Genomic DNA, 286626 nt, shown 5'->3' on the forward strand with positions numbered 1-286626 from the left:
GGGGAGAATATTGAGGAAGGAGGGAGTCTGAAGGGCACAACTGGGTAGCATACTCTCACTAGGAGGCAGGAAGAGCCGTAAAATAGAGGAGTTTTCAGAGAAGTGGGAGGAAAACTAAGGCAAGGAGGATGAGGACTGAGAAGAGGCAAATGATATTCAGAATATGGAAGTCAATGATGACCTCTGAGTGAACAGTTTCAGTAAGTGGTGGGAGCAGAAAAAGGGGTCCAGGAGTGATTGGTAAGAATCTGGAAGCAAAAGGAATACATGCCACTGCTCTCAGTTACAGTTCCAGTAAAACCAGCCTAGATATACTCCCTAGTTCCCAAGGAAATTCCCTTGGAGAATGTTTGGGATCTCTAGATGCCATGACCTCTGTCCCTGTATGATCTGCTACTGTCCACTGGAAGACAGTTCATCACCACATTACATTGATCCAGAAAAAGGCTTTGGTCTACATAAGCTTTATATTCAAGCTTGAGTGTCATCCATCTGAGCCACAGATCTCAGCTGTGGTTGTTGCATTTTATACTAAATATATCCATATTATTTTCTTCCATAAGTAGAATCCACATTCCCACCTGACTGCAAAAGCTAAGTTGCTAATAGCTTCCCTGGAGTTTGCTTCTTGCAGTTACCTCATCAGAATTTGGACAAGGCAACATATAACAATTTATTCCAGGATGCAGGGAGCTCTGGGTGTTTTTTAAAATTTAATTTAATTTTATTTTTGGCTGCATTGGGTCTTCATTGCTGTGCTCAGGCTTTCTCTCGTTGTGCTGAGCGGGGCTACTCTTTGTTGCAGTGCGCGGGCTTCTCATTGCTGTGGCCTCTCGTTGTGGAGCACAGGCTCTAGGCGCGTGGGCTCAGTAGTTGTGGCATGCGGGCTCTAGAGTGCAGACTCAGTAGTTGTGGTGCATGGGCCCAGTTGCTCCGTGGCATATGGGATCTTCCTGGACCAGGGCTTGAACCCTTGTCCCCTGCATTGGCAGGTGGATTCTTAACCACTGTGCTACCAGGGAAGCCCTCTGGGTGTTTTTTTTAGTTAATCATTTATTATCCTAGTTATAGTGTTCTTTTATTTTTTTTAATTTAAAAATTTTTTTTTATTTTTTGCAGCATAAGAACAGTAACAGTTTTGATTCACTTTATTTACTTTTTAAAACATCTTTGTTGGAGTATAATTGCTTTACAATGGTGTGTTAGTTTCTGCTGTATAACAAATTGAATCAGCTATACATATACCCGCATATCTCCTCCCTCCCACCCTCCCTATCCCACCGCTCTAGGTGGACACAAAGCACCGAGCTGATCTCCCTGTGCTATGTGGCTGCTTCCCACTAGCTATCTGTTCTACATTTGGTAGTGTATATATGTCAATGCCACTCTCTCACTTCGTCCCAGCTTACCCTTCCGCCTCCCCGTGTCCCCAAGTCCATTCTCTACGTCTGTGTCTTTATTCCTGTCCTGCCCCAGGTTCTTCAGAACCATTTTTTTTTTTTTTTAGATTCCATATATATGTGTTAGCATACGGTATTTGTTTTTCTCTTTCTGACTTACTTCACTCTGTATGACAGTCTCTAGGTCCATCTATAGTGTTCTTTTAAAGAGATTTAAATAATAGGAAAAAACCCTCTTTTATATGTGCCCATATAGTTACCATTTCTGGTGTTCTCTTCATTCTTTTTGTAGATCAAGCTTTCCATATGATATTGTTTTCCTCCTGCTTGAAAGACTTTAGCACCTCTTGTAGTGCAGGTTTGTCGATGATGAATTCGATTAGCTTTTGTAAGTCTGAGAAAATCTTTATTTTCGCCTTCATTCTTAAAAGATGTTTTTGCTGGGTATAGAATTCTAGGTTGACAGTTTTTTTCTTTAAAGTCGTTGCTTTACTGTCTTCAGGTGCATATTTCAGGTAAGTCCAATGTCATTCTTTTCTTTGTTCCTCTGTATGTAATGTGGTTTTTCTTGCTGCTTTCAAGATTTTTCTCTTTGTCACTGGTTACTTAGAAAGCTTTTGATCTTTTTGGGTCTTGCTTTTAGGGTTTTTTAGATGAGAACAGAGCATCATTTAGTCTAGGGCTAATTATTCCCCACAACTGGGGTAAAACCCTTCTGAGTACCTACCCAATGCCCCATGAATTAGAATTAGTCTTTCCACTCTGGTTGATGAGAATAAGAGCTAATCCTGGTCCTGTGAGAGCCTGGGAAAGATTCTTCCCACTAGTTCTTTTTGGTGCTTCCTTCCCCAGCCTCAAGGTACTTTCCTAACACCTATGAGCTCATTAGCACTTAGTTGAAGATTTGAAGGGAGACCCTCTGCAGATCTTTGAAGCTCTCTGTGCAGCTCTTTCCTCTCTGATGCTCTATCCTGTGAACTCTAGCTGCCTTGAGGATTTGGAGTTGGTCTCTCCAGGCAAGGAGCTGCAGCAATCGTAGGGCTCACCTTGCTGGTTTTGTTTCCCAGGGATCACCACCCTTTGTTGCTTGATGTCCAGTATCTTGAAAACTGTTGATTCATGTCCAGTCTGTTAGTTGTTTCAGGTGAGAGGGAAAATCCAATCCCTGGATTGGTCCAGTCCCAAGATGTTACTCCATCTTGGCAGGAGGCAGAAGTTTATATTGTTCTTTTTTTTTTTTTTTTTGCGGTACGCGGGCCTCTCACTGTTGTGGCCTCTCCCATTGTGGAGCACAGGCTCCGGACGTGCAGGCTCAGCGGCCATGGCTAACGGGCCTAGCCGTTCCGCGGCATGTGGGATCTTCCCGGACCAGGGCAGGAACCCGTGTCCCCTGCATCGGCAGGCGGACTCTCAACCACTGTGCCACCAGGGAAGCCCCTATATTGTTTTTTAAGTTTGGAAAACTTTTTGAGGGCCTCTGGAGCCCTTGACTATGCCAAGCCAAGCTGCTTGTTATCAGGTCAGGAAAACGGGTGTTTATTAAAGAGGCTAAAAGGGCTTCCAACACAACTACAAGGAAACTGAGCCATTCTAGAAGAGACAGGTGACTCTGCTTTTCTGTCAAGTCTTTGGCCCTTATCATTGGACTCAACTAACTGTTTCACGTTCCTCTGGCAGTGAAGGTTTTCTTCTCTTCTATTTTGAAACAATATCTCTCAGCTTACTTGAAATCTTGAGGGTTTTTTTTTGCTTGGTTCCCACTTAGACGCTATTTGTGTATTTAGGTCACCAAAGGCTTCTATAGCTGAGGCAAATTGAAGTTTCTCAGTGGTATTTACAGCAACCAGCACCTGCTCCTGTAGAGAACCACTAACCCAAGATACTGTGTTTTACCTTGAAGATGAATTGCAGACATACTTTTAAAAGGCAAATCCTTCATTTCAAGGGTGAAAAAAATACCACTTAACAAAACATTCCAGCTGGTTAAATTTAGGACAAGAAAAAAACCTGACCCAAGAATATTCTCTGGCTTTGAGCCCAGGGTATTTTTCCTTTTGGAGTGAATTTGGTACAGTTTCATTCATGTGGAGCTGTTGCCTCCCAGCGTTTTATTCTGGGATGGAAGGTCAATAATGATTGTCTTGTTGCTAAATCCAATGGACACTTCTCAGTTATTAACCTCCTTGACCTCTCGACAGTGTTTGAGATTGTTGACTATTGTTTCTTTCTTAATACATTGCCTGGCTTTCCTTCTCCCTTTCTAGCCTTTCTTCCTCTACCTGTCTTTTCTGTTGGTATTCTTCTTGGTTCTTTCCTGAGCCTTCTTCTCACATTAAACATTCTATTTGGTATCTTTTATCCATGCCATGGCTTCACTGGGAATTCCTAAATCTATATTTTAGCCTAAGTATTTTTTCCTGTACTTATGTCCAGTGTATCCAACAGTTCACTTGACATATTCAGTTGGACAGCAAGTAAGTAACTCAACCTTAGCAGGCTCAGAGGTGAGCTCATCAAGTCTCCCCTCAGTCCAGCCCTTCCTCTCATGTTCTCCATCTCTGTAAAGGTCACTTCTGAATAGCTAATTTCTCAAGCCAGGATTTCTTGCCTTTTACCTTCCAATCAACCACCAAGTCCTGTTGATTCTACCTTTTTCCATCCCTACTGCTACTACACTAGTTTTTTTTTTTAACCTGGGCCACTGGTAAAAACTTCACCTAACAGCACTTTTGGATTCCAACCCTCATGCCACCCCTCCACCCTCCCAATCCATTTTTTAAAAAAATTTATTTATTTATTATTTATTTTTGGCTGTGTTCGGTCTTCGTTGCTGCACGTGGGCTTTCTCTAGTTGTGGCGAGCGGGGGCTACTCTTCGTTGTGGTGTGCGGGCTTCTTATTGCGGTGACTTCTCTTGTTTTGGAGCACGGGTTCTAGGTGCTCAGGCTTCAGTAGTTGTGGCATGCGGGCTCTGTAGTTGTGGCACTCATGCTCAGTAGTTGTGGCTCGCGAGCTCTAGAGCGCAGGCTCAGTAGTTGAGGCGCATGGGCTTAGTTGCTCCGCGGCATGTGGGATCTTCCCAGACCAGGGCTCGAACCCGTGTCCCTTGCATTGGCAGCCAGATTCCTTTGTTGTTTTTTTTTTAAAGATACAAAAGATGTCTTTTATTTCTTCAATAAAGCCCTCCAGGGTTCCTTGGTGGCGCAATGGTTAAGAATCCGCCTGCTGGGGCTTCCCTGGTGGCACAGTGGTTGAGAGTCCACCTGCCGATGCAGGGGACACGGGTTCATGCCCCAGTCCGGGAAGATCCCACATGCCGTGGAGCGGCTGGGCCCGTGAGCTGTGTCCGGGAAGATCCCACGTGCTGCGGAGCAACTAAGCCTGTATGCCACAACTACTGAGCCTGTGCTCTAGAGCCTGCAAGCCACTACTACTGAAGCCCATGGGCCTAGAGCCCGTGCTCCACAATAAAAGAAGCCACTGCAGGGAGAAGCCCGCACATCGGTATGAAGAGCAGCCCCTGCTCAACGCAACTAGAGAAAGCCTGCACGCAGCAATGAAGACCCAACACAGCCATAAATAAATAAATAAATAAATAAATAAATAAATAAATAAATAAATGAATCAATCAATCAATCCCTCCAAAATTTACTCTCCCGTCTTGTAAGGCCCACGTTTTCTCCAAGGACCAAACCCACAGCCTTTGGCATTGCCTAATTTACTTTACCAAGGAATTAAAACCATGAACCAAAGCTTGCTGCTTAACCCTTTCACTGCTGACCTTCCCCATATCCGGGGCGGGGAGGGGGCGTCGGGGGTGTGTGTGTGTGTGTGACAATGAAATGCAGAGAGGAGAGGCCAGACACACAGGGTGTACTCATGAGATGCGGGAGCACCAGCGTTAACGGAAATAAAGCCAGCTTTGGATAGGGGGCTCAGAAAGCTAGTCCCGGATGTACTGGGACACGATGGGTCCCCTCCTCACACTACACCTCTGGGCTTTCCTCACCTCTGCTGCAGGTATCAAACCAAGCACTGTTCTTCCAAGATGCCCTGCCGGCCCAGGGGTCCAGGAGGCCATAGGTCTGGCCTCTGTGACATTCTGAATGCCTCCTAAGAACAGCAGTTTGACAACATAAATTATCCAGTGGCGTGGAGTCAGGCTCAGGCTGTATACCTCCACACTGCTCTTTATGTATCCCGTCCCGTGAGCTTCCCGATTCCCCCCTGACCCCCCCCACCCCCCTTCCTGCCACATTTGGAGCTAAAGACACCAGCATTTGTTATGACTTCTGCATAAAGCAGTCATGGAAGCCGCCCCTTCAGGGTCTCTGGCTGCCCACTTCCTCTTGATCCTCCCCCACCCCTACAAAGTCCAGTCAACGCAGAAGAGATCATGCCTAGAGTTAAAAAGTGCAGTGTTTCCAAAGGGAAGAGAAACGTTACATAGAAAGTATTACAAAAAAGGATTAACTTTGTCAGCTGTCAACACACTATTAAGACCACATGCTTTATACAGCGGCAATGCAGTCAAGCCCACTTCTTCACTCAGTAGGCAGAGCTGGGAACAGGCCTCTTCAGCTCGGGAGGAGGCAGCTGAGGAAGACGGGGAGGCGCTAGGAGCTCTGCTGCTTCTGAAGTCTCCACTCCGAGGCAGCAGGGCGGGAGGATTCTTAACCACTGCGCCACAAAGGAAGTCCCCCCAATCCATTTTTTAATACTGTAGCCAGAGTGATCTTTCTAAAACACAAAACCTTTTGGGATAGCTCAAAATCTTTCAACGACTGCCCTACATTTAGGATAAAGCCCAAGCTCCTTTTAATAATATGTGAAGCCCTGTATGATGTTTACCTTCTTGCATATTCCTCCCTCCCTGCCATGTGTCCCATTGTTCCATTCCTCAAATGTATAAGCTTCTCTCATTATCTGGCCTTTGCATGTTTTGTTCTTTTTGCCTATAACCCCCTGCCTTCACCTCATTGGCTTGGCTAAATCATCCTTCAGGTCACTTTCTTTGAGAAGTCTTCTCTGACTTCCATTCTCATCTTGGTTGGCCCAGATCCCCAAGCTAAGTGAGATACTAATCTGTGTTTCTGCAGGTTGCCATGTTTCCTCCATTGTAACACTCATCCAGTCTTCCACCAGACTGTAAGCTCCATCTTGTTCACTTCTGTATGCTCAGCGTTCAGTGTACGGCTCAGCACAGCATGGGTGCTTAGCTTAGTAAACATCTGTTGAATTGAATTTTAATGTGTTAGAAGCCATGGAGGTCTTAGTACTACTAGTTGAAGATGAGTGTGAAAGATGACATTCTATAGTGGTTCTTTGGCTGGATTCTTATTTCTCCACTGTTTATTTACTACCTTAGCAACCTGATTCATTTAACAACTCTGAAATTTAGTTGTCTCATCTGTAAATACAAATGCTTGAACTTCCTGAAGGCAAATGGTGGGATGATTTTTTTCTTTTTCTGGTTGCTAGTATTTTATGTATTAGTCAATTACATTTCCTCTCTTGTGCAATGATTATTCATGTTCTTTGGTACATTTATTTTTTCTTACTGATTTGTAAGACTTCTTTGTACATGTATACATATTTGCCATATATTGTAAATATTTTACATTCATATTTTAATTTAAAAATTAAAAAATTTTTATGGCCATAGAAATACCTTTTATTTAAAATTAAAAAAATTTTTTTTTCAACCATTAAAAGCTGTAAAATCCACTCTTAGCTTACTTGCTGTACAAAAGTAGGTGGCTGGCCAGATTGGCCTGTAGGCAGAGTTTGCCAGCCCCTGCGCTAGTATGTTCATTAAATCTGAGCCGTCTTTGCATTCCTGGAATATATACCATTTGAATGTATCATGAATATACTGCTGGATTTGATTTGCTAATATTTAGGAGGTTTGTGTCTATATTCATAAATCAGATTGGTTTAGCAGAGATTTCAAACTAGTTATAGGGCAGAGATATATTTTATTTGGCCTACATAATGTTTTTCAAAAATTTGAATGAATAGTCAATATTTAAAAATTGGGAGATGTCATATTAAAACTTAAACATTTCTAGCTTTTCTTTTAAAAAAGGAATGTGGCAAAACTGGGGGAATGTGGGCCTAGTTTTTGTCACATTTTTAATAGGTCTTTATCTATGTTTTCTATTTCATTAACTTCTACTCTTATTTTTATCTTTGACCTTTGGTCTATAGTTTTCTGTTGCTAACCTTATCTGGTTTTTGTCTTTGCCTAGGCTTGTATCTAGTACTGACAAATCTTCCAGTTTGTTTTTTTTTTCTAGTTCTGAAACAGTTTTAAATTACATAGGCATTATCTGTTTCTTGAAGGTCTAATAGAATTGGCCTCTGAAACTATCTGAGTCTTCTGTAATTTTGTCAGGTAGATTTTTTATTTCCTTTTGTATTTTGTCTATGGTTAGTGATCTATTAAAAATTTCAAACTCTTGTATCAATTTTAATAATTAATACTTTCTAGAAAAGCACCAATTTCCTACCAGATTTTCAAATTTACAAATAAAGTTGCAATGGTTTTCTCTCATAATTTAAAGAACTACCTTTGTATCTTGGCTATCTTTCTTTCCTAAACTTGTTTATTTATAGTTTTCTTTGTTTTGCCAGAGTTCTGTTTTATTGGTCTTTTCAAAGAACCAGGCTATGGTTTTGTTGTTGAAGTCTGTTTTTTAAAAATAAATTTCAACTTTAACCTTATTATTTCCTTTTAAAATTTTCATCTGAATTAGCTGTTCCATTTCTCTTTGAAATGAGCCTTTAGTTTAAAGAATTTTGAACATTGTCTTGTTTTCTAAGTAAAATCATATTTCCCCTGAACTTTCTATTCTGTTCCATTGATCTATTTGTCTTCTTTCTACATTATTATAAGACTGTTTAACATCTGGTAGTCCTAGTCGCCTTTATTATTATTTTTCAAAATTGTTTTGGATATTGGGCCAGATGATATCTTAAAGGCACTAAGGTTCTTTGATAGCTAATGTGAAAATGTACCCAAATAAACCTCTTTAGTCCCTTGCCTCCAAACACAAGTAGTCCTTATTCTTCTTGAAACAGAGTCAGTCTTAAAAAATATAATCAATCAATCTTTGTATGTGGATGTGCTGTATGTATATAGTGCATTTAAGTGGGTTTTTTTTGGTGTGTGTGTATGTCTGTGTGTGTGTGTCTGTGTGCTTGTGTATGTGCATAGGATGCATGAAAATCTGTGGGGTGTGATTGTATATATGTGTGAGGTGTGTATGTGGTGTGTTTATTTGTGTGTGGGGTGTGATTGTATATATGTGTGAGGTGTGTATGTGGTGTGTTTATTTGTGTGTGGGGTGTATGTATATGGTATGTTTGTGTATCTGGTGTATTTGTGAATGTACGTGGGAAGTGTTATGGTGTGTGTGTGTGTGTGTGTGCAGAGTGTGTGCGGTGTTAATATTGTATGTGTAGTTTGTTTATGTATGTGTGAAGTGTGTGTGAGTGTTAGAGGGATACTGAGGCCCGTGACCAGGGGAGCTAGAGTGTTCAGGGCATGTCAGAAAGCCAGGTGTGGTCCTCAAACTCCCTTGTCTTTTTGGAGAAAGCAGGGCCATAAACCTCAGCCCTTTCTGGATGTCTGCTATAGACAGTAGTGTGGGTTAATGGGGCCAGTGTCTCCTGCAGTGCCACTGCCCAGGCTCCCACTCACTTCTGTCCTCCCCCTCCTGAGAAACGAGTGACCTGCCCCTTTAAGAGCAGGAAGCTTCTAGTGCTCTACTAAGTAAAGGGGCCTTAATGGTGGTGGTGAGGGCGGTGAAGGTGGTGCCACCACTAGAGTCAGATCACTATCAGAGTGGCACTGGGGTCCCCAACTTATGGGGCAGGAGGAGTCAGGAGGGAACCTGCAAGGCAGCAGGACCTTTGTCCCGAGTAGGGGTGAAGTGCCAAGTGTGGGCCTCAGTCTTTTCTCCCCCAGGCCACATACAGATAATGCAAGTCTACCCAGCTCTCCTGCTGGCTTCTACCCTCCTGAATGTGTATCTGCCGGTTGCTCACAGCTTCCTGAGTCCAAGGCGGTCTCCCTTAGTGCAGGTGCTACAGTGGTCCCTGAGCTGTGAAGGGGCCACTGTCACCTTGGGCACATCAATTTTCCCTTTGTGGGCCTCCCTTTGCTCAGACTCCTGAACATCATCCTTTCTAATTCCTACTGGGGTGGACCCCCCTTTCAGGGGGCATCCTCAGGCCATGCCTAACTCATGCTCCCATCTTGGTCCCGCAGGTCTACAGCACTTTCAGCCTCCGTGTCCTGTCTGAATCCTGTGGCTTGAGCCTGAGGTTGCCTGTTTTCCTTGGCTGGATGGAGTGGCAGAGCCGGGATACTTCCCCGCCCAGAAAGGATGCCTGGACTCAGATTTCCCCAGCCAGGAGAAGGATCAGGCCCGCTCAAGTCCAGGGTGCAGGTAAGTCTGTCTGTCACTGGGCTGGGGCCAAGGGAGCAGGCTTGCCCCTGCTAAGGGCAGTGCTCAAGGAGTTGGGGTGGGGGAAGTGCAGAGCAGGGCTTCACAATGCGCCAGGATTTGAACAACCCACTGGCCTTTATGTGACTCATTTGCACTTGACCACTACTTTGTTGATTTCTGGGCTCCTTTTCCGGGTTCTGTTCCCCTCTGGTGGCCAGCTGGCCCTGTGGCATCTAGTTTCCTTACCTGCCTCAAGAAGGCAGGTCTGCTCCCTCCACCTGCCATTGGCCATGGGGCAGGAGTGGAGGCCAAGGAAGAACAGGAGGAGGATGGCCTCTGGGGCAGACCAGGCCTGGGTCCAAATTCCAGCCCTGCCCACCTTGGAAAAGTCACCTGCCCTCTCTGTGTGAGATTTACCAGGTTTATCCCTGGTAAATTGGGGCTAATACTTCTTAGGGTTACTGTGAAGATTAAATGAGAAGATGTGTGTAAATTGCCCAGCTCAGCCACTGGCACCTGGTACTCCATACATATAACTTTTCTCCCCACTTTCTTTCTTGCATCCCCCAACCTTGTCTTGAGTGGATCACTGAGCCACAGATATCCATTTGGCAACTGCCGACACTTCCCATTCTTAGATTTACATAAGACCAGCAGCTTTCCCCGGCAGCAACAGAGAGTTGCAGAGCAGATGTCTTTGAAACTGCTCCCAGGAGGCATCCCATGAATGTTTGCCGACAAAGCAGCGCAGGGGCTGACCTTCCTTCCAGCTCTGCTTCCTCGCAACGAGCTCTGGAGATTGAAAGTGCCTGCCCCCTCCACATACTATACTGTGCATTTCTGTCCCTCAGGTGCTGGGGGCCTGTGCTCCTGTCTCATGGCACCAGGCTGCCCATGGGGGGCCATGAGGCTGGCTGGAGGAAGCTGCTCTGGTCTGGACCTGTGCCAGGCTGCTGTCATCCAAGAGAAGGCTCAAGAGAGAGATGGAGGGGCCAGGGTCAGGGAAGGGCCCTGCAGCTGGTGGGGGGTGGAGGTCCAAGGGTGGAGAACGTTTTCCCAAACCCCACCGCTTTGGGCCAGGAGGGTGCTCCCCTGCCCTTGCTTGGGTCTGGTGAGTACAGGTCTGAGCTTCAAAGCATGTTGCAAACCTAGCTAACTGCTGGCCTGGGGCAGCTGGGCGAGCAGGCCAAGCCCGCCGAGTGGGCGCGCCAGGGGCCGCGGGCCTGGTATGGGGCTGGCACCTGCATCCCAGAGCGGCCCCCGGGCCCCGAGCCTCGGTGGGGGCCGCCCATCCTGCCGGCTCCACGGGGAGGACCGCCGTCCCGGCAGCAGATGGGCCGCGGGCGCCTCCTCCCCTCGGCCGGTGGCGGCTCGGTCAGGTGGAAATCTCCGCATTCAAACCGGCGCGGGCCAATCAGGGCCTGGCGCGCCCGCAGGTTCAAACGCGCGCTGAAGCCGGCCTCCCGCGCCCGCCGCCGAGACACTGGCGCGGGGGCGGTGAACCTGCTGCCTCGGTTACTGGGAGCAACACAGACGCCTCGAGTTACAGGCACCCCGGCCCGGCGGGAGCGGGGCCATTGCCATGGAGCGCTCCCTGCACCGCGTCTCCCTCGGGAGCCGGCGCGCCCACCCGGGCTTGTCCTTCTACCTCACCACTTTTGGTAAGTGCCCGCGGCGGCTGCCGCCAGGGACTGCTTCACCCTGCCCGCAGCGCCCAGAGAGGGCAACCCCCTCGTGGTGGCAGGTGAGGCAGGGAGCAGCCATCCTTCTGTTTGGGGACATCTGCCTCCCGTGGTCGCGCAGGAGGGGCTCAGGGCACAGGCTCAGGCCGCTCAAGCCGCCGGGCCCCACCTGCTGCCTGGCCACTGGTGCCGAGTGCAGTTGGTTGTGCCTCACTTGGCTGGAACAGTCGTGCCCCAGTTAATCTTTCAGGGATGGAGCTTGCCACCACTGAGCTTCCCATTAACAAGCAGCTCAGGGTTAAGTCAAGGTCTTGTTACTACATCTCCAGACCTCCTCAGTCTCTCTTCCCTTTGGCTCAGGGACAGGACAGGTGCTGGGTCAGCCCCAATGGCCTTGGCTTCCTGTGGGCTCACCTTGGAGCGGCTGCGGCGCCACGGCTCCGGTGGATGCCTGACCTGCAGCAGAGATGGGAGAATTCTCCCCTCCAGGAGCTACTGCGCTCTCAGCAGGGTCCCAGGACTGCCCTGGGGGCTTGAGGCGGAAAGAATTGGGCAGTAGGCTCCTGCTTCCAAGCCCCTAGATAGCAGGAGTGGGTTCCCCCAAATAACAGCTGGGCAGCAGCTGCCCCAATGGTCTGGGCAAACCTGGGCTTCCAAGTCCCCACAGTAAGATAAATAGCCGTGTCCTAGGATACAGCTCTTCCTAGCCCTTGTTTCCTCACTGGTTCTGCAACTCTCTGTGGGCAGGGAGTTATGTCTCCTCTCTGAAGACTTGAGATCCCGAGAGGAAGGTCTCCCAGTGAGCCAGCTGCAGAGTTGGCACCTGAGCTCAAGCCTTCTGAGATGACGTGTACAGCACATTAAAAAAAACCTTTTATACAATTTTCCTTATGAAAGTTGGGGCAGTTACTGCAACATAAGTGGACTTTGCCCACATGTCAAAGACAGAGCACCTAAGGACTTGTGCCCTCCTTGGGGTCCGGCTCTCCTACTCTCGGGCTTACCTCTATCAGCACGCTTGGCTCTTCACAACCTGCCTTCTTCTCTAGGGGCAGAGGGAGTAACGGAAAAGCAGTGGCTTGGCCCCTAGAAATGGCCTGTGGTCTGGCATCCTGGAATTCACAGGTCCAGTTGGTAGAAGGTAACAAGAGTAATTAACTCAACACCGTTTGTTGCATGTTTATCACGTGCCATGCCGTGTGCCAAGTGCTTTCCCTGCATCATCTCATTTAATTCTCCCAACCGGTGGAGGCAATTCCTGTTATCCCCACGAGGATGTGGGATTCTACCAGATAGGGGAGGTTCCCGGGATGCTCTGAGCTGGTGGTACTGGAGTGGTCAGGAAAGAGTGGCGGAGAGCTGTGAGGCCTTGTTACCTTAGCCGTGTCCTGATTAAAAAGTAAAAAACGTTTCACTGTTTTTTCTCCTTATTATCACGGTAGGATGTATTCATTGTTGAAAACTTAGTGAAAAGAAGAAAGCGAAAATCACCTGTAATCTGACTCCCCAGAGGAGGCCATTGTTAACATGGTTTATATCCTTCCAGACTTATTTCTCTGTGTGTGTGTGTGTTTGTGTGTGTGTGTGTGTATTTGTGTGTGCCTAATTTTAACAAAATTGAGATTCTGCTGTATGTACAGCTTTGTAACCCATTTCTTTTTCTTACTGGTATGATGTGACTATTTCCTTGTATCAGCCCCTATTCTTGTACTGAGTTAATCTCCCTGCCAGATCTGGGAAGTTGGGGAGGGTCCAACCCAGCAGGGAGTGGATGACCTGCCCAGCCACGGCCTCAGGGCTGCGTTGGGTGGGTATCAGGGTGTGATGTGACCTGAGTGTGCACCGGGGCGGGCAGGAACCTGGTGGGGTGGGGAGCCTCCCGCTCCACGTATGCAGCCTCCTCTCAAATCTCTCCGTGGACTGACACTGGAAGAGTTCTCTCCTGCTTCCTTCATTAGCTCTGTTTCCTTGACAAATGCCGTCCCTCTTCCAGGCTGCTGATTTCTTTGTACACTGAGTGATCTTTGCTTGTCTGCTTGGGAATGAAGAGTTTTACCAGTGGTTTTCAAACGTGGCCAGTTATCAGAAGCACCTGGAGATCCCAGAGATCCTGGTTTAATAGGTCTGGGGTACAGTCAAAGAATCTGTAATTTTAAGAAGCCACAGAAGTATTTTGTGGATGAGCCAGGTTTGGAAGCTATGGATTCAGAGTCAGTTGGCTATCAAGTATTCAGTTTTTGGCTATCAACTATTCAGTTTGATAGCCAACTTGGACTCCCTTAAAATGAAGGTCTTTGCTAAGTTTTCCTCAGTTCACTGGCTTTTCCCCAGCATGGCAGGTAGCCCCTGGCCTTCAGCAGTGGGCTTTGCCCTGTGGAACCAGAGGAAGCTGCTGCTTAACTGGTAGTTCCCTGAGCACAAATAGGTAAAGGGAGCTAAATTTCCAGCATCTCTGGAACTAAAAAGAAACAAAATTGTTTTGACCAGAATTTTTTTCAGGGAGAATACTGTATGGAATATGTCGTGATTTATGTATTTGTGTGTGTGTGTGTGTGTGTATGTGTGTATGTTTGTGTGCATGAGTATAGTTCCTTGTCCCCCAATAAGGGGCACCTTCAAGTAACGTTAGTTGGCCATACATTATGTTGCCTTCTGAGGAGGTGGCCTGGCTTCAAGGGAGGGGGTTAAGTAAACTAGAGCTCGAACCCAGCTACTCCAGAGGGATTTTATATTTATGAGAAATGGTATAATTTGAAGAAGCCATTACAGGTGCACATAAGTTTTTTTTTCCTTCAGGATTATATATTTTAATTTTATTAGTGTGTTTGTTAACTTAAAAAATAGCTTTTTTGGGGCTTCCCTGGTGGCGCAGTGGTTGGGAGTCCACCTGCCGATGCAGGGGACGCAGGTTCGTGCCCCCGTCCGGGAAGACCCCACATGCCGCGGAGCGGCTGGGCCCGTGAGTCATGGCCGCTGAGCCTGCGCGTCCGGAGCCTGTGCTCCGCAACGGGAGAGGCCACAGCAGTGAGAGGCCTGCGTACCGCAAAAAAAAAAAAAAAAAAAAAAAAAAAAGCTTTTTTGAGATATAATTCGCATACATACAATTCACTCATTTAAATTATACAATTAAATGGTTTTTAGTACATTCACAGAGTTGTGTAACCATTACCACAGTCAATTTTAGACCATTTTTATCACTTCAAAAAGAAACACTATACCCTTTAGTTTATTACCCCCAATTCCCAATCCCCTCTGTCCCCTAACTCTAAGCAATCACTAATTTACTTTCTGTCCTTATATACTTGCTTATTCTGGACATTCCATATAAATGGAATCCTGTAATAGGTGGCCTTTTGTGACTGGCTTCTTTCAGTTAGCATAATGTTTACAAAGTTCATCCATAGTGTAGCATATATCAGTATTTCATTCAGTTTTACAGCTGAGTAATATGCTATTGTATGGATATACCACATTTTGTTTATTAATTCATTGATGGACATCTGCATTGTTTCTGTCTTTTGGCTATTATGAATATTGCTCTGCTATGAACACTGATACGCAAGTTTTTGTGTGGACAAATGTTTTCAGTTCTCTTGGGTATACACCTAGGAATGGAATTGCTAGGTCAAATGGTAACTCTATGTTTAACTATTTCAGAAACTACGAAACTCTTTTCCAGACTGGTTGCACCATTTTGCATTTCTGTCAGCAAGGCATGAGGGTCTTGCTTTCTCCACAACCTCACCAACACTTGCTATTATCTGACTTTTTTTTTTTTTTTTTTTTTTTTGGTACGTGGGCCTCTCACTGTTGTGGCCTCTCCCGTTGTGGAGCACAGGCTCCGGACGCGCAGGCTCAGCGGCCATGGCTCACGGGCCCAGCCACTCTGCGGCATGTGGGATCTTCCCAGACAAGGGCACGAATCCGTGTGCCCTGCATCGGCAGGCGGACTCTCAACCACTGCGCCACCGGGGAAGCCCCAGAAGCCTCATGTTTGATATGTAAATTGTTTTTTTCTTTATCATTCAGTTCAAAATGTTTTCTAATTTTCGAGTAATTTCTGCTTGAATCCATGGGTTATTTGGAATTATATTTTTAAATTTCCAAATACTGGGGTTTTTAGTAGTTTTTTTGTTCCTTATTTTATGTTTATGCAGAGAACGTACTCTGCATTCATTCAGTCCTTTGATGGCTCAGCTTTTATAAATGTTCTGTGTGTACTTGAAAAGATCTGAAGTAGGTGGGTGTAGTGTTCTTTGCATATGTCAGGTTTAGGTGAAGTTTACTACTTATGCTGTTCTTATATTCTATATCCTTGCTGATTTCCTCCGCCCCCCCCATCAGTTACTGAGAGAAGTGTGTTAAAATTCCTACTATGATTATAAATTTATCTATTTCTCATTATAGTTCTGTCACTTTTTTCCTTTATATATTTTGAAGCAATATTAAGAACATACAAATTTAGAATCATTATCTTTCTGATGAGTTGAAACTCTTATTATTCTGGTCTTTTTTTATTGTTATGAAGTCTTCTCTTCATTTCTAGTGGAGACAGAGTCCACTTTTCCTGAGATTGACATAGATACCCAGCCTTCTTTTGGTTAATAATTGCTTGGCATATCTTTTTCCACCCTATTTCTTTCAATCTTTCTGTTTCTTTACATTTTAGGTGTGCTGTGTCTGTTACAAACGGCAGACACAGACTTGTTACTTTTTTTCTTCTTAATGCAGACCTGGGATGATATCTTCTTTAAAAAGGTCTTTATTTGTTTCTGTCAGGTGCTGGAGGTCACTAGCATCTGGGATAATCTTAATTCAATGTTAGGGACTCAGATTGAGGTGAGCTGCAGTCCCTTGAGGAACTGTGTCTGACCATGGTTTACTCTGTTCCTAAGGAGCAACCTTTTGGGGCTCCAACCCAAAATGTAGGGGTGCAGAAGGACCCCACTTCTTGGCAGGCCCTGGTCTCCAACTCCTGTTCCTCCAGCCCCAAGAGGCAGACAGAAACTCTGCTCAGGCTATCAGACTTTGTTACCTCTGGAATTTGTAAATACCCGCAGGAGAAAATTAGCCCAGAAAAACAGTAAACTTAATTGCATGGACCTCCATCCCCCCAGATCCTGCTTCGTAGTTCCTCTCTATCTTGTTACATCTCCAAGAAGCTGCTTTTAAATATTTTGTCTAGCTTTTCTAGATTTCCTCAGTGAGTCTGTCATCCCAGGAATAGAAGTCCCCTATATATGTTTTCTAATTTTTCTGACTTGTTTTTTTTCTTTTTCTCCTTTCCTCCCTTCCTATTGTCATTTCAGTGGGAATGCCTTCTATTTGCCAGGTACTTCACATATATTAGTTCCCACTTTTACAAGAGCTCCATTAGGGCTGTACTATTATTATTCTTTCCATTGTACAGATGAGAAAACTGAGGATGTAGTGATTAAGGATCATCAGTGGTGGAACCAAGACCCAAACTAGGTCTTAATGATTCCAAAATGCTTTGCTTAGAGATACATGCTTCCTCTCTTGTGTTTTTCGTATTAGATTTGTTTTGCTGGAAAACTTCATTTGATAGAGAAAAAAATAATGAAAATGTAAAACATAACGAAAACAGGGGACTTCCCTGGTGGTCAGTGAGTAAGACTCCATGCACCCAATGCAAGAGACCTGGGTTTGATCCCTGGTTGGGGAACTAGATCCCACATGCGTGCCGCAACTAAGAGTTCACATGCCGCAACTAAGAAGCCCGCATGCCGCAACTAAGAAGTCCGCATGCTGCAACAGATCCCACATGCTGCAACGAAGATTCTGTGTGCCGTAACTAAGACCCGGTGCAGCCAAAATAAATAAATAAATAAATAAATAAATATTTAAAAAGCATAATGAAAATAAATGATTGACTCCATTGTATGGCTCAAAGCTATTAGCAAGCACATAACAGGTGCTAATCATTATATGATAACATACTTAACTTTGGAGAAGCCTGTAATATGAAATGGATAAGGATGCTGAGTAATTTATAAAATGTGATAAAACTGACAATTCTGGAATTAAACTTATATGACTTTATAGATGTAATTAAATTACTATAATAAAACTTAAAGGAGAATTAGAAAAGGCAGGATAATGTGAATTTTCTATATATTATAGTATTGTACACAAATATGTATAAAAGAAAACCATTTGCTCTGTAGGAAAAGCATTTTCTTGAATGTGCTGGGCTGTCCTTGGGTTAATGTGGGACATTTCCAGATTTTGCAGTTTGGTGATAATGAATATGGTTTAAATCTATCAAAATTCTTTATTAAGAAAAGGACGGACCTGGACCTCAAAAACTGGGAGTCTTCTGTATTCTTAGTCATACTATGCTGATTTATCTTAGAACTGTATTTTCTTAACAATTTTTAAAATTGAAAAATTGCTTCAGAATTGAGATCAGATTTATGTCACCCAATTGTGGAGGCAACATGGGTATGTATTAGTTATCTACTGCTTCATAACAGGTGATCCCACTACGTATTGGCTTAAAAAACCAAACATTTTTTATCTCACTGTTTCTGTGAGTCAGGAGTTTGGGGATGGCTTAGCTGGGTGTTTTTGCTGAGGGTCTCTCACGTAGGTTGCAGTCAAGATGTTAGCAGACTTATGCTGGCAGTGCAATCTACTTCTGGCAGGAAAAACAGCTTGGGAAGCCCCATGAATATGAGGTTTCACAGGAAGCAGAGAGTCAAATGAACAGGGTTGAATTGACCCATCATGATTTTTATTCCACCACGGCTGCCCCCCCCTCACTTTTGTTCTGCCAGCACTTACCATCAAAAGCCAGGGCCACTTCTCCAAATGGAACTCAAGGTTCTCCCTCCTCCAAACAAAACACTTGAAATTCTACAGGGCTACATCCTAAGAGCTGTGTGGCTCCAGTTCCCCAGCACCGCTGCCATTTCTCCCTTAGAGGCAGAGAGTGAAATGCATGAACAGGGCATAACCCTCTCTGAGTGGTAGCGGCTGGCCAGGCTCCATGTAGACCCAACCTCCTTTGTATGTTTGTCCTGTTATCATCCTCCTTCCTGTGGCTTTTAACACATGACAGCTCTTAAATGGGGAATTGTTTTTGGGGCGAATTGAGTTTGGGGATGACTGCTGCTCCGTGCTAGCCAGCCAAGTCCCTCATAAATGTAGTCTCCGCACACCTCTGGGTGGTGTGAGCTCCTTCTAGGACACATTCCTGCTGACCCCTGTGTTCAGCAGTGGTGTGCAGCCCTCATTTTCTTGCTTCATTTTCTGAGTAGGTCTCTTCCTGACTGTGTCCTGAGAGTTGGAGCTCATCTTCCTGTGGCCCTCTATTTAGGAAGGTCTGGCGGATTAAATTTCTTTAGCTGGCTTCTATAACGTTTTTCCCATGGTGTCCAGTGAGTCCGAAACCCCCAAGTCCTGTACCCAGGAGAACATGGGTTCGTTGCTTTCTCTGCACTTTCTGAAGCTCACTGTCATCTGGTGTTTTTCCTGCCGTATGGGGCTCGTCTGTTCTCCCTTTACCTCTGGGCCCCCGCTCCCTGGTGACCTCCTGCAGCCTCTCTGGGCACCTGTCACCACCACCCTTTGCAGACAGAGTCGGTGCCCAACTGTAGCCCCATGGGAACTGGGGATGTGCCCTCTCCAGGGCTCCCGAACACCTGGTGAGGATGACTTCAGGCCCTCTAGCCTGAACTTCCTGCATATTCTCAGGCCACACCCTGAGCCTAGGGAGAAAGTAGGGATATTGACAAGACCACAGATTTGGGGGGCTTGATTAGCTGGTACCTAGACCAGCTGAAGCCCCCAGAGATTCAACCTGACTTCCCCACCTCCTGGTGGTTCATTTCTCTAGACCTGAAGACATTTCTTGGAGCCCGCCCTCTCTTGGGCTTCCTCTTGGCTTCTCAAGCAAAGGGCAAACCTTCTCCTGTGTCTGATGGCTCTCTCTGCTCCTGGACCCCAGGGTTGCATTGGCAGATGCCATGGTGCATAGTTAGAGGGCTGTGAGTGTTCTGGAAAACCAGTTCAGTGCACAGGAAAGGTTTGGGCAGAGTTCTGGTCTCTAGTTCTGGCTCAGTCTATCCTGGTCTCTCTGGGCCCAGGGCAAGTCACCTTTCATCTCTGGGCAGGACTGTTCTGGCTACCACGTGAGGAGGTTGGGCAAGGTGACTTCAGGAGTCTTAGACATTCGATGGAATGGACTAAGGGGGAGGACAGAGGGGACAGTCATGGCCAAGGGAAGGGTTCTCATTCTTCATCTTGCTGTCCCTCATCGGTGAGCCTGAGAATGGGCTGGGGTAGGGTGTGTACTGCCCTGGGGACTTGGAGCTTGGTCCGCTGGGTTTGGTTTCTCTGCTGTTACAGGGTGTAGGCGGGGCCTGGAAGAGGAGCTGCATGGAGCTGTGCAGACTCATCTGATTTCGGAGTCAGTCTTCACCCCAGGCCCATCCTCTGCTCCAGCTCCACCCTTGACCTTGCTCACGCCCCTGTCCTAGCCACTGGGCTCTGAGTTCCCTGAGGGTAGGCGCTGTTCAGATCTGCCCTTCCTCCCTCAGGCGCTCGTGCAGGTGCTTGGCAGATGTTTGTGCAATGGAATTAGTGACCATTTGTGTCGGGAGATTTCTCGGTTCTGATTTCTGGGAAAGGGCCGTTGGAAGGGGATAGGTGTTGGACAACACAGTGGTTCCCACGGCTGTGGAAAGCCAGATGTGTTTGGGCCCGAGTCGGCTTTGCACTGGTAACAGTTTCAGAAAAAATGTGTTAAGTGTAGATGGCTTTGGGCCGATGAGATCCAGTCCATGGCTGCTGGCCCTGTTCATCTGTTTCCAGCCTCCTTCTCCCACCCCACTCTGGATCCGGGCCCAGGTTTTGTAGGAGGTTTCTCAGCTCTAGGGATCCCCAAAGTGGTAATTGCTCAGACCTTGAACTAATAATACCATGGATTCTCCTGGCGCCTTTCATTCAAGGACCTTCTCGCCCTCCAGCATTATCTGATCCCCACAGCTCAGAAAGTGTGATAACCCCTATTATTAGCTCCACCTCACGGCCATTGTGGCTCTGAGAGAGGAGCTGGCTCTGAGAGAGGAGCGTAGTTGGGTCTGGGGCTGGAGCAGACCTCCTGGGCTTCTGAGATCAGTGTCCTGGGCAGGAGAGCGGCAGGGATTTCTGATGGGTGAAGAGCTGGACCAGGGTTTGCTGCAGCCTGAATTGCTTGGGACTGTAGATTAAACACCCCAAAGTATGAGGGGCAAGATCATAGTGGTTGGTGGACTGCTGTAGGGCTATGAGGCGTGGAGTTTCCCTCCTTTCCGTGCTATGCCTGCCCTTCTGCCAGCCAGCAACTAAGCGTGAGCCCCAACCGCCAGTCCAGTTTCATGGGGCATGTCCAGAGATGAACAGTTGGGATGACGAGGGGTGTCTAACTGTGCCATGAGGAATGCTGGAGGGACTTCAGACTTTGGTGTAAAGGAGAGAGCCCAGAGACTGCAGAGTGAGGTCCAGTCAATGAAAGGTACTGAGAGATCACTTTTGGCTCAATAAAGATGAAGCACGGAACAATCAGATCTATCTCAAAAGGGACAGGGCTCTCATTGTGGGAAGCGAGCTCCCCATCACTGGAGGTGACCAAGCAGAGGCAGATAACTTCTAGACAGCGTTGTCATGGATGGAGCAGATGCAGGGCTTTCTGGATGATGTGCTGGTTTGCTGCAGGCTGGGAAGCCCTGCCCTTCCCCTGTGTCCACTGGGTAGATCCAGTTCAGTGGTTTCTTGAAGTTCTAGGAGTCTATTGGATGGAGAGCAGATTTTTCCACGTGTCATTGAGGAGGAGGAGTGTGGTCCTAGCTGTCCTCTATCCATGCTGGAGAGCCACTGGGTGTCTGTGAGGATGACCTGATGTTCTGCTTTTTGCGTTTTTTTTTATACATTTATTTATTTATTTTTGGCCGTGTTGGGTCTTCGTTGCTGCACGTGAGCTTTCTCTGGTTGCGGTGAGCGGGGACTACTCTTCATTGCAGTACGTGGGCTTCTCATTGCAGTGGCTTCTCTTGTTGTGGAGCACCGGCTCTAGGTGCGCGGGCTTCAGTAGTTGTGGCACGTGGGCTCAGTAGTTGTGGCTCGTGGGCTCTAGAGCGCAGGCTCAATAGTTGTGGTGCATGGGCTTGCTCCGCAGCATGTGGAATCTTCCCAGACCAGGGCTCCCACCCCTGTCCCCTGCATCGGCAGGTGGATTCTTAACCACTGTGCCACCAGGGAAGTCCCCCTCTTTCCTTCTTTATTTGTTTCCTCTTTATTTATTTTTTTTAAGTTTTGTTGAAATATAGTTGATTTACAGTGTTGTGTTAATTTCTCCTGTATATATTTTTTCATATTTTTGCATTATGGTTTATCACAGCATACTGAATATAGCTCCCTGTGCTCTACAGTAGGACCTTGTTGTTTATCCATCCTATATATAATCGTTTGCCTCTGCTAATCCCAAACTCCCATTCCTTCCCTCCCCTACCCCTGCTCCCCCTTGGCAACCAGAAGTCTGTTCTCTATGTCTGTGTGTTTCCTCTTTAGTTTATTTTTAATTATAAAAGTACTATAGGTCGTGGATATATTTGTACTGTTAAAACTGCAGTAGTGATAGATTGAGATTCCTCTTGACTTCCCTCCCTCCAATTCAGTCTCTTCCCTAGAGGTGATCACTGGTTTTAATTTGACATCCTTTCAGAACACACACACACACACACAGAAATATATACCATGTGTATTGTTCTGCAATTTGCTTGTTCCACTTAAAAACATGTCTCAATAATGTTCCTATTCCAGGACTTATACTGCTCCCCCATTGTTTATATCAGCCCATAGTATCCCACAACACAGCTATAGTTCGTTCATTTAACCATTTTCATACGGATGGATTTTTCAGGTGTTTCCAATTTTTTCCCATGCTGTGGTGCCAGCCTTTGTGCACACTTGAGTTTTTGTCTATCATAGTTACCTGGAAGTATAATTGCTAGGTTGAATGATAAGGACATTTATATTTAATAGATATTGTCAGAAATTACCCTCCATTTACACTTCCTCCAACGGGGTATGAGGGTATCTGTTTTCCTGCATCTTTACCAACATTTGACATTATCGTCTTTTAGATTATCTGCCAATCAGATTGGGGGAAGGTGGTATTTTATTGTTAATTTGCATGTCTCAGATCTCCATGAAGTTGAGCATCTTTTTGCATGTTTATGGGCCATTTTCTCATCGCTGAATTTCCAATTCAATATCCTTTGCTTGTTTTTCTATTGTGTTGTCTCATAGCTTTGTTTATGATATATTTAATTGTAACAGACATTTAAAAAGTCTTATGGAGTCAGATTTATCTATCTTTTCCCTGTGGCCTCTGCTTTTTTGTGTTTTGCTTAAGAGGGCCACCTCCAAGCTTAGAAACATGTTCAGAGACTCTTCAGTGTGCTCTGATCTAGGGCTCCTCAACCTTTAATGTGCATGCAACTTCCTGGGGATATTGTTAAACTGTAACCCTGAATTTAGGAGGCCTGGGCCAGGGCTGAGATGCTGAATTTTTAACTATCTTCCACATGCTTCTTGTGCTGCTGGTTCTTGGACCTCACTTTGAGTAGCAAGGCTCTAAGCCAAGGTCAGAGGAAGCCTCCTTAGCTTTTCTTTAGGGAGGTCAGGGTTCTGTGGAATGACTGGGGGCAGTAGCATTGACTTCGAAGGATCTCTCTGCCCACAGCTGATCTCTTTCCTTTTGCTTTTCCCCAAACTCATTCATCGTATGTCCTTGTATTGTTATTGCCTTCCCAGAACATAGCTAGCTGTCTGTCACAGCTGGAAAGCTTTGGCCAACCCCCCAGCATGGACTTCTGACTGAGACCCAGGATCCTTAACTCTCCAATCTAGCCTCACTGAGATGTGGATGCAACAACTTTTCTGGCTGTCCAACAGTGAGAGCTCCCCAGCATTGACCTGGGCTGCCTTGTAAAGTAGTCAGCTCCCCATCACCTGGGGGAGTAAGGATGGAAATCAATACCGCTGGAGGTATTGACGTGGTGAGGAGGCTTAACTAGGTGGCTTCTGAGCTCCCTTCCAACCCAGAGACTGTATGAATCTTTGAATCGCTTCACAGGAACAGAAGCACATTCCCGTCAACGTCACTCCATTTTTCACCTGGCAAGGAAATGAGGTGAAGCTGTCTCTCTTGTTGTTTCCTCAGGTCAGCTGAAGCTGTCCATCGATGCCCAGGACGGGGTTCTCCTGCTCCACAGTGAGTATGGCTGTGTGCCGGGCTCACCGGGGAAGATTGGGCTACTTGGCCTCCCGCGTGGAGCCAGGGCCGGGTGGAGGTATTACCATGGCCAAGGCTACTTTTTCACCTTTCTATAGTGTCCTGCTATGTGTCTGTTGAAAACAAGTGTGTATTCACTTGGGACTCCTAGAGACATTTCCCTGGTCCTGCTCCGATGCAGGTGGAGTCCACAGCAGGCTGGAGCTGTCCCTGGGCACCTCAGCATCCTCCTTGGCCCTAGTGGAGGGGGGCCACAGAAGAGCTTCCCTGTCCTTCCTCTCATCTTCCTTCCTTCCTTTCTTCTCTCTTTCTCTTTTTCTCATCCATTCATTCGTTCATTGATGGCAGTGTCACGGCTAAGGTCGCCACCTTTGGAACCAGACTGCTCATGTCTGAATCCCGGCTCTGATACTTTCTTGCCACGTGACCTTAAGCAAGCTTAGTTTCTCATCTGCTGGATGGCAATAAAAGTACCTATCTTATGGGATGTGACAAGGATTAAAGGAGTCAATATTAGTAAAGTGCTTAGGACAGCGCCCAGCATGTGGTAAACCCTATATTAGTATTTGTTAAATAAGATAGAAAACCATAAATTCCAAAAATAGTGATTGAGCATTGGCCCTGTGCCAGGGGCTGGGGACACCAAGGAGAAGCACCTACCTCTGTCTGCGCTGATAGGATGGTAGGAAGCCTTGGCAGAGGGGGCGATGCCCACATTCCATCCTGAAGGAGGACCGAGCCTGAGCCAGGCAGAAGGGAGCAGGAGGGCCAGGCACTTCACGCCGGGGGAGCTGCAGGTGTGAAGGCCTGGGGTCAGAGAGAGCACGATGCCCTTGAGGACTGTCTAACGTGCCCGCGGAGCAGCACAGGAGTGGGTGCAGCGGTGAGCTGGGACCGGGCCATGAAGGTCTGATGTGCCACCCAGAGGATTTTATACTTTACCTGCCATTTATCCATTTGTTTATCCTTCTATCCAGCACACAAATAGTTACTGGGCTTCTTTCGTGGCCGGCTCTTCTGTTTGGCCCAGCAGGCCCTGCCTGTCTCTCCAGCCTCCCTGGCTCTTGCTGTTCAAGGCACCCTCTGCCCCCGTTCTGTCTGGTTTTGTGCCCTCCTCGCCCCCCAATGCATCACGCTTGCTTATGCCCCTGCCTTCGCACCCTCTGTTCCTTGCGTCTGAGCCTGCCTTCTGTTTGAACTCCTTTTGAAGAATAGGTTTCCCTTCCTCTGATTTCGTAAGAAATATGCCTGCCTTAATCTCATTAAGACTCAGGAAGGAAGGCTCATTTTGGCTCATTTTTTCCCCTCCAGGAATCACCCCCTGACCCACCTGCAGGGCTGAGTTTGTTGCTTCCTCCTCTGTGTCCTCATCACAGTCCTGACTACACTGTGTCACCCTGGTGTGTCCAGGATCTGTCTCCTTCAGTAGACGGCGAGTGTAGCGAGGGTGGGGACCATGTCTGCCTCAACTCCATGGCGGGGACAGGCAGACCAAGGGCTTCATCAGGCCTGGATCCCGCCCTCAAGAACCACGCCCACAGGAAGGCCTCACGCAGGAGCAGTTGCTAGGACACCAGGCAGAGGAGACCAGCAGGCGCCTGGGTCCTCCAGCCTTGGCCTTGGGGGGCCCAAGGTGAACTTCCCAAGGACCAGCAGAGGGGGGTTCTTTGCCTGCCAGAGCCTGACTCCAGCTGTGCAAACAGTTTTTGCCAAGTGCATCTTAACCTCCCCCGGTCCATTCGTCCTGCACAGTTTGCTTTGGCTTCACCCGAGTCTTGGGCCCTTCATCACTTTCAGCCTGTTCCCCTCTCTCCTTTGGCTTCCCAGGCCTCACGCCTCAGACTACAGGGGCTCCGTCTGAGCCAAGCCCTAGGGCTCAATGAAAACCGAACCGAAAAGAAAATAGGAAAGAGGCTCAGCTCCTGTTAGGTCCACTGTCTGCTTCCTACAGACCTCAGGCAAACAAGCCACACTTGCTTTCGTGGCCAGACCTGCACCCCGCACCCCAGCCCCCCAATCCCTTGCCTTTATTTTTTCTTGTTTTCTTTAGCAAACCTTTCATGAGCAGTTACCTTGCCAGGCACTCTACTACGCACCTTAGACACATGATCTCTTTTAATCTGCACAACTGCCACGCGAAGTGGGTGCTGCTATCAGCAGCCCATTATTATCACGGGCCCATTGCAAAGTGGCAGATTCAGTCTCCTGGTGAAGCAGCTTGCTCTGGCTCACGTGACTATGTCCTCCAACTTGGCCCTTCCATCCCAGGAGGCAGTCTTGTGCGGTGGAAGGAGCACTGGACTGGGAGTCCAGAGACAGGGATCTAAACCAAGCTCTGTCACTCCCATTGCTCTGTGACTTTGGGCATGTTTCTTACTGTCTTTGGATGCCCCTCATAGCCTCATCTTCGCCATTAAATGAGGGGTTGGACTCCATAAACTTTACATTCCCTTTCAGGGAGTCAGGGAATTGAAAGCATCCTATAATGCCTCGGTGAAGGTGCTGCCTGAGTGTGGGAGATGGTGGGAGTGGGCTAGACCAGAGAGGGGTTAATATCAGTGGTTGGTATGTAGATTAAGAGCCTGGTAACGATCCTTCTCACCCACCCACCCCAACATTTTAATTCTCTGTTTAGTCATAGAAGGCAAAGGCCTGATGAGCAAGGAGCCTGGTGGCTGTGATTCCTACGTGAAGGTACATGATGAGCTGGAGGTGGGGTGGGGCGTGGTGAGGGACCACATCACCGGACTGAGTTCCAAGGTCCCAGCACACCTGTGGGCCTCGGGTCATTCGAGGTGGCAGCTGCGGTTACATCATTTGGTCAGTAGGCGTTTATTAAGCCTAGTGACGAGGCCCTGAGCTGAGATGGACCCCCTTCCCTTAGCCCGGCTTGGTCTCTAGGGCTTCCTGCAAGCTCTGGAATCTTATGGGTGATCTTGTGCATCACCCCATAGGTGAGCACTGTGAGCGTGTGGTTGACGGAAATCCACAGGCAATCCCAAGCCCTCTGGTGAAAAGCAACATCTTCACCCCTCCCTTCCCCAAAACTAGAGGCAGCGTGGCAGTTTGGGTGGTGGGGTAGAGGGAGTGTCTCTGAGGGCTGGAGGATCCGTCTGAAAGGAGCCCTTGCAGTGAAGACAGAGGCCCCATAGGGGCAGGGGGCCTACTTCCAGCCGGAGCCAAAGGCCAGGCGCCTCCCAGAGTGTGGCAGCCGGATGTCAGGTGCAGGCTTTGGTGCGCCGCTCTGCCTTCTTCCCGAAGCCGCCAGGCTGCTCAGAGGCCCCTGTGGGCTGGGACAAGGTCAGCAGCGGGGTGGGAACCTGCGGCGGGGGATGCATGGCACTAGGACGAGAGTGTGGGTGGGGGGCCTTGGCAGAGGCTGGCCTGGAGCCTCCTGGGAAGGGAGCACTCAGCAGCAGCTGGGAACTTAGAAGTGAAGAGGCCTTGTGCTTTGGGGGAACCTCTCTGCTTGGAGGAAGAGCAGAGATGGTCAAGTTGCACCCCATCTCTGCCTGGGCCTGGTGCTGCCTCCTGGGTACCACCCCTGTGAGGCCCTGTCCTGGCATCTGACTGCAGTGCCTCCAGCCCAGGGCTCCTCTTTCTTTCCTGGCGTTTGATTGAGGACTCCACTCTGTCCGCTGCAGAAGCTGATTTGAAGAACACTTGGGATGTGCAGAGTCAGCCACTGGGGTTAGGTGATTACATGGCTCTGAGATCGGCTAACCCTTACTTTTCTCCAATTCAAGATTTCTTTGGTCCCCGAAGATAACCGACGACGCTGTCAGAAGACACAGACCATTCCAGACTGCAGAGACCCAGTCTTCCACGAGCACTTCTTCCTGTAAGAGTCTGGAGCAGCTGGGCCCTCGAGAGCAGAGGGAAGGAGTGTTTATCTGGAAACAGCTCTGTTTGCCAAATCTAGAATCAGATCTAAGCAGAAAAACAGTGACTTCTAAAGGATATCTTTGCTTTCTCATTTACTTGTGTCCTTGCCTCCCTGGCACCTGGCCCAGCAGCAAGGTCCACAGTGATACGGTATCATGTGGCTGGTTCTCATAACTAAAATGTCCAGCCTGAGGCTGGCAGCCCCTGAAAAAAGTAGGCAATTTCCCACTGTGCCTCGGGACAAACTTTCTCCTTTAGCAGAAGGAATTTTCCAAGCTGAGGGATGTTTTGCCTCCCCTCCCGACCGTCCCCAACTTGCTAACCTCTCTGAGTCTTGGCTTCCTTATTTGTAAAATGGGGCTAATGACGTACCAACCTCAGAGAGCGGAGGTGTAAATGAGACAGTATAACACAGAGTGTCAGGTGTTATTGTTATTATTTCTTCCCCTCATCCCTGAACTCTGGGACCAATGGGAAGGTAATGGACATTTTGTATTTTCCTATTAGTGAAAACTAATCATGTTTTGTTATTTTCCTTACTACATAAGCTAATTTTGCTTATTGTAGAAAAATAGAAAATATAGGCAAACAAGAAGAAGAGAGAAAACACTCCAAGTCCTGCCACTCACTGATATGTTCTGTGGTATTTCTTTTCAGATCTTCAAATTTGTGTGGCTGTGTGTTTCCAAAGATGGCATTGTTCTATAGTATTGTGTTGTAACCTCCTTTTCATCCCTAACAATGTAATGTAAACTCTTCCATGAATGTAAATACTCATCTCCCACACTATTTGTGCTGTAGTTTATTTAACCAGCTCCTATGGTTGGTGTTCTGGTTATTTCCATAATTTGCCATGATGCTGGACTCCGTGGGTCTGGACTGGAGCTCGGCCCTGCTAACACACTGACTGTCTGGTTTGCTTTGCAGTCCTGTCCAAGAGGAAGACGAACAGAAGCGCCTTCTGGTCACAGTGTGGAACAGGGCAGGTGTCTCCAGGTGAGGGGAACTGCTGAGCTGGAGGGGAGATCCTGCTCTGGGCTCATGGGTGGCAGCCAGGTAGCCAGCATACAGAAGGGGCTCAGTTAGTGCTTGTTGGATAAATGAATGGGGGTGGCTAAGTTTGAGAGGCTGCCGCTGCCCTGAGTCCCCGTCACTCCAGGCGATGCCAAGGATCATGTTACCAATGTGCATTTGCTGAGCCCTTGGTATCAACAAGATGCTGTGTTGGCCACTGGGATGCCAACCAGCCTACATGTGGCTTCTGCTCTCAAGGCACCTACTTTCAGAAGAGGACACCAGGCTCTGCATGGAGGCAAATTACAGTCACAATACGCACAGGCTCAGTTCCACAGGAGCAGAAGCTGCATGAAAAAATGGGTCCATTTCTCTCTTAGTCACCACTGTACCCAGTGCCTAGCACGTAGATGTTTGGTGATTATTGGCTGAAGGAATAAAGGAACAAAATGAGTAATAGGACAGTAAGTGTGGGAAGAAGGAGAGTTCATCATGGGCTGAGGCGATCGAGGAAGGCTTCATTGCAAAAAGTGGGACTTTGAACTTGGGGCAGAGCTCAAGAATAAGACAAGGAGAGTAGTCTGGAAAGGGCATTGCAGGCAGGAGCGCAGCACGAGCAAAGGCAAAGAGGCAGGAACACGTGCGGGGGGCTCAGGCTGCCATGAGGAGGCCAGTTTAGGAGGTGCAGAGTTTTGTGTAGGAGAAACCTAACAGGTTTCAGGCAGCCCAGGACGCAGGAGGCGGATGTGGTCGTTAGTAATGGCGGCCAGTACAGAGCAAGGGAAGAGTGCTGGGTGGTGAGGGTGAGAATCAGCTGCTAAGGGAAGGGAATGGAAGTGGGTGAGAGCACTTGACTGCATGGCCTGCTGTGAGCAGCAGGGCCTCATTCAGCTGGTGCAGCCCGAGGAATCTGGGAGACTCTGTGGCCAGTAACATTTGTCCAATAATCGTAGAACAGAATGGTGACCGGAAAAGGGCCTAGGTGAATGAAAATCAGCTCAACTCACCAGCTTAGACCCAGAAAATATTTCTGGGCTCAGTGCTTTTTGGTACCCTAAATTTGATAGTTAGTGTGCTTTTAAAATTGAGCCTTCCTCAGCTTTCATAATGAAAGATTTGTCTTTCAACAGAGTATCATTTACTGATACTTTATCGTTTACTGATATCGTAAACAAGAGCAATCGTTTACTGGGTGTTGACCACAAGCCAGGGTTTAACAGTGCATTATCTCATTTAGTTCTTAAGGCAACTCTAAGGGAAGTGTGTTTTTGTCTTAAGTTTTCAGAAAAGGAAACTGAAGCTAAGGAAGGGAGTTACTCGCCTAAGTTCGCATGGCCAGGGAACAGTAGGGGCAAGATGGGAACCCAGGTATTTAGACCCTAGAGTCTTCAGTCTCAACCAGTAGCGTACAGAGGGCAGGGCAGGAGTGGAGAGGGATCTGCAAACTCATTGGTGTTGCTGGAGGGTCAATTACAAAGTAGGGACTGACTGGAGGTAAGATGAAGAGGCTGTCATGAACCACATCGGATCATTCTGTAGGGTTTCTTTGGAGTGTGAATTTTCTCAGAAGGGCCAGTAGTTCTCAGTCCTGGCTATGCATCAGAATCACCTGGGATGCTGGTGAGGAACATAGGTTCCCAGGTAACACATCAGATTGATTAAGTCCAGATTTTCACGGGCAGGGCCTAGGAATCTGCACTTACCCAAGCTCTCAGGGTGAATCTCATGCAGCCAGCTTGGTGTTTGGGAATCTGGTGATGGGGAGATACTGAAGGGTGTTGAGCAGGGGAGTGACAGGTGTGTATTCTAGATCTATCACTCTGGTAGGTCTTTTGGAGGTTGGGGAGGAGCTGGGAGATTCTTGTGGTGACTCTGTGAGAGAGATGATGTAGGGATAGAGAGGAGGGAAACAGACCCAGGATATATTTAGGAGCTTAAACCAATAGTACTTAGCGGTGATCTGGCTGTGAGAGCAGTGGGAGAAGTCAAGGATAACTCCTGGGTAGCTGGTGACGTCTTCAGCTAAGCCAGAGTGTACCGGAGGGGAAGGGGGAGCAACTGTGGATATGGTGAGATGGAGGTGCCTGGAGGGCAGCCAGCTGAGAGCTGTGTAGGAAGGTTGCCTTTGCTGACCTGGAGCTCAGGGGAGAGAGAGGTCTGTGGAGGTGTGGGAGCCGTGCCCGCCAAGGTGGTGGGTGAAATTTTGAGCAGGTGAGACCACCCAGGAAGACAGTAGGTGCCAAGGACGAAGGGTCAGAATCCAGCCTTGAAGGGATGGGCACAGGAAGGGAAAGCCCTGAAGGAGACAGAGGAGGAATGGCGGAGAGACAGAAGGACGCCTGGCGAGCCTTCTGGACGGAGGCAGACACCAAACTGGGAGTCACCGCTCCCTCTGCTGTGACCACTCTCCTGCGAGAGCACAGTGAGCCAGGCGGAGCCTGCTGGAGAAGGGGCAGCAGTGCACTTGGCGGTTTTTGGAAAAGAAAGTGAGGCCAGGGAAAGTGAGTCAGCGCCCAGTGAGGCAGCGTGACAGAGGCAGTGTCTCTGCTTGTTGCCTATTTTGGGAAAGTGAGATTCCTTATTAAACAAAACACAGGCAAACTCGTGGTCACAGTCCCAACCCGAAGCTCAAGAGGGACAGAGCAGGCTCAGGCAGACCTGCTTTCCCAACAGATGGCCCTGCCCAAGGTGCCAGCACCGCAGTGACCGGCTCAGCAGGTGGGAAGCATAGTATTGATCCATCCCTGAATGAGAAGGCCTCTGAGCTGGAGGAGACAGACAGGGCGCTTGCTGTGTGTTGCACACTGTCCTGGGTACTCTGTGCCGAACACTCTCAGATCAAATTGTGCTTCTCCGAAGGACGGACATGCAACCTCACAACATGAAGGACAATTACAGAAGGAAGGAAACAAACATTTATGAACTCTTCTCTGTGCCAAGCACTTTACATACATTATCTCATTTAATCCTCACAGCGACCCTGAGAGGTAGGAATTATTACTGTCTGTCTCTTCAGAGAAGAGAAAACAGATTTACGAAGGCTAAGGAACTTGCCCAAGGTTATATAATACCTCATATTTATTAATCACTTAATGTCCACTAAGTGTGTGGACATTAAGCATATTCCATGCATTTTCTAATTTAATCCTCACAACACTATATAAAGTAGGCATTATTGATGTCTCTCTTTTACAGGCACAGAGAGGTTAAGTAACTTGCCCAAGGTAACACAGCCAGCACGTGGTGAAAACAAGATGCAAATCCAGGTAGCCTGGTGCCAAACCACATTATAGTACACTTGACCAGCTCACCCAGGTGATAAAGGGCTCCAAAGCCACACCCTTTCTGTCAGTACACTTGTGCCTCAGGCCTCAGGCTACCTCTCATAGCATTTATAATGTAGTTTTATATAAATCATCCAGCTGAATATGTGGCAGTTACATTGTTTTTAAAAAATTATTTATTTATTTATTTAGGCTGCGCTGGGTCTTAGCTGTGGCACACGGAATCTTTGTTGCCACGTGTGGGCTCTTCGTTGCAGGATGAGGGATCTTTAGTTGCGGCACGCAGGCTCTTTTAGTTGTGGCATGTGGGCTCTTTTAGTTGCAGCATGCGGGCTTTAGTTGCGCCGTGTGGGATCTAGTTCTCTGACCGGGGATCGAACCCCTGCCCCCTGCATTGGGAGCACAGTCTTAACTACTGGACTGCAGGGAAGTGTCCCGTCAGTTAGGAAATGAAAAGGGAGCATCTGTTTCATGAATTGTCTTGATCCTTCCAGTTATGGCTGTAAATTTGTATTAGAGAAGCAAGATGATCTACAAGGAAGTTCTGGGGGTGCTGGCGGATTTCAGCTCACACGGTGGTTTCAGCTCTTGGTGGGAGCTGAGGAGAACCAGGCCTCAGAGCAGTAGACTTTGGCTTAGCTCCAACTTGCTATGAGACTGTGGATAGGTCCCTTCCCTGCTCTGGGCTTCATTTTCTTCACCTGTAAAATGCAGTGGTCTCAAAGATTTCTTTTGGCTTGCAGGTTCTGTGAGTTTTTAAGAAATTATAGATATTTTCAAACATATGCAAAGTTAGAAAATAGTATGTAATAAACCCTCACATACTCATAGCCCAGCTTCATCAATTATCTATATGGCCAATTTTATTTCATTTATGCCCTCACCCACTTTCCCCTCCTCCAGTGGATTATTTTAAAGCAAATCCCAGACATCATCTCATCTCAGCTATATAAATCTCTAAAAGATGGCTTAAGAAAACAACCACGATGCCATTATCACATTTAAAAATTAGCACTAACTCCTTAATATCACTGATTATGGAACTGAACTACTTAAAAGTTTTGTTTGATGATATGGTAGAAGCCAAACTGAAGCTTCTAGTGTCAATCATAGTGTTTTCAGAACTTGTGGTCAGAGAACAATCTTAGAGAGAATTGTAATGTTATGCACCAAGTTAAAAAACCCCCAAAACACACACAGCATGTGTTTGAAAAACGTAATCTTTTATGCTAATAGTAATTACGTATATGGAGAGGCTGCTTGCTGTGTGTCGCACGCTATCCTGGGTACTCTGTGCTCTTTCCTTTAAACTATTTTATAAAAAACCTCAGTGCCAAGTGCAGTGCCATAAAGTTAGAAAGCTTGTGACCAGAGATGGGGACTGAGCTTAAGGAAAGAAAAAATGATTGGAAAAATATTGTGTGATTTAAGCCATCAAATTAAAAATAAATTGAGATTAAATGGGATAAGTCTGTAACAGAAATAGTTTAAGCCCCTGAGAGAGAGAATTAAAGTGCATTCCCTTAAAATAATGCATTTTCATTTTGTAGCGGGTCTCCTACCCTGTGCTCAAAAGTAAACTGAGCCAAGTACAGCCATCCCTCTGTGTCCATGGGGGATTTGTTCCAGGACCCCCGTGGATACCAAAATCCATGGATGCTCAAGTCCCTTTATATAAAGTGGTATAGTATAGTCGGCCCTCCGTATCCATGGGTTCCGCATCCTTTCATACGGAGGGCTGGCTGTACTATTGCCCTTGAATGTTGCATGAAGCCTTACCTCTGAGCCTTTGTACCAGCTGTTGCCTTTGCCTGAAATGCTCTTCCTTTCCTTCTCTTTGGCTTAACTCTTTAGGCCTTCTTTGAGCATCTCAGTCCTAAACTACCTCTTGCCTCTCTAAGCTTTCAGCATTTGTTGCCTGTACTGTTCATCTCTCAGTCTCACTCTGTCTAGTGACATCCCTTGTATTGCTGTCTTGAACTGGTATTTAAATTCCTGAATGTTTGTCTTGTTTCCTTAATGCTGCAGCTCCTTGCCCAGTGCCTGCCAGCGTGGGCATGATGGGTTCATCCGTTTGTCAAGGCTTCACTGAGCTTAGGGTTTGGCATTCAGAAGTACCCAAGGCTTGGCCCCTGAGACTTTGTGCCTAGAGAAATTTCAGGCGGTGTCCCAAGTTTATTACCTGACCAGTGTATTACCGTGTACTTAGGCTGCATGTAGAAAAAGTCTTTCTTCTTCCAAAGGTTTTCAAAAACAGCCTTCAGAAGTAGCTAATTGAAGAACACTTAGAGGTTCCTGCTTATGGACATTAACTGTGACCATTTGCTTGGCCTAAATTATCATGAAATCATTGGAGGCCCCTTAGCAGGAAGCAAAGCTCACGGGAGGCTATTAACCATTTAGTATTCTTTAAGCACCAGGGGGTGAAATTTCCACTTACTGAAGAGCAGGGAGAGGCAGCCTTTATTACAGCTAAAGCATCCTGCCTGAAGATTTAGAAAGTTACAGCCATACTCAGTGTGAAAGAAAAGTGTACAGCAAGGCAGTGTGGGCACCTAGATACCAGCTGGGTTGCTTTTGAATGTGTTGACACACAAAATTAAATCAGTGATGAGGACTTTGGCAAAGTCTTGACAAGGCTTTTCTGGGATGTCAGCTCAGGTCAGTGTCTGCCACTCATGTTGGTCACTGCAGCTGCCCCTCCATTAGTGCTGACTTGGCCACTTTCCAGGAGGGAGGAGTATTTGTTTTGTTGCTGGGTGGGCAGGTGGATGTGGAAGGGTCACTTTCATGGAGTGACTACACTGTTCTCTATCGGTAGATGGTTAATATGGCCTGGTATGATGGGAGGGGGCAAGGAAGGAGAAGAGAGCAGGTGCAGCCCGGGCTGCAGGAGGGCGAGGGCAGGAAGAGAGAGCCGGGGTGGGGGGTGGTAGCAGAGTGAGAGTAGCTGGGGAGACATGGCCTGGTGTAGAGTGTGCATCTGTGGGGGAGGGGCACCAGCTTTGAGAATCCATCCCCAGCATTCTGCATCCCTGGCCCTCAATCGGCTTGGCTCCCGGCAAGAAGCCAGTTTTGTTTTGCTTAGGACTGTCAGGTGGTAGGCTGCCACCCTTCCTGGAGAATCCAAACAAAATGTATTTATAAAGTTGTTGTACACTACCGGTCCTCGACTGGGGCAGGCACGGGTGGGTGCCCTGTAGGATCCCCTGGATAGCTTACTCCAGACTCCCATGCGCAGACCCCACCTTGGACATACTGGGTCTGGATCTCAGGAGCAGGCTCTGGGGCACAGGACTTGGACAGGCTCTTCAGGGTGTTCTGTGGACTTGTTCAGGCCCCCTTAGACCAGGCTCCGAGGAGGCACATCTCCAGGGAGTTAGTTCACTACCCATCTAGGCAGCTCATTACATCCTTGGCTTTGATATGGTGCCTTCCCCAGAACATGCTGAATCCCTCGTCTGTGTGGGTCCCTCACATATTGAAGTCAACCATCAGGGTTCTGCTCCAGTCTTAATACCCATGTTGTTTCTTGATTAATAGCTATTAAACCAATCTCTGAAGAGGCCTGAGTTGGCGATATGCTAAGAGAGAAGAGGTAGGGAAAAAAAAAAAAAAAAAAAAGCAACTCTAGTGTTAGGGTAGAGAAAGATGTGGTAGAATAGAAGTACTTTCAAATACATTTATACTACTTTTTTTTTTTCTGATTTCAAAAGTAGCGCTTGTTCCCAGTGAAAATTTAAAAACACTAAAAACCCAAAGGAGAAAAGAAAAACCTTTCTATTCCTACCTGCCAGATACACCCATTGTTAATATTTTGGTGGACATCTTTCTCATTAAACTTTGTAAACTTGCTTTTATCTCATAATAGCAATATTATTTTTGGCATTTCATTAATATTAATCTATGCTATCACTGTTGAAAGCTGCCAAGTATCAATCAGTCCCTCAGTGTTGCACATTGGAACTCAATGATGGACATGCTTCAGGAGCTTTGAATTACCCTTAGTGAAGTAGGACCCAAATGAACTCAGCCTGTCTGCACAACGTGACATTTCCATGAGTCCTGACCCTGGCTCATGTGTACTGGCCCACTGGCAGCCAGGTCAGGGTGGTCTTGGCAACTTTTGTGTGTCAGGTTGGTTTGGACCTTGACCTGGAACTGTCCAAGCACTGCCCAGGTCTTGCCTGGACCTAAGACAAAGCTTCTTGAGCTTGAGGTCCCATAACTTTTCTCCTGGATTGAGCATCACTAGCAGACGTGGGAGCTGAAATTCCCTTTGGGGACTGGCTCTTCAGACCTACCAGCACCAGCACAGTTCAAACCTCCGAGGTAACTCTGAGCTTCTGTGGTTGGCTTCCCATGGGACTCTACTACTAATGAGTCCTGTGACCTTGGCAAGGGGATCAACTCAGCCTCAGTTTTTTCCTCTGTGAAGTGGAGAGAATAACTCCAGCCTCACTCACAAAGTTGGAAAGATCAAATGAGACAATGCAGGTAAAAGTGCTTCGTAAACCACAGTGCATCAGGCAAACCTGTGTTACACTTGACAGTCGACCTCCCGATGTAGTGCAATGAAAAGGTGCTCACTCGAGCTTCTCTTGTTCTCCCAGACAGAGTGGACTCATGGGCTGCATGAGCTTCGGGGTGAAGTCCCTCCTGACTCCGGACAAGGTGGGTCCTAGGGAAGCTTCTGGCAGGGTCAGGCCACCTAGGCCAGGGCTGGTACAGGCAGAGGCCTTTGTCTGGAAGCCCTGCGGCGGGGCTTCAGTCTGTGAGATGGTGCCCCACTGAGACAGGTGCCCCCTGGCCTGATAACAACACTGTTACCGGTGTGACCAAGGGTCTGGGTTCCTGCCTTGGCTCATTCTTGTCAGAGACGAGTTGTTAGGCGGCTCCAAGTCTTCCCAGAAGGCTCTAGGTCTGGTGTCTTCCCTTAAGGACACAGGCAGGTCCCTCAGAGCTCAGAGCACTCCCTGCCCTGGAGGATGAGGGACGGGTGCTTCTCGTGGTCTGTTCCAGGGGTTGCCTTGACGTTGTTTGCCAGGTCGCAGGTTTCTGGGCCTAGCAGGTGCTCAGGGATGGAGTGAGCATCCTCTGTGGAGCTTTTCTTCAGGCTGGGTGAGGACTCTGGGACCTAGAGGCCCCTCCGTCTGGGTGGCCAGACCCTTACGCAGCTCTACTTGGATGGCACTCCCCGCATTGGAGGCTTTTGAGCAGGGGAGGGATGTGCGCCTCTTGCATATCCCTGGAGATGTTCTGGTGGCCTGCTGCAAGGAGTTGCCAGGTGGCCCTGCCACCCAGCTCTGTGTCCTGGAAGTGAAGTCTGGGGTAGGTGGCTGAGGACCCTTTATCCTACATGCGGGTCCCAACTATCTTGTCTTGACTGCAGTCCTGGCCTTATTCCCTCTTGGGAGAAGATGTCTGTCCCTGGGGACTGCTCAGGGGCCTCAGGATGCCTGCTTTCTGGCCTCTCCCTCCTTCCCTCCCTCCCTCCCTTCTGTTCTGTCAACATTTATTGGGCTCCTGCTGTGTACCAGGCACAGTGCTAGGCACATCAAGGAGCCTGTGCACAGCCTAGTGGGGGAGGCAAGCCTGTGAGTAGACTTGTTCTCCAGGGACAAGAGGCGTGGGAAGTCGGCAGAGGGGAGGATCAGCTCTGCCTGGAGCATCAAGGAGGGCTTCCTGGAGGTGGGAAGGGAGGGTTCGGGGAAGGGAGGCTGGAGTGTGTGTGTCTGCAGAGACGCTGCTCCTGAGGAGGCTGTCCAGCTGCTGCTTTTTGACGGGGATTGGTGGCTGCCTGACCTGTGCCCTCTGCCTCCTCTGAGCATGTCACGCCTTCTCTTGTGACAGGAGACCAGCGGCTGGTACTACCTGCTGGGCGAGGACCTGGGCCGGACCAAGCACCTGAAGGTGGCCAGGCGGAGACTGCGGCCCCTGAGAGGTGCATGCCCACCACCTTCAGTTCTGCCCAGACATGCCGACCCCCAGGGCTCCCCCCACTCCACTGTGTAGTAGCCTCAGTCCCTGTGTTTTGTGGCATGTGTCACCCTAGGCTGCCATCAGACCCTGGGCCCAGGGCCTTCTCACGAGTGCTTGCTAGAATGCAGCCTGCAGGCAGCCTCATGCCCATGACTCCTTTATTTATCTAGCTCATGGAGGGCTGGGCTTTTGGACCTTCCCGTGTGGCCATTCCTCAGGGTCTGTGGTCTCAGGATCCCCTCTGGGCTGCCTGGCTGACCTTGGGGCGCCCACCTCTGCAGACAGGCCATGTGGGCCCTGCTGTGGGTCCTGAGGATTTTCCCCTTCTGCTCTGTCCTTCGCACGCACCCATCTGTCTCCTGAGCCCCTGCCTGGCCTGAGCCTGGGCATTCCCACATCCTGGGGGCCAGCAGTGACCTTGTCCTCCACATGGGTCTGGCACCCTGGCCTCATCCTCTGGGTGGTCTGTGGAACGGGCACTTAGATGCCAGCAGAAACTTTCTGACTCTGCTCTGTCACCTTCCAGACCCTTTGTTGAGACTGTTGGGAGGTGAGGACACCGAGAACAGGGAGAAACTCAAGGTAGGTGGGGATAACCTGGGCAGGACTGACGGGCCCTGAGCACTGCTCTGGGCTCTAACCTGCTTCTGGTCAGTCCCTTGGCCCAGGAGACCCCTAAACAGGGAGCATTCGGTGACTGAGACTCATTCACTTGGTGGTTGGAAACTCAGCAAGTTGTGCATTTTTTAAGAGGTTATTTCTGGTGCTTTTCTCGGGTTACTCAAGCTTGGGGCAGGAGTGGGGAGAGAGCCGGGCCCCGGCCCCTGGAAATAGAGGAGTCTGGGTTGTACTGACTTTCGGTCTCTTGAGGCCGAGTCCTCCCTTTCCTGCAGGCCCCCTCAGGCCCCTTGCCTCCCCTGCCACTGTGGCCCAATTCCCCTTCAGGTTCGGCCCCCTTGATATCAGGGAGCAGCTGTGAGTCTGAGCCCGAGACCGATGGGTCCTCACTTCATTAGGGCTTTGAAGCTAGAGAGGAACCTTCCTATAGGGATTTTGGGGAATTCATCCAAATTTGTCCCTTTGCAGGCCATGGCAGGTGATCTCTGCTTTTCTCTAACCACTAAGAGAGGGAGAAACAAGCCCCCGGTGCTGAATAGCCCCTCGGTTGTTATCTAACATGACCCTCACTCCCACCTCTGAGGTGGTTGTTACTACCCATTTCACAGATGAGTGAGACTTGTAAGGTTCAGAGATGTTAGGTCACTCTCTGTGGCCACACAGGCAGCAAATATGGCTTCAGGTATGGCTGTCTCCTGCAAGTGGCCTAGTTGGGAAAATACGACAGTGATATTTTCCATGATAATATGTGACACTTAGGTGTATTATTAGCTACAAGACATTTCCCCTTTCATTCACTCAAGTCATTCACTCATTCATTCATTAAGTATTTATTGAACATCTACATGGGCTAGGCCCTGTGCCGGGTGCCAGGATATAGCTGTCAAAGATCCCTGCCCTCACAGAGCGTACGGGCTGGGGCTGCACTGCCCATGATGGCAGCCACTAGCCACCGGTGGCTACTGAGCATTCGAAATTGTGGGTAGTATGAACGAGGACCTGAATTTCAAATTTTATTTTAAAATTTAAATTGCACCTGTGTCTAATCATTACCATATTGGATAGTACAGTATTAGAGTAACTTGCTGGATCTCTGTTTTCCGTGGCTTCATTACAAGTTTAAAAGCTTTCTTCCAGCTTCAGTGGGGGAGCTGCAAAGGCCTTTCTCCCTCTCTGTGTACATGCCGAGCACAGAGAGGACAGTGACCAGGGAGTCTCCCTGGGGATTTGTGAGAATTGCCCGGACATCAACACTGCAGGTTTCTAGGTGGCCTGGGAGAGTCCTACTTCGTGCTGGGCTCTGCACACAGGCCCTGACCTCTGGGGGCATTGTTCTGAGGCGCGTTTGATTTTCCTCGGCTTGCACACGCAGAGATGTCCGTAGGACTCAGCAAGGTGTGGGTGATCGTTAGAGGCTTGGTTAGGGCAGGGGGAGAACCTCGAGAGGTGACCTGTTCAACTCCCTCTTCGTGTGCATGGAGGGAAGGAGGCTTAGAAACCTGGCTGGCCTGACCACTGTCACAGTAACGAAAGCTGGGCTGGACCAAGGGACACTCTCTGGCATGAAGGATGTGAGCGGCTGGGTAGTTTTCCTCAGGGGCTCTGAGGTTGGTGGAAGGGGCTCTAGGCTCACCAGGCACTGCTCTACAAGGCAGGAATCAAGACTGGGGCTCTGGTCCCAGCTCCACCCCACCCTGCTGTGTGATCTCAACTGCTCAAGGCCCCCACTTCTTCACCAGTAAAAAGAGGATGCTGGATTATCTAGTGATTGGAAATCCCTTCCCAACTTGACTTTATGGTCTGTCATCAGATCCTTCAAGCAGCCCACGTACATGGATGAGGAAACTGACTTTTAAGTAGCTTCTGGGTGGCAGGCAAACTCCAGATGTTTTGTCTTCCCTGTCTTGACGTGGGATGTCTGTGGGTGCAAAGCATCCTTGGGTTCTTAGGCTGAGTTAGTTCCCTGCATTTGTCCCTGGGATTTGCAGGGGGGGGCGGCGTTGTCACAGAGTGGGCTGTGTTTTCTGCCTGGGTTCTCCTCCAGCCAGGGGTGTTTGTGAGAGCACTGGAATCACAAAGTGGCCCATGGCGGGGAATGCAGCCAGAACAAAGGCGCCCTCTCCCCGCCGGGGCCGGGGAATACTAACTAGTTGACAGGAATTTTAATATAAAACTCTCCCTCTTCCTTGTCATTCGGAGGTTTCAGGAAGCCTTCGGGCTTATCGTGCAGAGGCACACAGCACAGACAGGGCTTGGGGAGGTGAGAGGTGATTTCCTGCCATTCTTCTGCGGGGCGGGCTTCCCAGGGCGGTCATGCCAGGCTGACGGGGCGCAGTGCGGGCTCCCACTGCTGGGGGGGAGAGCCGGGTTTTCATGGGGCGGCAGTCGAGGCAGGACCCGCAGCCATGAACCGCTTCAATGGGCTCTGCAAGGTGTGTTCGGAGCGCCGCTACCGCCAGGTGGGTGCTTGGCCCCTTGGGGGGCTCATGGGGTGTCATTGGGGGTCAGGGGTGAGGGCTCACCGAGCAGGACTTGTCTTCCCACAAGGCCTTTCTTGCCTCCTCCTGGCCCCTTGCAGGTTCATTGTGATCTGGGGGGGAGGATAGAGGCAGGAACTGGCCCCAAGGTGGCCTTTACCTGCCGCCCCTCTTTAGGGGCAGACGAGGCCAGCTCTTCGCCATCCTAACCACTGACTGGGTGGTGTCCATGGTGAGATTATCTAGTTGATTTTCTGTCATTTTTATTTGGGAGGAGTGTGGGTTAAAAAGAGCATCCCAAGGCTGAGATTGTAAGTGGCTAGTTTGCTGAGCAGCTGGATTTGTGTTTTTTTGCTAACTTTCCCTACTTCTGATGGGACGGCAGTGCCTGTCCTGTGTTGTGTAGGTGTGATTGTGTTCTAGCGTGTGTTGGTGTGTGCTTGTGAGCGAGGTGGGATGTGTCTGCGTATATGTGTGCACACATGATTTTCCTCCCAGGTGGCTGTGATGCCTTGAAGTGGGTCCGGAGTCCTCTGGCTCCAGAGCCCAACTTCACGGAGAGGGCTTGGCCCTCAGCCTCCAGTCTCAGGATGTGGGGCAGAGTGGGAGTGATGATCCCTTAGCCCCCAAGACTCTTCTGGAACTGTGAGGGACATTTTTTTTTTCTTATAAAAAGGGCATGGTGTCAGACAGGGTGAAGGCAAGGGATGTCCAGATTTTGGGAATGTCCAAGCTGATGGGACTCTGGAATGGTTCTGATTTTAAAAGTATAGAAAAGTCCCCCTGTGTTTTAATGACCAGCCTGGAATCTGGGTCCTGAACTCCTTCAAACTGGCAGACTTAGGTCTCAGGGAGATGCTCAGAGGGGCCTCCTGCACCGTGAGTGAGACACGTGTGTTCTCTCTCCAGTCCCCAGCTCTCAGGGCCCTCCCGCACTCCTGGAGCCTGCAGAGCAGCCCCTGTGACACTGGCAACTGGATGGCGGGGTGGTGAGGCACAGAGGGCACTGGATGGGAGGTCGAGAAGTCCTCGGTCACTTGGAACTACAGGCCTGAGGACCGGGACACTCTGGCAGTCACAGTAGGACCAGGCATGAGTGCGGTCCGGGCCTGGGGCTCTGGGACTCAAGTTCAAGACGGATCCCCTGCTAGAAAGTAGTGCGGGGTTGAGAGCACCAGCTTTGTGCCGGACCCGGGCTCACATCCAGCTCTGCCCTTCTTGAGGTCTGACTCTTGTGCATGGCAGTTTACCTCCCTGAGCCTCAGTCTTCCTGTCAGTGGAATAGGGTGATAATGTGACGATGCTGTGAAAGTAAATGGAATATGTATGAAGTGCCTGGTGCAGGGGGTTCAATAACTGTGGCACTTAGGGATTGGGATTGAAGTCTAGGCATGACAGAGGGTCAGAAATCAGGCAGGAGGGCAGAAGTGAGATGCTGGCATGGGTGAGATCTGAGAGCAGTAGCAGTTCCTGCACTGGACAGGAAAGAGCAAGAAGCACCCCAGGAAGGATGGCCTCTGCCAGGAGTCGCTGAGATCCCAGAGATAGGGCAGGGCTGCTTCCCTTGCCTCTTGACCCTGAGGCCTGAGGTCAGAGAGGAGGGCTGAGAGCTTACTTGCTTCAGGCCTCAGTTTCCTTCTCTGTAAAATGGGCATACTGAAACTAGCCCTGCATTCCCTCAGGGCTGCAGTGATGATCAGGTTCTTTGGACATTGTCCTCTCAACGTGGTCGTGGCCACGATGGACAGAGCATAATTCTGCTTCCTTTATGCAGTCCCACCCCCTCACACTGAGCAGGAGAGGGGCTTGCTTCCCAACACCGTCTCCTTTTCCTCTCTTCCCAGCCCCCAGCTGGCCTGGACTGTTGTCTGGACTGGCTCTGCTTAGCCTGGTGCCCAGGAAGGCAGAGGGGTCTCCTGTCCACAGTCCCACCTGGATGCGGGGAACAGGCAGTTTTCTGGAGCACCCTCCTTCTCTCCAGATTCAGCTTTGGGGCCAGTCCCCAAACTGTTAGCCCTGGGTGCTGGAACTGGTTTTCCAGAGTTGCACCCCAGGCAGGAGGGGCCGTGGCTCTTGGTGGTGTAGGACTGGGGAAGTGCTAGCAAAATGCTGGCATCCCAGCTTCTGCCTGGTTTGAGGGTGGGCTGTGAGGTCCCTAAAATCCCTGCTGGTTGCATGGAGTGGACTGGGCTCCTGTCATCGTCCCTTGGCCTCAGTCTGGGCTTTCCGCGCTCACTCCAGAGTTTGTTTTTCTTTCTTTCTTTCCATTTTTTTTCTCTTCCTGTCTTAGCTGTGTGTTTTCCCAGAATTCTTATGGGAACAGGGTATTTTCCTGCTCCCCCCGCCCCTTCCCCTTGTCTGTCAGATTTCCTGTTTTACAAACTCGCTTTGAATCCAGGCCCAGGGCTGGTGGGAAGCAGAGCCTCAGGGGCCTCCCCAGCAGCATCCAAGGGCCTGGGTCACCCTGGGCTCCCCGGCCCTCCCCTTTCCCATGCCTGGCCTTTGGGACAGCTGGCAGGTGAATGCCGGGCACCCAGCCTGGAAGAGGTAACCCCTAAAGGAAGGAGACAGCAGTCTCCTAACGAGACGGTGGCCCTTGACCTCTTTCAGCGCTGCTGAGCTGGCTTCTTCCTCAGCCTGCCTGGGGTGCCCTACCCCATGCTGCACCGGGGCCCACGCCACATCCAGGGTGCCAGACCCCTTTTCTGACTTCAGCTGCCTTAGTCTGTTGCTCTCATACACCTGCTCTGAGCAGCCTGGAATTGCTCTTTGAGTGGGCAGGGGCTGGGCTTTCTGCACCCCTCCCAAAGCCTAACTGGGGGTGCACAGAGAGGGCATGCAGCAAGGTAGAACTGAACTGAGCTAGCAGACCACGCCGCCCCCTGCCAGCTTTCCGCTGCTGGTGGGAGGCTGCAGCACTGTCCTCACTAGTGGAGCATTTGCTGGTTCCTGCCGTGCTCCAGGCCTGTCATCTAAAGTCAAAGCACAAAGGACTCTTCCCAGCACCATCCTCACGTTTTGCTGTAATGCTTAACATGACCTGCTTTGCTTTCTAGAGATCAGTGTACCCTTATGCTCCTCTGGGAGCCAGAGACCAAGGCCTCATGACCTGGTACCTCACCAGAGCCTGGCATGCAGTAGGAGCTCAATAATTGCATGTTGCTTTGAAAAGAGCATCCAGATGGCAGGGCCCTTTCAGGGGACTTCTGAAAGTAGGGGTTGTGCACCTGCCACGCACACAGGCTGCAGCAGGCACAGTGAGGTCATTGGCTAGTTCAGGTTCAGCCAGGAAGCCTATCTGTGCCCTCACTTGCCCCCTCACCCGGGAGCCCTCACTGATACCTTGAGGCCCTGGCAGTGGACGGCCCTGAGACCCCTAGCACGTGTCCCCTGCCCCTTGGCCTGAGGTGGTGAGTGTGTGCATCCCTGTCTTCCCTCCCCTGTGCTCTGGGAGGGCAGCCAACAGGCCAGCTTTGTCTCTGGGCCCTCAGCATGGGGCCAGCCTTGGGCCGATGCTCCATGAACCCCTGGGGAAAGGAGGAAGGGACCGAGCAGGCAGTGGGTCACAGGTGAGGCGGAGACGTGCAGTGCAGTGGGCCCTTGGGTAAAGGGCTAGGCCACGTGTCTGCCAGGGCTGAGGAAGGCGAGATTCAGCCTTCCAAGGCTCGGTCTGGGCCCTTCCACATGGGCCTGGCTTACCTCCTGAGCTCTCAGCCTTCCTGCTTGGCCCACAACCCAGTGCTCAAGATGCCTGGGCCAAGATAGGGACAGCGAGGGGCCGGCCAGCCTCCTTCTTGGCTCCAGCAACCTTGGAGAGGAAGGTGGCTCTGGGGTGGGGACTGTGTTCTTCACGACCTTGGAGCAGAGGCAGCAGCCTCATGGCTTCTGGGAGTAACTGGGCAGGGCTGTGTCCTAGATTACCATCCCGAGGGGGAAGGACGGCTTCGGCTTCACCATCTGCTGCGACTCTCCGGTCCGAGTCCAGGCCGTGGATTCCGGTGAGTGAGTGTCTCGGGTGATGCCAGCCCGAGGCTTTGCAAACAAGATGTTGGAACTGAAAGGGGAGCCCTAAACTGGAGCAAAGTGTCCTGGTTTTTCAAAACGAGAAGAATAATATTTTTAAATGACCACAGATGAAAGTGAGGTCTATGAAAATACACCTACTCTTTTTTTTTTGTTTTTAATCAAAATGAAAATAGATTTTTATATTTTGTTTCCCAATCATTTCAAACAGGAACTAAACCTATATTTTCAGTAATGGCTGCATGGGAAAATGAGAGTCATTTATGAACTCGATTTGGAAGCAGTATTTTATCCTATTCCAGCCTGATTAGCACTTAAAAATAGTCATTCCCTCCCTATTTTTCACAAAGAAAAGACTTCTAGTCACAGAGTGAGCATCCAAAGTGGAGAAGCTGGGACATGGTGATCTGGGTGCCCCCATTGCCTGTGAGCCTGGCAGCAAGGAAGGGTTCTTAAGGGGTGGGAGGCCCTGGGCAGGGAGGGGGGCCTGGTGGGGAGGTGGACAGCAGAGAGAGGTCAGCCAGTACTGGGTATGCGGGCAGGGAGGAAGTGAGGGCAAAGGGGAGCCTCCCTTCAAGGTCCCCGAGAGCCCCCGAGGTTGGCCCCTCATTGACAGGTGAAGAAACAGAGGGGAGCGGTCCTTGTCCAAGGTCACTGGAAGCAAAGGACCCCGGGGCTTTTGAGGGGGTTGTGGGCTTCAGGAGCCCTTGAGTGGCTTTTCTTTGTCCCTGCAGGGGGCCCGGCAGAGCGGGCAGGGCTGCAGCAGCTGGACACGGTGCTGCAGCTGAACGAGAGGCCTGTGGAGCACTGGAAATGCGTGGAGCTGGCACACGAGATCCGGTGACAGGGGCGGCGGGCGGCCCGGGGCCTCGGGCTGGGGCACACCTCCCCTCCCCTCCCCAGACCTGGGCACACGCCTCGCCCGTCCCTCCTTCCCAGCCGTGAGCAATTCACTTTGCTCCTTGGGGAATCAGTTTCTTCGCCTGAAATTGGAAGGTTCAGGTTCTGAGCAATTTTGGATCCCAGAGCAGACAGCGGGGAAGAAGCTCTCAAACAGACCCTGTGGTTCGTGGTGCAGCTCCAGGGGGTCGCTCTCTACTTTAGCTCATTAGTTCTGCTACCTCAGAGCTAAGCCCTTGGTTTCCTCAGGATGCGTAGATGTTGCGAACATTTTCAATTGCACAGTTAAACAGTTATTCTTTAAATTTTGGGGTCTCCTAAATTTCGACCCTCTGGGTTAAAGCCCTCGTGGCCCATTTTAGGTTTGCTTCTAGAATGACCGGATGAGGGGTTGTACACAGGCCGTGGCTTGCCTGCTCCTCCTTGATAATACTTTGTGTCCAGGAGGCACATCACTAGTTGAGTTTGGTCTTCTTTCTTGTTTACTTGGCCTTGGCCTCAGTGTCCTTCCCAGCCTCTGCCAGTCAACTGGAGTCGACCTAAGGGACCCCTTTGCTGTCTCTACTTTAGATGGCCTCTGCATCCCTTCCTGTTCTGGCACTGGGGCTTCCCTGCCCTCTTCCCCTCTCTTCCTCTGTGCCCCCACAGGCCCCTACCATGGCTGACTTTGGTCTCCCCCAGACTCAACTTCCCTTTGTGACTCCCCGCCTCCCCCAACTTCCAGGAGCTGCCCCAGCGAGATCATCCTGCTTGTGTGGCGTATGGTCCCCCAGGTCAAGCCGGGGCCAGATGGCGGGGTCCTGCGGCGGGCGTCCTGCAAGTCGACCCATGACCTCCAGTCGCCCCCCAACAAGCGGGAGAAGAACTGCACCCACGGGGCCCAGGCACGGCCAGAGCAGCGCCACAGCTGTCACCTGGTGTGTGACAGCTCGGATGGGCTGCTGCTCGGTGGCTGGGAGCGCTACACTGAGGTGACCAAGCGTGGGGGCCAGCACACCCTGCCTGCACTGTCCCGTGCCACTGCCCCCGCCGACCCCAACTACATCATCCTGGCCCCGCTGAACCCTGGGAGCCAGGTATGGACAGCTGGTTCAGGGGGGGTGAAGGGCATGGGTCCCTGAGTGAGGCCAGGAAGATGCGAAGACTCAAAATTGTGTTGTGAGGAGCCTGCCAGGGGCTTGGAGTGGGGAGCAGGGAAGTGGGCTATGTGTTAGCTCCAGCCGCTATAGGGCTGTCCTGTAGGGCTGTCCCCGGCAGAGACAGCAGGTGGGTCTTTGTGGCCTCAGGGCACAGATCCAGGGCCATGGGAGGTCACACGGTAGAAGATTTCGCCTCAAAAGAAGGAAGAGCTTTCTGCCAGTCTGTACTTAACCTCAGCGGAATGGGCTGCGTGGTAGGCAGCGAGCCTGTCATAGGAGCTGTAAGATGGAGTAATGGAATGTCAGCGTGTGTGCCCCAAAATATCGGTCCCAGGAGATACTCTGGGAAGAAAGTTTCTTGATGTCAAATGAGTTTGAGAAACACCTTATACTCTCTTCCTCTTCTGGGAGATTCCCAATGCATATTAGCCTATTTGAGGCTCTGAGGGCATCTGCAGTGAAGAAGGTGGTTTGCCCTTGTTTAACCGAGCATTTCTCAAACTCCCCTGACGGTGTACCCTTTGTGGCGGAGTTGTTAGCGTCCCAAGTGCCAGTGTTTCACAGAACACACTTCAAGGGGTTAGACTTGATGACAGCTAAAGCCTCGTTCAACTCGAACATTCTAGAGGATTCTAGATTCTGTGATCCCTCCAGGCCCCCCTCTCAGCTCGTTAGCGGGACTGCTGTTTTGCCCTCGTGCCCTGAGGTGCTCCCCTCCTATCCCCAGGCCAGGGCTGAGCAGCCTGCCTGGTGGTCTGCCCCGTTCCTGGGGCTGAGGTAGTTCTCTGTCTTTCCCTCGCAGCTGCTGCGGCCTGTGTACCAGGAGGATGCCATCCCCGAAGGTGAGTCTCTCCTCTGCTGCTGTGCTCTCTGAGCCCCAGAGAGATGGCGAGGTTAGCTGCGAGGCTGGGCCCCACCTCCTCCTCTGAGTTGGGAGACCTTCCCAACAGAGTCAAGATCCCCCCCTCCCCATTTTGACACAGACTCTGTCTCCTCTTGGGACCTTTTTCTTCCTCACTGAACCAGTGTCTTTCTTCCTTGGACCCTGAACTGAGGAGGAAGAGAGGGCATCTTCCCAGAGCAGTCTAACAGATGGTGTTCAGGACTCAGGCATTCAGCTGAGATTCAACCAACGTTACTGAGCAACCAATATATGTAAGGTGCTGTAGGCACTGTGGTCAGGCCAGCTTGGGAGGGAGGCACGGAATTTGGAGCTGGGAGGTTCCAAATTGGAGTTGTATGAGTTTGAGCAACTCATGTCCCCTCACTGAGCCTCAGTTTCTTTATTTATAAAACAGGGCTGATAATTCCCACTTCAGAGGGTGTTGGGAGGATTGAAGGAGATAATGGTTTTGAGTGGCAGCCTATTTGCTGAGTGATGTTACACAGAAGTTAGCTGTCTTTGAAGTGCACAGATGGCTCTGCTGTTTGAAGGGATTTTTCTCCTTTGTCCTTCAAATCCTGACCTTATTTTTTAAGGGCCAGGGAGAGAATCTGGGCTCAAAACCAGTTCCTTCTCCCAGGAAACCTGAGGTATCAGTGTTGCTGCTGGAGTTGGCTGGGCATTCCTTTAGGCCCTCTCTGCGCTGGCCTGAGTCTAGCTGGCTGGAGTCCAGGTGGTATCTGGAAGGTTGAGACCAACCTTGCCTGGTGGTCCATGGTGCTGACCTTGGATATGCTTGAGCCCTTCCTTCTTTGACCTCCTTCTTTGTGAATGGCCTTTTCCCAACCACTTGCAGACTTGCTTCCTTGCTGTCCCCCTCTGTCAGTAGCATGAAGACGACGCTTGCTTAGAGCAGGTGCCCTTTGGAGGGAAAAGGGCTCCCATCAGGCTCAGAGTTGCAGATGGAAGCCATCTTTATTCTCTCCAGGCTGGGGCATTTGGGTGTTAGGGCTTGGTCTGTTGGAAATGAAATCTGTGTTCCTTCCGGAGAAAAGTCTGATGGTGATTCAACACTGAGTTTTAAAAAAGCTTTTAGTTGCCGCATCAGGTTAGAGTGGAGATGTCACTGCTAAATGGTGACCCCATTAAGGGCAGGGCCTAGGCCTGCTCACCTCCGTGTGTCTGATGCTGGTCCCAGGGTCTGACAGACAGCAGGTACTCAACAGAATTTTATTGGAGTGACTGACTGAAGGGGAGTGACTCTGGTTGCCTCCAAGGTTTGCAGACTGCTCATGGGGGAAGGGAGCTGGAGAGATGTGTGGGTTGAGGCAGGCTGGTGTGGTTCCTTCTCGGCCGAGAGATGCCTCTTGGTGTCCTCCCAACTCGTGTCCACATTTTGGTTCCCCTCTGAGAATACAGTACTTAGTAAACCAAGAAGGGCAGAGTCACGCAGGCTGTGGGAGAGGGACAAGCGAGGAAATGATGCTGCTATTAATAACAGTGGTAACTTTTGAATGCATTATATTAAGAACTCGACCTGACTTCATTCATTCTTTTTTTTAAATTAATTTATTTATTTTATATTTATTTTTGGCTGTGTTGGGTCTTCGTTTCTTTGCGAGGGCTTTCTCCAGTTGCGGCGAGCAGGGGCCACTCTTCATCGCGGTGCGCGGGCCTCTCACTGATGTGGCCTCTCCCGTTGCGGAGCACTGGCTCCAGACGTGCAGGCTCAGCGGCCATGGCTCACGGGCCCAGCCACTCCGCGGCATGTGGGATCTTCCCGGACCGGGGCACGAACCCGTGTCCCCTGCACTGGCAGGTGGATTCCTAACCACTGTGCCACCAGAGAAGCCCTGACTTCATTTATTCTTCACGATGATAATTATTTTGGTATCCAAGGACATCTTTGCTCTTTACCAGGGATCAAATATTCCTAGCTCCTGGTCCGTGGGTTCAGAGGAAGGGGTGGAATTCAGGGTACAGATCTTCCCTTAAACGCACTCAGGGTTCTCCAGAGGCTAAAGCTGTCGCCAGGGTGACGACTTCTGTCTCCTCCTCTGGCTGGGCTGCTCGGCCTCCTTGCAGGAGGGTGGGTGGGTTGAGCCAACCTGAATAGAATGGGGTCTGGTGCCCTTCTGGGGCCTGTGGTGCCTGCCCGCCTGTCGTCGGCGTGTTCTCCAGGGCTGCGGGTGCCCTTGGCATTGTCCCTTGCCCTGTGAAAGCAGCCCAGCCTCAGATTCGCCACGGCCGGGGGACGGATGGCTGCCAAGTCTCACCTCGGAAGCCGGAGCAAAGCCGAGTAATTACTGTTTGGTCAGTGAAGCAGGTGTTTAAGGGGTGATATCGGGGTTTAGACCAGAGGGTGTAAGCGGCAGCAGGTGGGAAGTTAAGGAGTTTGCCTTCGCAGAGCGCAGTAGCTGGGTTATAACTTGGACTATTTTTTAAAAAAAATACTTCAAAAAATCAGTTTTGGAAAATCAAGCCCACTTGCTACACACTATCCAGGGTATGTGGAGATGGGGCACAAGGGCATGCCACATAGGTTGGGTTGATTCCGCTTTGTACCAGTTACTGGCCAGATGACCTTGGGCAAGTCCCTCAGTCACTCCAGGCCTCAGTTGCCTTGTCTATAAAATGGGGCTGCTTCCCACCTGAAGGCAAATGTGTATGTCAAGTGGCTTATTCATGACTCTCTAGGCCCAAGGCAAAGATTCTGTGACAGCCCTATGCAGCTGGGCTAGGGCAGGGAAGAAGTGGGTTCCTTTAAAGGTCAGACTGGGGGCGGGCAAAAGCCCAGATTTGGGCATTAGCAAACAGCCCCCTTTGTTAAGTTTGGTCTACTTTGCCTTGCTTGTCAGTCCTGTGTGGTTTTGCCTTCTCTGGTCTAGGCTCGGTTGTGTTAAATTAGACTGTCTAGTTCCAGACTGACCCTTTGATCCCTGTTCATGGTAAAGTTTGTGGCACAGCAGCCCTGTCCTAATGCCAGCCCTGACGGGTGGATTATTTGTTGGCTTGGGTTTATAATCCTCGTGCCCTCACACCCTGGTACCATTCACCAAACCCTTTCCCATCGGGTCTCTCGTGTGCGCTCTCACCTGCCCTGGGCCAGGCAAGGCAGCAGTCTGTATTATCTCTGCTTTGCAGTGGAGAAAACTCTGGCTCAGAGGGGGAAGGAACCTGGTCAGGGTTATTACACAGCCAGTCTCTGAGGAGGCCAGTGCTCAAGTTCAGGTGTCTTGTCCAACTCAAATCCAGTGCAGAGCTTGAGAGCCAGGATGGGTTCTTTCAGCAAAGGGGCCAGTGCCTGGCAGCACAGAGCCCTCTGGGGCGGACGTCTGGGGCCAGAGCAGACGAGGAGCTGGGTAGGTACTTCCATGCATCTGCCCCCCGCCCCTGTCCTGGGCGCACGCTCTTTTTACTCTTCTCTAAGTGACTCCCTGAAGAAGCAGGAAGTGGTTTAGGTTATTATGGTTCGAGTGCTGCCCCAAGATACTGCTGTGATCAGTGGTCACTTGTGTGTGTGGGTTGACTTGTTTTTCTTACCCTGCTCGGTGAGAAGGGGCATGGGGTGGGTAGAGGAGGCAAGTGTGAAACCTTCCGAGCTGAGTTTTTCCCCTGAGGCTGTGGACCGCGCGTTGGTGGGGAGCTTCCCCGAGATGTAGTTGGGGTCAGGCCACCTGTTCACCCCCAGGCTGCCAGGACTGGGGGTGGCGGAAGGAGACCTGGGCCCCCGTGGGCTGCGCATTCAGGTCAGGGAGGGCTGATCAGTTGCCCACCTGACAGCAGGGACCCTCGGAGGGGACCCAGGTGTGTGCAGAGTCTGAATGCCCTGGAGTTTGTCTCCTACCTGCTTGTGTTCAAGAATTCCTGACTTTTTAGCTACTCTGTGTTTTGCTCTTCTGCCCATTGGATGAGACATGATAAAGATCTGTATGCCACCCCTTGTTCAGTATGAGGGTGTGTGTCCTGCTGTGTCACCTTATAGAGGGACTCCCTGCAGCTCTCTGCTCTCTTCCCTGGGGGTGATTCATTCTCTCTCTCTCTCTCTCTCTCTCTCTCTCTCTCTCTCTCTCCTCTCTCTCTCTCTCTCTCCCCCTTTTCTGATGAGAATAATTTGTGAGTTGATAGCCAAGCCGGGGAATACCTCCTGGCTGCGATGAAGCCTAGGATTCCCAGAGTCCCTGGAGTATCTGATTAACTCGCTTTCCCAAGTAGAGAAATCACAACAACAAAACCACAATAAGTTAGCAGCTCACTTTTATCGCGCACTTACCAGGTCCCAGGCATTATTCTAGGGGCTTTACTCGGAGTGTCTCGTTTAATCCTCACAGCAACCCCATGAGCTTGGTACTATAATTGCAGTGAGGAAACCAAGACTCTGAGGGGTGAAGTGAGTTTCTGGTGGTCACCAAGCTGGGGAGCAGAGGAATGGGATTTGGGTGCAGCCCTCTGGCTCAGAACGGGTGCTCTTCCCCAGGAACTGGAGCGGCAGGTGCCACTCCCTATTCCAGACTGACTCAGTGAGCCAGGCCACTCCAACTCCCTTGGCTAGTAGAAGGCAGACACCCATACATCCTGAGAAAGCCCACTGTCTCTGCTATCACTGCAGAAACATGACCTCCAGTCCCTTTGTTCAAGGGACCTGGGAGGCAATGAAACGGGCCAGCAGTGTTGGGTGTGCACAGGGAGCAGTGGGGATGGGGACAAGGGGGACCACACATGCTCTGCCACCCAGGACGCTCCATCTGATTGCTTGTTTGACGTGGGACTGTGGGCCCGGTGAGGTCAGATCTTCTGATTTTTTGAATCTGAGAGATTTTCTGATTTTTAAATGTACGAGGCCAAACCGATAGGTCTGATTCAGGTCCTGGGTCACCAGATGAGGAATGCTGCCTTTATCATTGTTGGCGGTTCCCAGCTCTGTCCTTGCCCTGGAGTTGCTGGTTTACACGTTAGTATCTCTCACAGAGTGTGAGGGGATTCCTTCTGAGGTCTCCCTGTCTTCTCAGCACCTTGCTCAGGGCCCGGCGCATGGTAGCTGCTGTTGTTAATGGCTGTTAATGGACTGAGACTGTGTTGCCTGTTTCTGCAGAGGCATGCCTCTGCGGGGGGGTGGAAGTGCCTCACGGTCCCCCATCTCTGTTCCACAGAATCAGGGAGCCCCAGTAAAGGGAAGTCTTACACGGGCCTGGGGAAGAAGTGTCGGCTGATGAAGACGGTGCAGACCGTGAAGGGCCATGGGAGCTACCAGAATTGCCCGGTCATGAGGCCACATGCCCCACACTCAAGCTATGGCACCTACGTCACCCTGGCCCCCAAGGTCCTGGTGTTCCCCATCTTTGTTCAGGTGAGCTGATGACCGACCCCAAGGGCTCCCTCTGGAGGAGGTGAGAAAGAATAGGGTCCTTCACCCCGGGACTCAGAGATGGTACCTCGTTCCAGGTCTGAGGACCCCCTTTTGGGAAAGACAAATAGCTTTAGGGGCTCAGGATTCCGGGGGTTATACTGAGGGAGCAGAGGTTTCCAGAAGGAGGAACAGGAGAGTGGGGGCAGGGAAGCTCGGCGACAAGCGGGTCCCCCTCCCCCTCCCCTCCCCCCTCCCCTCCCCCTCCCCTCCCCCTCCCCTCCCCCCTCCCCTCCCCCTCCCCTCCCCCCTCCCCTCCCCCTCCCCTCCCCCTCCCCTCCCCTTTCTCTGGGGCCATTGCAGACACGCTACAGCTGCTGGTTGTATTGTCACAGGGCCTGTGTGCTGAGGGTTCTGCTTCCTGGCTCCTCCAGTGCTTTGTTGTTTGGAGATGACCAAGGGAGAGAGCCTCGAGGTCTGGCATCTTGTCTGGCCATCAGACATCTTAGCAAACATGTCTGGCCAGTACTAGCTGGTGGCCTGAGATTATTTAGATCTCCCTTCCCCTGCTTTTCTCTCTTTTTCCTTCTCTTCCTCCCCATTTCCAAACCTTTATTTATTCTATCACCCAGATATAACCAATGTGAGCATTTAGATATCTTTCCTGTGCATATACATATTAAAAAAAAACCCAGACAGATCTTATTGTACGTTTTATATCCTGTTGCCTTTTTTAAACAAGAATTGCAGCATGAACATTTCCTACATCATTAAATATTCTTTGAGACTGTGTCTTGTAGCGATTGGACACTACTATATGGATGTACCATATTTATTTAACCAGTTCTCTATTCTGTTCAGACACTTGTGTTATGTCTACTCTTTTGCTACTGTAAATAACTCTGTGATGAAGATCCTCATGCGTGAATTGCCTCTCGGATTATTTTCCTTGGGGGAGATTCCAAGAAGCGAAATGACTGGGCTATGGGTCATAAACATCTTAAAGGCTCTTTATGCATATTTTGACAAATTGCTTTCCAGAGAGACTCTCAGTTTATCCTCTCATCAGCAACCTAGAGGGGACATGGCCCCAAGAGCTTCATTTCTGACCATGCCTGCCTTCTCTGGTCTCCCTGGCATCCCATTCCGGGCCTGTCACTGGCCAGTGGATCTTAGAACTCATACTTTTATAGGACGCTCACAACGCAACTCTGGCAGGTGACGCGCCTCTCCCCAGACAACTCTGTGGGCAGGGTCTGCCCTTTGCCTTTCTCTTGGTCTCTTCTCTTTCTCGGGATGTAACCACAAAGGTCTTGGAATCCACGGGACTTACTTTTCATTTTTAAATTTTTACCAAAAAAATTAGTTTTTAAAAGTTATAAAAAACTTTTGAGTTGTAAAATATATACACCAAAAATGGCATAACACTTAAATGCAGAGTTTAACGGGTAATTATAAAGCGGATATCGACTAAGAGAAAGGACTAGACCATTGCCACCACTCCAGAGGCTGTGTATCTCTCTTCCTGATTACGATGCCCCCTCCCCCCGAGACATACCTACTAGCATGACTTTATGATAATCATTTCATAGCTTTTCTTTAGTTTTACCACCTATATGTGCTTTCCTAAATGACTTCTTTTTGAATATTGCTTAATGAAACTATATCTCATATCTTCTTTTGGGCCTTGCTTCTTTTGCCTCACGTTACTTGTAAGATCCATCTTGGTTGTTGTGAGTAGTTGACATTTGTTTTTGTTATCTTTCTTCCAGCACCTTGCTTGGTGTCAGGTGCCCAGAAGCCATGTTATAAATGTGCATTCACGAGGATAAGCCCTGCTGGGTAGTCCAGGGCTGAGGGAGGTTTCTTCAGGCTGTGCGGGGGCAGGGCTGCACCGTGGGTATGGGGCAGGGTCATGTGGTGGGGTGAGAGGTTTGGCTGAGACTTGGTCCCTGGGAACTGACAGCTGAGAAGGACTCAGTTAACTCAAGTGTGTTATGAATGTAGAGCGGGGACTGGCCTGGCCTTGAAGGGACTCAGGTGACCAAATCTGGCATGAGGCTGTCAGGATACTGCCAGAGGCGTCCTGAGAGCCTGGGCGTGACAGCATGAACAGGACAGATGGGGGAATGTGGGGGCCGGGAGCGCCCAGGAGCTCGGTGCAGTGGGGGAGCTGGGGCGGGCTCGGGTGGTAGGGTTGGGGGCGGGGAGGATGGCAAAGGCCGACCATGTGGTTGGACTTCCTGCAGCTAGTGTGGGAGGGTGGGTGGGGAAGGTAGCGGCAGCAGTTCCGCCCAGGATGAGCGTCTCTGTCTTTCTGTTTCTGTCTGTGTATGAGGGGGTGTGTGGGCTCTTGGGGTGTTGGGGCAGGGCTAGCGGTCTTCAGTCTTATGTGGCTGGCTTTGGCAGGCTGCCTCCTCCTCCCCTCCCCTCCCCCTCCCCTCCCCTCCCCTCCCCTCCCCTCCCCCTCCCCTCCCCTCCCCTCCCCTCCCCTCCCCTCCCCTCCCCTCCCCTCCCCCTCCCCTCCCCTCCCCTCCCCTCCCCTCCCCCTCCCCTCCCCTCCCCTCCCCTCCCCTCCCCTCCCCTCCCCCTCCCCCTCCCCTCCCCTCCCCTCCCTCCCCTCCCCTCCCCTCCCCCTCCCTCCCCTCCCTCCCCTCCCCCTCCCTCCCCTCCCTCCCCTCCCCCTCCCTCCCCTCCCCCTCCCTCCCCTCCCCTCCCTCCCCTCCCCCTCCCTCCCCTCCCCTCCCTCCCCTCCCCCTCCCTCCCCTCCCCTCCCTCCCCTCCCCTCCCCTCCCCCTCCCCTCCCCCTCCCCTCCTCCCTCCTCCCTCCTCCCCCTCCCCCTCCCCTCCCCCTCCCCCTCCCCTCCCCCTCCCCCTCCCCCTCCCCTCCCCTCCCCCTCCCCCTCCCCTCCCCTCCCCCTCCCCTCCCCCTCCCCTCCCCTCCCCCTCCCCTCCCCCTCCCCTCCCCCTCCCCTCCCCCTCATTGCCACCAGGCCTCTTTGAACTGTCCTCTTTGTTTTCAGCCTTTAGATCTCTGTAACCCTGCCCGGACCCTCCTGTTGTCGGAGGAGCTGCTGCTGTATGAGGGGAGAAACAAGGCTGCCGAGGTAAGACACTCACATTTCCCGGGTGGGGTTTCTGGTGGGCTTCATCGGCCATCCTCCAGGCCCCTAACTTTCCTCTCTTCCTGATGGTCTCAGAATTGTACAATTGGGGTAGAAAAGACCGGAAAAGGCCTCCATGCCCTCTTTACCAAATGGCTACCCAGCTTTTTTTGGTATATTTCCAGTGATAGGGAACTTGCCACCTCTCAAAGCGATAGAGTGCATCTTTGATGGTTAGAGAGTTTTCCCAACACCTAATGACGTTCCTCTGTTTCTCCCATCTTCCTCTAAGGAGCAGGAGAGATGGCATTTCACCCCAGCTGTGATGAATGACTTTGTGGGTGAGAAGATAAAGCTGTTAGCCAAAGAGAATTTTAGAAGAGCACCCGTTACCTGGGTTTTTGGGTGTATATTAACCCAAATCCAAAATCTTCTTCTGAGGATTAAGTCTGTGATCTCTCTTTGGGATCTAGCTCTGCCAACAGAGACCTGGGTGTGTAGGTCATGCTGCTTTTCCTGGGAGCTGGCCCCGGCTTATCTCTAACTGGGGGGATTTCACTCGCCCACACCATCCCCAGAGCTGGCCAGGTTCCGGCTCAGTCTCATGAGTTTAAATCTACTTGGGAACAGAAGTTGGAGCTCTGGGGTCTGACTGGGCTACCTGGGAGCCTTGAAGAGAGGGTAGGGGGCTTGCCTCCGATCAGGCCCTGATTCAGAGCTGGCAGTGTGGCTTGGCTGAGTTGAGTGACAGCTTGGGGTGGTGGAAAGATCAGGAAACTTGGAGGCAGAACGCATGTAGCCAGCTCTTGCTCCGCGCCTGGTTCACTTACGACTTCTTCCTTCTTCCTCAGTCTTCCCATCGGAACAGTGGGGTGTGTGTGTGTTTGAGGCAGCAAGGGCAGGGTCTGAGGTCAGCTGATCTCTAAGGGCCCTTTCAGCCTCAGCATTCTGGGACATTTTATGTAGTCGTGACGAAAGCAGGCTGCTTTTGTTTTGTTTGTGAAACAAGCAGACCAGAACTCATATTTTCCAAATGAGCGTTGTCTTTCAGGGGCGCTCCCTGGGGAGACTGCAGGATTATTTCTACCACACTGGCGTTGCTTACCACATTTCTGGACCTCCTCTTCGGGAACTTTCTTAAGAACCTTGGCATAACTTCTGAATTGCCTCTGTGGGAGTAAAACTTCATCTGTTGCGGGGGATTTGGGTTTTAGGAACGAGAAGTCCTTTGGAGCTATGCTTGGTGAATAAGTGTGTGGTGGAGCTCAGTCAGGTAGCCAAAGGTAAGAAACTGAGGTGTGTGGCTATAAACTCACAAGACTCAGAAGGAGGCAGTTAGAAATGGCAGCCACTGTGGAATACATTCATATGTCTCAATGTGCTCTTTTCTTCCCCTACTCACTCACCATTAAGCCTGCAAACCTTGAGCACTTTTTATTTATCCTCACTGTGCAAGTTTTCCATTCTTGATCCCAGTTAACTCTCACAGCTTCCCGAGGAGAGGCACATTTGTCCCTACTCAGTAGATGAGGAAACTGAGGCTCCAGTGAGATTTACTAGGACCTGAGGTTCTCAAGACTCCTAAAAGATGGAGCCATGATTAGCACTTGGGATCTCTCTGGCTCAGCAGTTCTTTCCAGGATCCCATGCTGGCTCTGGTGTGTTTGTTTAGAAACAAACCAACAAACATAAGCTGAAGCCAGGGCCTGATGATGGTTAAAATCTGTCCAAAAGCTCTTTGCCTAGTGGGTCTTCGGAGCCCTAGAACTAAGAGACCCCTTTTGACGGTTGAAAGAAATGATTTGAACACAAGGAAAAATAATGCATTTCTTTTTCTTGAAATATGATAGGAAGCAAATATGTGGCTGTTAGTAGCCTGTCGTGTTATTCAGGCCAAAAATATAAACCAATTCAAGAGGGGTTTGGCGAAGTTCAGAGAATCGCATCGTGGCTGGGCCCTCAGGAGCCGTCCATTCTAATTGCTTCCCTGTAACTTTCCAGCTGATTGTTCTCCATCCAGCCTCTTCTTGAGTCTGCTGAGGGAGCCCTCCCGGCAGTGGTTCTATTACCAGAGAGCCCTAAATTGTAGAAAGTTGCTCGACAGAAATCTTTGTTCATGGAATGTTCCCCCTTGGCTTGGTGTCCCTTCTCTTCTCTGGGCATGCTCTGCGAGCTGATCCAGTCCCACACCGTGAACTGCCCTCATCACACGCCCTCCCGGAAGTCACCAACTTGATTAACGCGCCCTGAGATCAAATCAGCGTTTTGGTACAGACTCATTTCTACATTCAAAGAATGGTTACTGAGCATCTACGATGGAGCCAGGCCCTGTGCTGGAGGTTCCAGGAGTCCTATGGGGCACAAGACAGACATGCCCTCACTTTACACACTGACTCATTAAGTTTACGCTCGGGCACCAAGGCCTTTGCTGCAAACCCTGCCCTCAGGCAAGATTCCTCCGAGGAAGCTTGGTTAGGACCACGTGGGATTAGTGGTGCTTCAAGTCTCAAGGATTTCCTAACCAAGCGATTCCTCGACTCTTGAGCCTTTGGGAAAACAGATGTGTCCTTGGAACAAGTGTGGGGAAGACAGCTGGCGGCCCCCAGGGCCTGCTGTGGGAAGCAGAAGGTAACTGGGCTGTGGAGATGGGCGTCACTTCACTGTGGGCTGCTGTGGCTCCTGCGGGGAGAGAGGCCTGCAGGGTGCTGGTGAGACGGAAGAGGGGCCCACCTGCCCTCCTCTGGCACCCTCGCCTCTCTGCCCTGTCTCCCGCTGTGCAGCAGCTCTGTCCTTTCCCTGACCCGGCTTTTGGGGAAATTCTTCGTTCAGGCCTTAATCACTTCCTGTCTAGACCACATTCTCAGCTCTGGGAATCTGGGCCAGAGCAGCGACCTGGGTCTTTTCTCACCTTGCTGGTGCCTCTTCTCCACTTGCCATCCATCCATCCCTTTCTGGGCCTGGGTTGTTTTTTGAATTTTTAGGCTCCTGACAGACTATCTCCCCTGACCCTTCCCCTGCCAGCTTCCCTGTGGGTCCAGAGACCACTTCCTGGTTTCCACTGAGTGGGTCAGGGGACCCTGAGGGTTTGTCTTGTGCTTGCCTAGTGTAGAGCTTTCTCCTTTCCACTCACTGGACGTTGAAGACTTCTCCTCAGACAACCAACCCCTAAACTCCTTCTGAACTCTGAGATCACTTTCTTCCCTTCCCTTAACTTCTGTCTCCTTTGTTCCTCTTTTTTGGCCCCTGCTTGGATTCTTTCACATTCAGGGACAGGACAACTGTAGGCACATTGCTACCTCACCATATTGTGAGAGCTTTGCGGTCATCCAGACCTGGGCAATGGTCTCTGGCTGTGTAGCCTTGGACAGGTCACTTAACCTCTCGGTGCTGTAGGGTCCTCACCTATACATGAGGGCAATGATGTTAGTTACAAGTGAGGATCCACTGAGCATAAAGTAAGTGCTCAGTAAATGGAGGCTTCTGTGGACTATGCTGGGTCAGGGCTGTGATGGGAAGGGGTTTGGAGAGAGTCACTGCCAGGATGCCTTCCAGCCCAGGGTTCAGGAGCCCTTGTGTTTGGTCCCCGTTAGATAAGCCAGAGCCCTGAATGCCTCCTGCTCAAGAATGCCCCCTATTGTCTCTGTGGCCCAGATTCCCTCAAACCTCTGTGTGCCACGTAGTCCTTTGAAAAACACTTATGTATTTTTAAATTATAAAAGTAACATTCTCATTGCAAACTAATGCAAATTAAACAGAAATGTATAAAGTCAAGTCCCATTCCCCACAGTGAAGACTATGATGAGTATTTTAGACGTTAAAAAATGTATAAATACAGACAGGTTTACAGTTTGGTTTTATGAAGTTGGATTATACGCTAGGTATTTTTTGGACATTGCACTATTTTGATTTATGATGGACAGATTTCCATTTCTGCCCACTTGGCTCTACTTTATTCTTTCAATAGTTGCATAAAATTCTCCCACCTGAAGGTAGCATAATTTAGTTTATCCATCCTCTCTTAATGGGTGTTTATGTTCTTTTTTAAAATTACAAAAATTTGTAATGCTGAGAACATCCCTACATGTTCATATTTATATGTCCTTGTAAGTATTTCTATAGGCTAGAGTCATAGAGGTGGGGCTGTTAGGTCATCTTTAACAATCTGACAGCTAAATGTCAACATGTTGGCTTTTTAAAACTTTGTCAACAATCCAGCACACACTCATGTGGCCCTTCGTAGTGCATGCCGACCTTCCAGCGGATTCTTCTTACTCCAGGTGAGATGAAATGTCAGATTTTGACACCTCAAAGGGAATTCCACAAAATTAATAATATTCTGTTTTCTTCGGAGAATCTAAAATAGGGTTTTTATTGCTTTTGACTAAAGGCCACCGCAGGATTTACAAAACAAAGAACAGTGTAATCTTTACTGGCATTAGAGGATCAAGTGGATTTTTTCTTAGCATAAAAATATGCTGAGCATGCCTGATGGTTTACCTATAATGTCTAAAAATATCTTTCTCCTTTATTTTTGGAGCAGCTAGTGTATAAAAGAGATAAAAGTTCTGTGCATGTCTGTGTTGGAGCATAAGTAACTGGCTTTTTCTTGAACTGACTGTGCGTGAACACAGTTAAAATTATCTACAAGGAATTTGGTAAGAATACTCACATTGCATGATGCTTCAAATTCACTGTCTACACAGACCTTGTGAAAGAAGCCTGTAGGGAGCTGGGCAGGGACGTTCCCCCCTGTTTGCACAGATGAAAAAAAACTGAGGCAGAAGGGATTCAGCAGACTTAACCAAGTGTTCATGGCTACTTAGTGGGACAGGTGCCTCGACTTGACTCCAAGCCCAGTGCTCTTTCAGCTGGACATTTAGAGGAGAATGCAAGCAAATGTGGCACGTCCTGCAGCTCAAGGGTGGCTCCAAGCCAAGGGCACTGGGCTGGAGATTGCAGAGGCGTTTGGTCAGAGAGGTAGGCCTGTGGGGTGTCGGGCTGTTGAGAGGCTGGCAGAGGCCGTCAGGAAGCATGGAGAATGAGGATGAGGGCTGATTTTTGTTCTGTTATGTTTCCGACTGTGAGGAGTAGGCAAAAGGGCAGCCTTGACTGCAGGTCAGGTCTCTGCCCTTGGCTCAGGCCGCGCTAAGCATCTACTCCTGGTTATGCCCGAGATGGTGGAGACCCGCTACCTGGGCTCCCGCGGGAGGCTGTGGCTTCTGGCCTCCGGGACAGCAGAAGAGCGAGCTCTGTTTGCTCTCTCCCTGTGCAGGTGACGCTGTTTGCCTACTCTGACCTGCTGCTCTTCACCAAGGAGGATGAGCCAGGCCGCTGCAACGTCCTGAGGAACCCCCTCTACCTCCAGAGCGTGAAGCTGCAGGAAGGTGAGTGCATGCCTGAGATGCCCTGGACTCCCTCTGCGCTCTCCCCGAGTCCTGCTCTGGGCAGCATGGATGGGATGTGTGCCCCTAGGTCTGGTTCTCAGGCACTGGCGTTCCAGTCTAGGCTAGCAGGCCCCTGTACACCCTGAGCTTTGCCAGGAGGCATCTGCTCCAGTGAGGTTTCAGGGAGGCTTGGGAGTGGAGTGGGAAAAGCGCTGGCTTCAGACAGACCTGTGTTCAGATCTTGGCTCTGCCCCTCACTACCTGTGTGACCTCAGGCAAGTTCCTCAACCTCTCTGAGCCTGTTTCCTCATGCGTAAGTGAGGGCACCAATAGTATCTCAGAAGGTTTTTGTGAAGATTAAATTAGGTCGTTTATGCAAAATGGCTGGCCCACACTGTGTGCCCAGGCAACACATCCGGGACAGGAGCACGTGGGAGGGTGAAGCGAGTCTCTACCCCACACTTGCCACGGTGCCCTCCCCTCCACTCGGGAATGGGAAACCAGCGGGAATATCTGTCGAGTGGTTTGGTTTGGCGCCTGAGGTCTCTGCTGAAAGGGACTCAATTTCCTCTCCCAGATTATGAAAACAACACCAGACCTGTTTGAGCATGGGTGACAGGGGCAGGGAGGAAAATATTACCCAGTGAAAGAATTCTGTTTTGACGGGTTTTGCTCCAGGAAAACTTCCTGCCTGTTTGCAAACCCGGCCTGCGTGCTCGGTGCCCCCGCTGTTCTTCCTCCTTAGAAACCCAGGGTGTGTGAGAACCTCCATTCTCGCAGCCCCACAGGAAGTCGCTTACAACTTCTCCTTCTCTGCCTCTGGCTTTCTCCTGCCCACTGACCACTGCGGCCACTGAGGGGAAAAAGCAAGTCACCTTGCTTGGGGCCAGCCTCTCCTACAGGATGGGCTGGGCCTGACCAAGGTCATGGGGAGGAACAGCCCTCTGAGCAAGTTCAGCTGAGATCCTGGCATTCCAAGGAGCCCCCCATTACCTGCGGGAGCGGGGTGAGCGAGAGCTACAGTGACTTTGCCCTTGGCTTCCCCGCTGCCCTGCCCCTCCCTCTGTCCCTCACGCCCAGCTTCCCCTACACACCCATTCTCCCGTCCCTCCCACCCCTCTGCACACACATGTACTCACACGCCTGCCCACCCCCAGCTCCCACTATCTAGGACCCAGTCAGATTTGAGGGGTGCTGGTGGGGGGCTGTGCTTGGTAATACAGGCTGATTGATTATAAGAACCATCACACAAGTCGGGCTCATCACACAAGTCTGGGGCCTGCAAGCCCAGGACCCTGGGCAGCTCAGCCTCCTGCTGAAAGGAGGGAGGGGGAAGAGGGCTTTCAAACTGGCTGAGCATTGGGTGCAGGTTGGGAGCCACAGGGCAGAGGAAGAGCCGAGGGCAGTAGCTGGGGGCGTGAGGCCCTGGGCTGGCTTTGCTGCTGACGTGTGGTGTGGCTTCAGCTGCTCCTTTCTCCCTTTTCTGGGCTGCGGTTTTTCTGACTGTGAAACCAGGCTTGGGCAGTCCAGTGTGTTCCCTCCCAGACCTGACGTGCCCACATGGACCCCGAGGTTGCTCTGAGAAGCTGGACAGTGCTCATTTGTCTGGTCTCCACCCCTAGCCCGGGTGCGGGGAGTCCGCTGGGAATTGGTTGGATCTTCCCCTCCTGGAGGCCCCAGCCTAAGGCTTGAAGTGAGAGGCAGGGTAAGCACCATCCTCCACTGGGCGGCGGCTGGTCAGGGTGGGTGACGTGAGGCCTTGGGGCGTGGCAGAGAAACCTCCCGCGTGCCGGGTTGCGTGTGAGCGCCAGCCTGTGCGGGCATGGCCTCCTGGGGCTGGAGACTGTGGGTGGCCAAGACCAGCAGTGCTCAGGAGAGATGACCACAGCCCTTGGAGCCTATTGGGTTGGCACGTGAGGGTGTGTGTGTGTGTGTGCGCGCGCGCGCGCGTGTGTGTGCGTGCGTGTGTGTGTGTGTGTGTTTGCGCGCGCCTGTCCTGGCTGGCCGGGCCGTTGTTCTGGTACGAACTGTCTTGCCTTTCTCCAGCAGTGTCAGTCAGCAAACACAGCGAGTGTGGCTTTCCATGGAGCCAGGGAGCTGCTGGGAGCGAAGGCAATGGCTCAGAGACACTGAGCACTCAAGGTGCACATTCCAATGCTTAGATGTCTTTTCAGGCACTTGTGGGGAGCCCTTGCCCCGCTCCCTGAGACAGCCTTGGGGGTCCCAGGGTTTGCAGAAGTCCGGTGACCACCTCTCCAGCTGTCGGAGTTGGAGCCGCAGGACCCGGTGTCCTGAGTCCTGATGTCCGCACTCCTGCCCTCCTCCCCGCACCCCCAGAGACTCGCTGCAGCAGCAATGGCCTGAGCGAGGCTTTTAAGAGATGCATTTGGGGCCTCAGCTGGAGCTCCTCTTGGCAGGATGGTCTCTGATTAACATTGCTCATGACTCCTAAGGTTTCTTGTCTCTTTCAAATCAACATGTGCGGAAAGTTCAGTTTGAGGCAGAGAAGATGGTGAACGAGGAGCACACCCAGCCTTTCCTGCAGGCTAGGGCTGGCGAGGGCAGTTCCCTGGCCCAGGAGGATCTACCCCACCCAGGGACCAAGGACTCCCTTGTGTGACATGCCTGATGCGTGCTTGGCTCTGCTGGCCAAGCCTACTCCCAGGGCTGGGCACGGGCACAGAACATCGTGGGTGCCCAATGACTGTTTGTTGGGTGAATGAGTGTAGGACCCAAGGGAGATGGGAAGCGTGGCCTCAGCTTGGGGGCTGGGGTGCACTCCTCCCTCAGGGCTCCCGGCTGGTGGCCACTTAAACCTTGCCCACCCTCCTCCTGCCCAGCTTCCCCCGAGCTTCAGCAAGGCTGAATGGCAGTGTAATGGGAACAGGCGGAGAGCTGGCGCTAACAACTGGGACATCTCCGGTCAGCCGGGGCCCATTGTGGTCTCTTCCTGCCTCTGCCGCCCACTGGCTTTGCTGTTCTTTGTGTTTCTGCCTCCCGGGTGGCCAGTATCCCACCCACAGTGTGTCTTCCTGACCTGCTGTGGTCTCTCAGGATGGCCTGGAAATGTCCAGCTGATTCTTGGGTTCACCATCCACCCTGAGGAGCCCAGGCGCCCCATCTTGGAAACTCAGCTGCTTAGGTCCAGGCTGCTGGTACCCTTGGAGTTAAATTTAGTCGGTAGACATTTTCTGAGCACCTCCTCAGAGCCCACCTCAGTGCTGGCCGCCAGGGTGAGAGCAGAGGAAGAGACGCATACATTCCCACCTCCGGAGCGCATGGCCAGGTGAAATGACAGATGAGTAAACCGGGAGAGGGACAGAAGTGTGACATAGTGGTCAGAACACAGGCTTTGGAGGCAGGCAGTCCTGGGTTCAAGTCTCAGCTCTGTCACTTGCCCACTGCATGCCTTCTGCAAGTTGTTTTCCTTCCCTGGGCCTCAGTTTCTGCATCTGGAAAATGGGGACAACAGCCCTCCTGGCCTGTCTCACAGGTGGGGAGGACTTGGTAACTGGTTGATTTGGGGATCTCAGACCAGGCTTGAGAGGGCTCTGGGAAAATGACAGAGGGGCCAGACCTGGGCCGGGAAGCCACCTCTGGGCTCCCCCCAGCCCATGACTGGGGATCACCCTTGCATAGCCCATGGTCCATGGCCCACATTCCTTGATGGGAAAGAGGGTTCACCCAGGAACCAAATGGCTCCTTGTTAAATTTCAAAATGGTGAAAGTGGTTGGAGTGTTGGATGGAAAGCCCGAATGTGTGCTGCCTCACTGTCCCTTTTCCTTTACACCCGCCCCCGTTTCCACACTCTGGAAAGTCCAGAGCCCAGTCCAGTGTTTTGGAAGGATTTCTGGTGGAGCTGAGGTTTCTCTCCTGGGCCAGCCACGCTGCAGCCTCCTTTTCTGCAGCTGCAGCTCCTTACAGGCACCCTTGGCTCCTGAGCCTTGCTGTCCTTATTTATGAGGCTCTGAGCCATGCTGAGCGCTGCCCGCATTCTGTCCTTCTCCCAAAGTGCTGTCAGCACAAGGCCGTGACGGGGAGCAGATTTCAGTGAAGGTGTGCAGTAACGCAGGGGTGCCATGGTGGGGTGTCACGGCACAGAAGAGTTTCAAGGCGATCCGTCAGCGATCCCTCGCCACTGGGAATATGTCTTAGGCTGCATCCCCCAACCTTGGCCTCCTGTCTCCCTGAGGCTCCCATCTACCTGGCTTTCCCCTCCCTTCTAGAACCTTCTCTTCTCTCACTGGCAGCTTCTAAAACCCAAAATTCTGTTATTTTCTTACACAGATCTTTTTGTTTCTCCCTTGGCACTAAAGTCTGCTTCTAGAAAGTCAAGGAAACGTCCCAGTGTGTTTTCTTAAACAAAAGAAGCCACCTCCCCTTGTCTCCACCCTCAGCAATGCAAGGAACTGGCAGAAGCTTTGAAATTAGAGGTTTCTTAAACACGATGGACTTCTTAGGCAGGGCTGCCCCCTGCCCCCCAACCCATCTCTAGGTGGGGAGAAGCAGAAGGATTTATTCTAATTCCAAAGCAAACCCCCATTTACTTATGAGCTATTTTCATCTAGCTCTGGCTGACATCCCTGGCCTTAGGGATAGATTTGCCCAGGAAACTGCCCATATGCTTGCTCCGAGGGGGCCTGGCCTCCACCCACGTGAGGACCTCACTCACTACTTTTCTTAGGAATAGGCTTGACCCACCGTCTCTGTTTTTCCCTTGCCACCTCTACTTTGCAACGCATTTTGACGCTTTCTTTGATTCAGGTGTATGTTGAGGGTTCTGCGTTGAGCCCAGCACTAGTCCTGTTTCCTTGAGGGGACAGGTGCCTGGGTAGGGCCTACGTGGTGGGCATTTGAGAGGCAGGTGTGTAGTGGTTCGGAGCGTGAGCTCTGGGACCAGGCTTCCCGGGTGTAAATCTGGGTTCTTCCCCCTTCTACCTGAGGCATGTTACTCACCCTCTGTGCCTCAGTTTTCTCACATGAATCATGGATGATAATAACCCCTGCCTCATAGGGGTTGTTGTGAGTGTCGAGTTTATGCACATGAAACATTTGGCGCTGTGGTTGGCACACAGCACTGGGTACTCTAGACCCCTATGGCAGTTTAAGTGTTTGCCGTTATATGTGCAGTACGATTGCTTCCCTCAAAAAGGATGACCTGCCTGGTGAGGTCGAATGCTTGAAATACAGGAAGTTCCTAACCAGCCCTGGCCTGTGCTCAGATGAGTGGCCCACGGGGAGTGCTGCCAGGTTCTGAGGAGCAGCCTGCAGCAGTCAGGGAAGGCCACCTGGAGGAGGAGGCGGGGCTACCTCACAGTTGCCATCCCTTGAGCACAACTTGTGCTTCTGCATCTCCATGCCTTTGCCCGTGCTGTTCCCACCTCCCAGAGTGCCCTCTCTTCCCACCTTGAGTTCAAGCTCAGAAGGGTCCCCCTTTTGTCAGGAAGCCTTCCCTGACAGCTGTGGGTCATCTCTTGGCTCTTGTGTTTCTGCAGCAGGCTGACCAAATCATCTTCCGCCTTAGGGTAGGTATCCCGCCTCAGCTTCTCTGCTGGAGGAGCGGGGAGTGGGCGACAGGCCCTCCCAGCTGCCTCCCGGGTGGAGAGGGTTTGGTGAGTGTTTGAGTTTGGGATTCTAGACCAGGGGTGAGAAGGCTCTAGGAAAACACACTGAGGGGTTGGGCCTGGGCTGGGAAGCCATCTCTGGGCTCCACCCAGCCCGTGATTGGGGATCCCCCTGCATAGCCCATGCATTCCTGGGTGGCTCCTTGTTGAATTTCAAAATGGCAAAGGCAGTTGGAGTGTTTAAAAGAAAACCCAAGTGTGTGCTGCCTCCATGTCCCTCATTGCAGGGGACATGGAAAGGAAGAGGCCTCCTGGGATGGATGACAGCTCCCTGTACCCCACTGCTTGATGCCCAGAGGGTGCTCCTGGCTACCTCTCATAGGGTGAGAGCTCAGTATTCCTTGGGTCAGGCTGACCTGCAGGCAAAGGCCTTACATCTGTATCTCAACCTAATTAGATATTAAGTGGGCTTTCGTCCAGAGATTTCCCTGCCCCTTTCTTCTTTATACAGGAAGTACCACACACAGCCCTCTGGGTGAGACAGCTGGCTGTGCTTAAGTAAACAGCTGAGACTCTGTAACCAGTTCTAAAGCAAGTCTTACTTTTTGTTCCCTCAAAGGTTCTTCAGAAGACCTGAAATTCTGTGTGCTGTATCTAGCAGAGGTGAGTCCTTCCCCCTGAATCTGAAGAGAGAGATCTGTGTCCTGGTGCTTGAAGGAAGATGTTGGGCCGGGTTCTAGTGCAGGTTCTGATGCTGCCTCCACACCAACTCCTGCAGGGGTTCCAGGCAGGTCCAGAGTGGCAGTGTCCTGCTCTGTGGAATGGGAACAGCAACCCCTGCCCCTGTGTCTCTTACCTCCGTGTAGAAGAGCAGTGGACATGAAGGCGCTTAGAGGGGACAGAAGGACACTGTGGTCTCCTGCTTAGGACTTCCTGGTCTCCAGCCCCTGCAGGGGGCCACAGTGAGGGTGTGGCCTGAGAGCCAGGCATCACCCTATTCACTTGGTAGTCCTTCCTCTATAGAGCGCCCTGATTCTTGTGCCCACCTCTTTCCTCCTCTCTTTCTAGAAGGTACCACCTATGTCCCCTCCTGCAGGGTCTTGTCAGTGTTTCAGAAGGCCTGAAGGTAACTGTACCTTTACCTGGGCCAGATAATACAGGTGGAAGAAACCACCTAGCGTCTGTGTTTTGGGCTGGAGTGACGCCCACTCCGTGTGATTGATGTTCCTTAATTCCTTAAGACTGGTTACCTCAGTCTGACGAGAAGCTCAGCTAGACAGTGTGCCTTTGCTGAGCAAAATGGGGGCACATAGCTTATTGCTTGATATGGTTCGGGAGATAAAATATCATTACCAGGTGTTTAATCAAAGAGGGCCTTGGTGATGAAAAAGTTGAGAGCCACTGAGCCATACAAATTTTTTCAATTTTCAGCAAATTTTCTAATCCCAGCCTTGTACCTCTGCTCATATGAGTCTGCTACCAGTTCCAAGCAGGGATTTATTAGACCCATTCCTTCCCTCTGCTTCTGCTCGTCTGTCTTACTCAGTAACAGTCCTGGGAAACTGCCTATTCTGTGGGAGAATCTACACTGGCCACACGTTATGGGTGAGGCCTGGTCTACACTGGCTGGCCAAGAGGAGTACACCATTTTGGGAAGGAATTTGCATGTTGTTTGTGATTGGAAAATCATTCCTTCAGTTCCTGGCTAAGATAGGAGGTGCAGGGCTTCAGGTGAGTCCCTTGGGTGAACACAGACCCCTGAGGACAAGACAGTTGATGAGAAGTTAGCTTCAGGGGACAGCAGGGAATCCAAAGGACAGTGGACCTTGTCGGAGCTGAGCTGGGGACCCTGGCAGCCTAGAATGGCCACTCGAGGTCCAAGAAGGCATTGACGTCCTCCCCTGTGTCAGCATATCCCCACCGGGCATAGGAAGTAGCTGGTGGAGACCCTTCAGGTCCGGCATGAGTTCATTTCCCCGGAGCCGAGCGAGCAGCTTAGGAGAAGCTGTGAGGCAGGCTGGGAAGAGTCAGAGCATTTACCTCCCCAGCCTCACCCATCTGGATTCCAGTTCTCTGCAGCGGGGCCTGAAATGAGGCTCCAGGTTCTTTAATGCCAAGACAGCTTCCTGCCAGGCTGGGGTTATTTTTCCCAGAGAAAAGCACTTCTGCTCCTTGGTTTCCAGGGAGCTGTGACCTCCTACCCCTCCAAAGATTGATGAAGGGATATTGATCTGGGACCTTTTATTTCAGTAAAGTGTCAGGTGACCTGACCCCAAGGGGCTGGGTGTTTGAAGATCACAGGCAGCTAGAAGCCTCTCTGTTCTCTTAATGGGCTGCTCTTTACGAGAGGCATGTCTGTATCACAGGGAAGACAAGATCCCTGCTTGCCCTGCGGCCTGGAATAGGCTTGACAACAGTGGTTTTGGAACTCATGGGGAACCCCAGACTCACGTCTTAGTTGGAACTCCCAGCAAGTGGTTTCTCTTCATTGCCTAACGTGCAGGTAGTGTCCAGAGAAGAACCAGGGCAGGGCAGGAGAGTCAGGATTTCGGGACAGTTTTCCACTCTGCATTGAGAAAGCCCCAACTGCCTGGGGGGCAGCAGCTCTGATTGTTCCCCAGCAGTAGGTCCTGGTTAGTTATCAAGTGGGTGGGATTGTTCTGAGCAGTCCTTGGCCCTGGGCCCTCTATTTCCCTGCACAGGTGTCCCTCAGCCCCTACAAATCCATGGGAGAGATGCAGCCCACGACTGGCTGTACCAGGGGCGTCGGGTCAAAGGCCACACAGGTCAGGGACCATCCGCTAACTTGGAATTTGATCCTGGCTCCATTAATTTAAGAGTTTGCTCTTTGGGGTTAGGAAGACCTAGATTGGAATCTTGGCCCTGCCAAGATTGAGCAAGTCACATACTCATCTCTGAACCAAGGCTGAGGAGTCCTACCTTGTAAGGTTGTTGTAATGATTAAATGAGATCCAGTAAGATACTGTGTCCAAGGCACTTAGCACAGAACCTGCCACACGGTTAGTGCTTGATAAATGGTAGCTATTATTTCTGTCAGCTTCCTAACAGGCGGAGAGCTTTTCATATTCAGTTACTCTCCATTAGAGACATCACCAATGATTTATTGATCCTTTAAAATAAAAGCTAAGAGGAAGATCTCACATTTTTTGTAATGTACATATACTGTTAAACAAATGAGGCAAGATCGAAGGCTCTGGAGGAGGCGGAAGACAGACTTTGAATCCCTCCTCTCCTCAGACCTCCTGGGGCTGCTGACTTCACCTCTCTGAGCCTTAGTTTTCTCATCTGAAAAACGGTAACAGCTGTGTTTTTCCTTCCTCCCTATGTCATTGGGTCACTGAGAGAATTGAATAAAATGAGAGAACATCTGTCACAGCAAGTGAGCAAACGTAAATTGTAGTAGAAGAGGTTTTAGGGTTTTTGTTTGTTTGTTTGTTTTTTCGGTACGCAGGCCTCTCACTGCTCTGGCCTCTCCCGTTGCGGAGCACAGGCTCCGGATGCGCAGGCTCAGCGGCCATGGCTCATGGGCCCGGCCGCTCCGCGGTATGTGGGATCCTCCCGGACCGGGGCACGAATCCGCGTCCCCTGCATCGGCAGGCGGACTCTCAACCACTGCGCCACCAGGGAAGCCCCGAGGTTTTAGTTTTTACAAGGATAATATTAATTCAGGAACAAGGAGGTTGAGGCAAGATGGGGGTTTTAAAGAAGGCAAGGGGAGCCATGTTTCTAGTTGGAATTGGGGATGCTCATGTTTGAATGCAGAGGTCTGGGCCCAGTGCTGTCACGTCTGGTGGGCTCTGTGCTTAGCTAACCACGCTGCAGTCAAGGAAGCCCTGCCTCTGAGTGAGTTTCGTGAGGATGCTTTCAGGGCAGCTGACAACCTTGGCCTTGGAGCCTGATATTTGGGGGCACAGTGTCTGTCGGTGTTGAAACTGATCAGTCGGATCGCAGAGTGGACCAAGAGAGACGGTTCACGTGCAGGGGCAGCCAGGCAGGCAGCGGGGGCCCCTGATTCAGACAGACTTAGGCAGATGGGAATTCAGCCTCCCTGGAGGGAGCTGTCTCCATGCTCCCTCTCTTGGCCAGGCCAGCCTCCAAAACTTTAGGCAACACTTAGAGAGGAGCCTTGGGAGCAAGGCCCTCCCCAAAATGTGTGCCCATCTAAAACAGCCAGCCCTACCCCCCAGCCAGGCCTAGGGTTAGGTCCTTGGTGCCTCAGATGCCTTCTTGAGATCATGGATGGGAAGGTGCTTTTTAAAATTGATACTTAGATCAAGGGAATTATTATTAAGGCAGAATCCTGCTTCAGAACAGAAAGAGAGGAGGAAGTTGGGGCTCAGGGAGATAAAGGTAGAGGCAGGCCTGGGAGGCTCGGACCAGGACCAGATTTGTGGAGTGATGGCCTTTCCAAGCAGGAAGGGACCACAGTCCCTGCCCCAACTCTCCCCTAGCAGGGGCAACACAATGAGACGGGGAGCAGAGGGCCCTCTAGTCAGCTCCTGCCCCACCTGGTTTCTCCCTGGAGCATCTTGGGGTCTTTGCTGGGTGTGTCCTTCCCCTGCAGTGGGCTGGGGGTTCTGGGAAGTGGAGGGAATCAGTTATTAAGTGGGAGGATTGCCTCACCACATCCACTCAGTTCCCTGAAGCCAAGAGGTGGGGCTTTCTTCCCTCTCTCCTCTGATGCTTTTAGGAAGAACAGCTTCTGAGCACTTTGGGGCTGGAAAGGAATGGCTGGCACCCTGGGAACACTTAGCATGGGGGGTGGCCCTTCCCTGAAGGGGAGCATCCCTGAGGGTTGGGTTTGATGGCAGGTAGACTATGTCCCCAAATGCTGTTAGATGATGCTGATAACCACCCCAGCTCAGAGCCTTTGCATTTGCTGTTCCTTCTGCCTGGAACAGTTTCTCCCTAGCACTTTCCTGGCTGGCTCTTTCTCTTCAGCCTTTGCTGGAGTGCTGCCCCTTCAGAAAGTCCTTCTCTGTCTGTCAGGCTCAGATAGGACCTCTCCCTTTTGGCCTTTCCACAATTTGTAATTACACTGTTTAATTGTTTATTGGTTTATTGTCTCTGCCCCCATCCTGAGGGCAAGAACTCAGTCTCTCTTATCTCCCTCTTCACCCCCAGGGCCTACTACAGCCCCTGACACAAAATAGGTGCTCAATAAATATTTCTTAAACAAATGAAGTACTAATAACAACAATAGCTGCTGTTTATTGAGGCCTGGGCTATTGCTTGCCCTCCCAATAGCTCCGGGAGGTAGGTGATATCACTGTCATTCCCATTTTACAGGCTTTCCTGAGGTGACAGCTAGGAAGTGGCAAAGCTGGGATTCAAACCAGGCCTGTCCAACTGCAAAACAAGGAAGGACTGCGTAGAAACACTGTCTTTTTCTCTGTTCCAATCCATCCGGCTCACGCTCTTAGCGCCTTGGATGAGTTAATCTAATCGCAGTCCTGTGGGGTTATAATCAGATTCCAGCGGAGACAGAAAGAGCTAGCCATTCCCTCCTCAGAGCGTCCTGGAGAGGATAACACTGGGCATGCTGTCCCGCCCCTCTCCGCCCCCAGCACATTCTGACTCCTTCGGGGCGGGGCCGACTCCCTGGGTCCCAGCCGCTCCCTGGTGCCTGTAAGCTGGCCTGGATTTGACCTCATCCCGGAAGTCCCTCCAGGGAGCCAGAGCTTACTGAGGCCTTCACTTGCCAAGCACTGCACTAGGCCCGGCTGAAAAAGGCCTTCCTAGAGGGAGTTTCTAGTCTAGTTGGGGAGACAAGACTGCAGCATTTAACAAGGTTAAATAGCAAAGTGAGATTTAAATGACAGCAGTGGTAGAGACTTGCACTCAGTTGAGCTGAACAGCCGTTGATCAGACCCAGCTCACGTGTCAGGCAGTAGTGGGGCTGTACAAGGCCACACAATTGCTCCCCAAGGACTTTCCAAAGGGGCCGGGTCGCTGTCTGGGCGCCCGTCTGACCTTGGCCTTGTGATCACATGAGTGTGCTGAGGTGGGGCAGAGGGGTTCTGTGAGCCCGGGGAGGGGTCCTGGCTCCATAGAGCATCAGAGGGGCGGAGACCTTGGCCCTCTGGGTTCCCCACGTGCTCCCCCAGCTGCTGCCTTGTGCTGCCTGTCCCCGGGGGTGACCTCACCATCGCAGTCGGTGGCTCTCCACAGAACTCCACTGTGTTGGGAACCGCTGCCTCCCTCCTTTCCCCCAACCCATGGGCACACGGCTTGCCAGCTGGCCCCTGAGCCAGCTTCCCTGCTCGTCTGGCTGCCTCGATGTCACCGGGGATTAGTGTGCATTTGTGGCTTTTAGCGGTCACTCCCCTCCCTGCTGCAGCCTCACCCTCTGGAGCCCAGGGATGGGCTTGGGCTTGGTCCTGGGAGCCCCTGAACCAGGGAGCAGCGCTGACTGCCCCTCTCTCTGTTTCCCCTGACATCAGAAGGCAGAGTGCTTATTCACCTTGGAAGCTCACTCGCACGAGCAGAAGAAGAGAGTGTGCTGGTGCCTGTCGGAGAACATTGTGAAGCAGCAACAGCTGGCGGCTCCGTCCCCTGAGAGCAAGGTAAGGGCCTTGCTGGTGGCCACAGCCCTGGCTGCCTGGCTCCCCCTCGGCCCGCCTGCACCCTTGAGCCTCCGAATTGAGCTTGGGACCAGCCCTGGCTTAGGACTTGGATCTGGGCAGCAAGCTCTTGGCAAGGAGGCCTGTGCTCGAACGACTCTCCCCCTTGGCGTGTCACTGGATCTACTGAGCGAGTTTGACGGTGCTCAGGGACAGCGACAGAGCCAAACGGAGCACGACCCATCAATTGTCGGTTCTGTTCTCTAGTTGGCCGACGGCAAGGTCTAGTTCGGGCCGGCCTCCCGGCTGCTGCCTGGCATGCGGCCCCCCTCTGCTATTGGGTGTAGGTCGTGCCCAGGGACGGTGAGCTCACTGGTGTTTAACACTGGCCCGAAGCAGACATAGTTGGGAGGAGACGTTTGCGGCAGAAGCCGTGCTGGTTCGATGCAGGCCACGGCCGGGTGGAGCCAAGTGGAGTTTTCTGGGGACTGGGAGCCGGCCGGCTGGAGCGTCAGGGAAGATTAGAGACTCCCAGCTGAAGCTGATCTGGGGCAGGCACCCCCTCGGCTGGTCCCGTGCCTGTGGAGGGCGTTGGGATCGGAGCTGGACTACAGCCTTCCCCTTGGTCCCCCGGATGCCAGGCCGAGGCACAGTTGTATTCCCCCATTTGTGAGCCACTCAGGTCCCTTCTCTTGCTGAACGTGTTGGCCGTGTTGGGATTTGGTCTGATTTGCTGCAGAGGGAGCCGTGGTGGTTGGTTGGCCGGAACCAGGGAGAAGAGGGTAAAGGAAAGCGAGCACCAGCTGGTCAACTCGCAGGCCTTGTGCTTCTTCCTGCTGCGTTGAGGGCCGCCCTGCGCGCCATGCATACGTAGCCCAATGGGGCAGTGGGGCAGGCTGCTGAGGACGGGAGGTGGGGAAGAGGCTGCTGCACAGCCCCTGCTGGTGGGGTGGTGGCGGACGGCAGCTCCTCAAATAGCGCCTGTCTGAGCATTATGTGATCTCAGACTCGACAGTTATCTTGTTTTACACTTGCCAGGGGCAAGAATAACTGTGATGAGGGAGGACAGCGGGCACAGCATGGACTTCCGAGTCACAGTCTGCTGCTGGCTGGCGGGTGACCTTGGGCAAGTCACTGTACTACCCTGTGCCTTGGTGTCCCCATCTGGGGCTAGTAGTTTCTCCTCCAAAGGTTGTTGTGCAAATTAAATGAGACAGTGCATACACAGTTCATAGCACAGTGCCCGGTATTCAGTAGGTGCTCTTGCTATGCTGGCTGGTTCCCAGTCTCAGCTTCTACTCCTCAACAGAGACTTGCCAAGGCTGTAGGCTGCCTGGCCCCCTTGATCCTGGGTCGGTCACAATCAGAGACCAGGCCACTTCCTCCTCACTGGGGTGGCCGCTGGGATGTGGCACGCTTGCACTTGTGTTCCTCAGTTTTCTTGTGTTTTAGGCTTAGCTCCTCCTGATCTGAGGAAGAAGTTCTTTCTGCCTCAGCTTCAGAGTTTGCTGGCTCTGGAGAGTGTTGGCAACAGCCTTCTCAACGCCCTGGGGAGTCTCTCCACTTTCAGTTGGGGGGTGAGGGGGACAGTGTGAGTGACTGAAGGTAGGCTGGGTTTCTGGCGCTGGTCGCCACAGGGCTGCGGGCTTCGCTGACTGACCCTTGAAGGGCCCGAGGGTTTGGGGCCTGGCTTCCGGGCCATGCCAAGATATATGGGCAGCCTGGGCAGGCAACAGCTGGACGTGTCTTCAAATCAAAACTCTTTAAACGTGTGCTTAATGGAGAAGCTCTGTGTTGGGCGTGAGGAGGGAAAAGACGGAGGGCCCAACCGCTGGGACGGCCTCAGGATTGCCCCCTCACCTGGGAGTGGGCCCTGCCCAGCTGGCACACCCCACTTGGCCCACGCTCCTTGAAAGGCACTCAGTAACCACTTTTTGTTAGGCAGGCCCCTTGGGGAGGATGCCCAACCTTCCCTACCCCCATCACACCCACTGGAAGAGTCATAGCAGCTCATTCCTTCTAGTCGCTTGCAGCATGCTTCCTGAGAGAAGTTCCCGTAAATAGGATTTTCTCCAGTCCCGTATGGTTCCAGGAGTGCTTCAGCAAAAAAAAAAACCTTAACCACCGGGCCCAGGTGGCTGTCCAACCGGCACAGGCCATCCACCTGCACTCAGCTCCATCAGGTCCTGGCTGCCTCCGAGGTGACCGTGAACCTCCTTGCTAAGGGCTGGGCCACAGCCCTTTTCCTAGGCTTGCTGTCCTCCAGGGGAGAGAGAAGAGGGAAGGCCAAGCAGACCTTGGACACTGGCTTCTTGCTTTGGTCAAGCAGAACACTTCTGCCTGAAATCTGTTTTGAGCCCTCACTGAGGAGCGTGACTTTTTTTTTTTTTTTAATGCCTTTTCTTTGTTCTGAGACTGTTCCGCCTTCTGCTGCAGAATGGAAACCGATGCCTAAGCCACTCCTTGTCTGCCCAACTCCAGTGCCTCTCTGGGGAAAGAGGGCTTTGCAAGGCAGCTTCCCAAACTCCTGTGCTGCTGCTTCTCAACCCTGTTCCTTTCAGCGGTGTTTGCTCACACTTGGAATGTGGGATTCTTCAAACATCTCAAAAAATGCAAAAGTTCTTCCCCAGTTTGCAAAACATGATAAATGTGATATGCCCTGAACATGAAATGCTTCTGGGGAAAGACAGAGGGAATTGGAGGAAGATGGATTCAAAGGACAGTAGAGAGGCAGGTGTGCCACTCCCTGCTGTGTGACCTTTGGCAACCGCTTCCCGCCATGGCGGTCCCATCTATGCATTGGTCAGGTGGCTCTTCGCAGCTCTTCAAGCTTTGTGATTCTCATGAAAGTTGAGGACCTAGAGTCGTCCAGTTATCCAAGATTTCTGTATAACTTGATTGCCTGTGAAGTGCGCTGCCCTTAGGGGCCAGGTCTACTCCCCTCCTGTCGGGGGAGAGGGGCAGACATAGGCTTTCTGTGCTGTGTCTGAGGTGCCTGTGACCTTGGGTTGCAGTGTTGGGGTCCCGGCTGGGGCAAGGACACAGCGAGGCGGGCAGCAGTCGACTGCATCCCGTCTCTGGGGCTCCACTGCCTTTCTCCGGCTCACTCCTGGCTGACCGCGGCAGGTGGAAGGCTGCTCCAGATGGGCCTGCGTGCTCCCTCTTTCTGTAGAAATAAATGGCCGGCTTCCTCTCCTCTCCCAGCTTCCTTTTTCTCACCACCCCGTTCTCCCTCATCAGCATTCTGCCCCGTTTCTTGCTTCATCGTCTATCCCTGGAGGGAAACTACCTGTCTTCTTTCACCTGGGACAACTTCTACTAAACTCCCTGCCATGGGGAACTCTGCCATGCTGCTAATCTAGAATAACTCACAGGTGGTCCTACCTGTGGCTGTTAAGGCTAAGCTAATAGGGAGAGACAAATGCATATTGTGTTGGTTATTCAATCAAATATAGAAATAAGTGCCTGCTCTGGGCCAGACACTAGTTTAGGTCCTTTATGGGGGCGGGAGGAGGGCTCTTGGCTGTACATTCATTGTCAGTGAACCTCCACGAGCTCCCACCACATGCACAGCGCTGGCCTGGGCAATGGACCTTTCTCGGGGTGCACCCTGAGCTCAGTGCTGGGAATGCACGGGTGAATCTGTCATATTCTTTCCTTGGGGAATTGCGGTCCAGCGGTGGAGACCGATATGCCAACAGACGGTTCAAAAATAGACATAGCGAGTGATATGGGAGGCGTGAGCTCTTACTGCTCTGTGACCTCAGGTGAGGCACCGAGGCTCTCTGAGACTCAGGATTTTCATTAGTAAAGTAGATGGATGAACAGGGTTCTCGTGAGGATTAAACTCATGTAATGCGCTTAGCAAAGTGGCACACAAGAAGAACTCTGTGAATTATTATTATTATTAAAGTTATGTCTATATAGGAAGATTCATCTAGTGACCTTGTTTATTGAAGCTGAATGCTGCTGCTTTGAGCACATGTAACGACTGCTCCATGTCACTTCCTGGTAGCCACCTGCTGTATTCCTGGGACCAGGCAGGGAAACTGAGGCCTCCTGGGTGTGCTCTGGCTGTAAGACTTCTCCCAGGTGTGACACCACGGTGCGTGCCACCTCGTCATCTCCACTAGGGCGGCTAGAGATGGGGCCCTGGAGATGCCAGGGTCTATCTGAGCACCGTAGAAAGCAGCAGGGGCAGGTCCTGGAGTCAGGCAGCCCTGGCCCGAGTCGACAGCGAGCTAATTCCAGTTCTGTCTGGTTCCACAGAAACTGCACCCTTATGGCTCTCTCCAGCAGGAGATGGGGCCGGCCAACTCAACCAATGCTACCCAGGATAGAAGCTTTACCTCATCAGGACAGACTCTGATTGGCTGAGCAAACCCAAGGGCAGGACTCTGCTTCTGGCAACTTAACTCTTTCTTGGGCATCCCTTACCACACAGTAACCTCACCTCAACTGGACCCAAAACGGAGGACCAAGATGGTGGGCCTAGGGTCATCTGAAGGGAGTGGCCCCACGGGTGTGTGGACTGGCGTCAGAAGGACCACAGTGGTGTGAGAGGCCCTGTGGGCAGATGCAGACTGGCTCAGAAAGTCCCAAATGGAGAAGACCCAGAAGCTTATTCCCTACAAGGAAGAAGGAGGTGAAATAGCATCTGGGCTACCGGTGGTTCCAGCGCCTGCCTCAGGGGCAGCAGGAGAAGCTGGGAGAGGTCAGCCCTGATGGAGAACAATGCCGGGATCAGCTGCTGCCAGAAGACATCTCCACCCGTTCGCTCATTTTTCATCTGGACTCATGCGTTCATTCCTTCATCCATCAGATATTTTTAGGGCGTCTACTTTATGCCAGGTTCTGGGCTAGGAGCTGGAGATACTGTGGAGAATGAGAGGGACATGGTCTCTGCTCTTATCAAGGTTTCAGTCTTAGTGGGGGAGAGAGCATTACATAAACACCAACACACACACCACACACACACACACACACACACACACACACGGGATTACACACTGTGATCATCTATGAAGGAAAAGAAAGGATTCCTTTAAGAGAGAATATTATTAGACATTGCTGTGTGTGGGTGTGGGGTGGGAGAGGGGAAGAGCATAACCTTTAAGCCAAGAAAGGAGTTAGCCAGTCAAGGACTTTGGAAAGGGTTTTCCAGACAGATGGAGCAGCCTGCGAAGAGTACCCGAGATAGCAAGGAGCAGGACATGCTGGAGGAACGGAGCCTGGGCCGTTGGAGCTGGAGCTTAGTGAGGGGGAAGACCAAGTAGGTGGGGGCCAGATCGTACAGGGCTTTGGTCGTTAATGTATTGATTGCATTTGAGACACAGTGGGAAGCCATTGAAGGCTTTTGAGAAAGGGAGTCACAGAATCTCAGGGACATTTCTAGACGATGAGAGAACCCAAGGAGGGGCCCAAGTGGGTGTGAGGAGATCAGTTTTTTTTTAGCGGGGGCGTCCCTTCAGTCCTCCAGGTGATGGGTGATGGTGGCCCGTCCTGGATGATGTCTGGGGAGGCGGGTATGTGAATGCCCAGACCCTCGGGTAGGGGAGGCTCTGCGATGAGAAGAGAGAGTTTCCTGTCCCTCCACCACTCTCACCCTCATCCTCCACTGTGTCTCACTCTTTCAGTGGATGCACGTAAGGATGGGGCCTTCCTCACAGAGCCCCCTCCTGGTGAGGCCTGGGTAGGGGCCAGTGCTGAGCTCTGAGAATGTCCCTGGGAGTTGGGAGTTATGGGTGCTTCAGCTGGCCAAGGTGGTCAAGTTCACAGCCCCCCAGCCTCAGCAGGGGTGGCCTATGCTGTCCCTCCATCCTGTGAACACAGCCCTCTGGAAACTGACTGGGTTTGCTTTCTGCAGAGCTCCTGAGGGTCAGGGACTGGGGCTAAGTGAGGCTCAGCACACTTAGAGGAGGCCGTCCTGCCATGAGGCTGACAGAAGGCCTACATGGGGGCAGTGACTGGAGCGCAGCCTGCTCGCTGCCTGCTGTATCTTCCGGTGCGGCCCGGCGCTGGGCAGCTTTCACACCCTTCTCTAACTGCGCAGACATAGCTCACACACAAAGGGCATGTGTAGGATCAGGGTCATTTGCATAGAAAGGGGGTCAGAGAGGCTGGACTTCAGTTTAGAGAAGTCCCCTTGGAGCTTGGACACTCCGTGTTGTGTCTTTTAAGAGCTTCTCCGTGTCTTTAGCGAGGGGTCTTGTGCCCTGGTGAGTTTGCTCAGCTGCTTTGGCTACTTGACCCCTAAGAAGGGTGGCCCAGAAGAGAATTTGCCCCTTACCTCCCACGGATCACCCCTCCTCCCAGCCTAGGAAAGATCAGACACGTCGCATCAGTAATCTAACAGGGGATCAGCCCAATGCCCTGCCCAGCAGGGGAATAGCCTGGGCCTGAAGTGGGACAAGTGATCCGCAGTGTCTATCAGCCGAGACTCCGCCTGCAGGGTTAATTCTGAGCGGCTGAGCAGCTGAGTCTGCACAGACAGCAAGCTGCACCATGACTTCATTTGATTCCCTTACAGAATGACATTAAGGGGAGTGTGAGGCGCAGGAGAATTGCCCGTCTGGGAAGACAGCGAGCTTTTCTCTCCCGGACCTGGGGACCTACCTCTGTCCACCAGACAGGTGCAGAGGACGGGGGAGCTCTGGCAGCAGGGAAATGGAGACTCGGAACGCGGCACTTAGCCCTGGGGACAGCACTTTCCTCTGGCTTGTCCCAACAAGCTGCTGAGTGGAGCGGAAGCTCCCGTCAGGGTCCTAGACCTGGCTGGCTGCTGGGAAAGCAGACATCAGCTCCTGGAGGGCCCTGGACCCATCTTCCCAGTGACTGTTGTGAGCCACAGCGCCATTGCTGCTCTGCCTCTCAAATCGATGAGACAATTAATTTGGCTCCACGGGCTCGAGAAGATGAAATATGACCGGTGGCCACTGCTCCTCAGAGGCCCAGTCCATCCCAGACGTCCAGGATGATGAACACATCAAAATCGCATTTGAGAGTCATAATCACGGGAAACATGGCCGAGCCCCTCCCTCCACATAAATCACGCTAAGAAGCTCACACAATGGTCTCTTTCCTGATGGGCCAATTGTCTTGGTGTGTGTCTCGGGGCGAGCTGGGAGCATGGGAGCACAACCATTTATTGTTGAAAAGGCCATCTGTGCGATTTGAATACAATGTGATTCTTTAAGTTCCCCACACATCCTTTGATCCCATTTTTTTGTTTTCTTATTGTCTCAGGCTCTGGGTCTGTTGAAACTCCCAGTCTCTCCTGGAAGCAGTCATGCTCTGGTCTCTGCCGCCTGGGTCCTTTGGCCCTTTGGGAGTTGGAACCTGTCGGAAATAATGATGACATTTATTTATGTATGCCTCTTTTTTTTTTTTTATTCTTTAGTTTAAATTCTTTTTTCATAAATTCTGCCACCAAAGCCTGAATTTCTCATACACGGCACCAAGAGCGTTCTGCAGATTGAAGGTGTGGGCAATTTCACAATGTGGGAGGGCTGCCCACAGCGAGAGCATGGGCTTCAGAGGTGGCAACTGGGATCCCCAGGCATTATCTCCCTTAGACCTCCCAGCAGCCTTGTTCTACGGATGGAAGGAACTAAGACTCAGAGAAGTTAAGTGATTTATCCAAGGTCACATAACTGGTAAGAGACCGAGCTAGTCCTCAAGCCAAGGCCTTGCAACCTAATCCATTGCTCTTTCCAAATGAAAGGTTTGCCTCTTAGGAGTGGAAGTAAGAGAAATCAATCATCTCCTCCAGGAAGAGCCAGGAGGAAGATATCCTGCATGCAGAAATCGTGGCCCTTTAAGCTCTAGAGGGGATGCTTTAGGACTAATAAAAATGAGATGCCTTATGCTCTACACAGTGGAGAATAAACTTCGAGTTCATATGGCCCAGGGGTGGCCCAGGCTGACAAGATGAATAGCTTCACACAAGATTTAAGAGGTCTGATGTGAAAGACAAGGTGGAAGTCCTGAAGACAGGCTCTCAGCAGCACTGGGATGGTGGGGTTACCCCATCCCCCTTTTGAGTCTGGCATTCATGAGGACCAGCAGCACAATCTTGGGGTACCTGGCCCCAATGAACAGCGGCCGAAGGCAGAAAGGGATGGCTCAGGTTCAGGCCCAGATGCACTGTGCATGAGTACAGGAAGGAGGCCTTTGACCTCTGCCCTGTTGAGGGTGAGGAGAGAGCCTACTCCAGCTTTTGGGCCCAGATTTTGCCAGTTGACTGACTTGGAATCTCAACCCTAAGTAACTGGGTGTCAAATGGACTAGATTTCAGATATTCTCCACCCGCCGCCACCCCCCCCAACCCCCCCACCCCCGCCAAAAACCTGTTTTCCAGTCTCTACAGCTCTCTGCCCTCCCCTCCTCGCTGCCCGTCTGGCTGCGGAGAGACTGCCTTCTTCCCACCTTCCTCTTGGCCTCAGTCATCTTGCTATCTTTTTTTGTTCTTAAGGAAGATAGCACAACCTTACCCTCTATCTTGTCTTGACCTCATCTTTCTTCAAGCCTTTCTCTGTATAGGGCCACTGTCCTCCAAACTGTTCCCAGATCCTTGGTTTAAGAGTAGAATAATAACAGTAGGTAATTTATAAGTGAGCGCTTAGGCCATGAACCTGGAGCAATGCCAGGCTCTTCACCTACATTGTCTCTTTAATCCTCACTACAGCTTCGTGAGGTTCTTTGTGGTCCTTACACATTTACTCTCATTATACCCAATTGATACAGGTAAGGACGCTGAGTCTTTGAGAAGAAACTTGCCCAAGGTCACACAGCCAGTGGGTGGCTTGGATTGGAACCTGGGTGCCCAGCTCCAGAGCACTGGCTTTGGATTGCTCTGCTCTCCTACTTTTCAGCAGTCACAGACCATCCAAGCTGGGAGGGGTGGGGAAGCTGAGCAGTCACACTTCCCGCTCCAAGACCATCGTGGGAGGCCATGGTCCCAGCCTGCTTCTTAAGGCTCACCCTCTGCCCTCCTGCTTTGTGCCCACAGCTCGGCCGTATTGGATTATTTTCCTTCTCTGAATTCCCCACGCATGTTCGTGTTTAGGCTGTTTCTTCTGCCTGATGTCGCCTGCCCTCCTCTGCTGTTCCTGACACATACAGTCCTCAGCCTTCAAGCCTCCCCTGAGACACCTTTCTCAGACGTGTGTCAGAAGCCACTGCTTCCCCCTCTGTATTCCACAGTGTTTTGTTCATCTTTAGCACAGTGAGTTAGGCAGATATGTCTCACCTGCAAGACCGTGAGCTCCTTGGGAGCCAGTGGAGGTCAAAGTTTATTTATTTCTGATTCTGTTACTGCCTGGTCCTTGGTAGGTGCTCAGTAGATGTTGTAGAATTGGATTGGGCCATGCAGTTCAAGCCTCTCACGTTTTGGAATCTAGACGAGGAAACTGAGGCTCAAAAAGGGGAAGTGACCTGGCCAGGTTCATGGGACAAGGAAGTGGCAGAGCCAGGGCTAGAACGCAGGTCTCCTGCCTTTCTTGGCTCAGAGCTTTTTCCATTGCACCTCGGCTTTGTAAGACCAGAGCCTGGATCCCCACTTGGTCTTAAGCAATCTAATCTGGCCAGACTCACTTCAGGGTTATAGATGCCACCATATCCACACTGACTTCTGGGCATCCTCAGAGGGAAGGAGACCCTTCTGAGACCCAGAACTGCTCCTATGGTTCTCTTCCCTGGGTTTGTGGAGCTCCCTTCTCACTGAGCTCCTTGCCTTCAGAGAAAAGCAGAGTAGGATTCTGAAGATCTTGGTTCAAATACTGATTTTGCTTGTAATTCACTGAGGGACTTTGGGCAAATTACTTCACTTCTCTGATCATTTGTTTCTTTACCAAGAAAAATGAGGGAGTTGAATTTAGGTGATCTCCAGGAGTCATCTTCAAAGCCTCAGGACTCTAATAACAGGTTAAAAGAAAAAAGAAATCAGACATTTTGGTCTTCACATTGAAACAAGAGTGTATGTGTGTGAATATATGCAAGTGTTGTACGTGGTTAATATTCATCATGTACTTGAGACAAATAAGTATACGTATGAACCTTATACAGGAAGGGGTCCTCATCACAGGCACTCGGATTGTAAGCACAGCCCTGCTTCCTCCCAGCCAAGTGTACCTCCTTCAGGCTCCCCCGCCCAGGGAAAATGGCAAGGAGCTTTCAAACCTAGAATCTTCCCCTGGCCCTTCTTTTTTCCTGCTCACTGGACTCTTGTTTTAACTTCACATATACAGGTATACACATAGGTTCTTTAATCGGACTCCTGGTCTATGGCATAAAGCTAACTTTCAATGGAAGTAGTGAGAATCTGTGTGCAGTGCCTTTAGTTTCCAGTGTGGTCAGAAGTCTCCTTCAGACTCTTCCCCAGAAGTTGCCACAGACTTTTTCATTGCCTTTAATGTATATCTTCTTTTGCTCAAACACTACTCAGGGTAAATTTTCTAAAACAGTGTCTTTTAAACGTTAGTCGTTTTCCATTTTGGTTAAATTCTATCACAATATAGGTTTCTGCTGTTTCTCCTCGTGGGAGAAAATTAAGTGTTCAGTAGGCTAGCCTAGGAAGCTGACCACCATTTATAACACAATTTTCAATGGGAAAATGCATTCTGAGACCCATCATCAACTCTCAGATGATTTGGGAATACAGCTCAACACACACCACAAAGCAGAGAATATAATATTTGTTTCACGAGTGACTAGAATTTTGATAGAACCACAGAATCTTTGAGTGTGGAACTGAAAAGCCTCCTCCCTCCCTCACCAGGATCAATCGATTAACAAGCTGATTTGTAGAAACCAAGACCAAGAGAGGGGCAAGAACTTGGCCAGGGGCACATAATTGGTGCTAGTGCTGGAACTAGGACCCCGCGCTCAGCGCTCTCCTTCAGCGGCCTTTGAAGAGTCTGCCAGGTTGGGGACGGGGCAGGGTACAGACTGTCCTAGAGACACTTGTCATCTCACTTGGCTGTGTTGTCATTAGGAAAAGTAAGTCATCACTTTGGGCTGTCTAATGGAAATAGTGAGAAATAGCCCTGCTAATGGTGTGGGGAGAGGTTGTCTGGTCGGCTGGCTTGTCTATAAATTCCCCACGCGTTCTTGCTGGAGCAGAATGAATGGGGCTGCTGTGTTTTACCTGGAGCTCTGAGCAGGGCAGGGCTGGCGGAGACGCTCCCAGTTCTAAAAATAGTAGTGGGATTGGAGCTGAGGGGAAGAGGAAGGGGCTCCTTCGGGAGCTGGGTGGGACGCCTCACCCCCTTCCTCTTCCTGCCGGGCCCTCTGTGAGGAAGCGGCATCGATTCAGAGAATTTAGATCTGGGAGGGTCCTGGAGCCACCAGCCGTCACGGCCCCTCCTCACACAGAAGAGGAGACCCTGGAGGCCCGCAGTGGGGAAAGGACTGGCCAGCCGTCCCCAGCCCAGGGGGAAGGTCCCAGATGGCAGGCTGTTTTCCTCCTGCTTTTAGCAAGGCGGCAGCAGGCCAGGCGAGGTTTTCTCTCCCTACCACTGGGAGCCCACAGGGCCTGGGAACTCCTGGGGCCGGATGTGGTTAGGCTTCCTGAATGTCGCCCAGCAGGCGAGGAGTCCCTGGCTAGTCTGCCCTGAGCCCTGACCTCAGCCAACTGGCCTGCCAGCGCCACGCCTTCCCCTTGCCGTTGTCCCCACCCTTGCTGATTTGTCCTTCTGTCGCCCCCTAGACTGTCTGCAGGGAGGGAGGACAAGGGCCCGCACAGAACCAGCCTGCAGGACAAGAGGGCCTAGTGGCTTGGGACCTTTCTCTGCCCATCCCCAGGAACAAGCAGGGGCAGCTAAGGTAGAGGCAGGGGCCTGATTCAGAGGTAGGCAGGCCAGGGGCCAAATCCCAGCTCTGCTTCTCACTAGCTGTGGGATTACTGGCACGTTACCTAGCCTCTGTCAAATGAGACAAGGACATCTCTCTCACAGGGTTCTCCTCAGGAGTAAGGGGAATGGTCTGTGCAAAGTGCCTGGTATGTAGTAGGTACAGACAGCCCTCCGTATCTGCGGGTTCCGCTTCCACAGATTTAACCAACCGCAGATAGGAAAAAAAAAAAACATTCCAGAAAGTTCCAAAAAGCAAAACTTGAATTTGCTGAGCTGGTGACTATTTACATAGTATTTCCGTCGTACAACTATTTACATGACATTTACATTGTATTAGTATTATAGGTAATCTAGAGATGATTTAAAGTATATGGGAGGGATGTGTGTAGGTTCTATGCAAATACTATGCCATTTCATATAAGTGACTTGAGCATCCCTGGATTTTGGTATCTGCCGGAGGTCCTGGAACCACCCACATCCCAGCACACAGGATACCAAGGGACGACTGTGCTTAGTGGCAGCTGTTATTGCTAGATCAAGTGTGAACATGTGCTTGACTCTGCAGCCCCCTTCCTTGGCCCTCCACCCATGAGGGCATGGCAGGTGTGGGGTTTTTTGTTTTTTTGAATGCAGTTGACTTTTGTTGTATTGTTACAAAAGTAATTCATGTTTATTATGAAGAAAACATTTAGTACAGTTGAAACAGGAGAAGGAAATGTTCACCCTTCATCCCAACACCCAGAGATAACCACTGTTAACATTTTGGGGCGTATCCTGTCAGGTATTTGTTTATACACACATATACGTTTGTGTGTATAAACAAATTGCAAATTTGGGGTTGCCCATGCACACAGTTTTCTGAGTTGCTTTTTTCCATTTAACAATGTAGTGTATCCACGTTTCCATGTCAATAAATGTGCTTCTACAACATCATTTTTAGTGCCTATAGAGTATTTCATTGTGTAGATGAAACAGGTTTTATTTTTAAAAACCTCCAGTAGGTCAACATTTAGGTTGTTGACAATATTTCATTGTTACAAAAACCTGAGATAAAAAATCTTTATAGCTATATCCCCAGCATCCAGTGTACATCTTTGACCCACCACAAATACTTGTTGATAAATGAATGTTTTGTTAGAATCAATTCCTGCTACTAGAATTTCCAGATGAAAGGGTATATATTTGTAAAAAAGGCTCTTGATACCTATTGCCAAATTACTCTCCAGAATGATTGTACCAATTTATAATCCCAGTTAAGATTGACCAATTCATCCTGCTTTGCCCCAGACTCTCCCTTTTTAACATGACAAATCTTGCTTCCTGGGAAACCCCTCAGTCCCAAGCAAATTGATACAGTCTGGGTAAGAGAGCATTTCCCCACACACTCACCAACACTGTGCATTGTTACATTTTTTAGTAGGTTCATTTCTTTGAGTACTAGAGATGTTGGATGTTTACATGCCTTTCAGTTATTTACGTTACCTCTTTTGTGAGTAGCTTGTTCAGATCTTTTGTCCATTTTTCTGTTGGGCTGTTTATAGTTTATTAATTCACAAGAGCTCTTTATAAAATAAGGATATTTGTATATTAACCTTTTATTTTTTTAAACTATAGATGTTTCTGATTTATAGGTAGTCATATCTGTAAATTGCTTTGGTGGCAGCTTTATTGAAGTATTATTCACAAATCATACAATTTATCTGTTTAAAGTGTACAACTCAATGGTCTTTTAGTATATTTACGGACTTGTGCAGCCATCACCACAGTCAATTTTAGAACATTTTCATTATTTCCAAAAGAAACCGTACCCTTTAGCTATCACCCACCCATTCCCCCATCTCCTCCAGACCTACACAACCACTAATCCACTTTCTGTCTCTATAGATTTGTTCTAGACGTTTCCTATAAATGGAATCATGTAATATTAAGTCTTTTGTGACTGGCTTCCTTCACTTAGCATGAGGTTTTCAAGGTTTATCCATGTTGCAGCATGTATCAGGACCTTATTCCTCTTATGGTGGAAAAATATTCCATTGTATGGCTATACCACATTTTATTTATTCAGTCATCTGTTGATGAATCTTTGGGTTGTTTCCACCTTTGGACTATTATGAATAATGCTGCCATAAATGTTTGTGTACAGGTTTTTGTGTGGACGTATGTTTTCATTTCTTTTGAGTATATACATAGGAGTAGAATTCCTGGATCAAATGGTAACTCTTTTTAACTTTCTGAGGAGCTGCTAGAATCTTTTCCAAAGTAGCTTCATGATTTTACCTTCCCACCATCAGCGTACAAGTATTCCGATTTCTCCACATTCTCTCTAACACTTGTTATTTTCCTGTTTTTTTAAAATCATAGCCATCCTAGTGGTTGTGAAATAGCATCTCATGGTGGTTTTGAATTGTGTTTTTCTGATGACTAATATCATATTTATAAATTTAAAAAAATATTATTTTGCCTTTAGTGTTGTGGTATCCACCCCAGGGTTATACAATATTCACTTCCCCCCACACCTTGAACTTTATGGTTTTATTTTTCAACTTTTAACATTTAGTCTATCTGGAATTTACTTTGGTATATGGTATGAGCAAAAATGCTTTTCATTCTTTCCAAACAGTTATTTGCTCCAGTGCTTTTACATTATGTTAGGATAAGTATCCTCTCATTACTCTTTTTAAAAAAGAATCCTTTTCTCACATATTTGTTCTTTTATTTTTTTTAACATCTTTATTGGAGTATAATTGCTTTACGTTGGTGTCTTAGTTTCTGCTTTATAACAGAGTGAATCAGTTATACGTCTACGTATGTCCCCATATCTCTTCCTTCTTGTATCTCCCACAAAGCACCGAGCTCATCTCCCTGTGCTATGCAGCTGCTTCCCACTAGCTGTCTATTTTACGTTTGGTAGTGTATATATGTCCATGCCTCTCTTTCGCTTTGTCACAGCTTACCCTTCCCCCTCCCCATATTCTCAGGTCCATTCTCTAGTAGGTCTGTGTCTTTATTCCTGTCTTACCCCTAGGTTCTTCATGACATTTTTTTAAAAAAATTCCTTATATATGTGTTAGTATACGGTATTTGTCTTTCTCTTTCTGACTTACTTCACTCTGTATGACAGACTCTAGGTCTATCCACCTCATTACAAATAGCTCAATTTCGTTTCCTTTTATGGCTGAGTAATATTCCATTGTATACATGTGCCACATCTTTATCCATTCATCCGATGATGGACACTTAGGTTGTTTCCATCTCCAGGCTATTGTAAATAGAGCTGCAATGAACATTTTGGTACATGACTCTTTTTGAATTATGGTTTTCTCAGGGTATATACCCAGTAGTGGGATTGCTGGGTCATATGGTAGTTCTATTTGTAGTTTTTTAAGGAACCTCCATACTGTTCTCCGTAGTGGCTGTACCAATTCACATTCCCACCAGCATTGCAAGAGGGTTCCCTTTTCTCCACACCCTGTCCAGCATTTATTGTTTGTAGATTTTTTGATGATGGCCATTCTGACTGGTGTGAGATGATATCTCATTGTAGTTTTGATTTGCATTTCTCTAATGATTAATGAATATTTGTTCTTTTAAATGCAATTCAATATAATTTTATTAAGTCCCCACCTCCTCCCTGCCTCTCCCCACCAAATCTCATTGAGATTTGCATTGTAATTACATTTAAAAATATACATCAAAAAGGGGAGTTTTGAAGTCTATACAACACTGTCTTCCCATCCAGCAACAGAATTATGTCTCTTCATTTATGCAAATCTTCTTTTAAGATTTCCGAAGTAAAGTTTTGAAAAAAAATTTCCATACTGGTCTTGCACATTTGTTGTTAAACTTATTTGAGGAAATTGAAAAATTTTATTTATATTACAAATGGGAATATTTATTTATTTGCATTACATATATTCCTTGATATACTTGTACAAAACTTGTACAAATATATCCTAAACATTGCTGAGCTGAATAAAATAAAGAAAATCTCCCATTCTCCAAGCCCTTTCCCCATTGATAGCCACTGCTGTAAGTTTGGTGTGTTCCTCCAAATATTTTTTCCATACACATAAACTTAGTATATCATATAAACCTTTCACATCAGTCTTAAAAGTTCTCCCTCTTTCTTTTTATTTAAAAAAAATTTTTAATTAATTTTTATTGGAGTATAGTTGATTTACAGTGTTGTGTTAGTTTCTGCTGTACAGCAAAGTGAATCAGTTATACATATACATCTATCCCCTCTTTTTTAGATTTCCTTCCCATTTAGGTCACCACAGAGCACTGAGTGGAGTTCCCTGAGCTATGCAGTAGGTTCTCATTAGTTATCTATTTTATACATAGTAGTGTATATATGTCAATCCCAGTCTCCCAGTTCATCCCACCCCCAACCGCCTTGGTATCCATAAGTTCTCTACATCTGTGTCTCTATTTCTGCTTTGCAAATAAGTTCATCTGTACCATTTTTCTAGGTTCCACATATAAGCAATAGTATATATGACATTTGTCTTCCTCTTTCTGACTTACTTCACCCTGTATGACAGTCTCTAGATCTATCCATATCTCTGCAAATGGCACTATTTCGTTCCTTTTTATGGCTGAGTAATATTCCATTGTATATATGTAGCACATCTTCTTTATCCATTCCTCTGTTGATGGACATTTAGGTTGCTTCCATGTCCTGGCTATTGTAAATAGTGCTGCAATGAACATTGGGGTGTATGTATCTTTTTGAATTATGTTTTTCTCTGGGTATATGACCAGGAGTGGGATTGCTGGGTCATATGGTAGTTGTATTTTTAGTGTTTTGAGGAACGTCTATACTGTTCTCCATAGTGGCTGTATATAATTATTTGATTATTAGTGAGGTTGGGCTTCTTTTTACATTTATTAGTCATTTATATTTCTTCTTCGGCTCTTCAGTTCATATCATTTGCCCAGTTTTCTACTGGGGCATTTGTTTTATTTGTAATATTAGAATATTAGCCATTTGCTTATTATGTAGGTTACAAATATTTTTTCCAGTTTATCATTTATCTTTTAACTTTATTTATAGTATCTTTTATCATTCAGAAGTTAACATTTTTTAATAATCAAATATTTTTGTAGTCAAGTCTGTTTTTTGAGGGTAGGGGGCTATACTTTCTGAGGCCTTTTCCTCTCCAAAATTATAACGAATATTCTTCTGTATACTTTTCCAGTACTTTTAACCTTTTATGTTTTACATTCATATTTATTTATTTATTTATTTGCGGTATGCGGGCCTCTCACTGTTGTGGCCTCTCCTGTTGTGGAGCACAGGCTCCAGAAGCGCAGGCTCAGCAGCCTTGGCTCACGGGCCTAGCCGTTCCGCGGCATGTGGGATCTTCCCGGACTGGGGCACGAACCCATATCCCCTGCATCGGCAGGCGGACTCTCAACCACTGCGCCACCAGGGAAGCCCTACATTCATATTTTTAATTCATCTGCACTTAATCTAGTGCCTGGTGTCAGATGGAACTCTCACTAATTTTTTCCCCAAGTGGTTGACCAATTTTTCCAAACCTATTTTTTTTTTTAATGAAACCTTCTTTCTTTCTTTCTTTCTTTCTTTCTTTCTCTCTCTCTCTCTCTCTCTCTCTCTCTCTCTCTCTCTCTCTCTCTCCCTCTCTCTCTCTCTCTCTCTCTCTCTCCCTCCCTCCCTCCCTCCCTCCCTCCCTCCCTCCCTCCCTCCCTCCCTCCCTCCCTCCCTTCCTTTCTTTCTTTCGTTCTTTGTTGGGTCTTCGTTTCTGTGCGAGGGCTTTCTCTAGTTGCAGCGAGTGGGGGCCACTCTTCATCGCAGTGCGTGGGCCTCTCACTGTCGCGGCCTCTCGTTGCGGAGCACAAGCCCCAGATGCACAGGCTTAGTAGTTGTGGCTCACGGGCCTAGTTGCTCCGCGGCATGTGGGATCTTCCCAGACCAGGGCTCGAACCCGTGTCGCCTGCATTGGCAGGCAGATTCTTAACCACTGCACCACCAGGGAAGCCCCAAACCTATTTTTTTGAGTTATCCTTCCTTTACTCATTTATCATAGACCAAATTTCCACACATTGGTGGGTTGATTTTTGAATTCGCTTGTTTCCCTCATTTATTCGTCTATTTCTACATCATACTGACACTTTATCACTGTAGCTTCATAATATGTTTTAGTAGTATTAAATATCCCAAGGCTAACTTCTCATTATTCTTCTGTAAAATTTCCTCTGAAGTTACACACCCTAATTCTAGTCTGCTGGTGATTTTACCCATATCTTTTTCACCAACGTATTTCAATATCAAGAATGACACCCCCAAAATCTACAAACAATAAATGCTGGAGAGGATGTGGAGAAAAGGGAACCCTCTTGCACTGTTGGTGGGAATGTAAATTGATACAGCCACTACGGAGAATAGTATGGAGGTTCCTTAAAAAACTAAAAATAGAACTACCATATGACCCAGCAATCCCACTGCTGGGCATATACCCTGAGAAAACCATAATTCGGAAAGAGTCATGTACCACAATGTTCATTGCAGCACTATTTACAATAGCCAGGACATGGAAGCAACCTAAGTGTCCATCGACAGACGAATGGATAAAGAAGATGTGGCACGTATATACAATGGAATATTACTCAGCCATAAAAAGAAACGAAACCGAGTTATTTGTAGTGAGGTGGATGGACCTAGAGTCAGTCATACAGAGTGAAGTAAGTCAGAAAGAGAAAAACAAATACCGTATGCTAACACATGTATATGGAATCTAAATAAAATAAAATAAAATAAAATGGTTCTGAAGAACCTAGGGGGCAAGACAGGAATAAAGACACAGACTTAGAGAATGGACTTGAGGATATGGGGAGGGGGAAGGGTAAGCTGGGACAAAGTGAGAGAGTGGCATGGACATATATACACTACCAGATGTAAAATAGATAGCTAGTGGGAAGCAGCCGCATAGCACAGGGAGATCAGCTCGGTGCTTTGTGACTGCCTGGAGGGGTGGAATAGGGAGGGTGGGAGGGAGACGCAAGAAGGAGGAGATATGGGGATATATGTTTATGTATAGCTGATTCACTTTGTTATAAAGCAGAAATAACACACCATTGTAAAGCAGTTATACTCCAATAAAGATGTTAAAAAAAAAAAAAGAATGACACCAGATCTATAATAGCATGTCCTCATGTCCTACAACCCATAATAAGCTGGCCCATACTTCTCTTTGCTCTTCTCCATGACTCCTAGGTATTGCTGAAATCATCTGAAATTTTATTTCTGATTGTTATTATTCTTAAACATTAGTTCTATTGCATTTTGAGAATCATTTACTTAAAATTGCATTTAACTTATCAGTGATGTCATCCGTAGTTAAGTGTATAAATGTTTCTGGCTTCACTGCTTGCCAGTGTCTTGTATCCCACAGCATCTTTTTCTTGACTTCTAGATTTTGATTCATTTTGGTTTGGAGAGCTTTCTTGAGTAAATTTTTCAGAAAGGATCTGTGGGTGGCGTACTTTCTTAGTCTTTGTAAGTCTGAAAATATTTGCCCTCATGTTTGAGTCATCTTTTGCTTGAGTAGTGAATTCTAGGTTAATAGTCCTTCTCCCCCAGAAACCTGAGAGAAAGGCTCTATTGTCCCAGCATTTGGTGTTGTAAGAAGTACAGTACTCACTTGATTCGCTAAAGTTTCTTTATGGAAGCAAGCAGGATTTCTCTTTCTAGTCTTTGGAATTTAGAAATTTCCCCAGATTATTTCTAGTTGTTTGCTCTCTTTTGGTAATTTTTTCTGGTACTAACTAGGTAAGCCTTTTTGGTCTGAAGACCCAAGCCTTCCCTTAGTTCAAGGAAATTTTTTACTGATTTTTGGAATAATTTATTTTCTATGTTTTAAAATTTCCTCTTTTTGGATTTCCTACTACAAATAATAATAATAATACCACCTCATATTTATCAAATGTACTTTCCTTCTGCTGTAATATGCAATCTGCTTAACACTGTTGTTATTATTCCCATTTTATAGGTGAAGAAACAAAGGAACAGAGAGGTTAAATAGACTGTACAAGGTCTCACAGCTAGGAGGTATAGTCCATGATCCAAACCCAGGCAACTGGCTTCAGAACCTGTGTTCTTAGCTACTGAGCTATACTCCCTGCCTGTCAGAACCAACTTCCAGACTTGACCCTGACCCTGACCTCAATACCATTCAGTGCAAATTTGAGTGTTGACAGCTAGGGACTCTATAAGCAGTAGGAGAAAACATAGGAATGCTAGAATGAAGGAGCTGAAAGAGATTGAGAAACTGAGGACCAGAGAGGAGCAGAGATCATCAGAGGTTCTCCAGTGAATTCGGAATTGGGAATTTTCCCCTCCCCCCTTTTCCCTCTGTTCAGCCGTGCTCTTCAGGCCTCATCTCTGTCCGTGGTACTACTGCATGGTCTCCTGGTGGATCTCCTGGTTCCTACTTCTGTTCCGTTAGTCACCCCTCTAAACAGCAGCCAAGATGATTCTTCCTATAAAGCAGACCTGGTCACCTTCTCACTGCTGAATATTTGTTGAATGACTGCATGAATGAAAAAATAATTCCAGAGTACCTATTGTATGTCAGACACTGTGCTAAACACTGGTGATTCAGCACACATTAGGCAAGAATCTTCCAGTTGCAAGTGACAAGAATCCAACTCAAATTAGCTTCAGCCAAGAAATGGAATTTATTGGATTTAGGAGGGTAGCCTTCAGGCATAGCTGGATTCAAGACCTTGAGCAATGTCACCAAGAACTGGCTTCACCCGCTCTATCTCTTGGCTCTACCTGCTTATGTGTTGGCTCACTCCCTTAGTGATGGAAGATAGTTGCCAGAAATACCAGGATGAAGGCCTTACAGTTTGACTCCCTCAATCATATCAGCAATAATCCTGGGTCTGAGTCTTATTGGTTCAAGCTGGATCATGTGCCTATCCCAGTCACTGAAGACAATAGGATGGGATAAAGTGATTGGCTGTGGCCTGGGTCACATGGCCATCCCTGGAGTGGGAGATGGGTCAGTTCCACGTGAATCACCTGGTTTGAGAGTGGGGGAAGGACGGGTGGTTCCTCAGATGGCAAAGAAGCACAGATAGAAGCTGGCCAGGCAGATGTCCTCTACTTTGTGGTTCATCAACCAACATAGTTCTCATCTCCATAGGGCTAATTAATAGTCTAGTGTGGTAGAGGACAATTGGAGGAAAGACAGACCCCAACCAAGTATGAACAATATATAATGAAAAGATGACATTTGTGACAGAAGGCCCAATGAGGGCACCTACTGGGAGGATCTGGTCAGGGATGTGAGGCAAGGGGCAGGAGCTGGGATGTAGGAAGGATCACTCTAGGTGAGGACCTTAAGGTAGACCAGTGTGCGTGGGGGCATGAGGGAGGGGAAAAGGAAGCACGAGGCGAGCTGGAAGAGTGTTCAGGGTCCGAGAGGCTGTGTAAGGAGTCTGAACTTTATCCTGGGGCGCTGGGAGCTCTGTGTTTGATGTGTGTCATAGAAAGCTCCGGCCTTGTTGATGAGAATGGCGTGGAGGATGGCAAGGCGAGAGGTAGGGAGCAGTTAGGAGACTGTTGCCCTCGTCCTGGGAGGAGGTGCTGGTGCCTTGGACTAGGGTGCAGGGAACAGGGATCGAGAGCTGAGAGATCCGCATGATGTGGAGGATGTGGGATCTGCGAGATCTGGTGATTAGTTGGATGGGGGGAGAGTTTGGGATAGGGATGACGCCCATGAGTCTGGTTCAGGCAAACAGGTGATTGGTGGTGCCATTCTCTGAGCTGGCAGCAGTGGAGAGGGAAACATTTGGGTGACAGGATCATGAGTCCCACTGTAGGTGTGAGTGCTATGTTAGAGGCCTAGTTAGTGAGTTCTCGTGGAAACAAGGACATTTTTGACCAGAGCTTCTTAAATCACCTGCGGTGAAGAGCCTTATACTTTTGTTAAAACACACACTGTATATGATATCTCACGCTGGTTTGACAGCACCCGACCTAGCCTTATAAGTGTTCAATCAGACCAGTCCATTGTCTTGCACTTGGATGTCATGGCAATGTCAAGTTGCTACAGAAGTTTCCAAACACTCTTGATTTTGCTGCTTATCTTGTTGTAAACCAGTAACAAGCAGTTCATGGACCAGTGCATCCTGCAGACCACATGCTGGGTGACACTGATCTCGTCCAACCCTAGCACCCATTTTAGAGACAGGGAAATTAAGGCCCAAGGAGGGGACTGGCCTTGCCCCAGGTCCTGCAGAAAACAGCAGCAAAGCCAGCATTTCAGTCCAGTCTTTCATCCGCTGACCCTCTATTTTGGTGACCTGGCCTTAGGCCCAAGAGTCCAAGCAAGGGCTGAACTCGGGGGAGTCCGGGGGTGAACTGCATTTAGCGGCCAAGGTCACAGGGCTGACTTCCACATCTGTGCCGAACACTTCCCAGGAACTCCAGTAGTCAAGACGGCCTGACCCTGGAGCTGGCACTAGCACATTGGGTTGAGGATTGCTCCCCAAAGCCTGAAATCCCAGGCCACTGAGTGGCTGGTTGGACTGGGGCCAGGAAAGGAGATGGTCGTGGCTCTTGGCCATCCTGTGCCACTGCAGCACCCAAGGTCAGGATGATGCTTGGTGGCTGTGATGCGTGCCCCAGGCCAGCGACGGTTCTCAGGACCAGCTCTCCGGGGGGACTTTTGTCTACTGGCTTTTGCTGCACGTGGGCTTCCCCTGGCTGTTGTTGGGAGATGCAGTTCCCATGAGCAGATTGGGGATTGTCCTTGCTGCCTGAAGTTGCTGAGGAAGAGGCACATGTCGAGGGCGGAGACATTTGGGGAACATGAATTAGGGCAGGGAATACAGCTTAAGAGCATACACCTTGGTGCCATGCTGCCTATCTTGCCATTGCCTTTGCCATGCAACCTTCCTGTACCTTAGTTTTCCCATCTGTAGGATGGGGGTGATGATAGTAGCCTGTTGCTCAATAAATGTTAGTGATTATCAGCTATTAGTAGAACTGGGCACCATGTTAGGCTCTCATCTATTAGACCCTCAACAGATATTTTCACATTTAACATTACTCTTTTTTCTTTTTTTAAATACATTTATTTATTTATGGCTGCGTTGGGTCTTCATTGCTGCACGCGGGCTTCCTCTAGTTGCAGTGAGCAGGGGCTACTCTTTGTTGCGGTGCACAGGCTTCTCATTGCAGTGGCTTCTCTTGTTGCGGAGCACAGGCTCTAGGTGTGCGGGCTTCCATAGTTGTGTCTCGTGGGCTCTAGAGTGCAGGCTCAGTAGTTGTGGCACACGGACTTAGTTGCTCCTCAGCATGTGGATCTTCCCGGACCAGGGCTCAAACCCGTGTCCCCTGCATTGGCAGGTGGCTTCTTAACCACTGCGCCACCAGGAAAGTCCTAACATTACTCTTTTCACCAACCCACTCAAGGTCAATTCTGTCCTTTGACAGACGATAGCAGCAACAATGACAACACAGCAACAGGCCCTCCATATGCATGCACTATCTCATTTAGTCTTCCGCAGGGCCCATTGAGGCAGATGGTAATAGCCCCATTTTACAGATGTGGAAACCGAGACTCAGAGACATTAAAGCGACTTGCTGAAGATGACTCACACTCAGATTTTTTTAGGCTGCAAAGTCTGTGCTCTTCCTAAATACCACTGACAGAACCTAATCCTTTAGTGAGAGGACCTTGTGGGGCCTGGGACTGACTCTTGAAGGGGAGGAGTGAAACTGGGGCGCTACTGGACACCCATCTCTGGCCTCATTTCAGGGATGGAAGACTGAGACCAGTAAGGGGGAAGGGACCTGCCCTGGGTTCTGCAGACTACAGGCCAAAACTCTCCCTGGGTTTGAACCTGAGGATGGATGCCTGCTCTGTCCTACTCACCTGCACTCCACTTGCAGCACGTGCCCCCGAGAACAAGGCAAGTGCCCCCAGGAAGAGCCAGGAGCATGCCCTTAGCAAGCGGTGGGAGACTGTGTCCCTTGCCCTGCTGTGAGGGTCATAGAGGCCAGAACATGGCAGGACGGTTCCTGATTAAGCCTCAGCACCAGAGTCAGCTGTGCCCACCCTCCAAGTCAGATCCCAGGAGCAGGCTGCTTCCCTGCCTGTGTCCGTAGTTCCGAGTACAGGCTCCAGCACATAACAGGGATTCAGTAGTTACTGAAATAACCAATAAATGTTTCTTGGCCCACTCTTCTGTGGGGATGGCATTTCTGCATGGAGACTATAGACCCCAAAACCAAGGCTGTAAGACCCAATGAGTCTTAGGCCCAGAACTTCCTAAGTGGGTTAGCAGATTCAAAGCTTGGGCTGGAGGGGCATATGCAGATACTTCCACAGTTCCCCTGGGCCGCCCAGGGCCTTTGCCCTCTTCTGCAACAGGGTGGGGCAGGGGCAGGGCTCTGTAGAAGTCGGGGCCAGTGTGTCCCGGCCCTGGCTTTCATTACCCCCATCACCCAAGCACAGGCCTGGCCCTTTCATTGTCCAAGGCAGTGAAAGCCTGAGCAGCTGCTGGTGGGGGCTGGGGGTGGTCTTAGTCTGTCATAAGCTCTGGAATTCCTGGGACCACACCTCCCTGGCTTTGTGCCCGGTTTCTGCCATAGTGGCATAACTCTCCTCCCCACCCTGGAATAAAATCCCAGTGGACTTTGGATCAGAAGCCAGGACAGGGAAGCTCATTAAATAGCTTTTGGCAGGTACCCTCCTTTTTTTGAGGAGGGTATTGCCAAGGCTCAGTCTCCCGCAGGTGGAGTCTGCACGGGGAAGGAAGATGGGTGGGTTTCCATCTGTGCAGGGTTCATGATGGGGTCTTGCGAACGCAATTCCGAGCGGACCAGGCTTAACACAGTGGAGGCAGTGAGGGAAGACAGATGGAGCCTTGCTGCGGTGCAGCTGCAGGGAACGGCCTGTCCGGGGTGTCTGGGCTGTATCTTGCTGCTGCTGCATCTCCCTGGAGCCTTGGGCTCTGCCTGGGGGTGCTGCTTCTCTTAAAATGGGAGGTGCACATACACTGGCTCCCTGCTAACCCTCCCTGGTCCTAGCTCTGGAAGCTGCTGCCAGCTTGCCTGAACAGTGAGACGTTTGCCTGCATGGCTGGGCTGTATAGCCAACTGGCTTCTCAGTATGTAGCTGGAGGGCTCTGTTCCATGGCCGCCCTGTGCAGTGGTGCAGGGCACAGCGGATAGTGGATTGGGTTTGATCTGTAGCTGTGCACTTACTGGTGACCTTGAGCAGGTTTCATTATCTCTCCGCCTCTGTTTAACTATCTGTAAAATGGGGACAGTAGACATCATCTCTGATAAGGTTATGAAGATTTCATGAGTCAATAATTGAGAAGTGCTCTGAACAGTGCTGACATGTACTGTCAAATAAGCGTTTGTTAAATAAAATATGGAGATCAATAAATGGGGCCCAGGCTCTGAGGGCCCAGGTGCTGATCCTGTGGCCTGTGGGCCACCTGGATCTCGCTGTTCCCTAGATCCCAAGTCCTCCTGTACTGATAGCACCATCATTTACGTAGGTCTGAGAAGCATTGGGGTGCAACAGAAGGAGCGCTGGACTGGCAGTTAGCAGGCTCTGGTCCCAGCCCTGCCTCTCAGTTGCTCTGTTTCCTTGGGAAAGTCACTAACCCTCTCTGGGCCTCAGTTTCTCTGGCTGTAAATAGGGAATATTTATAGAGTAAAAGATCTCCAAGGGCCCTTTCGGCTTAGATAGCCTGGATAACAGTGACTCTCCTGTCCTGCCCCAGGCTGTACACTGGGAGGGTCCACATGCTTTGTTGATTTGTGTCTGGAGCTATGGAGAGGCAGTGGGCAGTGGCCGCCTGGGCTCCCCAGGCACTAGATGCTCTCCTAGCCTGGCCTGGCCTGCTCCTGGGCCTCGGGACACTGAACTGCTGTGCCCTTTCCTCATTGTCCTTGTGGTCCAGAGTATTGATGAATGCATTCTGGATCTGTTCTGGACTCAGTGCCCTGGGTTGGCAGGGCTGCTCTGGCACAGTGTTTAATGATGGGCTGGCTAGTCTGACTGTGAGCCTGATGTCTGTCTCCATCACTAAGCTGTCGGCTTGGCGAGTGCAGGGCCCCTTTCTGCCTGTTCTCCACCGCATCCCCAGGGCCCAGCACAGAACCTGGCACGTAGTTGGTGCTCCGAAACTGTTTGTTGATTGAGAGGTGAAGACTCAGCTGAACTCAAGGATTTCTCTCATCTCAAGGAACCTTATATTCAGGCTCTCCACCCTAAGGAATCTTATCCTAAGCACCAGAAATTCCACCCTGGGAACCATCAGCCTCCCACTGGAACTGGCCGTCTCCTGAGACTCACCTCCTTAGTTTCCCAGGACAAGAATGGGCCCTGTTTCCCAGGAACCTGCAGGATGAGAGCCTTCCAATCTGGAGGGTTCTTGGGCCCTGCAAGGACTGCCTTGGCTCTGCCCCCAGGGACAAGGCAAAGTGTTGATTGGAGTGGTAAGTCCCCAGCTCAGATGAGGGCTGTTCCGAGTTGACCCTAATAAAGGATGTTTTCTTATGTCAGCCTGCGTGAACATGCTGGTATGTGTGAGAGAGACAGGAATAGAGAGTCAGAGACAGGGTCAAGGAGGCAGGCAGAGATAGACATCCAGAGACTTTGAGACTAGTACAGGGAGACTAAGAGGCAGAGGGACAGCACTTCAGCCTAGGGTGGCCGAGGCAGGGTGAGGTGGGAAAGGAGGATAGGGGCTCCTCCTGCCCCATTTTTTTCTGGGCTGACATCCAGGTTGCCTGCCACTTGGGTGGTAAGCATGTTCAGGTTGGAACTGGCTATGGGACAGACACCCCTGACCTGAGCCCCAGGCGCAGCCCAGGGTGTGTTTGTTGAAATCGGACAACCAGCTGCAGCAGCCGTAGCCTCAGCATCAAACAGCTTTGCGCTGGCAAGACAGCTTCCTGTGGGGCTGCACAGTGGTTTCGAGTGGGCACCCCGGAGCTGGACCTACCGGTCTTCAGATCCTACTGGTCTTCAAACAGCAAGCTGTGGGCAGCTTCCACTACCATTCCCTGCGCTGGGTTCTTCATCCGCAGATAGGGTAATACTAGTGCCTGCCTCCCAAGGTGCCGATGAGGCCTAAGTGAATTAGCGAGGGCCAGACTCTCAAAATAGTGCCTGGCCCGGGATCACTGACTCCTCTGTTAGCCCCTCAGGTGGGTAGGTCAAGCGCTGTCAGCCCCATTTTACAGATGAGGAAATCCAGGCTCAGAGATGGGCAGGGACTTGCTCAGCGCACCCAGTCAACCAGGGCTGGAGCTGGGACCTGAGCTGGGGACCCTTGCCTCCCAGTCCAGTGCTCTTCCTCTGCCCCCCCGCGGTCCCTCTGTTAGGGACCTCTCCTTCACTTGTGATCCTGACTCTTGGGCTGTTGTAACATGCTCCTCGCAGCCACCGTCCCGGGGGGAGGAAGCCCCAAGCTCTGTGTCCATCTCTGCTTGCCCGGATTTGGCACACAAAAGTGCTAAACAAAAACGTGTGTTGGGCTGCGCTGATGGTGCTGCTGGGAGATGACTGAAGCAGCCGCTCCCCCGGCCCCCGGGGGCGGTGGCATTCTTGGAGTCGGTGCCGGTCGGTTGCAGGACCCTGGGTTAAATTGCAGCCGCCCACTGGGACGAGAGCAATGTGGGGGTGGGAAGGCGCTGGGAGGTTTCCATGATTGGCTCCGTCCTGGTCCTGCCGGAGAGCCAGAGCTGCGGCCAGTGGGGTCGCGCTGCCCCAGCTGGGGGAGCCCTTGGGATGTGTGTGTGGAACAGCCGGCTGGGAATCCCAGTGCCAGGGAATGCTGCTGTGAGCCATGGATGCCTCTCCCTCCAGAGCGGCACTCCGGGGGGGCCAGCCCCGGGCCTGGGGACTGATGGCAGGGGAGCCAGGGCTGGCGCGTGTGAGCCTGTAACCCAGGAGCCGTCCGGGCGCCTCGCAGGCTGAAGGACGGGGTGGCCGAGGACTCTTCCTTGAGACATCCCGGGCTCCTTTTCAGATGAAAGTGTCTTGGGAAATTACAGAGTTTTCTATTTGATGGAAGAAAGAAGTCCAACCTCTCTCCAGAGTGGCAGCAGCGGGCTGGACAGGGTGTGTGTTTGGGAAGCGCGCTGGAGGAAGAGGAAGAGGAGGCGGGACGAGTGATGCAAGGGTTTGAAAAAGCCACCTAGATGTGGGAGGGGAACCTGGTCATTTGGTTCGGCTTTTCCCGGCAGGTATTCCGCCCCTGGGGACCTTGGGTAAGTCCATGAATAGCCCTGCTGACACAAAGGAGCTCTGTCTGCGGAAGGCAGCCGCTTGACGCGCCACCAGGAGCTGCCACAGCTGCCCGCCCGTCCGCCCGCCCGCCGGCCGCCGGGCGGAGCTGGGCGGAGACCCGCGCGGGCGGGCGGGCTGGCAGCAGCGGCATCCAGGAGTCCCCGGGTCCCTGCCGGAGTGTGCTGGGTAGGTGCCTCGGTGCCAGGGTGTGTGTATGGCGGGCGGGGGGCTCTTGTCCAGGGCACCCCGTGCCCCTGTTTCTATTGTTTCTTCCCCAGGGCAGCCATTGGTAGGCATGTTGCAACCAAACCATGTGTGTTCTGCTCAGAGATAGCTCTGTGTGTGTGTGTGTGTGTGTGTGTGTGTGTGTGTGTGTCTGTGTGTGTGTGTGTGTGTGCACGCGCGCGCGCTTGTCTGTCTGTCTGTCTGTCTCGGTGGGTGGGTGGGAGCCTGCAGGGCTAGGGGTATGCTTCCGCTGTGTGCTGCTCCCACTTCAAGGCTGGTCAGCTGGCTTTTCTTTCTGAGGGAAATGAATGTTTGGTGAGCAGAAGTCCGGCCACTGCATAGGGAGGGAGCGCTCAGCCAGCGGTGCTGGCGATCTTGTCAGGGATGCTGACCACACACGAGGCACCAGGATGGCTGTTCTTGCCTAGTTCCATGAGGGGAAGGAGGTGGTCTCAGGGGCTGGACTTGGGGTGGGGTTGCATCTGACCCTTGCGGCTTCGGCTGTTATGTTCACTGGAAGTACAAGCAGAGATGCTCTGCCTCCTGAGCCTCTTGGGAAAGGTCTTGCACCTGCCCCTTTGGCTCCTGCTGAGACCCGTAAGGAAGGGGATAATTGTTAGGGACCTGCTCACTCCACAGAGCAAGCCGCTGTAAGCAGACAGAGGCCAATTCTTTTATCAACTTGGAGGCCTCACATCTCTATGCTTGTCCTGGGGTGTCCAAGAAGAACCCTCGTGCCCTGGGACCTCAGGGCTGAGGAAAGTCCAGGTCCAGAGAGGGGAGGGGCTGTGCCCAAGTTCACACAGCAGGTCTCTGGCCAGGACCAGGATGGAGGACGTCTGTCTCCTGGAACAGTGAGGACAGGATATGTGGGTGCCGTTACCCTGAGCTCAGCTCTGAATGTGGCGTTCCTGGCTTGAGATGCCTAGCTAAGTACAGGGCCACTGGGCCTCTCACCAAAAACTTGCAGCATCTTGCTGCCCTCAGGCCTCACGGCTGGGGGCTATCTGGCTCCCCTCTCGAGGTGGCTGGAGTGGGTATATCTCCTGGAAGGAAGGAGCTGCACTGTCTGACCCGCCAGGGCCCGTGGCACCCCAGCCAGGGCACTGCGGCCATAGTCAAAGTTTCCACCAGGGCCGCTTGAGTCCTCCACGCCCAGCCAAGGGGCACCTCCCCTCTTCGCCAGCCCTAGCACGTGGCAAGGCTTAGCCCAGGGCGGGCCCTTCGGGGAGCGAAGTTCCACAGCAGGGCCTGCTCCAGGCCCGGGCTGGCATCTCCTGCAGCGGGGGGATGGTGAAGATGGAGGCAGCTGAGGTGACTGACCCCCTGTTGGGGAGGCTCTTTGAACCATAGATCGTCGATGGGGCTTCTGATTATAAGTATCTGGTATCAGTGAAACCACCCCAGCCCCTAGCCTTCTTGCCTTTGCACGTGCTGTTCCCGCTGCCTGGAAAGCCCATCTCTTCTCTTCTCTCTAGGTCTTACTCCTACCCAGACTTCCATGACTAGAGCAAATACTGCAGCTGGAATCTGTCTGTCCCTTGGTGGTGGTACCCACTCTGGTTGCTTCATGTCTTATTCATGTAGGATTTGAGCCTTACTCATCCCTTGGTCCCAAGGGCCCAGCCTGGGACCTGGGGCATGATAGGAAAGGGCTCAGATGGGTTTCCTTGAGGACAAGCTCTGACGTCCAAGTCAGCTCTTTCTACCCATCTCCTAGCTCTGCCTGGCAGACAGTGGGCACTACCAGCTTGAGGCCTGGCGAGGAGTCCCTTTGGAAGGGCCCTAGTTTCTGCATGGCAGGGTTGCTTCCACAGAGCCAAGGGGTTGGGGGATGGGATTTTTGATAGGAGACAAGGCAGGGAGAACCTTGGCTTCAGCCTGGCGGAGGCCACAGGGAAAGCTGGGCTGGGATCGTGCTGGGCTGGGTGGTGTGGTGTCCACCCCGTGGCCTGGGCCACAGAGGGTGGGAGGGGCAGCCCCAGCTAGTTTGAATGCAGTGCTCCTGGTCCTTTGCACAGACTGCAGCAGCTTGGAGCTCAGATTGGGCCCTGTTGGGATGGTGCCAACCAGGGTGGTGGATTGGAGGGTTGGGGGAGCGTACGGTTCTCAGCCAGTGGTCTGCCTGGCTCCCCCAGAAGAGGCGCAGCTGAGGAGGGAATGCCCACACCCCGCTGGGTTCCTAGGAACGCTGAGAGCCTCTTCCTGTTCAGCCTCCCAAGGCCCTAGAATAGCTGAGTCTGTTTGCCTTCTGGACAGATACGGGACTGAGGCAGGAAAGGAAGGATTTGCCTGAGGTTATATGGGACTCAGCAGCACAGCAGGGACAAGAACCCAGGTCTCTGGGTCCCCCACCCAGGTTTCTCTCCGTCACACCAGCTGGATGACTCAGAGTACTTGGCTTTCACCTTGATGCTCCCTTTTTGGGGACTCCCTTAGTGACACATTCCTTTCCAGGACCGTCGCATTTACTAGCTAGAGCCCGGCTCTCCTCTGAAAAAGCAGCGTGTGCAAGTAAAGAAAGCCCTGGCCTGGCCAACAGGCTGGAGACTGAGGCACAGTCTGGTCCCTGCTCACTGGATGATCTCAGGCAAATCTGCTTGTTTCTCTGGCTCAGTTTCCCCTTTGGAGCAACCAGGGACTGGACCAGGTATTGCCTGGCCCCTTCCAGGCATCCAGAGAATCTTCCATTCTCTGCAGACCCTCTCCTCTCCCTGGGTTCCGAGAGTCATTGGTCAAGGCCAGCGTCCGGCTTCTCAGGGAAGCGGCCCCCTACCTGTTCCTCAGGCCCTTCTGGTCAGAAGCCTTCTCTTGCAAGCTGGAGCCTGGGCCAAGGCTGGGAGGTTTGTTGTTGTCTGTGGAGCCAGGCCGTTTCCAAGATGTCATTGCTCAGGGAAAACTGTCATTCCTCCGAGGGATAAAGAGGCTGCTTACGGCTCAGCCTGGAGAGGCTGGAGCCACTCACGGCAGGCCAGCCAGGCTCGGCCCCCGGGAGTCGCCACCTTTGCCTGAACAACCAGCTGGGTGGGGGCAGGATTGGGAAAGGGGTGCTGGGGCCACGAGCCGCTTGAGAGATTGGAGCTTCCAGGCACGGAGGAGAGGAGAAGGGGTCCCAGGAGACCCTCTTCCTCTGGCAGTGGGCCGAGGTCATCACTCCAGACGTGTGGAGAGTTGCCAGGTGTGCCCTCTGCTCCAGATGGCCCTGGGCTTCTCCCCTCTCCCTCTGCCACGGGCTGGCCTGCCCGCACCTGGCACTGGGGCTCAGGCTGCTGCCGGAAAACTGTCAGCGGCTCCCAACTTAGAAAGGTGGGGAGTGCAGAAAGTTATTTGGAACTGGGCGCGCTCTCCCCTACGTAGCCAGGGCTCTCTGTGGTGTCCTTGGTTATCTCTTGGTGGGGTTAACCTCGGGCTGATAGCAGAACTCAGACACTTGGGGCAGGGTGGCAGAGGGTGGGAGGCATGGGGAAAGGCAGAGGAAGAGCTGGGCAGAGCCTCTGGGAGCCAAATGGCTGGCCACAACCTTGAAAAAAGGCTGGAGGCAGCCACGGGGAGAACCCTGGAATGGAAGGTGGCGTGCCTGTCCCACTCCTCTAGTCAAGGGTTGTAACTGTGTCTGTGCAGAGCTCCGAAACCTTCACTGCTCACGCGTCGATTAATGAAGTTCCCAGTTGATTCAAACAGCGGCTCTGTAAGTGCTTTCTCTGCCTGTCTCCCTCCCTTCCCTCCACATGTGTCTAACACCCACTATGTACGGTGCACTGGCCAGGTACTGGAGGTATAGGTCTGATCTTTAATCTAGTGCCAGGGATGGGCATGTAATGGATGGTAACAAGACAGCTTTGACAGGGAGACTCGTGGAGAGGGAACCCTGGGGAAGCTTCCAACCCAGCCAAGGAGACCCTGCAGGAGGTGAGACTGAATCCGGATGCACAGATGCTTGTCCATCGAAGGGAGATCTCCATCCCAGTCTGCCCACCCCTCTAGGGTGTAGACATGATTCCTGCCTGACCATAGAGATCGCCTACGTGTGTCCATCCACATGCTGCGGCTTATCGCAGTGGTGGCCGAATAATGTTATATGCAGGTGCGTGGGCTCTGGACTTGAGGGCAGGCTCTCCCTCTCTACAGTTGGGTGCCCTTGGGTAAGACACAGAAACTCTCGGTGCCTGCATTTCCTCAAGCAAGGGCCCAACCTCACTGGGGTAATGAGATGAGGTGTGTACGCAGAGGGCTGCGTGCATGCTGACACTGAGTCATGGGGGCAGCGGGGGCACCCCTGGCACCTTCCCTTACTGGTGGCTGTTATTGAATGAGATGATGTGGGTGAAGCGAGGTGTTCGGCATGGAGTCTGACGCTGAGCGGGCATTTGCTGAATGGGAGGTGACACAGCAGTTTTGGGGCTGGGAGGGAGGAATCAGCTGGAATGTGCTATCAGGCCCTAGGATGAGGGCTTTTAATTGCTTTTGAAATAAACTTTTATATTGAAATGTAAAAGACAGCAAGGGTAGAAGTATGTAGCCGATGAATTTTCACAAAGTGAATAAACTCTCCAGGTCAAGAAACAGAACATTCTAGTACCCTGGGAACCTACCCCGCCCCTGGCCGCGCCCCGCCCCTGTCACTGCCACCTCAAAGGGTAACCCTTTTCTTGCCTTCTCTCACTGAGTAGTGTTGCCTGTTTTTGAATTTTGTATACGTGGAATCATTGAGTATGTATTCTTTTATGTTGACTTCTTTGGATCAGCATTTTGATGGTGAATCCTTCAGTATTATTGTACTCAGTTTTATTCCGTTCACCCCCACTGTGTGTGGTATTTCACTGTGTGAATATAGGTGCCCCAATTTATCCATCCTATCATTGATGGACATTTGGGTTGTTGCCAGTTGGAGGTTATCATGAATAGTACTACTATGAATATTCTCATACATGTCTTTTGATGCACTATAATATACTTTTCTGTTGGGTAAATACCTAAGGTTTACAATTGCTCAGTCATAAAGTTGTATATAATTAGCTTTAGTAGATTCCACTGTATAATTTTCTTTTTTTTAACATCTTTATTGGAGTATAATTGCTTTACAATGGTGTGTTAGTTTCTGTTTCATAACAGTGAATCAGTTATACATACCCACATGTCCCCATATCTCTTCCCTCTTGCATCTCCCTCCCTCCCACCCTCCCTATCCCACCCCTCTAGGTGGTCACAGAGCACCGAGCTGATCTCCCTGTGCTATGCGGTTGCTTCCCACTAGCTATCTATTTTACGTTTGGTAGTGTATATATGTCCATGCCACTCTCTCACTTTGTCCCAGCTTACCCTTCCCCCTCAAGTCCATTCTCTAGTAGGTCTGCATCTTTATTCCCATCTTGCCCCTAGGTTCTTCTGATCTTTTTTTTTTTTTTTAGATTCCATATATATGTGTTAGCATACGGTATTTGTTTTTCTCTTTCTGACTTACTTCACTCTGTATGACAGTCTCTAGGTCCATCCACCTCACTACAAATAACTCAGTTTTGTTCCTTTTTATGACTGAGTAATATTCCATTGTATATATGTGCCACATCTTCTTTATCCATTCATATGTTGATGGACACTTAGGTTGCTTCCATGTCCTGGCTATTGTAAATAGAGCTGCAATGAACATTTTGGTACATGACTCTTTTTGAATTATGGTTTTCTCAGGGTATATGCCCAGTAGTGGGATTCCTGGGTCGTATGGTAGTTCTATTTTTAGTTTTTTAAGCAACCTCCACACTGTTCTCCATAGTGACTGTATCAGTTTACATTCCCACCCACAGTGCAAGAGGGCTCCCTTTTCTCCACACCCTCTCCAGCATTTATTGTTTGTAGATTTTTTGATGATGGCCGTTCTGACTGGTGTGAGGTCATACCTCATTGTAGTTTTGATTTGCATTTCCTTAATGATTAGTGATGTTGAGCATCCTTTCATGTGTTTGTTGGCAGTCTGTATATCTTCTTTGGAGAAATGTCTATTTAGGTCTTCTGCCCATTTTTGGATTGGGTTGTTTGATATTGAGCTGCATGAGTTGCTTGTATGTTTTGGAGATTAATCCTTTGTCAGTTGCTTCATTTGCAAATATTTCCTCCCATGCTGAGGCCACTGTATGATTTTCTCAAGCGTGACGCCAACACACCCTTTTCAGGCAGCATAGGAGAGCACCTGCTGCTTCACGTCCTCACCAACAGAATTGGCATTAGCTATTGTGATATCTGATTGTGGGTTTAATTTGCATTTCCTTGATGACTAATGAGGTTTAGCACCTTTTCGTATGTTGATTGGCCCTTTGGATCATCTCTTTGTGAAGTGCCTGTTCAAGTCTTTTCTCCAGTTTTCTATTGGATCCTCTTATTGATTTGAGGGAGCTTAAAAAATATTCTGGATATGTGTTCATTGTTGGATACGCACATTGCAAATATGTCCTCCCACTCAGTGGCTTGCCTTTTCACTCTTTTCTGAAGGATAGAAGTTCTTCATTTTAACGCAGCCCAACTTGTCACTCTTTGTCTCTGTGGAGAATGCTAATTGAATCCTGTTTCTTTGCCTATTACAAGGTTGTAGATATTCTGTTGTGTCGTCTTCTGGATGTTTTATTGTTTTATGTTTCATATTTAGCTCTGAAATCCACCTGAAATAGATTCTTACGTAGGATGGACGTAGAGGTCAAGACTCATTTCCTCTGGGTGGATATCCAATTTATTCAAAAGATCATCCTTTCTCACTGTCGGTCCCTATCACCTTTGTCAGAAATCAAGGGGCAGTAGGGTGAGCTGAGTTTTGAAGGATGTGTAGGAGTTCACCAGGTGGACAGAGGAGGGGAGAGGGTTCTGGGAGGAAGCACAGTGAGCACAGATTTAGAGGTGCCTGAGAGGAGAGTGTGCTTGGGGAACTACCAACAGTTCAGCCTGGCTGGAGGGAAGAGGGGAGAAGTGGTGTGGTGCGGAGGCCGGTTGGCAGCGACAGGACACACAGGGGAAGGAGCTGGGACACCAGAGGGTTGCGGTGGATTTAAGCAGGAGGGGAGTATAGTCAGGTTCGTATAAGAGAGATGAGAGACGGTCCCATGACAGGGGGATGAGTTTGGAGCCTGCTGTCAACCCAGACAAACCCAGCCTTGACATCCCCCTCAGCAGAGACAGAGCATGTCTTCTTCAGGGAGGCAGTGGCAGAGGTAGCAGTGTGCCTGGGGCCTTGGAGGGTGGCCTTTGGCTGCAGGTTTGTGGCTGAGTCCAGCGGCCAGATATACATTCCAGTGTCCTTGAGTGGAAAAGCTTCCCGCCACTCCCACCCCAGCCGCCACCCAGTGCCGCCAGCACTGCAGGCCCTGAAGGAGGAATAGTTTAGGAACTGGAGCAGACGGACAAGGTTGGGGTGGGGGGGGTGTGGATCTCTGGAAAGGGGGTGCTTTCTGCTTCTCCCGCCCTTGATGCACCCACAAGGATCCCGGCCTCACCTTGGGCCCTGAGAACAGACCCTTCCAGGCTGGCTGAGATTCAGAGCTGGACAGACCTCCTCCAGGAGAGAGCGGCCTAGAGAGGGGAGTCGCTTGGCCCGGAGCCACGCAGTGAGCCATACTTACCCAGCTTGGCTACCCACCAGCCTCCAGGGCCTTTGGGATGGGCCTCAGTTTTCTCCCCGGAAATGTACAGGTAATAATAGTGCCCCCACCCTAGGGCTGTGGTCCGAATATGTCAAGTGCCTTCTCCCGGGGCGGATGCAGGGGACGGGGCTGGTGGTGGCGATGATTACAGGAACTGCAAACGTTTACTGAGTGCCCACTACGTGCCAGGCCCTCTATCTGGATGGTCTCCCAACAGTATCATGGTCTGGGTACTTGCTACTTCTGTCGCCATTTCACAGATAAGAAAATTGAGCCTTGAAGAGGTTAAGCAGCTTGCTCAAGGGCGCCGAGCTAGGCGGTGGCAGGGCCAGGATTTGAACCTGGATTTGTATGTCTCCAGACCCCTGTTCTTCACCAGCAATAGGCTTCCCTCCTCCACCCCTGGCTCTGAAAGTGCTCCGCGTTATCCGAGCTGTTGCTTGCAATTAAGCCTGAGATTTTGGGCTTGGTCTCCGGTGCCTGACATGACGGAGAGTCGAGAGGAAGGTCATGGCCATGGGCTGAGCACTGCTGTGCTCCAGGTCCTGCCTCCTGCCCCCTGTCACAGCATCCCTGCGAGGGAGGCATCGCTGACTCAGCCACACGGTTAGGAAGTGGGATTCAACGCAGGCCTGCCTGATTCCCAATCCCGGTCTCCTGATCACAGTGCTACATGTGCCCTTCCCTGAGGTCCTCCTAGCTTGGCAGAGCCTTTTTGTTTGAGCAGCCTAGTGTAGAACATCGTAGAGAAACCACGCGCTTCTGACTCTCCCGCCCATGAAGGGGTCCCCGGGCGGGAGGTGGTTTGGGAGGGTCACCAGGTGTATGTAATTCCGTAGCAGTCCTGCCCTCACCCGGCGAGTCAGACACCTGCCCCTCAATCGCCACTAATCTGGGGTAAGAGCAGGGACCCTGCATCCGCTATTGCTCACCACTGCCTAGCACAGTGCCTAGGCCCTGGTGGGAGCTTGGTAAGGTCTTTTGAAGACAGAGAGGGAGGGAGAGAGGAAGGGCAGTGAAGGGGGCAGGAAAGAAGATCATGGGGCAGGAGAAGGAGCAGGGCTTTAGGGCCAGCAGACCATGTTTACATTCTGAGTCCTCTACTTACTCAGTTTTTGAAGTTGTGTAACTTACTTAACTTTTCTGAGTCCCAGATTCCTTATTTGTAAAATGGGGCCAGTTTTGCTACTGACCTCATAATGTTGCTAGACATGAGAAAGTGTAGGTAAAGCAACTGTTGCAGTGCCTACTGTCTAGTAGATGCTCAATTAATGCTTTCTCTCTTCCCCTCTCCACCCATCTTTTTCACTGTTTTCTGTTTCCACCATCTCTAGCTCCACCTTCCTTATCTTTACAGCACTAAGTAAACTTCGCTTTCAGGGTAAAGTTCGAATTCCTTAACATAGCCATGCTTCTGCTCCATGGAACTACCTGCACTTCCTCAAATATTCCATGCTGTCTCTGGCTTTGGCCTGGATACCCTCTCCCATCCCTTTCCCAACCTCCTCCAAGAGCCATCCCAGTCTTTCCTGCTGTCTCTGTGCTTCCATAGCCCCTTGGGGTGGTGGTGGGTCGGTGGGAGATTGACATGGGCCCCTTACCTGGTTCTCTCACCCAGAGACCCAGTGCCTTCGGGGAAAGACATGTGTCTTGCCACCGTTTGTCTCTGGTGCCCCACACAGGCCCTGGCACAGGACTGGGGCTCTGTAGGTATTTGCTGAGTATCTCTGGGGGTTGGGGTGGGGGTGAGTAAACCAGGGACACAATCCTAATGAGCCAGAGCAGAACCTGACTGGGGCCATGACAGCAGTGCAGGCCAGGCATTGGCAGGAGAGCAGAGAGCCCCCTAGCCAGGGTATCCCAGGGAGCATTTAACTGGGCTGCAGGAGATGGGCAGGAAGTGGACTTCAGAAGGTTGAGATAATAAGGAAATGAGACAGTGCACGTGCACACATCTGGATCAGGGAGAGAAAGAGGGTGTCAGGTGGGAAGGGAGTGGTGGTGGGACTCACAGGAGAACTGGATCTTGAGCAGAGAGCCCCAGGGTGGGGTAGGAGAGGCCCATGGAGCCGCGCTCGCTTTCTGATGGAGGCATCAGTCACCACAGGGACAGGAAGAGACTGGGGAAACTTCTGTTCTCCACTCGTGTGGCTTTCAGATGAGCATAAGGCCGGAGGTGTAGAAGGGGTCTTTGGGGCGGCGGTGTTGGGGGCAGAGACTGCGAGTCCAGGCCCCCCACGCACACGGAAGACCCGAGAAGAGAAGGGGCTTGGCGAGGTGGTGACGGGGGGGGCACAGTACTGGAAACCCAGACCTTGGAAGCTGCTTCCCCTGCCTGGTGAGAAGCTGGTCATCCAGGAGGGTGGTGGGCATCTCAGCAGGCTCCAAAGGCCAGGCCTGAGGGCATGTTCTTCTGACTTAGCCAGGTGACATTGCCAAGAGTAGGGAAGGTTTCTAAGAGGGGTCCCTCTCTTCTCACTCCTCAGGGCTTCCTCTTCCCTGCATGTTGGTGAGCTGCTTCTCCTCTGTGCCTCAGTACTGCTTTCAGTACAATGGGTATGCTCCCTGCTCTGGTGTGTTGCCTGCCTTCCTGAGCCCCTGACAGATCAGTGAGTTGTGTGATTCTTTAGGGACAGAGAATTTTCAGTCTGCAGTCAAATTCCTCCTCCTTCCACTCTCTCCTCCTGCAGTTGGGCCTCTCTTCATAGGGAGCGTGAATGGGTAGCTGACTCTAGCAGGCTTGTCAGCTGCCCAGCCTGGACCAGGGGCTGCCGAGGTCCTGCCTCTTCCACATGGGCTCCATTACAGAGGAAGTGCCATGTATTGGAACTGGTACCAAACTAGGTTCTGGTCTGGATTCTAGTCCTGATTCTGTTGTGTGACCTTGGGCATATTGCCTCCCTTCCCTGGGCTTTAGTCACCTTGTCTGTTAATGGAGGCAGCTCCCAGAATTTTCTGGGGAGTCAAAAAAAGGTCAAGATGCCTGGGCCCTACTTTTGGGGACTCTTATCCAGTAGGTCTGGCACTGGGCCCAGATATAGATATTTTTTAAATGTTCCACAGGTGATTCTAAAGTGTATCTCTCTGTTGAGAACTGATAGTCTGGATCAGTACTTTGCAAACTTGAATATGCAAATGAATCACCTGGGATCTTGGTTAAATGTGGGTTCTGATCCAGTAAGTGTGGACTGAGGCCTGAGATTCTGTATTTCATAGGACTGCTGCTGCTGCTTCACGCATCCCACTTTGAGTAATAAGAATCTAGATGGTCTGTGAAGTTTATTGGATTGCCCATTCATTCGTCCATCCATTCATTCATTCATGCATCATCAACACGTAAAATGGGGAGTGGGGAGAGGTGAGGCTAGAGGGAGAGACAAAGCCCAGCGTCTTCCAGGGCTACAGAATTTGGGCTTTATCTGGAGGGCAGTGGGGAGCCACGTCAAGGTTTTAAGCCGAGGAGTGACAGGGTCAGATTTGCATTTAGAAGACTCCTCTGACAGGGCACAGAGAAGCAGCAGAGGGGCGTGGACCACGGCTGGGAGGTCAGCATCGATCCCAGTGCTAGATGTCATGGTCTTGAGGCAGGTGGTGGTAAGTGGAGACGGTGAGAGTGGATTCATTTCTTTCTTTTTAATCAACTTTATTTTTCAGAGTAGTTTTAGGAACTGAGAGGAAAGTACAGAGAGTTCCCAATACTTCCTGTCCCTGCGCACATATAACCTCCCCCAGTGGAAAGATTCTTTAGATTTTACGAGAGACCATCAAGGAGGATTTGGTGATTGGCCGTGGGGTGGCAGTGAAGAGAGAACGATACCCAGGTCTCTGGTTCGGGCGGGTGGTGGCATCACTGATACAGAGACTCTGAGAGGAGGAATGGACTTGGGGGAAGGTCAGGAGTTCAGTTTGGGGTCCACTGACTTGGGAGCACTGGTGGGATATCTGGAAGGAGGTATCCATGTCCGTGCCTGGGCTCCAGCCACACGGGTGTCCTCTCTGTCCCCCAGGGTGCTCGCCTTCCTGGCTCGGGACCTTTGCCTGTGCTGTTTGCTCCCTCATGAGCTCGTCCCTGCCCACTGAGCAGATTTTAGCCTCAGTGTCCTTCCACAGGGTGGCCCTTCCCACACGCCCCTTTATTCTCTCACGGGACCTTACAGTTTTCCTTCACTATGGATCAGTGTTTTTCAAACTGTTTCTGTGGGTGATGACTTGGTTCATGCCAGGCCTTCCTCTCCAGCCTGTAAGCTCCATCAGGACAGGGATCACGTCTTTCTTATTCTTGTCTCCACAGAGCCTAGAATATTCTGAGAAAGGACAGGTCTGGGCTGGCAGCGGGCACTGGGTGTTGTCCATGACCAGATGGTACAGATGGTGCTTGTTGCCTGGGGAGTTGGATGAGTGCTCGAGGGAGCATGCGGGCCTGAGGTGAGAGGGGGCTGGAGCAGTTTCCAGTGAACAGGACACATGCCGAGAGGCCGGCGATGCAGCGGAGAAGGGGGGGTCATCGGCTAGTCGGAGGAAACCCAGGGAAGGAAATGTCAAAGCGGGCCGTGCTGCGGTGGTTGCGGCTGCCGCCTGTGGAGTGCTTGTGTACCAGCACGGTGCCGAGCTCTGGGTGTACACCACTCCTCGCACAGCATCCTGTGTTACGGCTAAGGAAACTGGGGCCCAGAGAGGTTACCCCCGAGGTCACCTAGCCAGTAAGTGTGAAGTGGGCGACAGTATCCAGAGCTCTCCCCGCTGTAAGGTGCTGCCTCCGTTCTCCTGGACTTTGCCAAACTTGTTGCAGTGGGGGCGGGGAAGGAGGACAGCCTGGAGGCCCCTGTGGCAGGGCGGTGGCTTCAACCTCTGGGTGTCAAGAAGCCAGGCCTGAGGAGCTGACTGAGGCTGGGCAGGGGTTCCTGGAAGCCGGCATCGAGCCAGAGACCCAGAGGCATGCCAAACTTGAAGGAGCAACCCCGTCTCAAAAGGCAGGCCTGGAGGTCAAATGGCCATGTGGGAATTCTAGTAGCCTGTCTCCCTTTCTCCGACGACTTTCCATTTCACAGAGCACTTTCCTGTCCTTTCTCAGGCTTGGTCCCCAGAAGTGATAGTCTGGGATCACACAGCTAGCAAATGACGGGGTCAGGATTCCAGCCCAGGTCTTCCGGCATTATGTCCAGGGCTCTTTCTGAAAATCCTTTGTAAGGGCCACCCTGAGATGGAGGGAAACGCCAGTTCACCCCCCACCCCCTGACCTCCACCAGCCCGGCCCAGCCCAGCCCAGTGCAGGAAGTGGTTTCTGAGGGCAGTTGAGGAGCGCGGCATCTGTGGTAGATGTGATGAGTCATCTCAGAGTGCGAGCTGCAGGTTGACTCTGGGGTCGGTTGACTCTGGGGTCATCTGACCCGGCTCCACGCTTAGTAGTTGTGTGACATTGGGCAAGTTATTTCCAGCAGCCTGCCACCACCCTCAACCCCAATAGCAGGTGGGGGTCTAGGGCCCAGGGGACATAGCTGGTGTGAGCAGGCCTCTGGATGTCACACCTGTCACCCTTCCCCAGCCCGTTCCGAGCCCTGGATTGCGCTGGGGAGAGGATCTGATTATGTCGTAAACAGAGGCTCCATTTAGAGGGCCTGGTTCATTTCCTGAGTGCTTCTAGCAGGCGAGACATGCACAGAATTAGCCCTGGTCCAGCCAAGCCAAAGAAGTGATGGATGGGAGAGATATACACACTCCCCGCAGAAGAGGGGCAGCTGCATGGAGCGCTCGGACCCAGGGCCCTGGGCCAGCAGGCTGGTCTCTGGGGCGCCTTGGCTGGAGTGCTGGATTCTTGTCACTCCAAGCTGCTGTAACGGCTGCCTAACTGGCTGTCCCCAGCTGCCTGCACTTTCTCCATGAGAGCGCTCACCACACTCATTAAGACCAATTGTCTAACCTCTGTTTTTCTGCTCAGCTGAGGGCTGACTTGTCCTCTGCTGTCCCCATCCCCACCCCAGGGCCTAACTCAGTACTTGGAGAATGAATGACTGCGTGTATGCATGCCATGTCCCCGTCCTCGCGCCACACCTGCTCACACCACCCAGGGCAGCTTCACGTAGTACGGCTCTGCCCGTGTCATTCCCTCGCTCACAGGACGATCCCACGCCCGGCATCCATTCTGTACTATGGCTCTCATCTTTATTTCTTTTCCTGTCCTAATTCTCCTACTTGCCACCCTCTCCCCCAAGGTTTCAGAGGCCCCTTCCCCCCCCAGGTACCCGATGCCGCCCTAGCTTTCCCAGGAACACAGGCCTGACCACAGCGGCTCAGGTGCTCACACAAGCCCCGTGCAGGAGCACAGGTTGGAACCGATGAGCTCTGGTCCTTGTTTGCCAGTGTCTGCCCTGTGGCAGATGGGCCTGGGGGAGGGGCCTCCAGCAGTGCTCACAGCCTGCTCCCCTCCCTCTAGACCCCTGGGGCCCCAAACCGTTGTGTGTAAGGGTCCAAGGAAGTGGGGAGAGACCGTTGGCTGGGAGGCAGGAGTTCTAATACTGAACCAGCCTTGGATTTCTTAGGTAATTTCCTTAGCCCCTGGGACCTCAGTTTCCCTATCTCTAAGATAAGCCTAGACTAATAATAGCTCCCACTTTATCAGATGCTTCTCTGGGGCTGGGCCCTGTGAAGAACACTAACTCAGTCCTGTGAGTCTGGTGTGATATCATGGCTCTGTTCCAGGTAAGGAAACAGGGCTGGGCTCGGAGAAGTCGGGAGGCTTGGCCATTTTCTTGCACGGCTGGGAAATGACACCGCTGGAATCAAAACCCAAGTCCACCTCTGGCAGTCTGAGCAGGAACGGCCGGGCGCTCTGAGAGCCCTCGGTCCTGGGTGGTTTCTCAGCGTCCCTGGGGCGGGGCCTCTCTGGGGACAGAGGCACTTCCCCTCCTGGCTTTGTTTGACTTGGCCTCGGTTTGGGGCAGGATTGGCAGGGGCAGGCTGACTTGCATTTCTGGTTTTGGGTCTGTTGCTGCACTTTCCCTAGGGGCGAGGTGCGGGGGCAGGCTCAGCGCAGTCACTGCTGGTACAGGCCTGAGCCCCCCACCCCCACCCCCCAGGAAAGGGGAAGTGCAGCCTGCTCCCCTCTCAGGGCCCAGTGCCAGGCCCCGAGGGCACTGATTGCTGCTTCCCTAGTCCATCCTTCCAGATGGAGGGGTCTGGCGGTGGGTGTGGGGGGGGAGGTGAGAGAGTGTAGGGCACCAGGGAGCTGGCTGCCGAAGTTTGTTTTTCTCGAGGGAGAAGGCTCCCTGGTGGGTGGGAGACGAAGGGGGACTGGGCTGCTCTGGGGACTGAGATCCAAAGTGGGCTTGGGAAGAAGGAGCCAGAGGCCAGGCTTTAACCCCAGCTTAGCCCTGGGTTTTTTGTTTGTTTGTTTGTTTTTAGCCTTGGGTTTATGGGCGCCTTGGGGCAAGTCCCTAGGTCACTGTCCAGGCTGGGCCCTCTGTCTTCCTGTCAGTGCAGTGGAGGATCTCTCTGACCCCCTGGGAACAAACTAAGGTTCCCAGATGAGATTCCTGGATTGGGGCTCCTGGCATCACAATTGCCAGCTTCGACTCTGGGAGTTTGACCGTCTGCTTGCAGGGGTCCATGGGAAAGATGTGTCACTGTTTGAGGTTCGTGGCCGTTGTTTTAATCACCATGACTACCACCACCATCATCCCATTTCAGAGCTTTGGACTTTTTATAGTCTACTCTCCTGGTGTGTCACTTGGGTACATTGTTTATCCCATTTCATAGGTGGAGAGCCTGAGGCCCAGAGGGTTTAGGGACTGGCTTATCCTGGCCCCGTTGTGTGATTCTAGGTTGGCCCCTGCTCCTTTCTGGGCCTCAGCCTCCCCATCTGTGCAGTGGAGATTTGGGCTCGCTGAAGTTCCAGGGTCTGAGGCAATGAGGTCCAAGGGGTTCCTGGGTGGAGCTGTCTTCATCCTGGAGCTGCAGGCAGGATTTCCAGGGGAGGAAGTCCTCCTGGTGAGTGGGCACCTGTCTTTGGCTGTGCCTGGGAACCAGACCCTGGCCAGATGGTCCTAGAGTCCTCTGAGGCTTCCCCTCCTGGCTCAGCAACTCTCTCTGCACCCCACCGCCCAGGGTGGTGGATGGGCAGAAACTTTCACTGTCTTCCTCCCAGGCGATGCTCTTACCCACACCGGGCTTTCACATCCGCTCTGCTGCTCCCAGACAACACTGTGACCTCTGACACGTGTGTGCAGCACCCTGCAGCTGCCCCGACCTGTGGCTGGGCCACTTATTCCCAGATGTGAGGCCTGGCTGGTCCAGGGCTTAAAAGAATTCCCAGCTGCAGGCATAGCCTTTCAGTCTCTGGCAGCTGTGCAGTGGTGCATAAGTTGCTGCTCTCTGGGCTCATCTTCCTCATCGATCAAATGGGCATTTGTGGTCTTTACAGTAAGACCTCTTAACATATGTGCTGAGGTCTTTAGCCCTGAAATTTTCCACCTCTGCATGTGTGTGCGTGCGCACGTGTGCGTGTGCGTGTGCGTGCGTAACTGTATAGTTCCCAGGGATGTGCGGCATCTTTCTCTTTCATTAGTTCTAGGTGCTGTGGCCTCTTCATAGACGAAACCCGGGCTCTGAGTAGTTCTAGGTCCAGCATTCCAAGTCCTTAACTGTGATGAGGGACCCAACCTAGCCCAGGCCTGACCGACTTTCCCGTGTGGCTATGACACTGAGACACCCCTGACTTTCTCTGAGCCCCAGTCTTCCTGTGAGATAGCTGCTTTTCACACTCCATCAAGGGCACCATTTTTCCCTTTGCAAATGAAATCTGCAGGAACCCAGCAAAAACTCCAAGGGTTCTGTGTGAGGCAGGAAATGCTTCCTTTTTTGTATGTGGAACTTCTGAGGTTCCTCCAAACACAGTTTCAAAAGCACTGGGCGGATGATCCCTCAGTGAGGTTCCATGTGTCTGTGACATATGTCTAGTCCAGGTGTGAGCAAATATTTTGAAGTTCTGGTTTTATTCCAGTTTATTAGTTTCAGAAAGATCTAAACATTCAGAGCAAGTTCTAATTTGAATGACTCACTAAGGTTTTTTAAAACCTTTGGTTCAGGTAGAAGATATCCTTTGGCTGGGTCCAGGATTCTCCCACTTGGTGATTGCTCTGGCTTGGGGCTTGGTTTGATTCTGGCCCATGAAGGCAAAGGCTGTCTGGCTCCTCATTTATTCACAGAGTGACTTACTCACAGAGGGACCATGACATTTCCCTTAGAGGGCCACTGGGAAGATTACATAAGAGGGGTTTACTCTGCCATGGCCCCTGGCATATGGTAGGAGCCAGATAATGGTAACTAACCTCTCCCTCTTCTCCCGTAAATGACCAACCATGTTTTGATGGATCAGAAGTTTCCAGCAAGGAAATAAGGGTAGGAGCCCATATTCAGTTACGCCAAAGGGACTGTCAGGTTTCCATGTGGCACTTTGGCTTTCACAGTGTAGAGTGTGGGGTTTGGGTCACTGCTTGATTTTGTTTCAATCTCTGTGACATTGGCTTGTGCACAGTAGCCTCCACTTGTGAGCCTTCCTCATTTTCTCTTTATTTCACAGATGTTTGAGACAGAGGCAGATGAGAAGAGGGAGATGCCCTTGGAAAGAAAGGGGCCGGGTGCTGAGGACCCCTCACCCAGCAAGGACCCCTGTCGTGGCCAGGATCCTCCTCCAGGACAAGACCTTCCACACAAAGAAGACTCCTCTTCCAGCCGGGAACCCTCTGCTGGCCCAGAATCACCAACCAGCAAAGACTCACCTTCCTGTAAAGAATCCCCTCCGGGCCAGGAACCCTTGCCAAGCAAGGACTCCTCACCATGCCAGGAACACCCTACAGCCCCAGCCTTCTCTCCATGCCAGGACCTTCCTGCTGGGCAAGAACCCTCTCCCAGCCAAGACCCTCTAATCAGCAAAGACCTCCCTGACATCCAGGAACCCCCTGCCCAGGGCCTTCTGCCCCGTCAAGACCTGCCCGCGAGCCAGGACTCCCTGGCAGCTGAGCCCCTTGCTAAGGAGACCACGAGCTCTGGGGACCCACCAGCAGCCACAGGAGACTCGCCTGTGGCCTCCAGGCCAAACTTCGTGATCCCCGAGGTCCGGCTGGATAGCACCTATAGTCAGAAGGCAGGGGCGGAGGGGGGCAGCTCGGGCGATGAGGAAGATGCAGAGGAGGCTGAGGAGGGCGAGGAGGGAGAGGAGGACGAGGATGAGGACACAAGTGATGACAACTGTGGAGAGCGTGGTGAGGCCAAGCGCAGCAGCATGATCGAGACGGGCCAGGGTGCGGAGGGAGGCCTCTCGCTGCGCGTGCAGAACTCGCTGCGGCGACGGACGCACAGCGAGGGCAGCCTGCTGCAGGAGGCCCGCGGGCCCTGCTTCGCCTCCGACACTACCTTGCACTGCTCAGATGGAGAGGGCACTGCGTCCACCTGGGCCATGCCTTCGCCCCGCACCCTCAAGAAGGAACTGGGCCGCAATGGTGGCTCAATGCACCACCTTTCCGTCTTCTTCACAGGACACAGGAAGGTAACGGGGCCAAGGGTGGAGGGGGAGTGGGTACATGACAGGGTGGGGTGGAGGGAGCGTGCATCCAGGAGCTGCAGGGAATGAGTCTTTGCTTTGTCCCACCTCTGTTCTTCTCTCAGCCTTCCAATGAGCCTTCCACCCATTTGACAGAGGATAAAACTGAGGGCCAGAGGGACCAAGAAGGCAGAACCTGGACTTAAACCCAGGACTTTATGACTCCAGATATTCTTACAGCTCCATTGTACTGGGGGAACCCACAGAAAGTAGAGCAGGTGTATTTGGATCTAAAAGATCCAACATCATAACTGGAGAAATAGTTATAATTTACACTTGGTCCAGGCCTAGCCAGACTAGAAAGCTATCAGCCAACAAGCATGACAACACATATTTCCTCTGTGCTGGCATTATTCTAAGCAATTTACAGGAACTCATTAACTCTCACAACAGCCCTGTGAGGTAGACACTGTTGTGAGGAAACTGAGGCACTGGGAGGTTATGTGATTTGCACCGGGTCGCACGATTTATAAAAGTCTGAATCAGAACTAGAATGTGGCTCCAGGGCTGGAGCTCTTAACCACTGTGCCCTTTGCCTCTTGCAAATGTTTAGAAATAGATGAGTAAGTGTTGATTGATTTCCTGCTGTGGGCCAGGCCCTGTGCTCTGTGCCACAGCAGGGGGCCACACAAATGTGTGAGGCTGATCTCAGCCCGTGAGGAATGCTTTTTCCGTGTGGGCCCCGAAGGTGGCCTAACAGTGGAAAGATTGCATCACGGCCTTGAAGCCCGTTAGCCAGCTTGAGCCTGGGCTCTGTCCCTTACTAACTGTGTGGCCTTGGGTGAGTCACTCAGCTCTTCTGAGCCTTGGTGTCTTCTCTGAAAAGCAGAGATGAATAGCACTCACATCCCATGGTGGTTGAGGGTGAACCCAAAGAGCCCAGCGCCTGACGACATTCGTGCAGGCGCCAGGCGAATGCTGTGGAGGTGCTCACAGCCAGTGTGGTGCAAGGTGTTGTTATGACAACTGTTGTGAGGCCAGGCAGGTGCAGATTCAGGGAGGAGAGACCCCAGGGCCTAGGGGCACGAGGGAAGGCTTCTGGCAAAAGATGCTCCTCAGCCTGGCCTTGAAGGTTGGGCAGGTTTAGAATAAACAAAGAGGATGAGGTAGGCATTCTGTGAAAGACCATGACCTGGACAAAACTGTCTGTAGAAGTCAGTTTAGCTAGAACAAGGGATTTCTACAGTGCAGGGATGGTAGATGGGTGGCACTCATTCTGCCATTTCTGACTTCAAACCCATGGCAGACATGACTAATGGATTCCAGCACATTTCCCCACCAAGCTGGGACATGGCCTCAGAAACCTTCTTAGCTTCTCAGCCACTAGCAATAAGGCCTCTGGGCACGTGGGAGGACACCTTCTGCTGAAAGGTGGCTGGGCTGGAAGGGCCGGTTGGGGCCCTCTAGAAAAGGGCCTTAAACTTTGTGTCCAGGAATTGGAACTAAATCCCAAAGGAATGGGGACTGGGTCTGTTTCCTCATCTGTAAGCACTTTGATGTGCTCCAAAATCATCAGGGGAATAGGTTATTTATTTATTTATTTTTTTAACATCTTTATTGCAATATAATTGCTTTACAATGGTGTGTTAGTTTCTGCTTTATAACAAAGTGAATCAGCTATACATATACATATATCCCCATATATCCTCCCTCTTGTGTCTCCCTCCCACCCTCCCCATCCCACCCCTCTAGGTGGTCACAAAGCACTGAGCTGATCTCCCTGTGCTATGTGGCTGCTTCCCACTAGCTATCTGTTTTACATCTGGTAGTGTATATATGTCCATGCCACTGTCTCACTTCGTCCCAGCTTACCCTTCCCCCTCCCCATGTCCTCAAGTCCATTCTCTACGTCTGTGTCTTTATTACTGTCCTGCCCCTAGGTTCTTCAGGACCTTTTTTTTTTTTGTTAGATTCCATATACATGTGTTAGCATACGGTATTTGTTTTTCTCTTTCTGACTTACTTCACTCTGTATGACAGACTCTAGGTCCATCCACCTCACTACAAATAACTCAATTTCGTTTCTTTTTATGTAATATTGGAGTAATATTCCATTGTATATACGTGCCACATCTTCTTTATCCATTCGTCTGTCAGTGGTCACTTAGGTTGCTTCCATGTCCTGGCTATTGTAAATAGAGCTGCAGTGAACATTGTGGTACATGACTTTTTGAATTATGGTTTTCTCAGGGTATATGCCCAGCAGTGGGATTGCTGGGTCATATGGTAGTTCTATTTTTAGTTTTTTAAGGAACCCCCATACTGTTCTCCATAGTGGCTGTATCAGTTTACATTCGCACCAGCAGTACAAGAGGGTTCCCTTTTCTCCACACCCTTTCCAGCATTTATTGTTTGTAGATTTTTTGATGATGGCCATTCTGACTGGTGTGAGGTGATACCTCATTGTGGGTTTTCTTTTTTTTTGCGGTACGCGGGCCTCTCACTGCTGTGGCCTCTCCCGTTGCGGAGCACAGGCTCTGGACGCGCAGGCTCAGCGGCCATGGCTCACGGGCCCAGCCGCTCCGCAGCATGTGGGATCTTCCCAGACCAGGGCACGAACCCGTGTCCCCTGCATCGGCAGGTGGACTCCCAACCACTGCGACACCAGGGAAGCCCTACATTCGCTGCGAGGCTTACAGGATCTTTTTTAATAAATTTATTTATTCATTTATTTTGGCTGCGTTGGGTCTTTGTTGCTGTGTGCAGGCTTTCTCTAGTTGCAGCAAGCAGGAGCTACTCTTGTTGCGGTGCACAGGCTTCTCACTGTGGTGGCTTCTCTTGTTGTGGAGCACAGGCTCTAGGCTCCTGGACTTCAGTAGTTGCAGCATGCAGGCTCAGTAGTTGTGGCTCGCAGGCTCTAGAGCGCAGGCCCTGTAGTCATGGCGCATGGGCTTAGTTGCTCCACGGCATGTGAGATCTTCCCAGACCAGGGCTCGAACCCGTGTCCCCTGCATTGGCAGGCAGATTCTTAACCACTGCGCCACCAGGGAAGTCCCAGACCTTGCATTTTAAACAAGCCCCTCAGGGATTGGAACGTTCCCCATAGTCTGAGTATCACCATCTTAGGCCATTTCTTGAGGCAGCTTCTATAGGAAAGAGTCCAGACCTCTGTCCTACTGAGGTGAGGCTTCAGGCTGACTCAGGCCAGGCCTGGACACTCTCCTCTGGAGGACGGCTGAAGTCTAAGGGCTTGCCGCCTACCTTGGGCCTCCCAATTTCAGTGCCCCTACCAGACCCTTCCAAGTTATGTCCCCTGGCCCCCTTGCTCCAATACAAATATTTACAGACAGATAAATTCACGTACATTCTCATGTACATTTCTAGTTCCCTAAATCCGCTGATCTCAGCTCCTGTTTTGGGCAGATACTTCCACCTGGTAGTCCAGCAGGCCTGGGCCAGCTCTCTCCTGTCTCAGCTTCCTCCTTTGGGTGCCGAAGGTTCCCACTGGCATCCTCCCCTCCCCCACCCTCTTTTGGCCTGTAGCTTCCTTTCCTGGGCTTGAGTAACTGAGCTGGCAGGGACCTCAGAGGCTGCCACTAGCCCCTTGGTGGCTACCCTCCCACGTGGCTTCTGCTTGCCAGGCCTCAAGTCCCTCACCATCGTTCATATCCTGCTCCCTCCAGACAGCCAACTTCAGTAAGAAGCTAACCCTTGTCAGGGGGAAGTGAAGTCTAGGCTGGACAGGTACCCTGGTCTCCCTCCACCCCTCACTAGCAGTGGGCCTTGGGCAAGTCCCTAACCTTCTCTGTCCCTCAGTTTCCTCATCAGTAAAATAGGTATTATCAGAAAATAATACTGATACCTCCTTCATAGCGTTGCTGGGAAGACTAAAGAGCCTGCCTCGGGCAAAGTGTTCGGGGCAGTGTCTGGCGCTCAGCACCCGCTGGGTGCTCCATACATGGGAATCGTGTTGATGATGATGGTGACGATGATGGTGATGAAGGGGGGAGGGGGGAGGATAGCAGGAGTAGTGACGGTTCTCCCAGCATTCACTCGGCGCCTCCAGCTCCCCGTCCTAGCCTTCACTGCACTGCCGCGAGCTGGGACCAGCTGTACTCACCTTACAGCGGGGAGCCTGAGGCCTAGGGAGAAGGGTTTGTCCCAGGCCGCGTGATGATGGAGCTGGACAGTGGCCTCACCCTGTCCAGTTGTCTCTGGCTCTACCCCAGACTCTGCACACCTCTTGCTGGTGAGGGGCAGGGTGTGGGGGGATGGCAGCCGGGGGAGGTGACGGGTTTTCCTGTGACTTCCATCTTCCTGGCTTGGGCCTGGCTTTCCAGGGGGTGGTCCATGGATGCCAACAGATCACAGTTTCCAGGCAAGAGGTGAAGAGGAGAGGGATGAGGTCTTCAGGCTGTGGAGTCAGACGGGCTGCATTCATGTTTCAACTCTGTTTCCTCCCTCCTGGTCCTGAGACCTAGGCCAAGTTACATTTTTTTCTCTGAGCTTTAGTTTTCTCTTATAAACTGGGAATGTTAAGTCTTCACGGAGTTGTCCCAGGGCTTCAAGAAGATCGCAGCATGTTGACAGCTCTGTGCCCACAGTAGTGATCCTGTCATAGAATGAGACCCAGGAGGGCCAGACAGAGCTGGCGTGGCCTCGGGCCTGTCATTGTGCTGCTGTGTGGCTAAGCTGAGGCTGGCCAGAGCGCATGCTGCCTATCACAGGGGTGACAGTCCTTATGTTACTCCTCGCCTCTTGGGTCATTCCTCCCTCTTGTACACTGAGTGATTTCTGCTGTGTATAGGACTGTCTGAACCAGACGGACAAGAGAGATGGTCCACTCGGCCACGATCATCTTATGGATGGGCTGCCTGAGGTCTAGAGAGGAAAAGGTCCCCCAGGCTTTTCCTGCGGGTCATCCCCTGAAGCTGGCCCCTTGTGCTGGGTTGCGTTGTCTCACAGTGCCCTCTGCTGCCAGACCCCCGCCTTGCCGGCTGCTCCCTGGAGGTCTGGCAGAGCAGATCCAGGGGCCTGTGTCTGTCCTTTTCCTGGAAGCCGGGGGAGCTCCAAGAGTATCTGTGTCTCAGCCCACGCCGCCGCCATTGAATTTCACCCCAGCCTGGCCTGGCTTGGCCCAGGATCACGGGTCATGCTTTGACAGTGAGGAGAAGAGGCTGTGGCCCCTCCCTGGCTGTGCTTCCTTCTCCCCTCCTGCAGGAAACTGGCTTGGGCAGAGGCTGTCAGCCGAGGGTGCCAGCCCTGCTGCACTAAGCTTACCACCTAGGCTGCAGGTCAGACAAGAGGTGCCTTCCAGCTCCAAGACGTGATACTACCTTCTAGCCTCCTATTTTTAAAAAGCCTAAAGGACTATTTCCTCTGTCTAAACAAATAAGTGTAGAGTTTAGCTCCAGTGTTTCTACAAGGTTCCTTGGGGTCTGCCAGGATAGTCTGGGTCAGAGAGAGCAGCCAGGCGTGGCCAGGTGGTCCCAGAAGTCAGATCAGGACCAATAGGAGAAATCAGGTGAGGCCCTGCTCACGGAAAAGCCCTCAGTCATGGGTGGGCTCTGGAGCCAGACCTGAAATTCTCTGCCACTGGCCAGCTCGGAGAGCCCAGGCGAGTTACTGGACTCCTCTGGGCCTCAGTTTCCTCAGCTGTAAACTGGGGAAAATAAACAGCAAATAGCCCTTAGAATTGTTGAGAAGGTTAAATTACAGTACGATATGGTACCATAGCACACTGCCTGGCATAGAGAAAATAACAGCAATAACCACCGTAGCTTATGGTTATTGAGCACTTCCAGTACCAGGCACTTTCGCATGTGTTCGTTAATCCTCATAACGGCCCTGTGAGGTAGGTCCAATTATTGTCCTCATCTTACAAACAAAGAAACTGAGGCACAGAGAAGGGATGTAATTTGGCTAAGGTCAATTAGCTAATAAGTGACTGAGCTAGGATTCAAATCCAGGCAGTTTAGTTTTTTATTATTATTGTTTTTTAAAGTAAATTTATTTTATCTTTGGCTGTGTTGGGTCTTCGTTGCTGCACGTGGGCTTTCTCTATTTGCGGCGAGCGGGGGCTTCTCTTCTTTGCGGTGCGGGGGCTTCTCATTGCGGTGGTTTCTCTTGTTGCAGAGCACAGGCTTTAGGCACGTGGGCTTCAGTAGTTGTGGCACACGGGCTCAGTAGTTGTGGCTTGCGGGCTCAGTTGCTCCGCGGCATGTGGGATCTTCCTGGACCAGGGCTCGAACCTGTGACCCCTGCGTTGGCAGGCGGATTCTTAACCACTGCGCCACCAGGGAAGCCCCTCAAATCCAGGCAGTTTAGCATTTAACTCTTAACCATGACTATTATTATAGTTATAATTACAATATGAATTATAATTATTCTTCCAGTCCCTGGAGGTGGCCAGGGGGCTGGGCAAGCTCCAGGGATTTCTGTCTGGAGTGAAGGGAGGGCTGAGTGGTTCTGGGTTCGCCTCCATTCGCCTTTCAGCAGGGAGGGCCATGGAGCAGAGCAGGCAGTGGGGAGCAGATGGGAAGGAGAGGCCCCTTTGTGTGCTGGGCCCTGGGCAGGCCTCGCTGCAGCTCTTGGAGACAGGAGGCTTGGGAGCCACTCTGAGGCTGGAAGTCAGAACCCTGACTCTCTGTCTCAGTTTCTTCTCTTCCTGGCACACAGCACCCCTTGGTGTGTGGGTTTCGCTAGCCGCTTTGGGGGCCGACTCCCAGGGCCAGAGTTCCCTGGCCCCTCTGTCAGGCTGATTGGTGAGGGCCCGACCCTGGAGATGACCCCCTCCCAGCAGTGGAAGGAAGAGCCCATTTCCCAGCAGTGCAGAGGCTGGGGGTGCCGGGTGGGGCGGGAGTGGTCCCCAGGCCCATTGTGTGGGGCCGATAAAGTGCGGAAGCTGAGGTTAAATGGGAGGAAGCCCAGTGCTGGCGGCCCTTTCCCACGGATGGGGGCTTCAGGCACGGCCCAGCCAGCCCAGCACAACTGTGACCTGTGTGCGTGGGGTGGCAGTGACAGCGTCCACTGGGCTGTGAATGCTGGCGGTCCCCGATTACTGAGGGCGCCCTGTGTGCCAGGTTGGGCCTTGGGGGCCCAGACTTTATCCTGGTGAATCTCTCAACAGCGGGTTGGGTGGCCGTCACCATGCCTCTGCTAGAGCTAAAGAAGCTGAAGCTGAGAGGCCAGGAAATGTCTCCAAAGTCAGTGGCAGCAGGATCTATACCCAGGCCTGGCTGCAAGCTGTAGATCCGGAATCCCACACCACAGATGGGCGTGTGCCTGTGAGTGCACGCACACACGTGTTTCCAACCTTGGTAGGGCAGCGTTCTCAGGAAAGAGGCAGCATTTCCCCTGAGTCTTTCATTGAAGACATTCAAAATGTGCCCCATCCTCTGCATTTAACTAGCAGCGTCCTCTGCGGAGAAGCACAGGCCCTGAGTTCAGACAGCCTAGATTCCAGCTGTCACTTAAAGGCTGTCACTTAACTCCTTGGGCAGGTGACTTAACTTCCCTGAGGTTCTGTTTACTTTATGGACTGGCTCTGAAGAGTAATGAGATGGTGTCTGGATAATGCCCATTCTGAGGTCTGGCCTATAGCATGAGCTCCATGAATGAAGCTATAATTCATTCATCCATCCATCCATCCGCGGGTGGTAGCACCACTGAGGCTGGTAGCTCCCCCTGCTGCCTATATCTGGATTAAGGCCACTTTTCTTGCCAGAATTGAGAACGCAGTATTTTAAGGTTTAGCCCATCTCCTTTATTTTACAAGTGAGGAAACTGAGGCCCAGGGTATGGCTCATGAGGAGTCCGAGCTGCGATTCACATCTGGGGGCCTTCTGTCTTATCTTAGGACATAGTGTCCAAGCCCAGCCTCCCCTTAGCTCTACCTCCTCCAATATCTCAGAGCATTTCCTGTACTCCCGCTCTGGAGTGGCACTGTGGAGGCCCTGGTTTCCCCTGGAGGAGGCTGGGCACACACAGGCAGGGCGACAGAGGGCGGGCGGCCCCAGTAGAGCTGGTGGGAGCCTGGAGTGGTCTGGAGGAGGCGAGGAGTAGCAGACTGGGAGGAGGTAGAGACTGAGCAGAAGAGGAGAGAGTGTTCCAGGAAGGGGGCACAGCACAGGAAAAGGCAAGCAGGTGGGGGTGGGCTCAATGGAGCCCCGGGGAATAAAGTTGCAGGCCTTGGATCAAGCAGTGAGGCCTTCAAGACACATCATTCCCAGCCTGCTTTCTCTCCCCCTTGATTCATTCATTCATTTAACAAGTATTTCTTGAGCTCCTAACGTATACCAGGCCCAGTCAAGGTGACCTAGACAGAGGTGAAGGCAGACAGAGCCCCTGCTCTGGGGGACTCACAGTCCAGTAGAGGAGACAGATTTGGAAGAGGCCATGTTGGTTATAGTGGGGACCTCACAAGGGGTGAAGGGGGCACACCCTTGGTCTAGGGGCCAAGGAGGGCTTCCCAGGTGAGGAGGCATTTAAGCAGCTTACCCGAGGTCAGGTCTTTCCTGAGGCTGGGTCTTAGGAGGAAAGGGAGGTGGGAGAGTCATAAAAGCATCCCTCATGGAAGGAATAGCACATGCAAAGCCCGAGGTGAGGGGACCGGGCTGTGAAGACTTTCCTCTGACTAGAGGGCAGTTTGAAGAGGTTGCTGGAGTAGGGGTCGGGCTCTCCAGAGAGATAACCAAAGGAGTTGTAACTGAGGTTGTTATGGAGCTTTCTGACCAGATCCTAAGATGGTAGACCCTGCATGTCGTGTCAGGGAGTTTGGACATTATCTCGAGGGTACTCGGGAACCATGGAAAGCTTTAAGGCAAGAGAGGTGCTCTCCTGTGTGATAATTTACTTAACACACTGCTGACCAACCCCAGGTCTATTCAAAACCTCAGAATCCTGAGTTGGTTAGTCATTATGATCTCCATTTTGAAATTTAAAGCACTAGAGGCTCAGAGAGGGACAGCAATTGGCTAAGTCACACAGTAGAATCTTCACTGAAGCTTCCTCTCTGGCCTGCCCTACTGCCATGAATGCTATGTTTCTGGTTTCTCCCGCACAAGTTGTGTATCAGGAGGAGACTCCTTTGGGTGGAGGCTCTGCTAAGCCTGCCACACTCCATGGACAGACTGCTCCCTGTAGTGGGGTCTCCCCCCCTCCCCTCTTCTTCAAGGGGTGGGAGCATGGAGGTGGGAGTGGTTTGTAGGAGCTGCTGGATTCCTGAGCCTCTCTTTGCTCAGGCAGCAGCCCCTGGGTACCCAGACTGCAACGTGTCTGTGTTTTCTCTGCAGATGAGCGGGGCTGACACAGCTGGGGACGATGATGATGCCTCCCGGAAGAGAAAGAGCAAAAACCTGTACGTTGGAAAGATCCCTGGTCCTCACCCTAGTGATCGGGGTGGGCGGGCGGGGGGCGCTCCCTGCACCCCCCTTCGTCCTCTGCCCTCTGGCTTATTCCCCATGCCCAGTGGCCTAGGGGTAGAGGTGGAGGGAAGGGGCTGAACCCAGTCCTGCCCGAGACAGACACCCGTGAACAACGGGATCTTGGGACTTAGCAGCGGCCCCAGGGTAAGGTCACCAGGGTCCTAACCACCCAGCACTGCCCTCAGCATCCACTCAGAGTGAGGCAAGGTGCTGATTTAGTATCTGGAAGCCACAGGGAACCAAGCAGAAGCAACCAACCAAGTTGCCCTGGCCCTGTCCAGCTGCTAAGCCAAGCAGTGGCCAAGTGACCGCGACAAGTTCTTTGCTCCCTCTGAGAAAGGGCTGACCAGACTGGTCTTGGGATTCCCCTTTCTCCTCTCGAGCTCTTGCATGCTAGCAGTCTTGGGCATTGCCAGAAGGGGGTGCTGCTGGCTCAGAGAGCAGATCCGGTACCTTCCTGGCCACTCCCCTCTCCCCCCTACCCCGCTCCCGTGACCATTTATACTTTAGATTCGATTCGGAGGTTTGTTAGAGGTGCTCGTTCATTAACAGAGCGTGAGTGGTTTCTTCTCGGGTCTCTTTGTACCTCGGGCCCTGGAGACTGTGGGGGGGGCAGGGATGGGAGGAGGCAGTGAGGCACCTGGTGGCCCACAGAGGGAACCCCCTCCCTCCAGGTCCTGTAGTGCCCACCATTATGCACCAGTTGGGCTGGGGTGTGTGTGTGTGTGTGTGTGTGTGTGTGTGTGCGCGTGTGTGGAGAACAGGAGTCCTTCCCAGGGGCCTCCTGCAACCTTCTTCCCTGACCTCGACCTTGGCTGGGGTCCACTCCCTAGAAACTCTTTCCCCAGCTTCCCCTGCCCTCTCCAGTTTCCTGCAGCAACTGTAGGCTTCTCTCACTCTGCAGCCAGGAGCAGTCACACTTTCTAGGGAAGGTAAAATGCACAAACAAAAATAATTCTTTGCACCAACCATCCGGTCCAGGCAGCATCAGAGCTGCCGTGGGTGGTGCTCCCAGGGGTGGAGCAGTGGAGGGCAGCAGAGGGCGGACATCCAGGGTGCTGGAGCTGCCCTGTTCCGCCAACTCTAGCCTTCTTTCAAAGTGGGCGCTGCCTTTTGACTGCCTGAAGTTCACATTCTTAAAAGCTTAGTCAAGGACTCTTAGAATCTGGGATGATAATAAAAATAACTTATGTTCATTGCGCTAGGCACTATTCTGTGTGCATTACATATATTATCTAATTTAACCTTTACCATAATTTTTATTTTACATTTCTTTTTTCTTATTTACTCTATTTTGCAGGTGAGTAAACTGAGGCAGAAAGAGGTTAAGTTACTTGTCCAAGGTCACAAAGCAAGGAAGTGGTAGAGTTGAGATCTGAAACCTGGCATGTTGGCTCTAAAAGTATATATAAATATACATATATTTTAAAATTTATTTATTTATTCAGAGCCTGTTATAATTAATTAATTATTTTTTTGGTCTCGCCGTGCTGCTTATGGGATCTTAGTTCCCTGACCAGGGATTTAACCCAGGCCCCCTGCAGTGGAAGCATGGAGTCCTAACCACTGGACCACCAGGGAATTCCCATGGAGCCAGTTATTTTTAAGCTTGGTGCAGAACACCCTGAAGGAGGTCCACAGCACCCCAGCTAAGTAGCCTTTGAGCCTCTAGTGACAGGAGTCCATTCCCCAGAGGGCACTCATTCCATCTTTTCATGGCTCTGATTGGAGGAAAGTGTTCCTCTAGCTTCCTCTTGTGGGTCTCTGTTCTGCTCTCTGGCCCCACATGGGGACACATGAGGCACCTCTGAGCTCTGCCATCCTTTCTTGAGTTGCCCGTGTGGCAACCAGGGACTTCCGAGGACCTCTCCAGCTGTGCCCTGCAGCTGTGAGTCTGCCCAGCTGTGCATGTGGGAGGAAAGGCTTGTCTGGGCGGGGGCTTCAGCCTCCTCCAGCCACAGAGAAACACAGTGGTCTCTGAGCCAGCAAGGAGCCCAGGTGGATGGTGGCAGCCTGCAGGCTGGACCTCAGGCAAGCTTCTCCTGCTTCCTGGGAGCGGGCCAGGAGCAGGGCCTCTGAGACAGAGCACTGTGCCCCAGGAAGCCAGGCTCTCTCACTCCTAGCCACGCCAGGGTTCTCCGAGGGCCTTGATCCTCACCAGAGGGCTGCCAGTCCCTGGACTCCTTGGCCTTATCTCATTGGCTTGGAATCTGCTAGAGCAGGATCCCAATCTCTAATCAGCTGTCCCAGACCCTCAGGACAAGTATGAATTCGGCCTGAGCACTCTTGCCCCAGGCACTGTGCTAAAGCTTTCTGTGCATTTTCTCCTTGCCTCAAAACAACCCCGTCAGATGGTAGGTACTATTATCACCTGTGTTTAACAGATGAGAAAATTTGACATTCAGAGAGGTTAGGTAACTTGACAAAGGGCACACAGTTGGTAACTGCTGGAGCTGGGATTTGAACCCAAGACTCTTGCTGCAGCACTGTAGCTTTTAACCTCCACCCTGGACCACTTTCCTTCCTTAAACAGGGTGTCCCATAGGTCTTAGTGCCCTTTGAAGCTTGAATAACTTCAGAAGTATGCTCCCAACTTACAAAACACATTTGAAAGTTCAATTATTCAAATTTCTTTTACACTTATTTAGCTTTGTGATTTTGATAACACATTTTTAATTTTACGCATTTAATTTTTGGTTAAGTCAGCATTTTTCATCTGTAATCAGAAGAACAGAGATCAAAAATTAAAACAAAAAATGTATTACTCAAAAGTCATAAGGCTAAATATGCAGGAAAAAATTAATTCATTTCAAATGACGTTTTTGAGAGTTTACAGGATTTGTACTTTTGACGTTATTCAAGCTTAAAACTACTGAAACTTTGTGGGACATTCTGCACGTTCATGGATGGATGTATACAAAGCCAATGACAGGCTGAGCTGTCTTCTGGCAGGAACTATTCTCTAGGAGGTGCCCAGAGTAGGGCTCTAGGGACCAGGGGGAGGCTAACATGAGCATGAGACACTTAACCCCTTTCTAGCCAGCAGCTTGCCCAGGGCTGAAATCTGCCTGGGGGAATGTCAGGGCTAAAAACGGTTCTTGGCTAAAAATAGCCAGTCCTGCCACCCAGGTGGGCAGAGCCTCCCCCTCCCTCCTGCCTTCCCTCCCAGCAATTTGCTGACTTGTTTTCTCCTCCTTCCCAGGGAGCTGCCATGGCAACGGGGAGGCCAGTCACAAATAATGGGTCTGGCTTCCTGCCTGGGCGGGCCCCAGAGGCCGCCCCTTACAGACACATGCCCCTTTCACAGGCTCCCTCTCAGGGTTGGCCAGGAGGGATATTTTTTTCCTGCTCCGGCCCTGGTCCCTCCCATTTCCTGGCTCCTCCTGTCTGAGTCCCAGCCCAGCCTGTGCCTGGGAGTCCAGTCCTCCAACTGGAATCCCAGCGAGCGCTCGGCTACAGCCCGCACCGTTGCTGCCTGGGACTCGGTTTGGGAACAGGAGCTTAGGGTGCTTCCAGCAGACCGTCCCAGGCAACAAGGTGGGGGGCCCTACAGCGATGCTCCGAGGCATGTACCTCACGCGGAACGGGAACCTCCAGAGGCGGCACACCATGAAGGAGTAGGTGCCCCTCACCCCAGCCTTCACCCTCCCGACCCTGAATTTGCGGCGGCCGAGTGTGCCAGGCTGACCGACCCCGTTTTCTGCTTCTGTCTCCAGAGCCAAGGACATGAAGAACAAGCTGGGCATCTTCAGGCGGCGGAACGAATCCCCTGGGGCCCAGCCAGCGGGCAAGGCAGACAAAGTGACGAAGTCATTCAAGTAGGTCCTCTCTGGCCCCCCTGGGCCCCCCTCAGACACTTACTGGCCCCTGTGGGAGCAGGGCTAGCAGTGGGGTTAGGAGAGAAGGCTGTTGGCTTGATCCGGCTCTGGGGCGATGGAGGCTCTAGTAGTGGGAGCCTGGTACCTGGCATAAGCAGCCCTCATGGGGAGATGCTGTCCTGGGAAGGATGACCAGGGTGGGGCAGAGGTGGGGATAGACGTGATGCCGGCCCCAAGAAAGGGGGTGGGCCCCCTCCTGGACTCCCCAACCGGGCTAAGCTACTTTGTGGGCCAAGGCAGCTGACAGAGGTCACCCAGCCCTAGCCGCCCCGCTTCCCTCACTGTGCCCCTTGCCTCACCCCTCAGGCCCACCTCAGAGGAAGCACTCAAGTGGGGCGAGTCCTTGGAGAAGCTGCTGGTCCACAAATGTAAGTGGGGGCCAGCTGGCCTGTTCCCTCCCTGTGTCTCTCCCCCCTCCTCCTTTCCTCCTCTCCCAGGCCCAGAGAGTGCGTCTGGCTCTGCAGAGGTTACCTTTCCCTCTTTCCTGGGCCCAGTTAGGTGTCCCTACCATTGGGAAAGGCCGAGGCCCTTGGTCTGGCCTTGGAGCCAGCTCCTGCCAGCCCCTCCCTGTCCATGGGAGCTGGCACTGCCTGCCAGAGGCCGTTGGGACCTGTGTGCTCAGACCCATATTCCCAGAATAACAATAAACATTTCCATGTACTGAGGGCTTACACTGGGCCAAATGCGCCTGCCATCTCGTGGGTGGGAACCCCTCATCCTCACAGGGCTCCAGGAAATAAGGCTGATGATCCCCATTTGACAGATGAGGAAACTGAGGCACAGATGGGGAGTGACCTGGCCAAGGCCCACAAAGAGGCAGTGGCAGTGGTGGGACCATATCCCAGGGTTCCTGGCTCTCATGAGTGGGTCAGTTTACTAAGATCCCAGCAGCTGCACCTGAGAGGCCCCAGGAGGGTAAGCTGGGGGGCCTGAGGACAGGAGGGGCTGGTTTGGCCTCTCACCCCAGGATCTGGGCTTCTCCTACAGATGGACTAGCGGTGTTCCAAGCCTTCCTCCGCACTGAGTTTAGCGAGGAGAACCTGGAATTCTGGCTGGCATGCGAGGACTTCAAGAAGGTCAAGTCACAGTCCAAGATGGCGGCCAAGGCCAAGAAGATCTTCGCTGAGTACATCGCGATCCAGGCGTGCAAGGAGGTGGGGCTTTGCGCTGGGCCCTCGGGCCCCCATCCCCATGCCCATGGGGTGCCTGGAAGCCTCAGAGAGGAGCTCGGGAAGGGGAAGGGCCAGAGTGACTCTAGGGACCATGTGCCAGGTTGAAGAGGAAGCAGGCTGGGGCCCCGGGAAGGACAGAATCCTGACTGATAATAGAAATGGCCACTGTCGACACGCTGCTTGGTGCCAGGCGCGTGCTAAGCCCTTCACGTATGAGCTCTCATATTTAACCCTCATAACAACGTGTAAAATAAGTTTTAATATTATTTTCATTTTAAAAATGAGGAGACAGTCTCAGAGAGCCTAACAGGTATTGGGTGCTTCCTGTGTGCCAGCTGTGTCTGTTTAATATGGACGATCATGCTTAATTTTCACAACTCTTTGAGGAGTGTACTATTTTTTTTTTAATTTTTAAAATTAATTTTATTTATTTATTTATTGGCTGCGTTGGGTCTTTGTTGCGGTGCGCAGGCTTCTTATTGCGGTGGCTTCTCTTGTTGTGGAGCACGGGCTCTAGGCCCGTGGGCTTCAGTGGTTGCAGCATGCAGGCTCAGTAGTTGCAGCATGTGGGCTCTAGGATGCATGGGCTTCAGTAGTTGTGGTGCAGAGGCTTAGTTGCTCCGCGGCATGTGGGATCTTTCCGGACCAGGGATCAAACCCGTGTCCCCTACGTTGGCAGGCAGATTCTTAACCACTGCGCCACCAGGGAAGTCTGAGGAATGTATTATTATGCTACCCTATACATAAGACCTTTGAGGCTCAGAGCACTTAAGTGATTTGCTTAAGGCCACACACCTAGATGTGGCACTACTGGGATTTGGACTTGGGCAGCCTGACCCTAGATGCAGTGATTTCGGGCCCTATAAACTCTACTACCCCTACAGCAAGTGACCGAGCCAGGACTTGATTCCGCTAACCTGCGGGCCTCCCGTCTGAACCTTAAGAGGTGGAGCAGAAGGGCTTGGGGGTGAGAGGCTGGGCAGGTCCTGTTCTGGCCCCTGGCCCCTAGGAGCAGCTTCTTGCAGGCAGCCTTGACCATGTCACCCTCTGCCTCCCAGGTAAACCTGGACTCGTACACACGGGAACACACCAAGGACAACCTGCAGAGCGTCACGCGGGGCTGCTTCGATCTGGCGCAGAAGCGCATCTTCGGGCTCATGGAGAAGGACTCGTACCCACGCTTCCTCCGCTCAGACCTCTACCTGGACCTCATTAACCAGAAGAAGATGAGTCCCCCGCTTTAAGGGCCACTGGGGTAGAGCTCAGCGTTCACACCAGGCGGACTGGGCCCCTCCCCACCTGCCTCCCTACCCCCTGCGACAGAGGAGGCAAGTGAGCCCCCAGAGGCTGTGTCCGGACAGACAGACGGACATTTGGATGAGAGGCCTGGACCAAGAGAGGCCCAGGCCACTGGAGGAGTAGAGGGACTGGCCCTGTTGGACCCCCACTGCCCTGGTACGAGGGGGCCCAAGGGCCCTGGCAGGTTAGGGGCCCTGGCTGAGCCAGATCTGGAGCTGCTGCTTCCTGCTGCGGAGACTTCGCAATGACCAGGTTCCTTAAAGAACTGGCTGATGGGCAGGGGGCCGAGGCCTGGGCCCTGGGGCTCTCTGGGGGGGTCACTCAGACTCACAGCTCAGACCCCCGCCTTGAGTTTTATTTATTTAAGCAGCAGTCGGATGCTTGGCACCTCGTCCTGTAACAGGAAACCTTTGCCTCGTCAGTTTTCCTAACTTACAAGTGCAATATTTTAACCAACGCCTTGTGAAAAGCCACCTTGCGAAGAAGGTGGGCACCATTTTCCAGTTTCAGGGGATCTGCTGGTCCCGAGCCCCAGTGGCGGATAGCTGGGCCTGCTGGACTGACAAGGCCCAGAGGGGCGGGGACTGCAGTCTGACCTCACACCAAAATCCAGCACCCCTGAGTGAGGGGTCCCCCGGGGCCTCTGGGAAAGCATGGCACCCTCAGACCACACAGCGGCCGAGTTCAGGAGCAAATAAAAGCCCTGTGTTATTTTTTGTTCTTGACCCTTTCTCTGTGTTCCTGGTTTCAAGGCTTCCCAGGGTGACGGGCTGGGACGGTTGCTGGGTGGGCTGTCAATCCAGCTTCTTCTCCTCTCTTGCCATCCCTGACAACCGCCTCCTCTGTGCCAGGTGCTCTGCCAGGCTTGTTCTACTTACCATCTCATCTTCACTGCGAGCCTGGGAGGTGGGGGTTATCCCCGTTTTACACATGAGGCAGGTGAAGCCCAGGCAGGTAAGGTGACTTGTCCAAGGTCACACAGCTGGCAAGTGGCAGAGACAGGGTTCAGCCTAAGCCCACCTGGCTGCAAAGCCCGCTCTCTGGGTTGTCGTCCTCTACCAGCTACTGGATGGAGTCCTAGCTGGGCTGCTAACTGGCTCCGTGACCTTCAGCAAGTTCCTTCACTTCTCTGCCCTGCCACACCCTGAGATTCTAGTGGAACTTTCAGGTAGCACAGGGATGATTGGTGGAGGTGGATGGGGCCAGAATCTCAGGCAGGTTGGCAGCTGCAGGCAGGCAGGCTCATGGAGGCCTTTAGGACAGAGGAAGAGCTGGGGAGGTCGGGATGGGGGGTAGGGTTCCCAGAGAGTCCCTCTGTGGCCCTGGGGGAGACTTCCTCCTCTGTGCCTAACAGGAGATACAAATTTAGGAAAGGCCTTGTTCGAAGCCACAGTTCAGAGGAGGCCCTGGACCCTCTCACTTAGAGGGGTAGAAGAGAGCCCGGCCAAGCTGATGCAAAAGCTGCCCCTGATGCCCACACGTTCCACCTGCCAGGGTCCGGAGGCAGGGACCAGGGTGTGGCCTGGGGCGGGGACTGGCTCAGCTGGGCTGACTTAGATGAAGGCAGACCGAGTGGGTGCAGGAGGGGCTGGGCCCCATCTCCTTGGAGCTTGTTCCCTGCGTGGGGTCTTGGGTTCAGGTCTGCCCACCGGGACTTGGAGATGCAAAGGATACGGGGCTGTGCAGCCACTCTCCTCCCTGCCTTCCCTTGCTGGTCTCCCTGAGCAAGGCCAGCCCCAGGTTCCCCCCTGTAGAAGGAGAGCATCAGAAACGGTGGTCTCTGGGGCCAGGCATACAATAGGTGCTCAATAGGTGTTACAGCTTTTCCCCTAGCACCAGCGTGTGAGCTTCTCCAGAAGTGGGGCTGGGTCTTCTTCCAGGCACCAAGGGCCTGGCAGTGGACCTGGCCATTGAGCCCTGTTTGGCTTTGTAAATGGTGAAGGGCTTTCTCACGGCAGAGCTGCCAGTGCCTCAATGACTCTGGAAGGACGGGGGACAGAGATGTGCTCCTCGATCAGACTGAGAGAACCTCTCAGGTGTCCAAGCCTGAGATTTCGGGACCTAACAGCTGGAAAAAGCAAGGCCCACGGAGGCCTGCAACACAACTCCCGTTCCCCAAAATGGTAGCAGCAGAGCTGACGTCAGTGCCTGGGATTTCCGGGTCCCAGCCCCCCTGGCCTCGCTGTGGCATCCTCTGCTTGGAGGAGACACTGGGCCATCGAGGAGACTCACCTTCCCCTTTCTTTAGGTTCCAGGGATTCAGCCTCGGGCCAGGCCCTCCACCTTCCCATTCCCAAGTTACCATGGAAACCACCATCCAGGAGAACCAAGTCAGGCAGATGGAATTCCCATTTCGGAAGGCCCCGCTGCCTGGTTTCCATTACTCACACATGGGGCCCTTGGCCTCCAAGCTGCTTTGGCTACACTGAACAGCTGGAGAGCAGCCTGGAAAGGCGCCTGGATCCGCCTGCCCTACCCCCGCCTGGGCTCCTGGGGGCCTTAGGCACAGCCCTCGCCGCCTTAGGCCACAGTCCCCTTACCTGTATGTTATCTGGACTGCTCCCCATTTCTTCTTTCATACTTGAGGGAGGAGCAGGCCCCTTGGTCTCCATCTGGCAATCCCAGGCTGGTCGATGTGGGATCTGGGAGCTGTGAGGTCATCATGTCCAGCTCCCTTCGCAACTCACAGATGGGAAGACCGAGGCAGAGATAGGGAAACAGCACTGTGTAAAGGTGCAAGGCCCAGGCCCTGGAGTCAGGCTCTAGGATTCAGCCCCTGGTTTCACCACTTACTACTAGCTACAAATCTTTGAAAAAAAAAAAGTCTTGTAGCCTCTCTGCCTCAGTTTTCTCATCCATAAATTGTGCATATTGGCACCTACCTCAGAGTCACAGTGGCTCAGCGAGGTCATTTGCAGCAAGTTTAGCTCAGTGCCTGGCACAGGGACGTGCTCCTCCAACACGAGAGGCCGTCAGCCACATCATTTTCAGGGTCACGGGGAGGCGGCAAAGCTCATTCTCTACCCTGATTAGTGGACAGGGAGCCTTTAGTCTCAGACCCCAGATCCCTGTCCTTCCAGGAATGGTTTTGCTGGAGGACAAAACCAGCCTGTTCCGGGGAGTAAGTTAGAAACAGTCTGTCCCTGAACCACTGCCCAGGCTTGGCCTGGCTGTGAGCAGTTGGGGTCAGCTGGCAAATATGGTACGAAGGGTGGAAAGGGGAGAGGGCACAGTGATGCCACTTGGTTGGATGCCAGTGGGAGGAGATTCAGCACTGGCCTGCCTGTGGCAACTTCAGCCGTTGCTTTATGGACCAGTCAAGTCCCTCATGCTCTTGGCCTCTTGGCCTGGCTGGGGGCAGATATGGCCTCCCAGACTCTCCAGCATGGAAGAGGCCATCTGGATCCAACTGCTGCCTGGTGCTTGGGTCCCTTCTTGGGTTTCTACTTGCATCCCTCCTGGGACGGGGAGCTTAATACCTCCTGAGGCAGCTCAGGAGGGCCTGGGAGCCTCTTGGGGGTTCTAAAGTTCTTCCCTGGTGAAGTTGGGATCCTGGTGTGGGGTGGGGCAATGGAGGCAGGTCAGCAGTAGCCCCCGCAGGCCTCCTGCCCAGGCAGCCCCCCACAGGCTTGCCCAGTTCTCCCACTCCGCTCCTCCCTGCTCCCACCAGGCTCCCCCGAGCCCCCTACCCCCACCTCCCTGCCTTGCTCCCCCTGGACCCTTTGCCTAATGTCTCCTCCCTGCATCCCTCCCGCTGACATCCTACCCTAGAAAGTCTCCGATTCACCTCTCTTCCTGCCGAAGCCTGCCCTTCGCCCCTGCCTCTCTCTCAGTGCTCTCAGGCCCTCAAGCAACAGACCCTGGGCCTCAGAGAAGACGCTCCTGCGCTGTTGTTTTCCTTATAATCTGCAACATCTGTGAAACATCTGGCGTTGCCTGTCCTCTCCCTGGCTGGGTCAGGCAGGAGGGAAGGGGGTACCCTGGGCCCCCTGCTGCCGGGAGACTCCTCCCTTGGGTTGGAAGAGACAAGGGGGTGCGGGAGCGCGGAGGGGGTTGAGGAAGAGCCGTGGGGCTGATCTGGGCCTGCTCAGCACGATGGGAGTGAAGGCATAGCTGGGGCTGGGAGAGGGCAGTGCCAGGTTGCAGATAAAAGTGAGTGATGGCTGTGGCTGCACACCAAGGGCATTGCATGCCTCATCTCCACCAGGCCTCACAACAGGCCTGGAGAGGGTCTGAGTATTGTTTTCATTTTACAAGTGAGAAAGTTAAGGTTCAGAGAAAGTGGACAAGTATGTGGTGGCTGAGTAGGAACTGGGACCCCAACCCTAACTCCCAGGCAGCCTCGCCTCCAGGCAGCCTGAGAGATTTGGTGGCTTGGTTCGGGGACTCTTAACTCAGATTCTCCTTGGCTTGAGGGCAGAGCTTTTCTCAGGAAGGTGGACGAATGGCGGGAGCTTAAGTGTGTGGGGATATCTGGTCCTGAATGTCAGCTCTCAGTAGAGCTGTGTGAGAAGTTGCTTTACCTTTCCGACACTCAGTCATCTCATCTATAAAATGGGAATGATAATCCCACCTCATGGGACTCTCGTGGACTCAGTGAGATAATGAATATGCGTAAACCCTCAGCACAGGGTCGGCCACGGAGGGCGGCCCACGTCGGGGTGGAGGGAGGGAGGGAGGCCTGGGGCTGCGACCGAGGGATCCAAGAGGTGAGGTCAGGCCCAGCCCCACCAGCTGTGCAGGGGGAAGTGGCCCCACCTCTACTCCACAGCCAGTTTTTAACTAGATGGCTGGTGACTCAAAACAAGGGCAAGGCCCCAAGAGGATGGCGTTGGGCCCCGGGCCCCAATGGGCTCAGCAGAGTCCTACCTGCCGTTTCAGGGGCAACTGAATAGCACGGATTCTGCCAGGCAGCTGCCCTACCTCCAGATCTGTCCCCAGCTCTCCAGTGACCTTGGATGAGGCCCCTCCCCTCTCCTGTTGTTTTCTTCTGGTTTTCCTCCTGTCTGAGGACCTTCCGAAGGGGCAGATGGCACTTTGGGTGATGTGAGGGCTGGGATTCAGGCCATGTGTGTTGGTGTATGTGGGGTGTGTGTGTGTGTGTGTGTGTGTGTGTGTGTGTGTTAGGATTCTAAAAACAGGGTTTAGCCACTTCCCCAGAAGACTGGAGGGGCCGGCTTGGATGGAGCAGTCTATTGACCACTGGTCCCTGAGTCTCCATGGGTTCACGCCCCTTGGGACAATGCCCTCCACATCCTCTAGCCAGGCTGGGCTGAGGAAGGATCTGCTGGTTATTTATGCTCCTTCCCTTGAGGTAAGGTCCACACCCCACCCTGCCTCTGCCAAACACACATACTGAGCCCAGGTCAGAGCAGTCCCCGCAAGGAGCCCTCCGACTCTGACACCTTGGGCTGTATTTGCGTTTCCCTCTCAAGTGTTCTTGCAGGAGGACTGGCCCCATCCCTGGAGCCTGTCCATTGCAAGGCGGTGGAGAGCAGTGACTTGGAGCGTGGGCTTTGGAGGCTGACAGACGTGGTTAGAGTTCAGGCTCAGATGCTTATTTGCTGTGTGACCTCAGGCAAGTCACTTAACCTCTTTGAGCCACTGTGTCCTCATTTATAAAGAGGGGGTAATAATAGTTCCCACTAATAGGGTTGTTGTGAAGGATAAAAGCAGCCTGTGAGCTCTCTGCATACAGCCCTTCTGCTCTGCTTTCGGGTCCTTGAACGCACCATGCTCCCTTCCACCTCAGGGCCTTTGTATGTACGTTTCCCTCTGCCTAGAACACTCTTTCCCTTCTCCCGTACTTGCTAATGATAATGACAATAATAATAGCTAACATTTATTGAGCACTTAATATTTTCCAGGCAGTGTGCTAAGTATTTGACTGACACTTTCTTATTTTATGCTCACAGCAACCCCATGAGTTAAGAGCCAGTGTTATTAACCACTACAGTGTAGTGTCCTGAGGATGTATTCTGGAGCCAGATCACTTGAGGTAACTCCCAGCTCTTCCACTCATTTGTGTGACCTGGGGCAAGTTGCTTCACTTTCTGGGCCTCAGTTTACCCATCTGTATTTGGGGATAGGAATAGCACTAGTATCATAAGGTAGCTATAATGAGAATTAAAAGCGTTAACACCTGTAAAGTACTTAGAGCAGTGCCTAGCACGTTGTAAATCCTATATAAGTGTTTAATTAAATAAAACCCTATTTCTCAGACAAGAAAACTGAGGCACAGAGAGGTTGTGCCTTGCTCAAGGTTACATGTTGACAAGAGGGGGATGGTTTTTGAACTCAGGCTGACTGGGTCCAAGCCCATGCTTTTAAGCACTAAGCTGTATTCCTATCCTCTCTTCCCTTAGAGGGCAGATTAGATGTCACTTCCTCAGGGAAGCCTTCCCTGATAGCCCTGACTAGAGGAGGGCCCTGCTTCCTGCTCACAAAGTGCCTTGTGCCTCTCTTTCATGGCCCTTGTTATAGATGGTAATTACTTATACATATGCGTTCACTTCATTGCTGTCTTTTCCTCTCAACTATAAAGGCTTTGAGGGTAGGGGCCACGTCTGTGCCTCTTCTTACTGTTTTCCCAGCATTATTACATTGGCTGACACATAGTAAGTGCTTAATAAATACTTATTCAATGGATGGGAGGCATATAGTAGTCCTTAGCATGGTTAGTAGTTACACAAAATAAACTCATGAAAACAGGTAAGAAGCTACTGTATAAGTAAAGATTGTGCTCTGTTGTGAGCGACAGAAAACATAAGAGAGAAGTTTGTAGCCTCTCTTGCATAAAGGAAATTGATATATACCAGGGCTAGTATGGCGTCTCCATGATCATCAGGAACCTAATTCCTTCTACTTGGTTGCTTTGCCATCCTCATATTGGAAGTTCCACTTCATGTCCACAATGGCTGCTTGAGTTCCAGCCATCACTTCTGCATGTGGGAAGAGTGAAGGGGTAAGAAAGAGAGGGCAAAAGGTGGATGTCAATTATTTCTTAGAGAAGGCTCCCATAAACTGTCATATGATACTTTCCTTTATATCACATTGGTCAGGGTTTGGTCACAGGGCTGCACTTCATTACAAGAGAGGCTGGAAAATGTAGTCTGAATCCAGATAGCCATATGACCAGATAAAAACCAGAGGTTCTATTACTTTGGGGTAACAGAAGGGTAGAGTGGATGTTGGGGAACAGCTAGATGTCTCTGCCACAGTCACCAGTGACAGACATCCATCCTCTTAGGGCAGTGGAGAGGAGACATGGCAAGCTGGCATGTACTAGTCAGCTATTGTCTTACTAATGCTGAAAAACAAATCGCTCCAAAGCTCGGTAGCTTAAAACGACAATCATTTATTCTCCCTCATGCTTCAACAAGTCAGCTAGAGTCAACTGATCCAGGAGGAGCTGGGCTGGACTTGGCTCTTCACTATGGGCCGGGCTCAGCTTTGCTCCATGCGTCCCTCCCCCCCCCCCCCCACCCACCCAACGAAGGGTCAGCACCTACCTGGGGCAAGTTCTCACTGACATGAAAGAGGTTTTTGTTTTTCAATTTTCAATTTTGAAATAATTACGTACTCACAGGAAATTGTGCAAAGATAGTACAGAGAGGTCCCATGTGCCCTTCACCTAGTTTCTCCCGACAATTACATCTTAATTATAGTACAATATCGAAACCAGAATCTGACATTGGTACTGTGTGTGTGTACAGTTCTGTGTCATTTTATCACATGTGTAGATTATGTGACCACAACCACAGTCAAGATACAGAACTATTTCACCACAAAGGTCTCCCTCAATATCCCTTTATAGTCACACTCGTCCTCTACTTCCACCATCCCTAACTCCTGGCAACCACTAATCTGCTCTCCATCTCTATAATTTTGTCATTTTAAGAATGTTATATAAATGGAATCACACAGTATGTGACCTTTTGAGATTGTCTTTTCCACTCACCATAATACCCTTGAGATCCACACGCGCTCTCGTGTGTGTCAATAGTTCAATCCTGTTTCTTGCCGAGTTGAGTAGTGTTCCTTGGTGTGGAAGCACGGTAGTTTGTTTAACCATTCACTTACTGAGGGACATTTTGGTTGTTTCCAATTTGGGGCTATTACATATAAAGTGCCTATGAACAATCGTGTAGGGAGTTTTGTGTGCACACAAGTTTTCATTTCTCTGGGATAAATGTCCAGGAGTGCCACTGCTGAGTCATATGGTTTAAGTATAGGTTTAATATTTAAGAAGCTGCCAAGCTACCTTTGACTAGATGACTGTGAGAGATCTCTGCATCCTTGCCAGCATGTAATGTTGCCCCTATGTTTTATGTTAGCTGTTAATAGGTATGTAATGCTATCTCATCCAGGTCTTAATTTGCATTTCCCTAATGGCTAACTATATTGGACATCTTTTCATGTACTTATTGCCGCCTGTATATCCTCTGGTGAGATGTCTTTTGCCCATTTTCTAATCAGAATGTTTGCTTTTTTACTGTTTAGTTTTGAGAGCACTTTATGTGTTCTGTGTAGGAATCCTTTGTGAGATATGTGATTTGCAAATAATTTCTCTCCATCTGTAGCTTCTTTTCATTCTCCTAATAGCATGTTTTTCAAAGCAAAAGCTTTGGATTTTGATCAAGTCCAAGTTACCAGTTTTTTTTCGTTTATGGATCATGCTTTTGGTGTTATATCTAGGAACTTTTCACCAAGCCCTAGGTCCTGAAGATTTTCTCCTACATTTTCTTCTAAAAATTTTGTAGTTTTACATTTAAATTCTATGATCCCTTTTGAGTTAGCTCTTGTATAACATGTGAGATTTAGGTTGAAGTTTATTTTTTGCATAAGGACGTCCAATTGCTCCAGCATCATTTGTTGAAAAGAATATCGTTCATCCATTGATTTTTATTTTTTTAATAACAGCGTTATTGGGATATAATCACATATACAATTCACCTATTTAAAGTATCCAACTCAATGGTTTTTAGTATATTCACAGAGTTGTACAACCATCACCACAATCGATTTTAGAACATTTTCATCATCCCCTAAAAAATCTCCACACCTATTAGGAGTCACTCCCTCCCCCATACCCCTTCTCACTCAGTCCCGAGCCATCATGAACCTCCTTTCTGTCTCTACCGATTTGCCTAGTCTGGACATTTTATATAAATGGAATCATACAATATGCGGTCTTTTCTGTCTGGCTTCTCTCACTTAGCGTAATGTTTTCAAGTTCATTGTCTTGTAGCATGGATCAGTACTTCATTCCCTTTTATGGCCTGATGATATTCCATTGTATATATCACATGCCAAATATCGCACACTATACCACATTTTATTTATCTGTTCATCAGCTGAGGGACATTGGGGTTGTTTCCACATTTTGGCTATTACGAATAATGTTGCTATGAACATTCATGTACAAGTTTTTGTGTGGAAATATGTCTTCCATTCTCTCGGGTATATACCTAGATTTGGAGTCATAAACTCTTACGTTTAAAAATTTGAGGAACTGCCAGACTACCATTGTACATTCTCACCAGCAGTGTATGAGGGTTCCAATCTCTCCACATCTTTACCAAGATTTGTTGTAATTTCTTTTATAGCCATCCTATCATTGAATTCCTTTTGCATCTTTGTCAAATTCAGTTGGCCATACTCGTATGAGTCTATTCCTAGATTCTCTATTCTGTTTCATTGATTCATGTTTCTATCCTTCCATCAATGCCACATAGTCTTGATTACGGTAGCTATATAAGTCTTAAAATCAGGTAGAGTAATTCTTCCCACTTTATTCTTTTTCAGAATTGTGGTAGTTATCCTAGTTCCTTTATCTATCTGTATAAATTTTAGGATAATCTTGCCTCATCTACAAAAAATCTTCCTGAGATTTTGATAGTAATTGTGTTAAATGTGTATTTCAATCTGTGGAGAACTGGTATCTTTGCTATGTTGAATATTCCAATCCATGAGCATGGTATGTCTCTTCATTTATTTAAATCTTCTTTGATTTCTTTTGTCAGCATTTTGTAGTTTTCAGCATACAAGTCCCGTACATGTTTTGTTAGATTTACACCTATGTATTTCATTCTTTTTTGGTGATTGTAAATGATATTATATTTCAGTTTCCCCATGTTCATAGCTAGCACATAGAAATACAATGGATTTTTGTACCTTGATCTTGTAACTTGTGACCTTGCTGAACTTACTTAATAGTTCTAGGAGTTTTTTTTGGTAGATACCTTGAATTTTTCTATATAGACAATCATGTCATCTGCAAATGGGGACAGTTTTATTTTTTCCTTTCTGATCTGTATGCCATTTATTTCCCTTTCTTGACTTATTGGGCTTCAGTCTTTACCAACAAATATGATATCAGCTGTAGGTTTTTTGTAGGTGTTATTTATTCATTTAGGAAGCTGTTTTATTTATATAGCATGTTCATTTGCATATATTTATATGTACACATATATTTATATTGGAAGTTTATTTATTTATATAGGAAGTTGCCCTCTATTCCTAACTTTTGAGATTAAAAAAAATAATATTGGGAGGACTTCTGTATATTTTTTAAATTTTTTAATATTTATTTATTTTTGGCTGCATCGGGTCTTTGTTGCTGTGCACAGGCTTTCTCTAGTTGTGGCGAGCAGGGGCTACTCTTCATTGCAGTATGCGGGCTTCTCACTGTGGTAGCTTCTCTTGTTGCGGAGCACGGCTCTAGGTGCGCAGGCTTCAGTAGTTGTGGCACGTGGGCTCAGTAGTTGTGGCTCACGGCTCTAGAGCTCAGGCTCAGTAGTTGTGGCGCACAGCTAAGTTGTGGCTTGGTTGCTCCTTGGCATGTGGGATCTTCCCGGACCAGCTTGAACCCATGTCCCCTGCATTGGCAGGTGGATTCCTAACCACTGCGCCACCAGTGAAGTCCCTTGACAATTTTTACCCTGAGTGGGTGTTAAACGGGTTTAATTTTGTTAAACGGGTTTTTTAAAAAATCAATTGATATGATCATATGACTACTTTTTTAGCCTGTGAATGTGGTGGGTTACACTGATTGATTTTTGAACCAATCAAATATTGAACCAGCTTTGCATCCCTGGTATAAACTTCATTTGGTAATGGTGTATAATTTTTAAAATACGATGATGTGTTCTATTTGCTAATGTTTTGTTAAGGATTTTTGCATCATATACATGAGGGATATTGGTGTGTAGTTTTCTTTCTTTGTATTATCTTCGTTTGGTTTGGGTATCAAGGTAATACCAGCTTCCTAAAATAAATTGGGAAGTGCTCCCTCCTTTTCTATTTTCCAAAAGAGATTGTGTAGAATTGGTATTAATTTTTCTTTCAGGTGCAAGTGTATTTTAAATCTCTGTTTGAAACTTGTCTGCTAATGTCCCATTGGCCAAAACAAGTCACATGGCTGTGCCTTATGTCAAGGGTGGGGAAGAATGATCTACCTTCTGTATATTTCACCAGAACTAAGCTCTTCACTCCAGGCTGCAGGCACCCACAGACCAGTGCAGGCTGGGCTTTTCTAGAGCCCATGTCTGCCTGACTGGGCCCTCCCGGGAAGGACTTTTGAAGATGCTGTCTGTATAATATTGATATGCTTGATTTAAGCACAGCATATGAATCAAGCTCCCAACGTACAAGCGATACAAGGCCTTCCTTACTGAATAATCAGTGATCCAATTCCCAGACTCTGAGTTTAAAAGATAGGATTTAATCTACTCAATTAGGTTGATTTTCATTTTTCCAACAATTTCATTCACCAGCCTCAGGGTGACTACTATGTTTATGTCCATGGGGGGGCTCAGAAAAGTTTAGAACCTGGCCCCCAAAGACCTCTCCAGCCTCATTACCCTCACACTCCATCTCCAGCCTTGTCCCTGCCCACGCACACACACCAGGTAGACTCATTTGCACCCCGGGGTCTTTGCACATGCTGCCCTCTGCCTGGAACACGGTTCCCGCTATCTCTTCACATGGCCATCTCCTCCTTAACCTTTGAGACTCAGCTCAGGGGGTGTGTCCTCCAGGAACACTTTGCTGAATTCCCAAGTCTGGAGGAGGGTTCTTCTCCGGGCCGTCCCAGCACTGCGCTCCAGTGACCCAATCCTGGACTTGCCTCTTCACTTGTCCCTTTCTCCCCTGGACTGTGAGCCCCTGCAGGGCTAGAACTGAGTGGCTGTCTGGGTCCCCAGCACCCAGCCCGGGGCCCAGCCCAGAGCAGGCTCTCGGAAACTGACAGTTGAAGGCCTGAATGGCTGCAGGCTTGGTGTTCACAGCCCACAGGCAGAGCCTCTGGAGTCCGCCTAATGATACGTCACCGGTGAGAAACCCCCTTCCTGAGGCCTGGAGGGGTGTGCTAAAGGCACCTCTCTCTGTCCTCGCCAGCCCTCTGCTCCTCCCTCAGGGCTGTGACTATCCCTTAGGGAGGAGAACTCAGAGGAGACCCTGGAAGTGAAGGCATCCAGGGCACCTGCCCCAGGCAAGGCGTGGCCTTGAAGGTCAGGAAAGCCTTGCCTGGCATTCAGGGATCTGCTCAGCTGAGCCTGAGCTTCCCTTTGAGACTCCCTTTCTGCTCTCCCAAATAGACTTCCCAGAGCCTCTCACTGCTGTGTTCAGCCTCATCCCTCCCCCTTGCTTCTGCTGTTCCTGCCACCCGGATGCCTTTCCCTGTTTCTCTTTGCTTTGCCTGTTCTTCCAGGCCCTTCCTCCCAGCCCACCGCAAGCCAAGTCTGCAAGTCTGCGCTGAGCCTCTGCCCTTCGGGAATTAGAGCCGGCCTCAAATTTTCCACAAAATATTTTGTGGGTGTGAGTTTGGACCTCCCTGAGGGTGAGCTGGGAGCTGGCCAAGTTGGACTTCACCCAGAGTAGTGGCCAGGAAGAGGGGGGCAGCTTCTGATCCCCGGAGGGAGATAAGCAGCTGGACCCCAGCCCTCCGGTGGGGCTATTTTTAGCGGCTGGTTCCTGGCGGGCCTGGAGTGGTTTGGGCCTGGACGGAGAACAATGGGCCACTGAGGCCAGGCGGAGGGCGAATGACAGGGCTCAGAGGCAGGGGAACAGGGGTTGTCTGCCCCCCATGCTGACGGGCAGGAAAAGCTTCTAGGGCAAGGTATTTGTCAGACTTCCTGCGGAGCCAGGTGCGGGGCCAGCTGGGTGATTCCAGAAGACCGTCCTCGTGAGCACCACCACCACCACCATTTCTTGAGGCCTTTCTGTGGGCCGGACACCATGCTAAGCACCAGGCGTGCCGTCTCCCCTTTCTCAGCCTTGTCGTACAGACGTGGAAACTGAGGCCCGGCTCAGCGAGGTCAGTAACCTGCTCACACACAGCAATGAAGAGAAGCAGTGGAAATTCAAACCCAGGTCCTCTCTGTCTCTCCTTCCAGAGGACGGGACGCTGCAGAACCTTCCACTCCCAGCCCTCCTCGTCTCAGACCCTCCCTGGGCCCCGTGGGCTTTCCTGCCTAGTGGCTCTGACTCCATGAATGACCTTGCGTACGTCACTCGCCTTCCTCAGGCCTCAGTTTACTCATCTGTAAAATGGAGGGGAGCCTTTCTCTCAGGGCTGTTGAGGGCTGAAACAGAGGCCAGGTGGGTGTGCCACAGGTGGGCACCAAGGAGGGAGGAGACATGCATTTTCAGCGCTCTCTGCTTGCCAGCATTTGCTGACTGAATGAACCCATGGACCATAGTTCTGTTTATCTCGGGAGGTGTTCGCCCAGGAAATGCCCTCCAAACCTCTCAGGGTCTGGTGGGTACGGGAGGGACAGGTCAGCTCTGTCCAGTGCTTTTGGGGAATTCACAGTCTGAAAGGGGAGACAGGCCCACGAACAGGCGATGAGAGAGGCATCAAAACATCTGTGTCGGCTTCCTTGGGCTGCCCTAAGAGACTGGGGGAGTTTAACCAACAAAAATTTGTTTTCTCACAGTTCTGGAAGCCAGAAGTCCAAGGTCAAGGTGTCAGCAGGGTTGTTTCTCCTGGGCTTGCAGACAGCAGCAGCCTTCTCCCCTTGTCTTCACACGGTCTTCCCTCTGTGTGTGTCTGGGTCTAAATTTCCTCTTCTGATGAGGATACTGGTACTACTGGATTCGGACCCACCCTGATGACCTCATTTTAACTTCATCACCTCTTCAAAGGCCCTGTCGGCAAACACAGTCACATCCTGAGGTCCGGGGGGTTAGGACTTCAATATAGGAATTTGGGGAGGCACAGTTCAGCCCAGAGCAATGGCCATGTGAAATAACCGATGGCAGATGCCTTTGCACATCGGCAGAGAAGTGAATCTGTCTCAGGTGGGGCCCCGCCGGGGTCTCCAAGGAGCCAACCAGACAGAGTTCTTCATCATAACAGGAAAAGGGGGAGGGGCTCTGAGTGGGGAGAGGGAGGAATTGCCAGACCCCTCCCAGAGGTCAGGTTCCCCCCCAACCCCCTCCAGCTGGTGAGACATTCTCTGGGGTGAGGGGTGGTTGACAAATTCCTGAGAATTACGCTGCCTGACTCTGAATGTCGGCTGAATGTTGTTTTGTTCTCAGCACTGGAATGGCTCTCTGCTGTCTCCAAAACATCGGTAAACCCTGTTTCCCAAATTGACTCTGCACTGCAAGGCCTTTGGGATAAAGTGGGAGTAAGGTGCCTGCAGCTGGGATAGAGGGCAGCCGTAGCGCTGAGAGCAAGGACCGATGAGTGGACATAAGACCTACCGAAATCCATGGGGACTGGGGGGAGGACATGCCAGGCTGCTGGGTGGGGACTGAAGTTACCTAGACAGGACGGCAGTGACAGGAGGATTGGGGGCCACCAGGCAGCTCTACTTGGGAAGAAGGCACCTACACTGGCCTGGAGGGGTGGGCATCAAGGAAGGCTTCCTGGAGGAGGTGAAGACTAAGGGGGGTCTTGAAGTGTGAGTCAGAAATTGCCAGAGAAGAGCAATGGTATCTCAAGCACAGAATCCTGGGGGGACATAAGCCTGGTGTCTCTGCCGACTCTGGATTACGTCTTGCTAAGCAGTCCCCTGTGGGCCAGGCCCGGACTAAGCTCTTCCCACAGGTAACAAAACCAGGTGGCCATGTGGGACTGGCTGTAGCTAGTGTGAGGGGTGCAAGGTGAAGAGGTGCAGGAGAGAGAATAGCGGGTGCTGGCCAGACCGAGAGGGCCTGGAATGCTGGGTGGCATAAAGGACTTTATGCCAATGGTGGGGAGGGGAGAGGCTTTGAGCAGAGGAGGGTCAAGTGAGATGTCTGATGGCGGTGGCCGGTGTAGGGGTAGACACAGAGTGGAGAACAGGACCATGGAACTCAGAGTGAGGCAGCCAAGAGGTCACAGAGGGCCACTCCAGGCCCCATGGTTGGTGTGGCCGCCCAGTGGCATCTTGCTAACTGGCCCGCCTGATCCCGGGAGGACTCCATGGTGGCTTTCCAAGAACTGCTGTTTCTCTTTCTTCTGCAGCTTCTCCTGGGGCCAGGAGCGGAGGGACCTTTGGACTGGTCAAGCCCCGCTATAAGTCGTTCTGACCAGGGCAGCCGGGGATGGGGACAGGACACATGTCCGTCAAGCGCCTCCGTGTGCCAGGCCTCTGTCAAGCGCTTCACACACCCACATGCGGTCCCCAACCACCCCAGGAGGCAGCCGTTGTTATCCCCATTTTACAGATGAGGAAACTGAGGCTCAGGGAGGGAGGAGGACTTGCCCAAGGCCTCTAGGCTGGGAAGGCCTCGAATCTGGGACTTTCTGCCAGAAAAGCCCAGCTCCCTTCGGTCCCAGCTGGGCTGCCTCAGTTTCTAAGAAGTAGGGGGTGAGCCTCTAGCAGTTCTTGCTGCCTGGGGATAGAGGGGCTACATGGGTATGAGGGTGCCTGGCCTGGCTGAGCTGCCAGGGAAGGATGGAGAGGTGGTCGGGGAAAGGCCCATCCAATGTCCACCCACTCCTGGCGCCAATTCTGGGCCTACACCTCTGCAGACATGAAAGAAGAGGCTGTGGCTCTCATGGAGCTAAAAGCTCACAAGTGTGCAAGCCGCTCCTGACTCCCCTGCCTGATCCCCAAAGTCAAGAGCCTGCCTTCCTGTCTCCAGGGACTTCCTCTCTCCTCCTAGTTGCCAGGGGCCTGCCTTTACTTCTGTTTCCCCCTGAGCCTGTTTCCTCCTCCGATAAAATGGGGTAACCATGCTCCTTTGATGGGTGGGTGTGAGAGGGAAACGAGGCCATGTTTGTAGACAGCCCAGGTCCCTGAGTGCCCGCTCTGGGCACAGTTGCCAGGACCACTGTGGGCTTTGCTTGTTGGCTCTGGAACTGAAGGCCAGCCCACTGGGGGGAGGAGGTAGGAGGCTGGGCTCCGGCTCCTACTCTCTGGGTAACACTGGGCTGCAGGCTTCTCTGAACTTGAGCTGTATTGCCTCCATCTCTTTGGACTGGGGGTTTTAGGATTGGGTGTCACCAGGGGCAAAGTTTAGTTCGGATGTTAGGTGGGGAGTAAGTTCGTAACATGGCCCCTTTCCTTTCAGCTGCTTTCTCTGTGTTGTGCTTTCCCTAACAAATTGCCCTGGAAAGATCTCGAAAAGTTGTCACTTTGAAAAGTGTGCCAGGGGAACCCCTCCCCAGCATAGTCCCCCTTCCAGATGTGCTTCTGGCCTGATCACAGCATCAAATACACACAATACACACAAAATGTATCAAACACACACATCACACACACACCTCCCCTCCATATAGAGCACACATCAAACACATCACACACACACCACACAAACCATACCACAAATATACACGCTACACATGAACATACAAACACAGCACACACACAGTACACACACTCCACCACGCATGTCACACACATAGACCATATTCACACACATCAAACACGCACATACACCAGCAGAACTCCGGTGCATTTAGCATCTTTTGATTGAGAAAATGCATTTCAACAAAAGCTCTATGAGTTCAGTGATGCTTTGAAATGATTTGTATTTCGTTCATCCTGACAGTATCTTCAGAAAATTGAAAACCAGCCATTGAAAGACGCATCAAACACATTCTTCATTCTGGTCCCAGTTCCTATGGATCCAGGCAGCCCAGTGGGAACACTGCGCACCCCAGGCTCTGGGGTGTAAGCGTGGGGACCCCTGGTTCAGCCACAATTCAGTCACCCTCTTTCAGTGGGATTTTGGGTCTCTCTTGCTCGCTACTGTCCTTCGTCTGAGGCATGGCTTCCCTCTCTCCACATCACGGGCTCAAGGTTATGGGCATGTGTGTGTGAGTGCTGCCATATCTATGAGCTCATAAACCACTGTCCTGCAGGATCCTCCTGCAGAGAAACTTCCCCGCCAGCTCCACCCAGAAGGCAGAGCAGATGGAAAATTGGAGCAAGCCCCCATCTCGGGTCAGGGAAGAAAATATTCTTTTTTCCCCTTCTCTCTAAAAATATGCCCAGGCCTTTTTTGAGCCTTGATGCAATAAAAACCAGCTGTGGCTCAGAACAGCCCCTGCAGCCTTTGCCTAGGGAGAAGGAAAACCAAAACAGCCACTGGAGGTGGGGTCAATGGCTGTGTCCAGGCGCCAGGCCCAGAAGCCAGCCACCTCCCACCTGGAACTGGGTCTCAAATGGGCACGGAAGCGTCCCTGTCTGTTCGTCCTGGTGTGGGCTCAGGGAACCAGGGATCACTTAGCCCTTCCTCTTTTAATGCTTGGTGCTGAGGATGGGAAGATGACAAGAGGTGGGTGTGACTTGGAGTCTGCTCCCAGCTACCTCCCCATCTCCTGGAGGAGAGGAGACAGATGGGCACTTGAGTTACCCAGAGCCAACCTAAGGGAGTCTTCTGGTAGCCCAGAGGAGAAGCGGCTGTGTCCGATTTGGGGAGAAGGAAAGTTTCCTAGAGCACGTGACATTTGGATGGCCTTAAAGGAAGGAGGCAAGCAAAGGTGTTCTAGGAGGAGGGACCAGAATCAGCAAAGGCCTGGAGATGGGCCAGTGGTTACTGTGTGGTGACCAGAATGTAAGGCAAAGGTGGGGGAACACAGGGAGATCAGCCTGGGGAGGTAGACTGGGACCTTATGCTAGGTGTTCTGTGGGGTGATAGGGAGCCATGGAAGGTGCTTGAGCAGAGGAGGGACTTGTCTAGAGGCGGGGCTGCTTGGAGGATATTTGGAGGGGTAGTCTGGCTGCATAATTGGAGTTGAGGCTTCGTTGGGGAGTCCCTTAAAGAGGGAGCTGAATCTTCTAACTGGACTTCCTGGTACCCTGCCCATCCCAGGGCACAGACCCCTCTGGAGGGGAGTGTGAAGAGGTGCTAGGGATTTGGAGCCAGGAGATCTGGCTTCTAGTTCTGACTCTGATGTAGATTCATGTTTCCTTGAATAGATCCTTGTCCTTCCTAGGCCTCTACTTTCCCACCTGCACAAAGGGACTGTGAAGTCTTTACCTTTTCCTGGAATATCAGTGCTGGGCGGGCTTATGATGCCCTGAGGGACAGATAGGGAAGAGGTTGCCCACAGTCCCCCAGCATGGCAGCTGGAGGGGGACCCAGGCACCCAGGCTCCCGGGTTCCAGGCTCTGGAGGAGGGCTTCCTGGTGTGGATTTGTGGCTTTGGGGGTCCACTGGGTCTGGCTCCTATCCCCAGAAAGCTGCCACCCCCAGCAGCCCTGCCACAGGTAAGAGGCCTGGGCTAGGGTCGGGGCTCAGGGGACTGCCCTCCCCTCCTGGGGAAAGAGCTTCAAACGGTGCCAAACAGGGACCCTCATGTCATTGCGTCCCATTTCCTTCATCAGCAACCCCGTGAGGATGGGTCTGTCACCCTTTTGCAGAAGACAAAACCGAGGCTCCAGAGGTGGACCGACTTTCCCCCAGACTCGCAGCAGATACAGAGCAGAGCTAGGATCTGAGCCCTTGTCTGTCTGCTGTGGGCTGCTCTGCCATGGGACCCTCTCCTTCCTCCCGCCCCCTGTTCCCCCAGCCAGGCTCAAGGTCCTGCTCACCATCGGATGTCAGGGCCCCAGCTAGGCACACAGTGGGTGCTCCGGAAGTGCTTGTGGGCTGGATGGTTGCATGGCTAGATGGATGGATGGCCTGGGGAGAAAACACAGGCTGGGCCAGCACCTCTTCATCCAAAGCGCTTTCCTGGGCAGGAGAGATGCCCCTCTTTAGGCAGCCCCAACGCGACGGCCCTTCGACATCTCGCAGTTCCCATGCAGCGACCAAGGGAGGCCTGCTCTCCCTCGCCCTCCATGCCCAGCCCAGCAAGGTGAGTGGACACCAGGGCAGACACTTGGTGGTGGTCAGTAGTTACCTCAAGGCTGCTGAGGCTGCTAAGAGTGGTTGAGGACCCCTGAAAAATTAGAAGATCAGCTAAAAGTCTGTTGGTTGCAGGCCATGCTGTTTCCTGGACCAACTCTCCCATTGGCCCTGGGTGACCCCTGACCGCAGTGTTTTCCGGAGCTTCTGAGCTGTGCCAGCTGCCTGGCAGCAGCAGCCCCTGGAGGCGGGTACCTCCTGGCACCGTGGGAGGTCTGCCATCCTCCTGGCCTGGGCTCCTCACAGAAGCCCCCCAGCCAGCACAGAATCCCCACCTTCCTCTGTCTTAGCTGGGGACCCCTCCCACCTGCCAAGACTTGGGTTTGTCTTGATACCCACCCCTCTCGCCTCCTCTGCAGCTTCCCGGAGACCCACGGCAACCTGGAGTCCCGGAGAAATAATAATGATAAAGCCAACGAGATTTTCAGTACATGTCATAGAGCACTAAGTACCAGGAGCTGCGCTAAATGCTTTGCATTCGCTATTCCTTTTAATCCTCACGATAGGCCTGAGAGCCAGCTAACTGTGCAGACTCCTCGCAAGAAACACATGGCCCAATCCAAGGATTTATTCGGTGGGTCTCAAACTTGTGTGCACATTGGAATCATCAGGGAGGCATCAAAACTCTTGTGCTCGAGTCCTACCTGAAGGGGGTGTGATTTAATTGGTCTGGGGTGTTGACCTGGGCTTTGGAATTTTTTAAAGATCCCAGAAGAGTCTAATGTACAGACCAGTATGGGAACCAACAGTTTTCATGAGGAGAGTTTAGTGAAGGGACTTTTTTTTTCAAAGAGCTTTATTGAGGTGTAGTAAACACACACTAAACCCCACATATTTAAAATATATACTTTGATAAGTTTGTTTCTTTTTTCTACCATCAACCATTTCTAAGCGAACAGTTCAGTAATGCTAAGTATATTCACATCGTTGTGCAATGAATCTCCAGAAATTTTTCGTCTTGCAAAAATGAAATTCTGTGCCCATTAAGCAACTTCTCTCCATTTCCCACCCCCTCTTCCCCTGGCAGCCATCACTCTGCTTTCTGTCTCTGTGACTTTACCTGTTCTAGGTACCCCATGTAAGTGGAATCATACAGGACTTGTCTTCTTGTGACTGGTTTATTTCACTTACCTGATGTCTTCAAGGTCCATCCATGCGTGTCCGAATTTCCTTCCTCTTAAGACTGAATAATATTCCATTGTATGTATACACCACATTTTGCTTATTTGTTCATCTGCGAATGGACGCTTGGGTTGCTTCCACGTTTTGGCTACCGTGAATAATGCTGCTATGAACATGGGTGTACAAATATTTCTTTGAGAAATTACTTTCAATTCTTTGGGATATATACCCAGAGGTGGGATTGCTGGATCATACGGTAATTCTATTTTGAATTTTTTGAAGAACTACCGTACTGCTTTCCATAGTGGCTGTACCGTTTTACATTCCCATTTAATTAATAATAATAATTAATTCCCATTTAATACATTCCCATTAATACCGTTTTACATTCCCATTTAATAGCGCTTGTTATTTTCTGTTTCTGTTTTTGTCTTTTTTTTTTTTTGCGGTACGCGGGCCTCTCACTGTTGTGGCCTCTCCCGTTGCAGAGCACAGGCTCCGGATGCGCAGGCTCAGCGGCCATGGCTCACGGGCCCAGCCGCTCCGCGGCACGTGGGATCTTCCTGGACCGGGGCACGAACCCGTGTCCCCTGCATCGGCAGGCGGACTCTCAACCACTGCGCCACCAGGGAAGCCTGGTGATTCTGTTCTTGATGGAGGTGGGAGCAGGAAGGGAACTGTCATCGGCTAAAGACACCCAGCTCTGCCGAGCTCTGCCCCACGTGGGGTCGTAACCTGGGCTTGTTCTGGAGCCACCAAATCCTAGAGCTGAAAGAGACCCTCCAGGCTCTCTGGATGAAACTTCTCCTTGTCTAGAAGAAGAAGCTGAGGTCCTGTCCTCATGGCTGAGCCTAGAGCCCAGGCTTCCTGACTGTGGTCCCTGGGCTCCTCCAGGGTAGCTGAGCCCACTCTGCTCATCAGAGCTGCTCTTTACGGCTCCCTCACCTCCCGGGGACCCACAGGTGGAAAGATGCTGGATTGTGGACCATTCTCATCCATGCATTACAGCAGGCTCCCCTGGGCTGCTATTTCCAGCACTCAGCTGGTTCAGGATGTTCTACCAAACTCCAGACCAAGAAAGAAATTGGGTTGGTGGGTGAGACCGGTGCCCGGTCCTGCAGGAAGAGAGTCTGTTTTCAAACACTTTGGTGGCTGCCGTGGCCTCTGTGTGGCCCAGTTGGGCAGGGTGGCCGCTTTCCTCTTCTTCCAGCCCCCAGCCCTGGGCTCCTGTGTGCGTGGGGAACTCCCTTGTGCACCTGCAGCCCAGAGGCCCCCTGAGACTTGAGCTGGAAGAGTCGCAGAGTCTTGGACTCTCCCAACAGGAAGGGCTCCTGGCAACACCCAGGTCTGGTCTCTCACTGTAGAGATGGGAGGACTGAAGTCCAGAGAAGTTGAGGAACTTGTCCGGGGTTATCCTGAGATGCATGAAGTTGCTGGATGCCAGCGCTGCTGGTGGTTGGCACGCTCCGAGCCCTTTCTTCCCCCCACCCTTCCCTGGAGCTCTGCTCGGCAACCACCCGCTACTTGCATTTTTGCAAAGTGATGTCATCTGCAGATAATGGTTTTTCCGTTTCTGGTGGAGCAGGAGTTCCAGATATTGCGCTTTGGGGGAGGGGCTCAGAAGAGCTGATTGTCTACCCCTCAGGCATGGGGGGGTGCTGGGTAGACCCCCTCAATCCTCCCATAGCCACGTCTAAGCTGCCGAAGGCAGACCCATGGTCTCAGGCCTCCTGGTCTCCCAAGTCCTGAATGACCAAAACTGTGAGAGCCCCAGAGAGGGGCCTCCTTACCTCTTCCTTGTACAGGTGGGAGTCTGAGGCCCAGAGAGGGCAGGGCCTTGCCCAAGCTCACACAGCATTTTGAGGCAAAGCTGGACTCACACCCAGACTTCTAACATCCTGAGCCACTTGCGCATAGTTCAAGGTCTCCCAACCTCAGCACTATTGACATTTTGGGCAAGGGGTGAGGGGTGGTTGTCCTATGTGTTGTAGGATGTTTAGCAGTGTCTCTGGCCTCTACCCACTAAGATGCCAGTTACCCTCCTCCCCCAAGCTGTGACAACCAAAAACGCATCCAGCTATTGCCAAATGTCCCTTCCCACCCCCAGGAGAGCAAAATTGTCCTCTTTTGAAAACCACTGTCATAACTGTGGTACCTGGCAGTAGGCTTTTATTCCACCACCCTCCATTTTTAGATTTTTTGTGGGGGTGGGTGGGGGTGGTGTAATAGGAGACGCTGGGGAAAATTCCTTTTGTCCCCAGGAAGAAAGTAACCCTCCACCTCCGGAGCCCTTTAGCCACCACTGTCGACAGGAGAGGGTTCTTGAATCCGAAGCCCAAAAGGCGCTTTGTCTAAGGACCCGACTCCATGCGAGACACCTTCAGGATGTTAAGGCAGCACTGGAGGGGGCTGCGAGGGGCTGGCCAGGGTCCAGGACCTCCTCCTGGCTGGGAACACTGCTTCCTCTGATCACTTTTCTTGGAGCAAAACTGCCGATTTATTTTCTTGGGGAAATAAAAATAAATGCTGGCTTTTGTAATCCCATCCCCAATCCCATCTGGAAAAATCGGTCTCATGGAGCTTGGCTACCCGAACTCTGAGGGCTGTGTCTGGCAGAACCTGGAGTCACGATGGCCGCTTGAACATCGGAACAGGCACAGCTGACATTTCCTTTCCTGTTACAAGTTTCCTTGGAATGTTAGCAGCCCCGGGAGGCAGTCCGTGGGTAGGCGGAATCTGGTGGAAAGGAGCCCTGGACAGGCCAGAGGCCAGCTCAGCTTCTGACTTGCTGTGTGACTTCAAGTCTTAGTTCTTTTCCTCTCTGGGCCTTGACTTCCCCATCTGTGAAGTGGGACGAGGAGTGTTTCTCAACGTGTGATCCATGGACCACATGTATCAGAATCACTTAGGGAATGTGTTTAAGATTCCTCCCCCAGATGTCCTAAAGTTTTATGAGCTTCCAATCGATTTCAACGTGCTTACTTTTGGGGATCCACTTTGGGACCCACTGCCCCAAAGTCCCAAGGGATTTTCCCTCCGAGTCTTAAATTTGAACACACTACAGTTTTGCACGGTCTCCTTTTCCCCCTTATAACCACGTACGAGGGGCTCGCCTGAGGCGAGAGGGTAAAATTATGTAGTGGTTCGGCACTGGACATCGCTCCTGAAAATCATCCACTTTCAAGCTCTTGGCAAGGTCCCTGAGGTCCTCCATCCAACTGAAGTCACTGTTAAAGCACTTTATTCCTACAGTGACGAAACTCTAGCTGCTAGTTATAGAGTTTGGTTTCAAAATTGTTCCATTTATTATTTTCATTGGATTGGCTTGTAAACCCTTATATAGTCATACATCAATTATAACTGCATTATTCCATAAGAATGCATTTTCCGGACGTGGTTTATTCCTTCTGTGAAAAACTAAAAAAAAATTTTTTTTCTTCCTTTTTATATTAAATGGAAGTCTTTCATAATGTGTTACCTATTTATACCATCTTAAATGGAGGTCAGGGAACATAAATTTGTTTTTTTTTTTTTTTTTTTGCTTTTAAAATTTCATTTATTTAGTATCAAGGGACATATGTCCACATTAACAATTTCTGACCATACAATGAAAGTACTAATATTAGCTAGTGTTGACCATTGTTCCAAGAGCTTTACATTTACCACAATGTAAAGCGTCACAATAATCCTGCAAAGAAGGTAGATTTGGTATTGTTCTCATTTTGCAGATGAGGAAACAGAGGCTCAGACTAAAAAAAACATTGGCAAGGTCAAACAACTAGGATGGGGGGAAGTCAGGATTTGAACCTGGGTAATCCAGCTCCAGTGTGTTAACCATTGAGGGAACATAATTTTACTCTTTCTTGATGTCCAAGGACTGTCACTGTGAACTTCAACTATTGCATACATGATGCTTGTATGGGCTCCTAAGTTGTGCATTTGCTTGGCCGGGCCACAAAAATCGCCCAAGATGCTAAATCTCTGTGTTTGTTTTTAAAAGTTTTGTTTTGCTTTTATGTTTATGTTTTAAAACATTTCTTCTTCACAGCATGGTCATGATGATGCCCTCTAGTGGAAAACCAATAACCCATGTGTGTTAAAATTGTTTGTATTGTTAGAGTTGATAAGCAACACATGAGAAGATTCTCAGATGAGTTAAGGGCATGAACTTTTTACTTTTATTTTGGCAGCTGGGAGATGGGGGTAGCTTTTTCTTTGTAATTTAAAGCCCAGTTCCAGATGCCTCTGATAGTTTTCTGGATAAATGAGGAGTTCGTGTAGATAAATAACGAATTTACATTCCAGGTGTATTTGTTTGGCTTCTGAATCAGAGATGCTTTGATTTCTTCCTTATCCACACCCTGTTCTTGGAGCAACTGCTCCATCCCTAGCCTATGACACATGACCCAGCTCACTGGCCCTCTTGATCTCGCTTGGGCCACTCAGATTCTCTGGCCAGGAGATTTGCAACTAGGATTCAACACTGGAAAAAGTCACCTGTGGGGAGCTGAGCTTGTAGGCCATGGGACTCAGGGACTGAGACCATCATGGGGAGCTGCTCACTTGGGTCATGGGCAAGTCCAGAGTGAGCCCAGAAGCTAGGCTGTGGAAATCCCCTGAGCAGAGACGCAGGGTGTGAGATATCTGTGTGTGTGTGTGTGTGTGTGGTAGTGGTGGTGAAGCACACAAGACCCTGAAAGGGGGGCTTGCTCCGGCCATGTCACAGAAAACCAGGGCCCAGACAGAGCCCTGGCCTCTCTCTGCATCTGGGAGACTGAGACCTTGGGAGAGGCAGAGACTGACCCAAGGTCACCTAGAGGGGATGTGGCTAAGGTGGACTTGAACTCTGCAATGCTTGTTCTGCTTTCGCATCTGGGCAACTTGTTCAGAGGATGGACAGACCATGTCTCCCCCGTCTCTTCTGCCACATTCTCTTCTGCTGGGAATCTGAGGACGAGGCAGATGTCGGCATGGCATGATTTGCTCCAAATGTCTCCCCAACAGCTGGTTACAGTATCTACAATCCCACCATCTTCCGTTTCCAGAAGTAGCCCTGGGCAAGTTCACACCATGCATCTTGTTCACAGGAGAGATTACTTAACGATTTGAAAAGCCCAGGGTCCCAGGGTAAGGAAACTCACACTTATTGAAACCTCAGGCAACTTATACCCAGCCCACAGCCTTAGGAAGGTAGCCCAATCGCTCCCATTTTACAGGGTAGGAAGCTGAGGCTCAGAGACGTGAGGTGACTTGCCCAGGGTCACACAGCAAGTCAGGAGCAGGACTCAAATCTGCTTCCAGAGCCCAGGCTCCCTGCTCGAAAGAGCACAGGTACTGAGTTCTGGAGCCAAGGATAGGCTGAGGTGTCGGGCAGGTTATGAGGTGAACTTGTCTCACAGAATGATTCAGTAGGAATTGTCTGGGCCTCGGAATTAGAGCCATCTGACTCCATAACTTTGGACTTCTATCTGGGCCTCAATTCCCTCACCTCCAAGGGAGGGTAAGACTGGATGTTCCCTGTGATCCCAGAGAACTCTGTGGGCTAAGAGTGGGGCTAGGCTCTGGAGCCTGAATCGGAAAGACCTAGAGGCAGTAGCTGACAGAGTGCCCATGGTCCAGATTCCAAGGGACTGTACAGTAAGAGCATGGATGCTGGAGCTCAACAGCCTGGCTTCAAATCCCCCTGCTCCACCCACTACTACCATGTGGACTCAAGGAGGTTAAATTAATGGCTCCAGCCTCAGTTTCCTCATCTATAAAATGGGGATAATAATAGTATATACCCCATAGTAAGGATTAAATAGGTTAATACACGTTCAGTCAGAGCAGCACTTGGCACTAGGAAGTTTTCGAGGTGTGTTAATTCTTGCTTCCACGCCACACACCCACACTCTTGGGTGTTAGAACGTTTAAACTTCCAGTCCTGCTGAACATCGACCTCCTCCCAGATGTGGTGGCAGCCCTGGGATGCAGCAGCTGGTCCCCGTGGGCCTGTTTCCTGGTCAGAGGGAGTCCACGATCACTCAGATGTGACACATGGCCTGGCCACCCCCACTGGGACCGCAGGCAGCCAGTCCTGGGCTAAAAATAGTGTTTTTATGAATGGAGCCAGGCAGGGCTGTCCTGGGACCCACAATTAGCCCTTGTGTTAAAACCCAGTCTCTGACTCTCCGGCCCTGACCCTCAGCCCTGCCTCTTCTGTGCTGCTGCTTGGGGGAGATTACTCAGGGTTAGGGGGAGTCTGTGTGGTCACGGAGGGTCCTCGGGGAGGGGAGGAGTGCAGTGGTGGGTCCTCTAACAGGTAAGGGGTCCAATTTCTCTGTAACTTTGAGATGTAGGAAGGAAAATCTCCCTTGATATGGAGGAAATGGAAGTTTTCAGAGTTCACAGCCAGGGGGGTATACAGTCAAATTTGGGCTCTGGATTTGTGTCCCAGCCCCAAGTCTCTTCCCCTCCGCCTGCTGCTGCCATGGCACGGCCCACTGGGGAGGGATCCTGACTGGGGCGAGGGCTGGCCTGAGCGGGCTTTCCTCTCTCCCTGAGGGAAGGTGTGGTCATCTCGTGAGGATCAGGGTCAGCCAGGAGGGTCCAGCTCAGTGAGCAGCAGAAGCAGAGCCGAAGCTGAGCTGTAGGTGACCCGGCGGAGCGTGAGGAGGGCCAGGCCCGGAGCGGGCAGGCGGAGCAGCAGGTCCCGGCCCGCGGGAAGCCGAGGCGGGCGTCCGTGTGGCGTGACCTGGGCGCGGCTGGCAGCGGGGAGCCTGTAAGAGGCAGGGTAGGAGCTCAGGGCCCCCAACGGGGATGAAGCCTGGCCATGCCACGGCCCTGCTAAAGGTCCTTCCAGGGGTCCGTACTGCTGGGTCATCTGTCCCCCACTAGACTGTGAGCTTTCTGAGGGCCCAGTGCTTTAGAATAAGTGAGCAGTGCTCGCTTCGGCAGCACATATACTAAAGTTGGAACGATACAGAGACGATTAGCATGGCCCCTGAGCAAGGGTGACATGCAAATTCGTGAAGCGTTCCATATTTTTTAAAGCAATTATACTCCAATAAAGATGTTTTAAAAAAAAAAAAAAGAATAAGTGAGCAGACGGGACTTTTGGCCTGGGACCCCAGACAACACTGACCTTTCCTAGAGAAGGACCGGGGGCCCTGAGGGGGATGGAGAAGGACGAAGGTCCGACTTAGTCTGCTCAGGGACTTCTTCGGCCCCTTGTCAAGGAGGACACTCAGAACTCAGAAAACACTGTCCCCTCCCCTGACCCTCAGGGATAGCCATGCCCAAAGAGGGGTGGTCACAGCCCCTGGCCGGAGAAAAATCAAGAGATAAAGTTGGTGGCCGTGCTCTTTCCAAGTCCCTCAAGTTCGATTCCGTGTTGGCCCAAAGTGGGTTTGGGTTGGAGAGGTGGCTTTTAGAATTTGGGGAGTAGAGGCCTTTGGAACTTCGAGAACCTTGGAAACTTTCAAGCTTTCAGAATCTTTAGAAGTCTTAAAATCTTGGAAATTTTAGAACCGTTGGAATCTTAAAATCTGGAGCACTTTTAAGATCTTGGACTCTTGACATTCTGGAATGTAGAGGGATTGAAACTCGGGGGTTCTTCTTCTTTTTTCCATTTTTTTTCTTTTTGGCCATGCCGCGCAGCTTGTGGGATCTTAGTTCCCTGACCAGGGATCAAACCCGGGCCCTCAGGAGTGAAAGCACGGAGTCCTAACCACTAGACCGCCAGGGTGTTCCCAAACTGGGGCGTTCTGATCTTGGAGTGGAAAGTGCCTTTTTGGTGTAGGGATGGACACTCGCCCGCAGACCTGATCCCTCTCTTCCCACCAGTCCTCGGAGACCAGTGTTTCAAATATCCTGGTCTTGTCCAGCTTTTCATTTAAGATTTTAAAAACAAAATTGTATTGATCATCTTAAATTTTTGATGTTGTGTTTCTTAAGCAAATGATGACAATATTTATTGCCTAATTGGGTTTTTAAGGTTCCAGATTTTTTTTTTTTTTAAGATGATTGTTGCCTCTCGTGTCACCAATTCACCAAACATTCACACTGGAATGGGGCGTAGAAATCACCTACTTTTTCAGATGGGGAAACTGAGGCCCAGCGGGGGTTGGGGATTTGTTCAGGGTCCTCTGGTGACTCAGAGTCAGATCTGGGCTTCTTGGCTTCTGCATCCGAGCTGTACCCACCACCTCCCTTTGTGACCACCCAGCTCCCCTGTTCTTGGTAGCTGCCCCATCTGCTCGGGCTGAGGATTTTCCATGCTTTCCCACAGCTTTCTCCCACATCCAAGTTTCCTCTCTACAAGATGGGGCCAGGGATTCCTGAGCCAGGTTGAGGCCCACGTGCCTGGAACGTGAGATGCATGTAAAGAGTAGAGACCCTGCCAGATCACTTCCAGCAATCAGCTTACACCAGGAAATGAGGGAAACAGCAACTCCACTGCAGCTCAGCCAGCGCTCTGGAGTCTGGAAAGCTCTTTGGAGAACTGGAGGGTTGTTTGGGTCCGGGTCCTTCGTCTCCTGCAGTAGCTTGCGCTGGTGCCCGCCCGTGGAGGCTTCTCAGCCCCTCTCTGCCTCTTCCTCCACCGACCACTGTCGCCTACTGCATCCTCTCCATCTCAGTGTTTCTGTTTCTTTGGGGCCTCTGCCTCCTCATGGTTTCTCCTGCCTATGGTTCCCGTGAGCGCACACCCTCTGCAGCCCCAGAGTTCCTCTTTCCTTCCTGTATCTCGGCTTTGGCTGTCACTCCCAACTTCTCAGCTTACACTCAATGTCCCCCTACGAGAGAACTTGATTGGTTTGGAAGTCCCCACTAGGACAGGCCCTGGATTAAATGGACTCTCATACACGGGCTCTGATTCTTTGACACCAACTGGGTGTCCAGCAATTCAATTTCATACTAACTCGCCGAGTTAGTGCAGAACCCACAGGTTTAGGGCTCAGTCCCTCAAGACTCTCTCCACTTCAGATGCCTGTCACGAGTCCCAGGGACAACCTGGGATTGAGGCTATGAATTCTGGGGTTCTCTCAACCCCCTTCTCAGGTTCCATAATTTGCTAGAACAACTCACAAAACTCGGGAACATGCTTTACTATTACCGGTTTATTATAAACAATACAACTCAGAAGCAGCCAACTGGAAGGGGATGAAATATGGTGGGGACGGGGAGGGGAGTGGGATTTCACAGAGCATCCAGCCCTCTTAGGGCACACCACCCTCCCAGCAAGTCCATTTATTCACCAACCAAGAAGCTCTCCAAACTCTGTTGTTTAGGAGGGTTTTATTCAAGTTTCATTATATAGGCATGATAGATTTAATCCTTGGCCATTGGTGATTGAATTCAATCTCCAGCCTCTCTCCCTTCCCAGGAGGTTGAAGTGGGGGTGAGGACAGCCAGCCCCATCCTGAACCTATCTAGGGTCTCCCCATGGGTCATCTCATTAGCATACAAAAGGCAACAAATTTCAAGGGATTTAGGACCTCTGGGCCAGGAAGCAGTGACTACGACCAAATATTACCTTTTTTATTATACCATACTGACCACTTCTCTGGCCACTTGTCAGCTTCAAGGTTGGCTGCTCTTGGGTCAAACACCCACTTTGGTCCAGGCAGCCCTGGCCAAGGTGGAAGGATGGCTCAGAGTAGGTGTGGTGGCCCATGTGTAAGCTGCTCAGGCTGGGAATGGACATGGCAGGTGATAGAAGCATCTGGGCAACTGGGGGTTACTCAGCCTGGCTGCACAAGACCAGGATATTTGAAACACTGGGCTCCGAGGACTGGTGGGAAGAGAGGGATCAGGTCTGCGGGCGAGTGTCCATCCTTACACCAAAAAGGCACTTTCCACTCCAAGATCAGAACGCCCCAGTTTGGGAACACCCTGGCGGTCTAGTGGTTAGGACTCCGTGCTTTCACTCCTGAGGGCCCGGGTTTGATCCCTGGTCAGGGAACTAAGATCCCACAAGCTGCGCGGCATGGCCAAAAAGAAAAAAAATGGAAAAAAGAAGAAGAACCCCCGAGTTTCAATCCCTCTACATTCCAGAATGTCAAGAGTCCAAGATCTTAAAAGTGCTCCAGATTTTAAGATTCCAACGGTTCTAAAATTTCCAAGATTTTAAGACTTCTAAAGATTCTGAAAGCTTGAAAGTTTCCAAGGTTCTCGAAGTTCCAAAGGCCTCTACTCCCCAAATTCTAAAAGCCACCTCTCCAACCCAAACCCACTTTGGGCCAACACGGAATCGAACTTGAGGGACTTGGAAAGAGCACGGCCACCAACTTTATCTCTTGATTTTTCTCCGGCCAGGGGCTGTGACCACCCCTCTTTGGGCATGGCTATCCCTGAGGGTCAGGGGAGGGGACAGTGTTTTCTGAGTTCTGAGTGTCCTCCTTGACAAGGGGCCGAAGAAGTCCCTGAGCAGACTAAGTCGGACCTTCGTCCTTCTCCATCCCCCTCAGGGCCCCCAGTCCTTCTCTAGGAAAGGTCAGTGTTGTCTGGGGTCCCAGGCCAAAAGTCCCGTCTGCTCACTTATTCTTTTTTTTTTTTTAAAACATCTTTATTGGAGTATAATTGCTTTAAAAAATATGGAACGCTTCACGAATTTGCATGTCACCCTTGCTCAGGGGCCATGCTAATCGTCTCTGTATCGTTCCAACTTTAGTATATGTGCTGCCGAAGCGAGCACTGCTCACTTATTCTAAAGCACTGGGCCCTCAGAAAGCTCACAGTCTAGTGGGGGACAGATGACCCAGCAGTACGGACCCCTGGAAGGACCTTTAGCAGGGCCGTGGCATGGCCAGGCTTCATCCCCGTTGGGGGCCCTGAGCTCCTACCCTGCCTCTTACAGGCTCCCCGCTGCCAGCCGCGCCCAGGTCACGCCACACGGACGCCCGCCTCGGCTTCCCGCGGGCCGGGACCTGCTGCTCCGCCTGCCCGCTCCGGGCCTGGCCCTCCTCACGCTCCGCCGGGTCACCTACAGCTCAGCTTCGGCTCTGCTTCTGCTGCTCACTGAGCTGGACCCTCCTGGCTGACCCTGATCCTCACGAGATGACCACACCTTCCCTCAGGGAGAGAGGAAAGCCCGCTCAGGCCAGCCCTCGCCCCAGTCAGGATCCCTCCCCAGTGGGCCGTGCCATGGCAGCAGCAGGCGGAGGGGAAGAGACTTGGGGCTGGGACACCAATCCGGAGCCCAAACAGTTGTCTGTGTATTTAGCCATCCCACAGCTGGCTGTCAATCAGTCCAGTCCATCCTCCTTCCACTTGGATCCCTTCCAAGTCACCCCCTCTTCCCTCTTGCCTTGTGTCTACCCAGACACTCAGGTCTACAGTGAGTCGCTGAAATAGGCAAAGCCTTTTCCCATCTCGAGGGATTCGCACGTGCTGTTCCCTCTGCCTGAATGCCCTTCCCTGCCTCCATCCTGCCCCTGGCTAACTCCCCCTCCTCGGGCCTTGCCTGGCCTCCTGCCCTGAATGACACGCTCCTCTCACATGTGTCCCCTGAACTTTTCCTTAATAATGCTCATCAGTCTTTGTCGTGATGACTGTTTACAAATCACTAGACTGTGCGCTTCGCGAAGGCAGGCGTCGGATCTGTTTTGTTCAGCACCCACCTAGAATAGGCCTGCCTTAGTAGATAGGTGTTGAATGAAAGAATGAAATTGCATCAGAGATAATTACGATATACAAAGGCTTATATATCTGCATGAATTAGAAAAATAGAAACAACTTGAATATTCGATAGTAGCCAATTAAAAAATATGTTATAGTAATGTACCATGGAATTTACACAGCCACTAAAATCACAGTTTAAAAGCATATTCATACCCAACACGATTAGTCATTAGGGAAATGCAAATCAAAACCACAAAGGCTATAATTTAAAAAAAAAGGAAAATAACCAGCGTTGGTGAGGATGTGGAGAAATTGGAATCCTCATACGTTGTTGATGGGAACGTAAAATGGTGTCGCCACTGTGGAAGACAGCCTGGCAGTTCCTCAAGAAGCTAAATATAGAATTACCATAACCCAGCAATCCTGCTCCTACGTATATATCCAAGAGAAATGAAAACATTTGTCCAGACAAAACTTTGTAGTGTACAGATGCTCATAGCAGCATCATTCATAATATCCCAGAAGTGGAAACAACCCAAATGTCGGTCAGCTAAGGAGGAGACAAACAAAATGTGGCGTATCCTTACGACAAGACACTGTTCAGCTATAGAAAGGAAGTGCTGTATATGCTATAACATGGATGAAGCTTGAAAACATTATGCTAAGTGAAAGAAGCCAGACACAATTCTATCCATATGATTCCATTCATATGACTTATACAGAATGGCGAGTCCATAGATAGAAAGTAGATTAGTGGTTGTCAGGAGATAGGGGAAAGTGGAGAATTGGGACTAACCACTAGTAGGTCAGTTTCTTTCTGGGATGACGGAAATGTTCTAGAACGAGATAGTGGTGGTGGCTGTGCAACAGAGTGAAGATAGTAAAGACCACTGAACAGCATACCTTAAAATGGTGGATTTTATGGATGTGAATTATATCTCAAAAAATTAATTAAGAGTATATTCCATGATAGAGGAGAGCACTCATGATGTATTACAGGGAGAACACAGGGTACTTAATCTAGCTACAGAATCTACTATGGTCAGTATATACCACAATTTCTAAAAATTATTAGAGAAAGAGAGAGAGTAGTATGTACAGATACACAGCCACAAACTTAGATATGTAAGAAATATCATGTTTGTCTCAATTTTTCAAGCGGACCAGTGGGAAATTCAGTCTCATTTGGGGGCTCCTTTCCTCTCCCCTCTGTCCACACTAGCAAGAGGGCCCCAACCCCTGCTTCCTTGGGGATGGGGGTTGGAGAAGTTGGGGGTGTCTGGGATTCAGCCTCCCTAGACATCCTCACAGCCATCCCCTCCAGGCCCTGCCTCTTTCCCAATTGGGAACCCCTTCCCTCTCTACTCTCCCTTCCCCTCCCCTCTACCTCCCCCTTCCTTCTCGCTGTTCTTAAAGCCACAGCCCTCCCCCCACCATACCCCAAGAACACTTAGGAAGAACTCCTCAGGTGAGCTCAGACATCCTCAAAAGGTGGAAGCAGAGATTCTCTTTAGGAAGCTCTGCCACTCGGCTCTGAAAAAGTACCTTCCCCTGGTCTCTCGCCAGGGATACTGTGGTAACCAAGCTACCTCCTACAATGGAGAACGGGGGCAGAGGCAATGCAAAGGGAAAAGCAAATTATCCTGCCATATATGTGAACAGAAAACAAGACTTTACATTTTTACAGCATTTGTCTCTGGGGGCAGAACGAGGGGTAATTTTCGTTATTCTTCTTTATGCTTGTTTGAATTTTCTACAATGAACATATATTACTTTATCGATTTAAAATAGGATTTAAAAATCCTACCCCCCACCAACTAAAAAAACCCAAACTTTCCTCTCCACAAAGCCAGGTCCTCTTTAGTCCTTCCTCCTTCCCTGGCCAGTTACAATCAGAGTGGGAGCGATGCTAAAACGGCACTCTTCACCCTGGTTTGGACAATAGCAAAGCCCTCATGGGCTGAGCAAGGTCGCTGAAATTTGCAAGAAAATGACAGAGAATGCCATGACCCTTGAATGTCAGACACTGAGAAAAGGGAAGGGGAAAGAGGATTTGTGGGAAATTTCTTTGAAGAAAGCTTTTGTGTAGGGGGTGGGCTACGAGGGGGCCCAGGGTGTGAGAGGCCTGCCACCTCCTTCACTTTAATGAAGAGAGCTTGACACATGATCCCTGAAGGTGGGGGACACTGGGGACTGGAGAAAGCTCAAGGGGCCTCTGTCAGGGGAGAGGATGACTGTCATGCCAGAGGGTGTTTCCTGAGGCCCATGTGGGCAAGGAGAACTGATAGGCAGCTTGTCCAGTACCTGCCTAAGAGAATATTCTGGAAGAGGGCGGGGTCTGGGGGAGGGCTCTGTGTGGGAGGGCAGAGGGAGAGCACTGGCCTCCTGGGAGCCTCAGACACCCCCGTGAGTCTACCCACAAGAAAGATGGCTTCAGGCTTAGAGAGCATCAAGCCAGCTCACCACGGAACCAGCGAGGTCAGAACTTTCCCCATCCTCCCTTTAGCTCTCTTCCTTCCCTACTGCTCAAAGCCTGGCTGGGTAGAAATGGCAGCCTGGACTATGGGGTACGGGGCTGGGGAGAGAAGAAGCTGACCTCTGCCCCTTTTTCTGGACCAGAACATTCTACATGGGTCTGGGCATTCTCATGATTGTCTCAGAAGGACTGTCCTTACCTCAGACTGAGCAGAAAAGTTTCCCCTCCCCTGAGTCATCCCACTGACTGCATTTTAAAGAGAGTGAGATGCAAAAATCAAGTTGTGGTTTTTTTTTTTTTTTTTGGTTGCTCTGGGTCTTAGTTGTGGCTCGTGGGCTTCTTAGTTGTAGCTCGTGGGCTCCTTAGTTGCGGCAGGCATGTGGGATCTAGTTCCCTGATCAGGGATCAAACCTGGGCCCCCTGCATTGGGAGCGTGGAGTTTTAACAACTATGCCACCAGGGACGTCCCAAGCTGTGGGTGTTTTTTTGTTTCTTTGTTTTTAAGGGTTTGTGATTATCAGCTTTTATACTTTTGGTTGCAGTATATGTAAATTGATTTTTTTGAGGTATATATATTTTTATTAATTTTTATTGGAGTATAGTGGCTTTACAATGTTGTGTTAGTTTCTGCTGTACAGCAAAGAGAGTCAGTTATACATATACATCTATCCCCTCTTTTTTAGATTCCCTTCCCAAAGGTCACCACAGAGCATTGAGTAGAGTTCCCTGTGCTATACAGTAGGCTCTCATTCGTTACCTAATTTCAAGTTGTGTTTTTAATTACATCACAATCTGACTTCTTCAACTTGCTAGTTCCAATAGCATTATTTTCAGCAGTCACTTTGAGCCAGGCATGGAGCTACTAACAAAAGTAAGTGCCCATCTAGCCTTAGAATAATCCTAGAGGCAGGCACTGCCCTCCTAATGATCCCTAAGGAGAAACTGAAGCCTGGAGCAGTTAGAGGACATGTCCTCTCTCACACAGCAGGTATGTGGCAGATCTGAGGGTCTCTGTGACACCCTGTCTGGGCTGACCAGCCTCATCTGTGAAATGGAGATGCAGTGGGCTACCTTGCAGGGCCACCACAAGGATTCATTCAGAGGTGAGTGGAGGTACCACAGCAGGAGGTGCAGTAAAGTCACACCCTTTTGGGGCCTACCCTCTGCCCCGTCCCCCAGGTCTGTGTCTCTAGGTGGGACCAGAGCTGTGTGTTTAGCCTGTGGGTCCTCACATCTGGAAAGCATAGCTTTGCGGGCACATATTAGCTTTTGGATTCTGGAACCCCCCATCTGTCCCCCATCCTCCATCTCCAGGCAGTAGACAGCAGGAATCCCACAGCCAGGCTGGCGGGGAGGTGAGGACGGGGGAGTCCAGGCTGTGGGAAGGACGGCTGCCTCTCCTGAGAGCTGCCAGGGTGAGGTCTGGCTGGCTTCCCCTCTCTCAGGCCAGAGCCCTTGCTAACCTCACTTGACGTCGATGTTTCTGGTTTACTGGGAGCCAGGCAGTACCCGTGAGTCCTCAACATGTGAGAGGCTGAGGTTTTCTCTGCTGCTGTCTGCCTGACACCCTGCTGGCCCTTCCAGAGGAGCCAAGGAATTGGGTTTGCAGAGATCTGGAGCAGGAGGAAATGAGGGACCCCGTGCCCTGCTCCTGGCCTGGGGGCAGAATGGCCTCAGCCTCCACAGTGGGGCAGCGAGGGGGCAAGGACTCCTGGGCCAGACCCTCCTTCTGGAGGCAGGAGTCCTGTGTTCTGGCCTTGCTTACTGTGTGACCTCAGGCAGGGCTGGCCGCCTCTCTCAGCCTTGTGAGCTCAGGTGTACGTAGGGGAAGAAAAGTAATGTTCCCTCTACCCTTCTGAGTTCTTAGCTGAGACCCCTGTAATAAAAGACATTAACAAGAGGTAAACAGAAGTTTATGAACATGTATCCCTCGTGAACACATGGGCCATAGCCAGGAAGAGTCACTCCCTGAGATGGCCTAGAATTCAGGCTGAAGCACCATCTTAATAGGGAAAGGGGTAGGAGGATGCAGATCTCTTAGGGTGGAGGAAATGATTTTTAGGAAAGGTGAATGGGCTCCTAGAAGAATAGATGGGAAGCGTGATAATGTAACAGGGAAGAGCAAAATCTGACTCCATGTTGGATCTGTTTCTTTGACTTTAACCTTTGCTTTTGTTATTAGAATCACACATAATGCCCTGCCTCAGGGAACCTTGCCCCTCTGCCTGAATGTTAAACTAAAGAGCCTTTGTTCAGCTCACAGTCTGACCCTGCCCACCTGTAAATGGCTGCAGAAAAGAAGAAATGAACACATTCCCTCCCCAATGCTGGCCAAGCCAGGCAAAACTAATGGCCTTTTTACTTTACTTCCTCAGCTCCTCCCCGTCTCTGTTCTAGAAAAGAAACTGTCATCCAGATGCTGATAAGAAGGTTTTTGGGGGACACTAGTCCGCCATCTTCTTGGTCTGCTGGCTTTCCGAATAAAGTCTCTCTTCCTTGCCTCAACACCTTGTGTCCCAATTTAATGGCCTGTCATGTGGCGAGCAGACAGGCCAATAAATTAGGTTTGTGATGAAGCTTGTGTGGGTGTGGCATCGATGTCCAGTCTCTACTGTGTCTAGATTCAATTCCCCTGGTTGACGACACTCCAGGGGAGGAGATCGATGACCACTGAGTTCCTTTTGGAGGATCTATCTGGAGGCAGATACAGAGAGTTCAGAGGAAGCCTTTCCTTGCATTTGCTGCTGTTTAAGTGCCTACAACTCACAATGATCGATATACCAAAGACACATATATTGGGGTGGCACATTCTGTTACCCTTCACCAAGAAAGAGGGAAGTAGTTCTGCGCTGTGTGTGTGTGTTTGTGTGTGTGTGTGTCGGAGTGTATGTTTACATGCTGTGTGCTTGTGCGTGAGTATGAGTGAGAGCTATGGGGCTTTGGAAACGTGGGGGGAGAATTTTTGGTTGTCACAATGATGGACGTGAGGTGCTATTGACATATAGTGCTGCAAAGCCAGGGATCAGGACCATCCCATGCAGTGAGGGCTGGTTGTATCTCATAGAAATTCTAGGCAAGATAACTTCCAAGGTCTGGAACTTTTGATATTTTGGAAAAATTATTATTGGAAAAAAAACGCTTGTTGCTACTTAACCTGAGGAAGAATTTCCTTGTGCTATTATGGTTATGGCGCCAAAGAATGAAGACACGTCAAAGGCCCCCTTGCCCTGGAAGAGGGTGGGTCTAGTTAACTGGAAAGCCCCTTGATGGGGGTGACTCCGGGAAGGTTTGGGATGAAGGGCTGGAGGCGGCCGAGTTCCCATCCCTGACACACCGGAGTTGGGTGCAGGGGGAGGGGGTGTGATGGGGAGGAGAGAGGAGACCCTCGTGTGTGGAGTGCTGGGCCCTTGAGGGCAGGATCCGTATGATGCAAACTGAACAGGGAAAAATCCTTGAAGGTGTGGGGTTGGGGAGAAAAGGATGCTTAAAAATGGTAAAGTCTGGGCTTCCCTGGTGGCGCAGTGGTTGAGAGTCCGCATGCCGATGCAGGGGACACGGGTTCGTGCCCCGGTCGGGGAGGATCCCACATGCTGCGGAGCGGCTGGGCCCGTGAGCCATGGCCGCTGAGCCTGCGCGTCCGGAGCCTGTGCTCCGCAACGGGAGAGGCCACAGAAGTGGGAGGCCTGCGTACCGCAAAAAAATAAAAAAAATGGCAAAGTCAGATGTCCAGTATAAAGTTGTGTTCCACAGTGTAAACATTTTTCCACATTCCATCTTCAGTTAGATCTAGGACACACCCACAGATGGCTTGGGGGAATGAGTTTTTCCTGGCCATTGAGGAAGGGGCTGAGTGTTGCATCTCAGTAGAGGCACCAAGGAACTGAGAGGGTGCTCCTGGGGATACTGAACGATCCACACTGAATCAACTCTGAGAAGTTTGGAAGAAGAGAGACTACAAGAAGGCGAAAACCTCACGCTGAAATCTTGGAGAGGGCTTTAGACTGGAGTGAAAGATTCCTGGCAATCCAGTAATTATAGCCCTAATGCTGACTAGCATTTACTGAACGCTTACCGTCAGCAGGTTTGAAGAGGCATGTATTACAGTGGTTAAATAAACAGTTCCCAGTTTGGGTTACCTGGGTCTAAATCCCGGCCTATATTATTTCATCGGTCCAAATCAATTACATAATATAACCCACATAAGGCGGAGCACCGTCCATGACATACATTTCTCAGTAGAATCAGTGGTTATCGTGACGATGGTCACTGCTCCGTTATCTCCAGGGGCGGGGAGACTGCAGCTGACATTCAGGTTTCCCTATGTCCTCTCATTTAATTCTCACATCAGTTCCATGAGGCAAATGCTTTATTCCCCATTGTACAGATGGAGAAACGTAGGCTCGGAGAGGTGAAGCCACTTTCCCTGAGGCCACATAGCTAGCAAGCACTGGAGTCCGGGTTTGAACTCAGGTCTCTCTGACCCCATAGCCCTGTTCCTTGTGCTCCTCCAGGCAGCCTCCGGGATTGTCTAGCAGTGTGGGGAGGTGCCTTGATAGATCATGAGCTCCGTGTCAACAGGCGCTGGAAGAGGGTTTTCTGCTCTGGGCAGGAGCACAGATGATTTCTGGCTCTAGGACTCAACGCTGTGACTCAGTTTTAGGCTCTGGGAAGGGTTGTGGGAATTGCTGGTGAGCTTCCGGGCCTAGTCACAAGGTTTGAGAGCCAGGGTGTGCTAAGAAGGCCTGCAGACCCAGGAGGCCACTGTGCTGCCCTTAACACATATGGAGCTGGTGTGAGTGTGTGTGCACGATGAATTGACACGGTTTTGTTTTCTTCACCAAGAGTGCCGGCCCTGCTGGTGTGGTCACCCCACAAGGAGTCGTCTGCACTCTGGGTCACAGGTGGTGACACAGGATATGGGCACAAAATTCCAGGAAGAATGACAGGAGGCTTGGTGACCACTGTGTCCCTGACATTTGTTATGCAGAAAGTCTAACCCTTCTGTTCTCCTGGGCTGGGAACACCGCCTCAGGGGACAGTGGGCATGAGAGCCCCACGGGTGGGTCCAGAGGCCTGGGAGCAGAAGACAGTGGGTCAGGGCCAGCTGTGCCACCAACCCAGGGGGGGAACCTTCGCTTCCCCCATCCAGACAAGAAGGGGCCTGGGTCAGTCTCCTGGGCAGTGGGGAGGGTCCTGGATGTCTGACTTGACATCCTTGGAATTCCCCAAGCTGGGAAGGCTCAGGAGTATTCCCCTAAAAGGCTTGGTTGGGGAATGACTAGCCCAAAGAAGCATTATTGCATCAAAGAAAAGGAAAGCAATTCGATGCAGAAATTTCCTGTAGGAAAGGTAGCAGGAACATTCCGGGGTTGGGAGTGGGGATGGGGGGCACTTTCTTCCTGCTTAGGGCATATGACCGCTCCAGGGGAAAAAGAACAGCTGCTCCCACCTCAGGACACAGTGTGAGAAAATGGGCTGGAATTACAGCAAGAGGGATTAAGGTTAGACACTTAGTTCAACCAGATAAAGCAGTCACTTGGATCGTTTACTCTGAGAGGGATTCAGTCTGAAGTTGTAAACAGGTTTAACAAGGCTTAGAGAAATGGAGAAGTATGGGAAAGGTAAGTTTTCAAATCAACAATGGAGTTTTAGTATCGGCCATATTCCTGGTACTGTGCTGGGTGTGTTGGCAATGGGTACGTGGTCCTTATTCCCCAGAAACTTGTAACACATTGCTAGAAGAAAGAGCCTGAAAACCAGTCAAAAGCTAAAAAAAAAACAAAAAAAAACCCCACCAAAGTTCAAATCCAGGATGTAATATTTATTGAGCCCTTGCTGGGCGCTAAGCCCTTTGCATTCATGAAATCATGGAATGAATGAAAAAAATAACCCTATTTTGTGGAGGGAGAAGTGGGCTCAGAGAGGTTTCATCCCGTGCCTAGGGCCACACAGCTGTCACACGGCAGAAATGCCTTTCTTCAATGTGCCACATATTCCCACGCTAGATGCCCAAGCTGGGGACCTTTCTCATTCCTTCTCTGTGCCAGATGCTGTGCCACATGGTGGAGGTCCTAGGGACAACAGGCCAGCCCCCATCCTCATGGGTTTACGCTCTATGGCTGGTTCAGAGGAGGAATTCTTGCTATTGGAAATTTGGTGTCTGCAGACCCATTCCAGAGGCATTCAAGGCAGTGAGAAGCTCAGGCAGGGGTGCAGGGGCTCAAGGAAGGTGGGATAGGAGAGGTCACCAGGAAATCAAGGCTTTCTGTGGGACAGTGGTCAGGCTAGGTGAGGACAGATGTCCCTAACTCTAGGGTTAGTCACGGAGGGGAGGTCACCGTGGATGGAGAACTTCCAGGAGCCCCTGGCTGTAGCGCCTGGATTTCCAGCATCCCAGGCATATAGCGAACACTGCCCTTGGAGACAGGATGGGAAGGTGGTTAGGGGCACAGGTTTTGGAATTGGGCAGATCTGGACTCAGCCCAGCTCTAGCTCTGTGTGACCCTGAACAAGTTACTTGCCCTCTCTGAGGCTCAGTTTCCCCAACTGTTAAACAAAAATACTTTCCTTGCAAGGGTTGGCCCAGTGCTTGGCACGTTAAAAGCACCCCATCTATGGGGGCTGCTATCATCCAGTTATGATTGGGCAATTCTTGCCTCTGCTTGCTTCCTGGTCTCAGTTTGCCAGATAACAGGATGTCTTTTGAGCAGCTCTGAGAGGCCAGGGCTCTGTCAGAGACTCTAGGCAGGGGCTGACCAGAGCCTGGTCCCCACGGAGATCAAATTTCCAGCCCCTCAGTGGAGCCAAGTAAACACAGGGGAGACAGCGAGGCTCCCTCAGCTGCCCACTAACAACCAGATTCCTGAAGCCACCGCAGCCGCAGCTGCTCTCTCTGATTGCGTCTGGCTCCAGTGTCCCCAGGCCCTGCTTCTGTCACCCTCATGAGACCCTGGGGTTTAGGGTACGGGTGTGGAAGAGGCGCTGCAAGCCAGTTTCGTGGTGTCGGTGGTGGCCAGTGTGTCAACTGCTTCCAGGTGCAGATGGCTTGTCTCTCGAAGTTTTCCTTTCCAGATCCCTCCTTCCTCTGTTGGTGATTTCATGGACCACTAAAGCTGCTGACAGATGAGATAGAGTGCAGGATGCTAAGAAAACTCCCTCCCCCAGCCCTGCAACTGCTGCACCCCCATTCATCCAGGCCAAGGTCAGTGGCCCCAGTTTTACAACCTCTACATTCTTCTTCTATTCTCTGACTTTTTAATTTCCAAGAGAAATCAGCATGTATTTACTGAGCACATCTATGTACTAGGCATATGTAGCAAAATCCCAGTCTTTAAGGATTTTATCATTTCTTCCTGGTGAACTCCTATCCACCCTCAAAGCCCAGTTCAAATATCCTCTTCCATTTCTCCATGCTATTCATCTCATGCCACTTCCTCAGTGGTTCTCTGCACGTGGTCATGTGAGCTTCTCAGCAGCTCTTTGGGGCCAAGCTTCCTCCCACTTGAGAACTTTCACTGGTGCCGCCTGCTCCGATCTCACCATTCCCGAACAAACCATATTCACTCTTCAGAACCTAGGGCCCCTGGACTTTACCCCCAAGGGGTATAAAGATGCTCAAGATCCCCAAGGGGTTCTGTCAGTTAAACATTTACAGTGTGTTATTTGATTCCTGTCTGTCTCCCTCCCTGCAATATAAATTCCACGGGGGCAGGGAGTGTGTGTCTTGTCTTTGTTTACTTTTGTCATCTTGGGTCTGGTATGTGGAGGACTCTCAGTATGCATCTGCTGAATGGACCCACTCTTCCATGACGTCTTCCCTGATTTCCTCAGGCACTGTTTCTCTCCTGTCTGCCTGTTTCTCATCACTTTCTTTCTTGTCTTACTTTGTTTATTCTGGAATATTTATACATATAGAAAAGTGCACAAAATATGTGTCCAGTTTAACAAATAATTTGAAAGCAAACACCCACTTAACTACTACCCAGGTAGAGATATAGAACATAATCAGCAAGCAGAACTCCCTGTGTGCCTTTCTCTTCCCACTAGAGTTAGCCATGACCTTAAGTTTTGATCATTTCTTGCTTTATTTTATAGTTTTGTTGCTACAAAGGCATTCCTAAACCACAGAGTTTCATTTTGCCCACTTTTTGGAACTTTATGTGCACAGAATCATACTGCACATATTTTTGTGTGGGCTTGGCTTCTTTGGCTCAATATTATGTTTGCGAAGCTCGTCCACATTGGGGTATATAATTGCAGTTCATTAACTTTCTCTGAGTACAGTTTTTTATCATATGACATCATTTATTTATTCATTCTTCTGCCAATAGACATTTTAACTGTGCTGCTATAAACTTTCCTTTTTGTCTTCTGTAGCACATGAGCACTCAAATTTCAGGCTATATACCTAGGACTGGAATTGCTGGGTCATAGGATATGCATTACATCAATTGTATGAAATAATGCCAACTGTTTTCTAAAGTGTTTGTACCAACTTACCCTCTCGTAGCAGTGAATGAGAGTTCCCATTGCTTCACATCTTTGTGAACACTTGTTATTGCCAGATTTTTAATCTTTGTCAATCTAGTGGGTATGTTATTGCATCTCATGATTTAAATTTGCATTTCTCTCATTACCAGTAAGCTTGAACACCTTTTCTCATTGTTATTAGCCATTTGGATTTTCTGGGGGAGGTGTCTTTTCAAGTCATTTACCCTTTCTTTTTCTCTTTCGATTGTGGGAATTTACTCTGGATATGGGTTCTTTGTCAGATATGTGTTGTAAATATTCTCTCCCACCCTTATCTTTTTACTCCTTTAATTGCATTTTTGGGGGTTCAGACATTTTAAGATTTAATGTATCAAATTTATCAAACTCTTCCTTTATGTTTAGTGCTTTTTGAGAAGGCCTTCCCTAGCTTGGGCTCATAATATCTTTTCAAAGTTTTATAGTTGCTTTTCATATTTAGGTCTGTAATCTACATGGAATTTTTTTGTTTGGTATGGTATGAGATAGTGGTCAGGGTTCATTTTTTCCTTCCATATGGCAATCCCTAAACAGCATCATTTATTGTAAACACTGTCCTTTCCTCACCACATCATCTTTGTCTTCAGTCAAGTGTCCATCTATGTGTGGGTCTGTTTCTGTATTTCGTTCCATCGGACTGTGTGTCCATTCTTGTACCAACATCACATTTTACAGCAGCTTGACTTTTCTGTATTATATCTTCATACAAGTCTCGACAGCTGGTAGAGCAACTCATCCAACTTATATCAATATATTCTTTGAGTATCTTGTTCTTTTCAATTTCTGTATACATTTTAGAATCAGCCTTTCAGGAGGGAGACGCAAAAGGGAGGAGATGTGGGGATATATGTATATGTATAGCTGATTCACTTTGTTATACAGCAGAAACTTAACACCATTGCAAAGCAATTATACTCCAATAAAGATGTTAAAAAAAATAGAATCAGCCTTTCAAGTTCTGCTAACACACACACACACACACACACACACACCCCTCTGTTCATCCCTGAACTTTCTGTATCCATTCTTCACAGCACTTAGCACTGGATTATAGATGTTTATGTGTCTATCTCCCCATCCAGACTGTAAGCATTGCTCAGGGCAGGGACCATGATTTCACTTCATTCTTTATGAAATTGAAGAATTTCCTTCTATTTCTAGTTTGCTGAGAGCTTTAAATAATGAATGAGTATTGAATTTTGTCCATTTTTATCTGAATTTATTGAGACAATCATGTAGCTTTTCTCCTTTATTCTGTCAATATTGTGAATAATATTAATTAATTTTCAAATGTTAAACCACCTTTGCATTCCTGGGATAAATGTACTTGGTCATTTTATGCATTGCTGTGTTCAATTTGTTCAAATTTTGTGTAAAATTTAAAGGATTTTTCCTCTCTGTTTATGAGGGATATTGTTCTGTAATTCATCCCACCCTCCCTTCCTCTCTCCCTTTTTCTTTCTTTCTTTCTTTCTTTCTTTCTTTCTTTCTTTCTTTCTTTCTTTCTTTCTTTCTTCTTTCTCTCTTTCTTTCTTTCTTTCCTTCTTTCAACTTGTATTGTCTCTGATTTTGGTATCATGGAATGATGGGTATCACAGAATGAGCTGGGAAATTCCTCCTCCTATATTCTTTTAAAAAGTTTGTGTAAGATTGGTGTTATATCTGCTTTAAATATTTGATAGAATTCAGCAGTGAAGTCATCTGGGTTTGGAGTTTTATTTGTGTGAAACTTAATTACAAATCTAATTCTTTAATAGATATAGGACTATTCAGATCTTCTATTTTTTTTTTGAGTTAGTTTTGGTAATTTATGTCCTTCAAGAAATTTGCCCATTTAATCTAAATTTTCAGATTTATTAACATAATACTGTTTGTATTATCCCCTATTGTCCTGTTAGGATTTATAGTGATGCTCCTTCTGCTTTCTTAATATTGGTAATTGTGTCTTCGTTCTTTTTTCTCTTGATCAATCTGGTTAGAAGTTTATTAACTTTATTAATTTTTCCCCAATAAACATCTTTGGATCTTATTGACTTATTCTATTCTATTGTTTTTTCTCTTATGGTTCATTGATTTCTGTTCCCTAGTATTCCCTCCCTTTTTCTTCCTTTGGGTTTATTTGTTCTTCTTTTTCAAGCTTCATCAAGTAGAAGCTTAGATCATTGATTTGAAACCTATCTTTTTTCTAATATAAACATTTGAAGCTATAAATTTCCCTTTAAGCACTTTTTAAGCTGCATCCCACTCATTTTAGCCCCTTCCCTGGGCTTCAATTTACCCCGAATGCCTACTTCACAGGCTTGGCGTGACCAGCCCCTGCTTTGCAAAGGGGAGAACTCCATAAATGGCCTCTTCACTTCCACTGTTGTTCCTTCTAATTCATTTCCCCAGGACAGCCAGAGGGAAGTTTACCATGTTCTTACAACCTTCCACTGGCTCCCTCTCTACTTAGAAAGATAGCCAAGCCCCTATCAAGACTCTGCATGATCTGGCTCCCATCCACCTCCTGGATCTCATTTTCTCTCTCCTGTCTGGTCCCTCACTGCATTCCAACTGTGCTGGCCTTCTTTTTTGTTTCTCTCAACCCATGAAGCTCTTTCTTGCCTCTGAGCCTTTTTAAATGCCATTCGCATTGTCTGGAATGATTTCCCCCTGTATCAGTTAACAAACCATCCCCAAACATAGTAACTTAAAACAACAATCATTCATGATTTCTTAGGAGGCAGTGAGTCAGCCAAATAGCTCTGATGGTCTGGTTGGGGCTTGGTTGACCTTGGTTGGGGCCACTAATACATCTTGGGTCACTGGTGGGTTGGGTAGTGGCTCTGCTGATCTTGGCTGGGGTCCCTTACATGTGGGTGATCCGAAGGCTGTTGACTGATCTAGCCTGGCCTTGGCTGCAATGGCTGAAACAACTTGGCTCTCATCCACGTGCCTCTCTCATCTCTCCAGTAGGCTTGCTGGGGGTGAAGGCAGGAGTCCACCGGAAGGTAGACTCCTGCAAGCATGTTTTCAAGCCTCTGTGTAGGTCAGGTCTCCTAATAGCCTATTGGGAAAGCGAGTCCATGGCCAAGCCCAGATTCAAGGGTGGGGAAGTAGACTCTGCATCTTTAGTGGGACGAACTGCAAGGTCACAGGACCTTGCAAAGGAGAAACGTGGGAGCATCTCCATCCCTGCCCCCTCTTTCTACCTAGTACCTTCTCACGCTCTATCTCCTCCTTGAAGAAGTCTTCTCTGACCATCCTGGGGGCACCAGTCGTCCCCCAGTTTTTCTCAGTCACAGTCCTGGTTTGCTTCCTTCACAGTCCTCAGTTGTAATTCTTTCTCGTGTGTGTGTGTGTGTGTGTGTGTGTGTGTGTGTGTGTGTTTCCCATGGCCTGGAAGGGGAGCAGGGACCACGTCTGTGTGCCCTTTTTGTCCCCAGGCTCAGCCCAGGGCCTGGCACAATGTAAGTGCTCCGCAAATATTCGTGCACTGCCTCAGGGCAGTCAGTCCCCTTCCCTGAGTTGCCAAGTCCCAGGAGTGGGGCCTTACAGAAAACAGCTCCCACACTCAACCTGGGTGCCGAGTCTGCCCTTGGCGTTCGAAATGAGGCTCACAAGTCAGGCTGACCTGGTGGTCACTCCCTGGCTGGAAAGTCACACTACTTGCTTAGAAGAGCAGGTCATCCTGCCCCTAGGGACTCACAGGCCTTGCTCTACTGTCCTTCATTCTTAAACTAGATTTAAAACCCCACCTTGTGGAGTGAGGACCTCTGGAGTTTCAGAACTGGAAGGTCAGACCCTGTGGGTCCTGGTCCCCTGTGGGTTTGAGGCCGCAGTGACTGCTTGGTGGGACATCATAGGACCAAGCCTGCCTCTGACCCCCGGGTCTGATTCAACCCATCAAATCCCCATGGGACTTCCAGCTCTGTCCCTCTACGTTGTAGCCATAGGGACATTCAGAAGCCTGCCCAGCTCACCATTTGGGGCAATATATTGGAAGTGAGATATTGAACTGGACCTTCTTCATTCTCTCCAACATTAATGTTAATAATAGTGTAGCATTCTCCCCTTATCTGCCGTTTTGCTTTCCACGGTTTTAGTTACCTGTGGTCAACCATGGTCCAAAAATATTAAATGGAAATTCCAGAAATAAACAATTCATCTGTTTTAAGTTGCACACCGTTCTAAGTAGCGTGATGACATAATCTACCTCCATCCATCTTTGTCCTGCCTGGGACGTGAATCACCCCTTTACCTGTCTATTAGTCACCTCTTGGTTATCAGATCAGCTGCTGAGGTATCACAGTGCTTGAATTCAAGGGGCTCTTACTTTACTTAAAAAAGGCCCCAAACCTCAAGAGTAGCGACGCCGCCGGCAATTCGGATCTGCCGAAGAGAAGCCGTAAACTGCTTCCTGTAAGTAAAAAGGTGAAAATTCTCAACATAGTAAGAAAAAAAAAATCATATGCTGAGGTTGCTGAGATCTACTAAGAACTAACCTTCTATTTGTGAAATTGTGAAGAAGGAATAAGAAATTCTTGCCAGTTTTGCTGGTGTACCTCAAACTGTAAAATTAGGGCCACAGTGCATGATCAATGCTTGGTGAAGATGGAAAAGGCGTTCAATTTATAAAATATTTTGAAAGAGAGAGAGAGACCATATTCACATAACTTTTATTACTGTATGTTGTTATAATTGGTCTATTTTATTATCAATTACTGTTGCTAATCTCTTAGTGTGCCCAACTTATAAATTAAACTTTATCATAGGATAAAACATATATATATATATATATGGGGTATATATAGGGTTCGGTACTATTTGTGGTTTCAAGCATTCACTAGGGTCTTGGAAGCTATCCCCTGTGGATAAGGGCAGGGGGGCTACTATAATAGTAGTAAAATAGTAACTACAGTTTCCTTGGCATGTACAGTGTGTAAGATACTTTGCATAGCTTGGCTCATTCAAGTCTCACAATGACTGTGTGGCTGGTAACATTTCAGACCCATTTGACAGATGGGGAACCAGAGCACGTCGGAGTGTGTCTGAGGTTGCAAAGTACAGATTTGAATTCAGGTCTGTCTATCGCTGGAGCCAGTGACCTCGTCCACCACCAGGCCCCAGCTGCCCCTCTGTCTCCCCTCCAGCACCCAGGGCCTGGACCAGACCTCTGGCTCTTGCCCTCCCTCCCCGCCCCTCAGCCCCTGCAGGGTCTGTGCCTGAGTAAACCCCCCAAGGCCTCTTAGCATCTCCTCTTCCCCACTAGCTCGCCCTCTGGTCACTCAGCTACCGCCCAGCTGGCCCCTGGGTCTGGCTGCTGCTCCAGGGCAGGGAGGGCCCTGTGGGAACTGGAAGGGCCGCCCTGTCAGGGGCCTTTGTGTCTTCCTTAATTGGGTCCCACCGTCTCTCCAGTCCCTGAGAGCCATGAAGCCATGGGCCAAGTCCTCGGCAGAGTGGCAGGCGGAGGATACTGAGTGGAAGCAGATGTGCCTGGGCCGCTTCTGGACCACTGCCAGAGGAGCCTTCGGGCCCGGGAGGATGCTGGGATGCTAGCGCTGCGTGAGGGCTGGGCTCAGAAGGAAGCTGCCTCAGAGCGGAATATTTTAACCTGTTCGATTTGAGAACAAAAGCAAGCCTTCATTTTTGCATTCTAAGCCAAAGGTAATTAGAGAGGGAGCCCGACCTCTGGTGTGTCTTACGGATGGGGAAACTGAGGTCCAGGGCAGGGATTTACCCCAGGTCACCTAGTCCTTTGTGAACTCTGACATGCTATACAAATTAGGGTGGTGATTGGGGTCCCCAGCCTTCCAGTGGCAAGGGACTCATGGGCATCTTTCTTGTGTGGCCTGAGCGACACAAGAGACACCCCTGACCTTCTAGGAAAGGGAAGGTAGCCAGTGTCCACATGTTCGGTCAGGTGAACTCCTGCCCCAAGACCACAGTGGGCTCCTTAACCACTTACTGGCAAACAGACCCATTTCCCCAGGGGAAAGAGTGTTTGCCTTACTTCAGTGACCCAGTTCCTGGGGTATTTTGAGAGAGACAGCTCTGAACTAGGAATGGAAACCCTGGGTTCAAGCCCTGAGACTGTCTCTGATGTGCTGTGTGAACTTGAGCAAGCTGCTTCTCCTCTCTGGGCCTCAGTTTTTTCCATCTGAAAAATGGGATAAGAGTAAACTAAGGTCTTCTGTGCATCAGAGAGTATATTTTGAAAATCTGGCCCCTTGTTCATTTCTTGTGAGCTTCCAAAATCAGTGCTTTGCAATAGGAAGAGCAGTATTCTCACTCCCTGGAAGGGAATTGAGAGTTTAGAGTGGTGAAGTGACTTGCTCAATGACACACAGCATCTGTGAAGCAACGCTGTGGGGTTGGATGGAGGTTTCTTGGTTTCTAGTTCTGTGGTCATCTCCTCCTCAGGAGACCCACTACCTTCTTCCAGACCACATGGGGACGGCAGCTCTGGGGTCCTCTACTACCTATCATGGAAAAGCTGAAAATGATGGTAAGGGCCACAGCATTGAAGCTGGCTTCACCTTCCTATCAGAAGGGGCTTCAGAGCCTCGACACGGTGCCTGGCCCAAGAACCTCCTCAGCATCCCCTTTGGACAGTGAGGTCAGCCAGCCTCTGCTGGGATAGCTCCTGGCTTCCTTGGGCAAGGTTAGCCCCGACTGTGAGAAAGCGTCCCCCACCTGGGCTGAGATCTGACTCCTTATCAAGGTCTTGCCTGCCCTCCCCGCCCCGCGCAGCCGTACACAGGCTGCTCGTGAGCCTGGGGAGATCCAGCAGGCCCTGGAAATGCACCCCTCTGCTGCTGCCTTGTTCTGAGGGCCTCGCCGTCTGCTCACCTGGCTCGCATTGCAGAAGCGCCCCTACCCTGAGGCTGTGGCTGCCTCGCCCAAGCAGGTGGGAGCTGGCCTCTCTCTGCCCCTGGCAACACCAGAGGGGGTCCTGGCCCTGCCAGCTCTTCTACTGGACCCTCATGGGGGAAGGGCCCAGACTCCAGGGACAGGCCAGCAGGAAGACTCAGCGGTCTGGAAGTCAGGACGTCTGAGTCTGTGAAACATTTCTGCCAGTAACGTGCCGGGTAATCTTGGGTGGGTTGTTTTCCTTCTCCCGGTCTTAGTTTTCTCATCCATAGAATGGGGATGGTCATAATCCCTGACCAGCAGGGCCTACAGGGTTTGTATAAAGCCCAATGCGGGGGCGGGGTTAGAAGTGAAACCTTTGCAGACAGAAGCACTGGACATAGGTGAGGGCTGTGCAGAGCGACATCATCTCACCCAGCGGTGATTCTGGACAAATCTGAGCCTCTCCGCTCCCTTCTGCAGTCGTGGGTGCATCCTCAGGCAGGTGTGCAGGTCACCTTAAGTTGCCTGCTTCACACCCTTCACAAACCGCTGGGTCCTGGGGCTGTACCAGGGAGAGGGGGACAAGGCCGTGGGATCAGTAGGGTAGGAAGGATATTCTCTGTTGATAGCAATTCAAAACATTTTTAACATGTTGAAACAAACATGGATATATTATGGAACAGAAGGAGAATTTGGCTCGCGTTTTGAAGATAAAACACAAGCTGAGGAGAATTCAAGGCAATGGCAGGCTTTGCCTTGCTTGGCTCTATCCCTCTTCCCACCCTCCTGCTGGTGCGTGTCCCACTCTCCTTCTGTAGAAGAGAAACTTGAGGGAGAAACTATGTGGCCCTGGGACCGCCCAAGTCAACCCAACCGATGGAGTTTCTGATTAATACCCCTCAGACCCCTTCCTCCATCAAATACCACTCTTTTAAAAAAAAATACTTTTAAAAATATTATTTATTTATTTTTATTTTTGGCTGCATTGGGTCTTCGTTGCTGTGCACAGGCCCTCTCCAGCTGCGGCGAGTCGGGGCTACTCTTCCTGTGGTGCGCGGGCTTCTCTTGTTGAAGAGCGCGGGCTCCTCTTGTTGCAGAGCACGGGCTCTAGGTGCGCGGGCTTCAGTAGTTGTGGCACGTGGGCTCTAGAGCGTAGGCTCAGTAGCTGTGGCGCACGGGCTTAGTTGCTCCGCGGCATGTGGGATCTTCCCGGACCAGGGCTCGAACCCGTGTCCCCTGCACTGGCAGGAGAATTCTTAACCACTGCACCATCAACGAAGTCCTCCACTCTTCTTATTTATTATAAACATGCCATTCAGAAGTCTTGGTTAAATACCTGAGCTCATTTCCGTTCCTTAGAAGTGAGCTCAGACATTTGTTGTTTAACAAAGAAAGAAATATGGTAGTTGTCACCGTCATCACCATCATCATTGCCATCACCACCGTCTTGCACAGGCAGGTATTAGACTTTGCTTTTCTGAAAAGGCCAGACTTGAGCAGCGCTGCTCTCACCTGGAAAGGCGGAAGCTCCAAGAGACTGAGCTCCGAAGACATCCACAAGCACACGGATCCCCTAGGGGCCTTGCTGGAATGCAAATTCTGACTCAGAGACCCGAGTTTCCAGTAATCTCCCAGGTGAGAGATGCTGCTGGTCCTAGGGCCACCCCTGGGCCCCACGGCCAGTTGGGGATGAAGTTGGGGCTGGCTCCAGCCTCTTCCCCTGCAGCTGCCTGCCTACCCTCCTTCCTCCTGCTGTTCAGTGTGACCTGGAAAGCACTGGGTGGCCTGGGACAGGCTCAGATGGCACGACATCCAAAAGGACCAGGCCTGCTCTATCTGTCTGCTTGAACAATTAGGAAATTAACATAGCGTAACCTCCAACGTGGTAAGCGAGGCAGGCAGGAACCATGGAGGCATGCTAAGAGCACAGGGTGAAAGTTGTTGGGGAACAGGATATTTACAGTCTTGAAGCATCCCCCCAAAGATTACTTGTTAACAATAGAGGGGAGCGTGTTTTGATGCTGGAGGGGCCTGGCTGTCACCACCTCCACGGGGCCCTCAGGCTGGGCCCCGGCCATGGTGAGATGGGCTGACGGCCTGTGCCGCCCTTGATGGAAACATTTGGCCTGAAGCTGACGTGGGAGCCTCGTGGGACACTCTGCAGGACATCTGGCCAGGGTTCCTCAAAGGGGCTAGTACCATGAGGAACGGAGTTGGGGAGACGCAGCTGCCCATTGCCACACATGACGCTTCACTGGATCCTGGATCGGGAAGAATAAACAAATGGGAGTGTGGATGTCGTGTTGGGTGATTTGCCTAAAGAGTGTTGATTATCTTTGGTGTGGGGTTGTGTAGGAGAAGTGTGCCCTTGTTCCTGGGAGAGGCACGGTGAAGGGTTTGGAGATGAAGTATCATGAGGCCCCATCTTACCTTTGGATGGTTTGGCCAACATGAGATGTGTGTGTCTATGGAGAGGGAGAGAAAGAGAGAGACAGAGACAGAGACAGAGACAGAGACAGAGAGAGGAGGAGAGAGAGGTGACCTGGGTATGGCAAGACGTTAATAGTTGGTGGATCTCCATGAAGGGTATGCTTGCAACTATTCAGTGGGTTAGAAACATTTCGAAATAAAAAAAAAATGCAAATAATCATAAAAGAAGAAAGTCACCAAAAAGCCATCCATCTTTACTGAAATCTCTCTAAGAGACATAAAGGCAGGACTTACATGACGGAAAAGTGGCTTAAACATACTCTTCACCCATCCACCACTCAAAATCTCACTTATTATGGAAGCTGCTCCTCACAAAATCCCCTGTCCTCTCTTTTTAAACCCCCCTTTTCAAAGGTTAGATGACTGGGTGTGGAGTCTTACTCTGGCATTTACATACTGTGTGGCCTTGGCCAAATTGCTTAAACATGCCTGTGTTCAGTTTCCTCATCTGTAAAATAGGGGCGGGGGATATTGGTACCTACCTGCAGCATTGTCACGGGGATTAAATGTTATCATAGTGCCCAGGGAGCACCCGGCTGATAGCAAGAGCTCAGTAAATGACGTGACCGCCCATGGCAGGTTGTCCATGGCCTTTTGGGGATGCTCAGCTAAGTGAGGGCTGGCTCCATGGTGGCTTCGCAGGTGTCTCTGACTGTCCATCCCACGGTGGGCAGCGGACATGAGTGCTGCTCAGACCAGATCACATGGGATGATTGCGCAGAACCGCCAGCTGGAGGTTGGGCCTTGCCACGTGCCTCACTGTGACCACCAGGTGGCGGCATTTAACGGCAGACGCTCCTCTTTCCCTGTGCTCTCTTCCCACGTTGAAATGCAGGGGCCACGCTGAGCCAGCTTGAGGTCCTGCTGCACCTATGGTGGACTTTGTATGAGCAAGAAATACATCTTTGTGGTTTTTTGTTTTTTGTTTTGCGGTACGCGGGCCACTCACTGTTGCGGCTCTTCCCGTTGCGGAGCACAGGCTCCGGACGCGCAGGCTCAGCGGCCATGGCTCACGGGCCCAGCCGCTCCGCGGCATGTGGGATCTTCCCGGACCGGGGCACGAACCCGTGTCCCCCACATCGGCAGGCGGACTCTCAACCACTGTACCACCAGGGAGGCCCACATCTTTGTGGTTTTAAGCCTCTTGGATGTAGAAGTTGTTTTGTTACCAGTACAACCTTATCTATCCCTTCTGATAAAACTGGTTTGCCCTGTCCCCGGCTCAGTCTCCCTGGAATGTTCATCTAGAGGAAGGTCAGTCTTAACTGGACCTTCCCAAGCGTCTCTGACTCCCAGCCAGTGTTCTTACCCTGTTAGAAGCCTCCAAGCTCAGTTCTGCAGACCCCAGCAGTCCCTTTGCCCTGGCCGAGGACCCCTGAAACATGATCACAGAGAGGGCAGCCTCGTTTCCCCAAATATAGGCTCTTATCAATCCCATCTGCTGCAGGACATTTGGTCATTGTCTTAGTCTAGACATCAGAATTAAAATCTCTTATCAGCTCGTATACTGGGGAAGTTGGGTCAGGCAGTGTCAGGGCCAAAATTCCTCTGCTTCCAGCACAGCTGCTGCTGCAGCTGCAACAGAGATGAAGCTTATTGGAAGGGAAACCAGGGATGAGGGAAGGAGCCTTGGACGGACAGCCAGAAAGCCTGGGCTCCAGCCCTGGCTCTGCTTTTCATTGTGTGATCGCAGGGAGTCTCTTCCTTTCTTTGGGCCAACGATTAAATGGATTCCTGCCTAAGGGTCTTTGCACAGGTTATTCCTTTTGCCTGAGAGCTCTCACCATCTCCTTCCCCTGACACCTGCTTAACTCTTGTCGGCCATCACATCTCAGCCTGAAGCACAGGGTCACTGTGTTCCATGCATTGTGTTTCATGCTCACAGCCTTAGAGCACACACTTGTTTGCTTTAATTACTTTAATTAAAGTAATTAATTACTTGTTCAGAGACTGCCTCCCCACTAGGCTCTGAGCTCTAGGAAAGTGACAATCTGTGATTCCGTCGGTTTGGCTAAGGAATGAGTGATGTGTGTGGATCTGACCTGTGAGAGCTTCCCTGGCAGCCTGGGCGTGGAGGGATGGAGGGTGGTGTTTCAAGGCGCCCAGCCCACCCCTCCCAGGAGTTGCAGGAGGGTCCCTGTCTTCCAGCTCCCTTGGCAAGGGTTAAGCATGGCCTAAGTGACTGGGTCCTGTGCTGCGCCCTGGTGTCCACCTCTAAGATTACAGTCCCAGACCCTCCCCTCTGTGGAGGAAACTGTCTGGGTGCTTTCCCTGCCTTGCTGTGTGCATTCATGGAGGTCTGTTCGTTTATTTGAAAAATATTTATTGAGTACCTATTATTTGCCAGGCACTTTGCTAGGAGCTGGTGCGTCACTGCTGAACTTTCCTCCCTCACGGAGCTTACATTTAGGTCTGTGATGGGGAAGGAAGACAGTAAATAAATAAACACACAGAATTGTGTGGGTGTACACGTGTATGCATGTATGTGTTTGTGTGTATGTACACGTGTGCATATACGTGCATGTATTTGTGTGTGTATGTGGACAGCATGTTGGTGGCCCAGATGTTAACTGACTTGTCCAAGGTCACAGAGATGCTACTGGATTTGAACCCAGTTGTAACGATCATAGTTCATAATTGCATAACCCTAACTCCCTGCCATGTGCCGAAGTCAGTGTTCTTTACATATGTGTTCATTTGTTTTATTCTCACAACAACCCTATTGTTATCCCATTTTGCAGATGGGGAAACAAAGCACAGAGAGGCTAGATAATTCGCCCAAGGTCACTTAGCTGCTAAATGGTGGAACCAGGACTTGAACCCAGGCACTTTGGCTCCAGAGCCCATCTTCTTAACACTGTGCTACACAAACTCTGAGAGTTTTGACATCCAGGCCTTCAGTGATGGTGACCACAAACCCAGTGCCACCCTCTCCTCCCACCCCAGCCAAGAAGGATCAGAAGAGCCCATCCTGGCCCATCCTCTGTCTCAAAACATCCAAGATGGCTGAGTAGCCTGTGACCCACGACCCACGAGAGAGTGGGGAAGAGAGGGTGTCGCGGATGGTCCCTGCTCTCAGGGAGCCTGATGGGCTGGCTCTGGGAGCAGAACCAACCCTGCTTAGCTATGAGGTAAGGAGCTCAGGTGCAGAGAACAGGGAAGGCTTCTTGGAGGAGGTGAGGGCTGGGCTGGGCCTAGAAAATTGAGTAGGACTCAGATGTACATTTCCAAGAGGGAATGGGGTGAGCTGAGGCTCGGAGGGAGGAAGCATGAAGCCGCCCACGGGCTCTGAGCTTCAGGGCTTGCCCGCCAGGCCAAGGAGCTGGACTGCCTGTGGGCTGGGGGCCCTCAAGAGGAAGGACAGGGTCAGGTCTGGGCTTTGGAGGAGCCTCTGGCTGCAGAGTGGCGGGTGGGCTGGGGGTCTCCCTGAAAGAGGGGTCTCCCTGAAAGAGGGATCCTCTTGCAGGCATCCAGGTGAGAGAGGCAAGGACAGCCAGGGGAGAGAGATGAAGGGCTCACAGAGGCTGAAGCCATGGTGAGTTTTGGGATGAAAACTGGCCTGCCCCCCTCCTCCCACCTCTCTGACTTCCTTTCCTCCAGTTTCCCCCCACTCACTCTACTCTTTGCTCTTGCTTTATTAAAGAAAAATTATTCTGACACTTGTTGAAATGGTAAAGACTTTGTTTGAGACTATTGCAGTAGGGGAGAGGGACTGAGCCCAACTCTGAGTGCAGCAAAGACAGCTGGGGACTCCTAAGCAAGGAGCAGAATGAGGGGTCGGTGGACAGAAAGTTACTAAAGCAGGCTTCAAGGGTAGGGAGGTGCTTGCTAAACTGGCCTAACAGAATTCTGCTAAAGGCAGGCCAAGGACTTGGATGTCAAGGGTAGGGGGATTCTTGCTAGACGGACTTAGGATCCTTTGCTAAAAAACGTCTTCAAATATGTGACCAGGCACACACGCACATACACAGACATATACACGTGTGCCTACACACACAAGAACTCATATACATACACACACCCACACATACGCATACACACGTGTACACAGATGCACACAGGTGCACACAATGCATACGTGAGCACACACACGCAGGATATATACACAGACATTGTACGTATACATATGTGCACACGCGCACACACAGGCACATACACATGCACTTCTGACACCCTGACTCTGACCCCCTCCTCTGGCCACAGCGCCATGCTAGGGTTCCTTGGGTATCTGTGGACTCAGACCTGAATGGGTGACCCCCAATGATACTCTGCTGCCACCTGGTGGCCACTTCTCAGATAGCAGCAGATAGGAGGCTCAGGCCTTTCCGTGGTTCCAGTCCCTAGGAAGCCCCGAGACCCAGTCCTGGGAGGCTCTTAGCTGCCCCAGAGCCTTGCCCACCCCGGAGCACTTGCTTTTGCCAATTGCTGTGGGTGATTAGTGGAGCCTGGAGCAGGGTGATGACCCAACTCTCACTGTTACCCTCGAATCCTCTTCATGCCCCTTCATCTCCAGGCCTCCAGGCTGCTCCTCCCTCTGCTTAGGGCACCCCACACCCCATCTCCCCCAACTGCTCTGTGAGCCCTTTGGGGGCAGAGACTGTTGTGCTCATCTCCGGATCTGAGGACCTCAAGTGGCCTCTGGAACAGACAGGTGCTGGGTGAGCAGGGGAGGGAGGCGGAAGGAAGGAAGGGGGAAAAGATGGGCTCGATAAACTGTGACCCACCCCAAGAGACAAATGATCCAAGTTTTAACAAGGAGAGAGAACAAAAGCCTGAGATTTTTTCACAATCATTTTATCTTGCTCTAAGTTATTACTTCCTTTCTGATATTTTTATCAGAAATAAATGCTCATCTCTAAACGCTCCCCAAAGGCTAAAGTTATTGGATGTGACCTATGTCTGTCACCTCCATGGAAGAGGAGCCACTTAAGCTGTAATGGGGGAGGGGTGATCTTTGCAAGTGAACGTTTGAAACAGTGAGAGAAACCTCCCTAGTTGGGGGCTGAGAACTCAGCGCTGGCAACATCTGATGACGATTTGATATGACTCTGAGTAGGTAATAGAAGGAACTTTGGAAAACCCCTTTCAACTGATGTCTATCTCTTGGAGTTCTGAACTCTCACTACCTTTTAAAGAGAAGCATTTAGCTCTTTTTAAAGTCTGGCAAGAAGAAGGGCATCTTCTCTGATATTTGGCCAAGAATTAATTGAAAAATGTTATTTGGGGCTTCCCTGGTGGCGCAGTGGTTGAGAGTCCGCCTGCCGATGCAGGGGACACGGGTTCGTGCCCCGGTCCGGGAAGATCCCACATGCCGCGGAGCGGCTGGGCCCGTGAGCCATGGCCACTGAGCCTGCGCGTCCGGAGCCTGTGTTCCACAACGGGAGAGGCCACAGCAGTGAGAGGCCCGCGTACCACACACACACACAAATGTTACTTGAACACCCATTATGCACCAGTTCCAAGGTGCTGGGATAGAGTCATGAACGATGCAGACAGAATTCCTGTCTTCACGGGGCTTACATTACAGAAGGGGAGACAGAGAGTAAACAAATCAACAGAGATGTGTGAAATCCTGCCAGGTGATGATGACATGAAGAAAAATACAGCAGGGTGAGGGGACAGAGAGTGACAAGGGCACGGTTTTAGGTACATGGCCTGAAAGAGGCCTTTCTGAGGTGACACATATGAATCCACCTAAAACAAGTGAGCAAAGAAGGCGGGACGCTTTGATGTAGACCCTGAATAAACTATTTTGGTTGTTTTAATTCTTAAAAATTACACAGGTAATTTAGGTTTATTACAGACAATTTTGAAAGTACAGGTAAACAAAAAAAAAGTGCTCATAATCGCTTTACCTGCAGGTATACACAGGCCTGGAGTGGGGACTCCTCTAGGTGTCTACACTGGATACAATTTAAGACTGAATTACCCTGTCTCTGAGAAACGTACTTTGGACCAACTGTGTGGCTGTCTTTTTTAAGCCAGGGACCAACCGTGCCCTGGGTGTTCCTGTCTTACACGGGTTTCCTGGAGTCATTTATGTCATCTGGCCCCCACGCGACTCTGAATTGGTGACTCCTGCTGTGTCCTGGCCTTTCCACAAGAGGCGGGCATCAGGAAAGCAGCAGACACGGGTTATGGGAAGACTGCAACCCAGGCAAATGTAAGAGGTGGTTGGGTTGAAAGGACTGACTGCGGCCACTTCAATTCTCGAACCAGTCAGAGAGATGGCCAGGCGATTCTCCAGAAGAGAAACTGGATCGCTCACAAATAAATGTGTGAAGGAGTGTTCAGATTCATTTGAAGTCCAGGAAGTGCGCATTAAAACAGGTCACTCTGCCATACAGCAGAGACTGGTACAACACTGTAAATCAACTATACTTCAATAAATAAAAACAAAAAAACAATACTACCGTCGGATGAGCAATATAGCAAGTTGGATGGTACCAAGTGTAGGAGCAAATGTGGGAAACAGCCACGATGCGTCAGCAGTGGAGGGCTATCCATACAAATAGAATGGCCATTCTGGAGAACAATCTAAAACCAGCAACCCCACTCCTTGATTTATAGCCTGGAGAAAATCTCATCCAGGAGAGCACGCTTTGGGAGAAATGGGAAATAGGAAGCACTGCAGGTGTCCATCCCTACGAGAAGGAATGAAGCAACATGGAGGAAACCCGTTCTGGGATGCCATTGGCAAACAGCAGCGACCAAGGAGATGGATGGACGGCACGTTGGAATGGATCTCTAAAACGGGGTTAAGTGAACAAATAATGAACAGAACAAGGTCTATAGTGCAGCACCATCTGGGTACATGTTAGCGCCTATCATTTGGACATTTAGAATTGCATAGACAATTCTGTTTGGTCTCCATCCCATTCCCCCTGGTTCCCATTACGAAGTTGCCTTTTCTACCTGGATACTTTCTAGGATTTCTCCTTTTTTTTTTTTTTCCTCCTTTGAAAATTTTGCCGTAGCGTTGCTTACAATGTCCTGGGTCCTTTTGCTCCGTACACACAGTTCTTTTTGCAGCTCAGAAGAGTTTCTTTGTGTTGCTTCTTTAATTCTAGAGTTTGTCTCATTTGTTCTGGTTTCTCACTCATGAACACCATTTTTTTTCATTTGTCTGCTGTCTCTTCTTCCCCATTTTTCTAAAATGATCATATTATCAATTGTAATTTTTATTTACTTGTCTTTTTCTTCTGTGTTCTTCTCTGAACCACCAATTCAACTATCTGTGGCATCAATTCCAGTGTCCACTGCCACCAGTATGGCTTAGGTCCTGCCACTGTGTTTCTAGTTTCCTTGCCGACTCCCTTGTCTCACCCACCTCCTCTGCATCTCATCTTGTTGCTTTCTGCAGGCTCCACGCCTTCTTAGGCTCTAGGAAGATGTCTGAAATGACTTGCAGTGGGTCATTTTTGGAGGTTTATTCACCTCTTGGACACTGCCCCATATCTCCTGTACAATTGTGTTTTTCATGACTTCCATGTTGGGGGTTGTTTTTTGTTTTTTTTCCTTTTTGCTTACCCTCAAGTGAAGCCAGAAAACAGATCTGCTCTCTTTTCACTGGGTTGGTGATCTACTCCTCCAGTCCTTCAGCAGGAGGGCAAGTTGATGTTTGCAGATACCAGCTGTCAACTTTAATAATATCCTAGCCAGTTATTTTACTAACAAATGGGAGTTTATTCAGGAATAGCTACAGGACTTGTAAAACTGGCAGGTGTGAACAATGGCGGACCACAGGCAAATCCAGCGAACAAGGCAGGGAACTTGCTTTTATAGGGAAAAGGGGAGAGTTGAGAGGGGCTGTAATAACCAAAGTTTCCATTGGAGGAAACTGAGAGTCCATAGTATGGAGGTTTCTCATTGGTTGGAATACTATGGTCTCTGATTGGCTGGGCTACCTTTGGGCAGAGAGGGGCTTTCTTCTTCCTGCTGGTGGTAAAGTAGGCAACACCTTCCTGTGGGAGATGTAGGCATAGGTGGCTTCTTGTTTGGAGTAAATGACAAAGCATGACTGCAGGGTGAGAGCTCCCAGGCCTGTCCCGACTCCAGTTTTAGTTGAGGTTTCTTTAATTCCACACAAATTTCTTGTTTCTAGCGAATTTTCACACAGTTTCTTTGTGATTTCTTCTCCCTTCTGTTGTCTGCTTCTCTATCATCCTGAGCGATGTTGGATGGCAGAATTGTCCCTGTCCCCCAACTGCCCCCACTGCCACGGGCACTTTCTCATGCCTCCCACTGCTGCCCTGCACAGGACTCGTCCTCTGGGAAGCACCACATCGTTGCCAACCCTGTCCTCTTTCTTCAACTTCTACGCAACGTCTGAAGGTAAGAGAGGACAGCTACCAGAGTCCTGGTTGGCACAGGCCTTGGGTCGGGGAATAGAGGGTAGGAAAGCTGTGAAGCATCTTCCTGTCTTTCTCATCCAGATGGTTCTTTGCACTGGGAACCTATAAAGCGGTCTTTTAAAAACCCAAACTGAATCATGTGACTCCCTTCTTAAAGCAATTGATCCCCTCCCCATTGCCCTCCTGTTAGAGTCCGAGTTCCTTAATAGGCTTCACAGTTCTCCCTAATCTCCTCATGGCCTCCTCTCAAGCCTTAGTTCCCCTCACTGCCCTTGAACTTCATGTGGCGTCCTGAGCCCTCCACGCTCTCCACAGACCCCTGTGCCTTTACACAAGCTGCTCCCTTGGCGGCAATGGCCTTACCCTCCCCACCCCATCTCTACCTGGAGCTGACCAATAAGATAGGGCTCAGATACAACTCCTGTAGGAACCCAGCTCTGATGTTCCTGAGAGATGAGGTCCCCCAACTCCCACCCTGTGCTGCGTTCTTTCATCCAGTCATTCCTTACACATATCCTGGATCCGATTTAGCTTCAGGCACTCTGGCATCCCTTCTTACACTGTCCTGTGGGGAACAGATCTCATTCACTGTGTCCCCAGGGCCCAGCAGTCCGTAACTCATTCAATGCTGGCAAAACTTAAGGAGCCCACACTACCATCACAACCTGAACCATGCTTCCACTAGAGGGCAGCACTACACAAATGTCACCTTGAGACCCAGTTCCAACAGTTGGTGGTGCCGGGCTTCGGGGAAGGGCAGTCAGAAGGGCCCACAGCCTCCAGCCGGGCAGCTCCAGAATGTCCCAGGCTTCTGACCGAGGTCCTTTAGCTATGCCCTTGGCCTGTCCCAGGACCACACATCCTATCTAGTTCAATTTTGTTAAGAACGTTTTAGAATCCAGGAAAGCATATGAGGGCCAAGGAAAGGGAGGGAGGGGCCTTCTCCCGGTGGAGGAAAAGGCTCGGACTAAACCTTCAAGGGCTGTGTTTAGGAAATACAAGAGTGGAACTAATATCATGCAATTGGACATTTACTAAACTATTCCTTTTTGTTTTAGCATTAAAAACCAAAACCAAAACCAAAACCTCATTACCTAAATTGCTTTAGAAATCTGGAAAGACCTATGCATAATCTGTCTTTCCAAAGATAGAAACTCAATCCCCCTCTGCTGTTGGGAACAGAATATAAAAATAATCACCAGCTTTGGGGTCTGAATGCCACCTCGATGGGGAGGAGGTTGGTTGTAGGCGGGCAGTGCCAGCCCTGCAAGGTAAGGTGAGCAGAAATTAGCATCCCAAACTGCCCTCTGCAAAATTGTCATTTAACCAGTTTAAAAAAAGGTATTCCCAAACAGGCTGCTTATGATGGCCTCAGAGCTGATGTGGAAGCCGCCAAATGTGTGTATTTGTGGAGTTGTAAGTAGGTCAGATATTTCTGTCGCTAATTATTACTTGTGAAAAAATATGTCGTGAGCTTGCCGCAGGGAGAGAATATCGAAAGCAGCATTGATCTTTGGAAACTCCAGCCAGATTTATCCGTACAGGGTTGGCATCCCGAGGACTCTGTCGAAAGAGGAGGAAATGTCCTAAATCCAGGTCCACAGGGGGCAGTTGCAGGAACTCCAGCAGGAAGTTGGGAAACCTGGGTCCTAGCCTTTGATTTTCACTTCCCTCTCCTGGGCTTCAGTTTTCTCATTGGGTTAGATTTTTATATTTTATATAAAAAATATATTTTATATTCAGTGCAAATGTTGTCTGATGCCATGACCTCCTTGGTGGAAAGTCATTTTCTGGGGACCTGGGCTTTCCCTTCTGTTTAAGGGATAAATTTTCCTGTTCTGGGAGATTTAGGCAAGGAATCAGTTCAGAAGTGAGATAAAATTTTTTGGCATTGAATATTAGCAGGAAATTTTGCTGCACTCACGTGCCTAAATATTTGCTGAGTGTTGAATGTGTGTTGGACATTGTGGCAGGCATGTTGGGCACACAAATGCATGTGACTCTGCCCACTCTGTATATCTAGGGTTGGTGGCTCCTTCTTACTGAGTTTCAGAGGGTGAGATGATTTGTCCAAGGTTACACAATAGGAAGTAGCAGAGTAGGGACTCAAACCCAGCTTCTCGCTTCAGTACCCTAAGCCAGCCCCCATAGCTATGCTTGATTGAGTGGTTAGGAGGGCAGAGATAACCCCTCCCCTTCTCCTAGACGTGAAGTCTGGATACGAGGGCAAGATGCTGCTCTAATTAGTTTTATATTACAGGCTCTGAGACTTGTCAATGCTTTATGCAAAGTTATGCAGAATATGCAAATCAGGGGTGGCTCTGGTTATGTTGCTACCAGTGCATCACCTGTGATTTTCTGATCTGAAAATTTCTGCCTGCAGAGCTTCCTGGTAGCATGGGCAGTGGGAGGGGCCCTGGGCTGCTTTCCACAAAGTCACACGTGCTCTCAAGTCCCCTATAAGAGTTGTGTCCAGGAGTTGGAATGTAAACGCCCTTGCCATACAGACAGTATTAACCCCAAATATTTGGGCAGGAATGAATTTAGTTGATCTGAAAAGTTCTTGTTTTCATTTTTAAATAGGTGGGCCTGTTTCCTTGCCTTCAAAATGGGTAAGTTGGTCTCAGTGATATCTAAGGTCCTGTGATAACTACGAGTCTTCAGAATCCTGTGTCAAGGCTTCTGGAAAGGACGACCTGCTCTCTTTCTCTTCAATACTCTGCTTATGAGGCTTCTGCCCCTGCCTCTCTCCTGCACTCCTCACCACCACCCCTTGTCACACTCCCCCTGCAAGCTATTTGGCCTTCTTAAACCTGCTGTGCTTTTTTTTTTTTTTTTGCCTCCCATGCTTTGCAGGTGCTGTTTCTGTGCCCTGGAATCTTCCTCTCTCTTCTCCAATGTCTAACTCCTTCTCTTCCTTCATGGGCCAGCTGAGATGTCACCTCCTCCTGCCCTGCACCCCAGGCAAGACCAGGCAGCCTCATCCCCAGTCCTCTTGGACCTAGCTGGCTAGCCGGGAGGTAGCAAGCCCAGGAGGTGGTCAGCACACTGGGGACAGAGACCCCAGGCACGTGGCCCAAGACTGTCAAAGTCGTCATGCCTCGATATTTAAGGAATTAACAAATCGAAGAATAAATGCATCCACTCATTTTAGTTTAGAATTGTCCAAAGGAAGCAGTTACAATGAACTCCCCCTACCTAGCTTGTGACTTTAGACTAAAAATAGGTGTAGGGACACCAGGCTCCTCTAACTCCCTAATATGAATTTTAATTTTTAATAACTTGAGAAATCAGTGAACTATACCTATGGGAAAATGATGAGGAATCAGCCACATAAGTTAATGAAAAGTATGCGTTCACATTATCTAACTATATTAAGTGTGAATAATAATTAATTATAGATTCTGCATGAGGTCTTGTCTTTGAGAATTCAATGTGAGAGAATTGAAAAAGTCATTCATCACCCCCCTGTGCTCCACCCCAGGCCATAACATAAAAAGCAGTGGCCAAAGAATTTTCCATAATTTATGAAAATCATCATCTTAGAGAAAAAGTAACTCTCAGTAGGAGCATAATAACTGGGGAAAAGAAGCTGCATCAAGTCTGGTTGTTAATGCCGTTGTAATCACCTGACCACCCTTCCCTTTCTCCCCTGCATTTATTCATTCTCCCGTTCATGCACACCGCTCTGTGGTGTACAGAGAGGTGGTCTAGCCAGTGGATATGAACATGAACTCTAGAGCCAGATTGTTTGAGTTCAAAGCCAAGCTCATTTACTTCGCAGCTGTGTGGTCTTAGGCAAGTTGCTTAACTTCTCTGTTCCCCACTTTCCTTACATATAAAATGAAGATAATAATAGCTCCTATTGCATAGGGCTGGTGTGTGTGTGTGTGTGTGTGTGCAAGGGTAGTAAATAAGCCAATATACATAAAGTGCTTGGCACAGAGCCTAAGTACCCAATAAACACTAAGTCTGTTTGTGAACCTGACATTAATACTGGGTGCCGCTTAAGATGGACTGAGTTTCTATCCTTGAAGAGTTTGCTGACTGGTGAGGGAAACAGACTGTAAATAAGCAAGATTACAAGTTGTGTGTGTTACATATGGAATGAGGAGGGTGCTATGATAGGAAGTGATAGGGTGCTATCATAGGGCTTCTCACATAAGGGGGACAGGGCCACCTCTCTGAGCAGGTGACATTTTGGTCAAGATCTGAAGGGTAAGAAGAAGCTGGGGTAGTGAAGTGTCAGGGCAGAAGGTTTCAGGTCTTGGCTTGTGTGCTATTATCTACCGGGGCTTCCCTTTTCCTGTTTCCATTTTTTAAAGTGTGGACCTGCCGTATCAGCTATTAAGACAGACCATAGAGCCACAGTGATAAGAACACTGCTGTAGAGGATATAGAAAAGTTGGTAGGTAGTGGCACAGACTTGATCATAGTTTTTGCACAAGACAATGGGGAAAGGACAGAGTTTGGAAAACTGGCCTGCTCTAGGGAGAAAAAGAAAGCTAATTCTGCCTTACCCCACACAAAAGCTGGACTCCAGATAGGTTAAAGACATAAGCTTAAACTCTAAAGGGAGTGGAAGAAAATTGGGATAACAGGTTTCTGATCTGGGGAGTGGGGTCAGAAAAGACTTCCTAACCAAGACCAAAAAGGCACAATGAACCAAAACATTGTTAAATTTGACTGTATCATAATTGACTTGTGTTCAGCAGAGGAGAGCATAGACAAAACAGGCAAGCAGATGCCAAGCTGGGCTTACGTAACGTGTCTGTATTACGTCTAAAACAAAAAGTGATTGTTACCTGTAATGTACAAAAGACTCCTTCTGATCAATAGGGGAAAACCCCCAGTAAATTCAATGCAAATAGCCAACAAGCTCATGAAGAGATGCACAAACCTGCCAAAATCCAAGATATGCAAATGAAAACAAGACACACGGAAGCCACCTTCTACGCCTCAGAAGGGCGACGCGTAGAAAGGTAGGTGACACTAAGGATGCAGGGAGAAGGGGATGCAGTTGCGAGCCATTCTCAGGAACGCTGAGGACAACAAAAGGGCAGTTGGCTGAGAGACCAAGGGCATCCCGAAGGCCAGCCACTGCACCAGGACAAGCCATGCCCATGGCCTAGGGCTGGCTGTGCCTGGAGGAAGGAGATCCCCTTCCAAATCGCGCAAGATACCTCCTGCCAGCCGGCAGGTTTGTGGGGCAGCATCTACCTGGAGGGGGTGCCCTCCTCTGGTCCACACAGAGCCGCCATTTGGGCTATAGGGCCCTGGCCTTTTGGAAAGCCATTTGTCCACGTTTAAGGAAGTTACTTATCCAGCAAGACCACTCCTGGATGTCTGTCCCAGAGACATCACATAGGACAAAAGGGAACCCGCATAAAGTACCACGGATGCAGAGTTTGGAGGGTCAGGGATTTGGGAGGTCACCCAGGTGTCCATCCCTGGGGAAGTGGATGAGAAAAACACAGTGGATTCTCACCATGGAATACTGTGCACAGTTAGAAGCAACTATTACATACCACTGAACACACTTTGGTGCTGAGTGGAAAAGAAAAAAGAAAAAAAGAATCAGACTGAGAGCTTTAGCATAGAACTAGTCGTGTTAATTAAAAGCGTATACAAACACAGAACAGCATGACATGTTCTGTAAGGATTCATACATATATATATATATATTTTTTTTTTTTTTTTTTTTTTGCGGTACGCGGGCCTCTCACTGTTGTGGCCTCTTCCGCTGCGGAGCACAGGCTCCGGATGCACAGGCCCAGTGGCCATGGCTCACGGGCCCAGCCGCTCCGCAGCATGCAGGATCTTCCCGGACCGGGGCACGAACCCACGTCACCTGCATCAGGAGGCGGACTCCCAACCACTGCGCCACCAGGGAAGCCCTCATACATATATATTTTTTAATTAATTAATCTATTTTAAAAATTGTTTTGCTGCGTTGGGTCTTGGTTGCTGCATGTGGGCTTCTCTTGTTGCAGTGGCTTCTCTTGTTGCAGAGCATGGGCCCTAGGGCACGTGGCTTCAGTAGTTGTGGCACACGGGCTTAGTTGCTCCGCGTTATGTGGGATCTTCCCGGCCCACAGATCGAACCTGTGTCGCATGCATTGGCAGGCGGATTCTTAACCACTGCACCACCAGCGAAGTCCCAAGGATTCATACATACTTAAGAATATATATCAGCCATATCAGTAAGGATGCCTATGGTGGAAGGGGCATGATAGTGGGGATCAGGGCTGAAGGAAGAAACAAATTTTAAAAACAGAAACGTGAACCTGTGGACAGGGTCCTGGTCAGTTCAACGGTGAGAATGTGCTGGGGGTGAGGAGACGAGGAACTTTGCTCCCCACACCTGAGTCTGATAAAAGTGTAAAGACAACAAAACTGATACAAAAGCATGATCCACCCTGTCTGTTGTGGCTGAGCCCACGCTTTTCTCCTTCAAGGGCTGGGCATCATTTCTTTTCTCCTCTGAGAGCCCCGGACACATGTTTCGCTCAGCTTGGGAAATTGTGAGCCTCTTGAAGATGGACAATTATGTATTTGTCATCTATCTTTCTACCAATTGCAAACAGCAGGGCCTAATAAAAGCTCGCTGCGTTGCTTTCCTTGCGCTTTAGAGCAGCACGGCATCTCCACACGTTGATGAGTATGAAAGGGGAAAGTGGTGGACACCCTGACCACCTGCCTCCAGTCTACCTACTCGGCCCGTTGATTTGCTCGCCTCTCACAACGTTCATCTCAGTTGTAATCACTTGTTCATTCTAAGGCTCCCCCGCCCTGACCTGTCGGTGTCCTGATGGAAGGACCAAGCCTGCCCGACTTCTTGCTGGGTCCTCGCACCCCACTGGCCCTGCCTCGTTGACTGTGCTCATAATTAGTTGTCGAACAGACACGTCAGTAAATGAACGAATAATGAGCAAATGGATGAGTTTGCATCTTTGAAGAGCAGGGTGTACCCTGTGTCATTCTGGGGAGACGCACGTATTTCTTGGAAGGCATAATGTCTCTCAAAGGAACAAAAAGGTCATCCTTTGATGCATTAGGTCCCTGTGGGTGACAGCATTAGGTCTGTGGCTTTCCATAGTGAATCTGCAAAGCCTCAGCGCACTGTCCACTGTCCAGAGAGCTCTGATAACGGGCACCAGTGAGGCCGCTGGATTCTGGCTCTCGATCTGAATGCCGAGACTTATTAACATACAAAAATAAAGCGTGAGTTGCCGAACTGGAAGGTATGATTAGTGTTTACGATGCAGACAGACAGACTGGGAGGGGAGCTCATTGGCTGCAGTACACCCCTTTTCCTGTACATAAACTCATCACCATGGCGATTGTTTTCTCTGCAAGTTCCCTCCAAGCAGCCATTTGTGTTTCTTGATTTCCACACAAGGATGACCTTGTTAGGTCTTGTTAGATAGAAACAAGACAAACGCTCCAACAACACAGGCTTCCTCTGCCCAGTTTCCCTCCGGCTAATCACAGCACGCCTGAGATGCCCCTTCAGGTGGATTAAAATGAGACGCTTGACGGTTAATTTAAATAACAAACAGTGTCAGCCGCCGTCTGCATCTGCGGAGGGCCTCCAACCCCTCAGCTGTTCCCCATAAGCAAAAGGATCTGTCTTCTGGTCCAGCAAGATTATAAAAGCCCCGGCCAAGAGACCCCAGGACTCCCCCAAATACCAGTGCTGGTGCCATAAGGACTGGGCCCTTATGGGAACCTGCAGTGTCTCAAAGTTGACAAGACTTGCAGTGCCAGACCCTCTGCCCAGCACCCCCTTAGGCCTGGCAGATTACTGATTTCATCCTTTTTCACGCCTATTAAAGGAAACCTGGGCGCCTTGACCTATTATTGCTGTTGTTAATAATTGGCGTAAATATTACCTTCCAATTACACAGAATTCTTTTCCCCAAAACCTTTGCTGGCTTATTTCACTGTCCTGTTTTTCCGAATAGTCCGTTTCCATTCATCTAAGATTTTAGTGGAGCCACTCCCTGGGGTGGTAAGGGAGAGACATGCATGTTTCTTTCTTCCAGAGACTGGGTACTGCTCCAAACTGGAGGGGGCTGGGCCCACCTGGACCCAGTGTGGGTCCTAGGCTGCCTTTGCTGGAAGAGCCTCATTCGTGGCAAGGAGGCTGAGGCCACCGCGTGCAGTGTGGTGCATACAGTGTGAGGAGAGCGCACCACACCGCGGTAGAGCCAGGTGTGGGCCACAGCCGCTACCCCAGCCACCTCCCAGACAGGAAGAGATGGCCAGGCCCCCTCCTGGCAGGATGGGAAACCGAGGCCAGCACCCTTCTCCATCCCTGACCTGCCAGTCTCACCGTCACCTCAACTGATCATCACAGCAGCTCCTGAACCCGTCTCCTGGTGGGGTGGCATCTGGCCACCCAGCCTTCCGTCTTTGATTGTAGCAGCCCCTCAACAATTTTCTTTGAGGAACAGCCTCTTCCTTACTTGATGTGGTTTGGGTAGGGCATCCCTAGACGCTAGGATTTAACTGGTCTCGGGGCGGCTTGAGCACTGGGATTTTAAAGAATGCCCCAGGTGATTCTAGAAGGTAGCCGAGTTTGAAAACCACTGCCTCTTCCCCTGGCCCTGGGATGGGCCGATAAACCAGTGGGCCAATCAGAGTCCTTCCCTAGGATTTCACTGTGGATAGAAGAAGGTCTTTCTTTCAAGGCTATTAGTGGGAACTAGGTCAACCTGTCTACACTCAGCCCCCGCTCACCCCCTGCAGCCGACCCTCTCCTCATGCCCGCTTCCCAGCCCCTCCCTGGATCACCGGTAGCCCTCAGAATTGCTGGGCTACTCCCTGGGAATGCACCTTTGCAATATGGTATTTCTTTCTCACGAAGTCCTAATTAAGCTGGAAGAACCAGGTAGGCATGATTGACCCATGCTGGCTCCCCCCGTGGACTGGGTCTGGGCTGCTCCCCTGCACTGCACCAGCCCTGGAGGCTCCACTGAGGACCTCACCACGGGCTTGTCATGATCTGTCCACAGCTGTGTTCCTGCCAGACTGTGGGCTCTTCCAAGGCAGGGGTGCGTCCTATTCCAATTCACCCCCTACGTTTAGCTCACCGCTGGGCACAGGGTGAGGCCTGATGAATCTTGGTTTGGTAAGTGAGCCATATTTAGCTCCCAGAAGCATGGGGGAAGTGCCGGCTGTGGGCCTGGGGCTCATCGTGTCTCTCCATGTGCCTGAGAGGGAGGGGGAGGCGAGAATGGTAGAAAAAGAGGGTGTCACAAAACAGTGGGGAGAGGGAGGGGGAGGGAGAGAGAGGAGTTGGGGGAGGGCACAGTGCTCAACTCTTTTGTCCCTTCCTTCACTTGACACATTTTCTGAGCTCCTACTCTGAGCCATACACAGAAAGTTTCCCAGAGGTGAACTAAGGCACAGATGACTAAAACAAACCATCAGGGCTTTCGGGCTTCCCTGGTGGCGCAGTGGTTGAGAGTCCGCCTGCCGATGCAGGGGACAGGGGTTCGTGCCCCGGTCCGGGAAGATCCTACACGTCGCGGAGTGACTGGGCCCGTGAGCCATGGCCTCTGAGCCTGCGCGTCTGGAACCTGTGCTCCGCAACGGGAGAGGCCACAACAGTGAGAGGCCCGCGTACCGCAAGAAAGAAGAAGAAGAAGAAGAAGAAAACCATCAGTTACTTGGCCTTTTGGAAGAAACAGTGGGGCATTAGGAGAGTCCAACCCTTCTGGTGAGTGTCTTAATTTTCTACTCTGCTGGGCAGGGTGGGACACGGCTTCACAGAATGAGGCACTTAGACGTGAGAGATGGGGCACCTGGAGTGTCTCCTGATGCTTGGAAGACCTCCAAGATAATGCTGGTTACTTTTCTGGTTTCCTGGAATGCTGGTTTCAAAGTACACAGCCATCCTGCAGCAAACATCATGGCATTGCCTTTTGATTTTTTTCTCTCTGGCTCCAAACCAGTGGGGTCCCTTTGTTTATGGCCTACAGGGAAACCAGAGCAACCATGAAAAATTACATTTTATAAACCTGCTGTTTTATAAAACTACGTTTATAAAGCTACAAAACAAACAAACAGACAAAAAGGAACCAGCAAGGATCGAATCAGCACCCCCTGCATTGGAAGCACAAAGTCTTAACCATCAAATGAGATGCTTTTTTGTCAGAGAATGTTGACCACAGCATTAACTTTATGTCCCAGGCCCTGTGCTAGGGGCTTCTCGAACATTATTGCAATAATAAACATGGCATTTTGCTGACAAGGAAACTGAGGCCCACGGGGGTGAAACTGCTCGCCCAGGGTCACTTTCCAGTGATGGCAGAGACCTTAGCTTGTCTGAGCTGAAAGCCGAGTTCTTCCTACAGCCTCACACGGCCTGCCACGCTGCAAGGCAATCAGCTTGTGAGTCACTACTATTCTTGAAAATAGTCCATAAACCAATCATTTAAGAACATAGGCTGCCTTAACAACCTCAAGTGGGGGCTCCTGACCTCCATGAGAGCCTGGCATCCTTCTCTTTCTGGAATTTTCCACTTAGCCCTTCCCTCATGCACTTGCTTCCTGAAAACATCGAAACCTTATAATAAAATAAACCTGGCTTCACCACAAACAGCAGCCCCTTCAACTCACTTCTTTCTTCTCTAAATATTTCTTTAGTACTATGTCTTTGATTTCAAGATATTTCAACAACCCCCCTAAAGGATCTCAACATTTTCCCTGAACTAGAAAAATAAAAAAATAAAACGCTCTGCTGGGAAGAAAAGGAAAATTGTATGTTCTTTTGTTTACACAAGTGTACAAAAACTCATTACAGATCTCCATGTGGCCTTGGTGATTTTCCATCGTGATATGGAAAGAGAAATGGATAAACGGGAGTCTGCAACCAATCTCAGGGGATTTCTTTTCTATTTGGGTGACCCCTGAAAGGCTCCTGAGCATATAACTATTTTTGAAAGAAAAGAGGAAACGCTGAGGGGCGGCCATGATTAACAATAGTTCACCCAGATGCTAACTTATTCTGATGTTTCCTTATTTTTATTTAATCTGACTTTTTTTGTTTTTGGCGATACGTGGGCCTCTCACCATTGTGGCCTCTCCCGTTGCGGAGCACAGGCTCTGGACACGCAGGCTCAGCAGCCATGGCTCACGGGCCCAGCCGCTCCGCGGCATGTGGGATCTTCCCGGACCAGGCCACGAACCCGTGTCCCCTGCATCGGCAGGCGGACTCTCAACCACTGCGCCACCAGGGAAGCCCTAATCTGACTTTTTGATGTAATTGTTGGCATTTTGTTTTTGACCTTAAACCAGTATAATTCATCTTGGGCATGACAAGAGAGGCAATGGGCTATCAGTGATCAAGATGCGATCTATTTTCTTAAATTATGACCCGGCCATGTTCACTGAGATGATGTTGAGTAAGGTTCATTGGGGACCGGGGGACGGGGGCCGGGGACGTGGCACTGCTTTGCTCTTTACTTACTTTGATCACAATTTACCCTTCGGGCACCTGGAATGGGAATTTATTTCTGTTCACCCAAGGCTCCCTCCAAGAGGCCTTTACATTTGGGAAGAACTTGAGCCACGTCCTGACCCATGAATTCTGGATGCAAAATGTGCAGATTCAGAATGAAGAATTGCTTTCCTAAAATTCTGAGCTACGTAAATTCTAGGTATAGTGGACTGAGCATTGGACCAGGAGTCAGCTCATGTGTCCTCCGATAAGCCCTAAGAAGATGGTTGTTATTGTGCCCATTTTATAGATAAGGGTATTGAGACGTGGAGAGTTGAACTAATTTGCCCAAACCAGCAAGCAGTGGAGCCTTGGATTGAAGTGCAGGCTCCTCCCTGCAGAGGCTGGGGTCTCGAAGACCAAGCACAGATCGCTTTGTGGCCTCGGGTCAATCTCCTCCCTTCTCTAGGCCCTAATTTCCTCTTCTCTAAAATAAGAGGGCTTGGATGGCTGGTTTCTAGGACCCTTTCTAGAACTGACTACAGATAAAATTTCATGATCTTCCTCAAAGCCCAGCAGGCATCCAGACTTTAACAGGGGTTTGCCGTCAAGTTTCCTCTCCAGAGTCTGAAGACGAGAGAAGAATTGAGTAGGGATGGAGAGGAGAATTTAGTGTGGATGGAGAGAAGTAGTATTTAATAAGCGAATGCTCTGCGTGCTATGTGTTTTACACATGTACTTGAGCGCCATTCAATCTTCACCATAACTTATGAGATAAGTACTTTTATAACATCCTCATTTTACAGATGTAGAAACTGAGGTTCAGAGAGGGGATGCTTGTATCAAGGTCACGCAGCTGAGGAGTGGTGGGGCCAGGACTAGCCTCCAGGTTCCCACAGTAGCCTGTTCTTCTCCCATCAATGCATGCTTTGTATCACCTGCTTATCTGTGTCCAGTCTAGACCATGAGTTTTGAGTGGCAAGGATTGTGTTTTAGTCTCTATGTCTGTCTAGGGGCCTGCACAGGGTCTGGCCCAAAATAGTGATCAATAAACATTGTCAAATGGTTATATGAGTGCAACACCCCAGAGCTCATTCTATCCAGTGAGCTAACTGCGCGGGGGTCTCGGTTGGAAGGAAAAAAGCGGGTGTGAGGAGAAGTTCTCAGAAACAGTCTTTATTTACAGGGTGAGCAACGTGAACTGACTCGGCTCCCAAACCCAGATGCCCACCCTATTTCACAAGCTTGGAATTGAGCTCAAATGGGCAAAACGTTCTGTCGAAAGGCTTCTACTTTCTCTAAATAAGCTCCTGGTAAACCAGGAGGACTGTGACCTCATTCCCTTCTCCTGCTGGCTGTGATATAGTTAGAAAGCTTACTCTTGAGTTTTACTTTTTTCTTTGTGCTTTTCAATATTTCCAAAATTTTGTATAATGATTTTTTTAAAAGTAAATTAAATGCTTACTTGTTTTAAGGTAGGATCAATAATGAGACTGGATCTTCATCCTTCAATGCTTTGGAAAACAGCAAAGTGGCGATTGGGGGTCATATATTCATAAGAACTGTGGCACTGAATTAAAGAGTACTTTTTTAAAAGAATAAGAAAAGAAAAAGAAAAGGAAACAGGACTCCACCTGATACAAGGCAGAACAAGTGGAAAACCTGCTGCTACCACTGATGCCCACAAGAGGGCGTACAGGGTCACCAGGAAGGCAAAACTCAAGCCCAATATCCACCCCAGCGGTTGCGAAGGACAGAAGACCTGGTTCTGGAACATCAACCACGACACTGCCTCTCCAGCACTTTACAGTTTACATTAGGCTCTTTCTCCTCCCCTTGTCAGTTGAGCCCACAAGGGTTTCCACCCCTGGGGCATTTGTGGTTCTCTCTTTGCCTAGTGGGGGCACTGCTAGCATTTAGTGTGCGTGTGTGTGTGTGTGTGTGTGTGTGTGTGTGTGTGTCCAGGGCAAGCAGAGGTGTAAACAGGCTCCACACGCTGTAACAGCTGGCAGTACACCTGGGAATCCATTCATGAAGATATGGCCTTCCCACAAATAGCACCCCCTTGTTAAAACTCTGGGTCTACAACAACCATACCAAGGACATTTTTCACTAACCTTGTCAAAGTCAACCTGGCTTTTGAGAGTAGAGGAGAGAAACCAATGAACAGACAACAGCCTTGCACCATTTCTCCTGAAGAGGAGAGTCGCAGGGGGGCCCGAGGTGGGAAAGCAGAGAGGCTGTCTTTTCTCTACGACACTGAGTCAACTTGGCTGAAACCCACTGTGGGCACTTTGCTCATGTCATCTCTTTTAGGGCCCGCAACAATTCTGGGAGGGAGGTATCACTATCCCTACTTTACAGATGGGAAAACTGAGGCTTAGAGAAGTTAATAAGTCATCTGCCCAACATCCCCCTTCCCTCCAGCACTTCAGACACATGGAAGTAAGATTTTAACCCCGAAAGAGCCCAGGCTTCACCACCCTCACCATTGCCTCTGTTGAGGCAGATCCAGGCCTGGGAGTGACTTTCCAGAGAAGGGGTGAAAAAGCAGGGGTGGGCTAGGACTCAAGCTCCTGACTCAGGAGGCCAAATTACCCACTCCAGGTCCTAGCAGGCTGCAGGGAGGCCATCGCTGGTTCAAGTGTTCTGTGAGCTGGTGCATGAAATCCTTTATGTTTTTCCCCATTAATGCATTCTGTACTCACAGTTCTTACTATAATTACTGTGCGGTAATTAACAAGGGGAAATAACACATCTGGGTCTATACTGCAACTTCAAACAGATGTACGAGATGCAGAGGGGCGTGGAGGCCCTTTCAGTATTTGACAAATAGGTCTTGAGCACCTACTACGGAGCAGCCTCTTGAGGTGCTGGGGGTCCTCAGTGAACCACCTGGGCAAGGTCCCTGGCAGAAGGGTGAGGGATGGCTGATAGACCGTGGGTACACAAGCATGTCAAAGATGTCAGTTCGTATGAAGACAATAAGGCTGGGTGACATGTGGCCAGGACGGCCTCTTCCTGGAGGTGGCATTTGAGCTGCGGCCTGCAGAGATCTGGGGAGAAGCAGTCCAGGCTGGGAGAAGGGCAAGGGCCAAGGCCTCGGGGTGGGAGGGTGGCTGACAGAGGCCGGAGACGTGGAAGTTTCCATACTTTCCTCTCTCCCTCCCCATCCTTGCAAAGGAGCCCACGGAAAGCCCCTGCCCTGGGGGGCTTGGTGTGAAAGACCCCTGCAAAATGGCCAGACCCTGACAAAGGCCTACTTTGCCCCCAGCTCTGAGGGGGCCCTAAGATTTCTTTTCTTTCATTTGCCATCACTCTGCGGGGGGAGGGGGGTGCATTCCAGGTAGAGGGCACAGCAGGTGCAATAGGTAGCTGGAAGAGGGTTGGTGGGGCTGGAGCTGGGGCGTGAGGGGAAGTGCGGGGTAGCTGAGGCAGCAGGACCTAGATCTGCTGGGCTGCCCGGGGCAGCGGGGCGTTGCTCTGCATGGTGGTGTTATCGTTATTCCCCACCCAGAGGAAGGGACCGAGAGTCAGTCCCACCGGGAGTGACTTACCTTTGCGGTTGGAGGCTGGAAGCGCAGAGTCCCTGGTGGGGAGGGAAGCCCCAGGCCAGCCTCCCACCCTGGTCCAGACGCCCACAGAGGCTTTCCAAGGCCACCCCTCTCTACCAAGGGATGGAGCCAGCATTTGAAAAGGGGAGTCCCTGCGGGTCTTGGGGAAACTGGGACCTTCCCAGAGGTGGGGACCGGGGCCTGCTGTGAAGGCAGTGGCTGAGGAGGTGAGGGCAGGAGGGAGGGGACCGGGGAGCGGGGCTGGGGAAGGGCCAGAGGAGGGAGAAGGCATGGCGGGACTTGGCCTGCACCACCTTTTACAGTGAGGACTAACCCCCTGGCCAGGCCATGAGGACACTTGGGTCTTTCCTTCCGGGGGTCTCAGTTTCTCCTTCTGGGCAGGTGGGCTTGGACCAGAAGTCCTCTTCCAGCCCTTTCTGTTGGTTTTTCTAAATCCTCCGTCCCCTGCTTCCTAGTCTGGGGGTTCTTGCTCTCTGTGTGTGGTGGGAGTGTGTGGTAGGCACAGTGAGAAATGCCTCCTATAGACAGAAGTCAGGGTCCTGGGGGATCCTCTGGTGGACCACCGTCTTCTGGCTTCTGGTAATTCTGTGCCCATCCTCCCTCCTCCCTTCACCCTTCTTCCTCATCCCCCAATCCTGCTTCCTTCTCTGGGCCCCAAGGGAGCCTCTACAATTAGCTCTCCCGCCCCAGGCTCCCTTCTAAACTCTCCCGGAGGGTCTCGCTCTCCTTCTGCCAGCGGCAGGTGCCACTGGGGACGTCCCCAGGCAGCGGTGCCTAGCTCTCTGCTCCAGGATACAGGCTCGTGCAGGGGCCGAGTCAGCGCTGCCCCCCCCCCCCCCAGCGCTGGGCCCTGCGGGCTGGGTCGGGGGACACGGGGTTGGGCGAGGCTCAGAGGGGTTGGGGGAGGATGCCGGGCAGCCTGCACCCACGCCCCAGCCATCGCTGGGACCCCTGGTTCCACCCGCGCCCTCCAACCTGGGTGAGCGCACTGACACTCCCTTTCCATCTGACTTGCTGTTGACCCTGGACCTTCTCGAATCTGTTTCCTCTTTAGTAAAATATGGAGATCATAATAGATGACAGTGATTGCATGCTGGCCAAAACCGCTTTGTAAGCAAGGGTTACGTACTATATATTGGGGGCGGGGGCTCCCTTTCTAGACTTGCGCCAGAGTGGCTAAGATGACAGATTTGGAATCAAGCCGCCTGCGCTGAATGACCTTGGCGGGTCACTCCGTTTTTTCAGGGCCTCAGTGTGCTCCTATGTGAATTGGGGATGATGTTAGTAGCACCGCCTCAGTTTGAAAATTCGATGTGTTCATTCATGTGAAGCACCTGGAAGAGTGACTGGTACAACAAGTGCCCATTAAGTGTTAGCTCTTGTTACTATCACCCTGTTTTGCAGGTGAGGGTAGCAAGGCGCCCGTTCCGGTGCCTTTCCTCAGGGTGCACAGTTGATGGCCGACTCCTTCTGCAGCTCCTGCGTGGGGTCAGTCTCACCCACTGGGATTCCCTGTTTTGCTCCCCTGTTGATCTCTGCTTCCAGCCCACCCCTGTGTCATCTCCAGGTTGTTCTACTGAGAATGACGCACAGCCCCTGTGAGAAGCAGAGATGCCCAGCGGTGGGCTAGCTCTGAGCTCTTGAGGGAGTTTAAGGCAACCTGCCAGGTTCAGGCCCTTGACCTAGAGGACGCCCCTTGTCTTGACTGTGGGGGGGGCAGTGGGGAGAACCCTGGGCTCTGAACTATCCCTGGAGGCTCCTGCTGGCTTTGTGGAAGGATGAAAAGATCCCAGGCTGTGGAGGCAGACACACCTGGGTTTGAATTCGCTCTCCACCACTTATGCTTGGTGTCCTTGGGCAAATACTTCCCCTCTCAGAGCCCAGTTCTCTTAACTGTAAATGAAACAGTAACATCTACCTTGTGGGGGAAAAGGCAAAGCTTAGAGATTATTATGCAAAGCCCCTGCCATCCTGCCTGACACCCACGACGTGGTAACTGGCATTAGGGTTATTATCATTGCTGGAGACTTGCTCTGTGAGCTTGTGTGTGTATCCTACCTTCTCTGAGCTTCATTTTCCCCAGCCTGGTAATGAGATGGCTGATCAGATCTTTAATGCTGCAGAAGATCTAAACTGTGTTTCTTATGGAGAGGGAAGATGCTGGCGGTGACCTGCCCATGTCCACCTGGCATTTGTCGGATCTGTACGCACCAAGGCTTCCTAATTCAAGCCCCTGGAACTCTGCCCTAGAGTTTTCTTTGGTTGCTGCAGGAGCAAGCTTGGCCTGCAGGCGGGAATGACCAGAAAAGTCAGGGAGTTAACGCCCCAGGAGCAGCCCTCAAGCACTGGTGGCTGAAAGCTGGTGGACAAATACCCCAACTTCCTCAGTCCCGGGTGGGCAACTCTGAGACCTTTCGATATTATGCCTCCCCCTGTTGCCCAGCCGGAGGGAGCCCCAGTTGCCCACAGAAGCGACCTGCTCTTCATGTCCCCTGAATTGGCTTCCTTCCCTATCCCGAGTCATGTCCCTGCCCCTTAGTGGTGCTTCCCTGGATCATCTACCAAATAAACTGGACGCTCAGCTCTGGAGCTTGGAGTGTCCCTCAGTGGTCCTGGCAGGGTGGTCATCATCCAGCCCTGGGTGGAATACAAATCTCCTCCCTTCCCTGAAGGTCAAGTCCAAAGGACAACTATTCCAGGAGCGCTGAGGGGACAGACACCTGGACTACCTTGATCTTAAAAGACTCTTTGAAATGTATCCTGAGTGAAATGAACAGAGCTAGGAATGCTGAGTGCCTGAATGAATGAATGAATGAATGAGCATTTACCCACGGATCTCCTTCCATATCGCTGCTGCGTCCAGGCTTATGACAAGGCCTGGCAACACTGGGGAGGCGGGGTGGGGAGGATCAGGTTGCATGAACAAGGAAATCATGATTCACAAGCAAAGCATTAATAAGAGCCCAGGCATCATGGGTCCATCTGTCCAGGTCACAACGTACCTTCACATCTAAGATCTCACTTGTTATCCCCAACGACCTGACCAGGAAGGTTTTCTTCTAATTACTGTGATTATTATTTATATCATCATTACTATTTATCTCATCTTGGTGTAGGATGCGGCCACTCCCCATTCCTGGGTCCTGGCAGACATGAATAGTCAATCAAGGTGTTCTGGCCCACTGAGCCTCAGCGTCCTTCTCCATCTAGCACCGGAGGCAGTGGCTACCAATCAACTGATGTTGGCATGAAAGCTGAAACCCATTTTACTTCCCTGGCTTTCCTGACAACAATAAATTCTTATTAAATTAAATTGAAAGGCTCAAGGAAGAAGAGACAAGCTAGGCTCGGGGCCTGGGTCTCCTGACGTCCACCCAGTCCAGCGGTCTGAGTGCAGACATCAGTTACAAGCCTGCTCAGCTGAAAGGTCCCCTCATTTCTCTAACCTAATGAGACAGCCCCAGACACTGTGACACGTGTGCACGCACGCACACACACACACACACACACACACGCACACACCCTTTCTCCATGGCAGACTTCCCTTAAAACTTAAAAAGAATCACTGAGCAGTGTTGGCAAGGAGATCAGGCAAAAGGGAGTTTGGGGATTGGCCAGCTGCTACAGCCAGGTACATGGGCTTCCTAAACCACGCAGGGGGGCCGGATACCGCAGGGAGACTCTGCGCTGTAATGAATTAATCACTGATAACACAGACTCAAATTTACTCTTATCTCTAAACAGGGAAATGCTTTTTGACTAGCAAATTGGAAATTTTCATTTTCATCACTGCAAGAACATGAATTTTCTCTCTCTTTTTGTAAATTTATTTATTTATTTTTGGCTGTGTTGGGTCTTCGTTGCTGCACGCAGGCTTTCTCTAGTTGTGGCGAGCGGTGGCTCCTCTTGATGCGGAGCACGGGCTCTAGGCGCGCGGGCTTCAGTAGTTGTGACTCCCAGGCTCTAGGGCGCAGGCTCCGTAGTTGTGGCACATGGGCTCAGTTGCTCCGCAGCATGTGGGATCTTCCCAGACCAGGGATAGAACCCGTGTCCCCTGCGTTGGCAGGCGGATTCTTAACCACTATGCCACCAAGGAAGTACTGAATTTTCTCTTGATTTGTTATTTTCCAGACAGAAAGTGTTCCTTTTAGAATCTAGGACCAGTGGCTGGAAGTCCCTGCTTCGTGGGTCCCTGCTGGCTAGAGTGGGGAGAGGCCTTGCTGAGCCCCTCCAGAGCAGGGACCCCTGCCCAAGCCATGTGACCTCCCTGAGCCTCGGTCTCTTCATCTGGAGAATCCAATGCCGCCCCTGTCTGGCTGCCACTGTGCAGGGCGGTGGGGTCAGTTGCCACCTGAGTAACTTTGGGTAAATTACTTTGCTTCCCTGGCCATAGTTTTCCTATTTAAAAAAGGAAATAACGACATCTTCTTTGACAAGATGTTGAGCGGATTACATGCAACGTGTATGCAAAAGCTATACCTGGGAAGCACAGGGTAGAACTGAATCTCTCAATCTTTTTAGTCCTCTCCCCCTCATCTTACTGAATTATTGTAAAATTCAAGATGATTCATGAGAAAATGCTATCTACACCAGTGCTGTCAGTGAGAACTTTCAGCAAAGATAGAAATATTTTCAATCTTCACTGTCCAAGACTCCTGAAATGTTGCTCGTGCTAGGGTGGACTTGACACATTTAAGCATACAGCAATGATCTCCTTTAAGAAGTAAATCTCTTCACCCTCTCTCCCAACACCCTCATCAAAGTCAACACTTTGGCACCAAGCAGTCACTGTTGCCCAACTATATACAAGTTCACGAAGCTGGCTTAGAGCCCAGGAACCTTAGAGACAAAGCCGAATCTGACATTTTTTATAGAAAAAATCGAGACCCAGAAAGGGTGACATAACTCGCCCAATGACACATGAGCCGGGTCTCCTGATTCCTGGTGGAGAGCTGTCTCCACCAGCAAAGAGGGTCCCCCCAGTCATGGTAGGCTAATTGATTCTCCCTCTCCCTGGGGACAAGGTCAGAGGTGACCTGCAGGATGAACCCTGTCTGCAGTCTCAGACTGAGACTCTAATTACTGTTAAAACTCTGAAATGCTGATTCCTGGTGCAAGTGCCCCATTTGGCAGACTGATAATTAGATTTTTGTTCCTTTCTGTTGCCAGGAGAGTCCCACAAAGTAGCCACAGACCTCCCCACAAGGAAGATGTGTCAGAATAAGGGATTTTTCCTGTGACCTGGGAACCTGGGAGTCCAGTGGGTGAAACTTCAGGTGAGTGACAGCCAACATGGGCCCTAGACAGGCAAAGCTCTGAGTTGTTCTGAATGTTATCTCCTCTTCTTACAACTGCACGGAGCCTGGGGGTGAATCTGGTCCAGTGAAGTCCCAACAAGAGCACATGGTGAGAGATAATGAAGATTAAGGGAGAAGTTTCAGCAGAGCACAACAGAGAAATGGATTAACTGAGATATTATCTTATCAAAACGGAAGGCAGAAATAACCTGTCTAAAAGCAGAACCTTTCGCAGTGAGGGGATTGCCCATAAAAATCATCATATGGATTATCTAATCTAAGAGGGTTTTAGTACTTCAAGCAAGACACTGCTCAGGTACTATCAGAGCACTTTCTGCTCCTTTCTACCCATCATGCTAGCAAGAAACCCAAACCTTGCTGTGTAGAAAATGCACCGTGTTCCTCCAGCGACAGCCTGGCTGCCAATCCCAGGGGGGTGATGGACATGGGGCCAGGAACCCTAGGAAATGAAAGCCTTGTCTGAGGGCTGCTACTGCCTGGTCATGCAGTGCTGGACCGCTGACCTCACCTTCTTGGACCTCAGTCTGCCATTTGTAAACAAGGAAAGAGTTAGGAGGGCCCTTTAGCCAGCCCCTGTGTCCCACCTCCCACTGAAGCCCTCAACACCTGCTCAGGGCTCCAGGCTCATGGAACTACCTGGTTTCCTGAATATGTCATGTGGTTTCATTATCCAGGGCTCAACACCAGTTCAATTGATCCTGTTTGTTTTCTTGATTACTGTCTGTTTCCTCCACTGGGATGTCGGCTTTTCCAGAATGGTCGGCTGCCTGTTTTGCTCACTGATGTGTTGAGGTTTATCCAGCCCTAGATCAGTGACTGGCACATAGTAGTTGCCCAACAAATAATTGTTGAAGGCTCAGAATGAATCACAGATCTAGATGTAAGAGTTTAAACTAAAAAACTTTTAGAAGAAAACGTAGGGGTAAATTTTTGTGACCTTGGGTTAGGTACTTGTTTCTTAGATATGACACCATGGGCACAAGCAACAAAAGAAGAATAGATACACCTGGACTACATCAAAATAAAAAAATTCTTTTTCCTTCAAAGGACACCATCAGGAAAGTGAAAAGACAACCTATAGAATGGAAGAAAATATTTGCAAATCATATATCTGATGAGGGCCTAGTATTTATAAATATATAAAGAACTCAAATACCAAAAGACAAATGATTGTAAAAAATAGACAAAGGATTTGAATAGACGTTACTCCAAAGAAGATACACAAATGGCAATAAGTACTGAAAAGTTACTAATGGTAAGTTGCCATTAGTTATCAGAGAATGCAAATCAAAACCACAATGAGAGGGCTTCCCTGGTGGTGCAGTGGTTGAGAATCCGCCTGCCAATGCAGGGGACACGGGTTCAAGCCCTGGTCTGGGAAGATCCCACATGCCGCGGAGCAACTGGGCCCGTGAGCCACAATTACTGAGCCTGCGCGTCTGGAGCCTGTGCTCCACAAGAAGAGAGGCCGCGATAGTGAGAGGCCCGCGGGCCGCGATAGTGAGAGGCCCGCGCACCGCGATGAAGAATGACCCCCGCTTGCCACAACTAGAGAAAGTCCTCGCACGGAAACGAAGACCCAATACAGCCATAAATAAATAAATAAAGCAGACTGTCAACAAGTAAAAATAAATAAACACTATTATAAAAAAAAAAAACCACAATGAGATACTACTCCACACCCACTAGGATGGCTAGAATCAAAAAGTCAGACAGTAACTAGTGATAATGAGGATATGTGAAGGAGTTGAACTCCTCATAATTGCTGGTGGGAATTTAAGATGGGACAGCTACTTTTCCACTTTGGAAAACAGTTTGGCAGCTCCTTAGAAAATTAAACATTGAGTTACCATATGATCCGGCAATTCCACTCCTAGGTCCATACCCAAGAGAACTGAAAACACGCCCCCACAAAAACTTGTACACCAATGTTCACAGCAGCATTATTCATAATAGCCAAAAAAGAAGATGGAAACTACCCAAATGTTCATCAACCAATGAGTAGATAAATAAGATGTGGTATATTCACACTACATGCTAAATGTTATTTGTCAATAAAAAGGAATGCAGTATTGATACATGTTACAACATGGATGAATTTTGAAAACATGATGCTAAGTGAAAGAAGCTGGTCACAAAAAACAGTACATTCCAGGATCCCACTTATGTGAAATGCCCCGAATAGGCAAATGCATAGAGACAGAAAGTAGATTAGCGGCTGGGGGAGGAGAGAATGGAGAGTGACTGTTAATGGTTCTGGGGATTCTTTTGGGGGAGATGAAAACGTCCTAAAATTAAATTGTGGCAGTGGTACTAAAGCCATTGAATTGTTCATTTTCAATGCGTGAATTGTAGGGCACATGAATATATCAATAGAGCTTCTTTTTTAAAAAAAAGTTTAAAAAAACCCCAACTATGGAAAAATGAAGTTTTCCAGGAAATCATGATGTCTGGGCTGAGCCCTGAGGTGTGAGTAGAAGGGAGGGAGGTGAAGTTTGGGTTTGGTGTTGGGGTCACCGAGAAGCATGGAGAATGAGTGAGTGCTTTGAGAAGGAAGAGCACCTGGCAAAGGTCCCAAGCTGGGGGGAGAATGGATCCTAGAGCTGAAGGAAGGCGAGCATGGCTGGGATGAAGCAGGAGGGCCGGGAATGAGGCGGGAGAGGAATCACGGGCAGGTAGGACAAGAGAAGGAAATCAGTTCCCACTCTACCGGCAGAACATGGAACCCACTTTCAATCCCTCCACCTAAACTCTTCATGTCTTCAGGGGAATCAAACAGTGGGTGCCCAGATTCCAAGATTATGAGATGTGTGTTCTGCACCTACACCCGCCAGCCACTTGCATTGGTGGGGGCAGGGCAGACCAACGTGATGACAAACTCCCCTAAAATGCATGTGCATGTGTGAACGCACAAGCGCTCGTAAACTTTCCCATGTGCTTGCGCACCTGCGCGTGCACAGTTGCACGCACACGGACATGTGCACACACACCCATGCAAACGTGCACACGCACAGACCGTGTTAGCATAGATGCATACTCACATAGGCACACACACGCATACCGTGCACACACATAAACTCACACAGTCTCGCACATGGCTCCCACATGTACACACACGCAGACACATGTGAGTCCACACGTGCGTGCACACACTCACACACACATCCAGAATGGGGCATGGGATCCCTTCTGGTGCCCCTGGGAGCTCTGTAGGCATGCCTGGGAGCTCTAGCTTTCTGAACAGCAAGCCCGCTCATCCACGTGGCTTCCCCTTCTATCATTCTTCCCTGGCTCTGATTTACTCATGTCAGCAAAATGTATCTTTTCCTAAGAGTGTTGGCATTCTGCATTTTTTTCTAGGTGTTATTGCAGGCATCCAGGTTATACATGCACCAAGCAGGGCATTTCTTTCTAATGTGGTTTGTCTCGTTTCCTTTCTCCCAACTTGGTGTCTTGCCTATAAATTCAGAAGCTCACTAACTTCTGGGCACATTTCCTTCCCCTCCTTCACTTCAAGTCTGATCTGATGGCAGGTCTTCTCTGCAGGTTTTCCTACTCTGATGAAATCACCTTCTTGACGCTTGACCACAGGGTTTTTGTAAATCTGGACATCTTAATCCAGAATATTCAAAGCCCTCCAGTTATAATCCTAGCTCTGCTACTGGGACAAATTTCTAATGTCTCATAGCCTGCATTTTCACCTCTGGATGATGGAGATGATACCCTCCATCCTGCCCAGTGATGGAGAGCGTTGAGCGGGACCCAGCACAGTGCCTGCCCCCCTCTGGCAGTGCCAGGGCTGGGATGAGACCTGAATGCCTTGGGAATGCTAGCTGTGTGGCCATCCTTTCAAACAATGGTCTTAATATTTGTTTGACCATTTGTTCAGAGGAGGGAAAGGGCGGCCTGGGTGAGGGCCAGAGCAGACCCTCTGTTGGAAGCCTTGGACTACTGCACTGAGGAATTCAGCTCTGGTCCAAACTTGCATATCTAACTCTTCCAGCCCGTTAACACCGTTGCACGTGGTGATTGACACTGCTCTTACGTGAGAACGTCCCTGGGAGCGCCATCCCCACCCAAGTGATTTCTCAGAGTATTCCTTCTAAGCTGCTCTTAGAGTTTGTGTCTTTAGGAAACCACCTGGCTGGGCTGTGGACTGAGCATAGCAGGGGCAGGGGCAGCATGTTCCAGGGACACTTGGGGGTGGGGTAGACCCACATCTTAAGGATTCTGTTGTTTCTTATCTTCAGTACAACTCTGCATCACTCCCCTCCTCAAACACCTCCAGGGGCTGCCTGCTGCCCACAGAATGAAGTCCCAATTCCTTAACCTGGCATTCAAGGCCCCCATGACCTGGGATCAGCATGATGTTTCATCTTGCACTGCTCTTCTTTAGCCCCTCTAGGTTAGAGCTGCTGCCCCCAAGCTCACCTGACTGTGTCTCTACTCACGCAGTACCTCTGCACTGGGCTCTGTTGCAGCCCGTCCATAGCTCCTTGCCAGGACCCCTGCAGTACATACATCCCAACGTCGAGAATCTGCACTGCTTCCCCGAAGCTTTCTAAGGCTGCCAGAGCCCACTTTGCCTGCCAGGATGAACAACAGGCTTCCCGAAAATCTATATGCTCCACATGACAGTAAGGTATAGGAGAGCAGGATCCTTGCTACGGTGATTTTGCTGTATCCTTAGTACCTACTGCAGAGCCTGGCAAATAGTAGGTGTTTCAAAATATCTGGTAACGAATGAACGATTAAATGAATAGTCAGAGGGAACTGGAGCCTTCCCACGTATGTGAGGGTCTGGGCTGGATCAGTTTGTCTGTGACCTGATTCATTCTCCTAGACTATGACTCAGATTCAGTGGCCGGGTGCCCAGGTCACATGTAAATTAGTGGCAGAGGGCACTTTCCAAATGAGAGCTTTACATCCAGAATTTGCTTTCTGGAAGGTGCTCAGATTTCAGCTTTGTCAATCCAGGGGCCAGACGCTTAGGTTTCCAGTTGAAAAACAACAGCTGTGAATATTAAATGAGACTCATGCACCGAGAGAGTCTTCGATCAGTAGAATGTGGATAAATTTCAATAATAATGGGAATGCATACGTCAGACCTATCAATCATTACCCCCTGTGCCACTAAGACATTTCTCAATGTCAGACACACATCTGACAGACATGTTTTCTGGAATCCAGCGGCATGGCCAAAGGCTCGTGGCCCTCACTGTGGACAGTCCCCTTCCCCTCCTTTTTACCTGGGCGGGGGCGGGGATTTGCAGTAGCGAGCCTTGCTCTGACTGTTTAGGGTTCAGAACTCTGAGTACCAAGATGCCACATGATGAAACATCGGTTCTTTGCCCTCTGTTGATCTGCCCACATGTCTAGTTATGTCTCTAACCCTAACCCTAACCCTAATCCTAAAAATGCCTGCTATGGGTCCCTTTGGCCTGGAGAATGAAGCTCCAACCCATCACAGGGCATTTGAGACCTTGCTTGGTCTGGTCGCCAAATCCCTTCTCACTCACCTTGCTGTCCTTCCGGATGGGAACCGTGTCATATGCCTTTCTCACGTCTTCCACCTCGGCTCCTGCTTCCCCGCCGGTCCTCATGCATCTCCACCCTTCACCTGTCCTCGTCGTGCTCATCCTGAGAGTCTGACAATGTACCCGTGACACAGTAGATGCTCAAACATATGTGCTGCGTCTTCCTGCTCAGGAGATTGAGGAAGGTTTCTGGGTCAAGTGATTTCATGGTGGTGAACGTGGAGAATTTGGACAGGAAGACGCGGTGATGACAAGAAAGAAGGAGGGCCTTTCAGGTTGTGGACACAGCAGACCAGAGTGACCGGCATGTAAGAGGGTGGGGGGAGGGGGAGGTCAGGAGAGGCCTCTCGTGACTTCACATTTTAGGAATCCACCCTGTTAGCAGTCACAGGCCTGGACGAATAGTGGCTTCAAGGCCACCTCTGAGATTTCAGAGAAACACTTACTGGTCATCTATTCTGTGCCAAGCTCTTGGCCAGGCACTGGGGATGGAGCTTAAAAGATATATTTAAACAGTAAACTATAGTAAAAGACATAAGAACCGTGTGCTGAGAAGGATGGGATCTATCATTTGTTGGGCACCTGCCTTATGTGGGCACTTGCATTCAGTCCCCTCGCAGTGGATTGTGTTTCCAAAGATACCACAGCGATACCCCACCCCACATGCTCTTTTGCAATGTGACCATAGCACTTTCCCATCACAAATTGGTGTTTTTATTCTTCTCCTCTTGAATCTGGGTGGATCATGTAGCTTCTGAGACTGAGCCTTAGGACATCGGCAGCACGTCCACTTTCCTGTTTTACAGTCTTCTTGAGGGAGAGTCATCTACGTCTGACCACCAGAGACCATGCTGCAAGGAAGCTCACGCTAGTCATGGGGGAGAGGCCAAGCAGAGGGGCCCCAGGGAGACAGTCATGTGAGCGGAGCTGTCTCAGATCTTCTAGTCCAGTCCAGCCATTAGTGAGGAGAATGACCCCAGGGGACCCCTCATGGACCAGGACCGCCCAGGCCTGAATTCCTGGCCCACAGAATCTTGAGCAAATAAAACGGTTGCTTTATAAGCTTCTAAATGTTGGGATCATTTGCTAGTCTGCGGCAGAGAACCCAACGCCTCTTTCATCCTCCTTCACATCTCCAAGAGGCAGGGGCTGTTATCTCCACTTTATTGATAGGAAACCAAGGATCGGAGACCTGAAATGACTAATCCGAGGCCATATGGGAAGTCAATGGCAGAAGCAGGATTCAAACGCAGACCTCAGTGACCTAAAGACTGTGCCAGTTCCCTCAGTCACGGTGCCCTCAGAGAGCAGAGGGTGAAGAACTTTCCTTCTGCCGAGGGGAGCTGCCAAGTGGGAGGAAGATTTTTCCCACTACCCTTGGGTACCTTTAAAATTTTGAATATACTACCTACTCCAAAGTGAACGAATAAAGGTTCACAAATAATGTTTTTATTTAAAAGAAAAATAATTGTGGTGTATGTGTACGTTAGGGTGGGAGCAGATGAAATTAGAGGCCGCTTCACAAAACAGAAGCCTTTGGGCTTGGCATAGAATTGGGTGGTTCCCATCCCCAGCACACTGGAGTCACCTATGAGCTTTAGAACTCCGGGTGCCTGGGCCCTGCTCCCGCAGCTGCCTGTTGAATTGGTTGGGGGCGTGGCCTAGGCCTCAGGATTTTTTTTTTAATCTTTTTTTTTTTTACATCTTTATTGGAGTATAATTGCTTTACAGTGGTGTGTTAGTTTCTGCTTTATAACAAAGTGAATCAGTTATACATACACATATGTTCCCATATCTCTTCCCTCTTGCGTCTCCCTCCCTCCCACCCTCCTCCCTAGGTGGTTCAAATGTGCAGCCCCGTTGAATGTCGCAGGATTAGATGGAGGACCAGGATTCTGCTAGGCAGTGAAAGGCTGGGGAGGGGAAGGGTGGGCTGTGCCGGCCCGAGGTGGGTGATCTGTGGAGAAAAAATGGAAAAGAATTGCTTTGGGGGTGTAGGTGCTTAAACCAAACCAAACCAAACCAAACAATAGAACAAAGGGAGTGGCCCTGCTTTCTGTGCTCTGGTGTGTGTGATCACTGAGTCAGTTCACAGAAATGCTCAACCTTCATGATCAAACTGATCAATCTCAGGGAATTAATTTGAAGGATGGTAATTAATAATTAGGTTTGGTCATAGGGAGAAATGATAAGCAACAAAAAAATCCGTCACAGCACCGGGCACCTTTCCTGGACCCGGCTTTGCCAGGGACCTCCACCTGCAGCTAGCCACGGCCTTAGGCTGCCGCACTGTGTACTGATATAGAAAGATCTACAGTATGTTGGTAAAAAAGCAATCGCAAGACAAGATGGGTAATAAAAAGCTATTCCTACACATAATGTTTTGGGGCAGCAGTGGGCGCTGGGATTAGTCAATGATGGTTAACAGTTTCTACCATGATCCACTTTCGGCAACACATCAGTGTGAGTTTCCAGAATAACTGAGGTGAATCAGTTATACATACACATATGTTCCCATATCTCTTCCCTTTGGGTGACAGCCAGGAAGAGTCTTTTTTGAAGGGATCACACCATGAGACCCACGAGCCCCTAAAGCTTATGTCTTTAGGCTTTGAAATAATGACGATGACGATGAACAATACCATGGATACTGTGCTTCCTGTGTGCCCAGCGCTGTTCTAAGTCTTTCACATGCATCAGTCCGGGCAGGCTCAGGTTCAAATCCCAGCTTTGCCACTCGCTAGCGCTGTGCCCCAGTGTCTCTGTTGTCCTGTTGGTTAATAAGGACACTGCTTCAGCTGAGGTGACCTTGGTACTGCATGCACACAGTGACTCCACATTATTCACTGCCAATCTAAGGGTCACTTCCTTTCACTAACCCTCCTAATGGGAATTCAAAGTTTAAACTCAGCCTATTTACCAGCTTCCTTCTTTAAAGCTCTGCTATCAGCTTTCCTAAGATTTATTCATGGGTTGGTTTCAAATTTTCTATTCTCGACCTCTTAGGCAACTCTCTGGGTCTTGAAATCATTCGGCATCAATTTTATGACTTCCTAGTATAAATTGCCCAGCCCTCCATGACCCACGGAGGCCTCTGGCTGCATGTGACATTTTAAATACTAACTTTGGGGTTCTTGTCTTAAAGAGAGGAGGAATTAAGTTCACACTGTGGCTCTTTAGAAATACATAAAACATGAGCTGGGCTTTTAATGGAAAAGTCACCTTCTCACAGCCTCTGCCAGTCATGGCTGGGACAGGCCATTGAATCCCCTCCCTTTTTCAAAATCAAGAGCAAATATTGGTTTACCCTTAACCAGAATGACCTCGGGCCCATTCCTGTTGCAGGAAAGCTGCAGTGGGTGCTCAAATGCAAGATGGAGCCATGGCAGGACCCGTGAGTTGGGGTCTTTGTACTGTAGCTAGTCGGGCAAAGGAACACTCTGCAGGTAAAGTGGTCTTTTCTCAGGAAGAGTCCTTTAGCCAAAGGAAGGAAGCTGGAAGTGTGGAATTCCAGGGATCTGTGGAGTTCTTGAAGGCAGGGACCTCCTCATGTGTTTGTGTGTCCAGCATGGTGCTGACCAAGTAAGGAAATGGTCTGCTGAATGAATTTGGATTGTTCCAAATTCACGATGGACCCAGCCGTGTTCAGAAGGTTGCCCCAGAGTGGATCCTCTTGAGGACACCGGTCACCTGGCTGTTTAGAAACAAACATGGAAATTCTGGTTGGACAAAAACAGGTGAGACAACAGCTTGGTGTTAAAGCATAGACCCTGAGGCCAGGCTGCCTGGCTGTGCAATCTTGGGCAAGTTACTTAACCTCTCTGTGTTATCTGTAAGAATGGGAATAGAAATAACAATACCTCCCTTACAGAATTGTTGTGAAGATCAAATACATTAATTAAAAAAAAAAGATTAAAAGAAATCGGCACTATTTTTAAAAATTAAGCCAAAGACTAGCAAAATCTCATGCCAGGGACCCTCCCTTGAGGTGACTTATGGCTACTGAATCTCAGTGATCTTTCAACAGATTGGGCCACATTAACTCAAATTCCCCTACCTATAAGACTTTTGATTTTGATGAGAAATCTCAAGACGCCTGCCTTCCCCTCCAAGCACCATGGAGAACTTGATAGCCTTGATCATCACTATGTAATTCGTGTGCAGAGAGAAAGTTCTCTGGCTCCAAAAATGCCCCCTCCACCTGCTCGTGGGCGCTGGAAACCCCACTCAGTGCCTCTGCCTCTCCTTCCACCCTTGAAGCATAGTTAAGTATTCCCACGCCAGGCAAGGACCACTTGCTGTGAGCTCTCACACAGCCTTATTTTTCTGCTCTCTTACCCTCATCCCACTTGTATTTACTTCTTCAGTTTCTGCCTTCCCTGTTAGGCTGTGTATAGTAAATTTATGTGTCAACCTGAGTGGGCTACAGGATGCCTAGATATTTAGTCAAACGTTCCTCTGGGTGTGTCTGTGAAGGTGTTTCTGGGTGAGCGGAACATCTGAACTGGTAGAAGGGGAAGAGCTGATTGCCCTCCCTAGTGTGGATGGGCCTTAGGCAATCTGTTGAAGGACTGAATAGAACAAAAAGTCTGACCCTCCTTGAGGAAGGGGGAGCTACTCCTGCCTGAATGCCTGAGTTGGGACATTGGTTTTTTCTTCCTGCCCTTGGCTTTCAGAATGGAACTTATACCATTGTCTCCCCTGGGTCTCCAGCTTGTCTGTCTACAGGCCTTGGGACTTCTCAGTCTCCATAATCACTTGAGCCCATTTCTTATAATAAATCTTTTTATATATACATCTTCCTCGATCCCATAAGCCCATCATACATTGAAAATATCATTAAGTCAAAAATGCATTTAATACACCTAACCTACCGAACATCACGGCTTAGCCCAGCCTACCTTAAACAGGCTCAGAACACTCACACTGGCCCATAGCTGGGCAAAATCATCTAACATAAAGCCTGTTTTATAATAAAGTGTCTCATGTAATTTATTGAATACTGCACTGAAAGTGAAAAACAGAGTGCTTGTCTGGGTACACACTAGTTGTTTTTTGCCCTCACGATCGCTGACTGGGAGCTGTGGCTGCCGCTGCCCTGCATCAGGAGAGAGGATCACATCATACATCACTAGTCCAGAAAAAGATCAACATTCAGAATTCAAAGTAAGGTTTCTATTGAATGCGTATCGCTTTTGTACCACCATAAAGTCAAAACATTATAAGTTTAACCTTAATTTGGGGACTGTTTGTATGTATAGATACCTCCAAATGGTTCTGTTTCTCTGGAGCACCCTGACTAATACAGGCTGTAAGTTCAGGGAGAACAGGGAAATCTCTCTGTACCTCAGTTTCCCCATCCTTAGAGCCTAGTGCAGGGCTGGCATTCAATCAGTATTTGTGGAAGGAAGGAATGCCTGAGTGAGAAGGGACCCCTGTGGCAAAGCCATACCCCTGAGCCCTCAGCTCTTCCAAAGCCCTGAGGGCAGCATTCACAGGCTCTGGACTTTTGCTTTTCTTTCAGCATCCTTCTTTCTACCCTGGTGGATCCCTGGGTTCCCAGGTCTTAAATCTATTCTCCAGTTGGGGTCTACTCCACATGCTAATTATGAGAAGTGTACCTTCAAGGGATGACGAGCTCATGGTGGACATAAAGCATTTCCCCTGGTGCTTGATGTGGTGGGAACTCAACTGTTACTTGTGATTTTTGAGTAGCACAGGAATCCTGAGAGAAGGGATTAGCCCCACTTTATAGAAGGTGCTGCTGAAGCTCAGAGGGGTAGAGAGGCTTGAGGGTAGAGCTGGGATTCCAGCCACCATCGGTGGGACTCTGAGTCCCACGCTTTTCCCAAAAAGCTCTCGTAGTGATTGGGTCATTGCTCCCAAATCTTTACTCCTTCCCTTAATAGAATTATACATCTTCATGTCTGCATGGCTTTGTGGTGGTGGGCAGAGGGCACCGCCCCATCCCTGGCTTTGGGTTCGGCCACGTGACTCGGTTTGGCCAATGGAATGTTAGCAGATGTGATTTGTGCAGAGGCCTTGAATATGCTGACATGGTTTGGCCTCTTGTGCTCCTCTGATCTGCCCTGAGAAGAAGACACCCAGAACAGCTGCTGATCCAAAGAGAAGACTGAATCCAACCCGCTGCCTGCAGCCAAGCCAGGCCAACCTGAAACCTGGAGTACAGCCATACCAGTCAATCTGTGATTTGTGAACAAGAAAAGTGAACGCTGCTGCTGTAAACCGCTGAGTTTTCGAGTGATCGGTTACGCAGCATTGGCGCAGCAATTGATGACTAACACACTTCCCTAAACGAGTATCTTTAAAGATGGTTCAAGCTCAGGAGAAACGGAGAGACCACAATATTTGGGTCCCTGGAAAAAGTGTCACGGACAGTTATTAGTGTCTAGCGGAGTGACCTTTTTACCTTGGCATACAGGAAACTTCCCAGCTTTCCTGAGTTGTCAGGACCATGTAACTATTTCTGGCTTATGAAACATGAGTGGAAGTGCCAGGTGGCGCTTTCCGGCTATGCAGAGCAATTCTGGTACAGTTCATGGTTCTCTCTCCCTCTGTGGCAGGGATCGTGGGGTGGGGGCTGGCTCAGACGGACATGGGAACTATGAGATCAAAGCAGCCTGTATCACCGAGTCACTCCCCTGGGACCACAGAGGATTTTCGTGAGCGAATAGACTGTGCAGTATCAAGGCACAGAGATTTGGGGATTATTGGTTACTGCTTAACCCATGATCCTGACTACTACAGAGAGAGCAAAAGGCCACGGGGGCTGCAGCTGCAACCTGCTCAGAAACCCACTTCCAGTTTTCCCCAGGGACCGAGCAAGGCGCTGCCACAAGCCTGCTCCAAGACCCGGAGCAGCCCTCACTCCTCTTCCTCAGCTTCCTCAATGGCCACATGGGGGTCCACTGGCCCCTCTAGGAGCACGAGATGGTGGGCCCCTGGCTTGCTGCCGACACTCAGGTGATGTGAATATATTCCACGGGGACTCACCCCGGCAGGGACCGCGCTGGAGCTGCGGGCAGGGGCTCTGGGTGCAGGGGGTGTGACTTCATTGGTTTTCATGAGGTCTCTTTATGCAGGGAGCTGGGGAATCTGTGGGCTCACTGCAACACTTGACGAACCTGTAAATATGTATTTGGAGTCACTCACTGCCCGGCCTTTGCATGAAATCTGCATTGCAAAACCACGTCCAAAGAACGGGGCTTTTTAATCAGGCCAGTGTGGCCCGGGCCTGGCTGGCACCACCCCTCCTGCAGCCTCAGTTCTCTCGGCTGGGATGGGATAGTTATCCCAGCCCTGCTGACTCTTGGGCAATGTTATAGACTGAGAGAGAGGATGGACTTGAGGGTGCTCTGTAAACTGTAACATAGCAGGGGCCGGGTTCTCAGAGATACACACAAGAGATCCTGCCCTCTCATTGCTGGGGAGCCCGTCAAAGAAAGAGGTGACCCACCACCCAAGGCAGGAGAGTGAACTGTGGGATGCAGACGGATAGAGAACTGTCTGCAGGGGTATCAGGGAGGACTTCCTGGAGGAGGGGAAGTTGTAATGGATTCTGAGGGGCAGGAAGAATGTGCACAGGAAAACTGGGAACAGCGTGAGAGAATGTGTGTGTGCACTGATGTGCCTAGGGAACAGCATGGAAGCTGTTGTCTGGCCCTCTGCTGCTGGAATGCTCTGCAGGAGTTAAGAGCAGAGGCCCTGGGTAGACCACCCTGGGCTTAAGTCTTGGTACCATCACCTCTTGCTCTGTGACTTTGGTAAGTCACTTCACTTCTCTCAAATCTGGTTTACTTACCTGTAAAATTGGGCTAATAGTACCTACCTTAAAGGATAAAACCATGTGCAGAGGGAAAGGCGCTTTGTCATGTGGTTCACACCCCAGGAAGGGTAGATAACGGCAGTGGCCTGGTCCAGGAGGCTAGACTGACCCAAGAGAGGAGGAGCTAGTCTCTGCGGTTGGCAGTAGCCTCTTTGGGTAGCTGGTAAACCCTGTGTTGATCCCCAGAAAGATCATGGCTTCTAGAATCAGAGGGTTCTGAGTTTGGGTCTCAGCTCTGCCACTTCCCACCTGTGCGACATTGTTCTGAAACCTCTCAGAGCCTGTGTTCTCTCATTTGTCAATGGGGTGTGTTAACATCTTGATTGCAAGGACTAGATACCCCCATGCCATCTTGAGAAAAGGAGGTTTATTGTGAGGATATGTATGGACTGGGAGGGCATCGGGATTTGAAGAAGCTCCAGGATGAACCCCTTGGGCTTGCCATATCACAGGTATCCAGCCTACGAGTGGGCCCTCCATAGCCACATGCCTGCCTGGACTAGTCAGTGGAGGCCCCGTACAAAGGAGCACCTGTGTCTGTTCCCAGCAGGCCGTGTGGAGGGGAAGCTTGGCTGTTGGGTGGGGCAGTCCCCATGCAGATGGTGGTACTTTCCCTCTTACAAAATGCTCTTGAGGAGCCAGTGACCAGTAGCTATAAAGTGATCAGCACAGAGCCTGACCGTATAAGGGTTGGGAGGGTTTGAGCAGTTCAGCCCCCAAGGACGTAGGGGGACCTGAACAGACTCAGTGTAACTGAGAGAAGCCAGATCAGCACTCCTGGCAGAAAGGACACAGGGGACTTGTTGGAAGCAGAGCCTGGGGGGCCAAAGGCAGATGTGAGGACAGATGGCTGGAAGCAGTGTTCATGGCGGGGGCCGGGGGAGGCCGCCAGACCCAGTGATGGGAGGTCTGGATTTTAATCCCAGCTGTGCCAGAGACTTGCTGTGAGGACTTGGCCTGGTCACTTAACCTCTCTGTACCTCCCAGTCCCTCTCAGTTGTAAAGTAGATATAACAATGCCTGTTTCCCCCATGGCTATTACTCAGCAAGTGCATTTAGCTTTTATGCCACATTCCCCTGCCTGAAACCAGAAGGCTGGTAAGATCTTTCAGAGGAACAAGTTAGAAATATTTATCAAGAGACTTAAAATGGCAGGTGTATAGGGTGTAGATAAGAGCCCAGATTCTGCAGTCAGACACCTTGACACTCAAAGCCCTCCTCTGATACTTACCTGTGGCCTGATCTGGTCACATCAGCTCTCTGAACACCAGTCATGTTTCTTCTGTAATATTTGTCCCCCAGTGGCTGCCTTGTAGAATTGTCGTGGAGTTTAAAAGACATAATATAGAGCATGTGTCTGGCTTATCGTATGCATTGAATAACTGTGGGCGCTATTATTATTATTATTTTTGGTAACATGACAAGGTGAAGACTATTTTAGCATCTTGACAACCGGTACCAAACCCCTCTTAGGGGAGGAACTGTCTTTGTTTGGGAAAATGCCCTGCGAGGGCCTCTCAGGGAGGAGGAAAGCCTGTGGGTGTGGACTAGGCAGGGGCCAAGGTGACAGAAGACGGGGCAGCTGCTCTGTTGGAGGCATGAGAAGGCATATGTGGTTTTGACTCCAGGGGAGGGACGAGGAGGGAGGGACAGGAGGGAGAGTGAGAGAAGGGAGGGGACACAGAGGGGGAGAGGTGCTAAGACAGTTAAGGGAAGCCTAGTGAAACCCACTGTCGGGGTGTCTGGACCAGTGGTCCTGATGGGGAGGCCTCCCACTCCACTTTTATATGCTCATCTGTCTTCCACTTAAGTGCCTTCTTTGTCCCCGCCCCCACCACTTCCTGGACTTAGGAACATCTACTGCGATCATCAGAGCTGGGGGGCTGGAACTCTGAGCAGGGACAGACTTTCACAACCAGGGTAAGGGGTGAAGATCAGCAGAGGCAGCGGGGACGGCCCCAGAACTCACTAGAATCTTGAGCTGGCTCTGGGCTTGCACAGCTCGCTCCTTCTACCCGCTTTGGGGGATGAAGCCAACTGTACCCTGAGGGGTAAGGGGGATGCCGCTGACATCGGGTTCCACTGGTGGATATGTGTCAGTGGCAGTAATACGTACATTATGGAATCCTTGAATGTGTCAGGTACCGAGTCAAGAACTCTATACGTATCCTTCCTCTAGATCCTCACAACCACCCTCAGAGTTTCAGTGAATTGTCCAAGTCAGAGAGCTTGTCAGTGAGGGGAACAGGCTCAAGTGTCAGCAGAATGATTCCAGAGCTGGCCCTTTCAGCCACTACAGTGACTGGAGCTGGCTCTGTGAATGGACACTCAAAGCTCCAAAAATAGAAAGCCAGAAACAGACACAAGGGTGTGATTTTGTACATGTCTGTAACAGGTATAACTCGGAAATATTGCAGGTTTGGTTCCGGAACATCACAATAAAGCGAATATGGCAATAAAGTGAATTAATTTTGGTTTCTCAGTGCAAATAAAAGTTATGTTTACTCTATAGTATTTAATATAATAAGTATGCAATAGCATTATATGAAAAGGAACAATGTACATACCTTAATTTAAAAATACTGCTGGTGGAAAAATGGCGCCAACAGACTTGCTTGACACAGAGTTGCCACAAACTTTCAATTTGTAAAAAATGCAAAATCTGCAAAGCACAATAAAGCAAAGTGCAATAAAACAAGGTATGCCAGTATACAATTTTTATATGACAACTGTCATTTCCATGGGCAAAGGGTAGGGTATGACTGAGACCAACTGGCTACTGGGAAGAAATAAAATCAGTTTCTATCACACACTAAAATAAATCCAGATGCTTATAAGATTTAAATGTAAACAAATAAATAAGAAGAAATGCATAATCATTTGATCTTCATTGTGTAAGATCTTTCTAAGCATATATGCAAAAACAAAAACCATGAAAGAGAAAAGATTGATATATTTAACTGAATAAAACTTTACAAATTCCGTAAGACAAGAATACTTAAGCAAATTTGAAAGTCCAACAATAAAATGGCCAAAGTATTTGTAATATGTATGACAAACAGCAAAAAGACCTTGTAAATTAATAAGAATAAAGATGAAAGGGTAAGGGATGTGAAAAAGTGATCCAAAAACTATGTGGTAAATAAATGTACAAAAATATTCACCCCTTCTAAAAACAAAATACATTCAGATTAAAAGAAACTTTTCTTCTCCCACCAATAGTCCCAAATTAAACACGCTCAGTATTGATGAGGGTAGATGGAAACAGGAGCTTCCAGGCTGAGAGCAAATCACTGGTACACCTGTTCTGGGGAGAAATGAAAGAAATACATCAAAAGTCTTAAAGCCATACCAACTCCTTTCAGCCAACAATTCTATTACTACAACTTTATCCTGAGGAAATAATCATGGAGGTATGCAAATATTCAGCAACAAGAATATACATTGCAGTGTGGTTGCTTTTTTTTTTTTTATGATGACAAGATAAATGAAAACAACCTAAATGTCTAATAATAGGTAATTGGTAGTGTAAATTATGGGATATCTGTACAACAGAATAAATCTTCAACAGCCATTAAAACTGACAGTGTAAATTTAGCCTTAATAACGAGGAAAGATGTTTTAATTTTATTATTTAGATAAATAAAACATTTAAGTGTGACACCATTTTGTAAAACCTTAAAAATCTATATGTATAAATTTGCAAAGGAGAAATCTAGAAAATGTATACTAAAATGTCAATATATCTTTCTGGGAAATGGGATTTCTGGTGATTTCAGGGTTTTTTGTTTGTTTGTTTTGTTGCTTATGATTTATTTTTCCTCTAAAATATTTCATTTGTCTATAAAAACATATCTAAACCAATGAAAGTGATAAATAGATGATTTTCCAGAATGTAGACATAGCAGAACTTACAGGGAACTTCACAACTTTAAACAATGTTATCTTTAAAAAAGAGAAGAGCAACCAACTTTATGTACTAGAAAAGGAACAAAAACAACCCAGAGGAACATGGTAAGAATAATAAAATAATAAAGATTAAAATTAAATAGAGAAAAACAACAACAAAAACACCAGTGGAATTAATAAATAAAACCATGAGCTAGCTCTTTAAAAAGATGAATAAAATGCAAACTTCTGGCAAATCTAATCAATGGAAAAAGGAGACACAATTAAAATGAGAAAGAAGCATAACCACCCGAATAAAGGAGATCAACACAGGTAAGGAAGAGCCATGCACAGTTTCATAGTCTTATATTAAAAATAATACTAATGAAAATGCCTCGTTTTCTACAAATAGATAAACTACAATGGGCATCCAAAGACGTACTTCATTCGTAGGTCAAAAATCAGTCACCAAGGGAGCCCAGGCAGAATGAACCAGCTCTCCTGTCCAATTGTTCTGAGTCAGCTCTTGACAAAGTAAAAATTAATCAAATAAATAAATAGAAAGAGAAACTTCTGCCAGAAGCTCGATCAAGCATGTCAAGATCAGCCTCAAAATATTATTTAAGACGTGTCAGGATTGCGGGGTGAGATGACATTTGACAGAGGCTGCAATTTTCTTCCAAGGCACAAACGAGCTCCGCCATTGCTGGGGTGCAGGCTCCCCCAGGGCCTCTTGGGTTATGTGTGGTCTCTTTTGCTCAGTGAGGTTTAACACCTTGGAGCATACTTCTAGGCGAGGCTTGTGTGTCCAGGCACACTTAAGTTCTGGTGAAGTTCCAGCCTTTAAAAGCGAGCCTTCTTCTCCTGGAAAGACCCTGTGTTGAGCGCAACTGATATTATGGGCTCCTTCATGCTTTAATGACCATGAACTTGCCCCCTGAGAAGCGCTGTGCCCTGAGTCTCCCAACACGTTTGTGGATAAAAGTAAAACCCGAAGGGTGTGGGAGTTTCCGTGTACATTCTTTGCTCTGACATTATCTAAGTTAGTCTGGGACTTCTGTAAACATTAACAGATGTTCATAATCATAACTGCAGAGTAAGTCTTAAAGTATGTCTTTTTTAACATCTATTTATAGGAAACTATTGTAGACACCAAAACCCAGTGATGGTGATCAGATGTTACCTAAGCGTGTAGATGACTGCCCACCACACTGTATTTGCTGGGAGGGAGATATTAATTTGTCATCAACCATTTTTATTTAACAAAGATTAGTTTCAAAATACAGTACCAGAAGGGAAATCAAAGGGAGAACATGAGTTAGGGCCTCTGGATTTAAATTTTTCCCCAAAGCTCATCTAATTGCAGGGAACCTGAGTCAAGACTCTTGGGTCTTATTCTCTCCTCCCATTTCAGCCCAGCCAGGAGCACCGCATGGATGCACAGGGTGTGGAGCTGGTAGAGGCTGCGAAGATGGGGGTCTCCGCTTACAGATGAGACACACAGACCCCCTCAACTCTTCATAGAATTAATATAAACAACCATCTGGGGAGGGCTTCCCTCAGGCACTTTGCAGGGTTCCTAAGTGTATGAGTGAGTCAGGGTTCTCCAATGAAACAGAACCAATAGGGTGTGTGTGTGTGTGTGTGTGTGTGTGTGTGTGTGTGTGTGTGTGTTTTATAGATATAGACAGATTGATTTTAAGGAATTGGCTCACAAGATTATGGAGGCTGGCATGCGCAAAATCTGCTGGGCAGGCTGGTAGGCTTATAACCTCTGAACTTTACCGGCTGCCTCTAATGAAGGATTACTCAGGGAAGGCTCCCTGGGGGAGGTGGCACTGAATCAAAGGGGAAGTGACAGCTAAGAAGGACTGAGCATCCACTTGACTGAGGCTCTGAACATGGAGTAGGATGTGGATGGGCGGAGAGAATTGGAGAAGGCATCGTGGTCCTGCAGAAGCAAAGGCGAGGAGGCTGGGCTTGAGCATGCTGTGCTCTGGGTTCAACGGGGATGGTGAGCCACCTGCGCAGAGGCACACGTGAGGAACCGGGAACCTGGCCGGGTGGCCGAGCTGCCATCCACTGCCCCTGCATCACTGCTTGTTCCTTTGCCCTGGAAGCCAGGATGTGTGGTTCCGCCTTGGGTCCTCTGGCTTTGGCGCCTGACACACTGACCCACATCACAGGCAACTGCACGCTCCTTTCCAGCCACCTTGGCAGGGCCTGCTGGCTTCATGGCTGCTGTCACCAAGTCTTACGCTTGGGCAGGCAGGCAGGAACCCACCCCAGCCAGAGAGCTCCGTGCTCCCTGATCTACCGAGCCTGTCTGGCCCTCTCCACTGAGGTTTCCTCGGAGCCCGGAGCCCACTCTGGAGGCCCTCCACCATCCCCGTGTATAGGCCAGGGCAGAGGATATGATTGTTCTGGGCTCCGCAGGCTGCTTCCAGTGAAGGAGCTGCGTGTGTGTCAACCCCATCCCGACCCCCAGGGCTCCTCATGGCTCCTGCCCTGGGGTCTGCAGACTGGCCGCAAAGGTGGTGACTCCTGGAGGATGTGGCTTGGTGGGATGGGCAAGATTTAAAGAGGTAAAGGGAGGAAATAAGGAAGAGAGCAAAGTGAGCGAGGTGTGTGTGGGGACCAGCAGTCAGCTGCTCATTTATTCAATCCACAAACGCTCGTGAGTACTGAGGCCAGGCCATTCACAGGAAGGGAGGCACATCAGCTTGGCTCTAACGGGTGGTGAAATAAGGCTGGAGCCGTCTTGTGGGACCTCTCACCCCTGGGAAGTTCCCCAGGTTCGTGTCCACTTGTGCGTGTCTAACACTGACCTCATCAGGTTTAGCTCGTGCTTTTGGATTCCCTGTTCCCATGAATGACACCACAGAAACCCAACCGCTCAAGCCGAAAATTTAGGCAACATCCCTGACTTCTCTGTCCCTCACTCCCGGCACCCAGCTCTGCGGCCTTTCCTGTGGAGCCGCCCCTCTGAACAGCTCCACATCTGTCCACTGCTCTTGATTTCCCTGCTGTGCTCATGGGAAGGACCCATGGCCTCTGGCCTGGCCCTCTACAATAGCCTCCCGCTGGTGTCTATGCTTTCACTTTCGCTTCCTTCCTGTCCATTCTCTGCGCTGAAATTGGAGGCATCGGTCGGTCAAAAGGATCAAGCTGATCACGGCACTTCCAGACTTAAAATCCTTCATTGGCTGATCTCCCACTGCTCTCAGGACAAAGTGTCCAAAGCCCTGAACGATCTCCCCTGCCAGCTCCACACAGCTAATTTCTCTCCATTTTTGATGCCATAGCAGCTGCCTCTCCTGGTGACCCCCCCTGAACCCGCACAGGAGATGCCATTAGTCTTCATGCCACCTCCCCTCCCTCACCTCCGCTTGCAGCTGTAGCTGGGGTGGGCACTTCCCCAGCCCGTCGCCAGGTCCTACCACCAGCTTCCACCTCGAGGGCCTGCTGGGACTCTCTGATATTTCGGCTCCACCCTCCCATCCTTTGGAAGGACAGTTCTGAGGCATATTCTTTTCAGTTCTTCAGAGAATTCCCTAGAATGGATCCCTGGTTACCCTCAAATGTGCCCATTCCACACCCTCACTGGCTTTCCCTCTTTCCTCCTACACCCTCGGATCATGACCTAAACAAACTCTCTGCTCCCAGGTCCTTGCCTCAGGCTCTGTTTTCAGGGGACCCAAACCAAGAAACGTCTTCTCTAACCCAGACAGGAGTAGATGCCCCTGCATTCTTATGGTTCTGTGTTATAATTGTCTGTCTGTGTGTCCATCTCCCCTGTGTCAGTGTGAGCTAGGAAAGAGAAGGGACCATGACTGTCCCTTCCCAGCACACAGCACAGGGGTATGTCAGTAGGTGTTGTGAAATGCTGTGAAATGAATGAATAAGCAATATGGTGGTCATGATAAAGATACACAGCAAACTGAGGATACTGAAGGTCATTTGTGAAAACTCCACAACTAACATACTCACTGGGGAAAGAGAAAGATATTTTCCCCCTAAGATCAGGAACAAGATAAGAATACCCACTCTGTTCATTTATATTCAACAGTGTACTGGAAGTTATAGCCAGAGCAATCAGGGCAATGTCTTAAATGAAATAAAAGGCATCCAGATTGGAGAAAAAGAAGTAAAACTATTTCTATTCACAGATGACATAATGTCATATATAGAAAAGCCTAAAGAATCAACTCAAAACTATTACAGCTAATAAATAAACTCAGCAAAGTTATAAAATAAAAAATCATCATACAAGGATCAGTTATATTTCTATATACTAGCAATGAATAATCCAAAAGGAAATCAAGAGAACAATTTCATTAAAAATACTATCAAAAAGAATAAAATATTTAGGAATAAATTTAACTAAAGAGTTGTAAAGACTTATACACTGAAAACTGTAAAACATTGCTGAAAGAAATTAAAGATATAAATAAATGGAAAGACATCACTTTTTTTTTCAAATTGGGGTTGTTTTACAATGTTGTGTTAGTTTCTATTGTACAGCAAACTGGAGTTTCCTGTGCTATACAGCAGGTTCTCATTAGTTATCTATTTTATACATATTAGTGTATATATGTTAATCCCAATCTCCCAATTCATCCCACCCCTCCTTGACCTCCTTGGTGTCCATATGTTTGTTCTCTACATCTGTGTCTCTATTTCTGCCTTGCAAATTGCTTCATCTGTACCATTTTTCTAGATTCCACAAATACACATTAATATACAATATTTTTCTCTTTCTGACTTACTTCACTCTGTATGACAATCTCTAGGTCCATCCACATCTCTACAAATGACTCAATTTCATTCCTTTTTATGGCTTAGTAATAAGACATCCACTTTTATGGATTCAAAGATTTAATATTGTTAAAATGTCAATACTCCTTGAAGTGACCTAATGATTCAATGCAATTCCTACCAAAATACCAATGGCCTTTTCTTTTCTTTGAAGAAATGGAAAAGCTTATCCTCAAATCCATATGGAATTTCAAGGGACCCTGAAGAGCTAAAGCAGTTTTGAAAAAGAAGAACAAAGTTGGAGAACTCACACCTCAATTTCAAAAGGTATTACAAAGCTACCATAATCAAAACAGTGTCTTACTAGCAAAAGGATAGAAATATAGATAAATGAGAATTGAGAGCCCAGAAATAAACCCACACATCTATGGTCAGTTGATTTTTGACAAGAGTGCCAAGACCACCTTTCTGAGGGAAAGAACAGTCTCTTCAACAAATGGTGCTGGGACAACTGGTCTCAAAATGTAAAAGGATGAAGTTAGACCCTTTTTTACACCATATGCAAAAATTAACTCAAAAACAGGTCAAAGACCTACATGTAAGTGCTAAAACTGTAACTTTTCAAAGAAAACAGAGGGTTAAATCTTCATGACCTTGGATTTGGTAATAAATCTTAGATATAACACCAAAAAAAAAAAAAAAGAAGCAACAAAAGAAAAATAGATAAGTTGGACTTAATCTAAATTTAAAACTTTCATATATCAAAGAACACTACCTAGAAAGTGAAAATACAACCTATAGACTGGGAGAGAATATTTACAAATAATATATCTGATAAGGAAATCATACCTAGAATATACAAAGAGAATCATACCTAGAATATACAAATCCTAAAACTCAACAACAAGAAGACAAATAACCCAGTTTAAAAATAGGCAGGGGACTTGAATAGACAGTTCTCCAAAGAAGATATACAAATGGCCAAAAAGCACATGAAAAGATGCTCAACATCATTAGTTATTTAAAAATGCAAATCAGGGCTTCCCTGGTGGCACAGTGGTTGAGAATCCGCCTGCCAATGCAGGGGACATAGGTTTGAGCCCTGGTCCGGGAAGATCCCATATGCTGTGGAGCAACTAAGCTGGTGCGCCACAACTACTGAAGCCTGTGCTCCAGAGCCCATGAGCCACAACTACTGAAGCCTGTGCACCTAGAGCTCGTGCTCCACAACAAGAGAGGCCACCACAATGAGAAGCTCGTGCACCACAACGAAGGGTAGCCCCTGCTCACCTCAACTAGTGAAAGCCTGTGCAATGAAGACCCAACGCAGCCAAAAATAAAATAAATAATTTTATTTTAAAAATGCAAATCAAAACCACAATGAGAGATTATTTTACACTCGATAGAGTGGCAATAATAATAATAGTAATAATAATGGAAAATAGCAAGTGCTGGCAAGGATGTAGAGAAATTGGAACATTTGTACATTGCTGGTTGAAATGTAAAATGGTACAGCCTCTGTGGAAAATAGCTTAGCAGTTCATCAAAAAGTTAAACACAGAACTACTATATGACCCAGCAATTCCACTCCTAGGAATATGTCCAAAAGAATTGAAAATAGATATTTTTACAATTTGTACATATGTCCATTGCAGTACCATTCACAAATGCCAAAAGGTAGAAACAATGCCAATGTCCATCAACTGATGAATGGATAAACAAAATGTGTCAGATCCATACAGTGGAATATTATTCAACCATAAAAAGGAGTGAAGTACTGACACATGCTTCAACACGGATGGACCTTGAAAATATTATGCTAAGTGAACAAAGCCAGACACAAAGGGCCACATATTATATATTCCATAAATACGAAATATTGAGAATAGACAAGTCCATAGGGACAAAAAGCATATGAATGATTGCCAAGGACAGGAGAAAGGGGAGGATGGGGATGGGAAGTGATTGCTTAATGGGTACAGGGTTTCCCTTTTTGGTGATGAAAGTGTTTTGGAACTAGATAGAGGTGATGGTTGTACAATATTGTGAATGTACTAAATGCTACTAAACTATACACTTTAAAATGGTGACTGTCATGTGAATTTTACCTCAATCAAAACAAAAAGGAAGTAGCGTGTGTCCGCCTGTGGTGTCTGGTGATCTCAGTCTTCCCATCCTGCCTCCCAGCTGCACAAGTGAGTCCCACGCAGACAGGATCCTTCCAGCCCAGGTCTTTCACGTTTCTCACAGAGCAGCCACCCAGGCCTTCAGACTTGCAGCTGCGGTGATCTTTGCCCCTCTCCGCCCTTTCCTGTGTGTGTGTGGCTGGGCAGGCGTGGGGGGATTGTCTCACATTTTGAATCCTCCATTTCTCTGCGAGAGCCCATCAGAATTTGGCCAGAACTGTCATCCTCGGTAACAATTACTTCTGCCAAAGGTGTGTGAATATTTATGATTGCTCGTGTGCTTTCTGTTTACCATGTCAGCAGCACCGTTAGCATTCGTGCTGATAATGAAAACTCAATTTATAATAAAAACACGCATTTTGTTGTGGAACTGGGTTTTAAAGTTCCTGTAAAGGCTTTGTGGAGATTTATTTGAGCCTTATAAATGTCTTGCCCCAGGGTGACACTTCAGAGCCTTCCAACAGTTCATTTTGAAGGATTTGGTTATTAGAAAACTTTTATAGTCTCTTTAAATTTAATGGGAGAAGAAAAACAAACTGAATGGCTTCCAACAATAATGGATTCCTGTTATCTGGAATGTCTTCTTACCCTAAGTAGGCTACCCTAAATAGCGCGAGATCCCAGTACCTGGGAGTTGGGAGACCTGGATGTAGGCTACTCCAACGCTAAATAACTGTAGGTAAGTCCCTTCTCCTTTCTGGGCCTCAATCTTCTCTTCTGAACTGTCTGGGGGTTGAAATTTTATGTAATAAGAACTTTTGATCCCATAATCCCATTCTAAGGAAATTTTCCTGGGGGGAAAAACATTCAACCAAGGCAGAAAATTATATGCCTAAAACTGTTCAACACAATACCATCTATACAGGCAAGAAAGCAGAAGTTAAAAAAAAAATTACCCGTGAATTGGAAATAGCTGATAGGATTATGGAACAACTATAACAGAATAATAAACTGACAAAAATAGTAATTGCCATTTAGAGGTCCCCCACCACCATCTCAACCCAATACCACCAAGACTGGGATGACGCTCATTAAAATGAAACTGATTATTTCCAGGTGATGGGCTTATGGTTGATTTTTGTTTTCTCCTTTATGCTTTTGTGTATTTTTCAAATTTTCTATAATGAACACATATTACTTTGATAATCAGAAAAAAACAAACATCATTGAGATAGCAATTAATTTTATAAAGAATATGTGACAAAAGAAAATGCTTTAGTTATAATGTGAAATGAGAAGGAAACAGCACATGAAATGAATATTCAGATTGCAACTAAGTTGAAATGGTAACAGATCAAATCTCTGAAAACCACTTTGCCTAATTATCAATTCATCTAATAACCAATTCTCTGAAAATTCACCCCTCTGCCTTTAGGTGTTTTTAATATCTATTCAATTATCATATTATTTTTCATTTTATCATCTTTTGAATATTAAGTATTTGTTATCCAATTGTCTACAGGTACTTCTCATAATTTTATATTTCTAAGAGTTATTTTAAACATCCCTTGATTATGGGATTGTTTTTATCCTTGTGTGTGTAATTTGTTCCTTTTTAATTTACTTTTGAACAATTTAAGGACTTATTAGGATGTTTGTTAAAAATCTTTTCTTCAAAATTTAATATTTCGAACGCACTTTCCAATGGTACCCAAGACACTAAGTGTAATAAATTATAAAGCCTCCTTTTGACTTGATCCTTCACTAGAATCCCATCACCAAGCTTATGGCTCAAGCAAGATATGAATGTCTTAAAATATAAAAATATCATTTATGAAATGCTGATGATTTAATCAGTGTAAAATGTCAAAAAGATGGCAAGAAAGAATAAGATACCCAGATGGATTTAACACAGCATCAAAATGTAGGTGAGTTCATCTTAAGGGAATGGCTATAAATAAACTGACATAAAACCCAAGGGAAATTGAAATAATAATAACAGTAATAATAATAATAATGCTGTGTTAGGGTGGTGGAATTTTGGTGTTTTTATTGAAAATTCTCTTTAATTTTGATTATTTTTCCTCTATTCCTCTCTGAAAGCATCTGGGTATCTTATTTTAATTTTTCTTTCAGCAGTATGATTTCATTGTAAACACTGAAGATGAGAACTTATGACGAGTTTTGCGTTCACTTAAGCCATTTCTTGTGTGAAAAGACAGAGGTCAGCTGTTATTCATAGTCCTTGTTACTTTCTAATGAGGGGGCATCCTGGTACTAGGAGCAGAGTTGGTTACTTTGTTGAGCGGGATGGTGGATATAGCTAACGAGAATTTTGGAATGGCTGCGACAAAGCTAAATTGCCCTGCGTAAGAAAGGGAAAGAGGTTAAGAGTATAGGAGTCAGGGAGCTAGAGTCAGATGCTGAGAAGATTGAGAGTGAAGGAAAGGATCCAGGGAAATGGCAACCCTTCCTAGTTGATCATGACACTGAAGAAGAACTTGGGGGGGGCGGCGTCTATAGGGATTTGTTAAGCTGTTAGCTGTACAGTGCACAGCAAACACTGCCGCTCTTTCTCCTACCAAATCGTCAGCAACGTCTGCTTGGCTCACAAATCCTTTGGAATAAGTGGAATTTCTAATGATAAACCTTGAACTTTTGGGTCTTACGTCAAGATTGGCCCAGTGCAAAAATCAGGGCTTTCTATAAGAGCAGGCGACATATGGGTTACGTCCGGCTATTTGAACATCTGCGTGTGAACATATCAAAAAGGAGAAAGGAGGGAAGAAATGAGGGAGAAAGAGAGAAAAGAAAGAAAGGAAACATTTTATAAGAAAAACTTTATACTGTCCATGCTAGTTTAAAATTGAAGTATGAAATGTAATTATACTTAAATTTAACAAAAGAGAAAGAAATGGGATGGAATGTCAGATAAACATTTTCTCAAAAAAAGCAATATTCATTGCTAAAGATTCCTCTAAAGAGATGAAAGGCATGAAAAACTTTAAGTTGTCAGAACCTTTGTTATTTTCTTTTAATTAAATCTGATAGTCTCTGCTGTTAATGTCAATTTAATTTGTTTATATTTATTTGATCCCTAGTTTTTGGACTTACTTACATCTTTTTTTTCCTTTTTATCCTTTTTCTTTTTTCTTTCCTGCTTTTATTCTGTAAGGTCTTCTATATATTGTTCCCCCTTTTGCCCCTGTTGACTAGGAAGCATAGATTTTATTTATATTCCTTTAGTGGTTACCTTTAAAAACTTAATGTGTATATTTAAAGACTAATTTCTCTAGTACAATCTAAAATTATTCAGTATCTCTACTCATCTTTTGGGAAAGTCAAGGATGTTGGCACACTTTTTCACATTGATCTGCCAATCTCCTTATCACCACAGTCTAGATACTTACTTTCACTTCTGTTTAAATACAAGAAATGGTGTGATGATTATTATGCAGTCAATAGTTAACTAAATTTGCTAACATGTTTTACCAATTTCTGTGTTCATTGTCTTCTCTGAATTCTCCTCTTTGATTTTAAACTTCTTCCTGATGCAAAGGTCAATGGGTAGTAAATGGTACATCTGGGGAGAACATCTGTATTTTGCCCTCCCCCTGGAATGACAGTTTAGCTGAGTATAGAAATCTAGGGGTAGGTAGCTATTTTCCTCAGCGCTATGTGAGCTTTGAGCCAGGTCAAATAAAGGCAGCCTTTTAAGTGGAATCTTTTGGGCAACAACCAGACAGGTCAAATGATGACAATCCTCTGGGATCTGAAGAAGCTTCAACCCTGTTCTTCTGTCCCGGTGGCTGTCAGGCTTCTGGTGATTACTATGACCATAGGCAGTTGATTTTCAAGGTAACTGTGGAGCTGCAGAGCGTGAGATGGGAATAGGGCAAATTTTAAGTGCCACAACACTTGCTGTCCTTACCAAGATTAGGCTGTTTTTCTAGAAGAAATGCTGCAAGCCTTTGATTAACTTCCAGACTTCTGAAAAAGTCGAGTTTGAAATTTTTGTCAGTTTTCTTGTTGCTTTTATGGAAGAGAAAACTTTTGGAAGCCCTCACTCTGCCATTTTCACTGATATCACTTTTTCGTGCTTTTTTTTTTTTTTTAATTTCGGTTTACAGGTTCATCTTGAGTAGATCTTTCTGTCTCCAATACTCCTCCCTGCCTAGCAATTGTGTGGCTGTCTCCACCTTACCCTTTGAGACCCTTAGTTCAGAACTACCTCTTTACATTAGCAGCCTGGGGATGGCATTGGGGATATTTCAGAGGCTTCCACTGAGTCAGCAGCTTGATTGAGTTCCCGGTTGTAAGTCTCTGTTCTTCCCCTGCCTCCCTGAGCTTACAGTTTCATATGAAATGCAACCCCTGAAGCTATCAGCAGACTTTTTCAGCTTCTTTTCAAGAGTAGAGGGTACCCATTCAAACTCCTGCTGTGGAGCAAAGAGCCTGGCTCTTGTGTCCCACCTCATGTTGGAGGCTGTTACTTGCTCTTACATTTTAGGATCCAAATTCCCACCGCTCTGCTAGCTTCCCAACCTGGAGCCCTGGAGGCTCACTGTGACCGATTCTTACCACTTTTCATTTCTGGTCCATGGAGATGTTACTCTTGATTTTGAGCAGGCTTAATGTCTTTTAAACTTTCTCTCTTATATTTTATTTATTGTTGCTGTGAGTTTGGAGCATGAAGACTAGGGGTTGTGGCAGTAGACAAGGCATGAGCGAACAGAGTCGTCTTGACTATACGGTGTGTAAGATCTAGCATCATTTAAAATTTTTAACTATTTTCAACCTGAGAGGGTATCTATTGACTCTCTGCCCTGATATACGAGAAAATTAGCCTAAAATGATTAAAAACGACAATACATACCTATGGCATGCTCGAAAACTGCAGGTAGTACTGCAGTATGAGTCTGTTTCTCTGACAAAACTACTGCTACTGATTTCAGAAATAAATACGCCAAGCATGTATCTTGATTTTACTTTCCAGGAAAGCACAGGAATAAGGCACCAATCATCATAAAAAGGAATTTTTCCTTTTCTTTTTTCAAGCATGTTTTATGAGAGTGAAGAAGTGGCCCTGTGGAGGATAACAATAATTCCCAGAAAAACCACGATTCCATCCAATTATATTTGTAGGCATATATACAAACACGGATGAAAAAACCATAATGTCCAACTGAGTAACACTTCACACACTACAAGTTTAAGGAAGAGATTAGCCTGATCCAATTTGACCAAATTTTGCCAAACGTCTACAAGGTGCAATTTGTAACCCTAGGCAATGCATGGATTACAGAAATGAATGAATACTATTCTTGTTCTCCAGGAGAGGGGGCGGGGAACTTAATAATTAGAGCGTATGCACTGTGATCCATGCTTACGACTCTTACTGAAGTTGCTTCTGAGTGGAGGCCTGAGGATCAGGTGCCTCCGATGACACCTGAATGTTTAAGAATAAACTTCACCATATTGTCAAAGGCCCAATGATGGGGAAACTATTAATGGCTTTATCTGAAATTTTCCCATAGGCTTTTTACGGATCAACTCAAAGTTCCAGAGGTAGAAATAATAATAGTCAATTGACTAAGGACATAGTACTGAAGAGCACAGAAATCCAGTTATTTTAATGTTGCTATCTAGAGAGGCTGCAGACATAGTTCCAGAAAAACCTCTTTCTAACAAACAGATGAAATCAAATCTCCTCTTCAGTCTGTGGGTTCTCTCTCATTAAGGGGTGGATCTTGGAGAAGAGTGTGAGATGTCCCTTCTAGGGGAGGTGGGCAATTCCAGCTTGGGGATCAGAAGACCAGCCATGGAGGCTCCAGTCTAGCTCTTCCAACTCCCTGTGTATTGAGGCAAGCGTTGCTTTTACAACCAAGCCATTCACCTGTTGAAACACTTCCATGACTTTCCATTGCCTTCAGCATAAGGCAAATTCTGTGACCTCCATAAAAAACCCTGCATGGTCTGGACTCTGCCAGCCTTGTTTACTTTACCTCTCACCACTCTTCCTCCACCCCGAGCTTGGCCCCAGACATACCCAGCTACTTGCAGGTCTGTGAATTCATCCAGCTTCCATGCCCGTATCTATGCTGTCCCCTCTACCTGGAGATGCATCCCCGCCCTTCCCTCCTCCAGGAAGCCTTCCGCCACATAACAGTGATAAGCAGCTCGTATTAATTCAGATCATTCTGGCAGCAAGTGAAGAGACCAAATAACAGCTTACATAAGATAACAGTTAATACCTTTCCCACCTAAAAGTCCTAGCTGGTATAGAGGCTCTGCTTTACAAAGTTGCCTGGGGTATTGATTCCTTCTAGATTGTTCTACATCCGGAGGACACATCCTTTGTCTCCATGGTCCAAGATGGCTCACTGTTTGTCACTGTTATGTGAGGGAAATCTCCCAGGAGGGTCGGCAGGGATGAGACCTCCAACATGGAAAGGACAGGACAGGCGAGCAGGAAGGGCAGGTATCACTCTTTAAGGGCCTGAGCTAGAAGTTGCACACCTGACTTTCATTCATATCCTCTTAGTTGGGACTGACTCACATGGTAACACCCAGCAGCAAGGGAGGCAGTGAAGTGTCACCTTCATTCTGGGAAGCCTCTGTTATCATGAGACAGAACAGGAGACCTGATATTGGGGAGCGGCTGGATGTGAATGATGGCTGTGAGAACAGAAAGACCAGCCAGGGTGCATGAAGGTGAAGACTTGACCACTCCGATAAGGGAGAAGGTGCTATCGCTCAACATTGCAAGGAATATTGAGGAGATGAGAAGTAGAAGCCATATTGAGGAGATGAGAAGTAGAAGCCAGGTTACAACGAACTGGAAAATGTTCCCACATCCATACCTTTACTCATGTTAAGTCTTATTGTCCAAAATGCCCTAACATTTCTTTGCTCATCTCTGGAGGCTCCATGTATGCTTGATCTCCCCATGGAAGCCTCTACCGGCAACTTGAATCTTTCTCAAGTGTAAATGGAGAGCCTCGTCTCTGGGCTACGAACTGGGCCAAAATGATATAATAATCTTTTACTGATGCCTCTGATAGGCAGATGCTTTCCATACATATCTCATTTTCTTCCCACAATGCCCTTAGCGGACTTTTAGGGATTCAATAAAAAACACTTCCCTCTTTCACATTCAAAACGAGGACCAGTTGAGAAACAAGATCCAGGAGACAGGCCAAGGGAGACCAATGTTAGCTTCTTATTGATAAACTGGAGAATGTGTCTTCATACCTCCAGTCAAAGAGCTTGCTAAGAAACCTCCCTTCACTCCCCTTTTACAATTTAGACCTTGGAACAGCCCAGCCAGGGGTGAGTTTGGGCCCTAGAGTCACCTACTTACTCAGCACTTCTGCCTTTCACTGCTGTGGAGCAAGGGGACAAAAAAAGGGAATATCTTCAAGCATGCAACTTTTGAATAAATTAGCTCCACCCTCTGACAACCCGGTCCAGAGGCTGTTGCTCCACATCCGGTAACGCATTCCTCCCGGGCCCTCCCCTGGAAGAGGAAGAGACGGGTCAAGATTGTTACTCCCCTGGTGTTCCGTCCACATGGAAACGTGGTGGGAGGAACGAAGGTCCTGCCATAACAATTCCTAACCAGAGCAGTTGTTTCGCCCGCGTTACAGACCAGGAAGCCAGCACCGTGAGAAGTACCACGACTTGCTAGGGTCACCCACGTATTAGATGGCAGAGTACTTTGGAACCAAGTCTGTCTAGTTCCAAACTCAGGCTTTTAGTCACTAGCTCTAGCAGCTTATAAGCTTTTTGGGGGGAGACATTACAATAAATATCTCCACATTTTCAGCAGCACCTAACAAAGTATTTATTAAAAGACTCGTGGCAGGGTTTAATGTAAAGGCCTGGGGGTTCTGGTCCAGTTTGTTGCTTCCTTGTTTCATGTTCAGCCAAGTTTCTTGACCAGGACAATTCCCCAGGAGCAGGACCCAGTGATGCTGCCTGGGGACCTTTTTTTTTTTTTTGACTCTGGTTGTTCTTTGGTTGGGTTTATAGTTTGAGGTACTTTGTTGTACTTTTTCGAAATCCACTTTCTCGCTTAAGCCCCCTACTACCCGTGAGGAAGGAAGGACAGGGTGGGGAAGAGATTCAGCAAAGGGCAGAGAGGGATGGAGGGCCATCAGTGGTCCAGGCTGGTGGTTTAGTTAGTAACCCTCCAAACCAATGCCCTTAAATATTTACCTAACATCTGTTTCAAGGGGGGAAGAGAGATTTGCTTCACATGAATAGAAATTGTACAAAGAAATTTGCTTACTTATTTGTTTCCTCAGGCAGAAGTGGTGTTAACATTCTGAAAAATACCTGCCAAACATTCCAAATATTCCCCACTTTTGTGTGGTTCTTACACGCTCTTCAGTTTTCTTTCGCGATTTGCTAAACTGTACAACTTTTTGGTAGGTGTTTTATATTTAGATAACGAAATAAGCCGTTTGTTTCCAGAAAACAGCCCGATTTTACGGAAAGGACTTTTACAAAATTGTAGGCCACTGTGACCTGTCCGCTGAAAACAGGACTGTGCTTCAGAGGAATGTTTTGTTTTTATTTTCCACTGGGGGGTGCTGTCTACTTTGGTGGAAGTGGAACCACGTTCCATTTCACCAATTTATTCCAGCGATCCGTTAGCTTCCCTCAAGGATTTGTGCGCTGGGCAGTTGTCCAGCTGTCCACTCCTTAATCTGGCTTTTTCCAAAGTCCCACAGGGCAGCAGTGTCCGGGTTTAGATGAGATCCCAGTCAGTCTGAATCCTACTGGGGCCTCTGCGCTCAGACTTCTCATTACCCTGGTAAAAATGCCAGGACTCACCCCATATGTGTGTATCTACTACATGTCCCCATACTATCTGTGATTTAATTTCCATGATTTTGCATCCTTTGCCTTTGAAACAACATAAACTAGGCATCTCTCACCTGCTTCCTAGGTCACAATTTCTAACTTCTGGCTCAGCAGCATGGTCCCCCAAGTTGTTGGCATGTGGCTTTAGAGTGCGGTTTCTCCAGCTGTAATGTGCAAAGGAATCACCTGGGCATCTTGCGAAAATGCAGATTATAATTCTGTAGGTTTGGGGAGTTGAACCTGAGATTCTGCATTTTTAACAAGCCCTGAGCAATGTCACTGTTTGTTGACATTCCACATTTCAAATGGCACGATGTTACCTACTTGTCCCATCCAGGAGTTTTCCCACTCAGTTTTGCCTATGCGGGTGTAGTCAGAGAAACTCAAGGATGGAGGTTGATCAATATCTCTTTAGAGCTTTGTCTCTTAGCTTTTATAAATTGTTTCTGCAGGGCCCCTTTCCCTGGCTTTGTTACATCTCATCTCTTTCTTTTTCCCTATTTGGACAACTATGAGGCAGTGTGTTGATGCCTGTGTCTGTCACATCCGTCCTCCGAGTTGTCTTTCACTGTCATATAAAGTAATTTCATTTTCTTTGATCTCCTTTCTCATTGAGAACCTCAATCAAAATACAGTGAGTGGGCTTCCCTGGTAGCGCAGTGGTTGAGAGTCCGCTTGCCGATGCAGGGGACACGGGTTCGTGCCCCGGTCCGGGAAGATCCCACATGCCGTGGAGCGGCTGGGCCCGTGAGCCATAGCTGCTGAGCCTGCGCGTCCAGAGCCTGTGCTCCGCAATGGGAGAGACCACAACAGTGAGAGGCCTGCGTACCGCAAATAAATAAATAAATATATAAATACAATGAGTGATATGATAATAGTAATGGCAACCTCACATGTGCATAAAGCGCTTTAATACCTGTAAGACAATATAGGTAGAGGCTATAGGCCAGGGCTCCAGAGTCTGCCTGCTTGCATTCAAATCCTGCCTCTGCTACTTTTTAGCTGGGTGGCCTTGGGTAAGTTACTTAACCTCTCTGTGCCTCAGTTTCCTCATTTGCAAAATGTGGCTAATGATGCTTCATAAGGTCCTTGTGAAGATTAAATGAGATGTGTGTGTTCTAGTGAGGCACTTAGAATAAGCCTGACACATAGTAGGCGCTCAATAATCAGCAATGTTCTAATTGCTCAGTCCTGTGGGGAAGTTAAGGAACCAGAGATGCACAAGGAGAGATGACTTGCATTCAAGATCCCACAACAAGACTGGTGGCACAGAAGGGACCAGATCTGACTCCAAGTATGCTCCCCAACATACTTCCAAATGTGGAGTTTCACTGTGGAGCCAATGCACAGCCCTGAGTGTGACTGTTTTCCCAGCATCCTGTTGATCTTTTGTTCTCTCTTTACCTCTAAATGGAGCATTTTCAGCTGGTGTGATTCATGGATCTGGGACCGCTTGGCTCTCATTAACTTCGAGGAAAGTCGTAGGGCAAAACCCACATCAATCAAGCCTCCAAATTACTCATCCATCTTTACAGGTGACGCGTGGACTGAGATGAACAGGGAGCGAAGCGGGTATCATACAACAGCTATTTAGATTTACGAAAATCCCATAAGCGCTTACATCAAGTTCCAAAACTGAAGCTTGCTCTGTTGTCACAGCAAGGTTGAACTTCAGGGATAAGAGACAGGGTGTCACAACAGAACAGCCTCGAAACTCAAAGTCTGAGGACCTGGGACTCCCAGCTTCACTACTTACTAGACTTGTGATCATTTTTTTTTTAACATCTTTATTGGGGTATAATTGCTTTACAATGGTGTTAGACTTGTGATCTTGAGCAAACATTTTAACCCTTAGACTCTGTTTTCTCATTTTACGATTCATCCTTGCAACAAACCAAGGAGTTAGTTATTATCCCCATTTTACAGATGTGGAAACTGAGGCATAGAGAGGTTAAGTGACTTGCCCAAGGTGACATGACTATGAAGAGATAAAGCAGGGCTTCGAACCCCTATGTTTGAGTCCAGAAACCTAAGTCCTTGTACCACTCTCATAAATGAGATGACGGGTCTAAAAGCAGCAGGCAATGAGTAGGAGCTTAATAAACCTTTACTGAATCTGAACCTTGAGGACAAGAATCAGTTTTTATCAACGCTTTATTTTCTATAGGACCTTTGTACCTAATAGGTTCTCAATTAATAAGAGTTGAGTTGCATTATTCCCCCCTGGAAATGGTTCTGTTTTTATTTAATGATTTTCTTAGATGCATTTTAATATTCAGACCACAATGCTTCTTGTACAATGTCTTCTGGACTGCAAGGCACAGGCATTCATTATTTTATGAGATGCATATGTCATGCATAGCACAAGCCCTTTTCTTAAACCAACACGACATGCAAATAGAAATTTCATGTAAAATCACATTCAGACAGTCTCAAAGTAGAAACAGATGTCTGAAAAATATGAACGCCAGGCTTATTAAATATTTTATCATCAAATATTTCATACATTTCAAAAATGTCATCTGTGAAAACACAGAAATACCGCCTCAGGAGAACCAAAATATTTAATCACTTTCAAGAAATTCTTAAAAATAAGTCTTCACCTCAGAACTATTCCAGGCAGAGAACAAATTTCCAGGTGCTGCAAGCTATATTTATTATATTTTCATCAAAATCAGTAACCTAGTTGAAGGAGATACAGTAATCAGTAAGGTCATTATTAGGTAAGATAATGACTTCTGAATGAATTCTCTCATTAATCTCATTACAAAATGGTAATAGTACCTGACTAATCATGCCGGAGGGGAGAGCTGTATTGAATCAGAGCAAAATTAAGGCTGTAATCACAGAGCTGCTCTCACCATTTCTTCATGAAAGTCTTACTCAGGGTTTGGGGACTGGCTTGAAGTTCCTCTGACCAGCTGGACTATTGATCTGGAGGCTGGGGTACCTGATGTGGCAAAGGGCAAGGGGAAGAGCCCTGGGTAGCAACAGTCTCGAGAACTGGTCCCCTTCCTGCTTCTGTCCTCTACTTCCTGTGTGACCTTGGACAGGTCATGCCTGGCTCTGGGCTCCAGTTCCAGTTTCCCTGACTTAGCCTTCTGCTTTCACCCTAGTCCCTTAAATATGTAAGGCAGACCACATCATGCCCAGAATGGCTGCCCATCTTATCCTGAGAAGGTTCCATATCCTTCCATGGGCCACACACCCTGCATGATCAGCCCTCATTGCCTTCCTGACATTATCTTCCACCATTCTCCCAGTCACTGGCTTCATTCCAGCCACACTGTCCTCCTTGCTGTTCCCTCTGTCTGGATCATCCCCGCGACCCACTCCATATATCTGCATGACTCAGCCCCTCACACTCTCCAAGTTTTTGCTCCAATGTCACCTTCTCAATAATGCCTGCCCAGACCACCATACTGAACACTGCAATCTCTCCATTGGCACCCCAATCTACAGTTTCTTTTTTCATGTCCTTATTGCCATTTCACACACTATATAACTTATTAGGTTCTTTTCTGTCTGCCTACCCCCACTGCCCCTACTAAAACGTAAGTTCCACAGGTCTAAGATCTTTGTACACTCATATGTATGCCTGGCACACAGCAGATGTGCAGTAACTCTGAAGAATATGGAATTTATCACATGCTTGTGGGTTCCCAACCTTGCTGGACCCTCAGAGGGTGTGTGAGATGGATGACCAAGGATGACGAAGTGTATACTCACTGCAGTGAGGCCCCTCTGGTGGTGAGGCTGGCTTTGCCTTTCCATCTTGTTAGAAATAGGAGCCACATTGAGTCCCTTTCTGTCCATGAGGACTGGCCTGAGAATGCATATGGTGGATGGCAGCATCTGGAGTCAGAGGAGCCTCAGTAGCCAGGAGAGATGGGCCAGGCTGAAAAGATGGAATTGACAGGGATTGAAAGGGATGCCCTGTCCCGAGTTCCAGCACAGTGGAGAGGTCCAGGGTCGGGGTGACGGGGCTCCGCAGTAGCAGACATGCAAAGACCTCAGGGGTTTCATCAGATGAGCATTCAGAATATTTTAACAGATTCCTCATGACTGAAGTAGGGAAGGTGGCAATCTCACACTAACCCTCGCTGGTTAAACTACTCTGAAACAGGTCAGGGCTGTGATCTCCCTCTTTGTTCACACTGGTGCCAAAGAGAGAATCCGGAACATGCTGGGTGCTCACAAATACTTAGTGAGCGTGTAAACAGCACCGAATTAGGGCTTGAATATGTTTCTGTGTGCCCTGTTTTATGGTAGGGGGAAGGGGGCAATAATAAACTGTCCAGTGCTAACAAGGAGTCTGGAAACCACATAGCTTAAGGGACAAGTTAAAAAACAGGGATGTTTTACTGAACAGAGGGCAGGATGAAAATAAGCCCAGTCTCCATAACTGCAGGACCGGTATGTAAAAGCTGGGTTACTTTTATTTTATGTGGCTTTAGAGTAGGGAGGGGGGATAACTGGCCCAAGTGCTATCATACACTCCTCTCAAGTCCATGACAACATCACTAATTGATCACAGACACCCTCCTATATAGAAAGCCAGACCGAGCCTCAGAATCCTTCTCAACACGGTGCCTCAAACTCTCCCCACCAACTGAATGGAACTGACACGTGAGATAAAACATATTTGTAAGACTTTGTCTAGAACACAGGGATAGGCCAATGGAAAGCCCATTAATATTAAGAAAAATCATTTTGTTATAAGCACAGGTAGAGTAAATTTCTCTGGGGGCAGTGAGTTTCTCATCACTTCTCTCCTCTCTTTCCTATGATGGTCTCCAGTGGCAAGGAAATCATCCATTGGTATGTGGTGGATGCATTTCCAGTGTCAAAAGTTCAGACCCTGAGTTCCATCGGACAGAGCACCTTTAGAGCTAAGGACTAGAAAAAATTATAATTATGTGATGTGACGGAGGCGTTAGCTAACGCTACAATGGCTATTAATGTATCAGATCAATATGTTGTACACCTTACACCTGCACAATGTTATAGGTCAATTAAATCTCAATTTAAAAAATGGTAAGGACGGTGACTGGTGCTTCAAGGACAGGAGGGACAAGCCACCTCCATACAGAGGATAGTGCCCTGGAAATGTTTCATGGCTGCTCCCAGGAAGTTCCACCATTTTCTCCTGCTAACCAGATTCCTACTTCAGTGACTCCAACTGGTACTACACTCCCTCTATTTTAGCCCAAATACTATTTAATCTCCAGATTTAGTGGTTCATCCTGTAGCCCGCCTGCTGTAGCCCCTCATTGTGGGCACCAGTGGTGAGCTTATACCCCGGTACCCTCAGCTGTGTTCCCTTCTAGGACATGGGAACTTCTGGATCCCCTACACGATAAACCAAGGGAACTGGCCTCTCTCTCTGCCTAATTATACCACACCAGAATTCCTTGCAGCTACCCGTTTTGGTGGAGGGTTGCCCTATAAGGGTGTTGTTCCCAGAGCAATAAAAAGTACAACAGGCCTACATGCACTTTGCTTCATCTTTCAACCGATAACATATGGGATCTTTCTACCACCTGTTCCTTCCCAGCCCCCATCCTGGGGCTTACACACTGAAGGAGGAGCCAGGACACTTGACTCTCTCCTCCATATATATCCTCCTCTCTTCTCTTCTTTCCTCCCTTTCCCCCTGATGGGGACTTACCTTATCGATACCCATCATCTTTTCTATAACATGACTTTATGGAAAAATTCATAATTGGATACTTCCAGGCTCTGTTCTTAACAGTAATGAAGCATTTAAGATCTTAAAACTTTAATTTTTCTCAACAAAGCCTGTCTTTCAAGGTTACTATCTTGCTATGACCTCAAAACTCTAGTTTGACTTAAAGTTGGTCAATGACTGATTGGTCTAGACTCTAGATGGTACCAATGCCCCCTGCCCCCACCGAAGCAATAAAGGCCATTGATAATGGGTGGGGAGTTACAGGACAACATGACTCACAGAGAAGGAAAAACACATGATTTTCCATCTTTAAAAGTTATTTTTCTATGGAATAGCCAAAATTCACAAAAAGATTTGTGTTCAATGGTGTTTATTATAGCATGATTTATAATTAAAAAATTGTAAACAAATCGAATGTCCAACAAAAAGGGACTAAATTGTAATTTTAAACGATATCATAGAAGATTATTCATCTACATGGGTAAAATTTTACAGTATATTATTAGGTGAAGAAAGTACATTACAAAATAGCATATTTAATACGATTACATTTTGTAAAAAGTATATAACTGTCTATCTCTGGGTGGTAAAATGATGAGTGATTTTTCTTTCCTTCTTTGTACCTTTTCGTATTTTCCAAATTACCAGTGAACATGTGTTAGTTTTGTGATCAGAAATAAGTGAACAATAAATGCTTTGTTTGCTTTTGTTTGTTTTATGGAGAAGAAAATGCAGATAATCCCTTGATAGAGATGATGAGGTGGATTTCAAGGGCCAGAATGAGAACGCTGGGACATTTTTAGCTTTTCCAAGACTAAGGCTCTGGTTCTGTTATCTCCTCAATCTTGGCCTCTGGCTCAGTGGTGTGGTGAGAGGGTAGAAGGGTCCTCCCCAGGCTTGTTGGCTCCCCAAGTCCTTGGGTAATGGCCAGTGCCCCAACCAGCATAGAAAGTGACTATTCCCCATGAAGCCTTCCCATTATAGAAACACTCCATTAATTAAAGAGCCAAGGTGCCAAGCGAGCTTTCTGCCTACACTCAAACCTTGAGTACCCTGGAGTTTCAATCTTTTATGAAATAGCTTTTCATTTTCCCCCTCTCTATTAAGGGTTATTATAAGCCACTGAGTAGTTCTTTGTACATAAATTTTTTATCTTGTTAAGGTTTTTGGGTTTTTTTCACTTGACCAATGCTCAGTTCTTAAATAAAATATCAAAAATTTGCTCCAATTCCTTCTGTAGGTTTTGTTTGTTTGTGTTTGTTTTAGTATGGTCTCCCACTGGGAACGAAGAAAGCAGTGAACACGTCACTATCTGACCATGTCCTTTGCCTGTGCATAAACCTTCCATGGTTCCCTACTGCCAACCAGGGAAAGCCCATACCTCCTGGCATGGCACTCAAGGCCTGCCATGACTTGGCCCAGCTATCCTTTCTAGCTCAGTTCCTTACCTCATTCTTCCAACCCCGAAAGCCAGGAACAATTGCTATTCCAGAACATACTCCACTTCTCAGTCTTCCTCCTTCTGCTGGCCCTATGCCCTCTATTGGGAATGCTTGGAAAAGACTTGGAGTGATTTTAATTTAACATTTTCTGTATGGTTCTCTCTGAGTTGTGATCATTAACCCTGCCTAGTTCCTTTGTAGATAAGGTTGCCGCTTAACGAGCTCTGGCCTTGAGGTCAGCAGATCTGGGTTTGAGTTACACTTTGTGACACTAGTCAAGAGTTGGTAGCTCCATTTATTTATTCATAAAATGGAGAGAGTAATGCCTACCTGACAGGGAGGTTATGAGAATTGAATACAATTACATATGTAAAAGTGCTGAGTATTATTTATGTATCAAACTGCCTAAGTGTTTTTGAAACACCTGTATACTCACCACCTAAATTTGATAGCTGTTGACATCTGGCCATATATGCTTTATCTATCTACTTATCTATCCATCTATCCATTATCTATCTATCTATCAATCTAAACCTATATAACCATCTGTCTCTTTTAAAAAATTTTTTTGGCTGAAGCACTTGAAAGAAGTTGCAGACATAATGATTCTTTATCCCTCATATATCTAAAGATAAGAAAATTATCTTATATAACCAAATGCCATTTTCCACCAAAGAACATTAATAGTTCTATATTATCATCATCTAATATCCAGTCTACATTAAAATTTCCCAGTTGTCCCCAAAATGTCTTTTATAATTTTCCCCCAACCAAGAACGAATCAAGATTCATATATTGCATTTGATTGTTATATCTCTTCTATCTCTTTTAATCTGAGACATCTCTCACACATGGCTTTTATTGACTTCAGGAAATACTAGGCCTCTGTCTTGTAGAACGTCCTACATTTTGGAGTTTTCTGATTTTTTCCTTCTAGTATACTTTGACTCTTTCCCTCCATCCCTTGTATTTTCCATCAATTAGTTGGCATAGACTATAGATCATTCTAAAATGATCAAATAGGGGCTTAATTCTTTCTCTTTCGTTGCCAAATTTCACAGTAAGGAGTTGGAGTAATGGTCACTTCCAGTATTAGCATCTGAATCCCTGTATCTCTCTCTCTCTCTGTCTCCCTTTCTCTCTCAGTATTCACTAAGGACTCATGGATTTTTTTTTTTAATTAATGCATTCTGTTGTAATCCATTCTTTTTATTATTGGTTTTGATGCTTGAATTGTCCTAATTTGGCAAATGGGGGCCCTTTCAAGCCAACATCTGTGCCTTAAAAAAAACCTCCTCCACTTTCCTCTAATGTATATGAAAATTTTAAACATCTAGGAAATTTGAAAGATTTTTATCGTGAACATCCATTACACAGCACCTACCACTTTTCTACTCTATGCTTTATCACATATTTATCCTTCCATCCATTTCTCTATCCATCTATGAATTCATCTAAGTATGATGTAAGAATCCAACTTTATGTTTTCCCAAATGATTATCTAGTTGTCCTATATCATTTATCTTACATGTCCATATTTTTCTGAGGATTTGAGGTTCTGTCTTTAATAACATCAACTTTCCACTTGTGGTGAGTCTATTTCTGGTCTTTTAATCTTCTCCCATTGATGTATCTGTCAAATTATGACAGATTCCATACTATTTTGATTTTAGAGGCTTCCTTGTGTGTTTTAACATCTGGGAGAACTAGTTTCCCTTGCTGTTGTTCTAAGTTTTTGGTGTTTTCCTGGATGGTCTTGCTTGTTTCCATATGCACATTAAAATCGAGTTGTTCAGTTCCAGGAAAAAAGAGTGCTAGTATTTTCACTGTGATTAGGCTAAGTTTATATATATTACCTTTGGATATATTAAGTTATATTATCTAAGAAGAGCACCTGTGAAGATGATAATATTATTTTTATTATAATTATTAGTATTTGGAATTATATTAATTTCCTAATATTGAACCATCCTTGAACTGTTGTAATAAAATTTGGTCACTTGTATTATTTTAAATGTGCTGTTGGATCTGTTAATAAAGTTCTATTTTGGATTTTTGTATAGTCATTAACAAGTGGGGTTGACCTGCAGATTTCTTCTTTGCACAATTTTTATCAGGTTTAGAGATCAATATTATTTTCACTTTATATTAAAATTCAGAAGTTTGCATACTTTTTCTGTTAATTGAAACAGCTTAAATGACATTGGAATTATCTGATTTTTGAAGGAATGGTAGAAAGCATTGAAAGCACCTGAACCTAGAAATTTTATGGTTGTGTTAGTTCTTTCATAACTTTCTCTATTTATTATGAAAATTGATCTATATGAGCTATCTCCATTTGTGTCAATTTTGCAAATGGTATTTTCCCCAGAAAATTATCTTTTTCATCTAGGCTTTAAAATTTCATCTAGGCTTTGAATAAAATTGTGCCAAGAGAGCTTAAAAATTTCTTCTGATTCAATAGCTCTTTCTTCCTTGCATTCTTTGCTTTGTTCTTTCTGCCTATTTTTCATGTTTTAGTTAACTGTTTGTGTATCTGTTTATTTTCTCTGTTTTTATTTTTATGGAAATTTCTAACTTCTTCATTATGATCTGATGTATTGTTAATTTTTGTGAATGTTTCATGGGCACCTGAGAAGAAGGTATATTCTCAATTATCAATCAGGGTATAAATTTTGATAGATATACATAAGATCTACCTTACTGATTATGTTGCTTAGAAGTTTTATTATCCATATTCATATTTTGTCCACTTCATCTTTATTGAAGTGAGAGAGGTGTATTAAAATCTCCCTTCACTATTGATTTCTGTACATTTCAATTTGCATCTCCCATAGTTTCTGCTTTATGAAGATTGCTAGTATTATTTGGTGCAGTGATATTCATAAGCTTTACATCTTCATTTTGAAATGCAGCCTGTAATGTTATCGAGTGTTCTGCATCATCTCACTTATTTATTTACTTATTTTTTGGATTGAATTTTACCTTGCTTTATTTTTTTTAATTAAAAAAATTTTTTTAACCTTGTTTTAGGTCAAGGTATTAGTTTTCTTTTTGCCTGGCATACTTTGCCCCAATCCTTTATGTTTACCTTTCCTGAATCACTTAGTTTCAAATATGTGTTTTTGTAAGCCTATCCAAACATCTTTTTCTTCTAGTAGGTAAGTGCTATAGACTGAATGTTTGTGTCCCCATCCCAAATTCATATGTTGAAACTTAACCCCCAATGCGACGGCATTGAAGATGGGGTTTTCAGGAGGTGACTAGATCATGAGGGTGGAGCCCTCATAAATGGGATTAGTGCCCTTATAAAAGAGACCCCTTCTGCCATGTGAGAGAACACAGTGAGAAGACAGCCATCTATGAACCAGGAAATGGATCCTCACCAGATACTGAATCTGCCAGCAACTTGATCTTGGACTTCCCAGGCTCCAGAACTGTGGGAAATAAATTTCTGTTGTTTATAAGCTACCCCATCTAGGTACTCTGTTATAGCAGCCCTAACAGACTAAGATAGAAACATTTGCGATGATTAATTTTACTTGTCAACTTGATTGAGCAAAAGGATGCCCAGATAACTGGTAAAATATTATTTCCAGGTGTAACTGTTTCCAGAGGGTGTTTCCGGAAGAGGTTAGCACTTGAATCAGCAGACTGAGTAAAGGAGGTTGTCCTCACCAATGTGGGTAGACATCTAATCCATTGAGGGCCTGAATAGAACAAAAAGGCAGAGGAAGGGCAAATTCTCTCTCAGCTTGAGCTAGGACATCCATTTTCTCCTGTCTTTGAATACTGGTACTCCTAGTTCTTGGGCCTTTGACTCAGACTGGGACTAACACCATTGGCTCTCTGGGTTCTCAGGACTTCAGGTTTTGACTGTAACTACACCGTCAACTTTCCTTGGCTTTCAGCGTACAGATGGCAGACTGTGGGACTTCTCAGCCTCCATATCACATGAGCTGATTCCTCATAATAAATATCTGTCTATCTGTCTATCTATCTATCTCCTATTGGGTCTGTTTCTCTGGAGAATCCTGACTAATAAAATTTATGCCTATTTACACTTATTAATGATTTAAGTTTAGTAATAGTTCTGTTACATTACTTTATGTTTATTGTGTGCTTTTGCTATGTATTCTATTTTCTTTACTTGAATTTTGTTTCATTTTGTGTTTGCATTTCTTCTGGTGTTTAGGAAGGTTTGTGTTTTTGTTTTAGTGGTTATGTTCATACTAATACTTGGTGTCCTTAGTCCCCCTTTCTTTACTTGTGTTTACTGCTGTTTGATTTGTTGACTTTAAATGATATTCTTTGCTTCTTACTAGCTATGCAGCAATAATGAACTTATTCTACTTTCTTTTTTCTCTCTCCTGTCCCCCCACCCTTTATAAAAAATATTTATTTATTTGTCTGCGCTGGGTCTTAGTTGCAGCATGCAGGATCTTCGTTGCCACGTGCAGGATGTGGGTTCTTTAGTTGCGGTATGTGGGCTCTTAGTTACCGCACTAAGGGATCTAGTTCCCTGACCAGGGATTGAACCCAGGCCCTCTGCGTTCGGAGCTCGGAATCTTAACTGCTGGACCACCAGGGAAGTCCTCTGTCCCCCTTTTTAGTTATATAATTTCAACTTTCTCAGAATATAGGATATTTACACACTATTCTTCCACTTTTGTGGAAATCTAAGTTTTAGTCATAGATCCATGGTTAAATAATTCAATGATCAAAATGAGTCTTTTGACCAATGTTTCTCAATCATCCCCTGGTTGATTAAAGTTATTCCTCTAGTATATTCTTCAGGAAGGACTCATGAATACCATATTCTATAAATTTTTGCAAGATTACTGTGTAGAACTATTTTTCTTAGACTTCATATTGAAGGACAGGTGAAATTCTTTCTTTCCATACTTTTATATACTTGAGTTCCCTGGATGTGTTACTCTAGTAATAACTAGCCTTATACATTGCTGTTGATGGCAAGATTATTTTCTTTCTTTTGTCTCTATATCTGAAAGCTCGGAAGGTATTTTCTTTTACTTGAACATCTAATATTTTCACTAAGACATGTCTTAGTGTTGACTTTTCCCCAGGCAAAAAGGGAACCTTTCCATTATGTAAATTCATGTCTCTTATTTTAGGAATGGAGGAGTCAGGGTGTGACCCCAAGTGCAGTAGGAACCATGGAAGAGTGTCCCTCAAGGGTGTGACGTGGGCGGACATGACTCACAGCCTCTGAGTGACGAAAGGACCCCAGCAGTGATCTGGTCCAACCACCGCTCTGCAGAGGAAACCCTGCTGGAGGTTGCACCCCTCTGGTGACAGGAAGCTCCTCTCTCCTTCAGAGCCCACATTGCTCTGACTAGAGAATTCTTCCTTATAAAGAACGGAGAGCTGCCTTTCTGCAGTCTCCACTCAAAGCAGCTCTGCTTTTTCTTCTTGTCTTATCCTTCTCTGGGCGAACATCCTCCAAGTCCCCTGAACATGACGACACTGGGAGAGGTCCATGATGCTGGAAGGGGCCGCTGGCTCAACCACAATCCTAAATACATTTCTCTTGGGAGCAGAAAACCATTGCATGGAGCTGGTTCATGCCCCCAAGAATTCCAGTGGAGGTGGCCACAGGTTGCTCTCCACCAAGGACCCTGACAGATAAGCAAGTGTGGTTCTAAATGTACTGGCTTCTGTGGGAGCAGCTGCTTCAACATAATGGACAGAATAAGCAGCAGATGCCCTGTTATCAGTCCTGATTCTGACTTCTGCTCGTCTGTACCCCCGTCTCCCACCCTTGTTTACCTGGGCTCTGTGCTTATTTATTCACCTCCAGGTCACCCCGGTTCTCGCTTCCTGATTGAAGTGGAGACCCCAGTTTCTAGCTCCCTTATCTTGGTCCCTCTCCTCCTCTGGGACCCTCATCCCATGGCCGTCTCCAGGCCCCAGCCCCGGGTCCTCACTTCATCTTACAGGTCTGCTCAGCTGAGCCCCGCAAGACACTGAGTTAATAAGCAAATCCCACCAAATGGAAGTAGCTGTTGCCAAGCACATTTCACAAGGGAAAAGGGAATTTTCATCTATCAAAAGTGCATATATTTCAAGGGGGCCTATCACTCACTGAAATTTGCAAGAAAAAGAGAGTCCCAAGAAAATCAAGGGCATTTGCATTACAATCCACCCAAGTGCCCCAAAATATCCAGCTGAACATGCAGAATTTTAAGGAAAAGAGTGCTTTTTGCTTATTTGCAAGAAAAAAGAATGAATGTTCAAGGAAAGGAGGGTACTGAGGTTGAAAATCTTAGACACGCAAAGAAAAGCATTTGGTAAACTTTGACCAAAGAATCACCTTTGTTCTTAACAGTTTTGGAGCTGGCCCTGGCAGGGGTGGCAGAGGATCCAAACACGGTACAGAGGCAAAGGCACTGAGTTTTGGGATAGACCAAAAGGATTTAAAGCTGGATGACCTTGAACTCTCAGTATCCATGGTTCCACGTCGTTAAAATGGAGGCTATAGTAACAGGTCACCGTAAGGATTCCATCTGTGCTCTACAAACCTGTCTCCCAAATCTCCCTAATGATTGAGGGAAGTGAGCATGAACTTGACCCACACAGCTGTCCTCTTCACCCTCACCTCTCCAGTAGGGGCAATGCCCACAGAGCAGAAATGCCTTTGTAGTTTTGTGCTTGATACTAAACATTAATGCAATTTGTATCTTACTCCATATTATTCTGTGTTTATAATAGAAAAGTGCTTAAAATGATTCCCCACTGGGGGAAAACCTAAAATCAACAACAGAAGGCTTCCTACCTGTCCCATCTGTTAATGGGAGAGTCGTTCTCGATGACAACCATATCTGATACTTACTGGGCATTTCCTCTATGCCAGGCATCATGCCAAGAGCTAGCCAAATATTCTTTTATTTGGAGAGATTAAGTAGCCTGCCCAAGGTCACACAACTAGAAAGTGGCAAAGTAGGACTCGAAATCAAGCCTGTGTGGCTCCATACCCTAAGCGTGGAGACAGTGCACGTTACAGCTTGAGTCCAGCAGCGCCAGGGACAACGGCTGATGTGAAGTGTGGTGACACCCCACCGGGTTAAAGTCCAGCGCAGTTCTCTTCTCTGTCTTAGAGTCACAGTATTTTAAGGATCCAGACTTACACTACTATGTGGATTCAAGGATTCCTTTTTAAGTTTATTTAAAGAGCCTCATCAGTGATTTGCAAGGGGAGAGGCTCAGAAAGTGGTTAAAGAGGTGTTGTGGTGCAGTGTTCTCAGGGGGACCTCGGAAAATTCTCAGTTAGGGCCCCATCCTGCCAAAAGTTCAGGTCACTCGCCTCACTGACCCTTGGTCATCCCCTCCTCCTCTCTCAGGGCAAAGCTCAGCAGAGGACGGTCCCAGTTAAGAAATCTGATTGGGGCTGAAGGTCTCTATTTTACCATTAATGCTGTAATTTTCACTGCGTGATATTCCTCCCCACTGTCAACCTTCTTCATCTAGTTCTCAGACTTGTTCTGGGCAGTAGATAATTCCCTTTGCTTTGTGGTTGTTGTCTGAGAGTGATCTGCTTGGAAAAAAAATCTGCTTTTAGATGATAATACTTATTATCTAAAACTATTTAGATATTTTTAGATAATATGTATCTGGGAACCCCATTTCCCAAAGTTCTATCCCTTCTCCTTCTGATCTTATGTCTGTCCATAGAGAAAACTAATAATTCAAGACTGTGGGGGACAGTTTTCATTGGTTTTGCCTTCCAGCATCTGAAGCCCCTCCGATGTGTAGCAGGTGTGTGGAGCAGTGTGAATCTGCCGGACTAAGATGTGAAGAGGTTTATTTCCCCCCTATTTCTGCCCCTGGTAGCAGATCCCTTACTGTCATCTCAGAAAGTCCCTCCTGTGGCTGTTAGAAGTCAGTCCAAGTCCAAGCCCACTTCTGAGTCAATGTTTCCCCCACCTCATAGCAGCCAGACCTGGGACCTGGGAACCTGAAGTGGGCAGGCGTGGTCTGCTTTCTCCTCCTCCTCATGCTCCAGCATTGGAGTATGGGGAGGAGGGTCAAGGACCACTTCTGGATACTTCCTCCTGCTCTCCTTTTGGACCTGATTCCTCTGGTACTGTGGACAGAGAGGAGAACCAGAGATGAGAGAACCTTCTCTTTCCCTAATTATCTTGGCTATGGTCCTTTCTTGGTTGATTGTTCTTGCTTCTCTGGGTGACCATGATGAAGGTCAATGCCCACTGGTGGTACACTCCACAGCCTCCTGCTGCTGCTTCTAGGGTCCTCTTGCCTGGTAGGCATTCCTCTCAGGTGGGATCCTTGCAAGATGGCAAGACCCTGGCCACCACCCACAACATCTACATGATCCACTGGAAATTCTGAAGCTGTTTCTCTCCACCCTAATTCTCTTCTCTTCTTCCTGCTCAAATAGGATCAAAGGACAGAAGAGCAAGTCTTCTGACTGAGTAAATATCAAGTGGGGAAATGAAACGCTGGTCTTACTTTGCAGGCACCCTCACTCTTTATGAGTGTGCCTCTTGTTGCCCTTCCTTACCGTTTGCCTTGGGGATGGAAGAGTAGCATCCTGTTCTCTCCTACAGAGTGGACAGAAGGGGCCAAAACACTGTCCTTCCCACTAGGTCAAAAATACATATTTCAATAATTTCCTTTACGTACACCTTCCAAGGCTGCTTAGATGAGGGTGAGGTTGAACCTGTCCAGCTGCCTCTTCAAAAAACCCTGATTGGGGTGTCCCACCCCAGTTGTTCCTGGCTCTTTAGAATTCAGGGTGCTTAGTGCTAACTCTTCATGCTCAGTTTAGGGTCCTAATCACACTCTACATCCTGTTATACATAGTCGGGGAGCTTCATCTTTATGAGACAGAGTCTGCCTCCCACTATAAAAAGATGAGTGGCAGAAACTCACTTTCCCAGCCTCCCTTGCAGCTAGGGTATAGGTATGTTACCCAGCTTTTGATGATCAGATACACAACCCCAGACTTAGAATTAGAAACCAGCAATATAAAGAATTAGGGACTTCAAAAAAATCCAATACGGCTACCATTGGTAGCAGCCACAGTAGCCGTATCCAGTTTCTAGGGGCACAGTGACAGCAGTGTGAGGGTCCAGTGCCACTGGGGTCAGTGGTACAAGCCATAGTGTCTGTGGAGAAGCTGTATTGTTAATGTCTCCATAGACCCTTTCTACAACCTGACTTGGGGTGCTGCTTTGAGCTGCATGCACTCTGAGCCTTTCTTCAGGTCTTCCTGAGATTCTGTGGGCTTACCCAATATTTTTTTAGTAAATTTCCTTTTTAAAATCTAGCACCCTCCCCCACCATAGCTAAAACAAATGTATATCAGTGCAGTTAAGAGGGCTTTCAAAGTTACTTCCTGTTTCATTACATATTTGGCTAAAAAGATGATGAATCAAACTTTGCTATTTTTGGCAAAAGTTGCTTTTTTTTTTAATGCCTCACCAACATACTGAAAAAATTGAGCGGAAAACACTTCTAGGCAAAATATCATTAGTGACTGATGCAGTAGCTACTGCTGCACTCATGTTTTGCCGGCTTTGATAAGCAATCTCCCACTTAAGCTTTGACCACTATAGAATTGATCCCATCTTCACAAATACTCTTGATTTTATTCTAGTGCATACTATCCTGATTTTAAAAAATGATCAGGTAATACTGAAAATTTGTCAGTAGTTATTTTACCATCCAGAAATTTTACCGAGAACCATTATAAATAAAGGGACAAAAGATGAATAAGATGGCTAAATTATTGGGACTTCCCTAACAGTCCAGTAGTTAAGACTCCGTGCTGCCACTGCAGGGGAAGCGGGTTTGATCCTTGGTCAGGGAACTAAGATCCTGCATGCCATGTGGCCAAAAACTTTTTTTAAAATGACTAAATTTTTAACACCTAAAATATTACCCAAATGTAAGGGAAATAAATATTGATAATTCCTAAAAATCTTACTGAGCACCTACTCTGGATCAGATCCTAGACTAAGTATATATTATTTCATGTAATACTTATAAAACCCCTATGAAACCAGAATTGTCACCCCCCATTTTAAAAATAAGGAAACTGAGGCTAGTGAGATTAAGTATCCTCAATCTTTCAACCCACTGTCCAAGTACATTCGTTATATTAATGACGTCATTCCATAGCAGCATCTTTTGGTTTCTGTTTAACCCTAAAAGATTTGACTTTATCTACAGCCAGGGGTGTAGAATTTGCTCTCTAAGACGTCTAAGGTGGGTCTGTCTTCAGAGAACAAAATCCTTTCTAGCCAGTTGTAAACAGAAAGAGCTTGGTACAGAGTTAATTGAGAAATCCCAGGATACAAACCCTAGGATGAGCCTCCAAAAGCAACAACCAAAGCCAGATGGCAGAATTGGGCCACCAAGGGAGCTGTTGCTCTTGTCACTACAGGAAGCAAGTTTAGAGACATGCTTCAGAAACATGCTACCTGGGCTACAAGCAGGAAGCTGTTTCTGCTAAATTGAAAAGCTGCTCTAGACCTATCTCGCCTCTGCTCAAATCTGCACCAGTGAAGAAGGATCTGACCAGTGAAGAATAGATGCCTGGCACCTGCTCTTCTCCACATTTAACGTGGTTCCTAAATCAAGTCTAGGACCATACAAGGAAGACAAGGTCAGTATTACTAATTTTTTCTTTTGCCTCGGGCTCTAATATGGCTTGCCATGGCACTATTACTGATCTTGCCTTTGTTGAAAGTTTTGGTATTTTGTTCATCATGAATTTTTGTTTTAATATTGAATTAAAAAAACAACTCTGTTAAAATATTATTTACTTTCATTACTATTTTGGTGCCCCCTTAAACTGGGGGCCCAAGGCAAGTGTCCAAAGTGCTGGCCCTGATAAGATATATCTAATTAGCAAAAGTTAAATCACATTCAGAATCCTATTGCAAGGGAGTCTGGGAAATGCAGCGTTTAGCTTTCTGATTTCTATAATATGGGAAAGTCTGCTAGAAGGAAGTTGAACAGGTATTAGGGAAACCAATACCTAATATCAGCCACACATGGAAACTTTGAATCTGGCCTTATGGAGGAAGCTACAGATCATTTGCTCTCTTTGTTTTTAATATTACATTTTACTCTGCCAAACTCTCTCTTGCTCTCTCTGTATGTGTGTGTGCACTCATTTTCATCAAAAATTTCTAAAGTTTCTTTTTAAACTTCATTGGATGAAAGATGGTTTCTTGCAGCTAGGTTTTTGTTTTGTCTTATTTTCCCTCACACCGGAGACATCAAAGTTTTGGTTCTTCCGTATCTCCACAGTAAAAAGTTATATTTAAGAAATAAGCATTGGGGGCTTCCCTGGTGGCACAGTGGTTAAGAATCCACCTGCCACGCAGGGGCTTCTAGCCCTGGTCTGGGAAGATCCTACATGCCACGGAGCATCTAAGCCCGTGCGCCACAACTACTGAGCCAGCTATTGAAGCCCACATGCCTAGAGCCCATGCTTGGCAATAAGAGAAGCCACCGCAATGAGAAGTCTGTGCACCACAACTAAGAGTAGCCCCCACTTGCCACAACTAGAGAAAACCTGCGTGCAGCAACGAAGACCCAACACAGCCAAAAATTTTTAAATAAATTAATTAATTTTTTAAAAAAGAAATAAGCATTGGCTATTCAGGGTCTTTTGTGTTTCCATACAAATTGTAAAATGTTTGTTCTAGTTCTGTGAAAAATGCCATTGGTAGCTCGATAGGGATTGCATTGAATCTGTAGATTGCTTTGGGTAGTAGAGTCATTTTCACAATGTTGATTCTTCCAATCCAAGAACATGGTATATCTCTCCATCTGTGTGCATTGTCTTTAATTTCTTTCATCAGTGTCTTATAGTTTTCTGCATACAGCTCTTTTGTCTCCTTAGGAAGGTTTATTCCTAGGCATTATATTCTTTTTGTTGCAATGGTAAATGGGATTGTTTCCTTAATTTCTCTTTCAGATTTTTCATCATTAGTGTATAGGAATGTGAGAGATTTCTGTGTATTAATTTTGTATCCTGCTACTTTACCAAGTTCATTGATTAGCTCTAGTAGTTTTCTGGTAGCATCTTTAGGATTCTCTATGTATAGTATCATGTCATCTGCAAACAGTGACAATTTTATTTCTTCTTTTCTGATTTGGATTCCTTTTATTTCTTTTTCTTCTCTGATTGCTGTGGCTAAAACTTCCAAAACTATGTTGAAAAATAGTGGTGAGAGTGGGCAACCTTGTCTTCTTCCTGATCTTAGAGCAATCTTGAGAAAGAAAAATGGAGCTGGAGGAATCAGGCCCCCTGACTCCAGACTATACTACAAAGCTACAGTAATCAAGACAGTATGGTACTGACACAAAAACAGAAATATAGATCAATGGAACAGGATAGAAAGCCCAGAGATAAACCCATGCACATATGGTCACCTAATCTTTGATAAAAGAGTAGAATATACAATGGAGAAAAGACAGCCTGTTCAATAAATGGTGCTGGGAAAACTAGACAGGAAAAAAAACTCAATCCAAAAATGAGCAGAAGATCTAAATAGACGTTTCTCCAGAGAATATATACAGATTGCCAACAAACACATGAAAGGATGCTCAACATCACTAATCATTAGAGAAATGCAAATCAAAACCACAATGAGGTACCACCTCACACCAGTCAGAATGGTCATCATCAAAAAATCTACAAACAATAAATGCTGGAGAGGGTGGGGAGAAAAGGGAATGCTCTTGCACTGTTGGTGGGAATGTAAATTGATATAGCCACTATGGAGAACAGTATGGAGGTTCTTTAAAAAACGAAAAATAGAACTACCATATGACCCAGCAATCCCACTACTGGTCATATACCCTGAGAAAACTATAATTCAGAAAGAGACATGTATCACAACGTTCACTGCAGCACTATTTACAATAGCCAGGACATGGAAGCAACCTAAGTGTCCATTGACAGATGAATGGATAAAGAAGATGTGGCACATATATACAATGGAATATTACTCAGCCATAAAAAGAAATGAAATTGAGTTATTTGTAGTGAGGTGGATGGACCTAGAATCTGTCATACAGAGTGAAGTCAGAAACAGAAAAACAAATAATGTATGCTAACAAATATATATGGAATCTAAAAAGTAAAAAAATGGTTCTGATGAACCTAGGGGCAGGAGAGGAATAAAGACGCAGATGTAGAGAATGGACTTGAGGACATGGGGAGAGGGAAGGGTAAGCTGGGACGAAGTGAGAGAGCAGCATTGACATATATACACTACCAAATGTCAAATAGATAGCTAGTGGGAAGCAGCTGCATAGCATAGGGAGATCAGTTCGGTGCTTTGTGATCACCTAGGGGAGTGGGATAGGGAAGGTGGGAGGGAGATGCAAGAAGGAGGGGTTATGTGGATATATGTATACATATAACTGATTCATTTTGTTATACAGCAGAAACTAACACAACATTGTAAAGCAATTATACTCCAATAAAGACGTTAAAAACAACAAATATGAGGACCCTAATTAGTTGACCAGATTCCCTTTCTAAAACCAATCACCAACTTTTTGTATTATAACATCAGAGAAAAGGGTTTAGCTTCTTGAATGAAAATTTGTAATATGTTTCTGAATGGATTGAGATAGATATTTGAAGCACCTATTAATTAAGAGGCTACATTAATGGTCAGGTATAGGGAAAGAAGAGTTGAAATAAGGTTGCTTTAGTTGAAAGGAGAAAGACAAGACATATGAAAAAAATGTATCAAATGTCATTCAATAGGATTTGACATCCACTGGATATGAGGGAGTAAAGAATAGAAGATACTTTTATATAGGAGAGAAATGTTGCAAAAAATAACTAAGAGAAATCACTCCTTCAACAGAACCAGAAAAACAAGAGAAGATGTTTGCTTGGGGAAAGAGACTTTTTTTCTATTAAATTATGGTTGACTTACAATATTATACTAGTTTCAGGTATACAAAATAGTGATATTTATAGATTATAATCATTTTAAAGTAATTATAAAATATTGGCTATATTCCCTGTGCTATACAACACACCCTTGTATCTTACTTATTTTATACCTAATAGTTTATATCTCTTAATCCCCTACCCCTATTTGCCCCTCCACCATCCCTCTCCACACTGGTAACTATAAGTTTATCCTCTGTATCTGTGAAGCTGTTTCTGTTTTATTATATTCATATATTTTGTAGATTCCACATATAAGTGAAAATATACAGTAAAAAAAAAAAGAAATAAGCATAGATACATACATTCTATGTTTTTCTCTATTGGTTATGAATGCTCATTGGCACTTCCCTGGTTATGGTAGCAGGGTGACTGGCATTTCTGAGGGACAATGCAATGCCACCCAAACTCTGGTCAGGCTATTCTAAATTTCCCTTATTATATTGTGTATCTTCCTCGGTTTCTAAATTACACATCAAGCCTTCTGTTTTTATGTCTGGATCCTCAGCAGGCAGAAGTTTTTTCTATAAATGACACAAGTCAAAAGCCATAAAAAGTTTTTAAATTCAACTAAATAAAAATCTTAAATTGCTGCATGAAAAACCTGTAAACAAAGTCAGAAGGTAAACAACAACAAAAATTTTGCAACACATACAACAGACAATAGGCTAATTTCCTTAATGTTTAAAAAGTTTCTATAAATAAGTAAGAAAATGACTGTCCACCCAATAGAAATGTGGGCAAAAGACATGCAAGGACAATTTTTAAAAATACAGATATTTTGTTTTTCAGTTCTAGAATTCCATTTGCTTCTTTTTAATATTTTTTATATTTTCTATTTCTCTGATGAGATTTTTTTATCCTTTTATTCATTGTGAACACATTTCCTTTATAACATTGTGCATAATTTTAATGTTTCAATCCTTGTTTGATAATTGTATCATCTGGATCATCCTGATCTTGCTCTTTCTTGATCATCTTTTCCCTTAAAAATGGGTTGCAGTTTCCTGGTTCATTGTATATTGAGTAACTTTAGATTATATCCTGGACATCATGAATGTTACACTGTGGAGATCCTGGGTACTATTAGGGTCCTCCTAGGAGTGTTCATGCTTCTATTTTAGCAGACAATTAACTTCAGTGGATAGAAGCTCAAATCTCATTTCTGTTCTGTCATCTTTAGTTGGGCTAGTTGAAGTCTACACCCTACATGCATATGTTCAAAGGTCAGTCAGAGATGTGAGCAGAGTTTGTATATCAAATTTGGGGCTCCCTGTCTCTAGTTATTTCCTTTCCAGGATTCTCCAAGTTGTATCTGTGGTCACCTCAGAGCAGAAAGACAGCAAGCTTTCTGTTAAGTTAAAATAAATCCAGTTTCATAGTTCTCCAGCATGTCTGGCAGGGGCAAACCAAGTCCCCTCTGTAGCGGCACATCCTCAATCCAAGTCTCTCATGATGCCTACAGGTTAAACTCAACCAAATAAGGACTCCAATTAAAAATGATCAAATAAATGAGAAAGCCACCGTGATCCAGGGTCATCAGTAACCATAAGCAGCAGTATTTGTACCCTGAGTACTTTAGATATTTGATATGTCAAATATAAAATGAATAGAGAATATTTATAGAAATAGAAGAGAATTAAAAACAGAAACTGTGAAAATAATGTGCCATGTTTTTAAAAATTCAAGTAGAACTCCTAGAAGTGAAAAATAGAATTAGTAAAATTAAAAATTCAATAGATGGATGAAACAGCAGATTATATACAGTTAAGAGGGAATTAATGAGTAGACTATAGATTTGAAGAAATTAGCCAAAATGTAGTACAAAGACATGAAAAATATGAAAGCGAATATAAGTAACTAATATACGTCCAATTGAAGTTCTATAGGAAAGAAGAGAAAAAATATTCACCATATAATTTTTAAAACAATGGCTGAGAATTTTCTGGAATTGATCAAATAGCTTTTCTTCATGGTCAGGAAGTACAACTAATCCCATGTAGGACAAAAAAAGAAATTACACTTTGACACAGCAATTTGAAAGTGCTGAACACCAAAAACAAAAGATATTTTTGAAGAAGCCAGAGAAAAAATACACAATATTCCCAAGGAGAAATAAGTAGATTAACTATTGACTCTCAAAAACAATAGAAACCAGAAAAAAATGGAATAATACCTTTAGTATCAATTCACAATTACATTGTTGGTGAATCTATGGTACAAGAATAGGGATGAAATAAAGATATTTTGAGACTGAGTTTACCACGAGTTAGGACTTCACTAAAGGAATTTAAAGGATGTAGTTCAGGTAAGAGAAGAATGACCCCAGAAAGAAGGTCTGATATGCAGGAAGAAAAGGTGAGCAAGAAATTGGTAGATATGTGAATAAATAGTTTTTGAAAATTGGCTGTATAAATCAACAAAAATAATAATGCCTAATTTAGAGGGTAGAGCTACAAGATAGACGTTAAAATATTTCACAGCAATAACATGTAATATGTGGGAGGTTCTTGGTATTTTGAAGGAGAAGGATAGAGCTATTGAACATTTTTAGATTTTATGTCTATTATCTATTAATATTTTAAGGATAACCAATACAAGAGTAGAGGTAGTGCACACAAGTTGAAATCATTAGAAGGAAAATGGAACACAATATACCTCTTTTTAAAAATTTTAAAAGGAGAATAAAATATGTGTGAAAGAAGGAAAATCAGGGAAAAAATAAGATGCTAAGTAATCAAAATGAATTAAAAACAAGTTAAGAGACAGAGACTGTCATATAAGATTTTAAAAATTTGGCACTATGCTCTGTATTGAATATATCTGAATTTAAGTATGCAGAAAAGTTGAAACCAAAGAGATGGATAAATATATGCCGGGTAAATACTAATCAAAAGAAAGCTGAAGAGACTGTATTAATATCAAACAAGAGAGACTTTTAGGAAAAAGAATTATGAAGGTCAAATTAAGGATGAAAACACAATGCCAGAAAGCTCAATTCATAAGGAAAACAAAATAATTCTAAATACCTACGCACTTTATTAAACTCTCCTTAATTACCCCATTTGAGTGTGTCTTCTCCACTGTCAAGACAGCTTTATTAATACACTAAGTACTGGCAAGAAGTTGAAATCATAGGAACCCATACATACACTGCTACAGAAGTGTCAAGTGGTAAAACACTTCGGAGAACAACTGAGCAACGTTTAGAAAGTTAGAAACATGCATAGTCCCCAAGCCAGCAATTCCATTCCTAGATATAAGCCTAGAAAAACTGCTTCTGTATATTAAGAGACACTTATAAAAGTGATCTTCATAGCAATGTTGTAATAGCAAAAACTTAGAAACCACCTAAATATCAATAGGAAAAGGATAAAGAAATAGTAGAATAGTCACACGATATAATACTATGCAGTGGCTTTTAGAGAACCAGTAGCTACATACATCGATGCGAATGAATCCAACAAACATAATTTTAAGATGACAAAAGAAAATGGCAGAAGAACATACATAGACTGATACTATGACTCTTTAAAACATGCAAAAAATACAATTGCTCAGGAACACAGCGTATATAACAAATGCATAAAGAACTGTTTGGAGATGCTAAATATCAAATTCGTAAGGGTGGCTTCCTCTAGGAGAAAGTGAAGGTGAGATGGTTCCAAAAGGGTATAAACAAGGGGATTTAACTGTGTTGGCAATATTTAATTTCTTAAGCTGCTTGGTAGGTGTATGAATATATGTGATATTACTTTTAAAATTTTGTGTAGGTGTTGGAAATTTTTTTAATTTTTAAATTGAAATAATAAGAGGAAAAAGGGGGAAACTCTAAGGTTTAATAATGAGAAGATAAAATGTTCATATAAGATTGCAATGTAGATTGTAAGCATAAAAGAAGAGAACTCCGTGTAAAACAAGGCTTAAAACCATGTGTATCATATGCTAGCATTTGCATATGTTTATGTATGCATAAATTATCTCTGCAGAGATACACTTGAAACTGGTAATAGCGGTCTTCTGGTAAAGGGGCTAAGTGGCTGGGGGCAGGGTTTTTATTTGTGTGTGTTTTAAAATTTGGAATCATATGTGCATTTGTCATCTGTATTTTAAAATAAACTGTTTGAAATGACGTATTATACAGTCACTCTGCACCAGACCAGCACTGGTCCTTAAAACAAGAGAGAGCCTGGTATTTAGTCACGACGGAGACCACGTGGACCTCAAAGCCTAAAATATTTGCTATTTGGTCCTTTATGAAAAAGTTTGATGACCCCTGATTTGGAACGATGTGGATTTGAGAGATGAGGGTGAAGGAAGTATCAAGAAAGATATCTAGAGAAAAGGTTTTGAGCCTGAGGATGTACTGAAATGCTTGGGGATGGTACTCACTGAGCCAGAGCCTACAGAGGGAGGAGCCATTGTGGTGGAGGGGGTGAGTTGGGGCAGACAGGAAATTCTAGAAGATTCTGGCTATTTTGAGTTTGAGATGCAGCAAGATGTCCAATTGGTGATGTCATTAAGCAGTTGGATATATGGATCTGGAACTAAGGAGAGAAATTGGGGCTGGAGATACAGAACTGGGAGTCATTGCTGTAGAGGTGGAGTGTGGAGGAGGTTATTGATGCGGTGAGAAGGAAAGGACCTGGGGAGGCACAACTCTTTAGACTGGGTGAGAGGAAGAAGAGTTGACAGGGGACTGAGGAGAGGTGGCCAGAGAATTTAGAGGAAGACCAAGAGGGTTTGGAGTCACAGAATCTAGGGAAAACATCTTCTTAGAAGGGGCAACTGACCCAACAGTTCAAATTCTACTGAGAAGGGCTGAAGAGTGAGCATGGCTGGTGACCTTGACAAAGATTATTTTCAGTAAAATAGTGGAATTCTAGTGAGATTTTGGTGGGCAGAGAATGAAAGAAAGGACGTTCCAGGCTGAGAAGACTGAATCAGCAAAAAAGGGGGCCAATGAAAAATAAACCATGTGTAAAGAATGGGGAAGAGAGTGGAATTCCAAGTCCTAGGAATTCCTACTCTATTCTGTAGACATTAGGGAACCAACGCAGGGTGTTGAATAGAGGAGTCTAATTAAGAGAAGATAAACATTTCGTTTTTTTAAAAAAAGGAAGATTGCATGCATGGCTCCTCTCTGGGAATACTGAGATTCAGCTTTGAAGGTTAGTGTTTTAAGAATTAGGACCCAGTGCCTCTGTATCAGTCCTTGTTAAGACTGAACGGAGAAAGAATTCATTTCATGTGACTACAGGGAACCAAGCCATTTCCTGACACACCTACACTTGAGACTTGGGGAAATGGAATGTGGAAGATATGGGTACTAGTAATTCTGATGAGGATTTAATTAAGAACTCAATTTTCCCGGATTTCCAGTACTTGACTGCCTGATGTTTCTTTAATAGGAACTGTTGATATGTTCTAATTACGCTGCGTTATTTATGGGATCAGGTCTCATCTCTCTGCTCAATTATGTTTTGTTTGGGAGATTTGCCTTCTTTTATGACTCTCATTCTTAATTGAGTCTATTGTCTTCCCTGAAGATGTGCTTAGTCTGGGGACCCATTAGTTTGTGGCATTTCCTCTACTAGAGATGCCGCCACGCTTAATGTTTCTCTTCCTTTTCATTGATGAACTCTGAAGCCATAGGGAAGATGACTCCATCCTCCCCAATTCTGGGCACCACCTGTGGCTGTGCTCCTGGCCCATGGCTTTGCCCTGCAAACTCAGCTTAAAGCCTTTCTTTATATTTAAAACTACGCCTGGGTATTAGATATCTTTACATTTCTGAGAAAAATGCAAATTTCAGGTGCTTGGACTCAGGAGACACATTTGATATTCTAATAGACTGTCAAATTCCAACAGATCTGATTTCAACTGGAGTTGAAGGTATGAGAAGTGGAAACGTATGCCCGAGGACAGGAACAGCACAGATGAAGGTATGAATGCTTGGAAGTATAGTGTGTGTTTCAGTCCTTGCTAATCTATTTTGAAGACACACTGACCACGATGAGATCAAGTCAATGATGGAACTGACACAAAACCTCAGCTCTGCCGTGATTTTCTAAATGCCCTTATCCCACTTCCTCTTTCCTCATATAGTGCATGGTACACAGTGGGTGTGTAGTAAATGTTTGCTGGACTGAAATGAGTCAGCACAGAAGTCTATAATCCCTGTGCTCCCTCAAAGCCCTTTCAGCCTAGACTTGTGGGATAAAAATGCAACAAAGGAGAAATTGACAGAGGGGCTTGATTTATCACAATTCTGTGATTATAAAGGAAGAATTTCATGCTACAAATATCCCCTTTTTCTTGTCATTTACATTCTCAATTTTGATTCTATGGCCTTTCAGATGTGGAGGAAATACGTAATGGGATGAAAATGTGAAACACTAATACAACAGTTTATCATGTTCATTGAAGAGGGGTATTGATTCCCTGGAATGCTCATGAACGTGGGGATGCTTCCAGAGTGCAAAGATTGCTTTCTCATGACACGCCCTCTCTGTGTGCTCGGCAGTCATTTCAAGCCTCCCAGTGCTCTCCTTGGCACTAACACAGGTGCTCTCTGGGGACTGGAAAAATCCCCCCGTGGAGGGAACACTTCCTCCCCTTTCATCTCCAAATCTGACTGATGCTTCAAGGTCTGATTTTGAGTAACACTCTCCATGAAGTCGATGCCATCCTTTTCTGAAGGCACTTCTCTACACAGTGTAGAACCTCACGAGGCCATAGGCCATACATATACTGCCGTTTTCTCTCACTGGTCTCAACCTACAACAAGAGGTTTGTATTCGTTTTCTAGTGCTGCCGTAACAAATTACCACACACTTAGTGGCTTAAAAGCACGCCCATTTATTATCTCACAGTTCTGTGAGCCAGAAGTCTGGGCACAGTACCCAGCTGGGGCCTCTGCTGAAGGTCTCACGTGGTAGGGGCTAGACTTGGCTCTTAACGGAAGCTCTGGGGCAGATTCTGCTTATAAGCCCATTCACATTGTTGGATGAATCCAGTTCCTTGTGGTTGTATGACTGAGGCACCATTTCCCTGCTGGCTGTCAACCAGAGCCTGGTCTTTGCTGTCAGAGGATGCCTACCTTCCTTTTTGCTGCTCTCATGTGGTTCCCCTCCAGCAACGGTGGGTCAAGTCTCTCTCACGCCACCAATGTCTCTGACTCCTTCTGCTGCATTTCTCCCAGCCCAGCCAGAGAAAGTTCTCAACTTTTAAAGGCTCATGTGATTAGATTGGGCCATGTGAATAATCCAGGATAGCCTCCCTATTTTAAGGCTTGTGATCTTAATTACATCTATAATGACCCTTTGCACTGTAACCTAACATATTCACAGGTACTAGATATTAGAGTATGGACATGTTGGGGAAGAGGAACATTCTGTCCTCTTCAAGGGGTGATGCCAGGAATCCAGCCTTCCTCGTTGCTGTCCCTCCTAAAAGGTCTAGCATGGGGCCCAGTGTTCCATCTCCTCTGGTTTTATCCTTCCTCACTCTGTGGAGCTCTCTCTGTGGTCCATGGTTCCAACCACAGTTTCAGGGGAAATCAGCCTCTCTGCAAATATGTCAATCATCTCTTCTTTTCGTAGAGTACTTACAAACTGATACAGCAAGATAGGTGAGGAAACTAGACTCAAAGAGGGCAAGTCACACGGGGAATAAGAGCATTGACAGGGCATGAGGTCACCCTGCAAGGACCAGAAATAGGTCTCAGGTCTCCAGACGGCTAGGCCATTACTCTTCCCATTCCCTGCAACCAAAAGCCAAGTAGCTAAGGAACACACCTTCTAACTTTCCAAGAGAATTCTAAGGGAGAAGCTGGCAAGCCAGTTGGAAGTTTGGCAAGCTGTCACTTGGCTCCAGCTGCTAAGAATTTGCAATGGTAGCACCCTCCCATAGTGAATGGCACACTCTGGTCACTGGCACAGCCTAAATGGAGACACCAGCTTGGACAGAGCCTCCCTGCCTTTTCCAAGCTGGTACATGGTTCTGACTTGGCCATGGTTCAACTCCGGGTAACAGATTGAAAGACAGGAGAGAAAGTCAGAGAACCACAGAACAGGTGAGTTGGGGGTGGGGGCAATTTAGAGATCATGGCCTTCACCTGATTTTAGAAATGGGCAACTTGAGGACCACAGGGATGGAGAGGTTGCCCAAGTGAGCAGCAGATTCATGACTAAGACCCAGCCATTCTGCTGTCCAGAGCAGAATTCAGTTCTCAGCCTCATGATATCCTGGTCCTTTCTATTCAGTCATCCTGTGAATTTACCCTTACAAACCACAACGTTATAGCTTATACGTGTGTAGACACACATATATGCTTGTCTGTGTTCACCCACCCCCACACACGTACTAGCAATCTTAGTAGAGTTAATGGTTGAGAGCCTGGACACTGAAGTCCGGCTCTCTAGGTTCAAATCCCAACAATGCTAACCTTGGGCAAGTTACTTAAACTCTCTGTGCTTCAGTTTCCTCATTTATAAGTGAGAATACTACTAGTACCCACTTCATAGGGTTGTTTTGAGGATTCATTGAAATGCTATATGTAAAGGGCTTAATATGGTATCTGGCATATAGTAAATACTGGGAAATTGCTTGTTATTATTTCCAGAAAGGTTACTGCCATGCCTGCCTTGTGTTCTCTTGGTTGGGAAATAAGGACCTAATAAAAAAATAATAATCCTAAACCACAATACTCACAAGCTGAAATGCCTGCAGGGACTGGAGGTAAAAGTGGGCTGGGTATAAGAAAATTTGTGCCAGCCACCTCAATTCTATTTGATCTTCCATTTTGAAAGAGAAACGAACACAGGGAAATATTTCTCTACTATAGGAAAAACAACAGTGCAAACACAGTGATAAATGGTGACTGCACTTTGGCATCAGTACCAGGGACAACAGGGAGTGGTGGGGACTGCGGTGAACTGGAGCAATGGAGAGCATGTGCCCTGTTTAAAGGGGTGGTTGCTATTCAGTTTCACCTGATTGCTGCCATGTGGGAATTCACATCTGCTGTTGTCAGATCTCTTGATTTTTTTTTCAAGAGAAGCCAGAAATCTGCATTTTTAATGTAAAATCTTCCAATTATTAAATGTTGGCTCAACTCTTTGAAAACATTGGATGAGCCAAACAAAACATCTGTGGACCAGACTCAGCCGCAGCTGCCAGGACTCATTTTCTGCCTTATTCTTTTGTGCTGTGGTCATCATCTTACTCAATCCTATGGTGTCCATGTGAGCATTGTCTGGTGGCTATCGGTGGCCCCATCCGGGGATGGGATAAAGAAACCCAGAGAGTGGCAGCTCACTGCAGGTAACTCAGCTAGTTAAAGAGGGAAATCTGAGATTATAAACTGGAATTTCCATAGAAGACTGCATCCCTGTTTCTAAGATAGGTCCTTTCCTTCTCTGGGTTTCAGTTTCCCCATAAGCAAAACAAATAAAGACAATCTGGGTTTCCTCCCAGGGCTTATTGAGTACTATCACGACTTCTGGCTACTCCTTATAACACTTACTACCTGCCAGGCTCTAGGTTAAGCACCTTTCATGGTGGGACATGTGCTGTTTTTGTCTCCTTGCTTCTCTCCTATTGGGGAACATTCCTGCTCCTCTTCATGTGTTTCTGGTAGAGCCATTGATTGCAGTACACAGTAAACTCTAGCCATTGGCCACAGCCTGGCCAATCATGCTTCTCCATCTTTTTGGCAGCAATGATTAATTAGTTCAAAAGGTGGGAAGGTGACCCAAGCAGGGTCTGGAGGGACCTTCACTGGGATTGCCATGCAGATGCTGGGAGAAGGAAGCACTTTCTTTCTTGGAGTTGCTAAACTGAGGCTGGTGGTGGCCCTGTCCCCACCATACTGGGAAGACCTCTCTGCAACAGGAGAGAAAGAAGCCCACACGCAGAAAGGCAGAGACAAGAGACATACTCCTCAGTTCCAGGTCCCCAGGCCCTGGTCCCTACAGCTCTTCCTCAGCTTCAGTGGACTACATCGTTACTCACAGAACCATAGGGGCCAAGCAATTCCTTAACCGATTCCTTAAACAAGTTGGGTTTCTGTTACCTGCAGAAAAAAGAAATTCGAACAATTACAAAAAACTTTTTTGCAACCAAAAAAAGTCAGACAATTACATTAGAATCTAAGGTCCACTAGAACATAACTGCAAGAGCCAGGCTGTATCGGTCTTGTTCACCGCTGCATCCCCAGTGCTGTGAACAGAACCGGGCTCATAGCAGATTCTCAGGAAATTTGCTAAATGAATAGAGTACATGAATGTTGCCTCATAGAATCCTCACACAAACTCTGATAGAGAGGCATTATTATCCAAAGTGCCAAATGGTAAGGTAAGGGTCAAATGCACCTAGCTAGAGAGTGGCAGCAACCGGGTTCTGACGTTATTCAAAAACCTGGATTTGTATCACCTCCCAGCCCCCTTTTTGCCTTCACTCATGCAGGGAATCAGAGCGATCTTTCAAAAGCACGGACTTAATTCAATCATCCCTGCTTAAAACCCTTTACTGGTGTCTGCTGGTCTGCCAGTCAGTTGTAGGGGCTGGAGTCCAGTGCCGGACCATTCCCCGTCACTCTCTGTGCCTTTCCCACTGCCCCCCAGCTGCTTCAGCCTGGCTGTTCTGAAGCGCCCAGCTTCCAGACAGAGTTTTTCTGCCTGGTGGTTGTTTCCCCCCCCAGTTCTGTGAATCTGTTCCAAGTTTCTGGTGAGTTATTGGATCCTCAGTTTTAAATCTTTTTCATATGCAAGTAGTTTATTCTCATTAAGAGAAATCCTATCTTCTGCTTGTTTAACTCTGTCAGTTAAATCCGTTAAGTTTATTTGTGTTTGCCCAGTGGTAATTTTTATTGAGAGAACATCTGAAACCATCTGCAGAGAGGAAGTTATAGAAGCCTGAGGAGTGCCCAGCTCTGTTACTGATTTTCCTGACAACGCCACCACCCAGAACGGCTCCTTCCATCCACGGGAGGCTGACCACAGCATTGCTCATCTTCTCTGGGTCCTTTTGAGTTTGGGATTTGCATAGGAACAGCCTTGACTTTCAAGATCTCACATTGTGTGCTTTTTTTGTTGGAGGGGTTTCAGAGAAGGGTAGCCCTGAAGAGCTAGGTTTAATGATTTCTGATGCAGCGTGTTAATGAGTAGTTTTCTGCCTTCAGAAGAAGGGGAAGGACCCAGAATGGACCCCACCCTAGCTGTGATTACTCCCCTCTTCCCACCCCCCTACTACCAACTCCCCCAACCCCAGGCTCCTGCTGCACTTCATACCTTTAACAGACCCCTGGCACTTTTTCCCTCAGGTCAAATTCATCTACCTTATTCCCCTTCTAGACTCTGAAAGCCTTGAGTAAGGGCTGTGTAAAATTAGTTATCCCCCCTAGTTTATTCAATGGAGTGTCTGGAGTATTGAAAGCTCTTTTCAGTGTTTGATGAATGAATGAATGATTCCATGAACATCATATTCTGCACACAGCCCCCGCCTTCCTAGAATACATTCTATCAAAGACAACCACGTGTGAATGGCCCTACAAGTTCCAGGGGGGTTGTTATCATTGCTCCTACTTTATAAGGCTTTTTAAACATTTATTTTCCATTTCTTTTTTTTTTTTTACTTTGGGGTTCAAAATATCTTTATTGAGGATGCATTCTTCAAGTCAGTTGATGTCTCTACCCAATGTGTGCTTTTTTTAATAGTCTCTTATGGGATATGGGCAAAATAAGTCCATTAGGAAAGAACTGTGTCTATTAACATTTTTGTGTTTACAAATACAGTAGAAGAAATAAAACGGTATGGTAGAATATCAAAATAATACAAAGTTGAAGACAGGAAAAGGGTAAATATGAATACGAGGCTAGGATAGTTTGAATGCAAATATAAACATTTATTTTCTTATCTTCAGTTTCTTTAAGGAAAAAAAAATCTTCACCTAGTTAATCAAAAGTTTCCTGTGTTGGTTCTTTCCATGAAAACGGCAATTTCCAAATGATACAGAAAAAAGATAACCACAATTACAAAACAAGGCAACTAAAAAAGATAAACTGTAGGTTTCAGAACAGAAAACTTAAACAAAACTTCACCTGTCAACTCCCCTCATTCCCATCCAGGTTTTTCAGCATCTCATTTTGACTTAAAATAAGTTTGTAACAGATTGAGCTTTCAACATTAATTAAGCTGTCAAGATAGATAGTGAGCTCCCTGTCACTAAAGGTAGGCAAGTGGAGGTTGGATGACTAACAATGGCAAAAACAGAATAGAAATAACTGACTAGAATACAGTGAAAAGTTTAACAATGTGCTTTCCAAACCCCCAAATGACAAATTCAACTCCGTAGCTGGCAGACAGAAAGGAGTAGTGGAAAATAGCGTAAGATTTAGGCTCAGACGGTCTTGAGACTGACCTTGGCTTCAGTAATGACTAGCTGTGTGGCCTTGAGAAATTTACGTAATTTCTCTGATTAAAAGAGATAAAAAATTATAAAGATCCTAGCACAGTGCCAGGCACAGAGTCCATTTAAAATATTCTAGCCCTCTTTATTTGAGGAGGAGGGGTATGATAGACCACAAGATTGGCCCCAGATCCCTCCCATCCCATCCCTGTAAGCATACCCATCTCCAAAGCATACCCACCTCCCACCCAGAGATAGACTCTCTCTCTCCACATGGCAATCTGGGTGTGGTCATGTGATTTGCTTTGCCCAGTGGACACTGGCAAATGTGGCACAAGCGGGGACTTGAAAAGGATAACTGAGAACCCTAAAACTATGACAACGTGAGCCCAGACTAGCCTGCTGGATGGACAGAGACACATAGCTAGTTTCCCCTGTTCATTTTGGCCAATATATGACAGAGGCCATTCCAGGCCCTCCAGCACCCCCGCCATCCCTCCAGCTAACTGCAAAACTGCCTGGTTGGTCCACAGGTTCATAAACAATAATAAAATGGTTGTTATAAGCCACTAGGTCTTGGGGTGGTTTGTTACACAGCAGAAGGTAGCTATTACAAGCAGATTGGAAAAGTCATCTACGATTAATAATAGGAATCCATGCAAAAGTGGCATTCGCTTTTCAGAAACTCACTGAATAGATGACTTTGCCATAATACGAATATATCCCCTGATGCAAGGGCCATCCATGTTAATAGAACTGTCAAAACATAGCTGAATTGTTTGTCAGGATTTTAGCCAATTTAATCTGCAAAAATGCACGTTATGCCTAGAACAATAAATTTTAATGCTGGGGCTGCTAAATGCAAAAAGAAATTTAAGCCATATTTACACAAGTGCTACATTCCCAGGAAAACCCACAGGTCCTCCTGGAGAGGAGGCTGGCTTGGGGCATCGCTGGTGTTCTTCCTCTAAGAGAGACTGTCTGTGATCCCTGGGAAAAGCAGAGAAATATTCAAACATTATTTAGAGCCCACTTTAATATTACCTAAAAAGCACCATTCACAGGCTTTGATGTCTTAGCTTGGTAGAAATAACACTTCCCTCATCAAAAAAGTTGTTTGATCCCTGAGTTCCATTTTTTTTTCCTTTTAGATATTAACTCAGAGCATTTCAGTCTCCCCCGGGGATGAAGCGATGAAAGTGGGCAGTTGATTTAGTGAATACAGTTATTTAACGTCATTATTATTGCAGCCCTGAAAGGGGAGACTGTCCCGTTCCTGTTACAATCCCACGGTTCCTGCCCCACCCCCTACCCCACGGAACCCACACAGCCCCCAGCCCGTTCTCACATCATCTCACAGATGATAACGGCAGCTCTTGTGCCTCCAGCACTTCTACCCTTCAAGACCCTGGGTATACACATCACTGGAGTCATCTTTTAAAGATGCCAATCACATGTGATTCTCTTGGTCAGAAATCTGCAATAGCTCCCTATTGCCTTGGTTCCTGAGACCCATCTCCTTTCCCTGTTGTGTTAGTTTCCTGGGGCTGCCGTTACAAAGTACCACAAACTGGGCAGCTTCAACAAAAGAAATTTATCATCTCACGGTTCTGGAGGCTAGAAGTCCGAGATCAAGATGCTGGCAGAGTTGGTTTCTTCTAAGGTCTGTGGGAGAATCTGTTCTGTCCTGCTCTCCTAGCTTCAGTAGCCTCAGGCAATCCTTGGCTTGAAGATAGCATTCTTCCTGCATCTTCCCATCACCCTCTCTCTACACATCCAAAGTTTCCCTTTCTGTAAGGACACCAGTCATATTGAATTAGGGCCGACCTTCATGACTTCGTCTTAACTTGATCGTCTTCCAAGACCCTGTATCCAAATAAGGTCACACTCACAGGTACTAGGCGTTAGGACCGCAACATCTCTTTGGTGGACACAATTCAACCCATAACACCTGTCTTTTAAGGTCCTTCATGAGCTGGGCCCACACTCCCTGTCCTGGATGTTCCCCAGACCATGCTTGTACCTTCATAGTGCTGGCTACAACACCATCAGATGCCATCCACAGTTATGTCTGAGTTCAAATTTCTGTTCTGCCATCTAACAGCTCACTTATGCCCTCTGTGTCTCAATTTCTTCATCTCTAAAATGGGATAATAATAGTACCTACCTCAAAGGGATTGTTGTGAGTGCTAAATGAATTTGTACAAGGAAACCCTTTGAACGACTCATAAGCATTCAGTGAATGTTAATTGCTATTATTTTTATGTTTTTTTGAAGTCTTTCTTTGTTTCTTCCTTGCAATGAGGCTCACTCTTTCACTGTCCCCAAATAGGCTGTGGCATCCCAAGGTCACACTGCAAGTCCACAGGATTAGAACCTGGACCTCTTCCTCCAAATCCAGTGCCGGTTGTACTGCCTTGCTGCTCTGTGGCTCCCCTCACCCCGGATCTACACTCTGCTCATCCTCCCTGACTCCTTTCTGTGATTCCAAATTGTTCCAACGTTGAGCCATGAAAATCTTCATTTTCTAAAAAATCTAGCTTCCAATCTGAGCTAAATGCACCCTGAGTGTTAGCAGCCGTTGTTCTGTTACGTGTTAATTTGTCACTCGGGGATACGGAGGGGACGGGAAAAGCACTGAGCACTGGGTAATGGATTTCTCCAGAGTTTGCCCCCAGCCTTCATCAGCAACCTAATTATCCCACACCTTTTTAATAG

At 48.6% G+C, this 286626-nt stretch overlaps 1 protein-coding gene and 2 non-coding genes across 11 annotated transcripts; 2 read left to right on the forward strand and 1 right to left on the reverse strand.

Moving 5' to 3' along the window:
- The first annotated feature begins 9214 nt into the window (after positions 1 to 9214).
- RGS3 (regulator of G protein signaling 3) lies at positions 9215 to 137051 on the forward strand. 9 transcript variants are annotated; one of them, XM_089913637.1, is made up of 25 exons: positions 9284 to 9487; positions 9675 to 9855; positions 23767 to 23817; positions 26474 to 26532; positions 27585 to 27679; positions 28651 to 28719; positions 36635 to 36695; positions 37875 to 37965; positions 38530 to 38585; positions 45015 to 45096; positions 45856 to 45961; positions 46746 to 47097; positions 47963 to 48002; positions 53194 to 53390; positions 56411 to 56494; positions 61764 to 61875; positions 68060 to 68103; positions 73905 to 74027; positions 102129 to 102152; positions 119593 to 120558; positions 129846 to 129910; positions 133694 to 133795; positions 134162 to 134223; positions 134843 to 135009; positions 136086 to 137051. In XM_089913637.1, the coding sequence occupies exons 1-25, from the start codon at positions 9386 to 9388 to the stop codon at positions 136269 to 136271; spliced, it is 3477 nt and encodes a 1158-aa protein (XP_089769763.1). In that variant the 5' UTR covers positions 9284 to 9385; the 3' UTR covers positions 136272 to 137051. The 9 variants fall into 9 exon arrangements, with proteins under 9 accessions (XP_089769766.1, XP_089769762.1, XP_089769763.1 ...); XM_089913636.1 differs by lacking the exons at positions 102129 to 102152; positions 136086 to 137051 and adding an exon at positions 133180 to 133594 and having other exon boundaries at positions 9253 to 9487; positions 134843 to 134992; XM_089913638.1 differs by lacking the exon at positions 102129 to 102152 and having other exon boundaries at positions 9287 to 9487.
- Positions 137052 to 163661: 26610 nt separating this feature from the next.
- On the forward strand, positions 163662 to 163768 carry LOC115802502 (U6 spliceosomal RNA). The gene has a single exon (XR_004022960.1). It is a non-coding gene; the product is annotated as a U6 spliceosomal RNA (small nuclear RNA).
- A 3541-nt stretch (positions 163769 to 167309) lies between these two features.
- On the reverse strand, positions 167310 to 167416 carry LOC149749036 (U6 spliceosomal RNA). Its single transcript, XR_016393700.1, has one exon. It is a non-coding gene; the product is annotated as a U6 spliceosomal RNA (small nuclear RNA).
- Between the last annotated feature and the right edge of the window lie 119210 nt (positions 167417 to 286626).

Source organism: Delphinapterus leucas, chromosome 6 (assembly GCF_059928025.1).
Source record: "Delphinapterus leucas isolate spDelLeu-1000000601 "Yukka" chromosome 6, BTC_Dleu_Yukka2, whole genome shotgun sequence".
In the NCBI taxonomy this organism is placed as follows: domain Eukaryota; kingdom Metazoa; phylum Chordata; class Mammalia; order Artiodactyla; family Monodontidae; genus Delphinapterus; species Delphinapterus leucas.

What these genes read in the sequence shown, in the direction of transcription:
- RGS3 (XM_089913636.1), top strand. Translation starts at nt 9,386, where the DNA reads ATGCAAGTCTACCCAGCTCTCCTGCTGGCTTCTACCCTCCTGAATGTG. An exon ending in AGTCCAGGCCGTGGATTCCG is followed by an intron (nt 45,097 to 45,855) that starts GTGAGTGAGTGT and finishes TTGTCCCTGCAG; the next exon opens with GGGGCCCGGCAGAGCGGGCA. An exon ending in TGTTCCCCATCTTTGTTCAG is followed by an intron (nt 53,391 to 56,410) that starts GTGAGCTGATGA and finishes CTTTGTTTTCAG; the next exon opens with CCTTTAGATCTCTGTAACCC.